General features: G+C 44.3%; 4 protein-coding genes across 8 annotated transcripts; 1 reads left to right on the top strand and 3 right to left on the bottom strand.

Moving 5' to 3' along the window:
• Positions 1-34093: 34093 nt before the first annotated feature.
• Positions 34094-109338, bottom strand: LOC106569517 (semaphorin-6B). Its single transcript, XM_014140952.3, has 17 exons — positions 108531-109338; positions 61664-61787; positions 59705-59816; positions 58993-59053; positions 58613-58675; positions 49926-50024; positions 49749-49839; positions 49227-49346; positions 44004-44092; positions 43570-43787; positions 43268-43399; positions 43022-43171; positions 42609-42788; positions 41799-41939; positions 41558-41635; positions 41409-41467; positions 34094-35106 (listed from the first exon to the last, which is right to left on the bottom strand). Exons 1-17 carry the CDS (start codon positions 108531-108533, stop codon positions 34094-34096), a joined length of 2733 nt encoding a protein of 910 aa, XP_013996427.1. The 5' UTR covers positions 108534-109338.
• A 3391-nt stretch (positions 109339-112729) lies between these two features.
• On the top strand, positions 112730-119249 carry LOC106569516 (alpha/beta hydrolase domain-containing protein 17A). 2 transcript variants are annotated; one of them, XM_014140947.3, is made up of 6 exons: positions 112730-112944; positions 113631-113710; positions 113835-114256; positions 114490-114684; positions 115103-115282; positions 115569-119249. In XM_014140947.3, exons 3-6 carry the CDS (start codon positions 113841-113843, stop codon positions 115792-115794), a joined length of 1017 nt encoding a protein of 338 aa, XP_013996422.1. In that variant the 5' UTR covers positions 112730-112944; positions 113631-113710; positions 113835-113840; the 3' UTR covers positions 115795-119249. The 2 variants fall into 2 exon arrangements, with proteins under 2 accessions (XP_013996422.1, XP_013996423.1); XM_014140948.3 differs by having other exon boundaries at positions 112735-112944; positions 113838-114256.
• LOC106569515 (GRAM domain-containing protein 2A) lies at positions 119161-145331 on the bottom strand. The gene is made up of 12 exons (XM_014140946.3): positions 144906-145331; positions 142729-142875; positions 142560-142617; positions 142093-142165; positions 141627-141730; positions 140455-140544; positions 138059-138124; positions 136798-136884; positions 136472-136553; positions 136034-136133; positions 123563-123673; positions 119161-123087 (listed from the first exon to the last, which is right to left on the bottom strand). The coding sequence occupies exons 1-12, from the start codon at positions 144944-144946 to the stop codon at positions 123069-123071; spliced, it is 978 nt and encodes a 325-aa protein (XP_013996421.1). The 5' UTR covers positions 144947-145331; the 3' UTR covers positions 119161-123068.
• A 14301-nt stretch (positions 145332-159632) lies between these two features.
• Positions 159633-281996, bottom strand: LOC106569513 (receptor-type tyrosine-protein phosphatase S). Of its 4 annotated transcripts, XM_014140942.3 has the most exons (37): positions 281657-281996; positions 270231-270308; positions 264492-264699; positions 261145-261290; positions 257988-258129; positions 238603-238791; positions 215772-215882; positions 214305-214316; positions 208201-208470; positions 207627-208006; positions 204692-204893; positions 202142-202278; positions 201853-201997; positions 197874-198194; positions 197535-197728; positions 196278-196304; positions 195883-196000; positions 195089-195730; positions 193780-193874; positions 191570-191823; positions 190040-190127; positions 189474-189692; positions 188921-189078; positions 188322-188336; positions 187970-188082; positions 172965-173062; positions 172640-172775; positions 172256-172431; positions 168239-168358; positions 166889-167043; positions 165936-166221; positions 165479-165657; positions 165131-165257; positions 164818-164943; positions 163893-164047; positions 163635-163770; positions 159633-163513 (listed from the first exon to the last, which is right to left on the bottom strand). In XM_014140942.3, exons 3-37 carry the CDS (start codon positions 264628-264630, stop codon positions 163445-163447), a joined length of 5880 nt encoding a protein of 1959 aa, XP_013996417.2. In that variant the 5' UTR covers positions 264631-264699; positions 270231-270308; positions 281657-281996; the 3' UTR covers positions 159633-163444. The 4 variants fall into 4 exon arrangements, with proteins under 4 accessions (XP_013996417.2, XP_013996419.2, XP_082817096.1 ...); XM_014140944.3 differs by lacking the exons at positions 195089-195730; positions 195883-196000; positions 196278-196304; positions 197535-197728; positions 197874-198194 and having other exon boundaries at positions 281657-281994; XM_082960970.1 differs by lacking the exons at positions 188322-188336; positions 195089-195730; positions 195883-196000; ... (1 more) ...; positions 197535-197728; positions 197874-198194 and having other exon boundaries at positions 281657-281994.
• Between the last annotated feature and the right edge of the window lie 6362 nt (positions 281997-288358).

Raw genomic sequence — 288358 nt, 5'->3', positions numbered from 1 at the left:
GGTTCCATGACCATCCCAGGTTTACAATTCTCTATCTCCCACCATATTCCCCATTTCTCAACCCCATTGAGGAGTTGTTTTCAGCATGGCGGTGGAAGGTGTATGATTGCAACCCCATGAACGTATGGCCTTTCTCCAGGCAATGGAGGAGGCCTGTGGTGACATTCCAGCAGAGTCCACATTCCAGATGTGTCATGCCAGAAGATATTTCCCCCACTGTCTGGCCAATGAGAACACCGCATGTAATGTTGATGAACATCTCTAGCCGAACCAAAACTCAAGACATGACTGATTTTGTTTTCGCAATGGAATATTTGTTTCTTGACTTTTACTGTATTTATACTGTATTTCTCTTTATCTATTGCCTACAATTGATCTAACATACGGTATGTAGTACAAATATGCCTATTTTTCTTCCTTTGCATATGCAAAATATATTTACTGTATGTTTGCATTTTCACTGTTTGTGTGCTTAAAGTATGCTGTTTGACATGTATTGAGTCATGTTGAAATATAAAACTAAAATGTTTCTTGTTTGAGTACACAAACAATACAGTATAACAACATCATCTTAGTCTTTACAATGAAATAGGTTCTGATAGTAGTGTTTGAATATGTCACAGAATTGTGATCTGGGTTGTCACTAAGTTAGAGTAATTTCATGTGTGTGTGTGTCTCATTTGTATGCAGTTTCATTTTGAGCAGGGAGTACATGATTTTGATTGCTGTGTTTCATTTTGCAAGATGTCTGTGGGGTTTGGGGAAATTGGCTAACAGTTTTGTGTTTTGTGTTTAGAGTTTTGAGTACCTGAGATGTAGTTTCAGCAAATGTATGTTAACAATTGGGAAAAACTGTAATGCAGGGAAACTTAAATCCGTTTTACCTAACTTCTACCAGCATGTTAAATGTGTAACCAGAGGGAAAACAACTCTAGACCACCTATACTCCACACACAGAGACGCGTACAAAGCTCTCCCTCGCCCTCCATTTGGCAAATCTGACCATAATTATATCCTCCTGATTCCTGCTTACAAGCAAAAGCTAAAGCAGGAAGTACCAGTGACTCGGTCAATAAAAAAGTGGTCTGATGAAGCAGATACTAAGCTACAGGACTGTTTTGCTAGCACAGACTGGAATCTGTTCTGGGATTCTTCCGATGGCATTGAGGAGTACACATCAGTCACTGGCTTCATCAATAAGTGCATCAATGACGTTGTCCCCACAGTGACTGTACGCACATACCCCAACCAGAAGCCATGGATTACAGGCAACATCTGTACTGAGCTAAAGGGTAGAGCTGCTACCTTCCAGTGACACAAGCCTGCCAGACGAGCTAAATTACTTCTATGCTTGCTTCGCGGCAAGTAACACTGAAACATGCATGAGAGCATTAGCTGTTCTGGACGACTGTGTGATCATGCTCTCCGTAGCCGACTTGAATAAGACCTTTAAACAGGTCAACATTCATAAGGCCGCTGGGCCAGATGGATTACCAGGGCATGTACTCTGGCAAGTGTCTTCACTGACATTTTCATCATGTCCCTGACTGAGTCTGTATTACCATCATGTTTCAAACAGACCACCTGTGCCCAAGAACACTAAGGTAACCAGACTAAATTACTACCGACCCGTAGCACTCACGTCTGTAGCCATGAAGAGCTTTGAAAGGCTGGTCATGGCTCACATCAACACCATTGTCCCAAAAACCCTAGACCCACTCCAATTTGCATACCGCCCCAACAGATCCACAGATGATGCCATCTCTATTGCACTGCACACTGCCCTTTCCCACCTGGACAAAAGGAACACCTATGTGAGAATGCAATTCATTGACTACAGATCAGTGTTCAACACCATAGTGCCCTCAAAGCTCATCACTAAGTTAAGGACTCTGGGACTAAACACTTCCCTCTGCAACTGGATCCTGGACTTCCTGATGGACCGCCCCAGGTGGTAAGGTTAGGTAACAACACATCCGCCATACTGATCCTCAACACAGGGGCCCCTCAGGGGCGCGTGCTCAGTCCCCTCCTGTACTCCCTGTTCACTCATGACTGCATGGCCAGGCACAACCCCAACACCATCATTAAGTTTGCCAATGACACAGCATTGGTAGCCCTGATCACCGAAAACAATGAGACAACCTATAGGGATGAGGTCAGAGACCTGGCCGTGTGGTGCCAGGACAACAACCTCTCCCTCAACGTGATCAAGACAAAGGAGATGATTGTGGACTACATGAAAAGGAGGACGGAGCATGCCCCCATTCTCATCGACGGGCTGTAGTGGAGCAGGTTGAGAGCTTCAAGTTCCTTGGTGTCCACATCACCAACAAACTAACATGGTCCAAACACATCAAGTCAGTTGTGATTTGGGCACGACAAAGCCTATTCTCCCACAGGAGACTGAAAAGATTTGGCATGGGTCCTCAGATACTCAAAAGATTCTACAGCTGCACCATCGAGAGCATCCTGACTGGTTGCATCACTGCCTGGTGTGGGAACTGCTCGGCCTCCAACCACCGGGCACTACAGTTCATTATCTATGATAAGTCACTTTAACTCTACCTACATGTACATGTTACCTCAATTACCGTGACTAACCTGTACCCCTGCACATCAATCAAATTCAATCAAATGTATTTATAAAACCCTTCTTACATCAGCTGATATCACAAAGTGTTGTACAGAAACCCAGCCTAAAACACCAAACAGCAAGCAATGCAGGTGTAGAAGCACGGTGGCCAGGAAAAACTCCCGAGAATGGCCAGAACCTAGGAAGAAACCTAGAGAGGAATTAGGCAAAGAGGGGTGGCCAGTCCTCTTCTGGCTGTGCCAGGTGGAGATTATAACAGAACATGGCCAAGATGTTCAAATGTTCATAGATGACCAGCAAGGTCAAATAATAATAATCACAGTGGTTGTCGAGGGGTCTGGTCAGCACCTCAGGAGTAAATGTCAGTTGGCTTTTCATAGCAGATCATTCAGAGTATCTCTACCTCTCCTGCTGTCTCTAGAGAGTTGAAAACAGCAGGTCTGGGACAGGTAGTACATCCGGTGAACAGGTCAGGATTCCATAGCCAGAGGGAGAACAGTTGAAACTGGAGCAGCAGCACGGCCAGGTGGACTGGGGACAGCAAGGAGTCATCAGGCCAGGTAGTCCTGAGGCATGGTGCTAGGGCTCAGGTCCTCCGAGAGAGAGAAAGAAAGAAAGAAAGAAAGAAAGAAAGAAAGAAAGAAAGAAAGAAAGAAAGAGAGAAAGAAAGAAAGAGAGAGAATTAGAGAGACCATAGTTAAATTCACACAGGACACCGGATAAGACAGGAGAAATACTCCAGATATAACAGACTGACCCTAGCCCCCCAACACATAAACTACTGCAGCATAAATACTGGAGGCTGAGACAGGAGGGGTCGGGAGACACTGTGGCCTCGTCCGACGTTACCCCCGGACAGGACCAACCAGGCAGGATATAATCCCACCCACTTTGCCAAAGCACAGCCCCCACACCACTAGAGGGGTATCTTCAACCACCAACTTACCATCCTGAGACAAGGCCGAGTATACCCCACAAAGATCTCCGCCACGGCACAACCCAAGGGGGGGCGCCAACCCGGACAGGAAGATCACGTCATTGACTCAACCCACTCAAGTGACGCACCCCTCCTAGGGACGGCATGGAAGAGCACCAGTAAGACAGTGACTCAGCCCCAGTAGTAGGGTTAGAGGCAGAGAATCCCACTGGAGAGAGGGGAACTGGCCAGGCAGAGACTGCAAGGGTGATTCGTTTCTCCAATGCCTTTCCATTCACCTTCACACTCCTGGGCCAGCCTACACTCAATCATAGGACCTACTGAAGAGATGAGTATTCAATAAAGACTTAAAGGTTGAGACCGAGTCTGCGTCTCTCACATGGGTAGGCAGACCATTCCATAAAAATTGAGCTCTATAGGAGAAAGCCCTACGTCCAGCTGTTTGCTTAGAAATTCTAGGGACACTAAGGAGGCCTGCGTCTTGTCACTGTAGCGTACGTGTAGGTATGTATGGCAGGACCAAATCGGAAAGCTAGGTAGGAGCAAGCCCATGTAATACTTTGAAGGTTAGCAGTAAAACCTTGAAATCAGCCCTTGCCTTAACAGGAAGCCAGTGTAGAGAGGCTAGCACTGGAGTAATATGATCAAATGTTTTGGTTCTAGTCAAGATTCTAGCAGCTGTGTTTAGCACTAACTAAAGTTTATTTAGTGCTTTATCCGGTTAGTCGGAAAGTAGAGCATTGCAGTAGTCTAACCTAGAAGTGACAAAAGCATGGATACATTTTTCTGCATCATTTTTGGATAGAAAGTTTCTGATTTTTGCAATGTTACATAGATGGAAAAAGCTGTCCTTGAAACAGTCTTGATATGTTCGTCAAAAGAGAAATCAGGGTCCAGAGTAACGCCGAGGTCCTTCCCAGTTTTATTTGAGACGACTGATCAACCATCAAGATTAATTGTCAGATTCAACAGAAGATCTCTTGACTCTGTACCGGTACATTGACTCTGTACCGGTTCCCCCTGTATATACAGTGAGGGAAAAAAGTATTTGATCCCCTGCTGATTTTGTACGTTTGCCCACTGACAAAGAAATGATCAGTCTATCATTTTAATGGTAGGTTTATTTGAACAGTGAGAGACAGAATAACAACAAAAAATTCAGATAAACCCATGTCAAAAATGTTATAAATTGATTTGCATTTTAATGAGGGAAATAAGTATTTGACCCCCTCTCAATCAGAAAGATTTCTGGCTCCCAGGTGTCTTTTATACAGGTAACGAGCTGAGATTAGGAGCACACTCTTAAAGGGAGTGCTCCTAATCTCAGTTTGTTACCTGTATAAAAGACACATGTCCACAGAAGCAATCAATCAATCAGATTCCAAACTCTCCACCATGGCCAAGATCAAAGAGCTCTCCAAGGATGTCAGGGACAAGATTGTAGACCTACACAAGGCTGGAATGGGCTACAAGACCATCGCCAAGCAGCTTGGTGAGAAGGTGACAACAGTTGGTGCAAGTTTTCGCAAATGGAAGAAACACAAAAGAACTGTCAATCTCCCTCGGCCTGGGGCTCCATGCAAGATCTCACCTCGTGGAGTTGCAATGATCATGAGAACGGTGAAGAATGAGCCCAGAACTACACGGGAGGATCTTGCCAATGGCAGCTGGGACACAATTGGTAACACACTACGCCGCGAAGGACTGAAATCCTGCAGCGCCCGCAATATCCCCCTGCTCAAGAAAGCACATATACATGCCCGTCTGAGGTTTGCCAATGAACATCTGAATGATTCAGAGGACAACTCGGTGAAAGTGTTGTGGTCAGATGAGACCAAAATGGAGCTCTTTGGCATCAACTCAACTCGCCGTGTTTGGAGGAGGAGGAATGCTGCCTATGACCCCAAGAACACCATCCCCACCGTCAAACATGGAGGTGGAAACATTATGCTTTGGGGGTGTTTTTCTGCTAAGGGGACAGGGCAACTTCACCGCATCAAAGGGACGATGGACGGGGCCATGTACCGTCAAATCTTGGGTGAAAACCTCCTTCTCTCAGCCAGGGCATTGAAAATGGGTCGTGGATGGGTATTCCAGCTTGACAATGATCCAAAACACACGGCCAAGGCAACAAAGGAGTGGCTCAAGAAGAAGCACATTAAGGTCCTGGAGTGGCCTAGCCAGTCTCCAGACCTTAATCCCATAGAAAATCTGTGGAGGGAGCTGAAGGTTCGAGTTGCCAAACGTCAGCCTCGAAACCTTAATGACTTGGAGAAGATCTGCAAAGAGGAGTGGGACAAAATCCCTCCTGAGATGTGTACAAACCTGGTGGCCAACTACAAGAAACGTCTGACCTCTGTGATTGCCAACAAGGGTTTTGCCACCAAGTACTAAGTCATGTTTTGCAGAGGGGTCAAATACTTATTTCCCTCATTAAAATGCAAATCAATTCATAACATTTATACATGCGTTTTTCTGTTTTTTTTTGTTGTTATTCTGTCTCTCACTGTTCAAATAAACCTACCATTAAAATTATAGACTGATCATTTCTTTGTCAGAGGGCAAACGTACAAAATCAGCAGGGGATCAAATACTTTTTTCCCTCTCTGTAGCCTCACTATTGTTATTTTACTGCTGCTCTTTAATTGTTGTTACTGTTATTTTTATCTATTTTTTACTTCACACTTATTTTTTCTTAATACTGCATTGTTGGTTAAGGGCTTGTAAGTAAGCATTTCTTTCACTGTAAGGTCTACAACTGTTGTATTCGGCGCATGTGACATACAATTTGATTTGATCTTAGTCTTTACACTGAAATAGGTTCTGATAGTAGTGTTTTGAATGTATCACATTAGTGTGATTTCGGTTGTCACTAAGTTAGATTCATTTGATGTGTGTGTGTGTGTGTGTGTGTGTGTGTGTGTCTCATTTGTAAGCAGAGTTTCATTTTGAGCAGGGAGTACATGATTTTGATTGCTGTGTATCATATTGCAATATGTCTGTGGAGTTTGAGGAAATATGCTAATTGTTTTATGTTTTGTGTTTAGAGTTTTGAGTGCCTGAGATGTTGTTTCAGCAAACGTGTTTTGTGGGAAAAACTGTAATATAAACAACCTTGCTGTTGGGGATGATTGGGGCTGGATTTGACCTCTACCCCGGTCTCTCCGCTGACCTGTTTTTCCACTTTAACACTCCTGATGGAAATTGTCCCTTTAGGAGATATTGCATAAGACAAAAAGGAATGGAAGAAAAAGTCCTGAATGTGGAGAGGTGAAATGGTTGAGATGAAAATACAGCTTTGCAATATGTCACACATATTTTACCACGTCTTACATTTACATGTAGACCACCTAAAGCCAAAAACTGTTACACTTTTCAGAGTGATTATTTCAACCATTTCAGTTTCAGAGGAAGGAGTTCAGTCAAGTCACCTTTCTCATCTGAAGATACTCTGGTGAAAGAACACCCTCCAAACCTCAGTACTTTCTTTATTGTGCTTGAACACAGAGAGCAGCCAGTACACTGCTAGCATGTGGTTTAGTCTTGGCCTAGTTATATAAGTCACACTCCCACTGCTGCCCTGTTGACATGGCAACAATGCTATCTCCGTGACAACAGAGAGAAGGGCTGATGTATGGGGCCCTATCACATAATCACAAAGCTAAACATGCAAATTGAGCTACCCCAGATAGTCTTTTTATTTGACTGACATATACTTCCTCTATTAAAGTTTAGATAGAAACTACTTTACAGCCGTTTCAAAAGAGCATATAGCAATCATTGCATGTCAAATTTGAACTTACACCTGATTTTCGGCGCAATCTTCTAAATCAAGAAAAGTTCAATTGAACGGTGAGTAATGATTGGGTTTAAACATTAAATTATGTGTAGGCCACAGACATGGAGAATATTTGATAAATGTCCAACTTCAATAACAATATATTGCAATAATCCAATGTATTGACAATATTTAGATAATCTGATGCCATTTATCAATAATGTATTTTACAGTGCAAGACTGTAATAGTGAAAAAAATAGAAAGGGAAAATCTCTTAGTAGCTTTGCAGATGTACTACTCAGTTAGTGGTAACCCCACAGGAATCAGTTCAATACAGAATTCTCTATTCCTTTTAACTCTAGATGCCTTGTTTGCCGTTTAACCTTGATACTGACAAAAATAAGTAAAAAAAACACTTATTCTAAAGCCATTTTCTTTGCAAGGAGTGATGGATTGTTGTGTAAAAATATTTGACTGCAAAAGTGGTATAATATCTAGATATTCTGACACAACCCCTAAACTCTAAAAGTGGTATAATATCTAGATATTCTGACACAACCCCTAAACTCTTAAAGTGCATAATAATGCCTGGCTGTAGTAGGGTTGGGCCACATAAGCTCATGTAACCCAATATCGCAAGCTCTGATATCTCTAAAATGTGCAATACAAGTAATCAGTGGTTTGGCCAACATACACAAACAAACATTAGGATATCTTACTGCATCTTGGAAATACAGACCTGTAAACACAGAGATACAACAGGTGGAAATATCAGCTATTAATATTTATGATGAATGTAAGCTTTTTTTTGGTAGCTGATTAACAACTTTCCAAGTCAAATGTCCTTTCATTCAGTGGTGTGTGGTCCTGCCTGACAAAAAATACATACAGTTATATGTTTTTTGATGGTGTGGCTATTGTAAACTGCTCTAAGGAAAACAAGTGGGCTCAGATATCGAAACTATATTTTTTGGGGTCCAGGGTTCCTTGAATGATTTTAATATTTTTAGCCCATACTCAGTGGTGGAAAAAGTATTAAATTGTCATACCTGAATAAAAGTAAAGATACCTTAATAGAAAATGGCTCAAGTAAAAGTGAAAGTCACCCAGTAAAATATTACTTCAGTAATTTGGTTTTAAGTAAATGGAGTTGCTATAATGTACTTAAGTATCAAAAGTAAAAGTATAAACCATTTCAAATTCTTTATATTATGCAAACCAGACGGCACAATTTTCTTGTTATTTTATTGACGGATAGCCAGGGGCACACTAACACTCAGACATCATTTACAAATGAAGCATTTGTGTTGAGTGAGTCCCTCAGATAAAAGGCAAAAAGGATGACCAGGGATGTTCTCTTGAAGTGTGTGATTTGGACAATTTTTCTGTCAGGCTAAACGCATGTGGCAAGAAGTGCATGATTTTCTTTAGGAATGTAGTGAAGTAAAAGTAAAAGTTGACAAAAATATAAATAGTAGAGTACAGATACTCCAAAAAACGACTTAAGTAGTACTTTAAAGTATTTTTATTTAAGTACTTTACACCACTGCCCCTACTCTTGCAATTTAGTCAGGGAGTCAGCACAGATTATTTTTGATGCCAGCCTGGATTATGCCTCAAATCCAAGATGGCGTCCAAAATCCAATATGGCTGCCATAATACCATTTGATAGAGGTCAAATCACGTGCAAATATGAATTTTGTAGATGAGAGTAATTTTTTTAATGTCCATAAAGACTGTTTTGGTGTAAATCAGTTGTATTTTGAATCCATTATGGCCAACATAATTACACTCAGACACCTTTTATTTATTTTATTTAACCTTTATTTAACTAGGCCTTCGCCTGCATATAAAATGCTCGGATTTATTTTGTATCCTCTCCCCTGTAGCTATTCCCCAGGTCGTTGCTGTAAATGAGAATGTGTTCTCAGTCAATTTACCTGGTAAAATAAGGATTAAATAAATAAATAAAATTGCTTTTGGTATAACTAGGATTATGAGTGGTACTGCCATGCCTCTGTTGTGTTTGAATAGCTGAAGCCAACTAGCTTTTCAATGTGTGTTCATGTTGTCCGCTACACAAGCACATAGTAGCGTAACCAAGTTACAGGAAACCTGTAATACAACAGTCAGCCACTCTAGTAGTGTATGTGTACAGCTCTAACATTTTCCCTCTTTTCCCCACTGAAACTAAGTGTGTGAGGTTGATTCCAAGTCTTTGAGGTGACCAGGACATGAGTGTGTCCTATCAGGGTGAGGAGAAAAAGTAGCCAGTAGTGACTGTAGTTCTGGGGCCTAACCTGGTTGCACAGCTAACTGGTCATTCTGGGGTAGTGGTTGTAGTTCTGGGGCTTGATCAGGTTGAACAGCTAACTGGTCATTCTGGGGTAGTGGTTGTAGTTCTGGGGTCTAATCAGGTTGAACAGGAAGCTGGTCATTCTGGGGTAGTGGTTGTAGTTCTGGGGTCTAATCAGGTTGAACAGCTAACTGGTCATTCTGGGGTAGTGGTTGTATTTCTGGGGCCTGATCAGGTTGAACAGCTAACTGGTCATTCTGGGGTAGTGGTTATATTTCTGGGGCCTGATCAGGTTGCACAGCTAACTGGTCATTCTGGGGTAGTGGTTGTAGTTCTGGGGCCTGATCAGGTTGAACAGCTAACTGGTCATTCTGGGGTAGTGGTTGTAGTTCTGGGGTCTAATCAGGTTGAACAGCTAACTGGTCATTCTGGGGTAGTGGTTGTATTTCTGGGGCCTGACCATGATGCACAACTAGCTGGTCATTCTGGGCAAGCTGCAGCGACAAGGGAAGTTTCCTTCCTGTATGACCGGCGCGGTATTGGGGCTGTGCTGGTGATCAGTTTCCATTTCTACAGCAGTTGGGAGCAGGCCCTCAGCACATTAAGCTTGCATGCCAATGAGACCCATTGACTAACTGGAATGTTATCTTAGCCTGAATGATGCTGGGAATACGCCAGTAGTGGAATGGTTGGTTGTCTGGTTGTCAAAGAGAGTCTGTGAAAGGGCTGTCTCAAACAGACCGGCCCTTAGATATTTCCAACACTTAATTGACCTGTAGTTGGAGTTTTCTATATTGAATGTGACAAAAAGTCCAGCTGGTCACATCCTACATATTCCTTTATATTCCTCTTGAAGTCGGGTAGGATGATTATTTGGCTGATATTAACAGTGGGTAGTTCGCTGTGATTACGGTCTGGGGCAGACCCCGCAGGAGATGAGGCGGGTGACAGAACCTGTGAGGGTGACCTCAGGTTACCGAGCGGTTACTTAGAGTAAGTCATGGACTATTTGTATTTATCTTTATTATGGATCCCCAAGGCAGCAGTTACTCTGCCTGGGGTCCAGCAAAAATAAGGCAGTTTATACACTTTAAAAACATTACAATACATTCACAGATTTCACAACACACTGTGTGCCCTCAGGCCCCTACTCCACCACTACCACATATCTACAGTACAAAATCCATGTGTACGTGTGTATATAGTGCGTATGTTATCGTGTGGGTGGGTGTATATGCATATGTCCGTGCCTATGTTTGTGTTGCTTCACAGTCCCCGCTGTTCCATAAGGTGTATTTTTATTTGTTTCTTAAATCGAATTGTACTGCTTGCATCAGTTACTTGATGTGGAATAGAGTTCCATGTAGTCATGGCTCTATGTAGTACTGTGCGCCTCCCATTGTCTGTTCTGGACCTGGGGACTGTGACTGGACCTCTTGTGACAAGTCTTGTGGGGTATACATGGGTGCCCGAGCTGTGTGCCAGTAGTTTAGACAGACAGCTCAGGTGTATTCAATATGTCAATACCTCTCACAAATGCAAGTAGTGATGAAGTCAATCTCTCTTCCACTTTGAGCCAGGAGAGATTTGACATGCATATCATTAATATTATCTATCTGTGTACATCCAAGGGCCAGCTGTGCTGCCCTGTTCTTAGCCAATTGCAATTTCCCTATGTCCTTTTTTGTGGCACCTGACCACACGACTGAACAGTAGTCCAGGTGTGACAAAACTAAGGCCTATAGGACCCACCTTGTTGATAGTGCTGTTAAGAAGATAGAGCAGTGCTTTATTATGGACAGACTTCTCCCCATCTTAGCTACTGTTGTATCAATATGTTTTGACCATGACAGTTAACAATCTAGGGTTAATACAAGCAGTTTAGTCACCTCAACTTGCTCAATTTCCACATGATTTATTACAAGACTTAGTTGAGGTTTAGGGTTTAGAGAATGATTTGTCCCAAATACAATGCTTTTTAGTTTTAGACATACTTATTCCTTGCCACCCACTCTGAAACTAACTGCAACTCTTTGTTAAGTGTTGCAGTCATTTCAGTCACTGTAGTAGCTGACATGTATAGTGTTGAGTCATCCGCATACATAGACACTCTGGATTTACTCAAAGTCAGTGGAAGGTCATTAGTAAACATTGAAAAAAGTAATGGGCCTAGACAGCTGCCCGGGGGAATTTCGGATTCTACCTGGATTATGTTGGAAAGGCTTCCATTAAAGAACACCCTCTGTGTTCTGTTAGCCAGGTAACTCTTTATCCACAATATGACAGGGGGTGAAAGCTATAACACATACATTTTTCCAGCAGAAGACTATGATCTAATGTCTAAAGCCGCACTGAAGTCTAACAAAACAGCCCCCACAATATTTTTATCATCAGTTTCTCTCAGCCAATCATCAGTCATTTGTGTAAGTGCTGTGCTTGTTGAATGTCCTTCCCTATAAGCAGGCTGAAAGTTTGTTGTCAATTGGTTTACTGTAAAATAGCATTGTATCTGGTCAAAAACAGTTTTTATCCAAAAGTTTACTAAGGGTTGGTAACAGGCTGATTGGTCTGCTATTTTAGCCAGTAAAGGTGGCTTCACTATTCTTAGGTAGTGGAATGACTTTTGCTTCCCTCCTAGCCTTGGGGCACACACATTCTAGTCGGCTTAAATTGAAAATATGGCAAATAGGAGTGGCAATATTGTCCTCAGTAATTTTCCATCCAGGTTGTCAGACCCAGGTGGCTTGTCATTGTTGATAGACAACAATCCTTTTTTCACCTCTTTCACACTCAATTTACGGAATTCTAAATTACAATGCTTGTCTTTCATAAGTGTCAGCGTTTGTTGCTGGCATGCCATGCCTAAGTTTGCTAATCTTGCCAATGAAAAAATCATTAAAGTAGTTGGCAATATCAGTTGGTTTTGTGATTCAATGAATGATGGAGCTGAGTTTGCCTTTTTTCCCAAAATTTCATTTAAGGTGCTCCAAAGCTTTTTACTGTCATTTTTATTTAATTTCAGCTTTGTTTCATAGTGTAGATTCTTTTTCTTTTTATTCAGATTAGTCACATGATTTCTCAATTTGCAATACATATGCCAATTGGTTGTGCAGCCAGACGTATTTGCCATTCCTTTTGCCTCATCCCTCTCATCCCTCTCAACCATACAATTGTTCAATTCCTCATCAATCCACAGGGATTTAACAGTTTTAACAGTTATTTTCTTAAATGGTCGCCTCGCTTCGCGTTCTTGTTTTTTTATGTATTATTTTTGACATTGTTACCCCAGGAAATCTTAAGTCTTATTACATACAGCTGGGAAGAACTATTGGATATAAGAGCAACGTCAGCTTACCAACATTATGACCAGGAAAATGACTTTCCCGAAGCGGATCCTCTGTTCGGACCACCACTCAGGACAATGGATCTGATCCCATTAGGCGATCCAAAACAACGGCGCCACAGAAGGGGCAGATGGAGCGGTCTTCTGGTCAGGCTCCGTAGACAGGCACATCGCTCACCGCTCCCGAGTATACTACTCGCCAATATCCAGTCTCTTGACAACAAGGTAGATGAAATTCGAGCAAGGGTTGCCTTCCAGAGACATCAGAGATTGTAACATTCTCTGTTTCACGGAAACATGTCTCACTAGGGATATGTTGTCAGGTACAGCCACCCGGTTTCTTCACGCATCGCACCGACAGAAACAAATATCTCTCTGGTAAGAAGAAGGGTGGGGGTGTATGCCTTATGATTAACTCTTAGATTATAATCAGAGCCATATATATCCACCCCAAGCAGACACCTCGATGGCCCTGAAAGGACTTCACCGGACTCTATGTAACCTGGAAACCATATATCCTGAGGCTGCATTTATTGTAGCTGGGGATTTTAACAAAGCTAATCTGAAAACAAGGCTCCCTATATTTTATCAGCATATCGAATGTGCGACTCGAGCTGGCAGCATTCTGGACCATTGCTACTCTAACTCCCCCAATGCATACAAAGCCCTCTCCCGCCCTCCTTTTGGCAAATCTGACCACGACTCCATTTTGTTGCTTCCAGCCTATAGACAGAAACTAAAACAGGAAACGCCCGCGCTCAGGTCTGCTCAACGCTTGTCCGACCAATCAGATTCCACGCTTCAAGATTGCTTTGATCACGTGGACTGGGATATGTATGTTCTGGATAGCCTCAGACAACAACATTGATGTATACGCTGACTCGGTGAGCGAGTTTATTAGCAAGTGCATCGGTGATGTTGTACCCTTGGTGACTATGAAAACCTTCCCTAACCAGATACCATGGATTGATGGCAGCATTCGCGCAAAACTGAAAGCTCGAACCACTGCTTTTAATCATGGCAAGGTGACCGGAAACATGACCGAATACAAACAGTGTAGCTATTCCCTCCGCAAGGCAATCAAACAAGCTAAGCGTCCGTATAGAGACAAAGTAGAGTCACAATTCAATGGCTCAAACATGAGACGTATGTGAGAGGGTCTACAGTCAATCACGGACTACAAAAAGAAAACCAGCCCCATCGCGGACACCGACGTCTTGCTCCCAGACAAATTAAACAACTTCTTTGCTCGCTTTGAGGACAATACAGTGCCACTGACACGGCCCACTACCAAAGCCTGCGGGCTCTCCTTCACCGTGGCCAACGTGAGTAAAACATGTAAACGTGTTAGCCCGCGCAAGGCTGCCGGCCCAGACGGCATCCCTAGCTAAGTCCTCAGAGCATGCGCAGACCAGCTGGCTGGTGTGTTTACGGACATATTAAATCAATCCCTATCCCAGTGCTGTTCCCACATGCTTCAATGGGCCACCATTGTTCCTGTTCCCAAGAAAGCTAAGGTAACTGAGCTAAACGACTATCGCCCAATAGCACTCACTTTTGTCATCATGAAGTGCTTTGAGAGACTAGTCAAGGATCATATCACCTCCACCCTACCTGATACCTCAGACACACTCCAATTTGCTTACCGCCCCAATAGGTCCACAGACGACACAATCGCAATCACACTGCACACTGCCCTAACCCATCTGGACAAGAGGAATACCTATGTCAGAATGCTGTTCATCGACTACAGCTCAGCATTTAACATCATAGTACCCTCCAAACTCGTCATTAAGCTCGAGACCCTGGGTCTCGACCCCACCCTGTGCAACTGGGTCCTGGACTTTCTGACGGGCCGGGTGGTGAGGGTAGGAAACAACATCTCCACCCTGCAGATCCTCAACACTGGCTCCCCACAAGGGTGCGTTCTCAGCCCTCTCCTGTACTCCCTGTTCACCCATGACTGCGTGGCCATGCATGCCTCCAACTCAATCATCAAGTTTGCAAGACAATCAAGACACTACAGTGGTAGGCTTGATTACCAACAATGACGAGACGGCCTACAGGGAGGAGGTGAGGGCCCTCGGAGTGTGGTGTAAGGAAAGTAACCTCACACTCAACATCAACAAAACAAAGGAGATGATCGTGGACTTCAGGAAACAGCAGAGTGACTGCGGGCCGTCTCAGGAGGTTCCGGACTGCGGGCCGTCTCAGGAGGTTCCGGACTGCGGGCCGTCTCAGGAGGTTCCGGACTGCGGGCCATCTCAGGAGGTTCCGGACTGCGGGCCGTCTCAGGAGGTTCCGGACTGCGGGCCATCTCAGGAGTTTCCCGGACTGTAGGCCGTCGCTGCAGGCTCCATGCCGTGGATCATCACTGCAGGCTCCGCGCCATGGATCACCACTGGAGGCTTTGTGCCATGGATCATCCCTACAGGCTCCGGGCCATGGATCATCCCTACAGGCTTCTTGCCATGGATTATCCCTACAGGCTCCGGGCCATGGATCATGCCTACAGGCTTCGTGCCATGGATCATCACTGGAGGCTTTCGGACCATGGATCATCACTGGAGGCTTCTTACGTGGAGCCGGAACAGGTCTCACCGGACTGGGGAACGTTGCTGGGGAACGTCGCCTAAAGCTCTGGACTGGGAACTTTCGCCGGAGGCTCTGGACTGGGAAGACACACTGGAGGCCTGATGCGTGGGGCTGGCACAGGTGGCGCCAGACTGGTAACACACACCTCAGGGTGAGTGCGAGGAGCAGGAACAGGACACACCGGACTGGGCAGGTGCACTAGAGACCTGATGCGTGGGGCTGGCACAGGTGGCGCCAGACTGGTGACACGCACCTCACAGTAAGCACGAGGAGTTGGCTCAGGTCTCCAACCTGACTCTGCCAATCTCCCCATGTGCCCCCCCCCCCCATTTGTTGGGGGGGCTGCCTCTCGTGCTTCCCTCATTGCCGTGCTCTCGCTGCCTCCACCTGTTCCCATGGGAGGTGCTTTTCTCCTGCCCCTCAAGCTGAACCTCGGCAAGACGGAGCTGCTCTTCCTCCCGGGGAAGGACTGCCCGTTCCATGATCTCGCCATCACGGTTGACAACTCCCTTGTGTCCTCCTCCCAGAGTGCTAAGAGCCTTGGCGTGACCCTGGACAACACCCTGTCGTTCTCCACCAACATCAAGGCGGTGACCCGATCCTGTAGGTTCATGCTCTACAACATTCGCAGAGTACGACCCTGCCTCACACAGGAAGCGGCGCAGGTCCTAATCCAGGCACTTGTCATCTCCCGTCTGGATTATTGCAACTCGCTGTTGGCTGGGCTCCCTGCCTGTGCCATTAAACCCCTACAACTCATCCAGAACGCCGCAGCCCGTCTGGTGTTCAACCTTCCCAAGTTCTCTCACATCACCCCGCTCCTCCGCTCTCTCCACTGGCTTCCAGTCGAAGCTCGCATCCGCTACAAGACCATGGTGCTTGCCTACGGAGCTGTGAGGGGAACGGCACCTCCGTACCTTCAGGCTCTGATCAGGCCCTACACCCAAACAAGGGCACTCCGTTCATCCACCTCTGGCCTGCTCGCCTCCCTACCTCTGAGGAAGCACAGTTCCCGCTCAGCCCAGTCAAAACTGTTCGCTGCTCTGGCACCCCAATGGTGGAACAAGCTCCCTCACGACGCCAGGACAGCGGAGTCAATCACCACCTTCCGGAGACACCTGAAACCCCACCTCTTCAAGGAATACCTGGGATAGGATAAAGTAATCCTTCTAACCCCCCCTTAAAAGATTTAGATGCACTATTGTAAAGTGGTTGTTCCACTGGATATTATAGGTGAATGCACCAATTTGTAAGTCGCTCTGGATAAGAGCGTCTGCTAAATGACTAAAATGTAAAATGTAAATGTAATTCCTCCAAAGCCCTGGATATACTCCTCCTTATCTCCTCAAAAGTCCACTGGTCCATACCACGCTGCTTGGTTATATTGTGGTGGGAGATTCTGTCACGGTTGTCGTAGGAAGGAGCGGACCAAAGTGCAGCGTGTGTGGCGTTCCACATTTTATTTTCACTGTGAAACGATGCAATACATATAAATAAACTGAATAACAAAACAACAAACCGTGACGCAGAGGTGAAACATACACTAACTCAAAGACAATCTCCCACAAACCCAGGTGGGAAAAACACCTACTTAAGTATGATCTCCAATTAGAGACAACGAGGACCAGCTGCCTCTAATTGGAGATCATCCCAAACAAAACCCAACATAGAAATACAAAACTAGAACATAACAACATATAAAAATTAAATTAGAAAAAAACCCTGTCACGCCCTGACCTACTCTACCATAGAAAATAACAGCTTTCTATGGTCAGGACGTGACAGCATGCTTATTAGTAACTGGAATCATCAATTTCATAAATGTGTCAAGTGCAGTGTCTGTTTGCTGCTCATTACCACAGACTAACACATATTCTTTACATCAACAGCATAGGAATCACTACAAAACTTATTGGAACTTTGGTTTTCCTTGATATGGTTACTATATTGTGATCACTACATCCGATGGATCTGGATACTGCTTTCAAGCAAATTTCTGCAGCGTTAGTAAAGATGTGATCACTACATGTTGATGATTTCATTCCTGTGCTGTTTATAACTACTCTGGTACGTTGACTGATAACCTGAACCAAGTTGCAGGTACTGGTTACAGTTTGAAGCTTTTTCTTGAGTGGGCAGCTTGATGAAAGCCAGTCAATATTTAAATCACCCAGAAAATATACCTCTCTGTTGATATCACATACATGATCAAATTTTTCACACATGTTATTTAGCACTTGGTGGTCTATAGCAGATGAACCTGTAGCCATATTAATTCAACAGTATTTAACATGAGATCCTGTCTAATCTTTACAGGAATGTGGTTCTGAATATAAAAAGCAACACCTCCACCATCAGCATTTCTATCTTTCCTGTAAATGTTATAACCTTGTATTACTACAACTGTATCATTAATGTTATTATCTAAGTGAAAGTCAGAGAGTCAGAATATGAATGTCCTCTGTCCACGCTGCCAGATCATAACCTCTGCTCAATCTGTTTGCTCTGACTCTGGTCCCATGTCTCCAGTCCCATGTCTCGTCAGTCCTGCTACCCTGTCCTGGACCCCACCCCCCCACTCTACTACTTCCTTGGATTCCTCTCCCGACCTGCTTACCCAGCCTCAACTCCCCTCGCTCCAGCCTCAGCCTCAGCACCTAGCTCCCTGCAACCCGCCCAAGCTTTCCCTGGCCTGCACCCCTTCTTCCCCCTGTTTGTCAATAAATACCTTGGTTACCTCATCCCAGTCTCCTCGTCTGAGTCTGCTCTTGGGTTCACCTGTTCCGCTCCGTGTAACAACAGGGACAGATATGATGGGTCTTTTGTTAGTGTCTAGCAGAGAGTCAATCAGCTCTTTAAAATACAGTTTCAACTGTTCAGTGCTACCCTTCATAATGTCATTAAAACCCACATGGACTACGATAGAATTGATTTCCATGTCCTGATGTAGTACATTCGGAAGCAGCTTAGTAATGTCATTTACTCAAGCTCCGGGATAGGACATTGTTTTTGCACCAGGAACAGTCACATTTCTTACCATGGTGCTGCCCAAAATCACTATGAAGTGTTGTTGATGAGGGACTCCACACATATACATTTGAAGAAGATCTGAGCTTTGATGGAAAGAGGTTGCAGAGGTGGTGGAACTGATCAAGCATGGTGCACAAAGACCACTATCTCACAGTCAATCTCCAGCCACCATACACGATTGCATATAGCATCTTTAAGTTTGATCATCCAAAGGGGCCTCATGTTTTCTATAGATTGCATGATGTCCTTGTAGGGAGTTGGGATTACTGTGCAGTTTCCCAGACCAATGCATGAGTCACCCCAGAATGAGAGCTCGTACTTTACATGCAGTTCAGTTCAGGTGTCACATGGGCTGGCCAGCCTTGGGTGATAGCAAAATAGGTACATACAGTATCTCTTGACTTATTCCCCATTTTGTTGTGTTAAAGCCTGGATTTAAAATGGATTCAATAGATTTTTTCCACACCCATCTACACATATAATTTACATAAGTATTCATACCCCTGAGTCATCATTTTGGAGAAGCACCTTTAGTGGCAGTTACAGCTGTGAGTCTTTCTGGGTAAATCTCGAAGAGTTTTGCACACCTGAATTGTACAATATTTGCCTATTATTCTTTTCAAAATTCTTCAAGCTCTGTCAAGTTGATTGTTGATAATTTCAAAAAAGTAATTTTCAAGTCTTGCCATATATTTTTATGCCAATTTAAGTCAAAACTGTAACTAGTCCACTTAGGAACATTTAATGTAGTCTTGGTAATCAACTCCACTGTAGATTTGGCATTGTATTTTAGGTTATTGTCCTGCTGAAAGGTGAATTTGTCTCCCAGTGTCTGATAAAAAGCAGACGGAACCAGATTTTCCTCTAGGATTTTTCCTGTGCTTATAGCTGTATTTTTATACTAAGAAGCTCCCTTGCCAACGACAAGCATAACCATAACATTATGTAGCCACCACAATGGGGCAGCAGCCTAGTGGTTAGAGTGTTGGGCTAGTAACTGAAAGGTTGCAAGTTCTAATCCCTGAGCTGACAAGGCACAAATGTAGCCACATTTTTTGGGGGGGGATGCCTCCTGGTCTCCTCTAGCTCCCTTAGTTTGTCCTCCCAGAATCGTCGTTCATCACTCCAAGTCCATCCTTCTCCCTGGTGCTCCAAACCCCGCTGCTTGGTCTTCGTTTGGTGGGTAGTTCTGTCAGGTGCGTCGTAAAAAGTGGACCAAAACGCAGCGGGTATATGAATACTCATGTTCTTTTATTAGAAGGAAACCAAAACAAAACACTTATACAAAAACAACGACGAAAAACAGTCCTGTAAGGCTACACAGCTATGCATGGAACATACCCACAAACACAGTGACAAAAACCCCCTACTTAAATATGGCCTCCAATTAGAAGCAACGAAGAACAGCTGCTGCCAATTGAAGGCCAAACAAACCTGAACATAGAAATAGACTAAATATACATTCAAACATAGAAATAGACAACAGAACATTACCCAAAAACCCAAGACACATAAATCAAACACACCCCTGCCACGTCCTGACCATACTATAATAACAAAATGACCCCTTACTGGTCAGGACGTGACAATGAGGTTGAAGGAATTGTCCATCGAGCGCAGAGACAGGATTGTGTCGAGGAACAGATCTGGGGAAGGGTACAAAACATTTCTGCAGCATTGAAGGTCCCCAAGAACACAGTGGCCTCCATCATTCTTAAATGAAAGAAATTTGAAAAACTGAGCAATGGGGGTTGAAGGGCGTTGGTCAGGGAGGTGATCAAGAATCCAATGGTCTCTCTGACAGAGCTCCAGAGTTTGTCTGTGGAGATGGGAAAACCTTCTAGAAGGACAACCATTTCTGCAGCACTCCACCAATAAGGCCTTTATGGTAGAGTGGCCAGACGGATGCCACTCCTCAGTAAAAGCCACATGACAACCCACTTGGAGTTTGCCAAAAGGCACCTAAAGGACTCTCAGACCATAAGAAACAAGATTCTCTGGTCAGATGAAACCTAGATTGAACGTTTTGGCCTGAATGCCATGCTCCACGTGTGGAGGAAACCTGCTACCATCCCTACGGTGAAGCATGGTGGTGGCAGCATCATGCTGTGGGGATGTTTTTCAGCAGCAGGAACTGGGAGACTAGTCAGGATCGAGTGAAAAATGAACGGAGCAAAGTACAGAGAGATCTTTGATGAAAACCTGCTCCAGAGCACTCAGGACCTCAGACTAGGGGGACGGTTTACCTTCCAACAGGACATTGACCTTAGGCACACTGCCAAGACAATGCAGGAGTGTCTTCGGGACAAGTCTCTGAATGTCCTTGAGTGGCCAGTCAGAGCCCAGACTTGAACCTGATCGAACATCTCTGGAGAGACCTGAAAATGTCTGTGCAGCGATGCTCCCCATCAAACCTGACAGAACTTGAGAGGATCGGCAGAGAAGAATGGGAGAAACTCTCAAATGCAGGTGTGGTAAGCTTGTAGCGTCATACTCAAGAAGACACGAGGCTGTAATCGCTGCCAAAGGTGCTTCAACAAAATACTGAGAAAAGGGTCTGAATACTTATGTAAATGTAATATTTCAGTTTTTTATTTAATACATTTGCAAACATTTCTAAAAACCTGTTTTTGCTTTGTTATTATTGGGCATTGTGTGTAGATTGATGAGGGGATTTAAAAAATATATATATTTTAGAATAAGGCTGTAACGTAACAAAATGTGGAGTAAGTCAAGGGGTCTGAATACTTTCCGAATGTACTGAAGTTGAATTGGACTAACATACTATTGAGTTCATGCCATAAGTAAAGTAAACAAATCTGAAACATGTCTCTCAATTAAAACATGTACACTGAGTGTAGAACATTTTAGGAACACCAACTCTTTCCATGACAGGTGAATCCAGGTGAAAGCCAAGATCCTTTATTGATGTCACCTGTAAAATCCACTTAAATCAAATGAAATCAAACTTTATTTGTCACATGTGCCAAATACAACAGGTGCAGACCTTACCGTGAAATGCTTACTTACAAGCCCTTAACCAACAGTGCAGTTCAAGAAAGAGTTAAGAAAATATTTACCAAATAAACTAAAGTAAGAAATAATAAAAAGAAACACAATATAATAACAATAACGAGGCTATATACAGGGGGTACCGGTATCGAGTCAATGTGCGGGGGTACAGGTTAGTTGAGGTAATTTGTACATGTAGGTAGGGGTGAAGTGACTATGTATAGATAATAAACAGCGAGAAGCAGCAGTGTAAAAAATAAATGGGGGGGTGACAACGTAAATATTCCGGAGGCCATTTGATTAATTGTTCAGCAGTCTTATGGCTTTGGGGTAAGCCGTTTGGTCCTAGACTTGGCGCTTCATCATCGCTTGCAGTGCGGTAGCAGAGAAAGCAGTCTATGACTTGGGTGACTGGAGTCTTTGACAATTTTTTGGGCTTTCCTCTGACACCGCCTAGTATATAGGTCCTGGATGGCAGGAAGCTTGGCCCCAATGATGTACTAGGCCGTTCGCACTACCCTCTGTAGCGCCTTTACGGTCAGATGCCGAGCAGTTGCCATACCAGGCTGTGATGCAACTGGTCAGGATGCTCTCGATGGTGCAGCTGTATAACTTTTTGAGGATCTGGGGACCCATGCCAAATCATTCCAGTCTCCTAAAAAAGGTGTTATCGTGCCCTCTTTACGACTGTCTTGGTGTGTTTGAACCATGATAGTTCGTTGGTGATGTGGACACCAAGGAACTTGAAACTTTCGACCCGCTCCACTACTGTCCCGTCGATGTTAATGGGGGCCTGCTCGGCCCGCATTTTCCTGTAGTCCACGATCAGCTCCTTGTCTTTCTCACATTGAAGGAGAGGTTGTTGTCCTGGCACCACACTGCCAGGTCTTTGACCTCCTCCCTATAGGCTGTCTCATCGTTATGGTGGTCTGCTTGAAACATGTAGGTAAAATCAGACTCGGTCAGGGAGAGGTTGAAAATGTCAGTGAAGACACTTGCCAGTTGGTCCGGACATGCTCTGAGTACATGTCCTGGTAATCCGTCTGGCCCCCGCAACTTTGTGAATGTTGACCTGTTTAAAGGTCTTTCTCACATTGGCTACCGATGAGCGTTATCACACAGTCGTCTAGAACAGCTGGTGCTCTCATGCATGCTTCTGTGTTGCTAGACTCGAAGCGAGCATAAAAAGCTTTTAGCTCGTCTAGTAGGCTCGCGACACTTGGCAGCTCACGGCTTAGTTTCCCTTTGAAGTCCGTAATAGTTTTCAAGCCCTGACACATCCGACGAGCGTCATAGCCAGTGTAGTGGGATTCAATCTTAATCCTGTATTGACACTTTGTTTGATGGTTTATCTGAGGGCATAGCAGGATTTCTTATAAGCATCCGGAATAGTGTCCTGCTTCTTGAAAGCTGCAACTCTGGCCTTTAGCTCGATGTGGATGTTGCCTATAATCCATGGCTTCTGGTTGGGATATGTATGTACAGTCACTGTGGGGATGACATCGTCTATGCACTTATTGATGAAGCCGATGACTGAGGTGTTATACTCCTCAATGCCATTTGATGAATCCCGGAACATATTCCAGTCTGTGCTAGCAAAACAGTCCTGTAGCTTAGCATCCGCGTCATCTGACCACTTCCGTATTGAGCGAGTCACTGGTACTTCCTGCTTTAGTTTTTGCTTGTATACAGGAATCAAGAGGATTGAATTATGGTCAGAATCAGTGTGGACACAGGTTAAAAAATGAATTTTTAAGCCTTGAGACAATTGAGACATGGATTGTTTATGTGTGCCATTCAGAAGGTGAATGGGCAAGACAAAAGACTGAAGTGCCTTTGAACAGGGTATGGTAGTAGGTGCCAGGCTCAATGGTTTGAGTGTGTAAGGAACTGGAACGCTGCTGGGTTTTTCACGATCAACAGTTTCCCGTGTGTATCAAGAAGGGTCTACCACCCAATGGACATCCAACCAACTTGACACAACTGTGGGAAGTATTGGAGTCAACATGGGCCAGCATCCCTGTGGAACGCTTTTGACACCTTGTAAAGTCCATGCCCCGGCAAATTGAGGTTGTTCTGAGGGCAAAAGGGGCTGAATCTCAATATTAGGAAGTTACTCCTAATGTTTTGTACACTCAGTGTATATACAGAGAAAGGGGATACCTCGTCAGTTGCACAACTGAATGCATTCAACCAAAATGTGTCTTCCACATTTTACCCAACCCCTCTGAATCAGAGAGGTGCGAGGGGCTGCCTTAATCGATGTCCACAGTGCCCAGGGAGTAGTTGTTGCAGAACAGCAGATTTTCTTTCCACATTGCCAGCTCAGGGATATGAACCAGGGACCTTGATGTTACTGACACAACTGATTTTGGACGCCATAATGGATTATGAGTCAAATTTAGGGGAGCCCCCTAATATAATTGCAAGAGGCTGAACACAAAGTATACAGAGGAACCTTTGACAAAAAATATATGACAGTTTTCACTGTCTAAGCCCACTTGTTTTCCTTAGAGACACGGAGGTCAATATCGGTCCGCTAAAAAAATTTTACTTCATGTATTTGTATTTGTATTTACCAGCATTTGTAAGTTCAATCTGATAATTATCTTTCAAAACAACACAACTTATTTCTATGTGAAAACTGAAATGGTCTATTCATTCCTTTTACTAGACAATCTTATCCAGAGCAACATACATTAGTGAGTGCGTACATCATCATACTGGTCCCACATGGGAATCGAACCCACACCCCTCGCATTGCAAGCAGTATGCTCTACCAACTGGCCCACATCATCACAAACCACTTGAGGTCTCAATGTACTCAATTACTGTATTGGTCATTGTTTTTCCATCATGATGATGGAAAGTCTACAGGTACTAACCTAGATGACCTGCCTATGTACAATACAGTAATGTACATTTACATTAAGTGGTTTATAAGGATGGTGAATTAATGCTGCACAAAAAGTGGTTGTTTTCAATGTTATTTGATCAAGAAAAATATTTAATTTGATGTAAATGTTTGAGAACAGGGTTTTGTTCTTTCTGGATTCCATTAGAATGACAGAATCACAGAGAAAGGGATATAGCAACAATTCTTACAATTCCAACTATTGAATCCTGCAAGATATTGTTCTTCATTATACAACCACTTTGTTTTGCCAAAACAGAGATTCTGAAGTTTTTGCCCATGCTATAGACATCTATATCGGTCCACTAATGCAGGACTAGTAAAGGCCCACTACTTTTGTGGAAAAAAATATATTATTTCTAAGCAAACAGCTGGAGGCAGGGCTTTCTCCTATAGAGCTAAATTTTTATGGAATAGTCTGCCTACCCATGTGAGAGATGCAGACTCAGTCTCAACCTTTAAGTCTTTACTGAAGACACATCTCTTCAGTAGGTCCTATGATTAAGTGTAGTCTGGCCCAGGGGTGTGAAGGTGAACGGAAAGGCTGGAGCAACGAACTGCCCTTGCTGTCTCTGCCTGGCCGGTTCCCCTCTCTCCACTGGGATTCTCTGCCTCTACCCCTATTCCAGGGGCTGAGTCACTGGCTTACTGGTGTTCTTCCATGCCGTCCCTGGGAGGGGTGCGTCACTTGAGTGGGTTGAGTCACTGACGTGGTCTTCCTGTCTGGGTTGGCGCCCCCCCTTGGGTTGTGCCGTGGCGGAGATCGTTGTGGGCTATACTCGGCCTTGTCTCGGGATGGTAAGTTGGTGGTTGGAGATATCCCTCCAGTGGTGTGGGGGCTGTGCTTTGGCAAAGTGGGTGGGGTTATATCCTACCTGTTTGGCCCTGTCCGGGGGTTTCATCGGATGGGGCCACAGTGTCTCCTGACCCCTCCTTGGAAGAGGGGCCTGACCACGCTTTGGAAGAGGGGCGGGGGTCACAAGGCATTATTCTGCATGCTTTGGAAGAGGAGCTGGGGTCACAAGGCATTATTCTGCACACTTTGGAAGAGGGGCTGGGGTCACAAGGCATTATTCTGCACGCTTTGGAAGAGGGGCTGGGGTCACAAGGCATTATTATGCACGCTTTGGAAGAGGGGCTGGGGTCACAAGGCATTATTCTGCACGCTTTGGAAGAGGGGCGGGGTCACAAGGCATTATTATGCACGCTTTGGAAGAGGGGCGGGGTCACAAGGCATTATTCTGCATGCTTTGGAAGAGGAGCTGGGGTCACAAGGCATTATTCTGCACGCTTTGGAAGAGGAGCTGGGGTCACAAGGCATTATTCTGCACGCTTTGGAAGAGGGGCTGGGGTCACAAGGCATTATTCTGCATGCTTTGGAAGAGGAGCGGGGGTCACAAGGCATTATTTTGCACGCTTTGGAAGAGGGGCGGGGTCACAAGGCATTATTATGCACGCTTTGGAAGAGGGGCGGGGGTCACAATATCTATAAATGTAACCTCTTTTGCAGTACAATATTTTTTTACAACCATCCATTTGATAATTGGGAGACGTTAGAGATGTGAAAAAACATGTTTGTGTTTTGTTCTACCTGGGGTAAGGGTATCTCAAAAACTCACACTCTTTTATAGGATTGACCACTAGCCTAGTAGTCTCAAATGGATTTTATCCTTGTCTTCTGCACTAATCTGAAAAAAATACAAGAGGTGAAAGCAATGTGGTGAAGGTTATCCTCCAACTATTTCACATCAGACCAATTGAAGGACAGGTGAGAAGGGACAACTATTTCACATCAGACCAATTGAAGGACAGGTGAGGAGGGACAAATATTTCACATCAGACCAATTGAAGGACAGGTGAGGAGGGACAACTATTTCTGACTATGTAGATCAAGAGCCATGATCAAGGACTTCATTCTGCTTAAATCTTGTAAAAACCCATGTGACACAATGTTAAATTTGTAATAGCTTGCCTGAGTCATGTCTTCTCCTCAGGTAGCTATGTGTAACAACAACAATACCTGTGAAGTGGAGATCCTCCAAGCCGTGGGCTACCTTCCTGTGTTCCTGGTGGGCTTGCTACTCAACATGGCAGCTCTACGCGTCTTCCTTGCCAAACGAGCCATGTGGACCGACACACACATCTACATGCTGAACCTCGCAGCGGCCAACTGCTCCCTCGTGTTCTTCCTCCCCTTCCGCATCTACAACGCCTTCCACCATCTAGACAGAACACACTTCTGCACCTTCCTCATCTCCACACATTACATCAACATGTACGCCAGCATCCTCACCGTCACCGCCATCAGCATCCACCGCTACCTGGCGGTCAAGTACCCGTTCCACACCAGAACATGGCGGTCGAAGAAGGTGGCTGCAGTGGTGTGTGGGACCATATGGGTCACCGTAGTAACGATATGTGCCGTGTTCAGAAAAGACAACGATCCTCGCAAACTGGTTACGTGTTATGAAGTATCTCAAGAAAACACTTTGTCACTTGAGTTCCTTGTGGTTCTAGAGGTGCTGGGGTATCTTCTGCCAGTTCTGATTTTAGTGTTCTGTTCCACACAGACCATAAGGATTCTAATGAAGGAGAAGGATGAGGACACCACTGTGGAGAAGAGGAACATCATTGGCATTGTAACAGCCAACCTGATCGTCTTTGTGGTCTGTTACACACCCATCCATCTTGGGTTTCTGCTGAGATTCCTTTCCAAAACAAATACATGGAAATCTTTAAAATTAGTGCGTGATTTTTGGCTGGTTTGTGAATGGATCGCTACCACAAACTGCTTCCTAGATTCCATTAGTTATTATTTTCTGTTGAAACAGTTTTATTTTGAAACAGCAGATCAGCAGTAAACACACACGACCGACAATGAGTCATCATACACCTCCCTTGATGTTCTACACCGCCACAATAATGTAATCATGTTTTTGTCAACATTTCTTTCATTAAAATAATCTATTAAATGGAGTGTGTGTGTGCAAACGAGAGTACTTGCATGCGTGGGTGTGTTTGTGTGTGTGAGAGAGAGATAGATGTGTCTGTGTCTGTCCGTTTGTGGTTGTCAATGTAAACACATAATGAATGTACCATGAATGATATAAATAGACTATTTACATGGACATGACCTTTAGTTGACCTGTTAGATGGGCAAGATATTCTACTACAGCAGGTCTGGAGAGGCTTGTTTCAGTTTGCTCAGTAGGTGCTAACTTCTGTCTGTTATGTCATCAAAGCTGCAGTATAAACTGGATATCAAGCCAAGCCATAGAGCAGGGATGGACAGCTCAGCATCTTGAGGGTTCTATGTGTGGGGCTCGAACACATCTGAATAAACTAATTGCAGTCTAGAGACAACAAATGTACTGTAATTCATTGATTTTACTTAGAATGGTTAGTGTAGGGCTAGAGCAAAAGCCTGCACACATTATAGCCCCCTCAAGGATCAGAGTTGATCATCGCTGGCGTAAAGACATATTACTGTACTCATGTAAAACATAAAGGTGTGTAGAGTGATTCAAGAAGCACTCTAACACAAAGGCAATGCCCCAGCTGTTAATGACATCACATCTGACAAGCAATGATTCACCACCCAATCACATAGGGTGTATGTAATTCAATAGGATAATGTGGCCTCCTCTACTGGTCTCTTTCAATGAATCTGCCTTGACCTTAAAACCCAGGATACATGAGAATGTGTTAGATTCCAACTGTGAGCTGTCCACTTCTTTCATATCGGTACATCTGAAGGTAAAGAGATGAGAGGACGCCACGGTAGAACGCTGAGACGCACCCATGGAGTTATTGGCTGAGTTCGAGAGGATCATAAACACAATGTATCATGGGTAAATTGTGACTAACTGACTGATCTACAAATAATTATCAGTCGTTATTTATGATGCAAGGTGATTTGTAGATCAGTCAGCCGGCAGTTGCCTGCAGTCATTTGGATGCTCTAGAACACGGCCAATCTCACCCATGGCTCTTTCCTCATCTGCAAAGACTAGTTTCCACCTCCATCTAGTGGTGATACAAATGGTTGCTTGAAAGAATCCTACTGTATAACATAACAGTCAAATGAACAATCCATAAAGATTTAACAAAGATGAATACATATTCATTGTTTATTAGAATAATAAAGAATATATTGACAGGGTTCCCCATATTAACTGACTGCTGTATCCTCTCACATTAAGTGTTTATTGTGTGTGTGTGTGTGTGTGTGTGTGTGTGTGTGTGTACAGCCGTGAATCATAAATCAAATCATCTGGAGACCTTTTTCATTCAGCTCAGCAGGACAAGCCTGCGATTCTACTCTTTTAGAAAGAAAACAGCTACCCTCAGCTTTCAGTCAAAGGTAAATACTGTAATTCCTGTACTTGCATCTCAGTGGTGGCTGGTGGGAGGAGCTATAGGAGAACGGGCTCATTGTAATGGCTGAAATGGAGTACATAGAACGGCATCAAACATATAGAAAACATAAGTCAGACACCGTTCCATTCATTCCATTCCAGCCATTATAATGAGCCCGCCCTCCTATAGCTCCTCCCGGCAGCCTGCTCTGTTATATCTCGTTCATATCATAGTCAACCAAAACCAACATGTCAAAGGCCTGTGTCAAGAATGAAAAAACAACAACCTTAAAACCACATGGATAAGATACCTTCAAATCGATTACTTACACAAATATACATAGATAACGTTACAGTACAACTACTTTTCAAATAAGAAAAATAAAAGTTATTGTGCTTTTCCATTATGTATTACTGCACAGTATCATGAACAGGAAGTAGCCTTTGACTTTAAGGTTCCTCAGTATGACAGTTTGTTGGTGTGGAGGAAAACAATCAATACTTTGCTAGAGTATTTCAGCAAAAACTGACCTAAATTATGTACTACTGTTTATAAGTGGTTTATAAACAGACTGTCAGTGTCACCAACTTTATCAAATGGATAAGAGCAGCAAAGGCAAAATAGTTATGAAAGAAAATCAATGTTCAGTATGCTATCTGAAGGCAACATTGTGAAGTTCCTCATTGTACACAGGAACTGTACACATTTGAACAAATTATACAACATCACAGTATCAAATGTATAAAGAATCAAATGTACTGACATGGTTTTTATGGCACTTGAAAATATGTTTCCTTTTTGCTTCTGTGGTCCGTATGTCACCCAAAAGTACAGTTTAGAATGTTGGCACATAATATTGTATTGACAACAAAGGGTGAAAAGTCATCGGCAGGGTTTGATTATGAATGTCTTGTAACTGTGGCTCGGTCTTGAAACAACACCCCATGTGTGACATCATCATTGTGCTCCTTCAATGGTAACACAGACATCTGACTGGGGTTGGGTCTTTATATACAAGTCCTTACTGCTCAGGTTCACAACAAAGCTGAACTCATTTTCCTTCTGGATGTGACTGGAGCTGTGGCTCTGATGACTTGGGAATGACAGATCACATCTTCTTCCTTGTCTCAGTGTTGTCTCTCTCTTTCTCACTCTGCCTTTCTGTTTCTCTCTCGGTCCTCCTGTCTTTCTTCTTCTCTCTCAGTCTTTCTATCTATCCCTCTCTCCATGATCACTTAAAGTAATGGAAAGTCTCTCATTAGACACTTTGACGGGTAGAATGTATGGTCCCATTTGAGCTCTGGGAAAATGTCGATTAACATGGATGAGTAAGAGTCAGGACAGTCATTTAAATCACAACCATAGTGACTATCAATCACACACACACACACAGACACACACACACAGACACAGACACACACACACACACACACACACACACACACACACACACACACACACACACACACACACACACACACACACACACACACACACACACACACACACACACTTCACACACACACACACACACACACACACACACAGGTCAGTTTTAATAAACCCACCCTGCAGGGGACCAGACCTTAGTATCGTGGTCATTGGTTCCAAGTGTATGTGAGGTGAGAGGGGCGTACAGTACTGCTCCTAACCGGTCTCACTGGGCTGTACAATACTGCTCCTAACTGGTCTCACTGGGTCGTACAGTACTGCTCCTAACCGGTCTCACTGGGCTGTACAATACTGCTCCTAACCGGTCTCACTGGGTCGTACAGTACTGCTCCTAACCGGTCTCACTGGGTCGTACAGTACTGCTCCTAACCGGTCTCACTGGGTCGTACAGTACTGCTCCTAACCTGTTTCACTGGGCTGTACAGTACTGCTCCTAACCGGTCTCACTGGGCTGTACAATACTGCTCCTAACCGGTCTCACTGGGTCGTACAGTACTGCTCCTAACCGGTCTCACTGGGTCGTACAGTACTGCTCCTAACCGGTCTCACTGGGTCGTACAGTACTGCTCCTAACCTGTCTCACTGGGTCGTACAGTACTGCTCCTAACCGGTCTCACTGGGTTGTACAGTACTGCTCCTAACCGGTCTCACTGGGTCGTACAGTACTGCTCTTAACCTGTACAGTACCGCTCCTAACCTGTCTCACTGGGCTGTACAGTACCGCTCCTAACCGGTCTCACTGGGTCGTACAGTACTGCTCCTAACCGGTCTCACTGGGTCGTACAGTACTGCTCCTAACCGGTCTCACTGGGTCGTACAGTACTGCTCCTAACCTGTTTCACTGGGCTGTACAGTACTGCTCCTAACCGGTCTCACTGGGCTGTACAATACTGCTCCTAACCGGTCTCACTGGGTCGTACAGTACTGCTCCTAACCGGTCTCACTGGGTCGTACAGTACTGCTCCTAACCGGTCTCACTGGGTCGTACAGTACTGCTCCTAACCTGTCTCACTGGGTCGTACAGTACTGCTCCTAACCGGTCTCACTGGGTTGTACAGTACTGCTCCTAACCGGTCTCACTGGGTCGTACAGTACTGCTCTTAACCTGTACAGTACTGCTCCTAACCTGTCTCACTGGGCTGTACAGTACTGCTCCTAACCTGTCTCACTGGGCTGTACAATACTGCTCCTAACCGGTCTCACTGGGCCGTACAGTACTGCTCCTAACCGGTCTCACTGCGACCATGGGACTATAACTCACCCTCACTGAGCTGGAGGAGAGCCGGACTGGAATGTCAGCACTATTTCTGCCAGCCAGGCATTCTCTCTAATGACATAGCACCATTTCATCCCTCCATCCATCCATTCCTTCACTTCATCACTCCATCGCTTCCACTCCATGTACTTTTTAATGGCCAGTCATTTCAGAGCTGACGCGATGCGTTGAGAGAAGGGTAGAGCATTGGGTGATTGCAGTACTGTACAACCCAGTGAGACAGGTTAGGAGCAGTACTGTACGACCCAGTGAGACCGGTTAGGAGCAGTACTGTACGACCCAGTGAGACAGGTTAGGAGCAGTACTGTACAACCCAGTGAGACAGGTTAGGAGCAGTACTGTACGACCCAGTGAGACCGGTTAGGAGCAGTATTGTATGACCCAGTGAGACCGGTTAGGAGCAGTACTGTACGACCCAGTGAGACAGGTTAGGAGCAGTACTGTACAACCCAGTGAGACAGGTTAGGAGCAGTACTGTACGACCCAGTGAGACCGGTTAGGAGCAGTATTGTACGACCCAGTGAGACAGGTTAGGAGCAGTACTGTACAACCCAGTGAGACAGGTTAGGAGCAGTACTGTACGACCCAGTGAGACCGGTTAGGAGCAGTACTGTACGCCCCTCTCAACTCACATACACTGGTCCCCTGCAGGGTGGGTTTATTAAAACTGACCTGTAAATGTGTGTGTGTGTGTGTGTGTGTGTGTGTGTGTGTGTGTGTGTGTGTGTGTGTGTGTGTGTGTGTGTGTGTGTGTGTGTGTGTGTGTGTGTAAATGTGTGTGTGTGTGTGTGTGTGTGTAAATGTGTGTAAATGTGTGTGTGTGTGTGTGTGTGTGTGTGTGTGTGTGTGTGTGTGTGTGTGTGTGGGGGGGGGGGGGGGGGGGCAGCTGGAGGGCAAGCTATTAAATCTTCATTGCCGTTTCCTTTCGATACTCTTCATCAGATATTCTCGTGACGTTCAGAGTCAGAATGACCTCAGTGTCACTGAGAGAGAACAGTCCCACTCTGCAAAAACTGGTTGAATTAACGTTGTTTCCACGTCATTTCAACCCCAGAAATCTATGTGATGACATTGAATCAACGTAAGGGCAATTGGTCTTTTTTTCACCCAACTGTTCACCTAAATCCAATGACCTGGTGACATTTTTTGTTCTTGATTTCACATTAAATTCACGTTATTATGAACCAAATCCCAGTTTTGGTTGAGTTGTAAATCAAGTGTAAATCAAAAGTAGGCGTTGAACTGACGTGTGAGCCCAGGGGGGTGTCTTCTTCATTCACCTGCAGCAAGATGCTTCAAAGTAATGTGTTTACAATTCATGTTTCAGTGTCCTCCATTGTCTTATTGTCAGAGAGTGCCAATCAGTCTGCACTGGAAGGTGGACAAAGTACATTGTGTAGGAGTGATGTCCACTGGGTCTCGTCTTCTGACACCTGACAGTGGGCTCTGTGGCCATGTTGTTCAGTCAGTCCTTGTTGCCCTGTTTGCTGCACAGGGAAGTGTCTGTCTCTGGGTCTCCTTGAATGTTCCTTCCTATTTATGGTTCTCTCTTAATGTGTTCTTTTGAAAGAATTCCGCTGTCTAGCAAACTCTTCCTTCCCTTTTCTCTTTCCATCTCCATCCCTCTTTCTCACCTCTTTCAATCCCTCTCTCTCTCTCTCTCCTCCTCTCTCTCCCATCTCTAAGCAGCCAGAGGGGAGAGGCAGCTCTGCAATGCAGACACAGCAACAACCTCACTTTCACTGACCAATCACAGCCAAGCAGGGTATGAGTGATAGCAGCATCAACCACTCACAGAGAGAACAGCCTCAGGAGTCCGCCAGTGAGAACAGCCTTAGGAGTCCGCCAGCGAGAACAGCCTCAGGAGTCTGCCAGCGAGAACAGCCTCAGGAGTCTGCCAGCGAGAACAGCCTCAGGAGTCCGCCAGCGAGAACAGCCTCAGGAGTCCGCCAGCGAGAACAGCCTCAGGAGTCCGCCAGCGAGAACAGCCTCAGGAGTCCGCCAGCGAGAACAGCCTCAGGAGTCTAGCCAGCGAGAACAGCCTCAGGAGTCCGCCAGCGAGAACAGCCTCAGGAGTCTAGCCAGCGAGAACAGCCTCAGGAGTCTGCCAGCGAGAACAGCCTCAGGAGTTTGCCAGCGAGAACAGCCTCAGGAGTCCGCCAGCGAGAACAGCCTCAGGAGTCCGCCAGCGAGAACAGCCTCAGGAGTCCGCCAGCGAGAACAGCCTCAGGAGTCCGCCAGCGAGAACAGCCTCAGGAGTCTGCCAGCAAGAACAGCCTTAGGAGTCTGCCAGCGAGAACAGCCTTAGGAGTTTGCCAGCGAGAACAGCCTCAGGAGTCCGCCAGCGAGAACAGCCTCAGGAGTCCGCCAGCGAGATACAGAGATATCGGGAGGACTAAATGACAATGACAGAGAAAGAGGTCAGAGAGAAAGAGAGAGGGAGAGAAAAGGTAGAACAGACAGAAAGAGAACGATGTAGAAAGAGACATGGTTTCCCTGCTTGATCACTGCCCGTTGTGAGTCCTCTCATTGGAACTCTTCTTACTCAGCAGCTGGCTGAGATCTACCAGCTCCCCCAGCTCTCCTCTCCCCAAGGCCCCTCTCAGCTGAGACCTGCCCGGCCCGGGGGTGTGGTGCTGGGCCACATACTGCTGGCCTTTGGGGGTGGGCATGGAGGATGGAGGTACAGGGACCATGCCCTGGCTGCTGAGGATGTAGCCTTCCTGGGGAGGCCAGCGGAGTGGCAGGGGCTCCCCAAACTCCATAGGGGCGCTGGGGGCTGACACCACCCTCCTCCTATCCGGAGAATCCTGGGGGGTCATGGGGTACACGTACTCCCCTGCCGACTTACGAAGCGCAGACTTTGGTGTCCCACTTCTGCCCTTTTCCCCCCGGGGCTTGCTCAGGCACACGTAGTGCTGGCGAGGCGTCTCCCCTCCTCTTCCTCGCTCCTCACCCCCATGCCTCCCTCCTCCTCCCCCCTGAAATAGTCTGGTGGTCAGGTAGACGGCGGTGGAGGGGTGTGGGGGGCAAGGGAGAGGGCAGGGAGACGCCAGCCCCATGGTACTCCCTCCCAGGTAGGTCTGGCTGTTATCCCACCCCCCTGATCCAGAATCGGACAGCCTGAGCCCGCGTCTTTTCTGCTGAGGCGTGTGCTCCGGAGTAGGCAGGAACCCTGGGTCCAGCTCCCCTGACTTCCCCCAGCCGTTGGGCATCACAAACAGGGTCTCCCCGCCCTGAGAGCAGGGTCTATCCCCTCCTCCCTGACGGGTCACACTGAGGACCGATCCCCCCATCCCTCCTCCTGATGTCAACATCCCCCTCTCCTGGCGCTGGATAGTGGACTGGGGGGTGTTGTTGCCGTGGCGACGGTTGCCAGGCTTGTGGGCCATAATCCAGCAGACAGCCAGGCCCGAGAGCGCCGCACCGATGGTGAAGGCTGAGACTGCAGATGCCACCAGCAGGTTGAGGGAGACCAGGCTCTCCGGCTCGATCAGCAGACTCTGCTGTATGACACCTGTAGGGGAGAGAGGAGACAAGAGAAAGGAATCACAAGGCTAATCTCGGACACCTAGAACTAAAATCTTGTGTAACTGCATCAGATGCTCGATTAAGTTCTTGGGGGAGATGTGTTAAGTCTAACGAGACTAGATAAGTCTCCATCTATGGGCTAAATGTCCCCTCCCCTTTGGAAATTCAAAAAAGATGCGAGCACCTGCGAAATTGTGATTTGTCCAAATGATCAGTGACAAAGAATCAGCGTACCGGAACAAAGTTCCTTGTTAGTCGTATCCCACAGTTGACAGATGCTACTACCATTTCCATTCCGTGCATCTGTCCCTGAGAGATAAGGCTAATGGCAAGAGAGAATATAAAAACGCTTCAAATTACAGCGTAAACCAGTTATCTCATTCCTTTATTCTCCTCTACCTCTGTGTATTCATTCTCCTTTATAAATCTTTCCACTTTTGTTATTGCCACATTTTTAGATGTTTTATCCTTCAGTACGTAAACATTATTTGCCTGATGTCAAGGATTATATTGCTATATTGTATTACCCAAGAGCTTAATCTTATTCTCTATTACTGTAATCTACCATAATATTTCATAACGGCAACAGATAAGCATCTCCTTTTCTTTTTCTTTAACCAGTGTTTTCTCCAGCACAGCCTTGCGGTTCTGCTGGCTGGGCTGAAAGCTGCACTAGTCATCAGTAAAAAGAGGAAGACAATAAAACAGACCAACTCTTCTCAGTGTTCCCATTCTGTAATAAGGAGGACTCTGGGCAAGCCAGTGAGTTTCTCCCTAAAACACGTCATATATTTCAGTTCATGATTTCCACCGCTCTAATCACTCCCATGTGCACAGACACAGCACATGTCTGCCCTGGACCTAGTTCTGGTTCTGGCTCTATGCTTTCACCAATATCCATTAAACGGCCTGACTCTGCAGTAAATGGGCCTGTATTCGGGTTAGAAAGCTAAAACTCTGCAACTAGATCAGATCAGATTCTAAAGAGTGATAAATAACAAATGAGATTGCAATGTTTTGGCAAAGGAATGTATTAATTGCAGGTTAGAGGTTATAGATTTATGATAGATATTATAGATGGGATATGATGGACTTTGGAGTTTGTAACAGATTGCAGGTTCTATAAAATAGATGAGGTTGTAATGTTCTGGAATCAGAACACCCCACAGATTATAGATCTGTGATAAAACAGATTAGATTGCAGTGTATAATTGGAGATGGAACAGATTGCAGGTCCTGGAACAGTTTGCTGATGAAAAGCAGAGAGAGAGACAGATTTGAGGTGTGTTTGTTAGGAGCCCATAAACGTATCAAAGTGAAAGACGTTCTCTTATGCCCTGCCAGAAACTCAGTTTTGAGCACTGCGCACAGAGTTTTGTCCTCATTTTTCTTTTGTACATATTTTTCTGGCAAGTACTTGTCAAACTGTAGCAGACAGTCGTTGACAGCAGAACACTGTCTCAGAATAAGTCTCAGTTCTGTGGGCTTTAATTCACTGATCAAGACGTTCGCTCCTTTGTCAACCAATCAAAATGAATTTATTGTCATGCTGGGAGGCTTCTGACAGACACTAATCTTAGGAGACGGAATTCAAAGCCCTGACATTTCACACTAGCTAATCCCATTACTGACAGACTGAAAAACATTGCAATTTTCTGTCACCACTGTAAATACAAATACAATACACACATAAACACAAACAACCAATATAAATGAACGGTATGTAGAATTATTGTGATAGGTTGGAGTCATTAAAACCCGTTTTTCAACCACTCCACAAATTTCTTGTTAACAAACTATAGTTTTGTCAAGTTGGTTAGGGCATCTACTTTGTGCAAGACACAAGTCATTTTTCCAACAATTGTTTACAGACAGATTATTTCACTTATAATTTACTGTATCACAATTCCAGTGGGTCAGAAGTTTACATACACTAAGTTGACGGTGCCTATAAACAGCTTGGAAAATTTCCAGAAAATAATGTCATGGCTTTAGAAGCTTCTGATAGGTTAATTGACATCATTTGAGTCAATAGGAGGTGTACCTGTGGATGTATTTCAAGGCCAACCTTCAAACTCAGGGCCTCTTTGCTTGACATCATGGGGAAATCAAAAGAAATCAGCCAAGACCTCAGAAAAAAATTGTAGACCTCCACAAGTCTGGTTCATCCTTGTGAGCAATTTCCAAACGCCTGAAGGTACCACGTTCATCTGTACAAACAGTAGTATGCAAGTATGAACACCATGGGACCACGCAGCCGTCATACCGCTCAGGAAGGAGACGCGTTCTGTCTCTTAGAGATGAACGTACTTTGGTGCGAAAAGTGCTAATTAATCCCAGAACAACAGCAAAGGACCTTGTGAAGATGCTGGAGGAAACGGGTACAAAAGTATCTATATCCACAGTAAAACGTGTCCTATATCGACATAACCTGAAAGGCCACTCAGCAAGGAAGAAGCCACTGCTCAAAAACCGCCATAAAAAAGTCAGACTACAGTTTGCAACTGCACATGGGGACAAAGATTGTACTTTTGGAGAAATGTCCTCTGGTCTGATGAAACAAAAATAGAACTGTTTGGCCATAATGACCATCGCTATGTTTGGAAGAAAAGGGGGATGCTTGCAAGCCAAAGAACACCATCCCAACCGTGAAGCACGGGGGTAGCAGCATCATGTTGTGGGGGTGCATTGCTGCAGGAGGGACTGGTGCACTTCACAAAATAGATTGCATCATGAAGTAGGAAAATTACGGGGAAATATTGAAGCAACATCTCAAGACATCAGTCAGGAAGTTAAATGCTTGGTCGCAAATGGGTCTTCCAAATGGACAATGACCCCAAGCATACTTCCAAAGTTGTGGCAAAATGGCTTAAGGACAACAAAGTCAAGGTATTGGATTGGCCATCACAAAGCCCTGACCTCAATCCCATAGAAAATGTGTGGGCAGAACTGAAAAAGCGTGTGCGAGCAAGGAGGCCTACAAACCTGACTCAGTTACACCAGCTCTGTCAGGAGGAATGGTCGAAAATTCACCCAACTTATTGTGGGAAGCTTGTGGAAGGCTTCCTGAAATGTTTGACCCAAGTTAAATAATTGAAAGGCAATGCTATCAAATACTAATTGAGTCTATGTAAACTTCTGACCAACTGGGAATGTGATGAAAGAAATAAAAGCTGAAATAAATCAGCTGAGTTTAAACGTATTTGGCTAAGGTGTATGTAAACTTCCGACTTCAACTGTATGTGCATTGGGGAGGTGATTGAATTTTTAATTGATGCCATGACAAAGAAAAACTGTACCTTGCAAAAACAAACATTTTTAATTGAATATGTTGCCATAGACATTCCCTTACATCAGCATTTGAATTTGTTCAATGTGCATTAAAGGGAAATGTCAAATGTTTTCAACTTCATATTCATCATCTGCAGCACCACCCCAACATCAACATATGTGATAATTGTGTGTTATTTAGGTTTTGTAGTAAAACAGATAGAGGAAGATAAGTGTTTCCAATGTCATCATTGGTGTGCATCGTGTGATTTTAACCAATTATGAGGAGGCATTTGGGCGGCAGGTAGCCTAGTGGTTAGAGTGTTGGACTTGTAATCGAAAGGTTGCAAAATTGAATCCCCGAGCTGACAAGGTAAAGATCTGTCATTCTGCCCCTGAACAAGGCAGTTAACCCACTGTTCCTAGGCCGTCCTTGAAAATAAGAATTTGTTCATAACTGACTTGCCTAGTTAAATAAAGGTTAAAAAAAATAAAAATGTCCTACTAGTTGTCTACGAATTGGTTGATGATGTCATTGGAAACACTAATCTTTCTCTATCTTTTAAATACAAAACATAGAAACAGCCATTATCAAATATGTTGATGTTAGGGTAGTGCTGGAGATTTACATTTACATTTACGTAATTTAGCAGACGCTCTTATCCAGAGCGACTTACAAATTGGTGCATTCACCTTAAGATATCCAGTGGAACAACCACTTTACAATAGTACATCTATATCTTTTTTTTGGGGGGGGGGGGGTTAGAAGGATTACTTAATCCTATCCCAGGTATTCCTTAAAGAGGTGGGGTTTCAGGTGTCTCCGGAAGGTGGTGATTGACTCCGCTGTCCTGGCGTCGTGAGGGAGCTTGTTCCACCATTGGGGTGCCAGAGCAGCAAACAGTTTTGACTGGGCTGAGCGGGAACTGTGCTTCCGCAGAGGTAGGGAGGCGAGCAGGCCAGAGGTGGATGAACGCAGTGCCCTTCTTTGGGTGTAGGGACTGATCAGAGCCTGAAGGTACGGAGGTGCCGTTCCCCTCACAGCTCCGTAGGCAAGCACCATGGTCTTGTAGCAGATACGAGCTTCAACTGGAAGCCAGTTGTTCATCATATATGCATAGTCACTTTAACCAAATCTACATGTACATACTACCTCAATCAGCCTAACCCTAACCCTAACCCTAACCCTAACTTGGGAAGGTTGAACACCAGACGGGCTGCGGCGTTCTGGATGAGTTGTAGGGGTTTAATGGCACAGGCAGGGAGCCCCGCCAACAGCGAGTTGCAGTATTGAAATGACCCTTTAACATCTGTCGCAAACTCTTGTAATGCATGATTATGCCACTAGGTGGAGCATGATTATGCCACTAGGTGAACCATGATTATGCCACTGGGTGGATCATGATTATGCCACTAGGTGGAGCATGATTATGCCACTGGGTGGATCATGATTATGCCACTAGGTGGAGCATGATTATGCCACTGGGTGGATCATGATTATGCCACTAGGTGGAGCATGATTATGCCACTGGGTGGATCATGATTATGCCACTAGGTGGAGCATGATAATGTCACTAGGTGGATCATGATTATGCCACTAGGTGGAGCATGATAATGTCACTAGGTGGAGCATGATTATGCCACTAGGTGGAGCATGATTATGCCACTAGGTGGATCATGATTATGCCACTAGGTGGAGCATGATAATGTCACTAGGTGGAGCATGATTATGCCACTAGGTGGAGCATGATAATGTCACTAGGTGGAGCATGCTTATGCCACTAGGTGGAGTATGATTATGCCTCTAAGTGGAGCATGATTATGCCAGTAGGCGGAGCATGATTATGCCACTAGGTGGATCATGATTATGCCACTAGGTGGAGCATGATAATGTCACTAGGTGGAGCATGCTTATGCCACTAGGTGGAGCATGATTATGCCTCTAAGTGGAGCATGTTTATGCCAGTAGGTGGAGCATGATTATGCCAGTAGGTGGAGTATGCTTATACCACTAGGTGGAGCATGCTTATATACTAGGTGGAGCATGAATATGCCACTAGGTGGAGCATGATTATACCACTAGGTGGAGCATGATTATGCCACTAGGTGGAGCATGCTTATATACTAGGTGGAGCATGAATATGCCACTAGGTGGAGCCTGATTATGCCACTAGGTGGAGCATGATTATGCCACTAGGTGAAGCATGATTATGCCACTAGGTGGAGCATGCTTATGCCACTAGGTGGAGCATGCTTATGCCACTAGGTGGAGCATGATTATGCCACTAGGTGGAGTATGTTTATACCATTAGGTGGAGCATGATTATGCCAGTAGCTTAAGCATGCTTATGCCACTAGGTGGAGCATGATTATCCACTAGGTGGAGCTTGATTATGCCAGTAGGTGGAGCATGATTGTGCCACTAGGTGGAGCATGATTATTCCACTGGGTGGAGCATGATTATATGCCACGAGGTGGATCATGGTTATGCCACTAGGTGGAGCACGATTATACCAATTGGTGGAGCACGATTGTGCCACTAGGTGGAGCATGATTATGCCATTAGGTGGAACATGATTATACCACTAGGTGGAGCATGATTATTCCACTGGGTGGAGCATGATTATATGCCACGAGGTGGATCATGATTATGCCACTAGGTGGAGCATGATTGTGCCACTAGGTGGAGCATGGTTATGCCACTAGGTGGAGCATGATTATGCCATTAGGTGGAGCACGATTATACAATTGGTGGAGCACGATTGTGCCACTAGGTGGAGCATGATTATGCCATTAGGTGGAACATGATTATACCACTAGGTGGAGCACGATTGTGCCACTAGGTGGAGCATGAATATACCACTAGGTGGAGCATGATTATGCTATTAGGTGGAGCATGATAATGACACTAGGTGGAGCATGATTATGCCATTAGGCGGAGTATGATTGTGCTATTAGGTGGAGCATGAATTGACTGAAAGAAAGAACAGAGCTACAGGGTAAAGGAAAGGTACCTACCATCACAGTCTCCAAGATGGGAGAAGTTGCCGTACTCACTGTCTTGATGAAAAGGAAGCCTGTAATAGAACAAACATAACAGATGATCAGACTGACATCTACAGTTGAACACACAATCAACTGGATAAAGCTACGGGGAGCTGTCTCACCGTGTGCCTGGTCTGAGGAAGGAGCAGGTGCTGCCTCTGGTCCAGCCACAGTAGGGATCTCTGGAGGTCAGACAGCTCCTATACACACACACATGGAGATCTGATCAGCCTGATGGAGATGGTTGAGATGGTCTGTGTGTGTGTGTGTGTGTGTGTGTGTGTGTGTGTGTGTGTGTGTGTGTGTGTGTGTGTGTGTGTGTGTGTGTGTGTGTGTGTGTGTGTGTGTGTGTGTTTTACTCACTTCATGCAGCGTGAGTGTAGGTGGCAGCGTGCTGTGGGCAGTCTGACCAGACAGGAAGGGAAGGCCAGCAGCAGAGTGTGACTTGGACGATCCAGAGACAGAAACAACAACTGTCTGGCCTGGACAGAGTCCTCTCCACACCTAGAGACAGAGGGAGGGAGGGGAGGGAGGGAGGGAGGGAGGGAGGGAGGGAGGGAGGGATGAAAGGAGAGAGGGATGGAAGGAAGGAGAGAGGGGGAGAGGGGCAGTGAGAGAGGGAGAGAGAGACAGAGAGAGAGAGAAAGAGAGGGAGTGAGAGAGAGAGAGGGAGGGACAGAAGGAGGAAGGGAAGGAGAGAGGGAGATGGGGAGGGATAGATTGAGGGAGGGAGGGATGGATGAAAGGAGAGAGGGATGGAAGGAGACGGGGAGAGGGATAGAAGGAGAGAGGGAGGGAGGGATAGAGAAATAGAGGGAGAGAGGGAGGGAGAGAGAGAGGGATAGAGGGAGGGGTGGAGGGGGAGAGATAGAGGGGGAGAGATAAAGGGAGGGAGGGATAGAAGGAGAGAGGGTGATAGGGATGAAGGAGAGAGAGAGACAGATACAGAGAGACAGAGAAAAAGAGATCCTTAGAGTATTTTCATTGATTTCGATTGTTACAACAGAGAAATGTAGAGATTCACATCAGGGTGATCAGATCAGAGAGACTTTGAAAACAATGCAGCAACAAGCATTGTGAGTAGAACAGTTAATCTCCTCAATAATGACCTGACAAAACACCGGACTGCAGCGAACACAAGGGATCGTGGCCAAACTCCCTTCCTGTACTCACTTCTCAGGGTTGAATCCCTCCACCTCCTCCAGAAACACACTGCTGTGTGTGGGAGAGTTTTCTCCGCTGGGGAGGATGAGGAATTTCAGGACGGTCCCTCGTGTGGAGCCCAGGAACAACACTGTATGGTTCCTATGGGGACCAGCCTCTGTGTCCACCACCATTGCTGTCAACTGGTACCTGGAGAGCGAGATGGAGGGAGAGAGAGAAATAGAGAGAGAAATAGAGAGGGAGAGAGAGAGAGAGAGAGAGAGAGAGAGAGAGAGAGAGAGAGAGAGGGAGGGAGGGAGGGAGGGAGGGAGGGAGGGAGGGAGGGAGGGAGGGAGGGAGGGAGGGAGAGGGGAGAGCTCAATTTCAGAACGTAGGGCAAACAGTGAACAATCAGTGGTAGCCATGGGTATCCTTAGCCATACCTGCCCATAGTCTTGACGACCCAAGGTCTGTGCCCAACCAAGGGTATGGTCTCGTCCATCAAGGGATGAGTCTTTACAAAGTTCAGCACTTCATCCGGCAGAGATTTAGACGAACTGAACGGAGACCCCTGTACCGCACAGCCACCCGGCCTACAGAGAGAGGAGACGGTCCAAAAAACGATCAGAATCAGGAAGAACCAGTCAGTTACACAATCAATATCAGTACAAGTCCAATGTACTGCATACCTGGGTTTGGGCACAAGCTCATCAGGCACGGGTGTCCAGATGGATTCTGGAGATTTCTGCTCCTTGAATCTTCCCTCAAACACCCTGGCCAACTGCTGCATGTCAAACACACACACTGCAGACCCCGGGATACTGAGAGAGAGAGAGAGAGAGAGAGAGAGAGAGAGAGAGAGAGAGAGAGAGAGAGAGAGAGAGAGAGAGGGTTAAAGGGGGTAAGATGATTAAATACGTATCAGAAAATGGGGGGGGGGGGGGGGGGTGCATTCATGCATGATTGTGTGCGTGTGTACACGTGTGTGTACCTGTTGGGCGGTGTAGAGAACAGTCCCAGTATGACGTCTCTGCCGTTCATGTTGAGTATGGGGCTGGTGGCGTGGAGCAGGTTGAAATAGAAGTGGGAGTCTCCTGGGACAGAACAGTTCAGTCTGGCCTTCAGGAACGATGTCCACTGTTTCTCCAACACCCTCTGAGAGCCACCCATGTCCCCTTTGCACACCCGCGCCACACGAGATACCATCACCTGAACACACACACACACGAGGCAATGCACTGTATAATGTGCAAATCCCATGGACTCTGTCCACCTTATCCCCTCAAGGAGGTGGAATTCCGTGTGTGTGTGGTGTGTGTGTGTGTGTGTGTGTGTGTGTGTGTGTGTGTGTGTGTGTGTGTGTGTGTGTGTGTGTGTGTGTGTGTGTGTGTGTGTGTGTGTGTGTGTGTGTGTGTGTGTGTGTACCTTTTCCAGGTGATGGAACTCCATGGCCATTTCTCTGAAGAAGAAGTAGACGTGAGGCCCCCACTCAACTGCACTCACAAAGAAGGGCTCTGAGAGACAGAACAGGTATACGCCGTTATACACACATACACGCACGCACATACAGACCGTTACACACAGACACACATACACACACACACACCCCTTCCACACATACTACAGATGAATCCCTCAGGGAGAGCACCAACACAGCTCCATATTTACACCTCTGTACCAACAAGCAGCACATCAGCATGTCCACCGCTCTCTGGGGTCAGCCATTCAGCATTCATGTCCTGTTAAATTTATCATCAGTGCCAAGGACAGAGCAGTTATTTATTCATCTCTGTCTCTGACCTCCAGGGTTCCACACTATGTTTTTCTCTGAAGGAGATTTTATGTCCTAGATCTGTTGGTCTCGTCCTCTCTGATTTGACAGAAAACAGTACATCTAACCTGGCACCTACAGCAGGGTTGACCAACTGGCAGTGGCCTGGGGGTTTTATTTACATTTTTTATTACAATAATAATAATCATTGTTGGACATAAAATACTGTAAAAACACCAGGCAATCTTTCCCATGTATTCCCACGCATTATAGAGAGTGCCTCAAGAAAGTACTCATACCCCTTGACTTTTTCCACATTTTCTTGATTAAATTTTGATTTGTTTTTTTGTCACTGGCCTACACACAATACCCCAAAATGTCAAAGTGGAATCATATTTTCATACATTTTCTAAAATGAATTATGAAATTAAATGAAAATCTGAAATGTCTTGAGTGAATAAGTATTGAACCCCTTTGTTATGTCAACCCTAAATAAGTTCAGGAGTAAAAATGTGCTTAACAAGTCACATAATAAATTGCATGGACTCACTCTGTGTGTAATAATAGTGTTTAACATGATTTTTGAATGAATGCCTCATCTCTGTACTCCTCAGTTGAGCAGTGCATTTCAACCACAGATTAAACCGCAAAGACCAGGGAGGTTTTCCAATGCCTCGCAATGAAGAGAGAAGCTACTGCCAGATGGGTAAAAATAATAAACCAGACATTGAATATTCATTTGAGCATTGTGAAGTTATTAATTACACAAAGATACAGGTGTCCTTCCTAACTCAGTTGCCGGAGAGGAAGGAATCCGCTCAGGGAATTCAGCTAGAGGCCAATGGTGACTTTAAAACAGTTACAGAGTTTAAAGGCTGTGATAGGTGAAAACTGAGGATGGATCAACAACATTGAAGTTACTCCACACTACTAACCTAAATTACAGAGTGAAAAGAAGGAAGCTTGAACAGAATAAAATTATTCAAAAACATGCAACCTGTTAGACATTTACATTTTTTTTTACATTTTAGTCATTTAGCAGATGCTCTTATCCAGAGCGACTTACAGTAGTGAATGCATACATTTCAACATTTCTTTTTTTCTTTTTTTTGTACTGGCCCCCCGTGGGAATTGAATCCACAACCCTGGCGTTGCACAAACCATGCTCTACCAACTGAGCCACAGGGAAGGCAACAAGGCACTAAAGTAATACTATAAAAAATGTGGCAAAGCAGTTAGATTTTTGTCCTGAATACAAAGTGTTATGTTTGGGGGAAATCCTAGAGGAAAACCTGTTTCAGTCTGCTTTCCTCCAGATACTGGGAGATGAATTCACCTTTCAGCAGGACAATAACCTAAAACACAAGGTCAAATCTACACTGGAGTTGATTACCAAGAAGACACTGAATATTCCTGAGTGTCAAGCCTTTGGTTCTCTATGGTGTTTAGGTCAGAGCGTGACTAGGGGGGGTGTTCTAGTCATTGTATTTCTATGTTGGTGACTTGTATGGTTCCCAATTAGTTGCCTCTATTTGGGGATCATATTTAGGTAGCCTTTTTCCCACCTGTGTTTTGTGGGATATTGTTTTGAGTGAGTGTGTGTAGCACTACGGTACTTCACGGCCGTTGTTTGTTTCTTGGTTTGTTTAAGTTTCACTAAAATAAAGATGTGGAACTCCAATCACGCTGTGCCTTGGTCCGTCTCTCCTCACAATCGTGACAGAATATCCCACCACACAAGGACCAAGCAGTGTGTTCATGAAGTAAAGGAGTTTTGGACAAGGGAGGAGATCATGGGAGGACACGAGACCCTTCCTCGGCGGGAGTCGCAGAGGATGCAGGAAGGACAGCGACGACGCCGGGGACCGCGGCCATAGAAACCCCAATATGTTTTTGGGGGGGGGGTGGTCGGCCCAGCCAAGGAGAGAGCCAGAGCCCGCCTGGGAGTTGATGGAGCAGTGTGAGGAGGGTTATCGGAGAATGACTTTGGCGAGGAGTATGCTGCAGCACAGGCGTGCTGAAGAGCGTGACACCAGTCCGGTACATCCTGTGCCAGGTCCCCGCACCCTTCCTGAAGTGCGTGTAAACAGTCCAGTGTTACCTGTGCCGGCTCCACGCACCAGGCCTCCAGTGCGCTTCCCCAGTCCGGTACGTCTTGTGCCAGCTCCCCGCACTCGCCCTGAAGTGCGTGTCACCAGTCCAGTGCCACCTGTGCCGGCTCCAGGCACCAGGCCTCAAGTGCGCCTCCCCAGTCCGGTACGTCCTGTGCCAGCTCCCCGCACTCGCCCTGAAGAGCGTGTCTCCAGTCCGGTGCAACGTGTGCCGGCTCCACACCACAGGCCTCCAGTGCGCCTCCCCAGTCCGGTACGTCCTGTGCCTGCTCCCCGCACTCGCCCTGAAGTGTGTGTCACCAGTCCGGTGCCACCTGTGCCAGCTCCACGCACCAGGCCTCCAGTGCTCATCCCCAGCCCGGTACGTCCTGTGCCGGCTCCACGCACTAGGCCTCCAGTGCGCCTCTACAGCCCGGAACCTCCAGTGACGGTTCATAGTCCAGAGCTTCCAGCGACGGTTCACAGTCCGGAGCCTCCAGTGACGGTCAACGGGCCGGAGCCTCCAGTGACGGTCAACAGGCCGGAGCCTCCAGTGACGGTCAACAGTCCGGAGAGTCCAGGCACGGTGTCCAGTCTCGCTCCATGGCAGGAGCCTTCCTCTGCGCCGGGGCCCAGTCCAGGCATGGCGTCCAGTCCCACTCCAGGGCCGGAGTCTACCTCTGCGCCAGTGCCCAGTCCAGGCATGGCGGCCAACCCAGCTCCATGGCCGGGGCCTCCAGTATTTATGCTGCAGTAGTTTATGTGTCGGGGGGCTAGGGTCAGTCTGTTACATCTGGAGTATTTCTCTTGTCTTATCCGGTGTCCTGTGTGAATTTAAATATGCTCTCTCTAATTCTCTCTTTCTTTCTTTCTCTCGGAGGACCTGAGCCCTAGGACCATGCCTCAGGACTACCTGGCATGATGACTCCTTGCTGTCCCCAGTCCACCTGGCCGTGCTGCTGCACCAGTTTCAACTGTTCTGCCTGCGGCTATGGAACCCTGACCTGTTCACCGGACGTGCTTGTTGCACCCTCGACAACTACTATGATTATTATTATTTGACCATGCTGGTCATTTATGAACATTTTAACATCTTGACCATGTTCTGTTATAATATCCACCCTGCACAGCCAGAAGAGGACTGGCCACCCCTCATAGCCTGGTTCCTCTCTAGGTTTCTTCCTAGGTTTTTGGCCTTTCTAGGGAGTTTTTCCTAGGGAGTTTTTCCTAGCCACCGTGCTTCTTTCACATGCATTGCTTGCTGTTTGGGGTTTTAGGCTGGGTTTCTGTACAGCACTTTGAGATATCAGCTGATGTACGAAGGGCTATATAAATAAATTTGATTTGACTGCTCCAAAACCGGCATGAAAAAGCCAGACTACGGTTTGCAACTGCACACGGGGACAAAGATCGTACTTTTTGTAGAAATGTCCTCTGGTCTGATGAAACAAAAATAGAACTGTTTGGCCATAATGACCATCGTTATGTTTGGAGGAAAAAGGGGGAGGCTTGCAAGCCAAAGAACACCATCCCAACAGTGAAGCACAGGGGTGGCAGCATCATGTTGTGGGGGTGCTTTGCCGCAGGAGGGACTGGTGCACTTCACAAAATAGATGGCATCATGAGGCAGGACAATTATGTGGCTATATTGAAGCAACATCTCAAGACATCAGTCAGGAAGTTAAAGCTTGGTCGCAAATGGGTCTTCCAAATGGACAATGATCCCAAGCATACTTCCAAAGTTGTGACAAAATGGCTTAAGGACAACAAAGGCAAGGTATTGGAGTGTCCATCACAATGTCCTGACCTCAATCCCATAGAAAATGTGTGGGCAGGACTGAAAACGTGTGTGCAAGTGTGTGCAAGGAGGCCTAAAAACCTGACTCAGTTACACCAGCTCTGCCAGGAGGAAGGGGCCAAAATTCACCCAACTTATTGTGGGAAGCTTGTGGAAGGCTACCCGAAACATTTGACACAAGATAAACAATTTAAATGCAATGCTACCAAATCCTAATTGAGTGTATGTACACTTCTGACCCACTGGGAATGTGATGAAAGAAATAAAAGCTGAAATAAATCACTCTCTACTATTATTCTGACATTTCACATTCTTAAAATAAAGTGGTGATCCTAACTGACCTAATACAGGGACTTTTTACTAGGATTAAATGTCAGGAATTTAAAAAACTGAGTTTAAATGTATTTGTCTAAGGTGTATGTAAAGTTCCGACTTCAACTGTATGTAAATGAGATATTTATGTAATTAATTTGCAATTATTTTGCTAACATTTCTAAAACATGTTTTGACTTTGTAGTTATGGGGTATTGTGTGTAGATGAGTGAGAATAAACAAAAAAAAATTCAGACAGTAACACAACATAATGTGGTATTAACACAACAAAATGTGGAATAGGTCAACAGGTGTGAATACTTTCTGAAGGCACTGTATGTGATCGTACACAAATGTAAGCAAGGTGTGAAATGATTATGTTTTTGTCAGAAATTATATCTGTTTGGCCTTCTTGCGGTGAATTTGCAATCTACATTTTATTATGTTCCGGCCCCCCAACCATCCACTCAAGAAACAATTGGCCCGCACCTGAATTATAGCTAGTCCATACCGCTTTAATGTATCCATTCCTAGAATATAAGGATTTAGGTAGGAAAGGTAGAGTGTTTGGGTTACCCTGCAGTGTTTATGTGATCTAAGGAAACATTGGGAGTTCTTCACCTCTGGAGAAGTGTTCGGCCCATTCACTCACATGCAAGCACGTCATCTCAGTGTACCTCTGAACCATTTGGAGTCGTGTTTGACGGTGCGGAGAGCGGGGCTGTCGCCTAGGCTACGATAGATCACAGCATCAATCGCCAGGAAGTCTGTTACAGTACCAGTGAAGAGACTGCCCTCTGAGAGAGAGAAAGAGATAGACAGAGGGAAAGAGAAAGCGAGAGAGAGAGAGAGTAAGAGAGAGAGAGAGAGAGAGAGAAAGAGACAGGGAGAGAAAGAGAGAGAAAGACAGAGAGAGCAAGAGAGAGAGACAGAGAGAGCAAAAAAGAGAGAGAGACAGAGACAGGGAGAGCAAGAGAGTGAGACAGAGAGAAAGAGAAAGAGAGAGAGAAAGAAAGAGAGAACACACAGAACATGTATTTATCATGAGTACAAGCACAGTCAAGTTCCTCCTCACAGCTCCAGTCTAGATTGATTTTCCATCTGAATGATTTCCCCTGAACATTACAGTCCTAGTAAAAATACCTATGTCATTACTTCCTAATATATTGAAAAATAATGAAAGTTAGAAACTACTGTACCTGCAAACAGAGCCACGTTGGCGTGTCTGGGGTCATACGGGCACCGAGCCATCCCACTGACCGTCTCTCCCACCATCTCCAAAGAGTCTCTCTGTTACACACACAATTGTCCATATGAACACGTACACACATGCCAATAAAGCTTAATTGAATTGATTTCAATAGACAGATACTCACAGTGTAGTTGGCACACAAAGGGTTGAAGGCATTGGTTCCACACACAAACAGTCCTTCATGTTGACTCAACAACACCTTGATGAAGTTACGACACTCCTCCTGAAGAAAGAGATAAGAAAGGATGAGAAATGACGGGAGAGTCAGAGAAGTACTGTAAGAGTGTGTGTGTGCATACACGTGTGTTTATCTTTCAAACCCACTCCTCAAAGGGTTAGGCAGAGAAATTAGTTTAATGTCATATCCATATGACAAAAGTAATGAATAAATACTCCTTAGTGTAGATACATGTAACAGAGTTAAGAATATACCGAAAGCTCACTTGCCGATGGAGCTATTCAAGGGGTGCCTTTTGTATGGCTCAATCTGTTTGCATGTTGTCAAGGAGGGCTGTCACATGTGTTGTGAAGCAGAGGATCACTGGTTTAAGCCCAGTATGGAGCTGTTAGCAGCACACCCCGTTACATAGGCTATAGAACTGGTCTGGTTAACTTCATGGCTGGAATTCAGTATGCTGAGCTGGGCTGAACTAAGCCATGGCTTAAGTGAAAACAACCACTCAGGAAAGCCTTAAGGAAATGACACACAACACACTGTTCAGCTGTATCTCGGTGTACTGTATAACTACACATCTTCTAGCATGACTCACCAAATGACTCACCACAACATTCCCTCTTTAGGAGTTCCCATGGGGTTCATCATGGGAGCTAGAAGAATCTCTCCATGTTCTCTAGTCTCTCTCTCTCAATTCAATTTAAGGGCTTTCTTGGCATGGGAAACATATGTTAACATTGCCAAAGTAAGTGAAGTAGTTAATAAACAAAAGTGAAATAAACAATACAAGTTAACAGTAAACATTACACTCAGAAGATCCAAAAAATATAGACATTTCAAATGCCATATTATGGCTATATGAGTCAAGGAAGCAGGAGCGACTGAATTTTTGTTCACTCTATTGGGAAAGGAAAGGGGGATACCTAGTCAGCTGTACAACTGAATGCGTCTTACGCATTTAACCCAACCCCTCTGAATCAGAGAGGTGCGGGGGCCTGCCATAGTCGACATCTACGTCTTCGGGCGCCCGGGGAACAGTGGGTTAACTGCCTTGCACAAGGGCAAAAGGACAGATTTTCACCTTGTCAGCTCGGGGATTCGATCCAGCAACCTTTCGGTTACTAGTCCAACACACTAGGCTACCTGCCGTCCCAGTGTGTATACATCTATTGATTACTTTAGTTCTTTTAAGGTTATCTTTGTCTCACAGTCACTAAGTATGTATGGGGGGGGGGGGGTGATAGTTGAGGTTGTTTTTCTCGAAGGCACAACCAGCGTGTGGGGCTGGTTGCAATGGTCACTCGTGGAGGGTTGGGTTTTGAAAAACATAGTTGGCGGCATGGAGTAAAGATTCCTGCTACGCCAGGATGTTCGGTGGAAGAACGGAGCTCAGCTGTTGGCGCTAGCATTGGGTAAAATAGCATAAAATCAGCCTCAAGTGTATTGATATTCTTAGATTCCACTGAAAAGGTGAATACGACAGTTGAGAGTGGTGTTGTATTGCGGGATACACAGACGTCGTTATTTCCTCTTATGAATCCGGCGAAGAAAGTTAAACTTTCAAACGTGCCACCATTTGTTAGAGATTAAGTGTTGGAGCGAGTTATCTCGTCATGGTCAACTTGTATCTACAATAAAAATGGTTATTTCTTGGATGCAAATCTCCTTTGCTGAAACATGTCGTGTCTCATAGGAGACAAGTGCACATGATTTTAAAGAAGGATACTGACAAACTGAATTTAGCTTTCAGTTTTAAGATTCACAGATTTGATTGTGTTATACGCTTCTACTAAATAAATGAAACGTTTTGGCTGCGGAAGAGAGGCATTTGGTACGTTATTGTCCTGAGAACGAGCGCGCAGAGCCCGGTAGCAGCTAATGCACCATCGCGAAAGGATGAACATGCCAAGGGTTCAAGTGAAGGGAGAAGGTGGGTAGATTTTGTTGGAAAAGTAGGAAAGGAGAGCGGTGTGGCTACGGGGGAAATTGTGGTGGATCAGAGTAAAAAGGGAGGGTAAATAGCCGGTGAGACTGCGACTGCGATTGGGTTCGCTGAGTCGGTGCTGGAAAATGAAAGTGGAGTTCAAGAGGAGATTGAAACAATGGAAAAATGAAGCAGCTGTTTTCAAAGTACCCAGGATTAAGAGGAAGAATTTAAGAGGTGATGAAGGTAGACATTGATACGGGGGGAGGTTTGACAAACCCTGAAATCGGTAGACTCAAGAAAGTTGTCACGAGAGTCACGAGAGTGACAAGTGACTTAAAATCTAAAGGAAATGAAAGAGTTCAGTCGCAGCCTTAACTCTGCAAAGAGACGTTTTCTGTCTCTTCCTCCGTATTTTTTTTTCTCAGCCATGAGCAGTTTTAAGATTTCTTCTTTGAACGTAAATGGGGCGACAGTATGACTTAATGAAGTGTAAGGGAAGTTTTCTACAAGAAACGCATAGTAATATTGAAAATGAAGTTATGTGGCAAAAGGAGTGTGTGGAGGGGAGCAGTGGTGTGTAGTCATAGAAGCTCAAAAAGTCGGGGTGTGGCTATCTTGTACTCAGAAGGGTTTTTGCCTTTGTCATATGAGGTTGAAGAGATAGTTGAGGGGAGGTTATTAAAAGTTAGAGTGAGGTATGAAAACATCGCTATATGTTTAATACATTAGTTGAGAGGGTATGTTTTATAGAGACATTATCAAACACCATTGAGAAATGTAACACTAAGGATCATGTATTTCTTGCTGGGGATTTTAACTGCACTTAACGGTCAGTGATTTAGATAGAAACCACAAAGCCTCAAAGACTTTTAAAAAATGCCTTATTGTAATGCATGAACTGTGTGATATTTGGCGGAGCCAACATGGAGGTAGGAGACAGAACACATGGTCTAATGTGAGAGAGAACACCATCTCTCTGACCAGGTTAGATAGGTTTTATTGTAACACTGTGTGATGTTTGGAGCCAACATGGAGGTAGGAGACAGAACACATGGTCTAATGTGAGAGAGAACACCATCTCTCTGACCAGGTTAGATAGGTTTTATTGTAACACTGTGTGATGTTTGGAGCCAACATGGAGGTAGGAGACAGAACACATGGTCTAATGTGAGAGAGAACACCATCTCTCTGACCAGGTTAGATAGGTTTTATTGTAACACTGTGTGATGTTTGGAGCCAACATGGAGGTAGGAGACAGAACACATGGTCTAATGTGAGAGAGAACACCATCTCTCTGACCAGGTTAGATAGGTTTTATTGTAACACTGTGTGATGTTTGGAGCCAACATGGAGGTAGGAGACAGAACACATGGTCTAATGTGAGAGAGAACACCATCTCTCTGACCAGGTTAGATAGGTTTTATTGTAACACTGTGTGATGTTTGGAGCCAACATGGAGGTAGGAGACAGAACACATGGTCTAATGTGAGAGAGAACACCATCTCTCTGACCAGGTTAGATAGGTTTTATTGTAACACTGTGTGATGTTTGGAGCCAACATGGAGGTAGGAGACAGAACACATGGTCTAATGTGAGAGAGAACACCATCTCTCTGACCAGGTTAGATAGGTTTTATTGTAACACTGTGTGATGTTTGGAGCCAACATGGAGGTAGGAGACAGAACACATGGTCTAATGTGAGAGAGAACACCATCTCTCTGACCAGGTTAGATAGGTTTTATTGTTTTGAGCATCAATCTCAGGTCTGTAAATCAAGTGTAATAACCCCAGTGGGATTTTCTGATCATTGTTTATCAAATCAAGCTGTATTTGTCACATGCGCAGAATACAACAGGTGTAGACCTTACAGTGAAATGCTTACTTACAAGCCCCTAACCAACAGTGCAGTTTAAAAAAAATACGGATAAGAGATAAAAGTAACAAGTAGTTAAAGAGCAGCAGTAAAATAACAATATATACAGAGGGGGTACCGGTTAGTTGAGGTAGTATGTACATGTAGGTAGAGTTATTAAAGTGACTATGCATGGATGACAACAGAGAGTGGCAGTGGTATGGGGAGGGGAGAGGGGCAATGCAAATAGTCTGGGTAGCCATTTGACTAGATGTTCAGGAGTCTTATGGCTTGGGGGTAGAAGCTGTTTAGAAGCCTCTTGGACCTAGACTTGGCGCTCCAGTACCGCTTGCCGTAAGGTAGCAGAGAGAACAGTTTATGACTAGGTTGGCTGGAGTCTTTGACAATTTTTAGGGCCTTCCTCTGAGACCGCCTGGTATAGAGGTCCTGGTTGGCAGGAAGCTTGGCCCCAGTGATGTACTGGGCCGTTCGCACTACCCTCTGTAGTGCCTTGCATTCGGAGGCCGAGCAGTTGCCATACCAGGCAGTGACGTTTAATTACAGAGGTGGTGTTAATTAATGCTGTAAAACCCCAAAGTGCATACTGGCATTTTAATATAACTTTATTGAGTGATGCTCACTTCAGGAAATGTTTTAGTTTTTTCTGGGAGAGGTGGAGGTCACAAAGGGCCAGTTTTGTATCCTTTCAACAGTGGTGGGATATAGGGAAAATCCAGATTCAACAATTCTGTAAACAGTACACGATGAATGTCACCAGAGACATCACCAGATCAATGAACTCCCTAGAGTCTGAAATAGAGGAACTCCCGACGTTGGTTGAGACCACAGGAGATCGAGGCCACACTCAGGCCTTCGAGAGAAAAAATACGCATTGGCAGACCTGCTGAGTATCAGAGCACAGGGGCATTGGTGAGAAGTAAGTTCAGGGAATTTATGAAATGGTTTAGAGAGAAATGATGGACAAAGAATAATTATTCAATGCCTCAAATCAGCTGTTGGACAAGAACAAGTGTGAGTACAAAGAGGATAAAACAGTGACACAGCAGTTCATTGATGGGCTGTAACGCCCTGGCCATAGAGAGGGTTTTTTTGTTCTTTATTTTGGTTAGGCCAGGGTGTTACATTGGGTGGGCGTTCTATGTTCCTTTCTCTATGTTTTTGTATTTCTTTGTTTTGGGCTGTGTGTGGCTCCCAATCAGGCACAGCTGAAGCTCGTTGTTGCTGATTGGGAGTCACACATAAGGAGCATTTTTTTCCTTTGGGTTTTGTGGGTAATTGTTTCTGTTCAGTGTGTTTCCTGTCAGTACTGTTTGGCTGTCGGTTTTCCTGTTTTTTTGTATAATGTTCTCTTTGTTTGAATTAAATGTCAAGATGAACACTAACTCCGCTGCACCTTGGTCTTCTTCCGACCACAGCCGTTACATGGGCTCCCACAGGTGGCTGCAGAAGCTCAGATTGAGCTAGAGCAACCACTGTCTTTGCAGGAGCTATACATTGCATAAAAAGGCATGGAAAATTGAAGGGCATCAGGCATTGATGGGCTTCCCGCGTACTTTTTTTGTCTTTTTGGGCCATGTTGGAAGAGGATTGGCTAGCAGTAGTTAACAATATTTTGACCGGAAGGTTACTACCGATAAGCTGCAGGAGGGCTGTCCTCACGCTATTGCCAAAAAAGGATGACCCTAGGGGGGTGAGGAACTGGAGGCCGGTGGCTTTCTTGTGATTATAAGATCCTATCCAAGGCTTTGGCCAACAGGCTGAGGGAGGTGATGGGGCAAATCATACGGACCAGTTCTACATTCCCTGATTCTGGATGTTCTGGACGTCTCTAGGGCTATTGGGTTGGATGCTGGTCTAATTTCAATTGATCAGGAAAAGGCATTTGACCATCAATACTTATGGCACACTTTTGAGGCGTTTGGTTTCAGCTCTGGTTTTATTGCCATGATCAGGGTGATATATGGTGACATTGAAAGTGTGCTGAAATTTAACGGTGGCTTGAGTGCTCCTTTTCAAATCAAATCAAATCAACGTTTATTTGTCACATGAGCCGAATACAACAGGTGTAGTAGACCTTACAGTGAAATGCTTACTTACAGGCTCTAACCAATAGTGCAAAAAAAAGGTGTGTGTGTGTGTGTGTGTGTGTGTTTGTAGGTAAGTAAAGAAATAAAACAACAGTAAAAAGACATTTGAAAATAACAGTAGCAAGGCTATATACAGACACCAGTTAGTCAGGCTTATTGAGGTAGTATGTACATGTAGGTATGGTTAAAGTGACTATGTATATATGATGAACAGAGAGTAGCAGTAGTGTAAAAGAGGGGTTGACAGGTGGTGGGTGGCGGGACACAATGCAGATAGCCCGGTTAGCCAATGTGCGGGAGCACTGGTTGGTCGAGCCAATTGAGGTAGTATGTACATGGATGTATAGTTAAAGTGACTATGCATATAAGATAAACAGAGAGTAGCAGCAGCGTAAAAGAGGGGTTGGGGGGGTGGGCACACAATGCAAATAGTCCGGGTAACCATTTTTGTCCTAAACTTGGCACTCCGGTACTGCTTGCCATGCGGTAGCAGATAGAACAGTCTATGACTGGGGTGGCTGGGGTCCAATTTTTAGGGCCTTCCTCTGACACCGCCTGGTGTAGAGGTCCTGGATGGCAGGCAGCTTTCCCCAGTGATGTATGGCCATGGCTGGGCCCACCTTAATGTAGTGCTGACGGGTGGCTTAATATTTGGGGGTGAGGTCGGAAAGAATTGTCGGACAACTGCTGGAAAGCTGCAGGAAGGCTCTGTCAGTAGAAGAGTGGTGTATGCTTAATAATCATAAGAAGATGGCACAAGATGAATAAGTCCCATTTCCAAGACTAGGGATTACACCCAACATCCCAGAGTCAGAAAGAAAGGTGTTATTACTGGATTTGAGAGGGTTGGAAGAGGTGGGTTTGGATGAGGTGAACGGAAAATACTTTTATATAAGGGGTGTGTCAAGGATTTGAATAAAGATAAATTGAAACATAGAAAAGACACTCCTTGGAGGGTAAAACTGGGCCTTGATGACAAGGTAAAGCCAGCATGGAGAGCACTGTACAAGCCACCGTTACAAAAGGCCACTAGTGACATGCAATGGAGGGTTTTGCATGGCATCATTGCAGTTAATGCTTTTGTATCTGTTATTAACTCAGATATTGGAGATGGATGTCCTTTTTGTAACATAAGAGAAAAAATGTTTCACTGTTTTATGGAGTGTGAGAGGATAAAGCCTCTTTGAAATACTGGAGTCTTTGTTTACAGCTGTAGGGGAGATTTTCAATAACACTGTTTTTATTTTGGGGTTTCACTATAGTAAGCAACAAAGAAAATGTCAACTGTTAAAACATTTTGGGGGGACTGTAACGATGTGCGCTAAGAGTTGGGAAGCAAGTTCAGGGAGTGAGTGTTTTAATAAATAAACATAACATAATACAAAACAAGAAACCACGAACAATGCACAGACATGGGAAGGAAACAAAGGGAATGACATATATAGGGAAGGTAATCAGGGAAGTGATGGAGTCCAGGTGAGTCTGATGACGCGCAGGTGTGTGTAACGATGGTGACAGGTGTGCGCCATAACGAGTAGCCTGGTGACTTAGAGGCCGGAGAGGGCGCACACATGACAGGGACAAGCTAAGATGGCCATTTATCTGAGTAGGAAACATAAAATAGACACACAGGGGTTATGAGCAGGTTGTAAGATGTGTTTTTAAAGGATTAGTCAAAGTGAGCATAAAAGTGTATTTTGAGTTCTTCTCGGCTGTAAAACATCTCCCATTGTTTGAGGAGAAGTGGGCTTATGAAGGAGCGGTTTGTTTTGTGGAGGAGGGGAAACTATTTTTGTCAATGAAATGAGTTGAACGTATATGTTTTTTAATTAAATTTATTTTTATTTAGGAATGACACATTTGTTGCTTAATTTCTGAAAAGTCACAGTGTGCCATTATTTGTGTTCATTATTAAGTATAAAATAAAGGTTTTTATAAAAACTCAACTCTGTCTGTCTTTGTCTCTCTCCACTTTTGATGTCAAACACCTTTGATGTTGTTACTTTCTCTTTTTCTTTCTTTCCCTTTCATCTGTCAACCTTAATGTCACACAACTCTTTCTCTCTCCCACGCTCTTCCTCTTTACCTCCAATCTGTCTCTCTATCTCTCCTTTTATCTGTGACTGTTTGGTCTTCTACCTCTATTTATATATCTCAAGTGCTTACTCCACTGATTGCTCTCTCCCTCTCTCTCCCTATCTCCCTCCCTCCCTTCCATCCTGATTTCCATGGTCTACCCCAGGGCTGTGTGACACCGCCATCTCATTATCTCCCTCTCTCCCTCTTTTCTCCTTCCCCGATTCTCTCTCCTCCTCCCCCACTTCTTCTCTTCCCCCTCACTCTCTTCTTCTCTTCCCTCTCACTCACTCTCTCTCTGCCTTCTTCTCTTCCCCTCACTCTCTTTCTCTCTGTCTTCTCTTCCCCTCACTCTCTCTCTTCTTCTCTTCCCCCTCACTCTCTCTCTTTCTTTCTTCCCTCTCTGCCAATAAGACAGATAAAAGTAAAATATTTCTCTTTCTATCCTCCCTCTCTCCTTTATCTCTTAGGCCTCCATTATTCACTGATCGTATCACCCCATACTCATCACTCAGATCAGTTGCAGGTATCACATTCTCACTGCAGGACATGTCATTGGGATTACTAGAATGGATAACCCCACAGCACCCCCAACAACACACTGTAGTCAAGTTTTTTTTCTGTGAGTAACCACTGACATACGCTGCCCTCTGGGCTAGAGATGGGAACTAACCTCATGTTTGCCCTTCATCCTGCAGACTCGAATGTCATTCTTATTGGATTCCCACGTCCGCTTCTAGCAGAGGACCACAAAATGACATGACCAGAGGGTTACAATCATACTGGGATCTGATTTAATCAGAGGTGTTTGTTACATCAGTGATTTAATCAAAGGTGTTTGTTACATCAGTGATTTAATCAGAGGTGTTTGTTACATCAGTGATTTAATCAGAGGTGTTTGTTACATCAGTGAGGTCATACACTTAGTCTGCCTGTCTGTCTGTCTGTCTGTCTGTCTGTCTGTCTGTCTGTCTGTCTGTCTGTCTGTCTGTCTGTCTGTCTGTCTGTCTGTCTGTCTGTCTGTCTGTCTGTCTGTCTGTCTGTCTGTCTCACCTTGCTGTAGAAGATTTCATCCCCTGACATATTGTCCAGCTCCACTCTGTATAGATCATCTCTGTTTTACAAACACAGACAACAGGAGAAAAACAAAGACGTTTTCAGTCTTTTACAGTGTATTTGATCATGAAACAATTATATACTGTGTACAGTGTGTACGGTAGGGTACTGTGTACAGTGTGTACGGTAGGGTACTCTGTACAGTGTGTACGGTAGGGTACTCTGTACAGTGTGTACGGTAGGGTACTCTGTACAGTGTGTACGGTAGGGTACTGTGTACAGTGTGTACGGTAGGGTACTGTGTACAGTGTGTACGGTAGGGTACTCTGTACAGTGTGTACGGTAGGGTACTCTGTACAGTGTGTACGGTAGGGTACTGTGTACAGTGAGTACGGTAGGGTACTGTGTACAGTGTGTACGGTAGGGTACTCTGTACAGTGTGTACGGTAGGGTACTCTGTACAGTGTGTACGGTAGGGTACTGTGTACAGTGTGTACGGTAGGGTACTCTGTACAGTGTGTACGGTAGGGTACTCTGTACAGTGTGTACGGTAGGGTACTGTGTACAGTGTGTACGGTAGGGTACTGTGTACAGTGTGTACGGTAGGGTACTCTGTACAGTGTGTACGGTAGGGTACTGTGTACAGTGTGTATGGTAGGGTACTGTGTACAGTGTGTACGGTAGGGTACAGGCAGTTTCTGATTATTACCTGGCTCCTATGTAGAGAGTGCGGTTGACCTGGAGCACTGTCTGAATGTGCAGCTCCTGTCTCTGAGAGGAACGATGAGCTCTACCCACAAACACAGGATACCTCCTCACCACTGAGAAGAAGGGCGAGAGAGCAAAAGAAAGGGTTGTTTATACTCTATCATTACATTACAGGGGAAGGATTTTTAAAAAAAGCTAGGAGGGGAAGAGTGAAAAAGTGAGAAAGGCGGAAGAGAGGATAGATCAGACACATAGTGTATGGAAGGACAGGCAGGACACACTGCAGGAGGGGAAGAGAGGATAGATCAGACACATACAGTATGGAAGGACAGGACACACTGCAGGGAAGGTGGAGAGGACACAGGGACATCTCCATACGGACTCCTCTTCAGGAGATTGAGTGGGACCCCTGTCTCATTGTCCTTGACTGCAGGGAGCGACATAATACACATCCATCCATCTACGTATCTCCAAACGCTCTGCCCTCTCTCTCTCCTCTGCTTCTATTCAATCTCTCTCACTCTTTCATCACTCCCTCTCTCTCTCTATCTCCACCACTCTCTATTTCCATCTCCACCTCTCTGACTATCTACCTCCTCCCTCCTTCGATCGCTCTCTTTTTCTCTCTGTCCTCCCATGTCTCGCTCTCTCCCTCCATCTCTACCTCTCTACCTCTCACACCCCCCTCCCCTTGAACTAGGTTGATGCTCAATCAGATATGCAGTAAAACAGCAACAAAGCAATGACCTCAGGTTGCAGCTCCATAATATTAAATCAAAGGAGAGGAGGGGAGAGCATTACAGCTTTTGTTCACACACTCAAGGAGAAACACATTTCCCAGTGCTTCTGCAATCTATCTCTGTGACACGGTTGTTTCGTGTGAAAACAGCTCCAGACCAAGGCTGTGACCCCTGACCTTTCTGTCCTGATGGAATACTGAGATCCACCAAGGGTCATTCAGCACAGATACCATACATACACAAACGCATGCAGGCCAAAGAAACACATACACACACTGAGTATACCAAACATTAAGAACACGTTGCTAATATTGAGTTGCATCCATAGCCGCAGGAAGTAGTTTGGAGGTGGTGCTGTGTTTTTTTTTATGGGGGGGATGAGCAAAAAATAATGACCGTGCTGAAGACGTCTATATCGGTCCGCGAATTCAGGACTAGTAAAGGGCCAGCGCACTTTTGTGATTTTGTTTTTAAACTAAATGTATTTGAGTGTTTACCAGCATTTGTAATTTGAGTTTGATAATTTTCTGTACAAAACAGTTAATCTGATAATACTTGTGGAATATACAAATACTTGCTTCATATGCTTTCCAGTTTCTTGAAATACTTTGCAAATGGAACTTATTTTTATGTGAAAAATGAAATGGTCTATTCATTCCTTTTTAGTAGACAGCCTCAATTCGTCAAGGCATGGACTGTACAAAGTGTCGAACGCATTCCACGGGGAAGCTGAACCATGTTGACTCCAATGCTTCCCACAGTTGTGTCAAGTTGGCTGGATGTCCTTTGGGTGGAGGACCACTCTTGATACACACGGGAAACTGTTGAGCGTGAAAAATTCAGAAGCGTTGCAGTTCTTGACTCAAACCGGTGCAACTGGCACCTACCACCGTACCCTGTTCAAAGGCCCTTACATTTTTTGTCTTGCCCATTCACACTCTGAATGGCAGACATACACAATCTATGTCTCAATTGTCTCAAGGATTAAAAATCCTTCTGGATTCACCTGGTCAGTCTGTCATAGAAAGAGCAGGTGTCCTTAATGTTTTGTATACTCAGTATACATGCGTGCGCAAACACACACACACACACACACACACACACACACACACACACACACACACACACACACACACACACACACACACACACACACACACACACACACACACACACACACACACACACACACACACACACACAATGAGAAGGACACATACCCTCTAAGGGAGCGTAGCTGAGCGGACCGGGCTCCTCTGGGAAAGAACTGTGAGCCAATCGGAGGAGAAGGAGGAGAAACGTGAGGGGAGGGGCCATGGTTGTCATGGCAGCACAGCACGGGCACTAGAAAGGGAAAGAAAGAGAGGAGAGAGAGAGAAGAGAGAATAATCAGTAACCAGTCCTATAGTTGCAAATCACACCGTACATTATATAGGTGGTGTAGAGAGATATTGATTGCAATAGGTTGCATACACGGGCACACACACATGTACGCATGCACGCAGGCAGGCACAAATGACCTGGCACCTAAAGTATGGTCCACAGAGCAGCGTAGACTGGGGAGAAGGCTGGATCAGAGGAGCAGGAGACTAAATGATGCCACCAATCTGGCTTTAGCGCAGTGACCATTGTGCCAAATGAAATGCAATGTGCTATATTGTTTAGAATGGTTGTCCCAACATTGTTGAGCATTTCCATGTGACCATAGTGTCCTAAGACATTTACCACATTTACCAGTCCTATATAGAGAAAATGTTGGTAATGTACTCCATAGAGTCCAATGCCTTGTAATGTACTCTATAGAGCCCAATACTTGGTAATGTACTCTATAGAGCCCAATGCTTGGGAATGTACTCTATAGAGCCCAATGCTTGGGAATGTACTCTATAGAGCCCAATGCTTGGGAATGTACTCTATAGAGCCCAATGCTTGGGAATGTACTCTATAGAGCCCAATGCTTGGTAATGTACTCTATAGAGCCCAATGCTTGGTAATGTAGTCCATAGAGCCCAATGCTTGGTAATGTAGTCCAAAGAGCCCAATGCTTGGTAATGTACTCCATAGAGCCCAATGCTTGGTAATGTACTCCATAGAGCCCAATGCTTGGTAATGTACTCCATAGAGTCCAATGCCTTGTAATGTACTCTATAGAGTACATTACAAAGAATTGGGCTCTATAGAGTACATTACAAAGCATTGGGCTCTATAGAGTACATTACAAAGTATTGGGCTCTATAGACTACATTACAAGGCATTGGACTCTATGGAGTACGTTACCCAATGGAGTACGTTGGGTAACTCTATGGAGTACGTTGCCCAATGCTTGGTAATGCACAACAATACTAGTCATTCAGTTGAGGCTCTTATCCGGACAAACTTCTCTTTCACCGCCTCTCTCACATACACGTATGCGCACGCACGCACAGCACGGCACGGCACGGCACGGCCCACACGCACGCACGCACGCACGCACGCACGCACGCACGTACGCACGCACGCACGCACGCACATACGCAAACACACACACACACACACACACACCACACTGCAGGGGTGAAACAGTGAAATGTGGGCATCCACCCAGCAATGCATCAATCAACACATTGCTCTTTATAAAACAAGAGCTGACTTACTGCCACACATAAATAATGAGAGAGATTGGCTGACACTCTCTTAGCTAAGGTATCAGGCGCAGGGTTGGGCTCAGCTCCATTTCAACTCAGTCAATTCAAGAATTTTATTGAAATTCTTTATGAAAAACTTTACAGAGGGAAAATAGTAGAGACATTTAATTTCATGAATGATTTTTCTCTAATTGTAATGAAGTTGACCCCAGCCCTGCACAGAGCTACAGCTCCACGTACTCAACAACAGCTCTCACCCACTGCTGTTTCACGCCTCTACCATGACTGGAGATGGATTCAGTGCTATGAAGATAACAACTTCTCTTTGTCTGGGGATAATAATTGAGGGATATACAGTGCCTTCAGAAAGTATTCACACCCCTTGACTTTTTCCACATTTTGTTGTGTTACAGCCTGAATTTAAAATAGATTACATGTAGTTTTTTTCTCACTAGCCTACACACAAAAGAGTGTGCAAAGCTGTCATCAAGGCAAAGGGTGGCTACTTTGAAGAATCTCAAATATAAAATATATTTTGATTTGTTTAACACTTTTTTGGTTACTACGTGATTCCATATGTGTTATTTCATAGTTTTGATGTCTTCACTATTATTCTACAATGTAGAAAATAGTCAAAATAAAGAAAAACTAGTAGGGGTTTCCAAACTTTTGACTGGTACTGTATGTAAATGAGATATTTCTGTATTTCATTTTCAATATATTTGCAAAACTGTCCAAAAATATGTTTTTACTTTGTCATTATGGGCTATTGTGTGTAGTTTGGTGAAACATTGAATATATTTAATACATTTTGAAATCAGGCTGTAACACTCCAAAATGTGGAATAAGTCAAGGGGTATCAATACTTTCTGATGGGCACTATAGGAGGGACGATGGAGGAAGATGGAGGGAGGAGGGAGGATGTGAGGAAAGGACAGGGGAGAAAAGGAAATGAAAGGAGAGAAGAGAAGAGAAGAGGAGAGGAAAAGAGAGGACATCAAAGGAAATTAAAAGAGTGGAGGAAAGGAGAGGGGGTAGAAAATATCTTGAAGAATTTTTATGAGAACGTGATGGAAGCGTGGAGAGAGCGATACGATAAGAAAAAGAGGCATATAAACGGGTTGGCTGACAACATCACGAAAATGATGTGCGCATCGATGTGGCCGGAAAGCGTGCGTTATTATGATCCTGAATGGTCAGATAGCTAGCAACAATGACAAGAAGCTGCCATGTTGGGAATTGTAGTTGTCTCATTTCAGCTCATTACACTGTTTCTTTAAAAACATATTTTTATACAGTGCATTTGGAAAGTATTCAGACACCTTGACTTTTTCCACATTTTGTTACATTAAATTCTAAAATTGATTAAATTATTTTTTCCCTCATCAATGTAAACACCATACCCCAAATGACAAAGCAAAAACAGATTTTTAGAAATGTTTGCAAATGTATTTCAAATAAAAAAAACAGAACATTATTTACATGAGTATTCAGACCCTTTGCTATGAGACTTGAAATTGAGCTCAGGTGCATCCTGTTTCCATTGATCATCCTTGAGATGTTTCTACAACTTCATTGGAGTCCACCTGTGGTAAATTCAATTGATTGGACATGATTTGGAAAGGCTACACCTGGCTATATAAGGTCCCACAGTTGACAGTGCATGTCAGAGCAAAAACCAATTGAAGGAATTGTTCGTACAGCTCCGAGACAGGATTGTGTTGAGGCACAGATCTGGGGAAGGGTACCAAAACATTTATGCAGAATGGAAGGTCCCCAAGAACACAGTGGCCTCCATCATTCTTAAATGGAAGAAGTTTGGAACCACCAAGATTCTTCCTAGAGCTGGCCGCCCATCCAAACTGAGCATTCAGGGGAGAAGGGCCTTGGTCAGAGAGGTGACCAAGAACCCAGTGGTCACTCTGACAGAGCTCTAGAGTTCCTCTGTGGAGATGGGAGAGCATTCCAGAAGGACAATGATGAAACCAATATTGAACTCTTTGGCCTGAATGCCAAGGGTCACGTCGGGAGGAAGACTAGTCAAGAGACTAGTCAGGATCAAGTGAAAGATGAAAGGAGCAAAGTACAGAGAGGTCCTTGATGAAAACCTGCTCCAGAGCGCTCAGGACCTCAGACTGGGGTGAAGATTCACCTTCCAACAGGACAACGACCATAAGAACAAAGCCAAGACAAAATAGGAGTGACTTCGGGACAAGTCTCTGAATGTTCTTGAGTGGCCCAGCTAGAGCCCGGACTTGAACCCAATCTAACATCTCTGGAGAGACCTGAAAATATCTGTGCAGCAACTCTCCCCATCCAACCTGACAGAGCTTAAAAGGATCTGCAGAGAAGAATGGGATAAACTCCCCAAATACAGGTGTGCCAAGCTTGTAGCGTCATACCCAAGAAGACTCAAGGCTGTAATCGCTGCCAACGGTGCTTCAACACAGTACTGAGTAAAGGGTCTGAATTCTTATGTAAATGTAATATTTCAGCTTTTTATTTTTATAAATTTGCAAACATTTCTAAAAACCTGTTTTTGCTTTGTCATTGAGGTATTGTGTGTAGATTGATGAGGGGGAAAATATTTTTATCCATTTTAGAATAAGGCTGTAATGTAACAAAAAGGTGTCTGAATACTTTCCGTGTGTGTGTGTGTGTGTGTGATAGATATATATATATATATATACTGAACAAACATATGAACGCAACATGTAAAGTGTTGATCCCATGTTTCATGAGCAGAAAGAAAAGATATCAGAAATGTTCCATATGCACAAAAAGCTTATTTCTCTCAAATGTTGTGGACAAATTAGTTTACATCCTTGTTAGTGAGCATTTCTCCTTTGCCAAGATTATCCATCTACCTGACAGGTGTGGCATATCAAGAAGCTGATTAAACAGCATAAGCATTACACAGGTGAACCTTGTGCTTGGGACAATAAAAGTACACTCTAAAATGTGCAGTTTTGTCACACAACACAATGCCACAGATATCTAAAGTTTTGAGGGAGCATGCAATTAGCATGCTGACTGCAGGAATGTCCACCAGTGTTGTTGCCAGAGAATTTGATGTTAATTTCTCTTTAATAATTTTCATCCAATGTCGCTATTGAAAATTTGACAGTAAGTCCAACCTTCCTCACAACCACAGACCACGCGTAACCACGCCAGCCAAGGACCTCCACATCCGGCTTCTTCCCCTGTTGGGTCATCTGAGACCAAACACCCAGACAGCTGATGAAACTGTGGGTTTGCACAACCAAAGTATTTCTGCACAAACTTTCTGAAATTGTCACGCTCGTAGAAAAGGTCGGACCAAGGCGCAGCATGATTGGAGTTCCACATCTTTTATTACTGTGAAACTTAAACAAAACAAAAAACAAACTACTACAAACGTGAAAGCCGTAGTGCACAAAACACTAACACAAACAATATCCCACAAAACACAGGTGGGAAAAAGGCTACCTAAATGTGATCCCCAATTAGAGGCAACGATTACCAGATGCCTCTAATTGGGAACCATTCAACTCACCAACATAGAAATACAATGACTAGAACACCCCCCTAGTCACGCTCTGACCTAAACCCCATAGAGAACCAAGGGCTCTCTATGGTCAGGGCGTGACAGAAACCCTCTCAGAGAAACTCATCTGTGTGCTCATCGTCCTCACCAGGGTCTTGATCTGACTCCTTGATCTGTGCAAATGCTCCCCTTGAATGGCCACTGGCACGCTGAAAAAGTGTGCTCTTCACGGATGAATCCTGGTTTCAACTGCGTTGTGTGAGCGGTTTGCTGATTTCAACATTGTGAACAGAGTGCCCCATGGTGGTAGTGGGTGTTATGGTATGGGCTACGGACAACGAACACAATTGCATTTTATCGATGGCAATTTGATTGCACAGAGATACCGTGACGAGATCCTGAGGTCCATTGTGGTGAATTAATACGCCGCCATCACCTCATGTTTCAGCATGATAATGCACGACCCCATGTCACATGGATCTGTATACAATTCCTGGAAGCTGAAAATGTTCCAGTTCTTCCATGGCCTGCATACTCACCAGACATGTCACCCAGTGAGCATGTTTGGGATGCTCTGGATCAACGTGTACAACAGCGTGTTCCAGTTCCAGACAATATACAGCAACTTTCCACAGGCCACAATCAACAGCCTGATCAACTCTATGCAAATGAGATGTATCGCACTGCATGAGGAAAATGGTGGTCACACTGTATACTGACTGGTTTTCTGATCCACACCCTTACTTTTTTTAAGGTATATGTGACCAACGGATGCATATCTGTATTCCCAGTCATGTGAAACCCATAGATTAGGGCCTAATTCATTTATTTCAATTGACTGATTTCCTTATATGAGCTGCAGCTATGAAATTGTTGCATGTTGCAAATATATTTTTGTTCAGTGTATATATTAGGTGTTTTTATCAATGTCAATCAAACAAGAGATAGCAGTCACATGATTTGCACAGCAAACAAAACATGAGCAAGAAGGGGGGACTGATACAGCAGTTCAAGATACAACAATTAAGAAATAATATTACATGAGGGTTACCTAACAAAGGTCTTTGATGGTGGAGGTGGCATTTGACCAGCCCACTAGAGGTTTTATTGTTGCACCATGCAGTTTAGCTTTAGATTTCTCTAGAATAATAATGTTCAAAAAGTAAATTTTACAGGAAGAATTCAAATACATTTTTTACAATTGCCTTTTTGGCAGCAGATAGGGCACACATGGACATTTTCAATTTCATCTAATCCATTAAATTGTCACAAGTATTTCCCAGTAGAAACAGATCAGGCGACATAGGTACATTTACCGCTATCAACGTGTGAAGAAGGTATTTAACGTACAGTACCAGTCAAACGTTTGGACACACCTACTCATTCAAGAGTTTTTCTTTATTTTGACTATTTTCGACATTGTAGAATAATAGTGAAGACATCAAATTGATGAAATAACACATATGGAATCATGTAGTAACCAAGTATAAAAACAAATAAAAATATATTTGAGATTTGAGATTCTTCAAAGTAGCCACCCTTTGCCTTGATGACAGCTTTGCACACTCTTGGCATTCTCTCAACCAGCTTCATGACCCTTGAATGAGTAGGTGTATCCAAACATTTGACTGGTACTGTATGAATAAACTATCTTCTAATTTATCATCACTCATCAACATTAGAATTATAATTCCTAAAACCAGGTCTCAAACATGGATTACACTTGAGGCCCATGTGATTTCCACAGAGTTGGGTATGGCTGCTTTTTCCTGTTACGCTCCTTGCCTATGGAATAGCCTGCAGACTAAACTTAAACTTGAGACTCTTGTCCCCCTTGCCCATTTTAAAAATGTATTGGAGGATTTGTATTTTTGTATTGCTTGTAACTGCTTTGGTTAATGCAAGTTCTTGTGCTGTTAGGGGAATAACCTGTGTGTAAATGTAACAATCTGCTGCTGTATTTTTTTGTGTTATCTGTGATCATTTTGTTTGTCTTGTGTAATTTGTTAATCATTGTACCTAACCTGTATGTATAAACATGTATACGCAGGGCCCAGCTGTAAAAGAGACCTTGGTCTCAGCCTGTGTTCCTTGTTGTAATAAAAGTATAATAATGTCCAGAGATCAGAGACCACTGGATATTCCCAAAACATATGTACATAGGTCCCGACTGAACCAAGAGTGCAAGAGGGTCTGAATACTTATGTAAATAAGGTATTTGTGATTTTTATCTTTAATACATTTGCAAAAATGTCAAAAAAACTGTTTTCGCTTTGTCATTATGGGGTATTGTGTGTATATAAAAATATTTAATACATTTTAGAATAAAGCTGTAACGTAACAAAATGTGGGAAAAAGTCAAGGGGTCTGAATACTTTCCGAATGCACATTATAGATTTTTGTTAACAGCCATTGAATAAGAAATCTGATAGACTAATGTGTTTTATTAAAGCCTCAACGATGGGATGCCATGCAGCCTGATTAGTGGGATATAGACAGATTTTCAGAAATCTCAAATTGAAAAAAGTAATAGAATTAAAAATTATTTAGAGCCAGTCTACCAAAATGGGTCAGGGCGCTGCAGGGTGTTCTGGGTCATTTGTCTTTCCTGCACAATGTATACATTTTTTTGAAATATTGAAAAAGGGGGGAAATGGGAAGCATATAAAAACAATCTAAGCAAAGAAGAATGTTCATCTCAATCGCTGAAAATTTTACCCAGGAGTGTAATGTATAAGGGAGACCAATGGACCAAGTCCTCTTTCATTTTCCCAATAGCAGCTGAGCAATTGTCTTTAACGTTAGGTGGAAAATGGGGTGGATTTTGATCCCCAGATAGGTGAAACCCATTGGATTTGATTGGAGAGTGAGCGTTGTGAGGAGAGAAGACTCCTCGGCTGCAGGATTTAGGGGTATTAATATGGACTTGGACCAATTTACCTTATATCCCAAAGAGAAACCAAAAGCCTCAAATAATTTAGGAGCATGAGGTATAGAGTTAGAAATATCTGATAAGAAAATTAGAACATCATCTGTATACAAGGACATATGATGGACTTGGGGAATTGGGGATAATGGACAATCTTGTCTTGAGCCTCTTTGCACCCTCAACTGCGGAGAAGTGACGTTACCAGTGAGAACTCGAGAAAAAGGCTCATTGTAGAGAGTTTGAATCATGTGAATGAAAGAGGAGCCAAACCCAAAACGCTTTAACAAAACCATAAGTATGTCCATTTTAAGCAGTCAAATGCTTTTCTGCATCAAGGGACAGCACTGCACGAAGATTCTTTGGTCGCCGAGCTGAGTCGATAATATCAAGAAGACATTGGATATTATCGGAGGCGAGTCTGCCTCTCATGAAACCTGTCTGATCAAAATGGACCAAACCATGAACATGCTTCTCCAATCTCTTTGCCAGGACCTTGGAATAGATTTTAAAATCGCTGTTCAAAAGTGCTAAAGGCCTGTAGCTTGAGCATTCAAGAGGGTCCTTATCCTTCTTAAGAAGAAGAGAAATCAGGACTGTTTTTTGGTCCCGGTGGAAAGAAACAATTTTTAAAGAGTAGTTTATTGAATTTAAAAGTAATGGGCCAATTAAATCCCAATGAGCTAACAGGAGTTCTGGTGGGATACCGTCCAGGCCTGAGGACATTCTTTCTGCATAGACAAGGCGGACAATTTCAATTCATGGATAAACATGGGACATTCAAGTTCTTCGGCTTGTTGTGATGAGAGATATATCTCAAGGAGTTCAGATAAGAGGTTAGTAGATCAGGATGGAAAGAAGGTTTGGGTTTGTAAAGATTAGAGTAACATTTAGAAAACACCTGTTTACTGTAATTTGGGAGGGTGAAGAGGATAAGGTTCCTTTGCTGGTGTCGATAGAGGCTAGACGTTCAGATTGTTTAAGCTTGAGCACCAAAAGCCCACCATTCCCATCTGCATTTTCATAATTTGGTTGTCTAGAATTTATTTTTTTAGGGGGTAGATCAGCTTTAATATTGCAGATAGATTGTGGCTTCTATCAATGTAATTGTCTGCATCATTAACCAATCCCCCATACATAGTTTTTTGTAATTATATATAATATTTATTATTTTCCCCAAACCCTACCACCCTTCCCCTAATTGGAGTAAACTAATGGACAACAATAATGGACAACAACAATGTGGGGCAGCAGTGGGGCGGCAGCGTAGCCTAGTGATTAGAGCATTGGACTAGTAACCGGAAGGTTGCAAGATCACATCCCCAAGCTGACAAGGTACAGAATCTGTCGTTCTGCAAGGCACTTTACCCGTTGTTCCTAGGCCGCCATTGAAAATAAGAATTTGTTCTTATTAACTCACTTACCTAGTTAAATAAAGGTTTTTAAAAAATGTTGCCGATCACTTCCAGCTTATATTGTAGTCGGAAGTTTACACCTTAGCCAAAAACATTTAAACTCAGTTTTTCACAATTCAGTTTTTCACAATTCCTGACATTTAAAAGTCAGGAAGTAAAAATTCACTGTCTTAGGTCAGTTAGGATCACCACTTTATTTTAAGAATGTGAAATGTCAGAATAATAGTAGAGAGAATGATTTATTTCAGCTTTTATTTCTTTCATCACATTCCCAGTGGGTCAGAAGTTTACGTACACTCAATTAGGATTTGGTAGCATTGCATTTAAATTGTTTGACTTGGGTCAAATGTTTCGGGTAGCCTTCCACAAGCTTCCCACAATAAGTTGGGTGAATTTTGGCCCATTCCTCCTGACAGAGCTGGTGTAACTGAGTCAGGTTTGTAGGCCTCCTTGCTTGCACACACTTTTTCAGTTCAGTAAGATTGAGGTCAGGGCTTTGTGATGGCCACTCCAATACCTTGACTTTGTTGTCCTTAAGCCATTTTGCCAAAAGTATGCTTGGGGTCATTGTCCATTTGGAAGACCCATTTTGCAACCAAGCTTTAACTTCCTGACTGATGTCTTGAGATGTTGCTTCAATATATTCACATAATTTTCCTCCCTCATGATGCCATCTATATTGTGAAGTGCACCAGTTCCTGCTGCAGCAAAGCCCCCCCCACAACATGATGAAGTGAAATAATCTGTCTGTAAACAATTGTTGGAAAAATGACTTGTGTCATGCACAAAGTAGATGTCTTAACTGACTTGCCAAAATTATAGTTTGTTAACAAGAAATTTGTGGAGTGGTTGAAAAATGAGTTTTAATGACTCCAACCTAAGTGTATGTAAACTTTCGACTTCAACTGTAGGTCCTGGATGGCAGGAAGCTTTGCCCCAGTGATGTATTGGGCCGTACACACTACCCTCTGTAGCGCCTTACGGTTGGATGCCGAGCAGTTGCCATATAAGGCAGTGATGCAACCGGTCTGAATGCTCTCGATGGTGCAGCTGTTGAACTTCTTGAGGATCTGGCCCATGCCAAATCTTTTCAGTCTGATGAGGGGGAAAATGTGTTGTCATGCGCTCCTCACAACTGTTCTGGTGTGTTTGGACCATGATAGTTTGTTGGTGATGTGGACACCATGGAACTTGAAACTCTCGAACCGCTCCACTACAGCCCCGTCAATGTTAATTGGGCCCTGTTCGGCCCCCCATCTCCTGTAGTCCACGATCATCTCCTTTGTCTTGCTCACATTGAGGTAGAGGTTGTTGTCCTGAAACCACACTGCCAGGTCACTGACCTCCTCCCTATAGGCTGTCTCATCGTTGTCCGTGATCAGCCTACCAGCAAACTTAATGATGGTGTTGGTGTTGTGCTTGGCCACGCAGTCGTGGGTGAACAAGGAGTACAGGAGGGGACTAAGCATGCACCCCTGAGGGGCCCCGGTGTTGAGGATCAGTGTGGCAGATGAGTTGTTACCTACCCTTACCACTTGAGGGCGGCCCGTCAGGAAGTCCAGGATCCAACTGCAGAAGGATGTGTTTAGTCCCAGGGTCATTAGCTTAGTAATGAGCTTTGTGGGAACTATGGTGTTGAAGGCTGAGCTGTAGTCAATGAGCAGCATTCTCACATAGGTGTTCCTTTTGTCCAGGTGGGAAAGGGCACTGTGGATGGAGGGGGAGGGGAGATTACAGGAAATTGTGGGGTGTATTGGTGTTGATCCCCCTAGGAAGAGGTACCCTCAGATTGGACGATGGAATAGAGGTTATGTGATGGTTCACAAGCCTTTGGAACTACACTTGTAACGGCTGTCAAATGGAGTAGACCAAGGCGCAGCGTGGTTAGTGCTCATCATGTATTTATTTTACCGAGAACACAAAAACAGAGAAACAGAAATCGACAGCCAAACAGTTCTATCAGGTAAGCAATACAAAACAGAAATGAACCACCCACAAAACCCAAAGAAAAACAGGCTACCTAAGTATGGCTCCCAATCAGCGACAACGATGTACAGCTGTCCCTGATTGAGAGCCATACCAGGCCAAAACAAAGAAATACAAAACATAGAAAAAAGAACATAGAATGCCCACCCTAGTCACACCCTGGCCTAACCAAAATAGAGAACAAAACCCTCTCTATGGCCAGGGCGTGACAGTACCCCCCCCCCAAAGGTGTGGACCCCGGCCGCAAAACCTGACTCTAAAGGGGAGGGTCCGGGTGGGCCTTCCTTATGGCGGCGGCTCTGGTGCGGGATGTGGACCCCGCTCCACCTTCGGCTTGGCCCACTTAGGTGGCGCCTCTGGAGTGGGGATCCTCGCCGCCGACCCCGGACTGGGGACCCTCGCAGCGGGCCCCGGACAGGCGGGCGACTCTGGCAGCGCCGGACTGGCGGGCGACTCTGGCAGCGCCGGACTGGCGGGCGACTCTGGCAGCGCCGGACTGGCGGGCGACTCTGGCAGCGCCGGAGGCGACTCTGGCAGCGCCGGACTGGCGGGCGACTCTGGCAGCGCCGGGCGACTCTGGCAGCGCCGGACTGGCGGGCGACTCTGGCAGCGCCGGACTGGCGGGCGACTCTGGCAGCGCCGGACAGGCGGGCGACTCTGGCAGCGCCGGACAGGCGGGCGACTCTGGCAGCGCCGGACAGGCGGGCGACTCTGGCAGCTCCGGACAGGCGGGCGACTCAGGCACAGGACACACCAGGCTGGGGAGACATGCAGGAGGCCTGGCTCTGGGAGCAGGCACAGGATTCACCAGGCTGGAGAGAAATGCAGGATGCCTAGCTCTGGGCACAGGCACAGGACTCACCAGGCTGGGGAGACTTGCAGGAGGCCTGGCTCTGGGAGCAGGCACAGGACTCACCAGGCTGGGGAGACATGCAGGAGGCCTGGCTCTGGGTGCAGGCACAGGACTCACCAGACTGGGGAGACATGCAGGAGGCCTGGCTCTGGGAGCAGGCACAGGATAGACCGGGTCTTGAAGACGCACTGGAGGTCTGGAGTGCACGGCCTGCACAACCCGTCCTGGCTGAGTTGTTACTGTAGCCCGGCACGGGCGGAGTGCTGGCACAGGGCAAACTGGGCTGTGCTGAGGAATGATGGCTGCCGTGCGTAGAGCAGGCGCAGGGTAGCCTGGGCCTAGGAGATGCACTGGTGGCCAGATGTGCTGCGCCGGCGCACTTCTCCCTGGCTGGATGCCCATTCCAGCACGTTACTTACGGGGGGCTGGTATCGACCGCACCGGACTGTGCGTGCGGATGGGCGAGACCGTGCGTACTTCCGCATAGCACGGTGCTCTCCACGCCAAACGCTCCCCATAATAAGCACGAGGAGTTGGCTCAGGTCTATTGCCTGACTTACCCCAACTCCCCATATGCCCCCCCCCCCCCCAATTGTTTTTGGGGGGGCTGCCTCTCAGGCTTTATTGCCAGCCATGTTCCCTCATTACATTGCCGGTGGGCCTTCCTTCCTGCTGCCTCCATTGGTGGCGATCACTTCCGGCCAGGATCTCTTCCCACGTGTAGGATCCCTTGCCGTCCAGGATGTCCTCCCATGTCCAGTCTTCTTTTCCACGCTGCTTGGTCTTCTTGTGGTGGGTGGTTCTGTAACGGCTGTCAAATGGAGTAGACCAAGGCGCAGCGTGGTTAGTGCTCATCATGTATTTATTTTACCGAGAACACATAAACAGAGAAACAGAAATCGACAGCCAAACAGTTCTGTCAGGTAAGCAACACAAAACAGAAATTAACCACCCACAAAACCCAAAGGAAAACAGGCTACCTAAGTATGGCTCCCAATCAGCTACAACGATGTACAGCTGTCCCTGATTGAGAGCCATACCAGGCCAAAACAAAGAAATACAAAACATAGAAAAAAGGACATAGAATTCCCACCCTAGTCACACCCTGGCCTAACCAAAATAGAGAACAAAACCCTCTCTATGGCCAGGGCGTGACAACACTGAACAAAAATATAAAAGCAACATGCAACAATTTCAAAGATTTTACAGTTACAGTTCATATAAGGAAATCTGTCAATTTAAATAAATTCATTAGGCCCTAATTTACGGATTTCACATGACTGGGAATACGGATATGCATCTGTTGGTCACAGATACAGTACCTTAAAAAAAAGGTTGGAGTGTGGATCAGAAAATCAGTCAGTATCTGGTGTGACCACCATTTGCTGTGACCACCAATGCGACACATCGCCTTCACATAGAGTTGATCAGGCTGTTGATTGTGACCTGTGGAATGTTGTCCCACTCCTCTTCAATGGCTGTGCTGGTTATTGGTGGGAACTGGAGCACGCTATCGTACTCTTAGATCTGGAGCATCCCAAACATGCTCAATGGGTGACATGTCTGGTGAGTATGCAGGCCATGGAAGAACTGGGACATTTTCAACTTCCAGGAATTGTGTACAGATCCTTGTGACATGGGGCCGTGCATTATCAAGCGAAAAAATTAAGTGATGGTGATGGATGAATGGTATGACAGTGGGCCTAAAGATCTCGTCACGGTATCTCTGTACATTCAGATTGCCATCGATAAAAAGCAATTGTGTTCGTTGACCGTAGCTTATGCCTGCCCATACCATAACCCTACTGCCACCATGGGGCACTCTGTTCACAACATTGACATCAGCAAACCGCTCACCCAAATGACGCACACAGACACACATCTGCAATCTGCCCGGTACAGTTGAAATGGTACTGTTGAAACCGGGATTCATCCGTGAAGAGCACACTTCTCCAGCGTGCCAGTGGCCATTGAAGGTGAGCATGAAGTCGGTTATGATGCCGAGCTGCAGTCAGGTAAAGACCCTGGTGAGGACTACGAGCAAGCAGATGAGCTTCCCTGAGATGGTTTCTGACAGTTTGAGCAGAAATTCTTCGGTTGTGCAAACCAACAGTTTCATCAGCTGCCCGGGTGGCTGGTCTCAGATGATCCCGCAGGTAAAGAAGCCGGATGTGGAAGTCCTGGGCTGGCGTGGTTACACGTGGTCTGCTGTTGTGAAGCCGGTTGATTGTACTGCCAAATTCTCCAAAACGACATCGGAGGTGGCTTAATTAAATTCTCTAGCAACAGCTCTGATGGACATTCCTGTGGTCAGCTTGCCAATTGCATGCTCTCTCAAAACTTGAGACATCTGTGGCATTGTGTTGTGTGACAAAACTGCACATTTTAGAGTAGCCTTTTTATTGTCCCCAGCACAAGGTACACCTATGTAGTGACCATGCTGTTTAATCAGCTTCTTGATATGCCACTCCTGTCAAATGGGAGTAGCTTTTTGTGCATATGGAACATTTCTGGGATCTTTTATTTTAGCTCATGAAACATGGGACCAACACGTTACATGTTGCGTTTATATTTCTGTTCAGTGTAGCTCATTGAAGCCTACTGATGATGAATGACACGCACATACACACACACACAAACACACACAAACACACACACACACACACACAAACACACACACACAGACACACGCTCAGAGACAAACACACACAAACACGAACACACAAAGACACACACACAAAGACACACACACACACACACACACACAAACACACACAGACACAAACACACGCAGACACACACACACACAAACACACACACACACACAGAGACACACAAACACAAACAAACACACAAATACACACACACAAACACACACACAAACACACACACACACACATACACACATACACACAAACACAGACACACACAGACACACACAGACACACAGACACACACACACACACACAGACACACACAAACAAACAGACACACACACACAGACACACACACACAGACGCACACACACACAGACGCACACACACACAGACGTGCACACACACAGACGCGCACACACACAGACGCGCACACACACACACACACACACACACGCAGCACGCAGACACACAAATACACACACACACAGACACACACACAAGCACACACAGACACACACACATAGACAGACACACACAGATACACAAACACACACACACATACTGCAACAACTCAGTAATTAAGCCCCATCATTAGGCAGGTTATTGATCTCTGAGATCCCTCTCCCTCTCTGGGCCAACGGCAGTATATATATCGCACAACGCTACTGGCTATCGACGATAGGTCTAGGAGAGTTTATAGACCACTTTTGGCTATCAATGGTCCTAGGGCAGGAGTTATATCACAACAGGTGATTGGTTTTCTATGTGAAATAGGGACAGTGCTATTGTGCTGATCCCTTTGATTTCTGGACCTGCTTTAAAATTGTTTAGGGAAGAATGGGGGTAAGAAAAAAGAAAGAGATAAAGAGATGTGTATGTTCAAGTATTTGTTCCATCGCTCCTTCCTGAAGGGTGTAATGACGTGACAGTGACACTGACATTGTTTTTACAGTAACCAGCCGTGGGATTCCAGGATGTAATGAGAGTGACAGTGAAATGTCATACACATAATTTTATCTAAAGCAGCTTAGTCATGTGTGCATGCCTTTTCGTATGGGTGGCCCGTTCAGCACTGGGAATGTGGAGATCAGGGTTAACTTCTTGCAAAATCAAGCTTCTCTTGGTAACAGCAGAGATCCCTCCTTGATCAAGAGCCTTTCTTTGATTGGTCTCTCCGTGTTCATTGTTCTTCTTCTGAGGATTTTATATGGCGGTTGGCAACCAAGTTTAAGGTATATTACCACCATAACTGGACTGGAGTGTGGACCTCGTTCATCATTCAATATACCAGTGTGGGTATATGCTTGTAAAAACCAATGAGTAGATGGGTTCTGCGGGACTAGGCTTATTAGTATCAATAGCTGCATTACTTATCTTCATGAAAATAAAAAGCTACAAAACAAGCTAATGCCTCCATTTAAAGGAAGAAGGTAGGACTCCATTCAACACAAACAGGGTTGGTTGTTTAGGAAGTATTGGCCTGTGGCGTGAACAGGGCGGCAGCAACAGAAGGCTCTCCACTTCTGTTGGAGCTCAGCATCTTCTCCATCGTGCACCATGTCTCACTGCGGTGGCGATCTGCGTTCTCCTTTTAGCACGTCACGGCCTGCTGAAGGTGGACATGGACCGCTTCCCATGTCTCCTCCGCGCGCCTGAACCAGTCGTCCACCGCAGGAACCTCGGTTTGACTCTGATGCCAAGGCGCCAGAACCGGCTGGTACCTCAGTACGCACTGGAAGGGAGAGTGGTTAGTGGAGGAGTGGCGGAGCGAGTTCTGTGCCATCTCGGCCCAGGGCACGAACGCCGCCCACTCCCCCGGCCACATCCTGGTTCACTCTCTCCACCTGCCCATTACTCTCAGGGTGAAATCCTGAAGTAAGGCTGATCAAGACCCCCAGACGTTCCATGAACGCCTTCCAGACCCTAGACGTGAACTGGTGACCCCGATCAGACACTATATCCTCAGGCACACCGTAGTGCCGGAAGACGTGTGTAAACAAGGCCTCCACAGTCTGTAGGGCCGTAGGGAGACCGTGTAGAGGGAGGAGACGACAGGACTTAGAGAAACGATCCACAACGACCAGGATCGCGGTGTTACCCTGTGAGAGTGGAAGATAAATCCGAAAATCCACCGACAGGTGCGACCAAGGCCGTTGTGGAACGGGTAAGGGGTGTAGCTTACCTCTGGGCAGGTGCCTAGCAGCCTTACACTGGGCACACACCGCACGTCCTTAGCCAAGGTAGGCCACTAGTACCTCCCGCTTAAACAGCGCACTATCCGACCGATCCCAGGATGACCAGAGGGTGACGTGTGGGCCCAATAGATCAACCGGTCACAAACAGCAGACGGGACGTACAGACGCCCAGCGGGACACTGGACGAGAGCGGGGTCTGCACGTAACGCCTGCCATAAACAGAGCCCTCAGGTGACTGAAAGCCCTGTCCGCCTCAGCCAGCCACTGCAAATGCGCCGGGCCCCCCTTCAGCAGTGAGGTAATGGGAGTTGCTACCTGACGAAAACCTCAGAATAACCTCCGGTAGTAGTTGGCAAACCCTAAGAACCGCTGCACCTCCTTTACCGTGGTGGGAGTCGGCCAATTACACACGGTTGAAATGCAGTCACTCTCCATCTCCACCCCTGAGGTGGAAATGCGATACCCTAGGAAGGAGACGGATTGCTGGAAAAACAAGCATTTCTCAGCCTTGACGTACAGGTCATGCTCCAACAGGCGACCAAGCACCCTACGCACCAGGGACACATGCTTGGCGCGTGTAGCGGAGCATATCACAATGTCATCAATATACACCACTACACCCTGCCCGTGCAGGTCCCTGAAAATCTCGTCTACAAAGGCTTGGAAGACTGATGGTGCATTCATCAACCCGTACGGCATGACGAGGTACTCATAGTGCCCTGAGGTGGTACTGAAAGCCGTCTTCCACTCGTGTCCCTCTCGGATACACACCAGGTTGTAAGCGCTCCTGAGATCTAGTTTGGTGAAGAAGCACGCCTCGTGCATTGACTCAATCGCTGTGGCTATGAGTGGTAGCGGGTAACTATACCTCACAGTGATCTGGTTCAGACCCCGATAGTCAATACACGGGCGCAGACCTCCCTCCTTCTTCTTCACAAAAAATACATTTGAGGAGAAGGGTGAAGTGGAGGACCGAATGTACCCCTGACGCAGGGATTCGGAGACATATGTTTCCATAGCCTCTGTCTCTGCCTGTGAGAGGGGATACATGTGACTCCTGGGAAGTGCAGCATCTACCAGGAGATTTATCGCACAATCGCCCCGTCGATGGGGTGGTAATTGAGTCGCCTTCTTTTTAGAAAAGGCGAGAGCCAAATCGGCATATTCAGGGGGAATTCGCACAGTGGAGACCTGGTCTGGACTTTCCACCGTAGTACCACCAATGGAAACCCCTAAACACCTCCCCGAGCACTCTCGCAACCACCCCGTGAGAGCCCTCTGTGGCCAAGAAACAGTGGGGTTATGACAAACTAACCAGGGTAGGCCTAGCACCACGGGAAACACAGGAGAGTCAATAAGGAAGAGACTAATTCTCTCCTTGCGCCCCCCCTGCGTCACCATGCCCAGAGGAGCGGTGGCCTCCCTGATCAAACCTGACCCTAATGGTCGACTATCTAAGGCGTGAACAGGGAAGGGCACAGCCACGGGAACAATGGGGATCCCTAAACTACGGGCGAACGATCTATCTATAAAATTCCCAGCCACGCCTGAATCGATGAGCGCCTTATGCTGGGAATGCGGGGAAAACTCAGAAAAGTGACATAGACAAACATATGAGCAACAGAGGGCTCTAGATGAGAATGGGGCTGGCTCAACTGGGGTGACGCCAGAGCGCCCTGCCTGCTTCCTCGATCCCCAGAGGAACCAACCCGGCACTGACCGGCAGTGTGACCTCTGCGGCCACAGATGGTGCACGAGCTGGAACCCCCTCCGGTCTCCATGCGCACCGCCCCTCCCAGCTCCATAGGTATCGGAGAGGGGGTGCGGGGGGGATGGAACCACCAGACCCCGATCTGAATCTCCGCGGGTAGCCAGCATGTTGTCCAGCCGGATGGACAGGTCCACCAGCTGGTCGAACGTGAGGGTGGTGTATCTGCAGGCCAACTCCCGACAATGTCCTCGCACAGACTGCAGCGATAATGGTCGATCAGGGCCCTGTCGTTCCATCCCGCGCCGGCAGCCAGGGTCCTAAACTCCAGGGCGAACTCCTGGGCGCTCCTCCTCTCCTGCCTCAGATGGAAGAGGCGCTCACCCGACACTCTACCCTCGGGCGGGTGGTCGAAGACTGCCGGAAACGGCGGGTAAACTCCTCAAACTGGTCCAACTCTGCATCTCCCTCTCTCCACACGGCGTTGGCCCACTCCAGGGCTTTCCCGGTGAGGCACGAGATGAGGGCAGACACCCTCTCATGGCCCGACGGAGCCGGGTGGACGGTGGCCAGGTATAGGTCCAGTTGTAAAACGATATCCTGGCAGTTCGCAGCCTTCCCATCGTATTCCTGGGGCAGGGAGAGACGAATCCCACTGGGACCAGGAGGAAGAGGGGTGCTCAGTAGAGATCCCGGTTGTGCTGGTGGAGGCGCTGGAAGAACTCCCTGTCTCTCCCAGCGGTCCATTCTCTGGACAACGCGGTCCATGGCGGTGCCAAGACGTTGGAGCATTGCTGCGTACTCCCAGATGCGCTCCTTCACCCCTATACCCGGGGTACCTGCTCCTGCTGACTCCATAGTTTTGGTCCGTAATTCTGTAATGCGATGCTACTGGCGGCAGAGAAGTCAGGCACAGGAGAGCGGAAACTGATTTACAACGGTTGTGTTTAATAACCATAAACCACCGTCAACAGAACAATACAAAAAATGGGTCAAACAAAACCCGGTAAATACCAGCATACCGTGCACAAGCACTACAACAAACAATTACGGACAAGGACATGGGGGGAACAGAGGGTTAAATTCACAACATGTAATTGATGGAATTGGAACCAGGTGTGATGGAAGACAAAACCAATGGAAAATGAAAAGTGGATCGGCGATGGCTAGAAGGTCGGTGACGTCGACCGCCGAACGCCGCCCGAACAAGGAGAGGGACCAACTTTGGTGGAAGTCGTGACAGACTGTTGTTTCTCCTTGCTTATTTGAGCTGTTTTTGCCATTGTTGTGGGGGAAAGGGGTTGAGTGTGTATGAGTGTGTGGTTGTGTGTATCCCACAACTGTTGCGAGGGAGTAAAAGATGTTAGGGACAATATATGATGATTCACAATAATTGTTTGCTAATATAATAATTGCTTGCCATAATGTAATTTTGGTAATGGCGAGACTGGTGAGAGGTAAAAATCCTTTGCATAAATTGCCTACATTACTACAAATATTAATAGCTAATTATGGAAAACAAGATAAATAGGATTTAAAAAATGTATATATATATATATATATATTTTTTTTGAATGGCTATATATAATACAAATCGAGGTGAGGGCGATGGAAATGCATTTGGCGGTTGATCTAGTTCTGTTCTGTGAATGGCACTGTGTGCTCTTTTTGAAGGATGGGTCCCGGTCTCTTCGGGGCTATGAGATCCGGGGGGTCGGGGGTGGTCTGCCGGGCATTGGGATGACAACCCAACTCGGGATGAGGAGGGCTTTTAGCGGGTGGAATAGTGGGGACCAATTGGAGGTTTACTTAGTAGCAATGCAAATGTCATGGTACAGCTGTATAGACACTCAATCATCATGTTACTTTTTAATGGTACGTTTATAAACATATATTTTGATAAATAGAATTGAAACTTGTGTCTCATTATGGTAAGTGGTGAAATAAGTATAGCCAGTTATAATTGTAAGGGCTTAGCAGATAAGAAAAGACAATCAGTATTTCCCTGGCTAAAAGACAATAAATATAATATATAATATAATCTATTGTTTACAGGAAACTCATTCAACAATTTTAGATGACATTTTGTGGAAAAAGGAATGTGGGGGCAAATAGATTTCTCCCATGGGCAAAGAAATTCAAAAGGGGTGATGATATTAATGAACAACAATTTTGATCCAAATGTGCAATTTGTGCAAACAGATCATCAAGGTAGATAGATTATTTTAAATATGTTATTGGACAATAAACAGATATGGCTTAATAACTAATAGGGTCCAAACAATGATGATCCAAGCTTCTTTGAAAATATATATAAGAATTGATCAACTCTACAAGCAACACTAGACTCTATTATTATGTTGGGGGATTTTAATACGGTTTTAAATACCTCTGTGGACCTTAAAGGAAGTCACACTACAAACTATCACTCTCAGGCACTTATTAAGGAAATCATGAATGTCATGGATATATTAGAATTAGTGGATATATGGAGACTTAAATACCCTGACCTAGTGAGATATACATGGCGGAGGCTTCATCAAGCTAGTTGTCTTGATTACTTTCTTATGTAATTCTCTCTGGCACCAAAAGTTTGAAAAGTGTTGATCGGGGACAGAATGCGGTCGGATCATCACATAATTGGCATATACAGTGCCTTGTGAAAGTATTCGGCCCCCTTGAACTTTTCGACCTTTTGCCACATTTCAGGCTTCAAACATAAAGATATAAAACTGTAATTTTTTGTGAAGAATCAACAACAAGTGAGACACAATCATGAAGTGGAACGAAATTTATTGGATATTTCAAACTTTTTTAACAAATAAAAAACTGAAACATTGGGCGTGCAAAATTATTCAGCCCCCTTAAGTTAATACTTTGTAGCGCCACCTTTTGCTGCGATTACAGCTGTAAGTCGCTTGGGGTATGTCTCTATCAGTTTTGCACATCGAGAGACTGACATTTTTGCCCATTCCTCCTTGCAAAACAGCTCGAGCTCAGTGAGGTTGGATGGAGAGCGTTTGTGAACAGCAGTTTTCAGTTCTTTCCACAGATTCTCGATTGGATTCAGGTCTGGACTTTGATTTGGCCATTCTAACACCTGGATATGTTTATTTGTGAACCATTCCATTGTAGATTTTGCTTTATGTTTTGGATCATTGTCTTGTTGGAAGACAAATCTCCGTCCCAGTCTCAGGTCTTTTGCAGACTCCATCAGGTTTTCTTCCAGAATGGTCCTGTATTTGGCTCCATCCATCTTCCCATCAATTTTAACCATCTTCCCTGCCCCTGCTGAAGAAAAGCAGGCCTAAACCATGATGCTGCCACCACCATGTTTGACAGTGGGGATGGTGTGTTCAGGGTGATGAGCTGTGTTGCTTTTACGCCAAACATAACATTTTGCATTGTTTACAGGGACGGCCGCGTCTTCGTAGATTTGCAGTGGTCTGATACTCCTTCCATTTCAATATTATCGCTTGCACAGTGCTCCTTGGGATGTTTAAAGCTTGGGAAATCTTTTTGTATCCAAATCCGGCTTTAAACTTCTCCACAACAGTATCTCGGACCTGCCTGGTGTGTTCCTTGTTCTTCATGATGCTCTCTGCGCTTTAAACGGACCTCTGAGACTATCACAGAGCAGGTGCATTTATACGGAGACTTGATTACACACAGGTGGATTCTATTTATCATCATTAGTCATTTAGGTCAACATTGGATCATTCAGAGATCCTCACTGAACTTCTGGAGAGAGTTTGCTGCACTGAAAGTAAAGGGGCTGAATAATTTTGCAAGGCCAATTTTTCAGTTTTTTATTTGTTAAAAAAGTTTAAAATATCCAATAAATTTCGTTCCACTTCATAATTGTGTCCCACTTGTTGTTGATTCTTCACAAAAAAATACAGTTTTATATCTTTATGTTTGAAGCCTGAAATGTGGCAAAAGGTCAAAAAGTTCAAGGGGGCCGAATACTTTCGCAAGGCACTGTATAGTACTCTTACAGAATTTCCACGTGTGCGAGGATATTGGAAATTTAATCAAAGCCTACTGGATGACAACTTGTTTATAATTAAGACAGAAGAATTTATAACTGACTTTTTCCGACATAACATACAGTTGAAGTCGGAAGTTTACATACACCTTAGCAAAATACTTTTAAACTCAGTGTTTCACAATTCCTGACATTTAATCCTAGTAAAAATTCCCTGTCTAAAGTCAGTTAGGATCACCACTTTATTTTAAGAACGTGAAATGTCAGAATAATAGTAGAGAGAATGATTTATTTCAGCTTTTATTTCTTTCATCACATTCCCAGTGGGTCAGAAGTTTACATATACTCAATTAGTATTTGGTAGCATTGCCTTTAAATTGTGTAACTTGGGTCAAATGTTTCTGGAAGACTTCTACAAGCTTCCCACAATAAGTTGGGTGAATTTTGGACCATTCCTACTGACAGAGCTGGTGTAACAGAGTCAGGTTTGTAGGCCTCCTTGCTTGCACACACTTTTTCAGTTCTGCCCACACATTTTCTATGGGATTGAGGTCAGGGCTTTGTGATGGCCACTCCAATACCTTGACTTTGTTGCCACAACTTTGGAAGTAGGCTTGGGATCATTGTCCATTTGGAAGACGCATTTGCGAACAAGCTTTAACTTCCTGACTGATGTCGTGAGATGTTGCTTCAATATATCCACATCATTTTCCTCCCTCATGATGCCATCTATTTTGTGAAGTGCACCAACCCCTCCTGCAGCAAAACACCCCACAACATGATGCTGCCACCCCTGTGCTTCACAGTTGGGATGGTGTTCTTCGGCTTGCAAGCATCCCCCTTTTTCCTAACATAACAATGGTCATTATGGCCAAACAGATCTATTTATGTTTAATCAGACCAGAGGGCATTTCTCAAAAAAGTAAGATCTTCTTCCCCATGTACAGTTGCAAACCGTAGTCTTGCTTTTTTTATGGCGGTTTTGGAGCAGTGGCTTCTTCCTTGCTGAGCGGCTTTTCAGGTTATGTCGATATAGGACTTGTTTTACTGTGGTAATAGATCGTTTTGTACCTGTTTCCTCCAGCATCTTCACAAGGTCCTTTGCTGTTGTTCTGGGATTGATTTGCACTTTTTGTACCAAAGTACATTCATCTCTAGGAGACAGAACGTGTCTCCTTCCTGAGCGGTATGACAGCTGCGTGGTCCCATGGTGTTTATAGTTGCATACTATTGTTTGAACAGATGAACATGGTACCTTCAGGCGTTTGGAAATTGCTCCGAAGGATGAACCAGACTTGTGGAGGTCTACCATTTTTATTTTCTGAGATCTTGGCTGATTTCTTTTGATTTTCCCATGATGTCAAGCAAAGAGGCACTGAGTTTGAAGGTAGGCCTTGAAAAAGATCCACAGGTACACCTCCTATTGACTAAATTAGCCTATCAGAAGCTTCTCAAGCCATGACATCATTTTCAGGAATTTTCCAAGCTGTTTAAAGGCACAGTCAACTTAGTGTATGTAAACTTCTGACCCACTGGAATTGTGATACAGTAAATTATAAGGTAAATAATCTGCCTGTAAACAGTTGTTGGAAAAATCACTTGTGTCATGCACAAAGTAGATGTCCTAACCGACTGGCTAAAACTATAGTTTGTTAACAAGAAATTTGTGGAGGGGTTGAAAAACTAGTTTTAATGACTCCAACCGAAGTGTATGTAAACTTCTAACTTCAACTGTAGGTACAGCAGATCCCCTTATTTTATGGGACACTTTTAAATGTGCCTTTAGAGGCCATGCAATTCAGTACTCATCTATAAAACAAAAGCAATTTAGATAAAAAGAGTCCATATTAACAAAGGAAATTGAAGGACTAACTGTACAGTTAGATAGCAATAAAATCTGTACCCTAAAGGCACAGAATAAGTTAGAGGAAAAACAAAAAGAAATGGAGGAACTTTTTCAAGAAAGATCCATTGTAATATATTATAAAAATAAAGCGAACTGGATGGAATATGGGGGAAAATGCGCCAAATTATTTTTCAATCTTCAACATAGAAATGCTACCAAAAAAAATGTATTGAAACTTGTTACAAATGATGGAGTCACGCATGATTCACCGAATGATATTTTGAAAGCGGAAGTAAAGAACTTTAAGAATATGTTTTCATTTCAGTCTCCTTCATCTCCACTCACCGAAGCTAATTGTATGGATTCTTCCCTATTAATAATGTGAAATTAACATCAGTACAGAAAGAATCATGTGAAGGCCAAATTACAGAGGAGGAACTTCTTGATGCAATTAAAGCCTTTAAGTCTGGGAAAACTCCAGGGCTGAATGGCATAACAGTGGAGGTATACCAAACTATTTTTTGATCTACTCAGAGGACCACTATTAGCATGTTTTAACCACTCCTATATAAACAGTAGATTATCGGACCAGCAATAAGAAGGTTTGATATCATTATTACTAAAACAGGATCTAAGTGGTATATATAAAGATCCAGTCCATTTAAAAAATGTAAGGCCTCTTACACTTCAGTGTTGTGATGCAAAAATGATTAGCTAAATGCTTGGCGCATAGAATTAAAAAGGTGTTGTCAGATATTATTTATCCTAATCAGACAGGTTTTTTACATGGACGATACATTGGAGATAATATAAGACAAGTACTGGAAATAATAGAATACTATGAAATATCGGGGAAACCAGGCCTGGTTTTCACAGCTGATTTTGAAAAGGCTTTTGATAAAGTACAACTGGAGTTTATATATAAATGCCTAGAATATTTCAATTTTGGAGAATCTCTTACAAAATGGGTTAAAGTTATGTATAGCAACCCTAGGTGTAAAATAGTAAATAATGGATACATCTCAGAAAGTTTTAAACTGTCAAGAGGAGAAAAACAAGGTTGTCCACTATCGGCATATCTATTTATTATTGACATCGAATTGTTAGCTGTTAAAATTAGATCCAACAATAATATGAAGTGATTAGAAATCCGTGGCTTAAAAACAAAGGTGTCATTGTACGCTGATGATTCATATTTTCTTTTAAAACCACAATTAGAATACCTCAACAGCCTCATAGAAGATCTAGATACTTTTGCTAATCTCTCTGGATTAAAACCAAATTATGATAAGTGTATATTACGTATTGGATTGTCACATTGGTATGAATGATTCGGAAGACAGGCGCAGGAATGCGTAATAGTTTGTTTTATTAAGCCCAAATTACGGTGTGCTGTGCAAAGTCACTGGGACGAAAACATAGGGTTGAAACCCAAACAAAAGAGCAAGGAGTACCTCAAATAAATAACACACGCACTCAATGATTAACACACGGGACGAGACCCGTAATCATCTGCGCAATCCACAAGGGCACGAAAGCCCAAAACACACAGCACATGCACTCACACGCACCAACGGACATTGTAACAATCATCGACCGCACAATGGAAACCAAAGGGCACATTTATACAAGTATTAATCAGTGGGAATAGGGGACAGGTGTGCGCAAGTCGGTTAGGACATCTACTTTGTGCATGACACAAGTAATTTTTCCAACAATTGTTTACAGACAGATTATTTAATTTGTAATTTACTGTATCACAATTTCATTAGGTCAGAAGTTTACATACACTAAGTTGACTGTGCCTTTAAACAGCTTGGAAAATTCCAGAAAATTATGTCATGGCTTTAGAAGCTTCTGATAGGGTAATTGACATCATTTGAGTCAATTAGAGGTGTACCTGTGGATGTATTTCAAGGCCTACCTTCAAACTCAGTGCCTCTTTGCTTGACATCATGGGAAAATCAAAAGAAATCAGCCAAGACCTCAGAAAAAAAATTGTAAACCTCCACAACTCTTGTTCATGCTTGGGAGCAATTTCCAAATGCCTGAAGGTACCACATTCATCTGTACAAACAAGAGTACACAAGTATAAACACCATGGGACCACGCAGCCGTCATACCGCTCAGGAAGAAGACTCGTTCTGTCTCCTAGAGATGAACGTACTTTGGTGCGAAAAGTGAAAATCAATCCCAGAACAACAGCAAAGGACCTTGTGAAGATGCTGGAGGAAACAGGAACAAACATATCTATACCTACAGTAAAACGAGTTCTATATCGACATAACCTGAAAGGCTGCTCAGCAAGGAAGAAGGCACTGCTCCAAAACCGCCATAAAAAAGCTAGACTACGGTTTGCAACTGCACATAGGGACAAAGATCGTACTTTTTGTAGAAATGTCCTCTGGTCTGATGAAACAAAAATAGAACTGTTTGGCCATAATGACCATCTTTATGTTTGGAGGAAAAAGGGGGAGGCTTGCAAGCCAAAGAACACCACCCAACCTTGAAGCACGGGGGTTTCAGAATCATGTTGTGAGGGTGCTTTGCTGCAAGAGGGACTGAGGCACTTCACAAAATAGATGGCATCATGAGGTAGGAAAATTATGTGGAAATATATATTGAAGCAACATCTCAAGACATCAGTCAGGAAGTTAAACCTTGGTTGCAAATGGGTCTTCCAAATGGACAATGACCCCAAGCATACTTCCAAGTTGTGGCAAAATGGCTTAAGGACAACAAAGTCAAGGTATCGAAGTGGCCATCACAAAGCCCTGACCTCAATTCTATAGAAAATTTGTGGGCAGAACTGAAAAAGCGTGTCCGAGCATGGAGGCCTACAAACCTGACTCTGTTACACCAGCTCTGTCAGGAGGAATGGGCCAAAATTCACCCAACTTATTGTGGGAAGCTTGTGAAATGCTACCCGAAACGTTTGACCCAAGTTAAACAATTTAAAGGCAATGCTACCAAATACACTCAATTATTATGTAAACTTCTAACCCACTGGGAATGTGATGAAAGAAATAAAACCTGAAATAAATCATTCTCTCTACTATTATTCTGACATTTCACATTCTTAAAATAAAGTGGTGATCCTAACTGACCTAAGACAGTGCATTTTTTCTAGGATTAAATGTCAGGAATTGTGAAAAACTGAGTTTAAATGTATTTGGCTAAGGTGTATGTAAACATCCGACTTCAACTGTAGATATCAATAATAAGTGAAATCTGTATCGTCGTAGGCTGCACCACTTCTGTCATCCCTACCTCCAAGCATTTATTCAAGTTTGATAATCTTTGGATGCCGACAGCAGTCACACCATTGGAAGACATAGCTTGGACTGTAACCTACAAAAGCCTATTCCTGCTCTTTCCCTGAGATCCATCAAACCCATTTGGTGTGTCATCATAGTGGTCTCTGACTTGTGATGAGTCTCACTCAGGTGGAACAAACTTAAACTTGCGCATTTTTCAATGCTGATTTGAATGTCATTGAGAAAACAGAGAACATCCTTTATGAATTTAAAAGTAATCCTAGTAGTAATCATCTAGTTTTTCAAAAGTATTTGTAATCTGATAACAATATTTTTGCTGGTAACATATTTGATTACAGTTATCATTTTTTTGTAATCCCTTTCATGTAATGGATTACATGTAATCCGTTACTCCCCAACCCTGCATCCTATAGCATTTTAACCTGGGTTGTCACGTCCTGACCAGTAAAAGGGGTTATTTGTCATTGTAGTTTGGTCAGGGCGTGGCAGGGGATGTTTGTTTTGTGTGGTTCGGTGTTTTTGGTTTATGTTCTATATTTTCTATTTCTATGTGTATATCTAGTTTTCTATTTCTATCTGGGGTTTTGGCAATGACCTCCAATTAGAGGCAGCTGGTTGTCGTTGTCTCTAATTGGAGGCCATATTTAGTTGGGTTTGTTTTCACTTGTGTTTTGTGGGTGGTTGTTTCCAGTATAGTCTGTGCACCTTACTGGACTGTTTTCGTCATCAGTTTATTTTGTTTAAGTGTTTTGTTTAATAAAGAAAGAAGATGAGCACTTTACCCGCTGCGTTTTGGTCCAATCCTTACGACGCCCATGACATGGGTATTGTGCAACAGAGATGAGAACGTGTTGTAAACTCACTTCACAGCTATCTAGAATTGTTTTAATTAGTTAGAAAGTAAGCCTGTATATTTGTAGTGACTGGGAGTGTTGATACACCCTCCAAAGTGTAATTAATAACTTCACCATGCTCAAAGGGATATTTAATGTCTGCTTTTTTATTTTGATCCTTCTACCAATAGGTGCCCTTCTTTGCGAGGCATTGGAAAACCTCCCTGGTCTTTGTGGTAACATCTGTGTTGTGAAATTCACTCCTTGAACAGTTTTTAACAAATTAATTTATTGGAAAAATTAAGGAGAATCAAGAGACAGAGAGAGAGAGATTTTTTTTCACTTTCACTTACTTAGCTAGCAAATGCAGCTAGCTAGTTTAGCCTTCTCAAACACTCGGCTCAAACAGAGGGATTCTATGTTAGCTAGGTGGCTATAACTATCCAACACAACACTGGAACTTTTCCAAGTCAAGGTAAGCTTTTGCTTTTACTAATTTATTGCCACCGGGGCCTGCCAGTGTAACTGCTAAACTGCTAAACTGCTTTCTGACTGTACACTGTACTGCATGATTGTAGTGGGTTTACTAACATGTTAGTTGTATTAGCTATGTTGACTATGACATTACTTTAGCTAATATGGTGACAACGATGTAGGCTGTGTGTAGCAGTTATGCTACGGTTTGGCTTGGAAATGAATACAACATGGCTGCTATGAAAGTGAACTGGGGTGTATTCATTCTGCTGATTCTGTTGAAAAACGTTTCTTAAAAAGGAAGCAAACGGAACGAAACGGGGACAAACATACAATAATTTGTCCTATAGAAACTCTTGATTGCAACTGTTGGACTAATGACTGCGCCCTAGATCAGATAAATGCAGGCAAGAGTGTGCCGGGCGGTATTGAATGTGTCATTGTCTGTCCATGTGTCACTGTCTGTCACTTCAACATTTTCTTTCGACCTGTGTGCACCTACGTTTCATTCATAGGCTAGGTTGTAGCAACCTCATGATGGGTATAGGTCAAATTCAAGTATCATTTAGTAGCCTAAACCTATGGATGTTACATTGACCTGGGTGAATGGAATATGAATGACAGTTAACCACTATGCTGTAATAGAAATGTACTGAAATGTGTGAGTTGTTGCTGTTTTCTTTTTTAAACGTGTTTCTTTTGGATCTGTATTACTCCATTATGTTGTGGTGTATTAGTGTAAAATGTGTCCTTGTGTTAGGGTCACTGTTTTCCTGCATCACTCTCTTTTTTCACTCTCTCTCTCTCCCTTCCTCTATCCCCCTCTCCCTATCTCTCTCTCTCGCTCTCTCTCTCTCCCTACTGCAGCCACTCTTCACTGTGCCCTGTGTTACCATAGCAACCGATAGCAATGTCAGGCCATGGCATTCTATTGCAGCAGCAGATGCAAAGGAAAGTAGGGAGGGCTCTCTCTCTCACACACACACACACACACTAGGAGGGCTTTCTCTCTCCATCTCCATTTGCCTTTCTCTGTCTCTCTACAGAGAGGGGGATGGGGTGTGATGAGAAGAGAGGACAGGACAGGAGAGGTTCAGTCGGAGTTTGAGGGTTTCTTGTTTCACAGGGAAAGAGCAGGAATAGGCTTTTTTTGTAAGCACATATACTCAAATATAAACTACAAATAACTAGAATTACTGCAACAATTCAATTAAAGTCTCTCTCAAAAGATAAAAATCACTGTAATGCTGAATGAGGGTGAGCAAATGACAGGAAGTTAACTCATGAGGAACAACATGGTTACAGCGTGATAAGTGGTGCCATTTTAAATCCACTATAAATAAAATAAAATGTTGCGCAGAACACAACAGTTGTACCGTGAAATGCTTACCTACATGCTAAAAATAATATAAAAAAAGAAAATAGCAAACAGAAAATTGTAACGCAATACGGTGGATTAGGAAAGTATTCAGACCCATTATATTTTTCCACATTGTTACGTTACAGCTTTATTCTACAATTGATGAAATTGTTTTTTTCCCCTCATCAATCTACACACAATACCTCATAATGACAAAGCAAAAACAGGTTTCTAGAAATGTTGCTAATTTATATATTTTTTTAAATAAAACATTTACATAAGTATTCAGACCCTTTACTCAATACTTTGTTGCACCGTTTGCAGCGATTACAGCCTTGAGTCTTCTTGGTTATGACGCTACAAGCTTGGCACACCTGTATTTGGGGAGTTTCTCCCATTCTTCTCTGCAGATCCTCTCAAGCTCTGTCAAGTTGGATGGGGAGCGTCACTGCACAGCTATTTTCAGGTTTCTCCAGAGATGTTAGATCGGGTTCAAGTCCGGGCTCTGGCTGGGCCACTCAAGGACATTCAGGGACTTGTCCCGAAGCCACTCCTGCGTTGTCTTGGCTGTGTGCTTAGGGTTGTTGTCCTATTGAAAGGTGAACCTTCACCCCAGTCTGAGGTCCCGAGCGCTCTGGAGCAGGTTTTCATCAAGGATCTCTCTGTACTTTGCTCTGTTCATCTTTCCCTCAATCCTGACTAGTCTCCCAGTCCCTGTCGTTGCAAAACATCCACACAGCACAATGCTGCCACCACCATGCTACACCGTGGGAATGACGCCAGGTTTGCTCCAGATGTGACGCTTGGCATTCAGGCCAAAAAGTTAATTATTGTTTCATCAGACCAGAGAATCTTGTTTGGCAAACTCAAGTGGGCTGTCATGTACCTTTTGCTGAGGACTGGTTTCCGTCTGGCCACTCTACAATAAAGGCCTGATTGGTGGAGTGCTGCAGAGATGGTTGTCCTTCTGGAAGGTTATCTCATCTCTACAGAGGAACTCTGGAGGTCTATCAGAGTGACTATCGGGTTCTAGGTCACCACCCTGACCAAGGCCCTTCTCCCCCGATTGGTCAGTTTGTCCAGGCAGCCAGTTCTAGGAGGAGTCTTGGTGGTTCCAAACTTCTTCCATTTAAGACAGATGGAGGCCAGTGTGTTCTTGGGGACCTTCGATGCTCCAGAAATGTTTTGGTACCTTTCCCCAGATCTGTGTCTCGACAAAATCCTGTCTTGGAGCTTTACGGTCAATTCCTTCGACCTCATGGCTTGGTTTTTGCTCTGACATACACTGTCAACTGTGGAACCTTAGACAGGTGTGTGCCTTTCCAAATCATGTCCAATCAATAGAATTTACCACAGGTGGACTCCAAACAAGGTGTAGAAACATCTCAAGGATCATCAATGGAAACAGGATGCACCTGAGCTCATTTTCGAGTCTCATAGCAAAGGGTCTGAATAAATATTTACATCAAGTTTTTCTGTTTTTTATTTTTAATACATTTGTAAAACATTCTAAAAATATGTTTTCACTTTGTCATTATGGAGCATTGTGTGTTGATTGATGACGATTTGCTTTTATTTAATCCATTTTAGAATAAGGCTGTAACGTAAGAAAATGTGAATTAAGTCAAGGGGTCTGATTACATTCCGAATGCACTGTAAATAACAACAATGAGGCTAGATACAATGAGTACTGGTACTTAGTCAACGTGCATGGGTATGAGGTAGTTGAAAACATATCTTTAAAAACACAGCCACAGATGAGTGCACTAATTAGTTTGAATTTCACCCTTCTACCACTGTAGGAAGTGGATATTAATACATTGCTGTCTGAGTCAGCTTTTCCAGTCCTCTTCCACAAATGACAGAGAATCATGGCTCTGATTCCGCTCCTAACCTGGCGTTCTGAATGAGGTGTTCCATTGTGCTGTGGTCTTATCTCGGTGTTCCGTAGCATTATCTCGATTGTAGTGAGCAACTGCTTTGAAATCCCAGGCTTTTAGTGAACACAACATGTTCCAATTACTACTCTATACAACGTCAGCATCATTATATCAGGTTGACTGAGAGAGATGGATTGACTCTCTCTCTCTCTCTCTCTCTCTCTCTCTCGGTTAAAATCGCTGACTAAAGGGCCTAAAGGGCCTGAGACGAGGGGGATAAACTGGGATAACTGGGTCTACAGTACATTACATTCACTCATTTCATTATTGGACTGACATTGATAATGGTTGGGTGTGTTGGCATGGGTACTGGAGGTAGATGGCAGAAAGGCAGGCAAATTAGTTATGAATATACACAGACAAACACACAGTGGCACAAACGCACGCACGCACGCACACACACACACACACACACACACACACACACACACACACACACACACACACACACACACACACACACACACACACACACACACACACACACACACACACACACACACACACACACACACACACACACACACACACACATCAGAATAGAAATCAATGAGTTCAGGTCTTTATCTAATCAAGGAGGGTGTGTTATTGGATAATACAGCATCCCTTAAGTGTCTAACAGTCTCCTAAGACTGGGACCTAATCACAGCTAAGGGAATATGGCATTTTCTCTTCTAAATATCTTAATGCACTTTTCAATCTGCATGGTAATTTATATGCTAATGCCCAGGTTACATTAGATTCAGTGGCAGAGTGCTGAGTGTTATCAGGGAGAGAAAGATGGATGGAGAGGAGGGATAGAAAGAGAAGAAAGAGAGAGTTTTCCCCTTGGTCTACAGTATATGTGGAACTCATGTGAAACTGTTAACATATCTGCAGTTACAGTCTACAGTTGAAGTAAGAAGTTTACATACACCTTAGCCAAGTACATTTAAACTCAGTTTTTCACAATTCCCTCACATTTGTATCCTAGTAAAAATTCACTGTCTTAGGTCAGTTAGGATCACCACTTTATTTTAAGAATGTGAAATGTCAGAATAATAGGAGAGAGAATTATTTATTTCAGCTTATATTTCTTTCATCACATTCCCAGTAGGTCAGAAGTTTACATACTCTCAATTAGTATTTGGTAGCATTGCTTTAAATTGTTTAACTTGGGTCAAATCTTTCGGGTAGCCTTCCACAAGCTTCCCACAATAAGTTGGGTGAATTTTGGCCCATTCCAACATAATTTTCCTCCCTCATGATTCCATCTATTTTGTGAAGTGCACCAGTCCCTCCTGCAGCAAAGCACCCCCACAACATGATGCTGCCACCCCTGTGCTTCACGGTTGGGATGGTGTTCTTTGGCTTGCAAGCCTCCCCCTTTCTCCTCCAAACATAACGATGGTCATTATGGTGAAACAGTTTTATTTTTGTTTCATTAGACCAGAGGACATTTCTCCAAAAAGTACAATCTTTGTCCCCATGTGCAGTTGCAAACCGTAGTCTGGCTTTTTTTATGGCGGTTTTGGAGCAAGCTTCCTTGCTGAGCGGCCTTTCAGGTTATGTCGATATAGGACTAGCTTTACTGTGAATATAGATACTTTTGTACCTGTTTCCTCCAGCATCTTCATAAAGTCCTTTGCTGTTGTTCTGGAATTGATTTGCACTTTTTGCACCAAAGTACGTTCATCTCTAGGAGACAGAACGAGTCTCTTTCCTGAGCGATATGACGGCTGCGTGGTCCCATGATGTTTATACTTGCGTACTATTGTTTGTACAGATGAACGTGGTACCTTCAGGCGTTTGGAAATTGCTCCCAAGGATGAACCAGACTTGTGGAGGTCTATAATTTTTTTCTGAGGTCTTGGCTGATTTTTTTTTATTTTCCCATGATTTTCCCGTCAAGCAGAGGCACTGAGTTTGAAGGTAGGCCTTGAAATACATCCATAGGTACACCTCCTATTGACTCAAATTATGTCAATTAGCCTATCAGAAGCTTCTAAAGCCATGACATAATTTTCTGGAATTTTCCAAGCTGTTTAAAGACACAGTCAACTTAGTGAATGTAAACTTCTGACCCAATGAAATTGTGATACAGTAAATTATAAATTAAATAATCTGTCTGTAAACAATTGTTGGAAAAATTACTTGTGTCATGCACAAAGTAGATGTCCTATCCGACTTGCGCACACCTGTCCCCTATTCCCACTGATTAATACTTGTATAAATGTGCCCTTTGGTTTCCATTGTGCGGTCGATGATTGTTACAATGTCCGTTGGTGCGTGTGAGTGCGTGTGCTGTGTGTTTTGGGCTTTCGTGCCCTTGTGGATTGCGCAGATGATTACGGGTCTCGTCCTGTGTGTTAAGCTTCTAAAGCCATGACAGAATTTTCTGGAATTTTCCAAGGTGTTTAAAGGCACTGTCATTTTAGTGTATGTAAACTTATGACCCACTGAAATTGTGATATAGTGAGTTATAAGTGAAATAATGTTTCTGTAAATGATTTTTGGAAAAATTACTTGTGTCATGCACAAAGTAGATGTCCTAACCGACTTGCCAAAACTATAGTTTGTTAACAAGAAATTTGTGAAGTTGTTGAAAAAAAGTTTTAATGACTCCAACCTAAGTGTATGTAAACTTCTGACTTCAACTGTATATGCAACTCATATGTAAACGATTAACATATCTGTATAAAGAATTAAACTATTCAAAACAAGTAAATACAAATATTGTTTCAGTAAGAGCTACTGTATGTTAGGGACAGCTTATTATTGATCCCAAAAGAGTTATTAAGGAGAGCTGAGCAGTGAGGGGCCCTATAGGAGTGGTTAGACAGCTGATCATAGGTCAGTTATTAAGGAGAGCTGAGCAGTGAGGGGCCCTATAGGAGTGGTTAGACAGCTGATACGTTTGATAAGGGGCAGATAAGAGCTAGAAGAGGTCACATGGGCGAGATCTCTATCTTTAATTAACATAGCACCTTAGGTTATAATTGCCTTATTTGCATATTCATCATCAACTTGGACTGATCTCTCCCCCCCTTCCTCCCTACAATCCCTCTTTACAATCCCTCACCTTCTCCCTCTGCTTCTCCCTCTCCATCCCCCCCCCTCTCTCTCTCTCTGACTGTACATGTTAATCTGGTCTAGCTAATGGAGAGTGTTTAGCAGTACCCTTGGCTCGCCTTTGAGCCCCGATTGAAATATCTCCTCAAGCAACAGAAAGCCGAGGCCGAACACACACATAGGCAGACACACACACACACACAAACAGACACACGCACAACGAACACATGCATGCATGCACACATATACACACTCTCGACTGCATCACACACACATTTTATAACTTGGAGCTGGGTCTGCAGCAGACGTACTGTATGTATTTATGGTGCAGTACTATGCTACAGTCGGATAACACACACACACACACACACACACACACACACACACACACACACACACACACACACACACACACACACACACACACACACACACACACACACACACACACACACACACACACACACACACAGTCCTGAGCCACAGCAAGGGCAAACGTTACAACACAGAACTCAACTGCAGCAAGCCCATAGAGTATGCAGCACAACACTGAGATGTCAAGCCCATAGAGTATGCAGCACAACACTGAGATGTCAAGCCCATAGAGTATGCAGCACAACACTGAGATGTCAAGCCCATAGAGTATGCAGCACAACACTGAGATGTCAAGCCCATAGAGTATGCAGCACAACACTGAGATGTCAAGCCCATAGAGTATGCAGCACAACACTGAGATGTCAAGCCCATAGAGTATGCAGCACAACACTGAGATGTCAAGCCCATAGAGTATGCAGCACAACACTGAGATTTCAAGCCCATAGAGTATGCAGCACAACTCTGAGATGTCAAGCCCATTGAGTATGCAGCACAACACTGAGATTTCAAGCCCATAGAGTATGCAGTACAACACTGAGATTTCAAGCCCATAGAGTATGCAGCACAACACTGAGATGTCAAGCCCATAGAGTATGCAGTACAACACTGAGATGTCAAGCCCATAGATTATGCAGTACAACACTGAGATGTCAAGCCCATAGAGTATGCAGTACAACACTGAGATGTCAAGCCCATAGAGTATGCAGTACAACACTGAGATGTCAAACCCATAGATTATGCAGTACAACACTGAGATGTCAAGCCCATAGATTATGCAGTACAACACTGAGATGTCAAGCCCATAGAGTATGCAGTACAACACTGAGATGTCAAGCCCATAGAGTATGCAGTACAACACTGAGATGTCAAGCCCACCGACATTGTTATCAGCTAAGATAAGACAGGGTTTTCAATTAGAAAGATAATTTTTCAGTGTTTGCAAAGACATCTATCTCCGATCTGCACATGCATTGCCGAAAACATCTTGTACAAGCTGATTTTGGCTTAGATTAAACCTTTTCAAATAGCCAGATCACTGAATGATATTTCATTCCATTAACAATGCATTCGGAAAGTATTCAGATTCCTTGACTTTTCCACATTTTGTTACATTACTGCCTTATTCTAAAATGTATTAAAATGTTTTTTTCCCTCATCAACCTACATACAATACCCCATAATGACAAAGCAAAAAATGTTTGCAAATGTATAAAAAATAAAAGGCTGAAATGTAACATTTACATAAGAATGCAGACCCTTTACTCAGTACTGTGTTGAAGCACCTTTGGCAGTGATTACAGCCTTGAGTCTTCTTGGGTATGACTCTACAAGCTAGGCACACCTGTATTTGGGGAGTTTCTCCCATTCTTTTCCGCAGATCCTCTCAAGCTCTGTCAGGTTGGATGGGGAGTGTTGCTGCACAGCTATTTTCAGGTCTCTCCGGAGTCTTTATGTGCCTTTTGGTAAACTCCAGGCAAGCTCTCATGTGCCTTTTACTAAGGGGAGGCTTCCGTCTGGCCACTCTACCATAGAGTGGAATGCTGCAGAGATGGTTGTCCTTCTGGAAGGTTCTCCCATCTCCACAGAGGAACTCTGGAGCTCTGTCAGAGTGACCACTGGGTTCTTGGTTACCTCCCTGACCAAGGCCCTTCTCCCGCGATTGCTCAGTTTGGCCGGGCGGCCAGCTCTAGGAAGAGTCTTGGTGGTTCCAAACTTCTTCCATTTACGAATGATGGAGGCCACTGTGTTCTTGGGGACCTTCAATGCTGAAGAAATCTTTCGGTACCCTTCCCCAGATCTGAGCCTCGACACAATCCTGCCTCGGAGCTCTACGGTCAATTCCTTCGACCTCATGGCTTGGTTTTTGCTCTGACATGCACTGTCAACTGTGAAAGCTTATGTAGACAGATGTATGCCTTTCCAAATCATGTCCAATCAATAGAATCTATGACAGGTGGACTCCAATCAAGTTGTAGAAATATCTCAAGGATGATCAATGCAAACAAGATGCACCTGAGCTCAATTTCGAGTCTCATAGCAAAGGGTCTGAATACTTATGTAAGTAAATAAGGTATTTGTGTTTTAGGTTTTTCATAAATTTGCAATCATTTCTAAAAACCTGTTTTCACTTTGTCATTATGAGGTATTGGGTGTAGATTAATGACGATTTTTATTTATTTAATCCATTTTAGAATAAGGCTGTAACGTAACAGAATGTGGAACAAGTGAAGGGGTCTGAATACTTTCCGAAGGCACTGAATGTGTGTGAAACCGTCCATGTAATAAAGTATAAAATGTCCCACCCTAACCTTACTAAATACTGTATATTCTAATTCCTTCACTGCAAATGTTACCACAAAGAGCTCCAGTTCAATACAGATAGCTTCAGACAAGGTTTCTCCTGAGCACCTATACAGTAGTAGAGAACAAGCTACAGTGAGGGGAAAAAAGTATTTGATCCCCTGCTGATTTTGTACGTTTGCCCACTGACAAAGAAATGATCAGTCTATAATTTTAATGGTAGGTTTATTTGAACAGTGAGAGACAGAATAACAACAAAAAAATCCAGAAAAACACATGTCAAAAATGTTATAAAATGATTTGCATTTTAATGAGGGAAATAAGTATTTGACCCCCCTCTCAATCAGAAAGATTTCTGGCTCCCAGGTGTCTTTTATACAGGTAACGAGCTGAGATTAGGAGCACATTCTTAAAAGGGAGTGCTCCTAATCTCAGTTTGTTACCTGTATAAAAGACACCTGTCCACAGAAGCAATCAATCAATCAGATTCCAAACTCTCCACTATGGCCAAGGCCAAAGAGCTCTCCAAGGATGTCAGGGACAAGATTGTAGACCTACACAAGGCTGGAATTGGCTACAAGACCATTCCAAGCAGCTTGGTGAGAAGGTGACAACAGTTGGTGCGATTATTCGCGAATGGAAGAAACACAAAATAACTGGCAATCTCCCTCGGCCTGGGGCTCCATGTAAGATCTCACCGCGTGGAGTTGCAATGATCATGAGAACGGTGAGGAATCAGCTCAGAACTACACGGGAGGATCTTGTCAATGATCTCAAGGCAGCTGGGACCATAGTCACCAAGAAGACAATTGGTAACACACTACGCCGTGAAGGACTGAAATCCTGCAGCGCCCCGCAAGCTCCCCCTGCTCAAGAAAGCACATATACATGCCCGTCTGAAGTTTGCCAATGAACATCTGAATGATTCAGAGGACAACTGGGTGAAAGTGTTGTGGTCAGCATCAACTCAACTCGCTGTGTTTGGAGGAGGAGGGATGCTGCCTATGACCCCAAGAACAGCATCCCCACCATCAAACATGGAGGTGGAAACATTATGCTTTGGAGGTGTTTTTCTGCTAAGGGGACAGGACAACTTCACCGCATCATTTGACGGGGCCATGTACTGTCAAATCTTGGGTGAGAACCTCCTTCCCTCAGCCAGGGCATTGAAAATGGGTTGTGGATGGGTATTCCAGCATGACAATGACCCAAAACACACAGCCAAGGCAACAAAGGAGTGGCTCAAGAAGAAGCACATTAAAGTCCTGGAGTGGCCTAGCCAGTCTCCAGACCTTAATCCCATAGAAAATCTGTGGAGGGAGCTGAAGGTTCGAGTTGCCAAACGTCAGCCTCGAAACCTTAATGACTTGGAGAAGATCTGCAAAGAGGAGTGGGACAAAATCCCTTCTGAGATGTGTGCAAACCTGATGGCCAACTACAAGAAACGTCTGACCTCTGTGATTGTCAACAAGGGTTTTGCCATCAAGTACTAAGTCATGTTTTGCAGAGGGGTCAAATACTTATTTCCCTCCTTAAAATGCAAATCATTTTATAACATTTTTGACATGCGTTTTTCTGGATTTTTTTGTTGTTATTCTGTCTCTCACTGTTCAAATAAACCTACCATTAAAATTATAGACTGATCATTTCTTTGTCAGTGGGCAAACGTACAATATCAGCAGGGGATCAAATACTTTTTTACCTCACTGTATACCCTCTGTTTTGATGGCTTGTAATGAGGATAAATATAGCCTTTATGATAGCAAAGTGACCATATTCGGTCTGTACAGGTACTGCATGTGCACCAGGTTACACGTGTACACACACTCGAAAAATGTACACACACACACACACACCTACACACACAGAGATAACCTCTCCCCGGAATGTGTTCCCCTCCCTTCTCTCAGGTAGTCATCATTGTGTTGCTGCTCTGCTCTGTTGTTCCTCTCTCAGTTGGGACTCTCCTCCTGATGAAAAGACATCATTAAGAGACAACCTTGATGTCTGAAAGTGGAGGGAGAAGAGGAGGAAGGGAACAAGGGACGGGTGAGGAGGGGATGAGGAGGTGGAGTGAAATTATCTTCAGCAAACACACAATCAGACTAAAACCCATCTCCAGCAGTCAAGACAAAAGACACTGCTGTGCCTCTGTCTCCCAATAAAATCCTTCTCCAGCTCTTTATTTAGGCTACAATGCCTTTTAAATTCCTTTCTTTGGCTTACAGGCTCTGTGAACTCTCTCTTGGATGGGTAAAGCGGCAAACGTTCAGACTACAAGAAACTCCCAGCTACTCTCCATAAGAAGCAAGAAGTCAAGTGCAAAGACAAACTAGGATTTTGAAAAGGTTTGAGTCAGAGTGAGGCACATGAAGTGGACAGCTACTGTCATGCAAATGAGCACAAGAGATAAGACACAGCCATGGGAATAGCTGTCATCTTTCCAGAGGGCAGAGAAGACAAAGATAAAGTTATCGTATCCATATTCAGGAGCAATTGTGCACTGTCTGTATATATTTGCATTATTGTGATATAAAGGTGTTATAGTCAACTCATAAAGATAGTAAAACAAATAGGTCTGTGGAAGTGACCTAAAGGCTATGTGAAGCATTTTAAAAGTTTTTTCCACAAAGGAGTAACTCTCCCGTCCTACGTCTGGAAGTTTAAGAACCCTGTGGTATAATTAACCAATAAGCCCCACGGGGGTGGGGTATATGGCCAATATAACACGGTTAATGGCTGTTCTTACGCACGACTCAACGTGGAGTGCCTGGATACAGCCATTAGCTGTGGTATATTGTCCATATACCACAAACCTCGAGGTGCCTTATTGCTATTGGAAACTGGTTACCAATGTAATTAGAGCAGTAAAAATAAACTTTCTGTCATAATCGTGGTATATGGTCTGATATACCATGGCTGAAAGCCAATCAGCATTCAGGACTCGAACCACCCAGTTTATGATAAAGGTTAGTTTTGATAAGGACCATGTGTTATATTAAAAGTTGTATTGCTTTCTTTATACAGTTCACACTGACTTTGCTTTGAAAAGTGCAGGTCCTAGATCAGCCGTTCCCAAACTATTCTGGTGCCATGACGACCTACCTACAGTCTTTTGAATTTTCTTATGAGCCCCAAGAACAAAAAACAATATTTCTCGCCACAGCCCATTAAGCCACAACCCAAATAGGACTTATCTGTCACCCATTTCAGACCAGCCATTTGGGAAAAAGTGCCATAGATTGTTTAGGATCAGAATCACATCCTGGAAGAATAACAATCTCCCAAAGGCTCTAGCAATATGGCAATGTGTGGGAAACATGAAAAGGTTCAGCATGAAATATCCACATAACACCTGCTCTGTACACACACACACGCACATGCACGCACACACAGACACACACATACACGCAAGCACACACATGCACACACACACAAACGTGCACCACACACCTGCCCTGAACCATATGTGCTATTCGCTCCCTGGTTCTTTTTAATGAGAGTGTAGCAAAGGCGTCGCTACGCTAGGGGATCCAGGGCTGAGGGATATATGAGAGCCATATGTTTCAGAAGTGAATACACGTGTTAGCATCCCTCAACGGTGTGTGAGACCCCATACTGGGCGTCAGGCTCTCTTGATCGTGGGTAAAGCTTAGGCGAGACATTATTGATGAAAGGAGAGCATGAAAATTAACAGAAATACTCTCTTAAATTACCAATGTAATAACACATCATAAAGCAGACCATTTTATCCAGAGCAACATAAGACGACTGCTAATATTCTCTATATGTGAGTGTGGCCCATGCAAGAATAAGATCCCGTCCTTTCAGATCTCTGGACACCAAGGTGGTACAAGAGGGCGACTGGAACTGGGCCAAAGAGTAGTTTGTTTTCGGTATCTTCTCTCCTTACAACAAGATCTACATTCTGACTGGCAACACAATGGCCTGCCTCCACGAGCCCAGCACCTATGCCCTCTTCATGCTGAAAAACGGCTGCCTGGGGTCCTTGCTCCCAGGACCCCCATTGGTATAGGTCACAGAGGAGAAGCCTGCACAGCCAGAGCCGTCTGGTCCTATAGACCCTGAGATATACAGAGGCTTTACAGGACTGCTTTTAAAAGTGTTGATGTAGTACTGAGGAAGCTAAAGAAGCCCACCCTCTCAGTTCTAACAGACTGGACTGTCTGGACACACTCCACCCTGGTCCATCTTACAGAAGAACACTGACATATATCATATCAGATATGGGGCCTCTCTTAGTAGCCTATATATCAACTTCCTGTCACAGCTGGATATTTCAAACCTCGATCTGAAATTCTGATTAACCCCTGCACTGCCACAGAATACTGCAGGAAGCTACGGAAGATAACAGTCTTCAGGTCTCAGGAAAGGCTATCCATCATGCACGAGTGGTTCACTGACCAACCACTGTTACTCATGAATGAAATAGAGCAAACTGAATGTGTGAGACATTTTCAGCCACTCTAGTAGGAAATGGAAGTACTGTACAATAAAAACTGCTATTTTATTATTGATGCCTAAATGCCTCAGTTTAAATAATAAACAAGCACTTTTTACTCAGCCTCCATTTTCCTACCAAACAGGCATTTAGGAACACTAACACAATGCAGATGGGTGTTTACAAGTTTTACAGCTTAAAGTGAAACAGCATTTCTCACACTCTGCAGTTTTGAAATCAATCAATCAGTGTTTACCAGGTGTAACAGAACTAAACAAGAACAAAATGTTTGCAATTGCCGTTTTGGACATCAACGAACAGACTGAAGCAAGCTTGCACGTCTGGTAGAAACACTTATTTAGTACATGAACCCAAACTTGCATTCTTGGTATGCAGCGACAATGTAGCTACCATGTTGAGAGTCACAGAGCCCGTAGTTGTGATCAATAAAAGTCATTAACAATCCCTATGGGTCGTGCTGTACCCTCTGGCTCTACAAGATTGCTTCAGCTGAAACCTTTTTATTGGTTTAATTGCTTTTCAAATCAGTTTCGTATATACTTAATTTCTAAATTAAATTAGTTATTTTTTCTCCTTACATTAGGATTGAGTAATTATACTGTTTAATTAATCATTGATTAATCATTTCTTGTATCCCTGTTCCGTAAATAATGTGTTACTGATTCTATAGCAGAGGCTATAATTGCTTGGCTATAAGTGATATACAGTGTAAGTGTAAATGGTTTCAATTAGTTTTGTTTTGAATGTTTTGGTATGTCAGTCAACAGCCCTGAGAGTCGCCTTGGGTGAATACTATGCGGGATCCTTGGGATGCCCTACCCCACTGAAGTTGACATTTAAAATGGTTAAGGTAAGGGTTAGGGTTAGGTAAAGGTTAGGGTTAAGGTAAGGGTAAGGGTATTGACATCCCAAGGATCTCAGATCGCTCTGACCTGCGGGTTGTGTGCCGTCTAAAGAGAGCCTAAGGGAAACACTGGCTGCACCTGTTGTTCCCTGTGGTGGCTGTGGTGGGGTGAGCACCTGCTCACAGGGCTGCTGTGAGGCTGTCTGTGGCCATAGCAGGCTAAACAGGGAAACCATTCACACTCCCTCAGGCTCCATGTCTCTCTCTCTCTCTTTCTACTTTCTGTCTCACTCTCTCCTCCTTGCTCTACCCTTTCTCTCTCATCCTCTCGCTCCCCATCTTTACTTATCTCTCTCTGCACTTCACTCCATGTCCCTCTCCCCTCTCTCCCCTCTCTCTCTCTTCTCTCTCTCCTGCCTGTCTCTTTCGACATAAACAACTGCGACCAAAGGCTGTTAAAGTCTTCTACTGGAACTGGATTGCCCTGATAGAAAAGGGGGGAGTTGTAAACAATAAATAAATAATAACGGGTAAATCACTCTGCCGGCCCCAGGAATGCCAGCAGTAAGTGAGCAGTTTTCCTTGCCACTGAGGACCATGTTGGGTGCTTAAGGGATCCGCAGTGGGCTGTAAGTCTGATGGACACAAACATTGAGATTGGGTGGTATGTTGGCAGCCCGGGCTTTAGTCTACAGTATATTCAGAGTCTCTGTCTGTGGGATTTAGCCCAATAAAGCTGCCTGATGTTGACCCCTCTTCTCTCAAGCCTCCCTCTGGTCATCACTATCTGGTCATGCTAGAAAGGACACAAGTACAACTCTATCTGTGATTATAGCCACTAACCTTAACCTTACACCTCATTAGACCATAAAGCTCATCCAATTTGCTCCATTCAAGCAAGCATGGTCATCTAGCGACTACTCCTCCCCCTTCACACGTTCAGCTCTTTATGAGAATGGTCTCACCCCATGATATAATTAAGCAATAAGGCACGAGGGGATGTGGTATACGACCAATATACCACAGCTAAGGGCTGTTCTTATGGACGACACAACGCAGAGTGCCTCGATACAGCCCTTAGCCATGGTATATTGGCCATATACCACAAACCCCTGAGGTGCTTTATTGCTATTATAAACTGGTTACCAACGGAATTAGAGCAGTAAAAAGAAATGTCTTGTCATACCTGTGGTATTGGCTGTCAGCAAATCAGCATTCAGGGCTTGAACCACCCAGTTAGGAATGGTCTGACCAAATGCTATAACTTCCCTTACAGGCATCATTAGCACCTCCCACTCACAGTCAGAGATATAGAGTTCAGTAAACCCTGCCATCCCATCTGAAGTTCCAAACCCTGTCATCCCATCTGAAGTTCCAACCCCTGTCATCCCATCTGAAGTTCCAACCCCTGTCATCCCATCTGAAGTTCCAAACCCTGTCATCCCATCTGAAGTTCTAAATCCTGTCATCCCATCTGAAGTTCCAAACCCTGTCATCCCATCTGAAGTTCCAAACCCTGCCATCCCATCTGAAGTTCCAAACCCTGTCATCCCATCTGAAGCTCCAACCCCTGTCATCCCATCTGAAGCTCCAACCCCTGTCATCCCATCTGAAGCTCCAAATCCTGCCATCTCATCTGAAGTTCCAACCCTGTCATCACATCTGAAGCTCCAACCCCTGTCATCCCATCTGAAGCTCCAAATCCTGTCATCACATCTGAAGTTCCAACCCCTGTCATCCCATCTGAAGCTCCAAATCCTGTCATCCCATCTGAAGTTCCAACCCCTGTCATCCCATCTGAAGTTCCAAACCCTGTCATCCCATCTGAAGTGCCAACCCCTGTCATCCCATCTGAAGTTCTAACCCCTGTCATCCCATCTGAAGTTCCAAACCCTGTCATCCCATCTGAAGTTCCAACCCCTGTCATCCCATCTGAAGTTCTAACCCCTGTCATCCCATCTGAAGTTCCAAACCCTGTCATCCCATCTGAAGTTCCAACCCCTGTCATCCCATCTGAAGTTCCAAACCCTGTCATCCCATCTGAAGTTCCAACCCCTGTCATCCCATCTGAAGTTCCAACCCCTGTCATCCCATCTGAAGTTCCAAACCAATTATATTCTTGTAGGAATAAACAATACCCACAGTTCAATGTCAAGTTATGATTTACATTTGGTTTAGTTGTCAAGTAACGTGAATTCAAGATTAAATCAACTAAACATTTTACCATGTAATTGGATTTAGGTTCAAATTTGGGTGAAAAAATGATGAAATCCTCTTATGTTGATTACTTTTTGCAAATCCAATCAGTTTTCCACAATGGTTCATTTTTCTGTTGTTGAAATGACGTGGAAACAACATTGATTCAACCAGCTTGTGGCCAATTAGTTTGCAGAACTCTGTATGGTTCTGCTCCCACATCAAACACCCTATGGACCAATCACAGGAAATCTTGAGGACATTTGGAATGAACAACAGCCAACAGCAGAACAAGAAAGAACAGTCGGGATGTACAATAAGTTATTTAATTAACTACCAATACAATTAAAAACACAAGCCTGCCATGCAAATATCAACCACTACCCTTTTCAACCCAACTGGGTCTTGACTGGTCCCAGATCTGTTTGTGCTGCATAGCCAACTCCTAGGTTACCTCTTCCTACAGTAGGTCTCAAAGTGCTTTACATTGTTCGACACTCAGGCATAGCCCATGGAGCTACTGAAAGAATAATGAGTCAATCAATGCAATGATGGCAGGCAAATTACCATATGTCTGACCTTTGGTCTATATCACTGAAAACCTTTAGAAAAACATAATTATTCAATCAACGTCACTCTTTAACGCCCCTTACTTACCCTGGTCATTTGGGGTTGAGAGTCACAATGTACAAGAATGACCCAACATGTAGGGGGAAAAAACGTGCATTATTACATAGGATGAATAAGAGCTGTTGTTCCATATAGGATCAGCATGTAGGCTAATTGTCAACATGATTTAACTTATCATATTCACCACTGTCATTCTTATGATCCGAATAACTGATAAGGAAAACTTTAATGATCATACCCACATGAAACTAATGGACTACATCATGCAAGTGATGCAACACATGATTAATTCAACTAAAAAATATTAGTCCATGTCCAATTATGAAAACAATGATGCATTGAATAACACAAAGAACACAGAGCCCACACAGTATAGCAACCAAAGGAGACACGTACCTCAAAAGAATACGACACAACACCCTTTGTCATTGGCAATGACCTAAACAAAGCATTCCATGGCAGATTATTAAACATAGCATGTATACATTCAGAGCACCAGCAACCGAAGGCGCGGCCGCGGTAAAAAACGCTGCTAAAGCGAATGCAATACCTGTTAATCCATCCTCCACCATCTCTCTCTACGGCTAAACTCACTCACCATTCACTGTGCGAGATGGACAGGTATGCAGGCGATGTCTGGTCTGTTGCCAGTCGTCCTCTCGTATGCAGACAGGTTTTCCTCCACGTCTGAAATCAACACAAAGGGTGTAGCAGGGCACCAAGCTCTCTCTGGGTCTTGGTAATCACAACGCTTGGATGAGAATCGGCTATTAAGCTACCAATCCCCTCTGCCGCACCTGTCTCTTCCTCGAGCGGCTTCTGCGCGTAACCGTGGCATCCCCGTTATCTTCCAGTGAATGCGTCCAGACCAGTTCAAACCTTTCCAATAAAGGTTTGAAGTAAAAGCGAAATATGGTACCTGCAGGTGCAGTGCTTTTTTTATAGACTACATTTCAGTGTCCTGTTTGAAGATAAGGATCTTTTTCGGGCACCCCTGCAAATCACACAATGAAACCCAAGAGTGGGCTATAATCGGTGTAGAGGGTTAAGCGTCACCTTCAAATGACCAGAAGGCTTAGGCTATATGTGCAGACAAAATACTCACGAGTCTTTTCATTCTGTCTTAATTCATTCTCTCTGTCTGTGGATCCCAGCTGTGCAGTCTTTCCAGGGTTGCATGCAGTGCTCCCTTGACAGCCGAAGAAAGATACTGGTCAAGCTCTCAGTTATCACAGGCTCAGGCTATAATGGATATATTCCAACACTATGTTGAGGAAGGATACCAACGCAGAATGTCTCCAATATCCATTAATACATCAAATCAAATCGAATGTTATTGGTCGCATACACATATTTAGCACCACCAACACAGGGACAGAAATATTCAGGGAACGTTTCAAAATGACAAAGCACCCCACAATGCATGAATGGGGACGTCATTGATCTCTCTCTCTCGCTTTCTCTCTGTCTCTCTCTCTTTCACGCAAGCATACACTCACACAAATACACACAAACTCGTTTTTTTCTTGCATATTCAAAACTAGCAGGTATTTCATCATGGAAAATACATTGAGTGTACAAAACATTAAGAACACCTTCCTAATATTGAGCTTTTTCCCTCAGAACAGCTTCAATTGTTCTGGGAATGGACTCTACAAGGTGTCGAAAGCGTTTCACAGTGATGCTTCCCACAGTTGTGTCAAGTTGGCTGAATGTCCTTTGGGTGGTGGACCATTCTTGATAAGTACAGGAAACTGTTGAGTGTGAAAAACCCAGCAGTGTTGCACTTCTTGACACAAACCCCTGGCACCTACTACCATACCCTGTTCAATGGCACATACATCTTTGGCCTTGCCCATTCACCATCTGAATGGCAAACATTCACATGTAACATGTAAGCCATTTAGCTTTTATCCAAAGCGACTTACAGTCTTGCGTACATACATTTTATTTATGGGTAGTATCAGTGCTCTACCGACTGAGCTGCACTGGACCACTACACAATCCATGTCTCAATTGTCTCAAGGCTTAAAAATCCTTATTTAACCTTTCCCCTCCCCTTCATCTGCACTGATTGAAGTGGATTTAACAAGTGACATCAATAAGGGATCATAGCTTTCACCATGATTCACCTGGTCAGTCTATGTCATGAAAGAGCAGGTGTTCTTAATGTTTTGTACACTCAGTGTATAACAAACAAAACAATTCTCCCAAAAAATGTAAACATTAGGTTTTGTCTTTGAAGACTGTAGCATATCATTAGAACTGTGGAACAAACTGCAAATGTCTATTTTGTAGAAAGAATTACATTCAGGTAAGTATCCAATAAAATGTTATCTAACACAATTATTTTATAACCCATGAAGGACAAATCTGGGTGTGAAAATGTCAAAGATTAAAATAGCCTAAAAAACTGTGCATAATAAAGGAACCACTGCTTGCGGAGGGAATAGAGTGAGAGGTAAGATGAGAGTGTGATCATTTCCCACAGGGAATTATGCTGTCATCCACTCCCATCGCTATCAGTGGAAGCTGTCAAAACTAAGGAAACAAGATGATGGGGGAGGACATGGGAGTGGTTGAGTGGCAGATGTCTTCAGAAAAGCATCTCTATAATTTTGGACAGTAATGATATATTCACTAAATCAAATTTGATTTAGCCTATTCATTATATTCTGTGAGATAGGACAGACAAAATCATGGTTGTAAATGATGTTTTTCCTAATTACATAAATAGTCCTATCTGTAACATCTATCCATGTCACACATTCTAGGATTATGAACACAGTCAGAGGCAGATAGAGGCAAAGATTAAGGAATTAAGGTTTTAATTGTTTTTCAAAAGTGACAGTAAAACACATAAACACAAATTACTTGGATGGCTCATAGAGCTTCCATGCTTTCACAGACTACAGGTTGACTGAGTTCACAACTGACCAAAAACAAACCAAAAACAGTAACAAATAAAACTACAGTATGAAATAATGAGAAGACAGGTAGCCATATTTTAAGATAAATGGTAAATCTTTTTTAAATGCAAATACATAGGCTAACTGAAAGACAATCACCCAGGACTGTAAGCCTCTGGGTGTAGTGGGTGCGAAGTCAGGCGCAGGAAGCAGAGAGTACAGGGTAGTGCTTTATTTGCACACACGGCGAACATAAGCCAACCCCACAAAAATACAGGGCGCACACAAAACAAATGCCCCAAACACTGGGGACTGAAACAGTCCGGATAAAACCCACGACCGAAACAACGTCAGACAGAAGCGTGCACAGTAGCAACACACAAACAATCCTGCACGCAGAGCAGGCGGGCCTACTGGCTAAAATAACCCGACTAATCAGCCTAACACAAAACAGGTGCAACCAATAAACAGAAAGGGGAAAAAAGGGAATCAGTGGCATCTAGTAGGCCGGTGACGACGACCACCGAGCACCACCCGAGCAGGAAGGGGAGCTACCTTCGGTAGGAGTTGTGACAAGGACGGGTTCAATTATCTAAACCATTTCCCAGTGGTGTAAAGTACTTAAGTAAAACTACTTTAAAGTACTACTTAAGTAGTTTTTTTGGGGGGTATCTGTACTTTACTTTACTATTTATATTTTTGCCAACTTTTATTTTTACTTCACTACATTCCTAAAGAAAATGATGTACTTTTTACATTTTCCTGACACCCAAAAGTTCTCGCTACATTTTTACAGGAAAATGGTCCAATTCACACACTAATCAAGAGAACATCCCTGGTCATCCCTACTGCCTCTGATCTGGCAGACTCATTATACACAAATGCTTCATTTGTAAATTATGTCTGTGTGTTGGAGTGTGCCTGGCTAGCCGCCTGGCTATCCGTCAATAAAAATACAAATAAAATGGTGCCATCTGGTTTGTTTAATATAAGGAATTTGAAATGATTTATACTTTTCCTTTAAATTTGATACTTAAGTACATTTTAGCAATTCCATTTACTTTTGATACTTAAGTACATTTAAAACCAAATACTTTTACTCAGGTAGTATTTTACTGGGTGACTTTGACTTTTACTTGAGTCTGCCAAGGCACCAGCTAAATTAAGGCAGTTATACAATTTTAAAAACATTACAAAACATTCATAACAGTTTTCACAACACACTATGTGTGTGCCCTCAGGCCCCTACTCCATTTGAATAAATAAACGCTGATAAAGAAAGTAAACACATACCTCAGTACAATTGACCACACCGCAAACATTTGTTAAAAACGCAAGGTTCTAAAAATAGTTATCCAGCAGACACAGCAAAACAACACACGACACAGACTCCACAAACTTCGGGTACAAATGTTCTCATCCCCACACTGGTATAAGGGGCACTTTTATACTTTTTGACCAGACCTCTCCCCTTACAAAAAGAGTACAGTATAAGTGCAGTTAGAGTGCAGTATAACTGCAGTATGTTGCAAATACTGCCTCCAAAATAACACTGTGGACTGCAGTTACTGCACTTTTACTTTCAAAACGTAAATCGTTTTTGTAAGGGTCTAATTAGGGTCCAAGAGGAATCACACTGACCAAAACCAAACCTTATCTATCTCTCTCTCGCTCGCTCCCTCCCTCGCTCTCTCACACACACACAAACAAGCACACACACACACACACACACACACACACACACACACACACACACACACACACACACACACACACACACACACACACACACACACACACACACACACACACAATCTGTGAAACCGGCAAATTTGTGAAATGTAACATTGTAACTCGGCCTATCAATTCACTGCCAAAGGGCTACGCCCTCTCTTTCCATCACTTCCGGGTCTAGTCGGACGGGGTTGTGAAAGAAATGGTTGTCACGATATTTAGCTAGCCAATCTACAAATGACAGATACATATAAAATTATACAGAGTACACTATCCATGTCAGGGTCCAAGAAGGATTTTCGCAGTATTGTGCAACTTTGTTTCATAGACAGGACTATTTTATCTTGTCTGCAAACCCATCGTGAATTGGTAAGTTAGCTAACGTTCACTAGGTTAACGTTACTATACCTGATTGATGACACGTAGCTTAGCCAACTAGCACTTGCTGCACCACCTAGCAAGCAATTTACCGATAGCTAGCTAGCTAACGTCATTGCACTGGTTTAGCTAGCTAAACATTTCCTCCTTTCCCAAGCTATATTTTTGGACACATTATGTCCGGTAGCTACGCTAACGTTAGTGCATCAAGCTAGCCAACGTTAACGTGGGCTATCCGTATAATTGAGCAACAATGTTTACAGAGTGATTCACCATAATATGCAGTATGATGTCGAAGCTTTACCTATCACAATGCTTTTCCTGCTAGTTGTAACCAGAGGTGGCTGTTAAGCTAGGTTGCTAGCTAACGTGAATACATAGTCATTAACGTTATGTGCGACGTTAGGACGTTGTAGCTAGCTAACGTTAGCGTGTGAATTCTGATATTATCCTGCATCGTTGACTAGCTGGTAGCTAACTTTACGTCTTTCTATTCCTGCAAAGCTAGCATACTACGCCTGTGCCAAGAGGTCAGGACCTTTGTTATGGCATGTATCCACAGGGTCACTGGTTCAAACCCTGCTGTGACTGACCCACCTCACAGAATAGTGTGGTAGATGGCTAGCTAGGCGAGTAGGTCTGTACTGTGTTCATAACTAATGCTCTTTTTGCCCAAGACTGCTGAGTGACTTAACCAGGTGGTGTTGGCACCTTTGTGTGCCATCTCATTCCAAGTCCCAGAGGAACCTTAATACAGGTAGATTATTTTCTCTACACCATCACAGATGCTCCTTCTGTCAGTGTGTCATGTGTACTGTTTGATAAGCTGTTTAGTACACTCACTTTCTCTCTCACCTCCCCCTCCTTCTGCCTGTCTTCAGTAGAAGATGAACGGCCTGTCCATTAGAGAGCTCTGTTGCCTGTTCTGCTGCCCTCCTTGCCCCAGCCGCATCGCAGCCAAGCTGGCCTTCCTCCCTCCAGAGCCCACCTACTCCATGCTGCCTGACCCAGAGGCTACAGCTGCGGCAGCAGCCGGGACCACGCCAGGGGGTGCTCCCCCCTCTCTGGGGGCTCCTGGCCTGCGCTCCCGGCTGGGTGGCGGTGCAGGAGGAGACAGAGGTGGTGGTGGGGGAGGAGGTGGCGGAGGAGGTGGCGGAGAGGGCAGGTGGAAGCTCCATCTGACAGAGAGGGCAGAATTCCAGTACACTCAGAGAGAGCTGGACATGACAGACGTGTTCCTTACCAGGTCCAGCCGGGGGAACAGGGTGGGCTGCATGTACATCCGATGTGCCCCCAACGCCAGGTGAGAGGAGAGAGAGAAGAGCTAGATTAGTATAGAGATGATGGGTCGCAACATTTCTCTTGCTCTTTTTCACAACAAGGGAGTTTGTGCAGGTTTTTCTATTTATTGAGATGCATGAATTATAGAGTTCTATTTTAGTGTTCTTTTGTTATTCTATGGTTGTATACATCACCATTTCCTCCCTTCTTCTCTTCTTTATTTTCCTTTAACTGTTCTACCTCTCCCTCCCCCAGGTTCACAGTGCTATTCTCCCATGGTAATGCAGTAGATTTGGGTCAGATGAGTAGCTTCTACATTGGCCTGGGCACGCGTATCAACTGCAACATCTTCTCTTACGACTACTCTGGCTACGGTGTCAGCACCGGCAAACCCTCAGAGAAGAACCTCTACGCTGACATAGACGCTGCTTGGCACGCCCTGCGCTCGCGGTAAACAGCTGTTACACATACACACTTTTGTATTGCTGTTCTTGTGGGGAACAAAGAATTGATTCCCATCCAAAATCCTATTTTCCCTAACCCTAAATGTAACCCTTAACCTAAACATAACCTTAACCCTATGCCTAACCTCAACCCCAAAACTCTACTTAACTCCTAACCGTAACCCTTAACCCTAATTGTAACCCTAAACCTAAAATAGCAGTTTTCTTTGTGGGGACTGGCAAAATGTCCCCAATTTTCCTTGGTTTACTCTCCTTGTGAGTACTTCTGGTCCATACAAGGATAGGGTAGTGCTGAGCTGAAAACTGTACACACCGTTACCCTTCAGGAGTGCACAACAAGAAGGCCTATTCTGGTCATCTCGGCTGTGTTTTTGTTTACTCAGTTATCTGTGTTTGTGTCCCAGGTATGGCATCAGCCCAGAGAACATCATCCTGTATGGGCAGAGTATTGGCACAGTACCAACGGTGGACCTGGCGTCCAGGTTTGAGTGTGCTGCTGTGGTGCTCCACTCCCCTCTCACCTCTGGTATGAGGGTGGCTTTCCCCGACACCAAGAAGACGTACTGCTTCGACGCCTTTCCCAAGTGTGTTTCACACACACACACACACAAAACACATTAGAATGCTTCATTTAGATCCACAACAACAGAATTTGTCACAAAGGCATACATCTTTGGATATGAATAGATATTGTCTCCTCAGCTATAAGCACGTTAGGAAACAATCGTACACATATGACATAAAAGAAACTATGACTTCAACGACAGGTTATGAAGCGTAACTCAAAGCTGCTTATAGACAGACTCCTTACGTGACTTATAAACGTGAGTATAGACTACTTACAAACTGCTTGTGACATGTGTATTGCAGCATAGAGAAGGTGTCTAAGATCCCATCCCCGGTGCTGATCATCCACGGGACGGAGGACGAGGTGATAGACTTCTCCCACGGCCTGGCTCTGTTTGAGCGCTGTCCCAAGGCCGTGGAGCCACTCTGGGTGGAAGGGGCGGGACACAACGACATAGAGCTGTACAGCCAGTACCTGGAGAGACTACGACGCTTCATCAACCAAGACCTGGCTGCAGCACACGCCTGAGTGAGGAGGAGGAGGTGAGGATGTGTGTGTGTGTGTAAGGAGCTGTACAACAACATCAAACTACAGCCTTAAGTCTGTAGAAAAGGAGCATCCACTATGCTGTAAATCTGTCTGGCTGTGTGTCTGGCTGTGTGTCTGGCTGTGTGTCTGGCTGGGTGTCTGTGGTTGAGGGTGTGTGCATTGACTCATGGAAATGAAGGATCTTGATATGGACACCTGTCAGACACCTGGATACGTGTTCCTAGAGACTTCCTGAGGCAGAGCATTTGTGCACTACGAACTGTCTTCTCTGTGTACATGTATGTATGTATGTATGTATGTATGTACAACTCCCAGAGCTGAAGATGCTCTCTGTATGGACCTGAGCTGACATCACTCCTCCCTGTGTCTCCTGTGGACATCTGTCTGTCTACTTTTATCTGTCTTTCTCCCTGTCTCTCTAATAATGAACATCTCTCTCTGGATTTCTTTCAACTATCCTGCCCTAACTAAGGACTAGGGGAAGAATAGAACTGGCCTTTGAGAGTCTAAGAGAAAGTCTGCTCTCCTGTGTGTTTGTCTTTGGCTGTAGAAGGCAGCCATTTAAACTTCTTCTGAGTTGAAGTTTGTAATAACTGAGTGAGAGTGGGGAATGAAGGATGTACTGCAGTATTACTCTGACTAGTTGTTTGACTGTTGCCTGTCCATATTATCTAATGTGTCTGAAGTGAAAGGGTTGTGGAGACATTGATGTCTCTGAAGCCTGAGATGAACATGGATAGTCTGATCCCAGATCTGTTTATGATCACAAACAGATCTTGAATCAGGCAACAACAAAAACATAGCTAGTTTGTTTTGTTCTGTAAGGAGACCTCTGTGTCTCTTGATAGATTCCTAATGTGAATGAACTATAGTGGAAAAAACGTTTGAGAAAAGAATGTATTTTCATTTATATACAGTCTTCTCTGTGGCTCTTGAGAAGACGGGTCCGTTGACTGTTATGACGATAGAGAGAGCAGGACTGATGGTCAATTGCAGTGGATGGTGTCCGTGAGGCCATCTCAACTGGCATTTTCTGTTACATTTGATCGCACATTTACACTATATATACAAAAGTATGTGGACACCCCCTCATAAGTGGATTCGTCTATTTCAGCCACACCCGCTGCTGACAGGTGTATAAAATCAAGCACACAGCCATGCAATCTCCATAGGGTAACATTGGCAGTAGAATGGCATTTCTGAAGAGCTCAGTGACTTTCAACGTGGCACCGTCATAGGATGCCACCGTTCCAACAAGCCAGTTCATCAAATTTCTGTCCAGCGAGAGCTGCCCCGGTCAACTATAATTGCTGTTATTGTGAAGTGGAATCTTCTAGGAGCAACAACGGCTCAGCCGCGAAGTGGTAGGCCATACAAGCTCACGGAATGGGACCGCCGAGTGCTGAAGTGCGTAAAAATTGTCTGTCCTCAGTTGCAAAACTCACTTCCGAGTTCCAAACTGCCTCTGAAAGCAACATCGGCACAATAACTGTTTGTGGGGAGCTTCATGAAATGCGTTTCCATGGCCAAGCAGCCGCATACAAGCGTAAGATCACCATGCGCAATGCCAAGCGTCGGCTGGAGTGGTGTAAAGCTCGTTGCCATTGGACTCTGGAAATGCATTCTCTGGCCTGCACAGAGCCCTGACCTCAACCCCATCGAACCCCTTTGGGATGAATTGTAACGCCGACTGCGAGCCAGGCCTAATCGCCCAACATCAGTGCCCGACCTCACTAATGCTCTTGTGGCTGAATGGAAGCAAGTCCCCGCAGCAATGTTCCAACATCTAGTGGAAAGCCTTCCCAGAAGAGTGGAGGTTGTTATAGCAGCAAAGGGGGACCAACTCCATATTAATGCCCATGATTTTGGAATGAGATGTTCAACTAGCAGGTGTCCACATACCTTTGGTCATGTAGTGTATGAAATGGTTGTTCACTTTGCTGCTATTCATCTGTCACTCACATAGGACTATTCCTGAGGACTATTCCTGAGGACTATTCCTGAGGACTATTCCTGATGAGAAATAAATGGCGTTATAGCGTCTTATAAATATAACACTAACTGACTTTCTGAGATCTGAAAGGAATACATAATCCTTAATTCACATTCATCCTAAATCTTTACTCATGCATTTTTCTCTCAAAGTAATAAAAACGTGTATAGCGGAGCCACAGAGTTCGTCAAACTGTTAGAAATGTTGAATTTTAATTGGGTTCCATGGTGGTTCTAAGTCAATAGCATGGAGCCAACATGGATGCCAGTTTCTTGAACTGATGATACAATGTCTGGTGTATAGGAGCTTTTCTATGGTGGCAGTATTGATCCAAGCCATAAACGAGCCTTTCACTGTTAGTGTGGTGCAGGTTCCACCACATCAGTCCACACACACACAGAGCGCGCAAGCATGATAAGCAGGTCTTAAGTTCAGCACTATTGTACAAAGCATCCAAAGTGTAGTTGAAAATATAATATTTACGTTTGTGTCTCCTTTGCATTGTTGACTACCTGACCCTGCCCCCAGAAAGACCAGAAGCAAGGACTCTAGGAATGACCTAGTCATAGAATACTGAAGTTACTGTCAGTAAAAGTAACTCTCTATTGAGGGGACACTGTATGTTGATGATTAAACAATACATAACACTGCAGTCATCCTAGGTGAAAGTGGCACTTTGTAGGTGGCTGTTTTTCTAGGATCATTTTGAACAGGTACATATTCTATTTTCACAGTATGCTGTGTGTCACCAGACCTAAGCTGGTGGAAGTCCCTCAGGCTCCCGTGCCAGACTCTTCAGGGTTCTAGACTCTTCAGGGTTTTAGGCTGGTTAGGGTTCTTGGCTCTCCAGGGTTCTAGGCTCTCCTAAGATACAATGAGACTAGACCTGACTGTCAGTTGTCATTACTGTACACTACTGTATGGGTTCTTGCTAAGGTCTCTGAATATAATGGGGAATAATAAACACAGTGGTTCATTGAGACTGAATAGAGAATAGTCTCACTTGACCCTATGATGACCCTATGATAATGAAGTGAGGTGTTGATATTCTGACAACTTTATGCATGTCCATTATTTGTGTTGGGGTGGGGTATATAACTTAGTGCGTGTGATGCCAGAGGGAAAATGTCAACTCAAGGTATCGTACAAAATAGTGCTTTTTAAACGGGGGTAATAGATTTAGTTGTTTTTTATTACTGAAACTAAACTAATGTATTGTTTTGACTTTTGTGCTAAAGTTTGGATGGGGAAAATGCTGGGTGGGGTTAGAGGGTGTGGTTTATATATGGTTATCGTAGTTACCTATTCTGTTTATTATGATTTGTAATATGAAAAAATGACTGACAATATGATGTAATGTCATTAATTCAGGGGACTGAATCTTGACCTTTTTATTGACAATGGGGAAAAAACAATAAACAATTATGTACAAAAATATAAACTTGTGTTGTTGATTCTATGTTGTAAAAACAAATTACAGAATTTGTGAATCCATTTAGTACAATGGAAAGAAAAAGTATGTGAACCCTTTAGAATTACCTGGATTTCTGCATAAATTGGTTATAAAATTGCATCTGATCTTCAAGTCACAACCATAGACAAACACAGTCTGCTTAAACTAATAAAACAATGATACTTTTTTCATCTCTTTATTGATCATACCGTGTAAGCATTCACAGTGCAGGTTGGAAAAAGTATGTGAACCCTTGAATTTAATAACAGGTTGAACCTCCTTTAGCAGCAATAACCTCAAACCAACTTTTCTGTAGTTTTGGATCAGACCTGCACAACAGTCAGGAGGAATTTTGGATCATTCCTCTTTACAAAACTGTTTCCGTTCCACAATATTCTTGGGATGTCTGGTGTGAACCGCTCTCAATCGGGTTGAGGTCAGTACTGACTGGGCCACTCCAGAAGGCGTATTTTCTTCTGTTCAAGCCATTGTTGTTGATTTACATCTGTCTAATAGGTTGTTGTCCTGTTGCATCACCTAACTTCTGTTGAGCTTCAATTGGCGGACAGATAGAATTACATTCACCTGCGAAATGTCTTGATAAACTTGGGAATTCATTTTTCAGTCTGATAGCAAGCTGTCCCTGATGCTCCCTCCACCATACTTTACAGTTGGGATGAGATTTTGATGTTGGTGTGCTGTGCCTTTTTTTTCTCAACACAGTGTTCCTTCCAAACAACACAACTTTAGTTTAATCTGTCCACAGAATATTTTGCCAGTAGCACTGTGGAACATCCAGGTGCACTTTTGCGAACTTCAGACGTGCAGAAATGTTTTTTTTTTTTGGATAGCTGTGGCTTCTTCCATGGTGTCCTCCCATGAACACCATTCTTGTTTAGTGTTTTACGTATTGTAGACTCGTCAACAGAGATGTTTGCATCTTCCAGAGATTTCTGTAAGTCTTTAGCTCACACTCTAGGATTCTTCTTAACCACATTGAGCATTCTGCACTGTGCTCTTGCAGTCATCTTTGCAGGACGCCACTCCTAGGGAGAGTAGCAACAGTGAACTTTCTCCATATATAGAGTTTGTCTTACCGTGGACTGATGAACATCAAGGCTTTTAGAGATACTTTTGTAACCCTTTCCAGCTTTATGCAAGTCAACAAATCTTTGGACTTCTGAAATCTCTTTTGTTCGAGGCATGGTTCATGGCAGCGTAGCCTAGTGGTTAGAGCGTTGGACTAGTAACCGAAAGGTTTTAAGTTCGAAACCCCGAGCTGACATGGTACAAATCTGTCGTTCTGCCCCTGAACAAGGCAGTTAACCCACTGTTCCTAGGCCGTCATTGAAAATAAGTATTTGTTCTTAACTGACTTGCCTAGTTAAATAAAGGTAAAATAAATAAACATAAGGAAATGCTTCTGGTGAATATCAAAATCAAATTTTGTGAGATTTGTATAGGGCAGGGCAGCTTTAACCAACATCTCCAGTCTCATTGATTGGACTCCAGGTTAGCTGACTCCCGACTCCAATTAGCTTTTGGAGAAGTCATTAGCCTAGGGGTTCACATACTTTCCCCAACCTACTCTGTGAATGTTTAAATGATGTATTCAATATAGACAAGAAAAATACAATGTGTGTTATTAGTTTAAGCACACTGTGTTTGTCTATTGTTGTCAAATGTTATGTAAAATGTATGCAGAAATCCAGGTAACTTCAAAGGGTTCACATACTTTTTCTTGTCACTGTAATTACAGTGCCTTGTGTATGAACTATCAATACATTTTTATTTACAGACATTCAAGAACTGTGTTGAGAATATTTTTTTGAATGGCTTAGAAGTAGCTTATTTTAAATACACTTGTATACATCGAAAGTATACTACACTGATTGATATAGTACTAATCATGGTGTACAGTATTTCTGTTTAATTGCTCTTGGTTTTGAGGGGAGAGTGTCCCCTGCTGGCCTGTTAGTGCCACTGACAGAAAGATGCCATTGATTCATTCTATTAATGAAGTAGTAAAAGTTATCTGAAATTAATTTACACTATCATTAAATAATTTAATTTGCCAGCAAGTTTCAGATTAAAGTAACTTCTGACTTACATTATTCCTTTACAAAGAGAACAACATATTCATTGCCAGTTAAGCTGAGACCAACGAATAGTGCCGTAAGCCAAATTGATTTTAGGAGTGGACTGACAAAAAAAAAAAAATGCTTTGTGTGAAGTCAAGTTTTTCCACATTTCTGACAGGTCTGAGGTTTTAGTGATCTGTCTCCTCAAATGATCAGGGGACCCACATAAATATATATTAACAATTGCCCAGCTCATGAGATGACATTTTAATTGAGACCCTTTATATACTGTAGTTTGGTGTACTGTGGCTTTGGTATTTAGTCTTCCTACTGTAGACATTATTTCACATCGGCTCACACTGAGCACGCCACTAGCTCAAGAAACATGTCTAAGCATGAATGCATGATTCAAGTTATTTTGATGTGCAACCTAATCCAGTGATTGTCATGAATTCTGGGTTGACAATTAGACTATAGTTGCTATTTTACTGTCAAAATAGGACTCCAGAATTTCCATGAGTTTTTTTTTGTTGTTGGAGATTAATTACATGTTTTATGTGCACTAACTAAAATCATAGGCTAATTCATGTGTGGTTCAACACCTGAGGAAGTGGAAACTCAAAACGCATTAATTAGATCACAAACTCTAAATATATTACCCATCACAAGAGGCTAGTGAGGGGAGGTTTGCTCATAAAGATGGCTGGAATGGCGTAAATGGAATGGTATCAAGCACTTGGAAACAATGTTTTTGATGTGTTTGATACCATTCCATTAACTCCATTGTAGCCATTACTATGAGCCGTCTTCCACAATTAAGGTGCCACCAGCCGCCTGTGATGCCCACTGCTAGTAGCCATGTATTCATCCAACCATAAATGTGATGTCCTAAAAAACTTTAGTTGTAGGCTACTACCCATGAAACCTATGCACGTTTTGAGCACACTCCGCTCCATATCTCAAAGCCATATAAAATGTCTTGATTGTAAAATAGTTGCTATTGAGAGTTGAGAAATAAAGATTATACCTACAGAAAGCTGAAACCCTCCTCTCATCGACAGGGACAATTGGACGAAGCTTCCAAAGCTGTTTTTTTCCCGCAATTTCATTTTGAAATGTTATATGAATAAATGTTTCTCTCGAGCGCATCGGAGGAGAAGAGAGTGGCTCGCTCACCATAGCAGCAGGCCCCAGCGAGGGCACAGGTGCAGGGAAGACACTTTCATTACAGGAATCATGAGGATAATGCACTTTACTGTTTGGCAAAATCATTGCTTTAGCTGTCCCAAAATTAGGATGTTTTTCAGTGAGGTGACAATGTAGAATATGCTCTTTCTACGTTTACAGGCACCCTTTTCATTTTGTTATGATCCATGATCTTGGCTGTCTAACTGATGACAGAGTTGAAGCAGGTCATCTTTGCTGATGCTGCGTTTGACTTTCAATGTGAGTTTGTGTGACCTCAGCCTAGCAGAAAACCGGGCCATCTTAATCTTTTGTATACTCATAGTAATATGCCCTAAGAGTTTATTTTTTTATTTTATTTTGACAATTTCTATCTTAACAAGCTCACGGGCAGCTGGCCATGTCACCTTTTTCTGTTTTATTTATAATTTAAAAAAAGTGTGTCAATTTTCGACCAGCCCAACCAACAAAAAAATGGTCCAGCCCGTCTGGTATTTGCCAGAATATCCAAATGGCCAATCCTCCCTCGTTGTAGGTCTCTTCAGGCTGTTTCCTGTTCCCTGGAATGAGGAGGGAGCAGTGAGAGGAGGAACCAAATCACTCTCCCAGATATTATCACACATAAGCATGCATACTCATGCACAAGTACGCTTGCAAACACCTTTAATTACATGAAAGTGAAGACTCAAATACCCACGATGGGTGTTCCCGTAGATTAGGATTATGTAATAGTGGAGTGATTTCTTGGAAAACAGGTGTCATTCCACTGGGCCTGTTTTTCTCCTAACCTCCTGTGACCTAACGTCCTGTGACCTAACGTTCTGTGATCTCTGCTGCTGATACAGTACACGGTACCTCTGATGTCTGAGAACACTCCCTCTCTGTCTACACAACCGGTTTGATCTACCTTGAATGGTTTTTAAATTGTCAAAGTTTGTAGTTCCTTGAAATTCACATCAGAGCATAGAGTCATCTGTGGAAAACTACCCCATTTTGTGTGTGTGTGTGTGTGTGTGTGTGTGTGTGTGTACTCACTCTCTGAGGTGTATGGAGAACTCCGGCAGGGCTCCTAGAGAACTCAGCTGCTCCTCCAGAGCTACGATCCGCAAACCGATGTACCCCGACGACAGTAGTAGCAACACCGCCCTACACAGACACACACGCACACATACACAAAAGAGGTGGTGGTTTTAATGTGAAAACAGTTTGATGGGTAAGATACAGTACTTCCTGATAGCTAGTAATCAGCTTGTGTTTTACTTTCACCTCTGTCACTCAGCACTCAGTATTACTCTGAACTGTTAAACCTCCCTGGGCGATCCATACCTGAGTGCACTCTCGTTGATGGCACCGATTGCTCAGTGCAGATCAATCATGAGGAACCAGGCATAAGTACTGTATGTCAATCAAGGACAGACAGTGGCAGGTAGCCTAGCTGTTAAGAGCGTTGGGCCAGTAACCGAAAGGTCACTGGTTTGAATCCTGGGCTGGCAATGTTTTAAAAATGTGCCGTTCTGCCTTTGAGCAAGGCAGTTAACCCCCAACAACTGCTCCCTGGGAGCCAATGTTTTGGATGTGGATTAAGGCAACCCCCCGCACCTCTCTGATTCAGAGGGGTTGGGTTAAATGTGGGAAGAAACGTTTTGGTTGAATGTGCAATTAACTAGGTATCACCTTTCCCTTCCCTAATCTTTTACAGGAAACCTCCCTTGGCAATCCATATCTGTCAGGCTACAAGTTAGTTGTTCAAACAGAAGTCTGGGTAAATACGCAGACATAATTGTCACAAATATAGGTTCTTTCAATCAAATGTATTTATAAACCTTTTTTTACATCAACAGATGTCACAAAGTGCTATGACTAATTAACTGCTGTTATGACTTGTTAGTTATGAACCTTTTCTTCTCCCTTGACATTAGTGTTATGAAAACATAATAATACTATAACTTGGGAAGTCTTTCTTTTCCTATTCTTTATCGTTTATATTGTTGAATAATGTTTCATCTGAAAGGCAATTTCTCCACAGTGCTATGGTTCTGTGTGTGTTGTAAAATCTCTGTGAATCTGTAGCATTTATCTATCAGTGTAATTCAATATGACTTGATGAATCCCCTGAGGGGCAATTAGAAGGTATTGGCAAAGCACAATTTCATCTATCCCCCACAGTCCACAAGTAACTAATGAAAGAGCAAGCACAGGAGACCGTAGCAAGGAAAATCTATCTAGGTAAGAGTGAAGAACCCTTGAGAGGAACCAACAACTGGCTGTATGGGTAAAAGTTCAGTGTATTACAGCCTTGACCATCTGGAGAACACCGTGTTCAGAGAACCAACCTATCTCACATCCATCTGTCTACTCATCTCTTCAGCAATTTACCCAGCTATAAACAGCCTATCAGGTAGCAGGGTCCATTCCTCAATGGCTCCGAGCCAATCCAGAAAGACAACATACCAGACAGACTGTTGGGAAGACACCGACACTTCCTGGAAAAAGGCTTGTCTGTGATCATGAATAACAGAATGATATGTGACTCTTTATTTAGATTTTCTTGGCCCATCCACCATCCCCCCTCTTCAGAGGACAAAAACAAACTTAGTTTGAACAGCTTTTCTTTTGTTGTTACATGTCCATTCTACACACATTTTACATACATGATATAGTTTTTTTCTACTGCAGAAGTTACATAGCAAGAGTAAAGTAATTCAATACATTACATCTGGATAGATAGCACATTATACACTATATTATTATAGAACATAAGCTTTTAAATCCACCCCTCAGCTACTCTCAGTCCATCCCACCTATCTCTCTAACACCACCCCTCAGCTACTCTCAGTCCATCCCAGCTATCTCTCTAACCCCACCCCTCAGCTACTCTCAGTCCATCCCACCTATCTCTCTAACCCCACCCCTCAGCTACTCTTAGTCCATCCCACCTATCTCCCTAACCCCACCCCTCAGCTACTCTCAGTCCATCCCACCTATCTCCCTAACACCACCCCTCAGCTACTCAGTCCATCCCACCTATCTCCCTAACACCAGTATCAGCTACTCTCAGTCCATCCCACCTATCTCTCTAACCCCACCCCTCAGCTACTCTCAGTCCATTCCACCTATCTACCCTAACCCCACCCCTCAGCTACTCTCTGTCCATCCCACCTATCTCCCTAACCCCACCCCTCAGCTACTCTCAGTCCATCCCACCTATCTCTAACCCCACCCCTCAGCTACTCTCAGTCTATCCCACCTATCTCCCTAACCCCACCCCTCAGCTACTCTCAGTCCATCCCACCTATCTCCCTAACACCAGTATCAGCTACTCTCAGTCCATTCCACCTATCTACCCTAACCCCACCCCTCAGCTACTCTCTGTCCATCCCACCTATCTCTCTAACCCCACCCCTCAGCTACTCTCAGTCTATCCCACCTATCTCCCTAACCTCACCCCTCAGCTACTCTCAGTCCATCCCACCTATCTCCCTAACACCAGTATCAGCTACTCTCAGTCCATCCCACCTATCTCTCTAACCCCACCCCTCAGCTACTCTTAGTCCATCCCACCTCTCTCTCTAACCCCACCCCTCAGCTACTCTCAGTCCATCCCACCTATCTCTCTAACCCCACCCCTCAGCTACTCTGTCCATCCCACCTATCTCCCTAACCCCACCCCTCAGCTACTCTCAGTCCATCCCACCTATCTCCCTAACACCAGTATCAGCTACTCTCAGTCCATCCCACCTATCTCTCTAACCCCACCCCTCAGCTACTCTTAGTCCATCCCACCTATCTCTCTAACCCCACCCCTCAGCTACTCTCAGTCCATCCCACCTATCTCCCTAACACCAGTATCAGCTACTCTCAGTCCATCCCACCTATCTCTCTAACCCCACCCCTCAGCTACTCTTAGTCCATCCCACCTATCTCTCTAACCCCACCCCTCAGCTACTCTTAGTCCATCCCACCTATCTCTCTAACCCCACCCCTCAGCTACTCTTAGTCCATCCCACCTATCTCCCTAACCCCACCCCTCAGCTACTCTCAGTCCATCCCACCGATCTCCCTAACACCACCCCTCAGCTACTCTCAGTCCATCCCACCTATCTCCCTAACACCAGTATCAGCTACTCTCAGTCCATCCCACCTATCTCTCTAACCCCACCCCTCAGCTACTCTTAGTCCATCCCACCTCTCTCTCTAACCCCACCCCTCAGCTACTCTCAGTCCATCCCACCTATCTCCCTAACCCCACCCCTCAGCTACTCTCAGTCCATCCCACCTATCTCCCTAACCCCACCCCTCAGCTACTCTCAGTCCATCCCACCTATCTCCCTAACACCAGTATCAGCTACTCTCAGTCCATCCCACCTCTCTCTCTAACCCCACCCCTCAGCTACTCTTAGTCCATCCCACCTATCTCCCTAACCCCACCCCTCAGCTACTCTCAGTCCATCCCACCTATCTCCCTAACCCCACCCCTCAGCTACTCTCAGTCCATCCCACCTATCTCCCTAACACCAGTATCAGCTACTCTCAGTCCATCCCACCTATCTCTCTAACCCCACCCCTCAGCTACTCTCAGTCCATTCCACCTATCTACCCTAACCCCACCCCTCAGCTACTCTCTGTCCATCCCACCTATCTCCCTTACCCCACCCCTCAGCTACTCTCAGTCCATCCCACCTATCTCTCTAACCCCACCCCTCAGCTACTCTCAGTCTATCCCACCTATCTCCCTAACCCCACCCCTCAGCTACTCTGTCCATCCCACCTATCTCCCTAACCCCACCCCTCAGCTACTCTCAGTCCATCCCACCTATCTCCCTAACACCAGTATCAGCTACTCTCAGTCCATCCCACCTATCTCTCTAACCCCACCCCTCAGCTACTCTTAGTCCATCCCACCTATCTCTCTAACCCCACCCCTCAGCTACTCTTAGTCCATCCCACCTATCTCCCTAACACCACCCCTCAGCTACTCTCAGTCCATCCCACCTATCTCCCTAACACCACCCCTCAGCTACTCTCAGTCCATCCCACCTATCTCCCTAACCCCACCCCTCAGCTACTCTCAGTCCATCCCACCTATCTCTGTAAACTGCCCTCTTATGATTACCATGTGCCATATATTTTTAAACCTGTATAATTGCATAGTATCTACTGATTGTAAGTTAAAGATAAATATTTTTACTAAAAGTATTATTATATTGTTGATTGATTGACTATGGCTTTCCAAATCTCCCAACAGTGCTATTTGTAGGGTTACTTTTTGGATAAATGTTGTGATTTTTCAGCCATTCCTGAACTTAAAATACACTACATGACCAAAAGCATGTGGACACATGCTTATCGAACATCTCATTCCAAAATCATGGGCATTAATATGGAGTTGGTCCCCCCTTTGCTGCTATAACAACCTCCACTCTTCTGGGAAAGCTTTTCACCAGAAATGGGTTCTTAAACTTTTTCAGCCTGGGGCCCGAGCTTGTGAAAACATGTAACTATATGTAAATATGGGTAATGAAATGAAATATAATAATATAAATAGCATGTTTATTTTTTCCCCCATGAAAAACACTTACATAGCTGTCTAGGTTGGAACTGTTCTTAATAAACTGAGTGATCACATCACACAGATGTAGACCAGAAAACACACACACAACCTCATTTTCTGATAGTGCAACCCTAAGTAACAGTACAGATGAACATTTCAAGCCTACTTGTATTTTAACAGCAATAGTTTCAACCTAGGCTTGTTTTCACCAATAATTTCTACAGTAAGATGTACAGTAGGCCTGAATTTTTCATCTTCATATGTAGTTTCTTAGGGTTGCACTATCAGTAGTTAGCTAGCTTGCTTTGGCTAACGTTAGCTATCTAACTATTAGCTGTGTACAAGGGAATTGTACTCACATCTACTATGAGAGATAGTACTCCCTTATTTCTGCGTATCACCTGTTATAAAATAACAACAATGCCTTGATGCTGACTGACTTTTCCACTGTCGAAGCACTGTTTCCTGAAGCATTCTTCAGGGGGTTTACCGTCATGCTCAGCGTTGCCAGGTCCAGTTCACATTTCTAACCCAAAGACCACTGAAAACCCACACACAAGGCCTGAAAACTACTCCAAATAAATGTTTTAGCAGCAAGAGAGGAGTTACCACATGTATCCATGAAACCCTTTTCCATAACGTTATTGAGGGAATTAAGGAATATCTACATCATCTTTATCGATGTAGGCTAAGAAGCAAAATTCGGTTTACCAACAAAATAAAAAATCCTTACAAGTTTGAGAATATGTTCAAGACAGAAGATAAATCGCCCTTATTAAACTCTCCAGATCATTTTCTATTTATGGATGTTGATTTAACTGGTTTTGACTGCTATGATTAAACAATAAGGCCCTAGGAGATGTGCTATATGGCCAATATACCACAGCTAATGGGTGTTCTTTGGACATAGCCCTTAGCTGTGATATACTGGCCACAAACCTCTGAGGAGCCTTTTTTGCTATTATAAACTGGTTAACAATATAATTAGAATAGTAAAACGTTTTTTTTTTTGTCATTCCCATGGTACACATCTGATATACCATGGCTTTCAACCAATCAGCATTCAGGGATCAAACCACCCAGTTAATAATTAATGCTGCAGAAATGTTTTGGTACCCTTCCCCAAATCTGTGCCTCGACACAATCCTGTCTCGGAGCTCTACAGACAATTCCTTCGATCTCATGGCTTGGTTTTTGCTCTGACATGCACTGTCGACTGTGGAACCTTAGACAGGTGTGTTTCTTTCCAAATCATGTCCAATCAATTGCATTTACCACTGGTGGACTCCAACCTAGTTGTAGAAACATCTCAAGGATGATCAATGGAAACAGGACGCACCTGAGCTCAATTTTGAGTTTCATAGCGAAATGTCTGAATTCTTATGTAAATAAGGTATTTTTGTTTTTTATTTTTAATACATTTGCAAAACATTTTCGCCTCGCTATTTTCGCTTTCGCATAAAAACCTGGGCTCCGAGTGGCGCAGCAGTCTAAGGAACTGCATCTCAGTGCAAGAGGCGTCACTACAGACACCCTGGTTCGAATCCAGGCTATATCACATCTGGCTGTGATTGGGAATCCCATAGGGCGGCGCACAATTGGCCCAGCGTTGTCTGGGTTTGGCCGGGGTAGGCCAACATTGTAAATAAGAATTTGTTCTTTTTTTAATTTTTTAATTTCACCTTTATTTAACCAGGTAGGCAAGTTGAGAACAAGTTCTCATTTACAACTGCGACCTGGCCAATATAAAGCAAAGCAGTTCGACACACACAACAACACAGAGTTACACGTGGAGTAAAACAAACATACAGTCAATAATACAGTAGAAAAATAAGTCTATATACAATGTGAGCAAATGAGGTGAGATAAGGGAGGTAAAGGCAAAAAAATGGCCATGGTGGCAAAGTAAATACAATATAGCAAGTAAAACACTGGAATGGTAGATTTGCAGTGGAAGAAAGTGCAAAGTAGAAATAGAAATAATGGGGTGCAAAGGAGCAAAATAAATAAATAAAGTAGGGGAAGGGGTAGTTGTTTGGGCTAAATTATAGATGGGCTATGTACTGGTGCAGTAATCTGTGAGCTGCTCTGACAGCTGGTGCTTAAAGCTAGTGAGGGAGATAATTGTTTCCAGTTTCAGAGATTTTTGTAGTTCGTTCCAGTCATTGGCAGCAGAGAACTGGAAGGAGAGGCTGCCGAAGGAGGAATTGGCTTTGGGGGTGACCAGAGAGATATACCTGCTGGAGCGCGTGCTACAGGTGGGTGCTGCTATGGTGACCAGCGAGCTGAGATAAGGGGGGACTTTACCTAGCAGGGCCTTGTAGATGACCTGGAGCCAGTGGGTTTGGCGACGAGTATGAAGCGAGGGCCAGCCAACAAGAGCGTACAGGTCGCAGTGGTGGGTAGTATATGGGGCTTTGGTGACAAAACGGATGGCACTGTGATAGACTGCATCCAATTTATTGAGTAGGGTATTGGAGGCTATTTTGTAAAGGACATCGCCGAAGTCGAGGATCAGTAGAATGGTCAGTTTTACAAGGGTATGTTTGGCAGCAAGAGTGAAGGATGCTTTGTTGCGAAATAGGAAGCCAATTCTAGATTTAACTTTGGATTGGAGATGTTTGATGTGAGTCTGGAAAGAGAGTTTACAGTCTAACCAGACACCTAGGTATTTGTAGTTGTCCACATATTCTAAGTCAGAACCGTCCAGAGTAGTGATGCTGGACAAGCGGGCAGGTGCAGGCGGCAATCGGTTGAAGAGCATGCATTCAGTTTTACTTGTATTTAAGAGCAGTTGGAGGCCACGGAAGGAGAGTTGTATGGCATTGAAGCTCGTCTGGAGGGTTGTTAACACAGTGTCCAAAGAAGGGACAGAAGTATACAGAATGGTGTCGTCTGCGTAGAGGTGGATCAGAGAATCACCAGCAGCAAGAGCGACATCATTGATGTATACAGAGAAGAGAGTCGGCCCAAGAATTGAACCCTGTGGCACCCCCATAGAGACTGCCAGAGGTCCGGACAAACAGGCCCTCCGATTTGACACACTGAACTCTATCAGAGAAGTAGTTGGTGAACCAGGCGAGGCAATCATTTGAGAAACCAAGGCTACTGAGTCTGCCGAAGAGGATGTGGTGATTGACAGAGTCGAAAGCCTTGGTCAGGTCAATGAATACGGCTGCACAGTATTGTTTCTTATCGATGGCAGTTAAGATATCGTTTAGGACCTTGAGCGTGGCTGAGGTGCACCCATGACCAGCTCTGAAACCAGATTGCATAGCGGAGAAGGTGCGGTGGGATTCGAAATGGTCGGTAATCTGTTTGTTGACTTGGCTTTCGAAGACCTTAGAAAGGCAGGGTAGGATAGGATAGATATAGGTCTGTAGCAGTTTTGGTCAAGAGTGTCCCCCCCTTTGAAGAGGGGGATGACCGCAGCTGCTTTTCAATCTTTGGGAATCTCAGACGACACGAAAGAGAGGTTGAACTGGCTAGTAATAGGGGTTGCAACAATTTCGGCAGATAATTTTAGAAAGAAAAGGTCCAGATTGTCTAGCCCGGCTGATTTGTAGGGGTCCAGATTTTGCAGCTCTTTCAGAACATCAGCTGACTGGATTTGGGAGAAGGAGAAATGGGGAAGGCTTGGGTGAGTTGCTGTGGGGGGTGCAGTGCTGTTGACCGGGGTAGGGGTAGCCAGGTGGAAAGCATGGCCAGCTGTAGAAAAACGCTAATTGAAATTCTCAATTATAGTGGATTTATCGGTGATGACAGAGTTTCCTATCCTTAGTGCAGTCTTAACTGACTTGCTTTGTTAAATAAAGGTTAAATAACATTTTTGTTTAAATTGTCATTATGGGGTATTGTGTGTAGATTACTGAGAAAAAAATAAGGAATAAGAATAAGGTAACTAATTGTAAAAAATGTCAAGGGGTCTGAGTACTTTCCATAGCCTGTGTGTGTGTGTGTGTGTATATATATATATATATATATATATATATATATATATATATATATATATATATATATATATATATATATTATTATTATTGTTGCCATATTTGGTCTTTAATAAAGGACAGGCAAAAAAGTTCCCTACTTTCTCTCCCTTCCACTTGCCTCCTCCTTTTTTGCAGTAATGTTGATATCAGTTGGTTGGATAAAGCAATCATTTCCATATATTTTTGTTATCTGCACATGTGACAACTCCACCTTCCCTATTCATAATATCATAAACAAAGATTATTATTATTATTGTTCCTTTTTTTCATAAAGATTGTTTTTTATTAGTATATTGGAATGTAACCATAATATTTGTTGAAATATTTGTTTTTGTCTTTTCTGGAGGATGAAACTAGAATTGCAGCCAGCTTTGTACGGCTTTGTTTTTAGAAAGCGTGAACATTTGAACAAGGTTCCATTTTCAATTAACTGAAAATTAGAGGTTGTAATCTGAATAAATGAAAAAGGCCATTTTTGAACAAGCGGTGAGCCGTTCTTATTAATCTACTGGAGAATCAGTTCGGGTTTAAATAAAACTTTTCTATATCGGATGCTTTTAGTGAGAGGTTTAATGCTTTAATATTTCATAATTTTAGCCCCCCCAAACTCATATTCATTATAAAAATAAGCATGTTTAATTTTGTCTTGCTTGCCATTCCGGATAAAGTGAAAGATTTTTTACTCAAATAATTTAAAAGATAAATCGTTCGGCATAGGCAGGGCCATACGTAAATAGGTAAACTGGGATATAACTAAAGAATTAATCAGGGTCATTTAAAAAAAATAGACAAGTATTTACCTTTCCATGGTAGCAAGATCTTATCTATTTTTGATAACTTCCTATTAAAATGTGTTGTAGTAAGTTCCTTTATTTCATTAGGGATATGAGTACCAAGTATGTCCACTTCACCATCAGACCATTTTATTGGTAAACTACAGGGTAATGTAAAAGTACATTTTTTTTGCAATTCAATATGTAATATGATACACTGATTTGGGTTGTAATCCAGGGAGGTTAGAAAAACTATATAGATCTTCTATGAGGCTGGGCAGGGATCCACATTGCGGATTTAAGAGGTGTAGAATGACACCTTGGATTTCTAGCCCCTCTATATTATTGTTGGATCTGATTTCAATTTCCATGGCCATAATAAATAGATGTACAGACAGTGGACAACCTTGTTTTGCTCCTCTTGACAGTTTAATACTTTCTGAGAAGTAGCCATTATTTACTATTTTACACCTAGGGTTACTATACATAACTTTAACCCATTGCATAAGAGATTCTCCTCAATTAAAATAATCCAGGCATTTATATATAAATTCTAGTTGTACTTTATCAAAAGCCTTCCTAGATTTTTCAGTGTTCTATTGTTTCAAGTACATGTCTTTATTATCTCCAATGTATCGTCCATGTAAAAACTCTGTCTGATCAGGATGAATAATATCCGTCTACAGCTTTTTAATTCTATGCATTTTGCTTGGATTTTTGCATCACAGCACTGAGGTCTCAATCAAATCACGGTGAGGTACAGTTACCCACTACCTCTTATCGCCACGGTGATTGAGTCAATGCACGGGGCGCTTCTTCACTAAACTGGATCTCCGGAGTAAGTACAACCTGGTGCGTATCCGGGAGGGAGACGAGTGGAAGACAGTGTTTAGTACCACCTCAGGGCATTATGAGTATCTCGTCATGCCGTACGGGTTGATGAATGCTCCATCAGTCTTCCAATCCTTTGTAGACGAGATTTTCAGGGACCTGCACAGGCAGGGTGTAGTGGTGTATATCGATGACATTCTGATATACTCCGCTACACGCACCGAGCATGTGTCCTTGGTGCGCAAGCTACTTGGAAGACTGTTGGAGCATGACCTGTACGTCAAGGCTGAGAAATGCCTGTTCTTTCAGCAGGCCGTCTCCTTCCTAGGGTATCACATTTCCACATCAGGGGTGGAGATGGAGAGTGACCGCATTGCAGCCGTGCGTAATTGGCCGACTCCCACCACGGTAAAGGAGGTGCAGCGATTTTTAGGGTTTGCCAATTACTACCGGAGATTTATCCGGGGTTTTGGCCAGGTGGCTGCTCCCATTACCTCACTGCTGAAGGGGGGTCCTGTACGTCTGCAGTGGTCGGTTGAGGCGGACAGGGCTTTTGAGCACCTAAGAGCTCTGTTTACCTCAGCTCCTGTGCTGGCCCATCCGGATCCCTCTTTGCCGTTCATAGTGGAGGTGGACACGTCCGAGGCTGGGATAGGAGCCGTGCTCTCTCAGCGCTCGGGTACGCCACCAAAGCTCCGCCCCTGTGCTTTCTTCTCGAAGAAGCTCAGCCCGGCGGAGCGGAACTATGATGTGGGGGACCGGGAGCTGTTGGCTGTGGTTAAGGCTTTGAAGGCGTGGAGACATTGGCTTGAGGGGGCTAAACACCCTTTCCTCATCTGGACTGACCACCGCAACCTGGAGTACATCCGGGCAGCTAGGAGACTGAATCCTCGTCAGGCAAGCTGGGCCTTGTTCTTTACCCGTTTTGTGTTTACCCTGTCCTACAGACCAGGTTCCCAGAATGTGAAGGCAGACGCACTGTCCCAGCTGTATGACACAGAGGAGCGGCCCATGGATCAGACAGCCATTCTTCCGGCCTCCTGCCTGGTAGCGCCGGTCGTGTGGGAGCTGGACGTGGACATTGAGCATTCGTTGCGTACAGAGCCCGCTCCTCTCCAGTGACCCATCGGGCGTCAGGGTGTTCCGTCTGCTGTCCGTGACCAGTTGATCTATTGGGCCCACACATCACCCTCCTCTGGTCATCCGGGGATTGGTCGGACGGTGCACTGTCTGACTGGGAAGTACTGGTGGCCCACCTTGGCTCAGGACGTGAGGGTTTATGTTTCCTCCTGCTCGGTGTGCGCCCAGTGTAAGGCTCCTAGACACCTGCCCAGTGGTAAGCTTACCCGTTCCATAACGGCCTTGGTCACACCTGTCGGTGGATTTTCTAACGGATCTTCCTCCGTCACAGGGATCGTTTCTTGTGGATCGTTTCTCTACGTCCTGTCGTCTCCTCCCTCTGCCCAGTCTCCCTACGGCCCTACAAACTGAGGAGGCATACATACTCCGTCTGTTCCAGGCGTTGGGCGAGGGGCACAGTCCAGAGGAGAGGTGCTGGGTTCCAGTGGCAGATGTGTAGGACCCTGAACTGCTGTGGGAATTCCACCATCGCCGGCCGGATCGCCCTGCGCCTTGCCCTCCGGGTCGTCCCCGAGGCCGGTGTCGGCACGCCGCTGGAGCCGCGCGTCAAGGGGGGGGTACTGTCACAACTTCCGCCGAAGTCGGCTCCTCTCCTTGTTCGTTCGGCGGATGACGTCACCGGCTTTCTAGCCATCGCCGATCCATTTTTCATTTATCCATTCGTTTTGTCTTGTTCCCTGCACACCTGGTTTTCATTCCCCAATCACACTACATGTATTTATTCCTCTGTTCCCCCTCATGTCTTTGTGTGTGATTGTTTCGTGTTACATGTCATTTTTGACGCGCTATTTCTGGTGTGCATTTATTCCGTGTTTTATATTCACGAGCTATGTTTATTTGTTTGTACTTTATTATTGTGACTGTTTGCGCGTTTTTGCACTTTGGCATATTGGATGGAGGTTTCGACGCAGTGGCGTCCTTCTGTTGGTTTCTCCTGCCTAAATCAAGTGTGCGCCTGTTCACAACTCTCTGCTCTCCTGCACCTGACTCCGCTCTCAGTACGCACACCATTGACAATGTGGCAGTATGTTTGAAGACTAACACACCCATTCTCACACGTGGCAGTATGTTTGTGAGTAAAGATGAAAGGTGATGCAAGGGCTTCAGCACCTATAGATCTAGTTACAGGCGATGGAGAGGGGAATGGAGAGGAGAGAGAGATGGAGATCAGGAACAGATAGATGGAGAGGAGAGGGACGGAGAAGGGAGGAGTACTCACAGAAACAGACAGATGGATAGGAGGACATTGAGGTTGCGCATATCTCTGATAAGGAGGAGGGTTTTAACCCTTTCAGTGACGATCCAAACCCACGAGTCAGCTGTTCAAGAGAAAAAGAAGACAACAGGCTATTCAAACAATATTTAAATGTGTGGTATGTCTGAGCATATGTGCTTGTGAATGAGTGTGTGTGCGTGTCTGTATCTGTGTCTGCTTTAGTGTGTGTTTAACTACCTGAATCTTCCTCCTGTGTGAATGTGAACTGATTATCCTGAGCTTTGCTGATGCTGCTTCTAGGAGTGGTGCTGCACTTCCCAGGTTCGTTATGATTAATATTACATCATATTCATATCTCTTGTAGGTCGTCTGTTATGCCTCTCACCTCTCATTTATTTTTCTCGTCTGTCTTAACGGTCTTTTTAAGATGTTCTCTCTTACCGCTGCTGGGCAGGTCAGAGTAGACGGTCTCTATAGGAAGGCTCTGCTCCACACTGTCCTCCCGGCTGGAATTGCTGGAGATCTGTCAGCAGGGAAGGGTTAAAACATGTCCTTATGCAAAAAGCTCCTGGTCAGTATAAATGGTGTCTTGATTAATAACACAAAAAAAGTGAATGTGTACTCTAGAATTTTCACAGTGCGTTATGAAGAATTACAAAGTGCACTTTCTTTGATGGCACTGATTGGAGAAAACAGGGCAGTACAGGAAGCTACATGGTGGGAGGAAAAGGATAGGATGACATCGAGGCCATCAGTGAAATTCTTACTGTGTCTATGTCCCGATCCACGCCATCAACGCTGTTCTCTCCTGAGAAGTGGGGACTGCTGTTGCCACTCTCCACCTGCTCCCCCAGCTGTTGTGGAAACCAGAGTCTGTAAATGCAGTTGTGCGGTCGGAAATCCCGCTCATGGCGCACCCACTTTACATTTGCTCCGCTAAAAAATTCTCCTCGCTCACAGGAGAAAAAAAAAATGCCGCTCGATATTCGCTCCATTCATTAAAATCACAATTTAACCAACACCCATCTCTTTTTGTGACTAACTGAACCTAACACTTGGTTTTGAAGTATTGAAACCAAACCATATGATTCGAATATAAAGTATTTGAATAAACATGAAAAGCTGAATGTAAGAAGCGCTCGTAATTAAAAATTGGCTATATGTAGAATTAAACAGCACAGAAACACGCTAAATAGGTCAGATGCCAGACATGTAGCCTAAGAAGGAACAAAAATGAATTGTTTAGGATATATTATTGTTATTAGCCTATTATTTCAATGATTTCAAGGCTATAGCCTACAAAGAAATACATTGTGAAGCATTTGCGATTGCGACTTGAACATTAAGCGCTTAGCATTTAAACAACATTTTGTTTATTAAATTATTATAATCTATAAATTGTGCATATAGGAAAGAATTACAATTAAATAAAAGTGAAACTAAAATGCCTTACTAGGCATTTGAATCCACTTTTAGAAACACGAGTTTGGCCAGAGTGAGGTTTCAGGCTCATGCGATGGTGCTTGGAGAGCAGGCCAACAGTGGATGAGGATGCTCAACACCCTTCGGCCACTCTTGCCAGGTTAGGCAGGTATGCAGAGTTGTTTTTTTATAAGAAGGCCTACAGGTTTTCAGGCAAAATAATCCTATCAAAACAGAAAGCTCCTTGAAAGAGGTAATATGTCAGGAATATTGGGCCAAAATCAATGGTAGCCTATTGTATAGATAATAGCACAAAACAAGACACATCCAGGGTTCAAACTATAGAACCCAGTTCCTACATTTGAATATAAAAATGGATTTTATCAAACAAAAGTATGCTACATTTTATCTCTGGGACCCTCAGGATGACAAATCAAAGCAAGATTACTGAATGCAAGTACATTATTTTCCTTCAGAGGTGAATGTATCAAACCAGTTGCAGTGATAAAAGTTTTTTGTTGTTGTGCACTCTCCTCAAACATTAGCATGGCATTTTTAAGAGAGAAAGGGAGACAGAGAGAGAGGTCAGAGGTCATGTGGGTGTACCTGTGAACACACAGACTGCAGGATTTCGTAACACACTCTCCGGTTCCGCAAAGACACAAACGAATACTGAAACAGAGGTAAAACAGAATGAGGGACCACACACCATACCACCACACAGACGCACCACACCACCACACAGACACACCACACCACCACACAAAAACAACACACACAGACACACCACCACACAGACACACCAACATACAACACAGAAACAACACACACAGACAAACCACCACACAGACACAACATGACACAGACAAACCACGACACAGACACCACACCGCCACAACACAACACACCACAGACACAACACACCACCACACAGACACACTACACCACCACACAGACAAAACACAACACAGACAAATCACCACACAGACACGACACACCACCACCCAGACACATCACCACACATACACAACACATCAACACATCACCACACAGTCACAACACACCACCAAACAAACACACCACCACACAGACACACCACACCACCACACACACAGAAACACCACCACACACACACCAACACAGACAAACCACCACACAGACACACCACGACACAGACACCCTAACACAGACACAACACACCCCCACACAGACACAACACACCACCACACAGACACACCATAACACAGACACAACACACCACCATGCAGACACACCATCACACAGACACAACACACTACCACACACCACCACACACAACCACACAGACACACCACACCACCACACACACAGAAACACCACCACACACACCCCCACACAGACACAACACACCACCACACAGACACAACACACCACCACAGAAACACCACGACACAGACACACCATAACACAGACACAACACACCACCACACAGACACACCACACCACCACACACACAGAAACACCACCACACACACACCAACACAGACAAACCACCACACAGACACACCATAACACAGACACAACACACCACCATGCAGACACACCACCACACAGACACAACACACCACCACACAGACACAAAACACCATCATACAGACACAACACAACACCACACAACATACCACCACACAGACACAACACACAGACAAACCACCACACAGACAAACCACCACACAGACAAACCACCACACAGACACCACACCACCACACAGACACCACACCACCACACAGACAACACCACACTACACAACACACCACCACAACACACCACCACACAACACACCACAACACAGACACAACACACCACACAGACAAAAAGACTTCACCACACAGACACAACACCACACAGACAAACCACCACACAGACACAACACACCACCACACAGACACACAGCCACAACACACCACCAAACAGACACAACACACCACCACACCGCCACACAGTCACACCACCACACAGACACACCACACCACCACACAGACACAAATCACCACCACACAGACACACCACCACACAAAAACAACACCCACAGAGACACACCACACCACCACAGACACACCACCACACAGACACAACACAACACCAAACACACACCACAACACCACACAGACACAACACACCACCACACAGACACAACACACCACCACACAGACACAACACACCACCACACACACACCACGACAGCTACACCACCACACAGACACACCACGACAGATACACCACCACACAGACACACCACCACACAGATACAACACACCACCACACAGACACACCACCACAGATACACCACCACACAGACACACCACCACACAGACACAACACACCACCACACCACCACACAGACAAACCACGACACAGACACCACACACCTCCACACAGACACACCACCACAGATACACCACCACACAGACACAACACACCACCACACAAACACAACACACAGCCACACAAACACAACACCACACAAACACAACACACCACCACACAGACACACCACCACACAGACACAACACACCATCACACAGATACAGCGCACCACCACACAAACACCACACAGACACACCACCACACTGACACAACACACCACCACACTGACACAACACACCACCACACAGACACACCACACCACCACACAGACACAGTATACTACCACACAGGCACAGACACACCACCACACAGACACAACCACATCCACAACCACAGACACAGGCACAACCACATACACAGGCACAACCACATCCACAACCACAGACACAGGCACAACCACAGCCACGACCACAGACACAACCACAGACACATGCACAACCACATCCACAACCACAGACACAGACACAACCACATTAAAAGCCACACCCACAGACACAACCACTGACACGCCCATAGCCACAGACAGAGGCAGACACAGCCACAGACACATTCACTCAAACAAGACCAACAGGGCCGTTGTGGGTTTGTTTCTGACCTTGTTTCCATCAGTAGTACGGATGGAGAGCATAGACAGGGCTGAGTTCTGCTTCTTCACTTCCTTTACGCTGGACACATGGACCACAACCTACAGCAAGACACAGATACTACGTCAACAACACATGGTACAGACCACAACACACCATCTACTTCTACCTACTGTTTGTTGGCCAAATTGGCGTTGTCTACTCTACGGTTCTATTCAGTCTGGATGGCTGAAGCGTTACAGATTCCCCAATAGAAATGTAAAGAGCTGACATATGCAGTGTTTACTGTGAATGCAGCCTGCGCTAACGTGGGAACGTTGCCTTTAAATTTCAATCACAATGTAAAGCTGAACTTCTGTGAAACGGATTGAATAGGGTCCCTACTCTACTTTGCTTTTCTCTTCTCTGCTCTATTCTACTCTACTCTATTCTGCTTTAATCTACTCTGCTCTGCTCTATTCTACTCTGCTCTACTCTACTCTGCTTTAATCTACTCTGCTCTGCTCTATTCTACTCTGCTCTACTCTACTCTGCTTTAATCTACTCTGCTCTGCTCGATTCTACTCTGCTCTACTCTACTCTGCTTTAATCTACTCTGCTCTGCTCGATTCTACTCTGCTCTACTCTACTCTGCTTTAATCTACTCTGCTCTGCTCTTCTCTGCTCTATTCTGCTCTATTCTACTCTGCTCTGCTCTATTCTACTCTGCTCTTCTCTGCTCTATTCTACTCTGCTCTCCTCTGCTCTACTGTGCTCTGCTCTACTGTGCTCTACTGTGCTCTGCTCTTCTCTACTCTTCTCTTCTTTACTCTGACTATTCTACTCTACTCTACTCTTCTCTACTCTGACTATTCTACTCTGCTCTGCTCTACTCTATTCTGCTCTGCTCTGCTCTGTTCTGCTCTACTGTGCTCTGCTCTGCTCTACTCTACACTTCTTTACTGTACTCTGCTCTTCTCTTCTTTACCCTTCTCTGCTCTGCTCTTCTCGACTCTACTCGGACCACTCTACTCTGCTCTGCTCTTCTATATTCTACTCTGCTCTGCTGTACTCTACTCTACTGTACTCTGCTCTACTATGCTCTGCTCTTCTCTGCTCTACTCTATTTTGCTCTACTCTGACTACTCTACTCTGCTCTGCTCTACTCTGCTCTATTCTACTCTACTATATGTGAATCTCTTACCTTGGTGTCCTTGAGGAGTACGGAGGAGTAAAAACATACGTAGTTGACAGACACAAATAGCTTCCCATGATACAACACCTCTTTCTGCAGGGCACAGGTGAACACTGAAACACACAACCAGGACAGAGGACAGTCAAATGAGAGACACGTGGGTTTCCCCTTGAAACTTCCCTTTATCCCCAGAATACACTGTGATGTTCTGTATGCCCTTCTTAGCAGCTGAGGGCACATTTAAATATTGTGCAGAGTGAGTGCTTAAGTTTAGTTGTTAGCAAGGAGCACAAAGCACATAATGTGGAATGAAATATAATGAATGTCCCAACGCATTAAGTAATGATTGTGATGACTCCATCATTGCTCTTTAATCGAGACATAAATCCACATACAGCCCAGACAGTTTCAGGACCACAATGATGATGAAACCATAAATAAGTTACAGACTCACCATGTCCTGAGATCTACTCACCATGAGTTAGTTTCTCCTCTGTAGGAATGTCTCGGAAGAGTTTGTGGAAGGTTTTGTTGTATTTCACAAAACTCTACAAGAGAGAGAGAAAGAGATCTAACTCTCTGTTAATCAATCAACCAATTAATTCATCAATCAACCAATTAATTCATCAATCAACCAATTAATTCATCAATCAACCAATTAATTCATCAATCAACCAATTAATTCATCAATCAAGCATTCAATCAGGAGACATTTCCAAGCCAGAACCAAGAACCCAAACATATAGTGGAGAAGGAGTGCTAGGACCTCAAATAAAATAAAAGTTTATTGGTTGCGTATCGAGATTTGCAGATGTTATCGCAGGTGCAGCGAAATGCTTGTTGTTGACTAGGAGCTAGAAACAGGGCAACTGTGTCTGTCAGCACCATCTTGTATAAAGCCCTCCTCCAGGTCGTTGTCCTGTATATTTCAGGTGTGCTTACACTTTTGGCAACGACGCCATCAGACCGGTGAAAGCTCTCCTCCTCTATGGTCTCTGACCTATGGATAGGGAGTGATTGAGATCGGATCAATGGACTTAGGCTTTGGTACTTTCCCCCAGTCCATGGCCTATTCTAGTCATTAAACTTGTTTTCAGAAGTAACCGTTGACCTGAGAGAGTTGCTCCTGTTCAGGCTGTGTCCCAGCTCCTGGATCTCCAGCTGGGCCTCCTCCAGACTCTTCCACTTCTCTTTGCTCTTACTGCGGCTGCCTCTCCTGTGGCCCAGACTACCTCCTCCACCACCATTCTCCAGGGACCTGGAGGAACAGGACACTAAACCGTCACAGTCTTGCCCCCTGTGTCTGTAAACACTCTCTGTTTAGAGGTTATATTTACATATATGTCATATTTATTTTGTAATAAACCTTATCGTGGTTTGCAGAATTTCCCATAGTGGGACAATAAAGTTGTGGATTGAATTTGTGGATTCAAACTCAACTGATTCACCTACCCATGGGCATACTTTTTTTGTCTGCTGGTGAAAACTGCTGTTACATCAATGAAAATATAAAAAAAATGTGCACCAAGAATCCAAACTATACCCATAGCTATGCACCTGATTGTTATCATTTTGATTGTAATCATTTCAAGTCAATTCTGACTTTCCAGGAAGCAACCTACCATTCTCAGCAGCTCCGGCTAACTTGATACCATCAGACAACCATAAGGAAGAATGGTTTCCAGAGCAGTTCTAGCTAGTAGTCGTTATGATAGTCAACTACACCTTAGTGGCACTCAAATCTCTTTTTCACCTCATTTAACACCTCAGTTATTTAACAAAAAGGACATCTCAATAGGTGGTCCAGGTCAGTCATGACATAGCAATGTGGGGGGTGGGCCTTTCCTCTTTTGTTCTCTATAGTTCCTCAGGCAAGGGGGAGGCTGATGACGTCGCAACTTCCCATCAGACCAACTCCTTGAATGCCCTTCTCCTTGCAGTTTGCAGTTGTGTGTAAAAAACACTATTTTGTTCAAAACATGTTGTTTTTATACCCTTTAGTGTGTGTACTTTACTGTATTTTTACTGTATTTATACTTGGGATATCACTTTTTAACAGGAAAAGTAAAAATATCGCTCGAGGACGTCTTTAAGCGTTAAAAAGACGTGGCATCCAGGTCAAAGGAAGATTTGCTATCATTTGCAATTCAAATGATCAGAACATTTCACATACAAAGTAGGTGTTATAGACTGAGTGTACAAAACATTAAGAACACCTTCCTAATATTGAGTTGAATTTAACAAGTGACATCAATAACGCTGTATCACATCCGGCTGTAATTGGGAGTCCCATAGGGCGGCACACAATTGGCCCAGCATTGGCCGGGTTTGGCCGGGGTAGGCCATCATTGTAAATAAACTGACCTGCCTAGTTAAAGGTTAAATAAAAATACAATTAAATAAATAAGGGATCGTAGGTGGTCAGTCTATGTCATGGAAGAGCAGAGTTTTGTACACTCTGTGCATTATGTTTAAGCGCCTGAGGCTGGGAGAAAGCAAACCATGGACATAAAATGTGCATGTCCAGATGTAGGATCTTAATTTGAGCCAGTCTCCTACGTCAGGAAAAGAATCCTGTAGCAACAGGAAAAGTGAATTATTATGTGGACAATGGACATTTTTGTAGCGGTTGATACATTTTTCGTAAGCGAAAATCAAGTAGGACATTTCAAAGTTTGTTTATTCTATTCCAGGATAACATCTTCATTATTGTTCCACTCCTTACGGACAATGTAGGCCTAACTGTAATGAAAGCTGTTACATTTACAGTTCAAAAAGTCTAACTTTAATGTGAAAACCCAAATAAAATGCACAGAAACATCACATAATTGAAAAGTCGTCAAAACAATCTTTATGCAACAAAGCTTTGAGTATATAGATATCTGCTAAAGAAAGAAGATTCTCCAGCTCCCGATTAGACCAACCTGTTATTTCTGGGGCTGGACGAGGGTCCTGAGGGCTATGGCTGCAATGCATTTTGGGAAATGAAAACAAACAAGTTCCCTTCCTTCCTTCTCTTTCTCAACTCTGGTGAGTCCTCCGTTCAGACTAAACCATTAGTGAAATGGCAATAAATACAGCTGGAATGGCCTGTGTGTGTTCTCATCTAGGTGGTATGCACTACTGTAAGTTTGAGGAATGTACAGTTCTTAATACTGTAATATCCTATTAGAAAATCCAAGATTCGGTTAAGGGACATTCCGACTTCCTAAACAGAAACAACGGTGATGGTCTCTACAGCTGGAGTTTAACTGAACCTGTCTAGAACCTGTCTAGGTTGATACTCACACTGAGCTGTCGAGTGAGAACCTCCGGTGCTCCATGTTCATGGTCTGGAGTGGTTAAACGTCTCTCCCACTGAGCTCCTCTCTACTCCACACTGTATTTGCACTGACTATGTAAACCGACGCTCACACGTAGCAACTCTGTACTCCACTGTACTGCAGTATACACCAAGCCTGTCTTTCTAGTCTCCTACCTGGCGTTAGCCTACAGAGAGGCAGCTGATAGATGGCTAGAGGGAGAGACAGCTTTCTCCTGTTACCAGCCAGCCTATTCTCTTCAAGCGTATTACTGGTTTCACCTATCATCTTCTGGGGGGCGGGAATACCATTTAAGTTGACCCAATCAGCTGCGGACTCCGGAGCCTCCTGTCGGTGCCACCTGTGACACACCTCTGCTGCTCATGGTAACTGTTACTGCAGGTGCTGTGTACAATCCTACTCCCATCCACATGTAATGCATGAATCAAAACACAATTGCAAACACACTTCACAAATGTACTGTACACACGCATACACACGTCATGCACCTACGCACGCACGCACACACTCTGAAAGTGTCGACAGAGTTCACCCGGCTTGTTTTTGCTGTATCATGATCACGAATGCTCAGGTGACAGTCACAGTCTGATTCTCTCAGACCTGTTCGCAAAAGCTCCCTCCAGAAGATACACATCGCAGCACTGTCAACGATAACATTGTCAGAGGAGTTCATACCTCAGCCTGACTAGTACAGCTAAATGACCATGCAGATTCTGAGATATGGTGGGTGTAGTACAGCATTATTGTTTGATGTTTGAAATATGTGTAAAAAGTTGTTCCTAAAAAAACTTTATCATCATGGCATGATTAACTTTGAGGAAATTCAGTCCAAAGTGTATCTGTCTGGCCATGACAAGGACTCATCCTCCTCTGTTGGAACTCCAGTGTGGGTTACCCTGTACATGGTGAACTCTTCCTCCCAGCAGAGCAGGGCAAACCTGGGACAGACACCGTGAGAATCACACAGAGTTCTCCTAACTAGTGTCTTCCTCCACACTTCACGTGTGTGTGTGTGTGTGTGTGTGTGTGTGTGTGTGTGTGTGTGTGTGTGTGTGTGTGTGTGTGTGTGTGTGTGTGTGTACACTAATTCCTTTACAGGACATTTATGTTCACAGGGCAAAATCCTAGGTACCTTGAAGGTAAAGGGACAGTTAATGCATTTCATACAGTCCATATATATATATATATATATATATATATATATATATATATATATATATATATATATATATATATATATATATATATATTTATAAAATCATTGGCGAGCAAGGAGGCCTACAAACCTGGCTCAGTTACACCAGCTCTGTCAGGAGGAATGGGCCAAAATTCACCCAACTTATTGTGGGAAGCTTGTGGAAGGCTACCCAAAATGTTTGACACAAGTTAAACAATTTAAAGGCAATGCTACCAAATACTAATTGAGTGTATGTAAACTTATGACCCACTGGGAATGTGATGAAAGAAATAAAAGCTGAAATAAATCATTCTCTCTACTATTATTCTGACATTTCACATTCTTAAAATAAAGTGGTGATCCTAACTGACCTAAGACAGGGAATTTTTCCAGGATACAAATGTGAGGGAATTGTGAAAAACTGAGTTTAAATGTATTTGGGTAAGGTGTATGTAAACTTCCGACTTCAACTGTATATATATATATATATATATATATATATATATATATATATATATATATATATATATATATATATAAACAAACTGTTAGCTAGCCTGATTAATAAGTTCCAGTATAAAGTGAGGTATGAATAAGTAGGACTTATCATAAACTAGCTGTTACATAATGTTAGCAACTTATTGATGGTTGTAGCCTTCCAGTAACAATGAAATCTGTAAAAACACCAAACATTCAACTAAGCGCACAATTAGCATATAGTCTATTCCTCTCCATACTGTATAAACAAAGCATTCACTACCACCCTCTCACAAATCTACACAAGGCTTCTGGGTCATTCCGCTGAATGAGTGCCTTTTGCATCTCTTTGATAAGTTGACAGAAAATGAGCACCAATAATGCATTTCAAAAGCCTGTTATAAGTCCCCTTTAGTATAGAACCACATGGAAAATATTACAGCCATGAGTCATGACTGCAGTAAAATTCCAATTGACCGTTGAGTCATGGTAATCTCCTCATATCCACTCTAGACATGCGTTGGTAGTACCAAACTTGCTAAAGACCTTCAGGTCGCTAAAGGCCTGGTACTCAGGGCTCTACTGTCCCTGTACTACTCTGACAAATCACATCAAACACTTATCATCAAAAAAGTATGTGTTTTTAAAACGCACCTCGCTGTGATTTATCAATTTGAAGAAAGAAGTTCAACAACAGGTTGTAACTAAGTGGAAAACATGGTTATTGTGGCTGCTGTTTCAAAGCCTAACACAACGAAATGGACAGCGCTTTCTAACTTAATGATTCATTCGAAAAACAAACATTCATATGCATATTAGAGTTGTTGCATATGCATAGGCCTATGAGCCCAAACCCGGAAAAAAAACTGAATTAAAATAATGATTTTGCCCTTATACAATACATAGCCTACTGCATATATATGCATGGCAGAAAAACATAAAAATAACAGATTTAAGATGTCTTGGTACATAATTGGTCTAGCCCAGGTATTCCCAAACTGGGGTACACACAATGCTGTTGGGGTTGCACCAAATAAAAATAATAATAAATAATTCTTCACATTTTCAAACAGACCATTTATATTTTCCAACGGGGCTATGCATTTCGGTGAGGTTTTTTTCTCACCAGAGTAGCCTCGTTTCACTGCCAACAATAAAATTAAACCATCTAGTGTTTAGCGAAATAACAACACAATGTCAAATAAATGCAGGTAGCCTAGTCAAATAATTAACATCCAATCACATTAACCATTACTCTCTCGTGGGTGAAACCTTCGCTCTTGCGCAGACGTTTAGAAACAAAACATGCCAATTTGAAAAATAACCCACAGAATTTTTTTGAGTGAGAATTAAGATGACTTTTGAGTAGTAAGACATGCATAAAAGCAACAGATACCATTAATAAGAAGGGGCTAGAAGTGTCTAATATGGTGAGTTACCGAGTGGCTAGGACAAGCAAGCCCCATACTATTGTGGAGGACTTAATTCTTCCTGCTACCGCGGATATGGCTGGGACAATGCTGGGGGAAAAGGTTAAAAAAACTATACAGACAATGTCTTCATCAAACAACACCTTTTCACGACGCATCAGTGACATGGCAGGAGATGTTTTGAAACAATTACTGCTTCGCATACAAGCCAGTGAATTCTATGCGTTACAGCTGGATGAGTCAACAGACGTGGCGGGCCTGGCACAGCTCCTGGTATATGTCTGTTACGTTTATGGGGGGTCAATTAAGGAAGACATCCTCTTCTGCAAACCACTGGAAACCAGGACAACATGAGAGGATATTTTTAAAGTACTGGACAGCTTTGTGACATCAAATGGACGTTGATGGTCAAGATGTGTTAGTATTTGAACTGATGACTCAAAAGCCATGACAGGGAGACATAGTGGAGTGGTAACATGCGTGCAAGCAGTTGCTCCTGAAGCCGCTTGGGTACCCTGATGCATCCACCGAGAGGTTCTTGCTGCCAAGGGAATGCCTGACAGCTTGAAAGACGTTTTGGACACTACAGTGAAAATGGTTAACTTTGTTAAAGCAAGGCCCCTGAACTTCCGTGTATTTTTTGAATTATGCAATGATATGGGCAGCGACCATGTAACACGTACAGAGGTGCACTGGTTATCAAGGGGCGAAGTATTTGACATGTTTTTTTAAATTGAGAGATGAGCTTAAAGTTTCCTTTACTGACCATAATTTTCACTTGTCTAACCGCTTGCATGATGATGAGTTTCTCATACGACTGGCCTATCTGGGTGATGTTTTTTCTCGTCTGAATGATCTGAATCTAGGATTACAGGGACTCTCTGCAGCTATATTGAATGTGCAGGACAACATTAAGGCTGTGATTAAGAAGTTGGAGCTCTTCTCTGTCTGCATTAACAAGGACAACACAGGTCTTTCCATCATTGTATGATTTTTGTGTGCAAATGAACTCAAGCTTACGGACAATGTCAAATGTGATATAGTGAAGCACCTGAGTGAGTCGGCTGCGCAATTACGCAGGTGCTTTACCAAAATGGACGACACAAACAACTGGATTCGTTATCCCTTTCAGGCCCTGCCTCCAGTCCACTTACCGATATCTGAACAAGAGAGCCTCATCGAAATTAACAAGCTGTTCTGTGAAAATTACATTTAATCAGAAGCCACTGCCAGATTTCTGGATTGGGCTGCGCTCAGAGTATCCTGTCTTGGCAAATTGCACGGTTAATACACTGATGCCATTTACAACCACGTATGTATGTGAGAGTGGATTCTCGGCCCTCACTAGCATGACAACTAAATACAGGCACAGACTGTGTGTGGACAATTATTTAAGAGTGAGACTCTCTCCAAAACAACCCAACATTGGAGAGTTATGTGCATCCTTTCAAGCACACCCTTCTCATTAACCTGTGGTGAGTTATTCACATTTTTTGATGAACAAATAAGGTTTTATATGTAAGATGGCAAAATAAAGAGCAAAATGATTGATTATTATTATTTGTGCCCTGGTCCTATAAGAGCTCTTTGTCACTTCCCACGAGCCGGGTTGTGATAAAAACTCACACTCATTCTTATGTTTAATAAATGTATCGTATAGTGTGTATGTGGCAGGCTTACAATGATGTCAAAAACAACATTTGAGAGTGCGCTGACCCTGGTGCTAGGGTACGCAGCTGGAGGTTGAATGTTTGAAGGGGTACGGGACTATAAAACGTTTGGGAACCACTAGTCTAGCCTATACTCCGAAATTAAACACATTCTAGTAATGGCCTTTGAGTGTGGGCTGTATTATTATGCATACTGGATGGTATGGTTACCTTATGTTACTCTCCAAACGTTCTATTCATGAGTCTGGAAGAGAACGTATAGGCCTAGGTGATGCTGTTGGCTCATTGATTGTGCATGTGGCTAAGCTTGCAATTATAGTGAATTTGGATTTGATTTTGAATAGCCTAGTAATATGGATTTTTTTATATTTTCATAATTAATAGGCTGTCACATTACCTTTGGATACAGAATATTTCACCACCGTGCGTTTTCATCTTCTCCTCTCTGTCCTTCATTCCTTTCTCCAGCAGGCAGAGAGAGGGGCTGTCGTTGTGAAAACATGTTACTATCAATGTTCCAGAACAGATTTCACTTGGCTTCCCAAATTAAGCACTTGGTAAATATAGGAACAGGGTTGGAGAGCCCATGGCATACAGTGTGGGTGGAATGTCACATGTTGTGCAGCTAGAGACTGCATGCTCCTCAAACAGTGGTTGATGTGTGGAGTGAAGTAACCGGAACCAACGGGAAAGCTGGCTACTGGTGCATATGGATGCCATCTTTATTCTCCTGCCCCTGTTCCTTCCCATTTGATAATGGGCCATTCTAAATCGAAACTACTTTTACATATTAGTAAAGACAAGATTAAATAGAGAATAGTCTGATGTGAAAATATCATTATTTGATGAAAGAACAGTGTGTGCAGCCTGAAGCAAGGAACAGAGAGCAAGCCTTTTTTTTTGCTACATTCTAAAATCATCAATAGCCTATAGTCACATCATGCAGCCCACATATGTTTTGATTTCTGAGACATTCTAAGGTTTGTATCATTCACAACTAAAGAGTCCAAATAACTCTAAATCTAGCATATAGGACCTATTTCAAATGATCACTTTTACACTCAACATAGCCACTTCATATGCACACTTGCTCTTTTGCATGGTAATAACCGCCAGACAAAATGTTATGATTGCAACAGCTCTACATGAACTGAACTCTTGTTTTAATATGGTGAAACTATTTCTTTTTAAATATGTTTCTCAAAAGAAACATTGTACATCTAATAGTCACATCATAGTGTAAAAGCAGGTGAGCTGGTTCAACTCTGGGTCATTTTCTGGTGTTTTGTGGGTGAAAACTGAGCGGGTCGAGCGTAACGCGTTTTTTTTATTGTTTAGTGAAGCTTGCATTGAATTACCCCATCCTGTTACACACAACAAGCTTCAATTCCCCCTGTCACAAGCTCAATTCCCCCTGTCACATGCTTCAATTCCCCCTGTCACATGCTTCAATTCCCTCTGTCACAAGGGGATTTATGGATGGTTGAAGACATCAAGCCTATTACCTTCAACCTTGTTTTGGTACTTAATAACTCCGATGCAAAGGATATACTGCTTTCCGGAGACCAGGCCCGAATCCCTGTCATTCGCATGAAGAAAAGGTGGAAATATAGAGGGAGAAGGTCGGAGTGCCTTGTGAGGATTCAGAGGTTAGTGAGTAAATCACCACTACCATCGGTTCTATTGGCCAACGTGCAATCACTGGAAAACAAACTCAACGATCTACAGTCGAGACTATCCTACCAATGGGACATTAAAAACTGTAATATCTTATGTTTCACAGAGTCGTGGCTGAACGACAACACGGATAATATAGAGCTGGCTGGGTTTTCTGTGCATCAGCAGGACAGAGCAGCTATGTCTGGTAAGATGGGGGGCAAGGGTGTGTGTCTATTTGTCAATAACTGCTGGTATGTGATGTCTAATATTAAGGGCGTGTACTCAGAGCATGAGCAGCCCAACTGGCAAGTGTCTTCAATTACATTTTCTATCTCTCCTGTAATACCTACGTTTCAAGCAGACCACCATAGTCCCTATGCCCAAGAATGCGATGGTAACCTGTCTAAATGACTACCGCCCCATAGTACTCAAGTCGGTAACCATGAAGTGCTTTGAAAGGCTAGTCATGGCTCACAACACCATAATCGCGGAAACCCTAGACCCACTCCAATTCACATACCGCCCGAACAGATCCACAGATGACGCAATCTCAATTGCACGCCACACTGCCCTTTCCCACCTGTACAAAAGGAACATCTATGTGAGAATGCTGTTCAATGACTACAGCTCAGCGTTCAATGCCATAGTGCCCACAAATCTTATCACTAAGCTATGGACCCTGGGACTAAACACCTTCCTATGCAATTGGATCCTGGACTATCTGACGGGCCGCCCCCAGATGTTAAGGTTACGCAACAACACATTTGCCACGCCGATCCTCAACACCGGGACCCTCAGGGGTGCGTGCTTAGTTCATACCTGAACTCCCTGTTCACACACGACTGCGTGGCCAAGTACGACTCCAAGAACACCATTAAGTTTGCTGACGACACAACAACGGTAGGCCTGATTACCGACAACGATGAGAAAGCCTATAGGGAGGAGGTCAGAGATCTGGCAGTGTGGTGCCAGGACAACAACCTCTCCCTCAATATGAGCAAGTCAAAGGAGCTGATTGTGGATTACAGGAAAAGGAGGGCTGAACAGGCCTCCATAAAAATTGACTGGGCTGCAGTGGAGCGGGTCGAGATATTCAAGTTCCTTGGTGTCCACATCAAACCAAGAGAGTCGTGAAGAGGGCACGACAACACATTTTCCCCCTCGGGAGACTGAAAAGATTTGGAATGGGTCCCCAGATTCTCAAAAGGTTCTACAGAGAGCATCTTGACCAGATGCATCACTCCTTGGTATGGCAACTGCTCGGCATCCGACCGTAAGGTGCTGCAGAGGGTAGAGTATATGGCCCATTTCTTCACTGGAACCAAGCTTCCTGCCATCCAGGACCTACAGTTGAAGTCAGAAGTTTACATACACCATAGCCAAATACATTTAAACGCAGTTTTTCACAATTCCTGACATTTAATCCCTGTAAAAATTCCCTGTCTTAGGATCACCACTTTATTTTAAGAATGTGAAATGTTAGAATAATAGTAGAGAATGATTTATTTCAGCTTTTATTTCTTTCATCACATTCCCAGTGGGTCAGAAGTTTACACACTCAATTAGTATTTGGTAGCATTGCCTTTAAATTGTTTAACTTGGGTCAAACGTTTCAGGTAGCCTTGCACAAGCTTCCCATAATAAGTTGGGTGAATTTTGGCCCATTCCTCCTGACAGAGCTGGTGTAACTGAGTAAGGTTTGTAGGCCTCCTTGCTCGCACACGCTTTTTCAGTTCTGCCCACAAATTTTCTATGGGATTGAGGTCAGGGCATTGTGATGGCCACTCCAATACCTTGACTTTGTTGTCCTTAAGCCATTTTGCCACAACTTTGGAAGTGTGCTTGGGGTCATTGTCCATTTGGAAGATCCATTTAACTTCCTGACTGATGTCTTGAGATGTTGCTTCAATATATCCACATACTTTTCCTGCCTCATGATGCCATCTATTTTGTGAAGTGCTCCAGTCCCTCCTGCAGCAAAGCACCCCCACAACATGATGCTGCCACCCCCGTGCCTCACGGTTGGGATGGTGTACTTCGGCTTGCAAGCCTCCCCCTTTTTCCCTCCAAACATAACGATGGTCATTATGGCCGAACAGTTCTATTTTTGTTTCATCAGACATTTCTCCAAAAGGTACAATCTTTGTCCCCATGTGCAGTTGCAAACCGTAGTCTGGCTTTTTTATGCCGGTTTTGGAGCAGTGGCTTCTTCCTTGCTGAGCGGCCTTTCAGGTTATGTCGATACAGGACTCGTTTTACTGTGGATATAGATACTTTTGTATCCGTTTCCTCCAGCATCTTCACAACGTCGTTTGCTGTTCTGGGATTGATTTGCACTTTTCGCACCAAAGTACATTCATCTCAAGGAGACAGAACGCGTCTCCTTCCTGAGCGGTATGACGGCTGCATGGTCCCATGGTGTTTATACTTGCGTACTGTTGTTTGTACAGATGAACGTGGTACCTTCAGGCGTTTGGAAATTGCTCCCAAGGATGAACCAGACTTGTGGATGTCTATAATTTTCTGTCTGAGGTCTTGGCTGATTTATTTTGATTTTCCCATGATGTCAAGTAAAGAGGCACTGAGCTTGAAGGTAGGCCTTGAAATACATCCACAGATACACCTCCAATTGACTCAAATTATGTAAATTAGCCTGTCAGAAGATTTTAAAGCCATGACATAATTTTCTGGAATTTTCCAAGCTGTTTAAAGGCACAATCAACTTAGTGTATGTAAACTTCTGACCCATTGAAATTGTTATACAGTGAATTATAAGTGAAATAATCTGTCTGCAAACAATTGTTGGAGAAATTACTTGTGTCATGCACAAAGTAGATGTCCTAACCGACTTGCCAAAACTATAGTTTGTTAACAAGAAATTTGTGGAGTGGTTGAAAAACGAGTTATAATGACTCCAACCTAACTGTACGTAAACTTCTGACTTCAACTGTAGTAGGCAGTGTCAGAGGAAGTTACCCAAATCATAGACTGTTCTCTCTGCTACCGCACGGCAAGAGGTAGCGGAGCGCCAAGTCTAGGTCCAAAAGGCTCCTTAACAGCTTCTACCCCTAAGTTATAAAACTGCTGAACAGTTAATCAAATGGTCACCCGGACTATTTACATACAAATTTAAGATTTTTGGTTCCATCCGCCGTGTCTTTGTGAAATGCAGAATAGGTGAATGGATGATCTCTGCATGTGTGGTTCCCTGGAGGAGGAGGTGTGATGGTGCTTTGCTGGTGACACTGTCAGTGATTTAATTAGAATTCAAGGCACACTTAACCAGCATGGCTACCACATCATTCTGCAGCGATATGCCATCCCATCTGGTTTGAGCTTAGTGGGACTATCATTTGTTTTTCAACAGGACAATGACCCAACACACCTCCAGTCTTTGTAAGGGCTATTTGACCAAGAAGGATTGTGATGGAGTGCTGCATCAGATGACCTGGCCTCCACAATCACCCGACCTCAACACAATTGAGATGGTTTGGGATGAGTTGGACCGCAGAGTGAAGGAAAAGCAGTCTCCTAGACTCCGACATTACTCCTACTAATATTATATATTTGTTAATATCATTCTTTTACTTTTTAGATTTTTGTGTATTGTTGTTTATTTTTAGATATTAATGCACTGGAGCTACGAACACAAGCATTTCCCTACACCTGTAATGGTCCTGTGTGTAGCTGGTGTAGAGAGTCAGGCGCAGGACAGCAGATATGAGTAATCAACTTATTTTACTCAAAATACACAAATACAAAGCAGATAGCGAGCCCACAAAAACGGACCGATATACAACGAACAATTACTCACAAACAAACATGGGGGAACAGAGGGTTAAATAATGAACAAGTAATTGGGGGATTGAAACCAGGTGTGTAAGACAAAACAAATGGAAATGAAAGGTGGATCGGCGATGGCTAGAAGGTCGGTGACGTCGACCGCCGAACGCACAAAGAGAGGGACCGACTTCGGCGGGAGTCGTGACAGTACCCTCCCCTTGACGCGCGGCTCCAGCAGCGCGCCGACACCGGCCTCGGGGACGACCCGGAGGACGAGGCGCAGGGCGATCCGGGTGGAGACGGTGGAGCTCCCACAGCAACGAAGGGTCCAAGACGTCCTCCATCGGCACCCAGCATCTCTCCTCCAGACCGTTCCCCTCCCACTCCATGAGGTACTGAAGGCCCCTCGCCCGACGCCTCGAGTCCAAGATGGCTCGAACAGCATACGCCGGGGCCCCCCTCGATGTCCAGAGGGGTCGGAGGAACCTCCCGCACCTCAGACTCCTGGAGTGGACCAGCCACCGGCCTGAGGAGAGACATATGGAACAAGGAATTAATACGGTAATCTGGGGTTAGCTGTAACCTGTAGCATACCTCGTTCAGTCTCCTCAGGACTTTGAATGGCCCCACAAACCGCGGACCCAGCTTCCGGCAGGGCAGGCGGAGGGGCAGATTTCGGGTCGAGAGCCAGACCCGGTCCCCCGGTGCGAACACCGGGGCCTCACTGCGGTGGCGGTCGGCGCTCGCCTTCTGCTGCCTCACGGCCCGTTGCAGGTGCACATGGGCGGCGTCCTAGGTCTCCTCCGAGCGCTTAAACCATTTGTCCACCGCAGGAACTTCGATCTGGCTCTGATGCCAAGGTGCCAGAACCGGCTGATACCCCAGTATGCACAGGAAGAGAGAGAGGTTAGTGGAGGAGTGGCGGAGTGAGTTTTGGGCCATCTCTGCCCAGGGGATGAACGCCGCCCACTCCCCCAGCCGGTCCTGGCAATATGACCGCAGAAACCTACCCACATCCTGGTTTACTCTCTACACCTGTCCGTTACTCTCGGGGTGAAAACTTGAGGTGAGGCTGAACAAGACCCCCAGACGTTCCATGAACGCTCACCAGACCCTGGACGTGAACTGGGGACCCCGATCAGAGACTAAACGGGTAAAGAACATGGCCCACCTTGCCTGGCGAGGGTTCAGTCTCCTCGCCACCCGGATGTACTCCAGATTGCGGTGGTCAGTCCAGATAAGGAAAGGGTGTTTAGCACCCTCAAGCCAATGTCTCCACGCCTTCAGAGCCTTAACAACAGCCAACAGCTCCCGGTCCCCCACATCATAGTTTCGCTCCGCCGGGCTGAGCTACTTCGAAAAGAAAGCACAGGGGCGGAGCTTTGGTGGCGTGCCCGAGCGCTGAGAGAGCACGGCTCCTATCCCAGCCTCGGACGCATCCACCTCCACTATAAACGCCAAAGAGGGATCTGGATGAGCCAGCATGGCAGCCAAGGTAAACAAAGCCTTCAGGTGACCAAAAGCCCTGTCCGCCTCAGCCGACCACTGCAGTCGCACCGGTCCCCCCCTTCAGCAGTGAGGTAATGGGAGCCACTACCTGACCAAAACCCCGGATAAACCTCCAGTAGTAGTTGGCAAACCCTAGAAACCACTGCACTTCCTTTACCATGGTGGGAGTCAGCCAATTACGCACGGCTGAAATGCAGTCACTCTCTATCTCCACCCCTGACGTGGAAATGTGATACCCTAGGAAGGAGACGGACTGTTGGAAGAACAGACATTGCTCAACCTTGACGTACAGGTCATGCTCCAACAGTCGACCAAGCACCCTGCGCACCAGGGACACCTGCTCGGTCGGCGCGTGTAGCAGAGTATATCAGAATGTCGTCGATATACTCCACTACACCCTGCCCGTGCAGGTCCCGGAAAATCTCATCAACAAAGGCCTGGAAGACTGATGGAGCATTCATCAACCCGTACGGCATGACGAGGTACTCATAGTGCCCTGAGGTGGTACTAAATGCCGTCTTCCGCTCGCCCCCCTCCCGGATACGCACCAGGTTGTAAGCGCTCCTGAGATCCAATTTTGTGAAAAGCGCCCCGTGCCTTGACTCGATCGCACTGGCGATGAGAGGCAGTGGGTAGCTATACCTCACTGATCTGATTGATACCCCGATAGTCAATACACGGGCGCAGACCTCCATCCTTCTTCACAAAAAAGAAACTCGAGGAGGCAGGTGAAGTGGAGGGCCGAATGTATCCCTGCCCCAGGGATTCGGAGACATATGTTTCCATAGCCGCCGTCTCCTCCTGTGACAGAGGATACACGTGACTCCTGGGAAGTGCTGCGTCTACCAGGAGATTTATCGCACAATCCCCCCATCGATGGTGTGGTAATTGAGTTGCCTTCTTCTTACAGAAGGCGAGAGCCAAATCAGCATATTCTGAGGGGATGCGCACGGTGGAGACCTGGTCTGGACTTTCCACCGTAGTCGCACCGATGGAAACTCCTACACACCTCCCCGAGCACTCTTGTGACCACCCCTTGAGAGCCCTCTGTTGCCACAAAATAGTGGGGTCATGACAGGCCAACCAGGGTAGGCCCAGCACCACGGGAAATGCAGGAGAATCAATAAGGAAGAGACTGATTCTCTCCTTGTGACCCTCCTGCGTAACCATGTCTATTGGAGCGGCGGCCTCCCTAATCAGCCCTGACCCCAATGGTCGACTATCTAGGGCGTGCACAGGGAAGGGCATATCCACAGGAACAAGGGGGATCCCTAAACTATGGGCAAATGAACGGGCAATAAAATTCCCAGCTGCGCCTGAATCTACGAGTGCCTTATGCTGGGAATGCGGGGAAAACTCAGGAAATTTAATAAACACATACATGTGAGCAACAGGGGGCTCTGGGTGAGCCTGGTGCCGACTCACCTGGGGTGACACGATAGTGCCTTACCTGCTGCCTCGACTCCCTGAGGAACCTCCCCAGCACCGACCAGCAGAGTGCCCTCTGCAACCACAAATGGTGCAGGGAATTCCCCCTCCTCCGGTCGCCCTAAGCGCAGCACCTCCCAGCTCCATGGGCATCGGAGCGGAGGTGCTGGGGGATGGAACTGACAGGCCCCGATCCGGACGTCCACGGGTAGCCAGCAGGTTGTCCAGCCGGATGGACAGGTCCACCAGCTGGTCCAACGTGAGGGTGGTGTCTCGGCAGGCCAACTCCCGATGGACGTCCTCGCACAGACTGCACCGGTAGTGATCGATCAGGGCCCTGTCGTTCCATCCCACGCTGGTGGCCAGGGTCCGGAAGTCCAAAGCAAAACCCTGTGCGCTCCTCGTCCCCTGACTCAGGTGGAACAAACGTTCCAATGGGTAATGGTCCAACGCCGTGTCTCCCTCACTCCATATGGCATTGGCCCACTCCAGGGCTTTGCCTGAGAGGCAGGAGACGAGGGCGGACACGCTCTCACGTCCCAAAGGAGCCGGGTAGACAGTCGCCAGGTAGAGCTCCAGCTGGAGTAGGAACCCCTGGCATTCGGCAGCCGTCCCATCATACTCCCTCGGGAGTGCGAGCCGAATCCCGCTGGGACCGTGTGAAGGAGGGGTGGACTGTGGAGCCTGCTGTAGTGGGGCTGGTGGAGACGTTGGAAAACCTCCTCTCTCCCATCTATCCATCGTCTGCAGCACGCAATCCATGGCGGTGCCCAGACGTTGTAACAAGGTCGCGTGCTGCTGGACGCGCTCTTCGACCGAGAAAGGGGGGCCGTCTGCTCCTGCTGACTCCATTTCAGGTGAGTAATTCTGTAATGGTCCTGTGTGTAGCTGGTGTAGAGAGTCAGACGCAGGACAGCAGATATGAGTAATCAACGTATTTTTCTCAAAATACACAAATACAAAGCAAGATAGCGAGCCCACAAAAACGGACCGATATACAACGAACAATTACTCACAAACAAACATGGGGGAACAGAGGGTTAAATAATGAACAAGTAATTGGGGGATTGAAACCAGGTGTGTAAGACAAAGACAAAACAAATTAAAGTGGATCGGCGATGGCTAGAAGGCCTGTGACGTCGCCCGCCGAACAAGGAGAGGGACCGACTTCGGCGGAAGTCGTGACAACACCTGCAATAACGCCCGCTAAATATGTGTATGCGACCAATAAAATTGTATTTGATTCAAAGACAACCATTTGGGCTGTCCTCATACAACCAGAATGTGTCAGTAGAGCATCTGTGTGACTGTGAATGCATTTATGGATGGAGTAAGGAGCTATTTTCCAGCAAGAAAAGTAGTTCGGACTCCATCTAGTGGAAAAATATGAAGCATACACTTCACAGTTCACGCCTTCCATCTCCTTGAGATTAAGCTCATGATGAAGGCTTTCTCCTTGCTCGTCTCTCCCTTGTTTTCAGTCCTATTGTTTTACAGTGCATGATTCTCAGCCAGCTGTCAGACACTCACATACAAGGACAGAGGAACTAAATGACTCATTATGTGGTATATTCAATCATCCTGCTTTTAATACAAAGTCAACATTCAATATTATCTACATCCAGGGTTTAAAGGAAATAACCAGGTTAAAGGTGATTACGTGATGTCATCGGAACTGGTCCTCGCTTGATGACATGTTTACTCTGTGTCTTTTATGTCAGGTGTATTTATACTGAACAAAAATATACATGCAACATTTAACAATTTCAAAGATTTTACTGCCTGCCCATACCATAACTCCACGGCCACCATGGGGCACTCTGTTCACAACAAACTGCTCGCCCACACAACGCCATACACATGGTCTGCGGTGGTGATGCTGGTTGGACGTACTGCCAAATTCTCTAAAACAACATTGGAGGCAGCTTATGGGAGAGAAATTAACATTCAATTCTCTGGCAACAGCTCTGGTGAACATTCCTGCAGTCAGCATGCCAATTGCACACTCCCTTAAAACTTGAGACATCTGTGGCATTATGTTGTGTGGCAAAACTCCACACTTAAGATTGGCTTTTTATTCTTTCCAGCACAAGGTGCACATGTGTAATGATCATGCTGTTTAATCAACTTCTTGATATGCCACACCTGTCAAGGGGATGGATTATCTAGACAAAAGAGAAATGCTCACTAACAGGGATGTAAACAACATTTGAGAGAATTAAGCTTTTTTCAGCTTATGAAACCAACACTTTATATGTTGCGTTTATATTTTTGTTCAGTGTATATATATTATATAGTCATCGTTTTAAGGTTCATTTTAAGTCACACCAGATAGACTTTTGGACCACACTTAAATAACATATCAAGATCATTTCACTGTTAATTAAAGTAATGAGGGTCTTTTTGTGTGGCCTTTCCCTTTGTGTCAAAATGCCGTTATACTCTCCGTCTATCTGTAGTAGCGAACTGAAACGCCACGGTTCACTGAATACAGTGCAACATAGACTTTCACCGACTACTGTACTTTGCTCGACGTTTAAACTCTCTATGCCCCGACACCCTAAACCCCTATTGGCAATTGGATTGTACCACTGGTGCTATGATAGGGGCTGTAAACTGAAACTAGGTCTGAATCTGTCTATGAGGATAGCAGTATCAAATAGCATTCTACGCAGGTTCTGTCTACGATATACTAAAGCAAATAAAAAAGCACTTAAAAATGACCATTAAAAAAAACTATGACGATATCATACAGAAAAATTGGCTTGCCAAGTAGACATCTCATTGGTTATATTGAGTTATTTTCCTCAAATCAAACAGTAATTAAACAAATCAAAAAGTAGTAAAAACAAAGAGCCATAACAGTAACAAAATAGAACGATGATACATATTTCAAAAATCATATCAAAAAGTCAACAATAAGGCTCTTTTTTGATGATAATAATTATGCCCCACTTGTTTCAACTCTATACGTCAGTCAGGCCTATATACTGTGTTATAAAGAACTTTTATAAACTGGGTAGTTCGAGCCCTGAATGCTGATTGGTTGACAGCCGTGGTATATCAGACCGTATACCACGGGTATGACAAAACAGGTATTTGTACTGCTCTAGTTAAGTTGGTAACCAGTTTATAATAGCAATAAGGCACCTCAGGGGTTTGTGGTACATGGTCAATATACCACAGCTATGGGCTGTATCCAGGCACTCCACACTGCGTCTTGCCTAAGAACAGCCCTTAGCCATGGTATATTGGCCATATACCACAACCCCTCGGGCCTTATTGCTTAACTCTACGTCAGTCAGGCCTACTGTATGTACTGCATTATAAAGAACTCTCTATACGTCACACAGTATATACAGTCTAAGTTCATACTGTGCTGTTCAATCACAACGTATCTGGGGCAGCAGATTATAGAACGTCAAATCAATAAGAGAGGATGATATTTAAAGGGATTGTAGGGGATGCTGGAGTGGACTAAAGGTTGTGTCGTTTAGTTTGTCTGTACAGTAGGACTACAAGCAGAGACAGAGCGGAGAGAAGATGTGAAGAGTCCTGTCTTACTGTGGGCAAGAGAAGAGAGTTTGAGTTCTACTCTCAACCCATGAGGACCTGGGTTTATCAAGCAAACAAAGTTCATCCAATTCAACGTTAACACACATACTCATTACTGTATATGTAGCCCAAGCAGGATTTGAACCCACAACCTTTGTGTTGTCAGAACCATACTCCAACACACTGAGCCATCAGGACCATTCCAATGCAGAGTGGCAGAATTCAAGTAGGTGTAAGCTACATTACGACGCTCACTGCTTAGCTCAGATACATTGGATGTAACGTAAGCAGCTGAAAACCAACATGGTGAAACATAAGGCAAAGACACTGAACCACAATGAATAGGATCATTACAATATTTTCTGCAGAATGTGGAAAATGTTCCCCCCAAAACACACTCCAGTCAATTAAGGAAATTAACTCAAATTCTGTTCATTCATCGAAATGGTCCTCCAAGAAAAATAAAGCCAATTTTCAATTCATACACGTAATTTCAGTGCATCTCCCAAAATGACTGGCTGGGATTGAAATGGAACTGCCTGAACTGTGTTTAACCTTTGTCATTACTCTATGTAGTAAGATGTCAGGACATAGCAAGCAAAGCATGGATGTCTGAACATTGACTTGTAATAATATTGATCCACGCTTGGAGTAGGGTGACGTTGCCCCCAGACAATGTTCTTAGGTCAGTTTTGTTTTTCCACCCGAATGGTTTAGATTACGATTTCAGGATGGTAAACTTATCCTAGATCTGTGCCTACAGGCAACCTCAACCTGGAGCTCATGGATCATCATGTATGCTGGATGTAGACGGGTACCATCCCTCCTTCTCATTAGAGGTCAAAGTTAATTTCCCATCTGCCCAGGAACAGCGTGGTTTCTCTTGGCACTGTGGGTAGGAGAGTCTGGTGTCCAATCACAGACATGCAGCTCAAACCGTCCTTCTAGTTCTATAGGTCTAAAACTGTGCTGTGGACCAGGACTAGCTGTGGCAGCAACAGACACCACGAATGCAGAGCGACAGACACGTGGAAATGTTCACCCCTCGTACACTAAACCCACAGATAGAAAGATAAGATAGAAAACCCATTTAAGGTGCAGCAGATATCCAGGCTTTTCGTTGTCCTTTTATACATGTATCACTGGTTTTCGTTTTTGAAATAGCTGACCACAACACACACAGGTTTTATAAGTCCTCCACATTTTGAACACTGAGGTAAGAAGAATATGCAGGATTACACATGTAATAGTCTGTCTCTAACTCCCAACACACCCTTTGCAGGTCTTTCCTGAGAGTACAGGTTTTATTTGACGTTTGTCTAGTTGTTGTTGCTTTGTATGTTATTGTTATTTTGTATATTGTTGTTTTGCATGTTGTTGCTGTTGTTTTGCATGTTGTTGCTGTTGTTTTGCATGTTGTTGCTGTTGTTTTGCATGTTGTTGCTGTTGTTTTGCATGTTGTTGCTGTTGTTTTGCATGTTGTTGCTGTTGTTTTGCATGTTGTTGCTGTTGTTTTGCATGTTGTTGCTGTTGTTTTGCATGTTGTTGCTGTTGTTTTGCATGTTGTTGCTGTTGTTTTGCATGTTGTTGCTGTTGTTTTGCATGTTGCTGTTGTTTTGTATGTTGCTGTTGTTTTGTATGTTGCTGTTGTTGTTCTTGTATAATTACTCCTTGTTAGTAGCATCGCCCCTCCAGTGGGATATAAGGTTCATTGTTTTGTCGTTTTCCAGTCTACGCCTCTCTTTCGCTGTTCCTCGTCTCTCTGTGGACCTCTATCTGAACAGAAGGATGGAGGGATGACAGTTCCTCTCCTCTCTTAGGTTGCATAGTGGTCAAAACTCCCCAGGTACTCCAGGGCAGCCTGGTAGCAGAACTGGTATTCATCCTGAACCGGGGAAATAGACAGGACAGAGCAACAGACTACCATTACCGTGGCTTCCAGACACAGAGAAATCACATTTACTTGTCTGATAGCCATGGTTTTCAACAGTGAGACTGAGTCCTACCTCCGTCTGTACCATGGCAGGGCGTTGTGTCCTCAGCATCTTAACAGTCTGGAAGATGTCCACAGCTCCTTCATAACGCATCCTCTCCAGAACGATACTCAGAGTGATGAAGACTCCGGTCCGCCCCACACCCGCACTGCGCACACACACACACATAGCGGCTAGACTAATGTACATCAGTAATCAGAATGAGGTGTGTGAAGTATATCAGGGGAATACATTGTTAGTCAAACCTATAGCTATGGCAATGACTCTTACCTGCAGTGGACACTGATTGGGCCGTCCTGTCCAAACTGCTCCTTGGTTTTGTGCACCTGGCCAATGAAGTCAATGAAGCCCTCTCCAGATTTAGGAACTCCCTGCTCTGGCCAATCGGTGAACTGGAACTGACGAACTGTCCGTGATTGGCCATCCTGATGCGAGAACGGGCAGAAGAAGTGCTGATGAGAGCAATGTTGAGTATGACTACTCAAACCATCCTCCATATTGTTACTGGTAATCACTGATCCTTATGTGAGTGGATAAGTGAAGGTAAGATGTCCCTTCTACTGATTTAACCAAACAAACTATTGTACTATCTATCTGTTACCAGAGTTATGTCTTATCAGGTCTGTTCTGGTGGCTGAGCTCCAGCACCAACCCTCTGTCGGCTTTATATGTGTATGAGTCCTGTCTTGTCTGCCAGACTCTGTGGCCTGCCTGTCTCTAGCCAATTACGTCTGTTCTCTGCTCAGACGGCGTGACTCCACTTTAACAGAGATCAATACAACATCTGTCAACGGGCCGCCAGGACAGGCTTAACTGGAGTAATCTACAGCTCACACACACACACACACACACACACACACACACACACACACACACACACACACACACACACACACACACACACACACACACACACCCCGGAATGCAAGCACACAAACACACACACGATAAGGGCGTCAGCAGAGGACAGGGTTGACTACTGTGTAATCTACTGTGGGTCGATGGAACATGTTAGCTGCAAAGGACAGATAGAGGGGAGAGGTCAGTGTGTCTGATTCCAATATCAAGTATGCTACAAAAGGGATAAGTCATTTACAAGCAACACACACAGGCACACAGTCTTGCGTCATTGACCTTGCCTTGTCTGAGGAGGATATACAGTACTGTGGACAGATAAATACACACACATACTCACCCTTGCATCGGTGACCTTAAACTCTCTGAGGATATACTGAGGCATGTTGTATTCAGCCATGGGATCCACTACAAAGTACTGGTACCGAGCAGACCGCTCTGCGGGCCAGTACTGATGGCACTTCTCCTGCAGGTACACACGGAGGTACAGAGATGGCATCACGTACGTATTTCTGTCTCTGAGTGTGTGTGTGTGTGTGCGTGTATGTGTTTGTGTGGTGTGTTTCTGTGTGTGTGCGAGCATACATGCGTGTGCAGATGTGTTTGTGTGTGCACGTGTGTGTGCACGTGTGTTTGTGTGTGTGTAACCTTACCCGTCCCATCTCTCTCAGTTTAGTGAGCATGACCACGATGGTAGAGTTGTGTTCCCACAGCATCCTCCAGAAGTCCTCTGTCGTCTCAGCCAGTGGGCCCTGGGTGGCCATGTAACCTCTCTGCTGCCTATACACATTAGACGATGGGTGTTGTGTTATACAGGGTTCTGATCCAATGTAAAGAAACCATAGAATTAGAATGGACACATTTCTAACATTTGGATTTTTCAATTATATTATAAGCATCATTTGAGACCCAGAATATGGCCGCTGGTCCACATATCATGGAACAATTCCTTGAAATGAGATGCCCATATTACTAATTATTCTTCCTTGGTTGAGCTTTACCTGTATCCATCAATGTAGCTGGCGTTGATGTAATCTGATCCTTCCAGGCCTCGGATTGGCTGCAGACAGACGCGGGTGGTCTCATAGGGCATGATGTTGACCAGGCGGTTCTTAAACTTGTTACATGGCAGGTTGGCACTGACGAACCGAGACGTGTGGGCTTTGGTGTTGGCCAGACGCTGTGGGGAGGCGGGGGAGAGGAAAGAGGGGAGGGGGAGATTGACTTTCCCCCCCACAGAAACACATGCCTATGAACAAAGTTAAAGGGCAATGCATTCTTCCTAATTTTTATTCTGCACTTGCATTGAATAAATGTATTTCTACTATATTTCAACATGTTTTCTATTAAAAATGTATGCTACTGTATGCATTTCAATACCTGGTCTTTCTATGTTTACCTTGAACTCCAGTTCCATGCCGGTGATGTATTTCTGTTCTGATATATTTCTGTATTTACCTTGAACTCCAGCTCCATGCCAGTGACGTGCTCTCCACTCTCCACCTTGCCCAGCTTCTGCATGTAGGAGAACAGGCTCCGGGCCGCCACCTCCGTGTTCCCACAAGCCACTGCTTCCAGCAGAGCCTCGTGGATGAAGCCGTACTGGTCTTCCGTCTGCACCATGTAGTTCCGCTGTGACCTCATCAGAGTCACGTGACCATAGATGTCGGTCGTGCGCTCGTGTCTGATCCGTTCCAGCATGCCGTCGATCACGATGAAGCAACCGGTACGACCCACGCCCGCACTGAGGTAAGAAAGAGAGGAAGTTATGAGTGTAAACATACCTACTGAACTGTCAGTGGCAATTCTTCAAGACAGTCTGTCATGTTTGGGTGACTGGATCCAGGGTGTGTGTGTGTGTGTATGTGCTGTTTACATGTCGCAGGTGTGTGGTATATGTGTGTGTGGGCATGTGCGTGCGGGCATATATGTGCGTGCGGTATATCTGTGTATGGGTATATCTGTGTGATGTGTGTGTGGGTATGTGTGTGTGCGGTATATGTGTGTGTGCGCGCGTTATATGCGTGTGTGGTATATATGTGTGTGTATATACCCATACACAGATATACCGCACACACACATAAGCCCCCACACAGACATAAGCCCTTATGTGTGCGGGTATATGTGTGTGGGTGGGTACGTGTGTGTGTGTGTGTGTGTGTGTGTGAGGGTACGTGTGTGTGTGTGTGTGTGTGTGTGTGAGGGTACGTGTGTGTGTGTGTGTGTGAGGGTATATGTGTGTGTGAGGGTACATGTGTGTGTGTGTGTGGTGTGTGTGTGTGTGTGTGTGTGTGTGAGGGTACATGTGTGTGTGTGTGTGTGTGAGGGTATATGTGTGTGTGTGTGAGGGTATATGTGTGTGTGTGAGGGTATATGTGTGTGTGTGAGGGTATATGTGTGTGTCCTCATACCTGCAGTGTGCGATGACAGGACCAGCGTCAGGGGGGTTGCAGGCTTTAACCCTGCGTAGGAAGGCCAGGAACGGAGTGGGGTACTCTGGTACACCGTGGTCTGGCCAGGCAGTGAACTGGAACTGACGTACTTCCCTCCGCTCATTACAACCATTCTGGAAGAGATTGTTATCATTACTACCACAACTATTACCACCTTCACAGAGCCATTCTGTGTAGAGTAGAGGAGAGTAGGGAAAAGAGGAGAGTAGGGAAAAGAGAAGAGGAGAGAAGAGAGAACAGGGGAGAGAAGAGAGAAGAGGGGAGAGAAGAGAGGAGAGGAGAGGAGAGAGTAGAGTAGAGGAGAGTAGGGAGAGTAGGGAGGAGAAGAGAGTAGAGGAGAGATGAGAGAAGAGAAGAGAGAAGAGAAGAGAGAAGACAGGAGAGAAGAGACGAGAGAAGAGAGTAGAGGAGAGACGACACGAGAGACGACACGAGAGACGACACGAGAGACGACACGAGAGACGACACGAGAGACGACACGAGAGACGACACGAGAGACGACACGAGAGACGACACGAGAGAAAGGAGAGGAGAGAGGAGAAAAGAGACGATACGAGAGGAGAGAGAATAGAGGAGAGAGGAGAGTAGAGATTAGAGAGTAGAGAGGATAGAGGAGAGGAGAGGGGAGAGAGTAGAGAGGAGAGGGGAAGACAGTATTATCATTACTACTTTATGAGACACAGTGGCAGGGACAGAAACTTTCAGAAACCAGACAAAAGCATCTGTGTTCTCCACATGCATAATAGTTATGCATCCAGACATTACATAACATATTAATTGACATATTCATGTACAAAACCTCAAAACACTTCAAAGACAGCTGGCCTACTTTAGTTTCTGTATTTGGGACACTGAGGCCTGGTATGGCTCTATATCCTAGATTAGTTAGAATATTCAGGACCTAGTGGTAGTCTAATAGCAGTAACAGGCTCAAACTGACTGGCTGACTGGATAGAATGCAATGCTCCATTAACTACCTCCTAACAACATCCTCATTGTTCTCTGCTCTTTTCTCATAGGGTGACAGCGCAGATTTGAATTCAAATCGTTTCTGGTTCATTAGCCGACAGTGTAGAAGTATCATGGGGCATGACAGTAAATGACAGGGGATTTACCAAAAGAACAGAGGAATAGAGAGGAGGGAGAAAAGACAAGGGAGGTGAAGTGGAGTTTGTGTGTGTGTGTGAGTGCATAAGTGTGCTTCTATGCATGCGTGTGTGTGTGTGTGTGTGTGTGTGTGTGTGTGTGTGTGTGTGTGTGTGTGTGTGTGTGTGTACAGTATTTGTGCATGCGTTTGTGTGTACTGACCTTCTGAAGGGAGAAGGTGCGCACACAGAATGTGGCCAGTTCCATAGTGTCCAGTATGGTGACCTGAGTCATCCCATAGGTCTCTGTACCCCGGGTCGGCCAGTACTGGTCACACTTTATCTACAGGAGCAGGAGACACCATCAGCATCACGGTTATCAAAATGATCATTGTCAGTAACATCATCGTCATCAATAAACACAACATCAATGTCATAATCGTCTGGGTCATCATAAACAACATCATAAACAACATTAACATTATCAACATCATAAACATTATCATCAACATCATAAACAACATTAACATTATCATCATCAAAATCAACAACATCAAAATTATCATCATCAACAACATCAACATCATTAGCATCATCATAAACAACATTAACATTATCATCAAGATTATTACCATCGGCATTATCATCATCAACATCATTATCATCATCAACATTATCATCAACATCATCATAAACCGCATTAACATTATCAACATCGTCATAAACAGCATTAACAACATCATAAACAACATTAACAACATCAGACATTATCATCAACATTATCATCATCATCAAAATCAACATCATTATCATCATAAACAAAATCAACATCATCAACAACATTATCATCATCAACAACAACACCATGAGCATCATCATAAACATTAACATTATCGGCATTATCATCATCAACATCATAAACAGCATTAACATTATCAACATCATTATCAACATCAACATTAGCATCATCATAAAGAACATTATCATCAACATCATCAGCAGCATCAACAACATCAACAACAACGACATTATCATCATCAACATTATCGTCATCATCAAATCAAATCAAATGCCCTTAACCAACAATGCAGATTGAAGAAAATCCCCCCCCTCCCCCCAAAAAATAAGAGATAAAAAAAACAACTAATAATTAAAGAGCAGCAGTAAATAACAATAGCGGGGCTATATACATACAGGGGTACCGGTTAAGAGTCAATGTGTGGGGGCACCGGTGTCGACGTAGTTTAAGTAATTATGTACATGCAGGTAGGGTTATTAAAGTGACTATGCACAGATGATAACAGAGAGTAGCAGCAGCATTGGGGGAGTTGCAAATAGTCTGGGTAGCCATTTGATTAGCTGTTCAGGAGTCTTATGGTTTGGGGGTAGAAGCTGTTAAGAAGCCTCTTGGACCTAGACTTGGCGCTCCGGTACCGCTTGCACAGAGAGTCTATGACTAGGGTGGCTGGAGTCTGACAATTTTTAGGGCACTCCTCTGACACCGCCTGGTATAGATGTCCTGCATGGCAGGAAGCTTGGCCCCAGTGATGTACTGGGCCGTACGCACTACCCTCTGTAGTGCCTTGCGATCGGAGGCTGAGCAGTTGCCATACCAGGCAGTGATGCAACCCGTCAGGATGCTCTCGATGGTGCAGCTATAAAACCTTTTGAGGATCTGAGTACCCATGCCAAATCTTTTCAGTCTCCTGAGGGGGAATAGGTTTTGTCGTTCCCTCTTCACGACTGTTTTGGTGTGCTTGGACCATGTTAGTTTGTTGGTGATGTGGACGCCAAGGAACTTGAAGCTCTCAACCTGCTCCACTACAGCCCCGTCGATGAGAATGGGAGAATGTGGTCCTTGCACCACACGGTCAGGTCTCTGACCTCCTCCCTATAGGCTGTCTCATCGATGTTGGTGATCAGGCCTACCACTGTTGTGTCATCAGCAAACTTAATGGTGTTGGAGTTGTGCCTGGCCGTGCAGTCATGAGTGAACAGGGAGTACAGGAGGGGACTGAGCACGCACCCCTGAGGGGCCCCCGTGTTGAGGATCAGCGTGGCAGATGTGTTGTTGCATACCCTTACCACCTGGGGGCGGCCCGTCAGGAAGTCTTGGATCCAGTTGCAGAGGGCGGTGTTTAGTCCCAGGGTCCTTAGCTTAGTAATGAGCTTTGAGGGCACTATGGAGTTGAACGCTGAGCTGTAGTCAATGAATAGCATTCTCACATACGTTTTCCTTTTGTCCAGGTGGGAAAGGGCTGTGTGGAGTGCAATAGAGATTGCATCATCTGTGGATCTGTTGGTGCGGTATGCAAATTGGAGTGGGTCTATAGTTTCTGGGATAATGGTGTTGATGTGAGCCATTACCAGCCTTTCAAAGCATTTCATGGCTACAGACGTGAGTGCTATGGGTCGGTAGTCATTTAGACAGGTTACATTAGTGTTCTTGGGCACAGGGACTATGGTGGTCTGCTTGAAACATGTTGGTATTGCAGACTCAGACAGAAAGAGGTTGAAAATGTCAGTGAAGACACTTGCCAGTTGGTCAGTGCATGCTTGGAGTACACGTCCTGGTAATCCGTCTGGCCCAGTGGCCTTGCGAATGTTGACCTCTTTAAATGTCTTACTCACATTGGCTGCGGAGAGCGTGATCACACGGTCATCCGGAACAGCTGATGCTCTCACGCATGTTTCAGTGTTACTTGCCTCGAAGCGAGCATTGAAGTTATTTAGCTGGTCTGGTAGGCTGGTGTCACTGGGCAGCTCTCAGCTATGCTTCTCTTTGTAGTCTAATAGTTTGCAAGCCCTGCCACATCCAACGAGCGTCGGAGCTGGTGTAGTACGATTAGATCTTTGTCCTGTATTGACCCTTTGCCTGTTTGATGGATCGTCGGAGGGCATAGCGGGATTTCTTACAAGCTTCCTTGAAAGCGGCAGCTCTACCCTCATCATCATCATCATCAACATTAGCATCAACAACATTATCATCAACAACTTCATCAACACAATTATGATCACAATTATGATCATCATTAATATCAACATTATAACCATCATCATAAACATGATCATTATCATCAACATTATCAACATAAACATTATAACCATCATCATCAACATTATCATCATCATAAACACCGTCGTCATCATCATCAACATTATCATCAACAAAAGGGTTTTCAAAGGGTTTTCAATTGTCGCCATAGGTGAACCCTTTGACAATAACCATTTTTTTGGATCCAAGTGGAGCCCTTTCACTAAAATAAGGTTCTACGTGGAACCCTTTCACCAGTAAATGGTTCTAATTATTATTGCTTGTGACCCGTTTCAGGAAACTAGGTGTTTCTTTGCAGAAAATGCCTTCTGGAACATGTGAACTTTCATGTGCCTTAACAACAAACTTGTATGCCATCTGTAAATACGAATAAAATTGTACAATTTCTAGCCTTGTTGATTAAGCCACAGAAAAATACCTTCCCACTAGTCATGATTGGCTGAGATAATCAGTGGGCTGGACATCCCGAGAGGGGAGTTCGGATTGGTCTGCAATATAGAAGGCTTCTGTCTATTTGAGCTGGTCAGTCTGTTGGTAATCCTGTCGAACACTGCTTTTAAAAAAATATATTGTGTAGTGGAGCTGCATAAGTGTTGCTCTCCACCTTTTGGAGGATCGAATTTTGAAATCAGTGGAATTAGAGTATGATAGGTAAAGAGATGGAGAAAACACCTGTCTCCAGATTACATCTTCAAACTAAGGGCAACCGTGGTATGGCATTCCTGACAGGGAGACGCATCCATCATGCATGATGATGTATACAGGTAAGATAGTCTAGCTAGCTACATTTTCAGATATTACATGTTTCTAATTTTTACAGAAAGTGGTTTCATTTCAAGCAAAAGTTTACAAGTTTATCAACTTTCAAAGCAGAATTACTTTCCCCATTGTTCCTCAAAAATGCAGTATATAATATACCATTTTGTAGTTCTGAGTCTCTACTTTTACACAATGTATAAAAACAATTTCAAATTTTGCTACATAAAGACCAAATCCAGGTGGTGAGTCACATTTTCACCACCAAAGGGATCTACCTAGAAACAAAAACGGTTCTCCTATTGGGACAAACGAAGAACCCTTTTTTTCAAGAGTGTAGATAACACCTAGTGGATGAGTGTTGCCCTACAGTAGATAAAGTCAGTGAGTGGATGAGTGTTGCCTTCTCCTGTCTCTGTCCTGTCTCACCCGTGACTTCTCCTCTAGTCTGGTCATCATGACCACCGAGGCTGCTCTCTGTTCCCACACCATCCTCCAGAAGTCCCCGAATGTCTCTGCCAGCGGGCCCTGTGTGGCGATGTAGGCATTCTGCTTCCTGTAGCCATCTATGTAGTTAGCATTGATGTAGTCACTGCCCAGGATACCTGCATATGGAGGGGGAGAATGTGGCGGGAAGAGGAGAGTTGTTAAGTTCGATTTACGTCATTGAAAATGTATTAGTTCAGGACTATAGGCTTTATCTTAATTAAATCCATCCAGTATTTGACCTCTACCTGGACAAGAGGAAGGGTGTCATTCACTGTACAAGGATTTCTTGTCTTACAAGTGAGGCCAACATCTCATAAGCTGTACCTGGACTTGAACCTTCTATGGGGGCGAGGACGACGCGGGTGTGGTCGTAGGCAATGACGTTAGCATAGCGGTTCTTGGGCTTGTTCACCTCCAGGTTGGAGTGCTCCCAGGTGAACTGCTGACCAGGGTCAATGGACTGAGAGGACCAGGAAACAGAGATGAAGAGTTAAAGGATGGAAAAAACAGTTGCAATGTTTTCTCCTCATTTATAGGAGTCTAGGATAGGATACCATTTTAGTTTGCAAGGGGCAACTGGTACACATCTTGAGTAGAAAACCAGGTCCTAGGACTCATGTTCATCCACCCTCCATGCTGTCGCTCTCACCTCGTACTCCTGAGACAGACGCAGGCTATCATTGGCTTTGAGCATCTCTGTGTGTTCAGCCAGCTCTGTGATGGGAATGGGAGGGTGGCTCATCATACCTAAAGGACAAGGGTTAAAGGACAGAGGTCAGAGGTCATGAGGGCTCACTGTGTGACCAAGTGGGTTTCTAACGCAGGTGGCCAGTGCGGTTCAAGACCGCGTTAACCCATTAAAATAAATCTTACCTAGGCATAAGCCCTGGAAGCACACAAGACTGCATGTAGAGTACACCTACACACACACACACACATCTCTGTCATTGCATATTATTAACTACTGGTTCTTTGCTAGATGTCAAAAGACAATTACAGAGCCAAAAAAACATACAAAATGTATAGCACCACAGAGAATCAATTTCGGTCCACTTAAGGTACAAAGTCTCCGATTTGGTTGGTTTGTAAAGTGTTTTTCTTTGATGTGGAAATAGCTTTTCTGTACAATTAGGAGCGCGAGAGACGACTCAGAGACAAACAAACAAAGACAGAGTGTTAATTAGTCAGAACGGCACCCTGAGCCTCTCCACACACAGGGTGGTAAAGGTGTGGAGGACTAGTGTTAGCCCCCGTAAATGTAAAGAATTGTAAGACCTAGGGTAGAGCGCTATAAAATATAATCCATTATGTGCCAGGGACCAAAATACATTTTCCACAGTTCTGGACACCTGAACATGTCTTCTCAATGCACCATGAAAAATGTAAAAAAAAAATAGGTCTATTTGTAAGAAAACAAGCTGTGACACCAAATATCAAACAGATGAGTACATTGATTAAGCAACACCTGTGAAAAATGAATTACTTGTTCAGCTATCTGCCACAATAACCAAATTATACAATATATATATTTTACATAATAATATCCTCCGCATTTTTTATCTACAGTTCCTTGTTACACACAGGGTTGCACGAAGTGGTGGAAGCATAGCTGTGAGATTTAACACCAGAGCAGCTGGAGGTGGGACTCAGAGGGTGTGGAGGCAGAGTGGGTCAGCTCAGCTCTGTCTGGCCACGCAGGGAAGAACGCAATAAATGTACCACGTTTTCTATCCAGAAATATGATTCTATTAGCTAAGTGTAACTTCAACTCTGACCTTTAATCTTTTCAAGAACCAATAGGTTATGGACTTCTTTTAAGTTCTGACTGTTGACACCTCCGTCCTCTCTGGCATGGTTATCTAGAGCCTGCCAGGTGGGCTGTGGGCAGACGGTTACAGGGTTTGGGCCGTGCCATGCCGCCAGTCACACAGTTATGACTCATCTAACTGTACTAACCTGGAAGACAGCCATTTTGATCTCTTAGGAAATTAGATCTTGGTAGAAGCTTTAGAGTATTATAAACTTGACCCTTATTGGTGTGTTTGCTGTGGTAAATTTCTTTCACTCCTTTGTTCTTTATTGCCCTAATTGGTCAACGCAGACAAGTTCTTACCTGGTTTACATCTTATCTGTCTGAAAGTTATCAGTTCGTCTCTGTGGATGGTTTGTCATCTGACAAATCAGTGGTAAGTTTTGGTGATCCTTATGGTTCTGTTCTAGGACCACTATTGTTCTAACTAAATATACAGTTGAAGTCAGAAGTGTACATAGGTTGGAGTCATTAAAACTCGTTTTTCAACCACTCCACAGATTTCTTGTTAATAACAAACTATAGTTTTGGCAAGTCATTTAGGACATCTACTTTGTGCATGACACAAGTAATTTTTCCAACAATTGTTTACAGACAGATTATTTCACTTATAATTCACTGTATCACAATTCCAGTGGGTCAGAAGTTTACATACACTAAGTTGACTGTGCTTTTGAACAGCTTGGAAAATTCCAGAAAATGATGTCATGGCTTTAGAAGCTTCTGATAGGCTAATTGACATAATTTGAGTCAATTGGAGGTGTACCTGTGGATGTATTTCAAGGCCTACCTTCAAAACACAGTGCCTCTTTGCTTGACATCATGGAAAAATCAAAATAAATCAGCCAAGAGCTCATAAAAAATTGTAGACCTCCACAAGTCTGGTTCATCCTTGGGAGCAATTTCCAAATGCCTGAAGATACCACATTCATCTGTACAAACAATAGTACGCAACTATAAACACCATGGGACTACGCAGCCGTCTTACCGCTCAGTAAGGAGACGCGTTCTGTCTCCTAGAGATGAACATACTCTGGTGCGAAAAGTGCAAATCAATCCCAGAACACAAAGGACCTTGTGAAGATGCTGGAGGAAACAGGTACAAAACTATCTATATCCACAGTAAAACAAGTCGTATATCGACATAACCTGAAAGGCCGCTCAGCAAGGAAGAAGCCACTGCTCCAAACCTGCCATAAAAAAGCCAGACTATGGTTTGCAACTGCACATGGGGACAAAGATGGTACTTTTTGGAGAAATGTCCTCTGGTCTGATGAAACAAAAATAGAACTGTTTAACCATAATGACCATCGTTATGTTTTGAGGATAAAGGGGAGCCTTGCAAGCCGAAGTACACCATCCCAACCGTGAAGCACGGGGGTGGCAGCGTCATGTTGTGGGGGTGCTTTGCTGCAGGAAGGAATGGTGCACTTCACAAAATAGATGGTATCTGAGTAAGGAGAATGTGGATATATTGAAGCAACATCTCAAGACATCAGTCAGGAAGTTAAAGCTTGGTCGCAAATGGGTCTTTCAAACGGACAATGACCGCAAGCATACTTACAAAGTTGTGGAAAAATGGCTTAAGGACAACAAAGTCAAGGTAGTGGAGTGGCCATCACAAAGCCCTGACTTCAATCCTGTAGAAAATTTGTGGGCAGAACTGAAAAAGTGTGTGCAAGCAAGGAGGTCTACAAACCTGACTCAGTTACATCAGCTCTGTCAGGAGGAATGGGCCAAAATTCACCCAACTTATTGTGGGAAGCTTGTGGAAGGCTACCTGAAACATTCGACCCAAGTTAACAATGTAAAGGCAATGCTACCAAATACTAATTGAGTGTATGTAAACTTCTGACCCACTGGAAATGTGATGAAAGAAATAAAAGCTGAAATAAATCATTCTCTCTACTATTATTCCGACATTTCACATTCTTAAAATAAAGTGGTGATCCTAACTGACCTTAGACAGGGCATTTTTGTTTGGATTAAATGTCAGGAATTGTGAAAAACTGTGTTTAAATGTATTTGGATAAGGTTTATGTAAACTTCCGACTTCAACTGTATATTACCTCTTGGTGATGTCATTCGGAAACTTTCACTGCTATGCAGACAACACACAGCTGTATATTTCGATGAAACATGGTGAAGCCCCAAAATTGCTTACCCTGGAAGCCTGTGTTTCAGACATAAGGACGTGAATGGCAGATTTGTTTTTACTTTTAAACTCAATCAAAACAGAGATGCTAGTTCTAGGTGCGAAGAAACAAAGAGACAAACTAAACACCTCCAGACAAACTAAACACCTTCTTTGCCCACTTTGAGGATAATACAGTGCCTCCGTCGCGGCCCGCTAACAAGGATTGTGCCCCTCCTTCTCCATGGCTGACGTGAGTAAAACATTTAAACGTGCTAACCCTTGCAAGGCTGCTGGCTAAGACGGCTTCCCTGGCTGCGTCCTCAAAGCATGCAGATACTGGCCACTCTAGACCCACTTCAGTTTGCATACCGCCCCAACAGGTCCACAGACGACGCAATCGCCATCACACTGCCCTATCCCATCTGGACAAAAGGAATACCTATGTAAGAATGCTGTTCATTGACTACAGCTCAGCATTCAACACCATATTACCCTCCAAGCTAATCATCAAGGTGGAGGCCCTGGGTCTAAACCCCGCCCTGTGCAATTTTTTTATTTTTTATTTCACCAGGTAGGCTAGTTGACAACAAGTTCTCATTTGCATCTGCGACCTGGCCAAGATAAAGCATAGCAGTTAGACACATACAACACAGATTACACATGGAATGAACAAAACATACAGTCAATAATACAGAAGAAAAAAAGAAAACAAAAAGTCTATATACAGTGAGTGCAAATTAGGTAAAATAAGGGAATTAAGGCAATAAATAGGCCATGGTGGCAAAGTCATTACAGTATGGCAATTAAACACTGGAATGGTAGATGTGCAAAAGCTGGAATGTGCAAGTAGAGATACTGGGGTGCAAAAGGAGCAGAATAAATAAATAAATACAGTATGGGGATGAGGCAGATAGATGGGCTGTATACAGATGGGCTATGTACAGGTGCAGTGATCTGTGAGCTGCTCTGACAGCTGGTGCTTAAAGCTTAGTGAGGGAGATGGGAATCTCCAGCTTCAGAGATTTTTGCAGTTCATTCCAGTCATTGGCAGCAGAGAACTGGAAGGAAAGGCGACCAAAGGAGGAATTGGCTTTGGGGGTGACCAGTGAGATATACCTGCTGGAGCGCGTGCTACAAGTGGGTGCTGCTATGGTGACCAGCGAGCTGAGATAAGGCGGGGCTTTACCTAGCAGAGACTTGTAGCCAGTGGGTTTGGCGACAAGTATTATGTGAGGGCCAGCCAACGAGAGCGTATAGGTCGCAGTGGTGGGTAGTGTATGGGGCTTTGGTGACAAAACGGATGGCACTGTGATAGACTGCATCCAGTTTGTTGAGTAGAGTGTTGGAGGCTATTTTATAGATGACATTGCCGAAGTCGAGGATCGGTAGGATGGTCAGTTTTACGAGGGTATGTTTGGCAGCATGAGTGAAGGATGCTTTGTTGCGAAATAGGAAGCCGATTCTAGATTTAATTTTGGATTGGAGATGCTTAATATGAGTCTGGAAGGAGAGTTTACAGTCTAGCCAGACACCCAGGTATTTGTAGTTATCCACGTATTCTAAGTCAGAGCCGTCCAGAGTAGTGATGCTGGATGGGCGGGCAGGTGCGGGCAATGATTGGTTGAATAGCATGCATTTAGTTTTATTTGCGTTTAACCTGTTATGGATAGGGGGCAGTATTTTCACGTCCGGATAAAAAACGTACCCGATTTAATCTGATTATTACTCCTGCCCAGAAACTAGAATATGCATATAATTATTAGCTTTGGATAGAAAACACTCCAAAGTTTCTAAAACTGTTTGAATGGTGTCTGAGTATAACAGAACTCATTTGGCAGGCCAAAACCTGAGAAGATTCTGTACAGGAAGTACCCTGTCTGACCATTTCTTGGCCTTCTTGATCATCTCTATCCAAAACAAGGGATCTCTGCTGTTACGTGACACTTCCTACGGCTCCCATAGGCTCTCAGAAGGCGGCAAAAAGCTGAATCGTGGCTTTGCAGGCCCTGGCTGAAAAACATTAGCACGTTTGGATAGTGGTCGGTCAGAGTACTATGAGACTGAGGCGCGTGCACGAGGCGACCCCATGTTTTTATTCTTTCGTCTTTGAACGTAAACAACGACTCCCGGTCGGAATATTATCGCTTTTTTACGAGAAAAATAGCATAAAAATTGATTTTAAACAGCGGTTGACATGCTTCGAAGTACGGTAATTGAATATTTAGAATTTTTTTGTCACGAAACGCGTCGGGCGCGTAACCCTTCGTCACCCTTGGATAGTGTCTTGAACGCACGAACAAAACGCCGCTATTTGGATATAACTATGGATTATTTTGAACCAAACCAACATTTGTTATTGAAGTAGAAGTCCTGGGAGTGCATTCTGACGAAGAACAGGAAAGGTAATCAAACTTTTCTAATAGTAAATCGGAGTTTGGTGAGGGTCAAACTTGGTGGGTGTCAAAATAGCTAGCCTGTGCTATCTACTCAGAATATTGCAAAATGTGCTTTCACCGAAAAGCTATTTTAAAATCGGACATAGCGAGTGCATATCTATAATTCTTAAAATAATTGTTATGTTTATCGTGAGTAATTTAGTAAATTCACCGGAAGTGTTAGGTGGGAATGCTAGTTCTGAACGTCACATGCTAATGTAAAAAGCTGGTTTTTGATATAAATATGAACTTGATTGAACAAAACATGCATGTATTGTATAACATAATGTCCTAGGCGTGTCATCTGATGAAGATCATCAAAGGTTAGTGCTGCATTTAGCTGTGGTTTTGTTTTTTGTGACATTATATGCTAGCTTGAAAAATGGGTGTCTGATTATTTCTGGCTGGGTACTCTGCTGACATAATCTAATGTTTTGCTTTCGCTGTAAAGCCTTTTTGAAATCGGACAGTGTGGTTAGATAAAGGAGAGTCTTGTCTTTAAAATGGTGTAAAATAGTCATATGTTTGAAAAATTGAAGTTTTTGTATTTTTGAGGAATTTGTAATTCGCGCCACGCCTATCATTGGATATTGGAGCAGGTGTTCCGCTAGCGGAACGTCTAGATGTAAGAGGTTAAATTAACCTCTCTAGGGTAGGGGGCAGTATTTTCACATCCGGATAAAAAAACGTACCCGATTTAATCTGGTTATTACTACTGCCCAGAAAGTAGAATATGCATATAATTGTTTGATTTGGATAGAAAACACCCTAAAGTTTCTAAAACTGTTTGAATAGTGTCTGTGAGTATAACAGAACTCATATGGCAGGCAAAAACCTGAGAAGATTCTGTACAGGAAGTGACCTCTCTGACCATTTCTTGGCCTTCTACACTCTCTTTATTGAAAACAAAGGATCTCTGCTGTAACGTGACACTTTCTGAGGCTCCCATAGGCTCCCAGAAGGCGCCAGAACGTTGAATGATGACTTTGCAGCCCATGGCTGAAAAACAGTAGCGCATTTGGTAAGTGGTCGATCTGAGAACAATGAGACTGGTGCGCGCGTGCACATGAAGAGTCCATTTTAGATTTTGAGTCTTTGAACGGAAAGGACGTTTCCCGGTCGGAATATTATTGCTTTTTTACGAGAAAAATCGCATAAAAATTGATTTTAAACAGCGTTTGACATGCTTCGAAGTACGGTAATGGAATATTTAGAAATGTTTTGTCACAATACGCGTCCGCGCGTCACCGTTCGGATAGTGTCTTGAACGCAAGAACAAAACAGAGGATATTTGAACATAACTATGGATTATTTTGAACCAAAACAACATTTGTGGATGAAGTAGAAGTCCTGGGAGTGCATTCTGACGAAGAACAGCAAAGGTAATCCAATTTTTCTTATAGTAAATCTGAGTTTGGTGAGTGCCAAACTTGGTGGGTGTCAAAATAGCTAGCCCGTGATGGCGAGCTATCTACTCAGAATATTGCAAAATGTGCTTTTGCCGAAAAGCTATTTTAAAATCGGACACCGCCATTGCATAAAGGAGTTCTGTATCTATAATTCTTAAAATAATTGTTATGTTTTTTGTGAACGTTTATCGTGAGTAATTTAGTAAATTCACCGGAAGTTTGCGGTGGGTATGCTAGTTCTGAACGTCACATGCTAATGTAAAAAGCTGGTTTTTGATGTAAATATGAACTTGATTGAACAAAACATGCATGTATTGTATAACATAATGTCCTAGGAGTGTCATCTGATGAAGATCATCAAAGGTTAGTGCTGCATTTAGCTGTGGTTTTGGTTTTTGTGACATAAATGCTAGCTTGAAAAATGGGTGTCTGATTATTTCTGGCTGGGTACTCTGCTGACATAATCTAATGTTTTGCTTTCGTTGTAAAGCCTTTTTGAAATCGGACAGTGTGGTTAGATTAACGAGAGTCTTGTCTTTAAAATGGTGTAAAATAGTCATATGTTTGAGAAATTGAAGTAATAGCATTTCTAAGGTATTTGAATATCGCGCCACGGGATTCTACTGGCTGTTGAGTAGGTGGGACGATTTCGTCCCACATACCCTAGAAAGGTTAACACAGTGTCCAAAGAAGGGCCAGAAGTATACAGAATGGTGTAGTCTGCGTAGAGGAGGATCAGAGAATCACCAGCAGCAAGAGCGACATCATTGATATATACAGAGAAGAGTCGGCCCAAGAATTGAACCCTGTGGCACCCCCATAGAGACTGCCAGAGGTCCCGACAACAGGCCCTCCGATTTGACACACTGAACTCTATCAGAGAAGTAGTTGGTGAACCAGGCGAGGCAATCATTTGAGAAACCAAGGCTGTTGAGTCTGCCAATAAGAATGTGGTGATTGACAGAGTCGAAAGCCTTGGTCAGGTCGATGAATACGGCTGCACAGTAATGTCTCTTATCGATGGCGGTTATGATATCGTTAAGGACCTTGAGCGTGGCTGAGGTGCACCCATGACCGGCTCTGAAACCAGATTGCATAGCGGAGAAGGTACGGTGTGATTCAAAATGGTCGGTAATCTGTTTGTTAACTTGGCTTTCGAAGACCTTAGAGATGCAGGGTAGGATAGATATAGGTCTGTAGCAGTTTGGGTCTAGAGTGTCTCCGCCTTTGAAGAGGGGGATGACCACAGCAGCTTTCCAATCTTTGGGAATCTCAGACGATACGAAAGAGAGGTTGAACAGGCTAGTAATAGGGGTTGCAACAATTTCGGCAGATCATTTTAGAAAGAGAGGGTCCAGATTGTCTAGCCCGGCTGATTTGTAGGGTCCTGATTTTGCAGCTCTTTCAGAACATCAGCCATCTGGATATGGGTGAAGGAGAAATGGTGGGGACAGCCAGGTGGAAAGCATGGCCAGCCGTATAATTGAAATTCTCAATTATAGTGGATTTATCGGTTGTAACAGTGTTTCCTAGCCTCAGAGCAGTGGGTAGCTGGGAGGAGGTGCTCTTATTCTCCATGGACTTTCCAGTGTCCCAGAACTTTGAGTTTGTACTGCAGGATGCACATTTCTGTTTAAAAAAAGCTAGCCTTAGCTTTCCTGACTGCCTGTGTATATTGGTTCCTAACTTCCCTGAAAAGTTGCATATCACGGGGGCTATTCGATGCTAATGCAGAACACCGCAGGATGTTTGTGCTGGTCAAGGGCAGACAGGTCTGGAGTGAACCAAGGGCTATATCTGTTCCTGGTTCTACATTTTTTGAATGGGGCATGCTTATTTAAGATGGTGAGGAAGGCATTTTTAAAGAACAACTAGGCATCCTCTACTGTCGGGATGAGGTCAATGTCATTGCAGGATACCCGGGCCAGGTCGATTAGAAAGGCCTGCTCGCAGAAGTGTTTTAGGGAGCGTTTGACAGTGATGAGGGGTGGTCGTTTGATCGCAGACCCATTACGGATGCAGGCAATGAGGCAGTGATCGCTGAGATCTTGGTTGAAAACAGCAGATATGTATTTGGAGGGCGAGTTAGTTAGGATTATATCTATGAGGGTGCCCGTGTTAACGGATTTGGGGTTATATCTGGTAGGTTCATTGATAAGTTGTGTGAGGTTGAGGGCATCAAGCCTAGATTGTAGGATGGCCAGGGTGTTATGCATGTCCCAGTTTAGGTCACCTAGCAGCACGAGCTCAGAAGACAGATGGGGGGGCAATCAGATTACATATGGTGTCGAGGGCACAGCTGGGGGCGGAGGGTGGTCTATAGCAAGTGGCAACGGTGAGAGACTTGTTTCTGGAAACGTAAATTTTTAGAAGTAGGAGCTTGAATTGTTTGGGTACAGACCTGGATAGTAAGACAGAACTCTGCAGGTTATCTTTGCAGTAGATTGCAACACCGCTCCCTTTGGCAGTTCTATCTTATCGGAAAATGTTATAGTTAGGAATGGAAATGTCAAGGTTTTTGGTGGTCTTCCTAAGCCAGGATTCAGACACGGCTAGGACATCCGGATTGGTGGAGTGTGCTAGGGCAGTGAATAAAACAAACTTAGGGAGGAGGCTTCTAATGTTAACATGCATGAAACCAAGGATTTTACGGTTGCAGAAGTCAACAAATGAGAGTCTGGAGGATGGGAGTGTGGCTAGACACTGCAGGGCCTGGATTAACCTCTACATCACCAGATGAGCAGAGGAGGAGTAGGATAAGGGTACAGCTAAAGGCTAACAGAACTGGACGTCTAGCACGTTCAGAACAGAGAGATAAAGGAGCAGATTTCTGGGCACGGTAGAATATATTCAAGGTATAATGTACAGACAAAGGTATAGTAGGATGTGAATACAGTGGGGGTAAACCTGTGCATATAGTGATAATGAAAGAGATATTGTCTCTAGAAATAGCATTTAAACCAGGTGATGTCACTGCGTGTGTGGGAGGTGGAACTACATTTTTAGCCGAGGCGTTTTGAGCAGTGCTGGAGGCTCTACAGTGAAATAAAACAATAGTTACAAACATAAAACAGCAATGGACAAGGCATGGTGACGTTAGGGAGAGGCATGCGTAGCCGGGTGATCATAAGAGTCCAGTGCGTGGCTTCAGGCAGCTAGCGGTGGGCTAGCAGGCTAACAAAGGCCTTAGAGGGGCGACGCGACGGAGGAAAGTCTGTTGTGGCCTCCTTGTGCAGTTACATCAGCGGACGGATCAGCAGGGCTCCGTGTGGTAAACCAGGCCAATTGGCAAAATATGTATGGTGGCCAAAGAAATATGTCCGAAGGGCCTCTTCAGCCAGCAGTCCAATGTGGTTTAGGTAGCTAGCAGGCCATGGATTAGCGGCTGTGCATTCAGGGGACGTTAGCTGCTATAATTCTAGGAGGGGAAAAAAAAAAAAAATATATATATATATATATAATAATAAAAATAGGTTCAGAGCTTGCGGTAGGAATCCGGAGATATGGAGAAGAAAAAGTCCGACTAGCTCTGGTTTGAGTCGCGCTGTACAGACTGACGAGAGTTGTCCGGGATAAAGGTAGCTGATGACCGCTAGCAAAGGATAGCTGACTGTTAGCTAGTAGCTTCGGAATGTATTCGATGGGCCTCGTAAGCTAACAGTCCATTATGCTCTAGACAGCTAGCATTCAGGGGATGTTAGCTGCGAAGGTCGGTAGGTGAGAAGGTTCAGAGCTTGTGGTAGGAATCCGGGGATATGGAGAGAAAAATAGGTCCGGTATGCTCTGTTGAATCGCGTTGTACAAAGTGGCGAGAGCTTTCCGAGCTAAAGGTTAGCTGATGACCGTCAGCTGGCTAGCTTATGTTGGAGATTCTAGTAAGAGGTAGAGAGAAATACTTTAGAGAAAAAGCAGGTCCACACCACATTGGGTGAGGCGGGTGGCAGGAGAGTATTTTGAAGTAAGGATACACGGGCCACGACAAGACGAGGACAAAAGACGTCTTACTGCTACACTGGACTTTCTGACGGGCCGCCCCTGGGTGGTGAAGGTAGGAAACAACATTTCCACTTCGCTGACCCTCAACACTGGTGCCCCACAAGGGTGCGTGCTCAGCCCTCTCCTGTACTCCATGTTCACCCACGACTGCGTGGCCATGCACGCCTCCAACTCAATCATCAAGTTTGCAGACGACACAACAGTAGTGGACTTGATTACCAACAATGACGAGACAGCCTACAGGGAGGAGGTGAGGGCACTTGGAGTGTGGTGTAAGGAAAACAACCTCTCACTCCATGTCAACAAAACAAAGGAAATGATCGTGGACTTCAGGAAAAAGCAGAGTGAGCACCCCCCTAGCCACATCAACGGGACAGCAGTGGATAAGGTGGAAAGTTTTAAGTTCATGGGCGTACACATCACAGACAAACTGAAATGGTCCACCCACACAGACAGTGTGGTGAAGATGGAGCAACAGCGCCTCTTTAACCTCAGGAGGCGGAAGAAATGTGTCTGGTCACCCAAAACCCTGACAAACTTTTACAGATGTACAATCGAGAGCATCTTGTTGGCCAGTATCATAGCCTGGCAACTGCACCGACCTCAATGGCAAGGTTCTCCATAGGGTGGTCTGCACAACGCATCACCGGGGGCAAACATTTACATTTACATTTAAGTCATTTAGCAGACGCTCTTATCCAGAGCGACTTACAAACTACCTGCCCTCCATGACACCTACAGCACCCGATGTCACAGGAAGGCCAAAAAGATCATCAAGGACAACCACCCGAGCCACTGCCTGTTCACCCTGCTGTCACCCAGAAGGCGAGGTCAGTACAGGTGCATCCAAGCTGTGACCGAGAGACTGAAAAATGTATGGCCAATATACCACCAGCTTCTATCTCAAGGCCATCAGACTGTTAACCTGTTGGGGCTAGGGGGCAGTATTTGCACGGCCGGATAAAAACACGTACCCAATTTAAACTGGTTACTAATCTTGCCCAGAAACGAGAATATGCATATAATTTGTCAATTTGGATAGAAAACACTCTAAAGTTTCTAAAACTGTTTGAATGGTGTCTGTGAGTATAACAGAACTCATATGGCAGGCCAAAACCTGAGAAGATTCCATACAGGAAGTGCCCTGTCTGACAATTTGTTGTCCTTCTGTTGCATTTCTATCGAAAATACAGCATCTCTGCTGTAACGTGACATTTTCTAAGGCTTCCATTGGCTCTCAGAAGGCGCCAGAAAGTGTAATTGGGTGTCTGCTGTCTCTGGGCAAAGAACAGCAGGAGAATTTGTGAGTGGTCAGCCTGGGAACAGTGACACTGGAGATGCGTGTTCATGAGAATTCTCAATTTTTTTCTTTCAGCCTTTGAACGAATACAACGTCGCCCGGTTGGAATATTATTGTCACGTCCTGGCCAGTATAAGGGTTAATTGTCATTTTAGTTTGGTCAGGACGTGGCAGAGGGTATTTGTTTTATGTGGTTCAGGGTGGTGTGTTAGTTAGGAGGGCGTTGGATTTATTATTTCAGGGTTTTGAGTTATGGTCTATGTTGATGTATTTCTATGTGTAGTCTGGTTGTTCTATTTCTATGTTTGGTTAATTGGGGTGGACTTCCAATTGAAGGCAGCTGTGTGGTGTTGCCTTTGATTGGAAGTCCTATATTAGTTGGGTGTGTTTGTCTGTTTAATTGTGGGAGATTGTTTAGCGTGTGTAAGCCTAACAGGACTGTCTATAAATCGTGAGTTCGTTTTGTTATTTTTGTATGTACGTTTTTGAGTTTATTAAATGTTCAAAAATGAACTATCACAACCCTGCTGCATTTTGGTCATCTTTTTCCGACGATGATTTCGCTATATCGTCCTCCGACGAAGAAATCCCTGACAATTATCGCTATTTTACGAGAAAAATAGCATAAAAATTGATTTTAAACAGCGTTTGACATGCTTCGAAGTACGGTAATGGAATATTTTGAAATGTTTTGTCACGAAATGCGCTCGCACGTCACACTTCGGATAGTGACCTGAACGCACGAACAAAACGGAGCTATTTGAATATAACTATGGATTATTTGGAACCAAAACAACATTTGTTGTTGAAGTAGAAGTCCTGGGAGGTCATTCTGATGTAGAACAGCAAAGGTAATCCAATTTTTCTAATAGTAATTCTGAGTTTAGGTTGTCCCAAACTTGGTGGGTGTCAAAATAGCTAGCCGTGATGGCCGGGTTATGTACTCAGAATATTGCAAAATGTGCTTTCGCCGAAAAGCTATTTTAAAATCTGACACCGCGATTGCATAAAGGAGTTCTGTATCTATAATTCTTAAAATAATTGTTATGTATTTTGTGAACGTTTATCGTGAGTTATTTAGTAAATTCACTGTAAGTTTGCGGTGGGTATGCTAGTTCTTAACATCACATGCTAATGTAAAAAGCTGGTTTTTGATATAAACATGAACTTGATTGAACAAAACATGCATGTATTGTATAACATAATGTCCTAGGAGTGTCATCTGATGAAGATCAAAGGTTAATGCTGCATTTAGCTGTGGTTTTGGTTTTTGTGACATAAATGCTTGCTTTGAAAATGGCTGTGTGATTATTTTTGGCAGGGTACTCTCCTGACATAATCTAATGTTTTGCTTTCGCTGTAAAGCCTTTTTGAAATCGGACAATGTGGTTAGATTAACGAGAGTCTTGTCTTTAAAATGGTGTAAAATAGTCATATGTTTGACAAATTGAAGTTATAGCATTTTTGAGGTATTTGTATTTCGCGCCACGCGATTCCACTGGCTGTTGACTAGGTGGGACGCAAGCGTCCAACCGGCTTCCACCCGGTTAAGCAACCCTGCACCTTAGACTGCTGCCCTATGTACATAGACTTGGAATCACTGGTCACTTTAATCATGGAACACTAGTCACTTTAATAATGTTTACATACTGCTTTACTCATTTCATATGTATATACTGTATTCTATTCTACTGTATTTTAGTCAATGCCACTCCGACATTGTTTGTCTTAATATTTATATATTTCTTAATTCCATTCTTTTACTTTTAGGTTTGTGTGAATTGTTAGATACTACTGCACTGTTGGAGCTAGGAACACAAGCATTTCACTACACCTGCAATAATATCTGCTAAATATGTGTATGTGACCAATAAAATTTGATGTCTTCAGTAGGTCCTATGATTGTAGTCTGGCCCAGGGGTGTGAAGGTGAACGGCAAGGCACTGGAGTGACGAACCACCTTTGCTGTCTCTGCCTGGCCTGCTCCTCTCTCTACTGGGAATCTCTGCCTCTGACCCTATTACAGGGGCTGAGTCACTGGGTTGCTCACGCTCTCCCATTACCTCCTTAAGAGGGGTGGCTCACGTAATGCCAGGATTTTTTCACTGATGTGATCTTCCTTTTCCGTTTTGCGCCCCCCTCAGGCTCGTGTGGTGGGGGACATCTTTGTGGGCTATTCTCTCTCTCGTACATTTTGTCTCAACCTCTGAATGCTGTGACCCGGGTGGTTTGACCCGGGTGGTTTTTAATGGCCATGTACCCTTATAATCTCCACCCGGCACAGCCAGAAGAGGACTGGCCCCCCCTCAAAACCTGGTTCCTCTCTAGGTTTCTTCCTAGGTTCCTGCCTTTCTAGGGACTTTTTACAAGCCACTGTTCTTCTGCATTGCTTGCTCTTTGGGGTCTTAGAAGGGGTTTCTGTATAAGCACTTTGTGACAACTGCTGATGTAAAAAGTGTTTTTCCCACCATATAAATTCAGAAACTTTTCCGTCTTTTTTCAATAAAGAATGTGTTATCGAAGTGTGTGTGTGTGTGTGTGTGTGTGTGTGTATGCACAATACATACCAGGGGTCTGGAAGTTGATGCGTCTCATCTCAACGGGGTCTGTGGGGTGATGGGCCATCATCTCAGCATTACACAGAAGGCTCTTGGTGCCTGGCTCGGAGTCCTTCCTCTTACTGCTCAGGGACCAGGGAGACGGAAACAACGGGACACACACCAGACAAGAGACACACCAGAGAGAGTAGAGTTCATGACTGTCTAACAGTATTCATCACAATCTATTTTCTTAATGAACACAAGTTAAACATATATTATACTGCTATAAATTGCCACACTGCAATTTAAGCATTAGATTTTGCCCTGCATCATCTGTCCTTTGAGATCAAGACAACTATTTAGTATGGCCGACACTCACCTGTCTGGCTTGTTGCTTCCGAAACAGGAGCAAGCAAGGGAATGAATAATGAAAGGAGGAGAGGAACAGAGGGAGAGAGAGAGAGAAATCTATATGATACATTTATACTCAAAATCCACTTTCTGTAGATGACACTTCTTTTCAGCTGGGTCAGGCTAGCAGTCATTCCTTACAATGCTGGTTATTGTATCTTTGCCTGTTATGCCAGTACACTGTGTAAGCTGAGGTAGCTACACTTCAATGGTTATAGTGGGCTAGCACCGTATGTGCTTAGCATGTTAGTTAGTTATAGCATATTAGTATGTTAGCATGAAGGTGGTTAGAGTGTTAGCATGTTAGCTACTTATAGCATGCTAGCTATTTATAACATTAGCATGTAAGCTGGTTATAGAGTGTTAGCATGTTAGCTACTAATAACATTGTTATTAGCATGTAAGCTGGTTATAAAGTGTTAGCTACTTATAGCATGTTAGCTATTTATATAATTAGCATAAAAGCAGGTTATAGCGTGTTAGCTAGTTATGGATAGATACTGTAGTTATACATGTTAGCTATAAAATCGCTGTAAGTTCAGTGCTCCCTCTGCGGGTCTCACTCACTTCTTGTAGAGCAGGATGGCGATGACGATGCAGATGATGAAGACCACGGCCAGGACGGGTCCCACCACCCAGATCAGACCATCCCCCGCGTCCAGGGGCTGGGGATCTGAGTCCGGAGCGATCACTGGCTCTGTGTACGGACTGTCCGCGTACATCTTCTACAATACACAAACAAAGAGCACAGTGAGTGAGGAATACATATCACAGTAAGAGGTAGCCAGGGGAAATTAACCTAATTTTCATGAATTTAATTGTCTTAGAAGTATTGCAACGTCTCTTGAGAATGACAGAGAAGACTACGTGAGAGGGATGCACACCGTCCTACAATGCATACACTGTTAGAAAAAAGGGTTCCAAAAGGGTTTCTTCGGCTGTCCCGAAGGGTTCTACATGGAACAAAATAGGGTTCTACCTGGTACCAAAAACGGTTCTTCAAAGGGTTCTCTTGCGGGGACAGCCGAAGAACCCTTTTAGGTTCTAGATAGCACCTTTTTTTTTCCTAAGAGTGTATACACAATCACACAAAAACAAACATAATTGGATTGGCCCGTACCACTGTGGTGCCATTGAGTTCCGCCAGGATGAAGAACACATACTCCTGTCCCGGTTCTAGAGCGCGGTTCTCAAAGCCTCCATAGTCCAGCTGGTCCCCTAGAGTGAAGAAGGCTGGCAGAGTAGCAGGGGTGAAGAGGGCTGAGATGTAGGCTCTGCGCAGGTCTACCTGTTTCTGCTGTCTAGATTCCCTCTGTCTCTGACTGCTGTCCTTCAACAACTGGGAGACAGAGAGAGAAGGAGAGTGAGGGAGGGACGGAGAGAGCGGGAGAGAGGGAGCGAGAGAGCGGGAGGCCGGGAGTGAGAGAGAGAGAGAGAGGGATGGAGGGAGCGAGAGAGAGAGGGAGGGATGGAGGGAGCGAGAGAGAGAGGGAGCAAGAGAGAGAGGGAGCAAGAGAGAGAGGGAGCAAGAGAGAGAGAGGGAGCAAGAGAGAGAGAGGGAGCAAGAGAGAGAGGGAGCAAGAGAGAGAGGGAGCGAGGTGATGTTACTGATGCATTTGTTTATGCAAACATGAAGAAACCACATGGTAAAATCTAAAAGAGCAAAGGTTCTCAGAGAGCTCTCACCTCCTCCAAGTCCATCTCATCTGGGCTCTTGAGATGTCTAATGACCCCCCTTGCCCTCCTCAGAGGAACTACCACCACATACAGGTTCCTACAGGACAGAGGAACAACCAGATTGTCAGAGAATTTCATTACAACTTTTCTGTGGCAGTTTACTAGCTGAAGTCGGAAGTTTACATACACCTTAAAACACCTTAAAATACATTTAAACTCAGTTTTTCACAATTCCTGACATTTAATCCAAACAAAAAGTCCCTGTCTTAGGTCAGTTAGGATCACCACTTTATTTTAAGAATGTGAAATGTCAGAATAATAGTAGAGAGAATGATTTATTTCAGCTTTTATTTCTTTCATCACATTCCCAGTGGGTCAGAAGTTTACATACACTCAATTAGTATTTGGTAGCATTGCCTTTAAAATTGTTTAACTTGGGTCATACGTTTCAGGTAGCCTTCCACAAGCTTCCCACAATAAGTTGGGTAAATTTTTGGCCCATTCCTCCTGACAGAGCTGGTGTAACTGAGTCAGGTTTGTAGGCCTCCTTGCACGCACACGCTTTTTCAGTTCTGCCCACACATTTTCTATGGGATTGAGGTCAGGGCTTTGTGATGGTCACTCCAATACCTTGACTTTGTTGTCATTAAGCCATTTTGCCACACCTTTGTAAGTATGCTTGCGGTCATTGTCCATTTTGAAGACCCATTTGCGACCAAGGTTTAACTTCCTGACTGATGTCTTGAGATGTTGCTTCAATATATCCACATCATTTTCCTTCTTTCCTCAGCCATCTATTTTGTGAAGTGCACCAGTCCCTCCTGCAGCAAAGCACCCCCACAACATGATGCTGCCACCCCCATGCTTCACGGTTGGGATGGTGTACTTCGGCTTGCAAACCTCCCCCTTTTTCCTCCAAACATAACGGTGGTCATTATGGCTAAACAGTTATATTTTTGTTTCATCAGACAAGGGGACATTTCTCCAAAAAGTACGATCTTTGTCCCCATGTGCAGTTGCAAACCGTAGTCTGGCTTTTTTATGGCAGGTTTGGAGCAGTGGCTTCTTCCTTGCTGAGCGGCCTTTCAGGTTATGTCGATACAGGACTCGTTTTACTGTGGATATAGATAGTTTTGTACCTGTTTCCTCCAGCATCTTCACAAGGTCTTTTGCTGTTGTTCTGGGATTGATTTGCACTTTTGGCACCAAAGTACGTTCATCTCTAGGAGACAGAACGAGTCTCTTTCCTGAACGGTATGATGGCTGTGTTGTCCCATGGTGTTTATACTTCTACAATTTTTGGCTGATTTATTTTGATTTTCCCATATTGTCAAGCAAAGAGGCACTGAGTTTGAAGGTAGGCCTTGAAATACATCCACAGGTAAACCTCCAATTGACTCAGATGATGTCAATTAGCCTATCAGAAGCTTCTAAAGCCATGACATAATTTTCTGGAATTTTCCAAACAAATCATATTGTTGGAAGGCAACCGTGTGCCCATCAAAATCACCAGAAAGCAACCCTGTGGCTAGCCCTTACTTGACAGGGATGCGGTTCTCTAGCGAGGGCAGGATTATGGTGATGGTGGTCTCCGTGTCACGGGTGTGGTCAATCTCTGGACGGCGGATGGCAATTGGTGGAGAGGTCTTGGCGTGGATGCGGTGCCTCAGTCCGCCCATGTTGCCCTCAGAAGAGGTGATCTTGAAGTCATAGTCGGTATCTGGCTGCAAGTTGGGGATCACTGCTTTCCTCAGCTTGGCATCCACCTCCATCTTCTGGCGGTTATACTCCACCTGGGAGGAATAGGATAGGGGAGGGTATTTCTGACAGCTAAGATCACACATTTACACACACATAATAAGATGGCGCCATCCTTAATGTTCGCCATTTTGCAAACTTCAACCCAACTTTGCCATTTTGTGATTCTTTAGCTGTTTATTTCTATTATTTCTTACAACCAACAAGAACTCTTGAACATCAGATCGGTAGTTACTTACCCCAATTCCAGCTTCTACTACAACTTTGATTCATCTGCCCTGGGCTCTTTCTGTAATTCTGACCCAATTTTCGGGGTATGCAAGAGGAAAATCCGGCGTTACAGAGGCAAGAGAGGGGAGGCCTGGCGACATTAAGGCGAAGGGAAAACCAACCACCTCTTCCCTCCATTCTACTGGCTAATGTACAGTCAATTGATAATAAGATGGATAACCTCCGATCACAGATTTGCAACCAACAGGACTCTCTTGACTGGAATATTCTCTGCTTTTCCGAAACATGGCTTTCAGACAAGATGCACCCAATGGCTATCCAACGAACTAACCACCTCCGTCACCGGCTACATTAGGAAATGCATCGGCGACGTTGTCCCCACAGTAAAGGCTCGCTGCTTCCCCAATCAAAAGCCCTGGATTAACACTGAGGTTGGCGCTGCGCTAAAGGACAGGGCTACTGGACACAGGGCTTTCGCAGACAACCCTGAGGCTACGGCTGAGCACAGGAACAAGTACAAGAGGTCCCGCCATGACCTTCGCAGAGTCATCAAACGTGCAAAAGGACAATATAGGAATAAGGTGGAATCATATTACACAGGCTCCGATGCCCACCACGTGGCAGGGGCTACAGTCCATTACGGATTACAAAGGAAGACCCAGCCATGATCTATCCAACAATGCCTATCTACCAGACGAACTTAATGCATTTTATGCACGCTTCGATAATAACAACACCGTACCGTGCATGAGTGCCTCCACCAACCCAGAGGACTGGGTGATCTCGCTGATCTCGGAGCAGGTTGAGAGCTTCAAGTTCCTTGGTATCCACATCACTAAGGTCTTAAATGGTCCACACACACAGTCGTGAATAAGGCACAACAGCCCCTCTTCCCCCTCAGGAGGTTGAAAAGGTTTGGCATGGGCCCCCAGATGCTCAAAGTTCTACTGCTGCACCATTGAAAGCATCTTGACTGGCTGCATCACTGCTTGGTATGGCAACAGCACCTCCCTCTATCGCATGGCACTACAGAGGGCGGTGTGAAAGAAGGCCCGGAAAATCGTTAAAGACGCTATCCCTTCAAGCCATAGACTGTTGTCACTGTTTCCGCACAGCAAACAGTACCGGTGCATCAAGTCTGACAGCAACAGGCTCCTGAACAGCCCCGAAGCCATAAGACTGCTAAATAGCTAACAAAATGGCTACACAGATTGTCTGAGTTGACCCTTGTATTTAATTGGTATTTTTGTCTCTATGCACACTCACAGGACTCTACACACTCACGCACACTGGCACTCCAACACACACTCCAACACACTCACTTAATTTGCACATACATTTATACTGACTCTACACACACACCCACCCACCCACCCACCCATACGCTGCTGCTACTCTGTTTATCATATATCCTGATACCTAGTCACCTTACCCCTATACATATCTACCTCCATCACTCCAGTATCCCTGTCACCTTACCCTTATACATATCTACCTCTATCACGCCAGTATCCCTGCACATTGTATATATGATATTGAAACTTAACCAGTATATAAATGACTTACTTCTCATGTTCTTATTTATTTCTTGTATGTTTTTTTATTTCTCATGATATTTTTAATACTACATTGATTATTGCATTGTTGGGTTTAGAGCTTGCAAGAAAGGCATTTCACTTTACTTGTGCACTTGACATTAAAACTTGAAACTTATGCATATGTACACACACAGTTGTTTACACACACACACACACACTCACAGTGAAATGGTAGGGGTAGGGGCTCTCAGGGAATTCCCAGGTCAGGAGAACGCTCGTCTTGGTCGCCAGGTTCACTGAGAAATTCCTCGGGACATCTGATTGGAAGACGGGAAAACAGACACATGGTCAGTGGCGGTATAGACCACCCCATTCGCATGTCTCGTCTGTCCTTAACCCTTTGTGGAAAAGCTACCAACCCATTCTAGTGGGTTCTATAATTCCTAAAATAAGATTAAGAAGAATTATACAGTGATGTCATACATCTCAAGATTCTTCAGGAAGTACGTATATGGGCACTGAGTAGCAAATAAGAGTGAATAGAATTGAAGAGATAGGAACAGTTGTGCCCTGTTCATCATCCTCTTTATGACGACATAATCTGTGTAATCCCACTTTATCTCGTTCTAGCCTAATTCGCTCCGGAACATTTCCAGAACAGAACGCACAGAATATTTAACTGCCAAACAACTCTCTTCTCAAGGAGCTATCAGGTCGCTGTGAAGTGGATGAGAGGATGTTAGACAGTCAAAGCAAGGTCATCTTTAGACTGCAGTGTGCCATTCAACCTCTCCACTCCTCTGCTTCCACCCTGTAGATCTGTTAGTGGGTGATGGAGGGTAGGTGCGGGTCTTTAGACATGGTGGTAGTGGGAACGGCAGATGAAGGTTTAGAGGAAGAGTAGGAGGAGGTGAAGAGGGTGGATTGATTGATCAGAGTGAAGAGTGGATGGAGAGCAACAGAACTGAAGAATGTGTTTGGTTAGTGGTGAAGTGCCTACTGGGGAGTGTGAGGGCTACAAAACATGTTAACAGCATGTCAACAAAGGTTGGAACAGGTTAGGTCAATCCAAAAGGAGGTAAAAGCTTACCTTTAGAAACAAACCATGTGTATTAAACGAAACCCTCGTTCAGTCAGCCAAGGAGCCCAGACTCAACACTTACCTCACAGTTCACAACCAGTCCGGCTTTTCTACTGACTTTTACCTGTGGGTGTGAGCGTGTTCTCTATACATTCATGTGGCATTCAGTCAGTTTTCCTTAGAGGTGAGGAGTAGGTGTGGAATAGGTGTGGAAGGAGGTGGTGGGTGTGTGGAAGAGACTAGGATTTGCAGTTTTTTCCAGTGGACTCGTTTTCAACCACCCTGTGGGTGAAAGTTGACCCTTATAACTGGCCCAGAGTCAGCTTTGCATTTTGGACTATGATATTCAAGGTTCAGATTAAAATTGTAAAAATATGACTCTAGACCAGTGTTTAGAGTGATTAGGGGGGTTTCTCTGGAGCCCTGTGCCAGGCCCCAGGCCAGCCCTACCTGTCTCGAAGGCCAGTGTGCGATACAGCAGCGGGGGACTGAAGGGGCCGGGACCTACGCTGGTGTGGGCACACATCTGCACCTCGTACCCTGTGTTGTGGTTCAGGCCCAGAATGGTGTAGCTGGACACAATGGCCGGGAGCGTGATCTGGCGAGGGGGTCCCAGAGGGTCAATGCCCAGAGGGTTAAGACCCCCTGCTTCCCGATAAGCTATTGTGTATTCGGTGATCACACCGTTTCGCTCGCTTGGCACAGGGGGCAGCCAGGAGAACTGGAGTGAACAGCAGGTGGCGTTAATGTATTCTGAGATTTGAGGGTAGCCCCTGGGTGGGTACTCAGGCATCTTGAGTTCCTCCCGTGCCTCGTCTCCGTACCCTGACCGGCTTTTGGCGGAAAGGGTAACGACATAGGTCAATCCTGGAATGACGTCTGTGAGTGTGTACGTTCGCTCCCTGGCCGAAAACTCCACCGTAGTGTCCAGGGTTGCATTCTTCAGCCCAAATTGTAGCCGGAAACCCTGGATCTGAACTTCAGACCCTTTGGCCCCTGGACCTGAGTCTGACCCCCCAGTAGGGGGCCCCCATCTCACCACCATGGAGGGCTCAGACCCTGGGCGCACCGACAGGGAGGGGGCACCAGGCACTGCAGACAAGAGGAGAGAGAGGCACAGACATGTCAGTTCTGCATTGTGCCTTTGAAACATTCATATACTGTATGTCTAATATGCTATCGTGTGTGTATTGTGTGTGCATTTGTTAGTGATCTTATTCTGTTTGAGTGTGTGCAATGCTCACCAATCCCTGGTGTCTGCACCACCTTGGCTTTACTGTGTGTTCCATCCCCTTTAGTGGTGTAAGCCGCCACAGACACAGAGTACCACATCTCAGGCTTCAGACCCCCCACTATCATCTCCTACAGGGTCACACACACAAGATACTTTTTCAGCTAAGCCTCATAAACCTCCTCTTCCCTCTCCCTAGCCCTCCATTTCTCCCCCTATCTCTACTAACACATCACATAGTATTAACTCACTCTGTCCTATTACTTTACATAGAGACGTTACAAACTGACTGTCTCTCAGATAGAAGGCATCTCCTAATGAGGAGTTCATAGCTTACTTATGCAATGTACAGCATAACCACTACCACTGTAGGTTCAGTTTAATACTGACAGAATGATCCATACTCACATATTCAGTAGAGTCATCCTCCACAAACTGATCCCACGGTTAGACCCGGAGGGGAGAGAGAGAGGGAGGAGAGTGAATGAGTCGAGAGAAGAGATTAGATAAAGGAGGAGGAAATGGGAGCGTAGTGGGAGGCAAAGCTCCCTCAATTTTTTTTGCCACTGAGCACAAATGTGAAGATTCTGTGCAACTTCCGGCGAGCGTTTACTGTGAACACTGATGCTGTACCTGCTATTATTGACTGTTTTAACAGTGGCCAAGAAACCACTTTACAAAACAAAATACATTATTATTCCCCATATCATTAATACAGAGAATCTATGAAACGATGCTACCCTCTGCCTACAGTATTGGCTTCTTAGCTTATTCAAGCCCGTCTCAAAATACAATAAGGCCCCTTTAAGACAGGAAAAAAGCTTTTTACCTAACTCGCTTTTCAAAGATGTCTAGAAATGTTCACGTTTTGTGCTCTTGTAGGAAGCAATCACTTCAACATTTCAGACTATAAATTACCTATAACTGGGCTAATAACTCGCTAACTAGTAAATAATATGAACAAATGTAGACACATGGCTACATGTAGCACTCACTTTGATCTCAAAACAAGCACATAATAATCACAACCCCTCATGCTGTAAAGCAGTCCAGTTCAAATGTAATGGTTCAATTCAATATATGGCAATGGTCTATTTGCATATAGGCCTACTGCAGCTCTGATTGGTTATGGTGCACCGGCCTGAATCGTGCCTGTCAATGCAATAGAATCCCACTCCGATGCGCTCTGCCTACAATAAAATCTCTTGCATAGTTAATTTTGCATACTAAATCTTGCATAGTTTGTTTAGTTTCGGTATGTTGCATTGAAAGTGGCTAATATTGCGTTGATTCGATCACAATTCCCACAGTAATGGGAAATGTTGATAGTGTTAACTAAAGGGGAAAACTCTAGAAAGTTGAGTGAAGTTCAATCTCGTGCTTCTCTGCACGTGCTGATATTTCTTCTGCTCCGGCAGTCCCGGGGGCGCTGCGTGCTGCACATGCCCGCAGCTTAGAGGGAACATTGGTGGGAGGTGATGTGTACTGCAGACTCAGTGAGATAAATGATTTGCTTCACTTTAACTGAACAATGACCTGCAGAGGTGTGATAGCTGGCAAATATATGTTATCTTTGAAAGTACATATGTACGTGACTGTTGAGAAGATATTCAAATGAATTTTTTTTAACGGAAAATAAGAAAAATAAGAAGGTGATGACCTCACCTGGCTGTCGTCCAATAGCAGGTCTTTGATTCGGGGAAGGATGCGTGATGAGCCACTCTCCACACGAGCATAGTGCACCTGGTAACCACGGATCTGACCTTGGCGTTGCCTTGGCAACACAGATCGCCAGGTGACCCTAAGAGCAGTGGAGTTGAAGGGCCGGACCTCCACCTGCCGAGGGGCCGCACCTGGGACTAAGGAACACACACATACATCTAATTTCTCAATCAACGCATCGATCAGCTAATCTAGAACTTCAGCCATCCATCTACCCTGCTTCAAACATTCTCGTCTCAAGCTTGTTTGATATCTCTCTGACACGAACACACACTCACTCACCATCGTGGTCTGTGCGGCAGAGCAGCGCTGGACTCTCTGGTCCAGACCCCTCGGTAGTGAAGGCTGCCAGGCTAACGCGGTACCAGGTCCACTTTTCCAGCCCCTCCACCACCGCCTGCCCCTGCTCTGGGGGGATGGGAGGCCCCTTCACCTCTGGACCCTGACCTTTGACTTCGGCCCCAGACACCACTTGCTGGTAGCGCAGCACATAAGCAGTCAGTGTGCCATTTTGGGTCTCAGTGGGCGGCGGTGTCCAACTTACCCTAAGGGAGGTGGAGCTGGGGCTGTCACAGGACACGCCCAGGGGAGCAGCCGAGGGCTCTGATTGGATGAGGGTCAGGATAAGGAAGTGGGCAAGGCCGGGGGAGTATGGAACGCAGTGAAGAAATAGAAAGGGAGAGCAAAGAGACAGTGGCGGAAAGAGGGTGAAAAACCAAAACAAAAGGATAGAAGAAAAAGTAAATACAAATAAAAAAAGGAAAACTAAATAAAAAAAGAGACGGCCTCAAAATAAAAACAAACATGACTCAGCTGAACACAGAAGACAAAGGCTTTGACACAGAAGACAAAATCTTCGACACAGAAGACAACGGCTACAACACAGCAGTTCAATAGAGTAGACAAGGCCTTCAACACAGAAGACAAAGCTTTATGGAGGAAGAAAGGAATTAATCATGTTAGCTAGGTAATGAGATAAAGGACAACTTAATTACTACCCAGGAGGATGTGTAACTGATACCAGATGATTGGCTTTCACCTGTCTGCTCTGACCAATGGCAGCACAGTGATTTACGACTGGGAAGAGGGCCTTTAAGACATTGTCTAGAGACACAGCTCTGCTTAGTTTTGCTTGGCTGGATAAGAACAGAGCTATATTGTAGATCAGGGATGGGCAACTGCCGCTATACTGTCGATCGGAGATGGGCAACTGCCGCTATACTGTCGATCGGGGATGGGCAACTGCCGCTATACTGTCGATCGGGGATGGGCAACTGCCGCTATACTGTCGATCGGGGATGGGCAACTGCCGCTATACTGTCGATCGGGGATGGGCAACTGCCGCTATACTGTCGATCGGAGATGGGCAACTGCCGCTATACTGTCGATCGGAGATGGGCAACTGCCGCTATACTGTCGATCGGAGATGGGCAACTGCCCGCGGATACATTTCCAAAGACATGAAAAACAGTAGAAACATTTGGGGGGGGGGTCTCAACTTGCTGTTGAGAGTTAGAATAGTAGAATACACAAGGTGAAATTTAGTTGTGCATCATCAGTTTTTTTCTTGTTATGTCACTCACTGACAGTCACTCAATTGGCCCATGTCAGAAAACAGTTTTTAGACGAGTAAGTTAGTCTAACAGCCAGTAAACTTGTAATATTCATGGTGAATATCCGACCAGGGGGCCCCCATTGATTGTTAGTTTCTCACTCAGGTATCATATTTAAAACTGCAAACATTTCTCTCTACCCTATTGCAAGAAATGTACTCTAAAACATCATTTTTTTCTCTCCACTGTCAAGAAGGGGGCCGCTAAAACAATATTTTGCTAAGGGCCCCCAAAAGGGTAGGGCCAGCTCTGACAACATGTGTGGGTATGGAAGTGCATATGCAGACCCGCGAACTACTGCTGCCCCCTATGATGAGTTGAGATTTTCTGTGGCCCTCACCCCCATCAAAGTTGCCCATCCCTGCTGTAGATACTATGTAGAGTTTTGCAGTCTATCCTCTATCTTGCTACCAAGGTTTCCTTCCTTGACATTCTCAGTGGAATGTAATAATTGTGTTGGAACTTTGTCAAACTCTTCATATATTTTAGTAATGCTTTGTAGCCCTTTCCTGCTGTCAATGACCAAAAGCGAATGTTATTCATGTTTTCATAATCTCATAATTAATAAAGATTATAAAAAATGAATACAAATCCGGTGTTACTATGTCAAACAGTTTAGTTATATGTCAGTCTTCTGTGATGTATTTAAAGTGTAGTATTGGGATGCAAACTCAAAATGTAATGCATTACAACTCTATATCTGACATGGAGCAGGTATCGTCTTTTATTTAAGCCCATAACCATGTGTGTGAGGTGTATACTTTTGTTTCAAAGTAGATTTGTTTAAGACTACCAAGAATCCCTCTGTGACCCTGATTTAGCCCGCTGCAGTAAAAGTTTAAACTGCCCAATCAAATTTCTTAAAATTGGGTTTGGGGATTGGATATTTCAAATGTCATATAAAAAAGGTGGAGAGCAGGATTTGAGGGAGCTGAAACGAAAACCAAATACTTTCATTAACGTTGACCTCATGCAATTTCAGAGGAACTATGAGATAGAATGAGAGACAAGGCACTGGACGGAGGGACAGAAGAACAGCAAGGAAAAGAGACACAACCAGGCACTGTCTGAGATGCCTACCTGTCCTTCCCACCCGTAGCCATCACATAGGACCTTCTTACCATGCAACAACCACCATTCAAACAAAATGTCAACCAAACAAAGGTTCAGAGGAAAAGATATTCATGCACATATGTTCATCATTCATGGATTTGTGAATCTGACAGTCTGACACTTCAACTGCACAGTCCCAGTACCAGTGGCCTGGGGGAACAATCACGATGTGCACCCAAGCCTAGTGACAGCACGTAAACCGTGCCAAGCTAACTGTGAACTGCATTCTGCTCCATGAAATTAAATTCTTATCTGCCACATTCAGCCACTCCCTAGCCTGCCACCCAGGTGTCTAACCTCCATGTGTAGGTCAAGCATATCAAGGGGCATCCAGCTAGCCAAATATAACATGTTAAAAGTTGCATAAAGTTTCTGTTGGTGAATATACAGGTAACTGCCAAAATAAAAGAAACACCAGCCTAAAGCATCTCAAAAGGACGTTGGGCCACCACGATCCAGAACAGCTTCACTGCACCTTGGCATAGATTCTACAAGTGTCTGGAACTCTATTGGAGGGATGCCACACCATTGTTCCACGAGAAGTTCCATAATTTAGAGTTTTGTTGATGGTGGTGGAAAATGCAGTCTCAAGTGCCGCTCCAGAATCTCCCAGAAGTGTTCAATTGGGTTTAGATCTGGTGACTGAGACGGCCCTGGCATGTGGTTTACATCGTTTTCATGCTCATCAAACCATTCAGTGACCACTTCCCTGTGGATGGGAGCATAGTCATCCTATGGGGGCATAGCTATGGTAGCCAAACTAGTGTCCATAATAATGGCTTACCCAGCCTTTATACATGAGCCTAAGCATGATGGGATGTTAATTGCTTAATTAACTCAGGAACCACACCTGTGTGGAAGCACCTGCTTTTAATATACTTTGTATCCCTCATTTACTCAAGTGTTTCCTTTATTTTGGCAGTTAGCTGTATGTCCTATGTACATTATATGGTGTCTTTTTATTTTATTTTTTTTTTTTTTTATTACAGGTAACAAATATTAAAAAGTAATACTGTACCTTTACACCAGTCCCCGCTGGATACAGGCCTATTAGTTTGATTTGGTCTTAGACTCCGACTGACCAGCACATACCTCCAATAAAGCCTCGAAAATTATTTAATCCTGATGACCTTTGACCTGTGACAATGAGCTTCTTGAACTGGAGAAAAAGGGCACTTTGACCCACCTTGGAGTAAAGAAAACTGAAGGACTGAAGAAAATGAAACAAGATGGAAAAACTGAAGACAGCGACCTTATCCGATCGGTATATCCGGGACTTTTCACTGTGTGAATAAACTGTGAAAGTTAAAATAAACTGTTGGTGTGCTAAACATCAGGTACACTCTAAATACATAGAAGATGGATGCAGGGATGGATGGATGGATGAGTGAACAAGATAAATGAATAGATGAGTGGACAAGATGGATGAGTGTGTAGACGACTCCCGGGGGATCAGTGAGCTGTGAGGGATACAAGTACATCACACTGTAACGTTACACAGTGTGTGTTTGCAGGTGTGACAGAGGGAAACGTACTAGCTTGTGCTGTCCTCTGGACCAGCTCGTTGGTAAAGGCTCCAATGCCTTTGTTAGAAATGGCAGCCAGGGAAAAGGAGTACTCCGTGTTAGCCCTCAGACCCTCCACTGTGTACGACGCCCTGGGCCCAAACGTCAACTTCTCCTGTTAGAGACGGAGAAGGGGGGAGAGAGAACATGAATAAAAGAAAGAGAGAAAGAGAAAGAAAGAAAGAGAACTGGATTATCTGATAAATGGACTTTATCATCTTAATGAAATCTACTTAGTATGGAAGAAAAAAAGTCTGACCAGGCTGCCGAACTTGACAGGTTTGTAGAGCAGTTCGTAGTTGACGATGCCCTCCTTGATGTAGGACGGTTCCCAGGTCAGCTCTATACTGGTCTCCGTTACCTTGCCCACTTTGAACTTTCCTGGCTGCCCTGGAACTATAGGGGATAGAGGAGGAGACAGGACAACAGTTAGAACTCACCTCTCCAGCATCCAGTCAGTTAGTAGCTTCTAGACTGTTCTATTCATCCTTTATTTAAACAGACAAATCCCATCCCAGCCCTGTAGTTCTACACAAGATTTGTGTTACTGACCTTAAACAGTACTGAAGCACTTTGACATGAACCGGGTCAGAAAAGGGAACAAACCCACAGACACTGTTACGGATACAAGTATCCTGTGTGTGTATTTTCTTTCCTTCTCCCCTATTCACAGGTGTCACCAATCAGTCGGCAATCAGAAGACACCTGCTCCTTTTCCCTTACCCAATCACATCCCCTTTCCCTTGGTTTAAAAATCCAGTCAGTTGTTGTCTCTCTGTTGCTACATGTCACAGTTGTCCGGAATTATGTGAGTGTGTATTGTTGTGCTTCATGACTGTTTGTTTGTTTGTTGGTGGGAAAAGGGGTTACCAAGACAAGTCACCCATGGGCATATACTACCCGTAGGTAAACTTTGTCTAAATACCCTAGTTAGAACTGGGTGGACCACCCACTGTATTTTTGGTTAGTTACAGTGAGGGAAAAAAGTATTTGATCCCCTGCTGATTTTGTACGTTTGCCCACTGACAAAGAAATGATCAGTCTATAATTTTAATGGTAGGTTTATTTGAACAGTGAGAGACAGAATAAAAAAAAAAAAACGTATGTCAAATGTTATAAATTGATTTGCATTTTAATGAGGGAAATAAGTATTTGACCCCTCTGCAAAACATGACTTAGTACTTGGTGGCAAAACCCTTGTTGGCAATCACAGAGGTCAGACGTTTCTTGTAGTTGGCCACCAGGTTTGCACACATCTCAGGAGGGATTTTGTCCCACTCCTCTTTGCAGATCTTCTCCAAGTCATTAAGTTTTCGAAGCTGACGTTTGGCAACTCGAACCTTCAGCTCCCTCCACAGATTTTCTATGGGATTAAGGTCTGGAGACTGGCTAGGCCACTCCAGGACCTTAATGTGCTTCTTCTTGAGCCACTCCTTTGTTTCCTTGGCTGTGTGTTTTGGGTCATTGTCATGCTGGAATACCCATCCACGACCCATTTTCAATGCCCTGGCTGAGGGAAGGAGGTTCTCACCCAAGATTTGACGGTACATGGCCCCATCCATCGTCCCTTTGATGCGGTGAAGTTGTCCTGTCCCCTTAGCAGAAAAACACCCCCAAAGCATAATGTTTCCACCTCCATGTTTGACGGTGGAGATGGTGTTCTTGGGGGTCATAGGCAGCATTCCTCTTCCTCCAAACACGTTGAGTTGATGCCAAAGAGCTCCATTTTGGTTTCATTTGACGACAACACTTTCACCCAGTTGTCCTCTGAATCATTCAGATGTTCATTGGCAAACTTCAGACGGGCATGTATATGTGCTTTCTTGAGCAGGGGGACCTTGCGGGCGCTGCAGGATTTCAGTCCTTCACGGCGTGACTATGGTCCCAGCTGCCTTGAGATCATTGACAAGATCCTCCCGTGTAGTTCTGGGCTGATTCCTCACCGTTCTCATGATCATTGCAACTCCACGAGGTGAGATCTTGCATGGAGCCCCAGGCCGAGGGAGATTGACAGTTCTTTTGTTTCTTCCATTTGCGAGTAATCGCACCAACTGTTGTCACCTTCTCACCAAGCTGCTTGGCGATGGTCTTGTAGCCCATTCCAGCCTTGTGTAGGTCTACAATCTTGTCCCTGACATCCTTGGAGAGCTCTTTTGTCTTGGCCATGTTGGAGAGTTTGGAATCTGATTGCTTCTGTGGACAGGTAACAAACTGAGATTAGGAGCACCCCCTTTAAGAGTGTGCTCCTAATCTCAGCTCGTTACCTGTATAAAAGACACCTGGGAGCCACAAATCTTTCTGATTGAGAGGGGGGTCAAATACTTATTTCCCTCATTAAAATGGAAATCAACTTAACATTTTTGACATGCGTTTTTCAGGATTTTTTTGTTATTCTGTCTCTCACTGTTCAAATAAACCTACCATTAAAATTATAGTGATCATCTCTTTGTCAGTGAGCAAACATACAAAATCAGCAGGGGATCAAATACTTTTTTCCCTCACTGTAGCTAGCTGTTCTTAAAGCAGGCTAGTCTAGCTTTGGGGTGTTTTTGGAATATTTATTTATTTATTTCATTGGGTCCAGGTCAGTCCCTCTTCCCGCCCCCCCCCCTTACCGTGTGTTTACCAAATAAACCTATAGTGTTTGACGGTAGATTTAAGTTGTCTGTGGTTTTTGTTCTCACTGTTATAATTTGCATGAGTTATGTTATGGGTCTCGTTTCCATCCCCCCCCTAGACTGCAGGGCCAAAGGGATTTGTAACAGACACAAACCCACAGATACACACACAAACCCACAGACACACTGACCTCCGGGCAGCACTTTGACATGGACGGGGTCAGAGAAGGGTCCGTCTCCCACAGAGGTGAAGGCCAGGACTCTGACAGTGTATGTCTCAGAGGGTACCAGGCTCTGGATGGAGGTGATGGTGCTGTCTTGAACATTATGGATCTGCCACAGACTCATGGGCTGAGATGGGTCCATGGTGTAGTACACCCGGTAACCTTTCACCTGGAGGGAGTGATGGAGGAACAGAGGCAGGGGGAACCACAGAAAGAGAGGGACAGTTAGACAATGGAGAGAATCTCCTTTCTGCTGTTTTCTATAATTAGCCTTTCATTGTCTGGTCCCATAGACTTGTTTGAGCTTGGAAGCTATTATATATTGTGACGTCAATGCCCAGAACAAATGATACTGGACCGGACCTGTATGTTGTTGAGCTAGATAAAAATTGCATTCGCTTTGAGGTTGAAATATCATTACCGTTATCATTAAATAACTGAATTACCTTTGAGGACCCTTTCTTTACCTAAAGCCTAATCACTATAGTCCATGATTAAAAATGTAATGTTTTTTTATGATGCACTGCCCCACCTCCACGCCTTGTTGTAATTACTGTTGTTTATGATGACTGCCTGGCTACCCATCCACATTGCTCCGGCCAAACTGACGTTTCTTCTCTACGATGATCGATAGAGCAGCGGATTTAAATTCAGGGTGAGTCGCCAGGCAACCATGATGCAGTTTATTATGTTTAGACTGTCCAGGGACAACAGAGGAAAATTTGATGTTTATCTAACTAACTCAGTTACTATTGCGCCTCAGTGGTGTCTCTGTCAGAGATGTTGATCACTGTTTATTATCCCTGTCTTGGCCATTTATTCTCTTCTGATAACATTCTAATTAATACATTCATACATTTACAGATTAATAACATAATACATTATAAATAAAGTAGTACATTAGTAAATTATTATTAATAAATTAAAGAACCAGTGCAGTCAACTTACTTTCCTGTGTTTTATATACTGCTCAAAAAATAAAGGGAACACTTAAACAACACAATGTAACTCCAAGTCAATCACACTTCTGTGAAATCAAACTGTCCACTTAGGAAGCAACACTGATTGACAACAAATTTCACATGCTGTTGTGCAAATGGAATAGACAACAGGTGGAAATTATAGGCAATAAGCAAGACACCCCCAATAAAGGAGTGGTTCTGCAGGTGGAGACCACAGACCACTTCTCAGTTTCTATGCTTCCTGGCTGATGTTTTGGTCACTTTTGAATGCTGGCGGTGCTTTCACTCTAGTGGTAGCATGAGACGGAGTCTACAACCCACACAAGTGGCTCAGGTAGTGCAGCTCATCCAGGATGGCACATCAATGCAAGCTGTGGCAAGAAGGTTTGCTGTGTCTGTCAGCGTAGTTTCCAGAGCATGGAGGCGCTACCTGGAGACAGGCCAGTACATCAGGAGACGTGGAGGAGGCCGTAGGAGGGCAACAACCCAGCAGCAGGAGCGCTACCTCCGCCTTTGTGCAAGGAGGAGCAGGAGGAGCACTGCCAGAGCCCTGCAAAATGACCTCCAGCAGGCCACAAATGTGCATGTGTCTGCTCAAACGGTCAGAAACCGACACCATGAGGGTGGTATGAGGGCCTGACGTCCACAGGTGGGGGTTGTGCTTACAGCCCAATACCGTGCAGGACGTTTGGCATTTGCCAGAGAACACCAAGATTGGCAAATTCGCCACTGGCGCCCTGTGCTCTTCAAAGATGAAAGCAGGTTCACACTGAGCACATGTAACAGACGTGACAGAGTCTGGAGACGCCGAGGAGAATGTTCTGCTGCCTGCAACATCCTCCAGCATGACCGGTTTGGCGGTGGGTCAGTCATGGTGTGGGGTGGCATTTCTTTGGGGGGCCGCACAGCCCTCCATGTGCTCGCCAGAGGTAGCCTGACTGCCATTAGGTACCGAGATGAGATCCTCAGACCCTTTGTGAGACCATATGCTGGTGCGGTTGGCCCTGGGTTCCTCCTAATGCAAGACAATGCTAGACCTCATGTGGCTGGAGTGTGTCAGCAGTTCCTGCAAGAGGAAGGCATTGATGCTATGGACTGGCCCGCCCGTTCCCCAGACCTGAATCCAATTGAGCACATCTGGGACATCATGTCTCGCTCCATCCACCAACGCCACGTTGCACCACAGACTGTCCAGGAGTTGGCGGATGCTTTAGTCCAGGTCTGGGAGGAGATCCCTCAGGAGACCATCCGCCACCTCATCGGGAGCATGTCCAGGCATTGTAGGGAGGTCATACAGGCACGTGGAGGCCACACACACCACTGAGCCTCATTTTGACTTGTTTTAAGGACATTACATCAAAGTTGGATCAGCCTGTAGTATGGTTTTCCACTTTAATTTTGAGTGTGACTCCAAATCCAGACCTCCATGGGTTGATAAATTGGATTTCCATTGATTATTTTTGTGTGATTTTGTTTTCAGCACATTCAACTATGTAAAGAAAAAAGTATTTCATAAGATTATTTCTTTCATTCAGATCTAGGATGTGTTGTTTAAGTGTTCCCTTTTTTTTTTTGAGCAGTGTATATATTTCCACACTATGAGGTTGGAATAATATTGTGAAATTGTTAAAATGATTATATTTTGGCCTGCCTGGTGACATAACTAGGCGTTAAATTAGTTAATAGACCAATAAGAGAGTTCCAAACATTTCTGCCAATAACAGCTAGTTTTTAAGTTTTATCCTCCCCACACCTAGACAGACAAAAATCTTGCTTGAACAATTGCTTTGTTAAGAAGCTATTTTTGTTTCTTTTTGACCATTTTCATTGAAAACAATCCCAGTAAGGCACTTAATTGCTACCCAGAAGTTATTAAATATTGAGACAAAAATGTCATTGTACCTTTAACAAAACAACTAACAAAACAAATCAACACTGACCTGTCCGTTGGGCTCCTCTGGTTCCTCCCAGCGTACCATGACAGTGTTCTTGGAGATGATCCTGGCCTGGACGTTCCTGGGTGGGCTAGCTGGGGCCTGCTCCCCTGTCCTGGCCTCCACCCGGGTGGACGAGGGTCCCTGGCCGATGCTGTTGAAGGCCGACACCCTGATCTCATACTCTGTGTTGGGGTAGAGCCCTCCAATGCTGTACCTGGTGGTGGTGATACTGTCCACCGTCTCGTACTTGCTGTCTGGTGCCTTGGCCCGGTACTGGATGATGTAATAGGACACCGGGTCGGGGTTACCGGAGTCCCAGGTGATGGTGACGCTAGTGGCAGTCGTCTCCGTGACGATGGGGGTACCGGGAGGCTTGGGAAGAGCTATGAAGGGAGAAGGAGACATTTGTTCAACTGTCCTTAATGTCTTAAGGCAGACAGGGAGAAAAGTGGCCCTTACTCTTGACGGACACCTGCGAGATCATAGATGGCCCTCACTCTCTAATACGGTGGTAACAAAGTTGGGGAGAGGGAGAGACAGAGAGAGCACAATTAGAAAGAGAAAGGTTGTCCCTTACTCTTAACTGACACCTGTGCAGTGGCCTCTATAATCCCCAGACTGCTCATGGCCACACAGGTGTAGTTGGCCGACTCCCTGATGCCGTTGAGCTCCAGAACGTTCCGCCCCACCGGCATCTCGTCCTCAGGTGTCAGGTCTTCACTACCCAGCATCCATTTGACGTAGGGCATGGGTGAACCCACCGCCACACAGGTGATGTTGATGCTGCCGCTGGGCATGATCTCATGGTTGGAGGGCAGGATGGAGAAACGAGGGGGCACACGACGCACTGGGAGAGGAGGAGATGGGGAAGACGGGGGAGGATTGTGGAGAGGGGGATGAGGAGGGGGAGCCGGAGCGGGAGGGACAGCAAAGGGGGCGACAGAGGGGAGGTAAGAAAGATAGAGAACGAGAGAGAGAGAGAGAGAGAGAGAGAGAGAGAGAGAGAGAGAGAAAGTGGGGTAACAGAAAGGGTAGAATGAACTTCACTGCTTTTACAAAGGGATATTTCACGTTTAGTCGAAACTACATTGGTAGTTTTGAAAATACTAGCTAATGATAGCAGTTGAAATACACAGATCCCATGTTGAGAGACTGCTTTCTCAAGTTACATTTCACCCTGCACATGAAACCTACTGTAAGTTTCTCATGTTTTAGCCAGTGTGCAACAACCCATTGCATATTTTACAAGGACATCATTTGGTATTGTAGAATCATCACTGCAGATGCCCAGACTATAAAGTTTTCTCTTCCCTATTTAAAACAATATCTACAAGGAACTAAAATGAGCTTAAATAAAACCAATGTGAAGATCTAAATTACAGCTGAACTACCCTTGCAGCGAAGCTCAAGGCTACTGACTTGAAAATGAGAAACTTCACCAGAAACTTGAGTGAGAAACTTTAATGAGAAACTTCAATGAGATTTCTGTGCCTCTGGGGTGAGTTCTCTACTGCAGATGAGGGCCCTTTAGATACGTGGCGCTGGCAGAGCCAATTGATAGAACCAGCTATTAGTCAGACAACTTGCACAGAGTGCTTCTGTTAACTGTACCTGTGCTGAATCTACTAGCTAGCTGTCAGATCTATCTGATATAATGACACGTAGAGGGAAGGATGCATGGATGCATAGAGACAGAGCTCACGGGTCACTTGCATGCCTAGAAGACTTGTAGAAGAAACTATAATCATGAAGAGACAGAGGGAGAAGAGAGATAGAGAGAAAGAGAGTATTGTCTGGTTCCTCTTCCAGTCAATGTGGCAAATCACGGCCTCATTGTACAACCAGAATACCAGATGAACACAGCAATGTTGAAAATAAATAAAAGCGATGCAAATAAGGTTATGGGAGATATAAATAGGTGTCGTTGCAATTACAATGTTCGCATTGAACACTTCAAATAAGGAAACATCAAGACATACATCATGAGTCATGACAGAGAGAGATAATCATGACTGAGAGAGATAATCCAAAGAGAGAGAAAGGGGTAGTATGCACATGTTTTTAGTAATTTAAAATTATGCACATTTGTCTGTTGATCCTAACCACCAGGGTACAGATGGAGTGCAGAATGCAGAAGAGAGAGAAAGAAGGGATATTAGAAGAGAGGGATGGGGACAGAGAGGATAAGAGGTAAGGGAGATAAGAAGAAAGGGGGAAAGGGCAGAAGGGGAAAGAAAGGAGGGATGGGAAAGAGAAAACACATGGCACTCTTGAAACTGCTGTTAGGTTCTCCAAAATCAGGCTTTGATTGGTGGATGTCGTAGGAACTGAAAAGTTGGTACCACAAGGCTGCAAAACAGAGGACTGAAGTAACTGTCAGACAGACAGACAGACAGACACAGACAGACAGACAGACAGACAGACAGACAGACAGACAGACAGACAGACAGACAGACAGACAGACAGACAGACAGACAGACAGACAGACAGACAGACAGACAGACAGACAGACAGACAGGAGTGGATGCAAGGGGAGGATGGGCAGACAGACAGACACAGTCAGTAGAAATATTGGCTAACGTCAAGATTCAAAACAGTATCTCAATCAGGGGTTTGAATCATGTTTTGAGTCACGATACAGGAATCTCCACTCAGTCAGTGGGAGTAAATCAGGGGGAAAGAGTCTTCATAGAATCACTGGCCTCAGTCTTCCCCCAAATGATTCTCAGCTGATGCATTTAATTTAAAAGAACCATGCTCAGATTCATTAATAAATTTCACCTAGCGTTGAAATATCTTCTCTAGGTTCAATGGATTTCACTGTATTCTTTAGTCTTCCTCAGATAGCACGCAAACAAACTATTCACCAAAACCAAGTACAAATGAACAATTTGGCATCTTCAAGTGATTCAATAGCTCGGTTGACATGATCCCATTCAACATAACAGTGCCATACATTTGGAGTGACCCTAGAATGCCAACAGATCCCCGGAATTGGACACTAAAGTTCAAGACAAAAAATAGACATTTAAATAACAGACAAAATAAAATGTAACTGTTATAAGAGACATCAAATGAAAAGGTAGGCAGGCAGATTCTCTCCAAAGCATGCAAGAGCCAGACAGAGACAAACAGAGACAGAGTGACCAGGTTAAAACCATGCAGCAGACAAGAGCACCTACTGTACGCAGTACCATACAATTCAGCTTGATCTTTTATTTAAGAAAATACTCAACTCTTAAAGTGTGTGCATAACGTGTGGTATACATATCTAACTACTAGAAGTTCCCTCAAGGTTTGGAGATTTGTTTAAGCTGAAGAAGAGAATAGAATGTGGACATTTCTGTCAAGTAGGAAATTAGGGTACATCCAGCTCTGCAGCAGGACAGCACAATATTCAAGTGCATGCTGAACAAAGATACGGCCGAGAATGAACAGTCAGGCAGTGACAATCTATTTACTATCAGACATATAAACTCAGCAAAAAAATAAACGTCCTCTCAATGTCAACTGCGTTTATTTTCAGCAAACTTAACGTGTGTAAATATTTGTATGAACATAACAAGATTCAACAACTGAGACATAAACTGAACAAGTTCCACAGACATGTGACTAACAGAAATTTAATAATGTGTCCCTGAACAAAGGGGGGTCAAAATCAAAAGTAACAGTCAGTATCTGGTGTGGCCACCACCTGCATTAAGTACTGCAGTGCATCTCCTCCTCATGGACTGCACCAGATTTGCCAGTTCTTGCTGTGAGATATTACCCCACTCTTCCACCAAGGCACCTGCAAGTTCCTGGACATTTCTGGGGGGAATGGCCCCAGCCCTCACCCTCCAATCCAACAGGTCCCAGATGTGCTCAATGGGATTGAGATCCGAGCTCTTCGCTGGCTATGGCAGAACACTGACATTCCGGTCTTGCAGGAAATCACGCACAGAACGAGCAGTATGGCTGGTGGCATTGTCATGCTGGAGGGTCATGTCAGGAAGAGCCTGCAGGAAGGGTACCACATGAGGGAGGAGGATGTCTTCCCTGTAACGCACAGCGTTGAGATGGCCTGCAATGACAACAAGCTCAGTCCGATGATGCTGTGACACACCTCCCCAGACCATGATGTACCCTCCACCTCCAAATCGATCCCGCTCCAGAGTACAGGCCTCGGTGTAACGCTCATTCCTTCGACAATGTGCCCATAGGCGATGTTGTTGCCGGTGATGTCTGGTGAGGACCTGCCTTACAACAGGCCTACAAGCCCTCAGTCCAGCCTCTCTCAGCCTATTGCGGACAGTCTAAGCACTGATGGAGGGATTGGGCATTCCTGGTGTAACTCGGGCAGTTGTTTTTGCCATCCTGTAGCTGTCCCGCAGGTGTGATGTTAGGATGTACCGATCCTGTGCAGGTGTTGTTACACGTGGTCTGCCACTGCGAGGACGATCAGAAGTCCGTCCTGTCTCCCTGTAGCACTGTCTTAGTCGTCTCACAGTACGAACATTGCAATTTATTGCCCTGGCCACATCTGCAGTCCTCATGCCTCATTGCAGCATGCCTAAGGCACGTTCACGCAGATGAGCAGGGACCCTGGGCATCTTTCTCTTGGTGTTTTCCAGAGTCAGTAGAAAGGCCTCTTTAGTTTTAATAACTGTGACCTTAATTGCCTACCGTCTGTAAGCTGTTAGTGTCTTAATGACCGTTCCACAGGTGCATGTTCATTAATTGTTTATGGTTCCATTGAACAAGCATGGGAAACCATGTTTAAACCCTTTACAATGAAGATCTGTGAAGTTATTTTGATTTTTACGAATCATCTTTGAAAGACAGTGCTGAAAAGAGACGTTTCTTTTTTTGCTGAGTTTATGTGAGTTCAGTATCAATAAAACAAGGTAGTATTAATATCATGGAACAAATAAAGGATATTTCTGGAGCCCTTCTCAACAAAAATCTCTGGCCAGAATGTTGATAGAATAGCATCTCTTATAGCCCACTGGTTTTGCTTGCTAATTAAGTAGCCTACTATAGACTGTATAGGCCAAGGGGTACAATTGTAATGCCATTATTTATTCTGCTCCAGTATCAGTAACAGGATTGTCTACAGGGTAGAGTTGATGAGGATGCTAGACCATAGTAGATTGGGATTGAGAGCTGCCTGGGATACCGTTGCATTTCATTAAAGAGCACAGCCACAGCACACTAAAGCCCTGTTGGCATTTACACAGGTTCATCTTGCCTGATCTAATAAAGAAGTGGAGAGATGTTTAATTAATATGTGTGTTCTATAAATATACATCAATATCGAGGAGGATACATTGTTCATTTCAACTGCCAATCAGTGGAGGACGTTATATAGTTCATAACCACAGCAACCGCTACTTAGCAGCTGAATAACCAATTCCATAGGATCTCTGTGTGAACAATAACATACTAATATAATGTAGTATAACCATAGAATTCCATAGGATCTCTGTGTGAACAATAACATACTAATATAATGAGGTATAACCATAGAATTCCATAGGATCTCTGTGTGAACAATAACATACTAATATAATGAGGTATAACCATAGAATTCCATAGGATCTCTGCGTGAATAACAGTATACTGTGCACGGACACAATCCACTGAAATAACTTTCTTTGTGCAAATAAATATTATTGTACATTTTGTTTACCTGAATATAAATACAGATAATGTACATAAAGAAAGAAAGCAGAACAATACTGTGTGTGTTTTTGGCCTCTGAGTGTAAGTGTATGTTGAACCAGCAGAACTAACTTAGGCTTTGCTGACCAAACAAGCGTGTAAATAATTATAAGCTACTTTTAAATGACACTTGAATAAAGCCTAATTTGAATGCTTTATTTTCCCTGAGGGGATATGAGGACCACTCAACCAATCAGCATACAAGCACCAAGCTGGCTACACAGAGTATGTACGCAAACAAACAGCAGCAGACCAATACAACACACAGAGACCACACACAATACCAAAACACATTGGTAACGCGACACACAACATGCGACAAGTGCAGAAGAATGACAGTTACATAACACAAACTCACACAGACAGAACAATAAATACAAGACATGGGACAAGACAACAGAAATCAATAAAAAATTGACACACACAGAGCATATGCACACACACACACACACACACACACACACACACACACACACACACACACACACACACACACACACACACACACACACACACACACACACACACACACACACACACACACACACACACACCCACACACACACTTGGAGCCATGCCATACACAGTTAGTCTGGGTACAGGCATGCAAGCGCCGCCTCCACTCTCCGTCCATGCATAGATAGCCGTCTTTTCATTTCCAATTCCTGGGTCTCCATGACAACAACAATGTTCCATGCAGAGAACGTTGCGCTCGGATGAAAGCAATATCAAAGGTCTACAAACAAGGCCTCACAATGCAATCAATGGAAATGACTGCGTAGGCAGCTAGCCTCATTACAGCTTAGTGAAACGCATTCAATCAAAGAAGTGTGTTTATCAAATTAAAACCAATCTGACATGAGGGTTGTTCATACCTCTTTTCTAGACTGTTTAAGACTGATGTATCTCTCCTAACTTTAGGAGTAAATGTGTTATAAAAAGGAAGGAGTACCGAAAGAAAATAAAGAACACACCAACCTTCTCGTTGCTCTGGGGGATGTAAGGGGGTTGATGCAGAACACAATGACGTGATGGGGAGAGAGAGAACGGGGAAACAGAGAGTAAAAACGTCCAGCTCAAAGCCTCACACACACCGCATACACACAGTCACACAAATGTACACACGCACATTCACACGGTTCTTCACAGAACCACAGAACCCACTTAAAATGTAGGATCAGGAACTTCAAACTCAGGGGCTTAAGAGCTTAGAAATGTGAGTCTAGAACCCCTAAATCCAGTCTCCCTTACCCCAGTCGAGAACCTAGAACAGGGGTCTCAAACTCTTGGAGGGCCACACTGGCTGTTGGTTTGCATTAAGTTGTTTTTTTGTATCTGTTAGACTTGAGAAACCAAATCTATTCCCTAGCCAATCACTATATTAAAGTGGAACTGACCGCATTTTGTAGTCACTGTGTAGTCACCGAAAAACAATATGAGGGGAAAAGGTCAGTCACTCACCCACACCTCCAATGACATGATGTCCTCCTAGCAGCTAGCTATCTAGCTAACATTAGGCTCTGTGTTTTTAGCTTGCTACATAAATAGATATGTTAGCATATTAGCCACGTTATGACTGACTTGTGATCATTGCACTTGCTAGTTTGATTGTATTGACATTCCCAGCCTTAATTACATTTGTCAATTTTTGTCCAAAATATTGAGTCATTGAAATTCAACTGTGCATCCCAAATGCTGGCAGCACACAATGTACCAGGCCAGCTGTGATTTCCAACCGGATAGCAATATGTTTTAGACTACCAAGTAATGTATTGTGAATTATATTAATCATGCATTGAACTGCATCCATCTATTCTGCCAACAATGCCTTAGTGAACGTCATGGAATGTTGAGTCACATAGAACCTATTTTTAAAACCTCTTATAAAGTTGGTTTTGTAGCATAAACTGGGAATTGTCTGTTTGTTTCATATCTGCATAGTTAAAACACGGTCAGTTCCACTTTAAAGTGCAAGAGAAAAACAAACTCTCAGTCACTGTGGCCCTCAATTTAGAAAAATATGAAGAGGGATAGGACAATTGTGATGTCATACTGTAGCAAAGACCCTGGAACTGCACATTGGCCCCAGTGCAGTATGACATCACTGGCCTATTCCTTTTTGTCTAATTCCATTCAGTGGCAGTTAATACAAAAACAGCACCTTGATGCAACACCTGTAAAACCCAGTTTAGTCTTGAACGTTATCAATCTTAGGTGACCAACTGGTGTTTCACTTGGTGGATAGGTTTGGTTTGGTTAGTGGATACAAATAGGAAGAAAATAAATAACAAAAAAACATGTAGATAAACTAGGACTTAACACCACTTAATACATTGTATAATGGTGACAGCTGTTTCAGCTGTGTGACAGGTGTGTGTGTGTGTGTGTGTTATAATTCACATGTGTGTTTGTGTGTGTGTTCTTATACCCGTGGTAAGTTCCTACCTCGTACATACAGGTTGGCCGGGGAAGAGTAGCGCACTCCCTGAGAGTTAGTGGCCACACACTCATACTTTCCCTGGTCTAACTCCTCACTGTTCTCTATCTGGAGGGCACCTGAGAGACGGAGAAAGAGAGAGAAAGATGGGGGGAGAATTAAAGAAAAAGTGAGAAAGAGGATAAGCAAGAGAGGGCGAGAGAGATGGGGAGAGAGAGAGATGGGGAGAGAGAGAGCGAGAGAGAGAGAAAGAGAGAGAGAGAGAGAGAGAGAGTGAGAGCGAGAATAAAAAGAGGCCTTGCCATGGGTTAATTAATGATACATTCATAAATCAAATCTATATTTACTCATCATTAAACTGATTAAAACTACCATGAAAACGGATACAAGAGAGATTTTCCATTACTGGTTCCTTTCTGCCATGAAAAATCTATATTCCCCACAGCCAGCTTAATGGGATATATCTAGCTACACACAATAGGAGTCCCTGGAGCATATGTGACCGACTGGCTCGATTCGGTCTTATGTAGCAAAATTTGATTTTTATTTTTTATTTTTTACATTGGATAAAAGTAGAGACTCAGAGCTAGAAAATGGTATATCATACACTACAGTTGAGGAACAATGGGAAAGTAATTCTGCTTTGGAAGTTGATAAACTTGTAACAGCACTTTTGAGAAAATGGCCCTTGAATGTTCTGGTACACATACTGGAGAGCTCTTCTCTGTCTACACCCATTCAGCATCATTCACACCCTCTTAAGCCTTAGCCCCACCCATCTCTTTAAGGATTCATATGAGGCCATGTGATAAACAGAGTGAGTAGTGCACTAAACAACCAAAGAGGCTGGTTTATACTATGTCTATAGACAGTTGTCGTCGTGACATTGAGAACATTCTATTTTCATCCAACATCAAACTTGTCGATGTCATTATGAAAAAGTATAAACATAAAAACAACAGGCTGCATGACAACCTGGTGGTCCAAAATAGCAAAACTGGTGTATTTTAACACCAATAAACCCATCCGTTTAAAAAACGATTTAGTATATTTCAATCGAGCAAACCAGGCAACTAAAAGCAACTTTCTAAACAATGTGTTGGTCCATATCTAGCTTGTTAGCTAGCTAGTTGACATTAAGTTAGCTGGCTAGCCAGTTCAAATAATGACCATATCATATAGCTGACAACTTAACTTTAGCTAATTTTGTATGAATTATTACAGGAAAATAAACTCACAAGATCATTATTTACAAGTTAATGGTGAGTTAATCACAGAAAATAGCTTACGGTTGTGAGTGACAAAAAAAAAGCAGGGCATTCTACCAGAGAATTTTAGAAATTGGACACTGTCTCATTGGCCTAACGCTATATCCTAATTTGACTTTGGTGCAGGTCATGTTGTTCTTCACATTACCGTCTCTGGTAAACACACACTATATCAAATAAAATCAATGTTTACTTGTAAGATGCACAGGATAGAGAAAGAAAAACAGTACAGTGAAATGGTTACTTGCATAGTGGAGTATTTTGTTTAGACATGTAGCTAGCTAAACAATGAACCATAATCCCAACTCATAACGTTACTACCCTGCATGAATCTGCAAATAGCTAACGCTATCCAATTAGGTTCAATGTTAGCTAGCTAGCTAACATTGGGCAATAACTTGCAATGCAAATGGCTCTGAGATACAAATAATATTACTACACAGATCATACACATAACATTAGTTTGCAAGCCAGCCAGCTAACGTTAGCTAGCTAGGTAACTCTACATTTTAACTTGCAATGAAAACAGCTTTCTGACAAAATTAGAAACATATAATATCTGAAAATGTAGCTAGCTAGACTCTCTTACCCGTATACATGGGTGAACGCTTCTCCCTCTCTGTCACAGATACCATGGTTGCCCTTAGTTTGAAGATGTAATCCGGAGACAGGTGTTTTATACAACAGCCTTCTGTGTGTTCTCTTTTCGACTCCCTCCGCATATTTGCAATCAAACGCCAGAATTTTCTCCATCTCCTTAGCTATCATAATCTGCTTCCACTGGACATTCCACTGATTTCAAATCTCATTCCTCCAGAAAGTGGAAAGCATTAGCAACACTTTTGCAGTTCTTCATGATATCTTTAAAAAAAGTAACTTTAGAAAGGATTACCTACACATACTGAGCAGCTCATGTTATAGACAGAAGCGTGCTACGTGGCAGACCAATCCAAACTCATCTTTCGGAATATGCAGACCAACCATTATCTCAGCCAATCGGGAAGGTTCCTGTCTTTCTCTGTGGCTAAACCAACTAGACTTGTAATTTAACAATTGTATTATTATATACAGATGGCATACACGTTTGTTATTAAGGCACATGAAAGTTCACATGTTCCAGAAGACAATTCTGCCAAATAAAATGCATTTTGATAAAAAATAAATGTTTACATTCAAATGCCTCTCCTGTGAAGTAGTGACGCGTGACATATGCCCAGTTTCCTGAAACGAGTCCCTTATAGCTAGCGACACACAATAGGAGTCCCTGGAGCATATAGCTAGCAACACACAAGAGGAGCCCCTGGAGCATATAGCTAGCTACACACAATAGGAGTCCCTGGAGCATATAGCTAACTACACACAATAGGAGTCCCTGGAGCATATAGCTAGCTACACACAATAGGAGTCCCTGGAGCATATAGCTAGCTACACACAATAGGAGTCCCTGGAGCATATAGCTAGCTACACACAATAGGAGTCCCTGGAGCATATAGCTAGCTACACACAATAGGAGTCCCTGGAGCATATAGCTAGCTACACACAATAGGTGTCCTTGGAGCATATAGCTAGCTACACACAATAGGAGTCCCTGTAGCATATAACTTCAAATCCCCATTCTACCTTCTCTCCATCTCTCTTTCTCTGCACACTTCACTGAAGTGTTTAGCAACATTGTACATTATTATCCCAGTCTCCTAAAGCACTTATTATCATGGCACATTGTTATTATTCTTCCAGTCATTTTAACCTTGAGCATATTCTGCTGAAAGCCCTTCACAACGTTTACAAGGCCCTTATAACAAACTGGGTGAATTTGAAATGGGGTCTCACACACACACACACACACACACACACACACACACACACACACACACACACACACACACACACACACACACACACACACACACACACACACACACACACACACACACACACACACACACACACACACACAGCGGCTTTCAGACTCCCCCTGGCTTATAGCAGTGTGATAGAAAAGCGTACTATAGAACATGACAAAAGCACAGTGTGGATTTGGTAGGGGGGTATTTCTGTTTAAGACCTGTGACTGTGTATCAGTGTATAGAGACAGAGATAACAATGATCGCAATGAGTCACTGAGACAGCTGTAGATATGCAGCTCAACACACCTCAAGAGGAACAACATATCAAATGCATCCTTTTTTGGTTTCCAGTGGAGCTTGTTGCTATGAACATTTCTAATGAATGTACCAGTCCCTGTTTCAAGACTCCTGTCTGGCGTAAGTAGGAGCCTGCTATGTTTGCAAGTATGTTTGTCCCTCAGGAGTCTACAGACAAAGATACATACACTGAGTATAAAAAACATTAAGAACACCGGCACTTTCCATGACAAATAGACTGAACAGATGAATCCAGGTGAAAGCTATGATCGTTTATTGATGTCACTTGTTAAATCCACTTCAATCAGTGTAGATGAAGGGGAGGAGACAGGTTAAAGAAGGATTTTTAAGCCTTGAGACAATTGAGACATGGATTGTATATGTGTGCCATTCAGAGGGTGAATGGGCAAGACAAAAGATTGAAGTGCCTTTGAACAGGGTATGGTATTAGGTGCCAGGCGCACTGGTTTGTGTGAAGAACTGCAACACTGCTGGGTTTTTCCCACTCAACAGTTTCCTGTGTGTGTCAAGAATGGTCCACTACCCACAGGACATGCAGCCAACTTGACACAACTGTGGGACGTATTGGAGTCAACATGGGCCAGCATCCCTGTGGAACGCTTTTGACACTTTGCACAGTCCATGCCCCAACACATTGTGTCTGTTCTGAAGGCAAAAGGGTGCGGGGTGCAACTCAATAGGTGTTCTTAATATGGCGTAGAGAGAAAAAGAGAGACTGAGCAGGGAAGGTGAGATCGATCCAGACGCTGTATTTAATGAGATACATGACCAAACTAGACTGTAGTTTACGTAATGACAGTGGGCTGTCTGTGTGTTTATGTGTGTATGGTGTGTGACAGACAGACAGACAGACAGACAGACAGACAGACAGACAGACAGACAGACAGACAGACAGACAGACAGACAGGGAGACAGGGAGGGAGGGAGGGGGAGGGAGGGAGGGAGGGAGGGAGGGAGGGAGGGAGGGAGGGAGGGAGGGAGGGAGGGATTCATCCACAGGAGTATGGTATCTGCTCCTGGACAAAAACTTATCTACAGGCGCTGAAGTTACAGCAATACTCTGGGAGCTATGGGAAGTTGTCTTGTTAGGGTGCGTGTGCGTGTTTATTGAGTCATCTCTGTCTCCGCTGCAGCTGACATCTCTTTGCTTGTCTCTTCTGCAGACACATGAAAGGCAAAAGAGGCAGAACCCCCCTCCCCTCTCTGTCTCTTTCCCTCACTCTCCTTTCCCCGTGGAACAGTGCAGAGCTGGGCGCAAAACAAGAATAACGTATCTGCAACAAGCAAGCACTGCTTTATAAGAGAAGGGGGAGGGAAAAAGAGAGAAAGAGGATGGGAGAGAGGGGGGTGAGAGAGGGAGTAGAGAGAGAGGAAGGAGGTAGAGGATAGAGAGAGAGGAGGGTAGTGCGAGAGAGGGGAGAGAGGAGGGTAGAGAAAGGAGGGTGGAGAGAGAGAAGATAGGAGAGTAGAGAGAGGGGTAAAGAGAGAGAGGGGGAGGGAGGAGGCTAGAGAGAGAGAGAGGGAGGGAAGTCAGTGGGTAGAGAGAGAGGGAGGATGAGAGAGAGAGGGGGGAGGAGGGTAGAAAGAGAGAGGGAAAAGAGGGAGAGAGAGAGGGAGGGAGGATGAGAGAGAGAGAGGGTGGTATAGAGAAAGACAGGGGGAGGGAGGAGGAAGGAAGGTAGAGAGAGAGAGGGAGGTAGGAGTGAAGCGCGGGAGAGAGTTCCAAATTGAGCAGCAGGAGCTTTTGAAAAAAATGTGCTTCTCCAAATATTGACATTTCCATTGTTTTAGAGTGAGGTACATTGGGAAAAACAAAAGAAAACTGCAAGACTGAATGGGAGACAAAACAAGCAACAAATTTAGAAGATAAGGCTTGTGAAAAAGTATCTATTTTTATAAAATTGTGCAGTTAGCTTAGCTAGCTGGATTGTTTACCAGTTGCTAAGCAGTTGCTAGGGACTGCTAGCTAGCTAGCCATAAAATAAGCTAGCTAGCCATAAAAAAAAATAGCTAGTTAACAACACAGTAGAAAGAAAAAATGACAGAAGACAAAGGACATCAAAGTAAAACAGTTCTCTAAAGACACCAGAGACAATAATATAAGAAACAAGCTGTTTTGGAAAAGGTAGGCTTATATTGCAACATTGTAGCAAACATCACCAGCATTTCTATGAAAATTGTTTACCCACCAGACATCCAGTTGGAGAAAGCTAGGTTTGATGATGGGACAGAACCATGAATGCCTGTTTGCAGATCTTACCAGTTGCAAAACAAGAGCAAATGTAATATTTCATACCAAAGGAGGGCAAATATGGAAAAGGGTTATTTGCAACCATTTCCCTTAATCAAAAAAGAGAGGCATCAGCCAAGGATGTCAGATCAGCATTTTTGAAGAAGCTGACCAGAGCAACACGTATCAAACAGTCAACTTCTACAATAATGGAACTGTATTGATACAAGGCAATGATTCAAGCCTCCAGGCTTTAGAGAATATGTTTGCTACCCTAAAAGTAGAAGCTGAACTCATCTCAGAAACTAAGGAACAAGTAAAGGAGGGAGATGGAGAAAAGCAGGCCCCAACACCTCAACAGCCTCTGTGACCCAGCAAGAAGCCCTGTGTCCCTCTACCTACCTTACCTGCAGCAGACAGTACCAATAACATTTATACAACACCAAGAACACCTGCTATGCAACGTTTCCACAACACCCTCTCTCTAGTTGAAGCAGACGTCATAGAACTCAGAGAGAACAAGCTTCAAGAGGATGACACTGTCCAGAAACTAAGAACATCTACTGCTAAATTAGAAAGCAGAATTGACAAACTGAGTCAGACAAATGATGACCTCAGAGACCATCTGAGCACAACAAGAGAGGAGCTAGTGCAGAGAGAGGTACATTGACACCCTCAACCAGCAGCTAGTCATTATGTCCTCTGCATCTAGAGAACATGTCCACCAGCTTGGTACAACACATGCAGAACCTGAGACCAGCATAACCAGCATGGCCTCCACCCCACAGCCTGATGACACTGCACCACCCTCCCAGTCTGCTCCAGCCCAGGTCAACCTACCAGCCTCCCAGTCTGCTCCAGCCCAGGTCAACCTACCAGCCTCCCAGTCTGCTCTAGCCCATGTCAACCTACCAGCCTCCCAGTCTGCTCCAGCCCAGGTCAACCTACCAGCTTCCCAGTCTGCTCCAGCTCAGGTCAACCTACCAGCCTGCTCCAGCCCAGGTCAACCTACCAGCCTCCCAGTCTGCTCCAGCCCAGGTCAACCTACCAGCCTCCCAGTCTGCTCTAGCCCATGTCAACCTATCAGCCTCCCAGTCTGCTCCAGCCCAGGTCAACCTACCAGCCTCCCAGTCTGCTCCAGCCCAGGTCAACCTACCAGCCTCCCAGTCTGCTCCAGCCCAGGTCAACCTACCAGCCTCACAATCTGCTCCAGAACAGTCTACTCTAGCCCAGGTCAACCTCCCAGCCTGCTCCACCCAGACAACCACCCACAACTACAATCCTTATCTATTCAAATGGGAAGTTCTTGGTCCAGGAAAGATTATTCCCTAGACACCAGGTGTATAAGTTATGGTGTCCTACAACTGAGAGTGCAATGCAGCTACTCAGTCAGACCAGGATTGACACCCCTGACTACATCATCATCCACACTGCCACAAATGACCTTTGTGCCAAAAGTGAAAATGTATCTGGGGCAGTGAGAACACTGTGGGCACAGGCTATGTTCCCAACAACCAATGTAGTTGTGTCCACCCTCCTACCAAGAAAATACTTCCCAGGACAGTTGATCAACAAAAGAAATCAACAGATGACTGCGGACTGTGCCTCACTGTTCAACGTCAGAATGGCTCACCATCCCACTCTGACATGCAAACACTTATACGACAATGTACACCTTGATCAGGTCAGTGTCAGAACATTTGCTAAGGACCTAAAGGATGCAACACCCCCCCCCCCCCCCCTTCCCTTTTCTGAAACAACAGTACCTCCACCATCCCCAGGAGAGTAAAGCCAGACACGGATTATTACAGCACAGCTATACAAGACCGGGCCCATACACAGCTTAACTAGACCCGGCCCATCACAACACAGCTCTACTAGACCCGGTCCATCACAACACAGCTCTACTAGACCCGGCCCATCACAACACAGCTCTACTAGACCCGGCCCATCACAACACGGCTCTACTACACCCGGCCCATCACAACACAGCTCTACTAGACCCGGCCCATCACAACACAGCTCTACTAGACCCGGCCCATCACAACACAACATTCAGATCTTCTGTATCTTGTGCATGTGACAAATAAACATAGATTTTATTTGATATAGTGTGTGTTTACCAGAGACGGTAATTTGAAGAAACACATGACCTGCACCAAAGTCAGATTAGGATATAGGCCAAGGACTAGATCATGTGTATTATTACTACTACATTTTGCTACTACTTTCACCACTTTTGGTCTTGAAATCTTTGGTTGCTTACTACACTACCGTATTCACTCTGTTACCACATTCCCTCACATGGCCTCAAGCGTTAAGGAGATGGGTGGGGCTAAGGCTTAAGAGGGTGTGAACGATGCTGAATGGGTGTAGACAAAGAAGAGCTCTCCAGTATGTGTAACAAAATATTCAAGGGCCATTTTCTAAAAGTGGGGTTACAAGTTTATCAACTTTCAAAGCAGAAATACTTTCCCATTGCTCCTCAACTGCAGTGTATGATATACCATTTTCTAGCTCTGAGTCTTTGCATTAATCCAATAAAAATAAAAAATAAATCAGATTTCGCTACATAGGACCCGAATTGAGCCGAATCGAGGTGGTCGGTCACATATATTCCAGACTCTGACATTGCTCGTCCTGATATTTCTTAATTCCTTTCATAATTTTTGTGTATTATTTTGTATTGTTAGGTAATACTGCACTGTTGGAGTTAGAAACACAAGCATTTGGCTGCACCTGCGATAACATCTGCAAAATATGTGTACGTGACCAATAAAATTAGATTTGATAAAATAAATACTGTAGTAAAAGAAAACTGTAGCATATACTATTGTAATTAATGTAGTGTTTTTGCAGATTGTAGTATATTGTACTAATTACAAGGAAGGTAGGACAGTAGGTAGGTAGAACTGGGTTCTGAACATTTAACCTGTAGGTAGGTAGGACTGGGTTCTGAACGTATAACCTGTAGGTAGGTAGGACTGGGTTCTGAAAGTATAACCTGTAGGTAGGTAGGACTGGGTTCTGAACGTATAACCTGTAGGTAGGTAGGACTGGGTTCTGAACGTATAACCTGTAGGTAGGTAGAACTGGGTTCTGAAAGTATAACCTGTAGGTAGGTAGGACTGGGTTCTGAACGTATAACCTGTAGGTAGGTAGGACTGGGTTCTGAACGTATAACCTGTAGGTAGGTAGGACTGGGTTCTGAACGTATAACCTGTAGGTAGGTAGAACTGGGTTCTGAAAGTATAACCTGTAGGTAGGTAGGACTGGGTTCTGAACGTATAACCTGTAGGTAGGTAGGACTGGGTTCTGAACGTATAACCTGTAGGTAGGTAGGACTGGGTTCTGAACGTATAACCTGTAGGTAAGTAGAACTGGGTTCTGAATGTATAACCTGTAGGTAGGTAGGACTGGGTTCTGAACATATAACCTGTAGGTAGGTAGGACTGGGTTCTGAACGTATAACCTGTAGGTAGGTATATGTATGTATATGTAGGTATATGCAAATTAAATACAGTAGTATTTACTATAGCTAAAAAAGTGAAGTGTTGGGGCCTCCCGAGTGGTGCATCGGTCTAAGGCACTGTATCGCAGTGCTAGCTGTGTCACTACAGATCCTGATTCGATCCCAGGCTGTGTCGCAGCCGGCTGTGACCGGAGACCCATGAGGCGGCACACAATTGGCCCAGCGTCGTCCAGGTTAGGGGAGAGTTTGGTCGGCAGGGATGTCCTTGTCCGATCACGCTCTAGCAACTCCTGTGGCGGGCTGAATGCATGCACGCTGACACGGTCGCCAGGTGTACAGTGTTTCCTCCGACACATTGGTGCAGCTGGCTTCTGTGTTAAGCGAGCATTGTGTCAAGAAGCAGTGTGGGATCCTGTTTCGGAGGATGCACGGCTCTCGACCTTTCCCTCTCCCGAGTCTATATGGGAGTTGCAGCGATGGGACAAGACTGTAACTACCAATTGTATATCATGAAATTATGGTAAAAAAAGTGTTGTGTTTTTGCAGTCTAGTGTTTTTGCGGACAATACTATATTTACTACAGTGCTTTTTTTTCGGACAATACTGTATTTAATACTGTATTTACTACAGTGCTTTTTTTCTGATAATACTATAGTGTTTACTATAGTATTCTACAGTATACTACAACAAGTAAGTACTACACTTGATCGAAGGATACTACAGTGTGTAGTATAGTATTCTACAGTATACTAGAGTTTACTACAGAATTCTATAGTAAGTACTGTAGTATTCTATAGTAAACTGTAGTCTTTTTTTCATGTGGGGAAGGTAAAGAGAGGGAGGGAGGTAGAGAGAGAACCCTACAGCATTAAAACACACTCTCCTTGAGACAACACATCATGAAACACAGACACACACACGCTCATAGACGCAGACAAACACAGATGGATGGATACACACACACACACACACACACACACACACACACACACACACACACACACAACATCAATTCAAGTGGTTGACAGTGGTAAGGTATATACAGTGAGGGAAAAAAGTATTTGATTCCCTGCTGATTTTGTACGTTTGCCCACTGACAAAGAAATGATCAGTCTATCATTTTAATGGTAGGTTTATTTGAACAGTGAGAGACAGAATAACAACAAAAAAATCCATAAAAACACATGCCAAAAATGTTATAAATTGATTTGCATTTTAATGAGGGAAATAAGTATTTGACCCCTCTGCAAAACCTGACTCAGTACTTGGTGGCAAAACCCTTGTTGGCAATCACAAAGGTCAGACGTTTCTTGTAGTTTGCCACCGGGTTTGCACACATCTCAGGAGGGATTTTGTCCCATTTCTCTTTGCTGATCTTCTCCAAGTCATTAAGGTTTCGAGGCTGACGTTTGGCAACTCGAACCTTCAGCTCCCTCCACAGATTTTCTATGGGATTAAGGTCTGGAGACTGGTTAGGCCACTCCAGGACCTTAATGTGCTTCTTCTTGAGCCACTCCTTTGTTGCCTTGGCCGTGTGTTTTGGGTCATTGTCATGCTGGAATACCCATCCACGACCCATTTTCAATGCCCTGGCTGAGGGAAGGAGGTTCTCACCCAAGATTTGACCCAGTTGTCCTCTGAATCATTCAGATGTTCATTGGCAAACTTCAGACGGGCATGAATATGTGCTTTCTTGAGCAGGAGGACCTTGCGGTTGCTGCAGGATTTCAGTCCTTCACGGCGCAGTGTGTTACCAATTGTTTTCTTGGTGACTATGGTCCCAGCTGCCTTGAGATCATTGACAAGATCCTCCCGTGTAGTTCTGGGCTGATTCCTCACCGTTCTCATGATCATTGCAACCCCACAAGGTGAGATCTTGCATGGAGCCCCAGGCCGAGGGAGATTGACAGTTCTTTTGTGTTTCTTCCATTTGCGAATAATCGCACCAACTGTTGTCACCTTCTCAACAAGCTGCTTGGCGATGGTCTTGTAGCCCATTCCAGCCTTGTGTAGGTCTACAATCTTGACCCTGACATCCTTGGAGAGCTCTTTGGTCTTGGCCATGGTGGAGAGTTTGGAATCTGATTGATATATTGCTTCTGTGGACAGGTGTCTTTTATACAGGTAACAAACTGAGATTAGCAGCACTCCCTTTAAGAGTGTGCTCCTAATCTTAGCTCGTTACCTGTATAAAAGACACCTGGGAGCCAGAAATCTTTCTGATTGAGAGGGGGTCAAATACTTATTTTCCTCATTAAAATGCAAATCAATTTATAACATTTTTTACATGCGTTTTTCTGGATTTTTTAAAACATTTTAGTCATCTAGCTCTTGTTATTCTGTCTCTCACTGTTCAAATAAACCTACCATTAAAATTATAGACCGATCATGTCTTTGTCAGTAGGCAAACATACAAAATCAGCAGGGGATCAAATACTTTTCCCCCTCACTGTAGGAAACCAGGGTGGGGAAAACAGGAAAATCAGCCACTCAGACAGTTGTGAATGACTGATCTAGTGGGGGGTGGAGTCCAGATTTTTTGGAGTTGATCATGTCTTTTTAGTGTGTGTGTGTGTGTGTGTGTGTGTGTGTGTGTGTGTGTGTGTGTGTGTGTGTGTGTGTGTGTGTGTGTGTGTGTGTGTGTGTGTGTGTGTGTGTGTGTGTGTCCGCCCAAAAAAAATTGAATAGGAGAGATGTCAGTCCATCATCACTAACCCAAGGGATAGTTAACCCAAATCCAACATTTGTCGGGCAATTTCACATGTCAAACGTGGTGTAATGTCAAACTGAGTCCATATTGCACACCATCTGTTGTGTGAATCCCAAGTTATACATTAGGGGTAATTCTGCAAGCCTCAATCCCAATTTGATGAGGAGGATTGGCCTACAGAATTCTCCTAATGCATATGGCTGGAAGGATCTACACAACAGATGGCTGTAGAAAATAGACACCACTTTTGAAGACTAGGACTCTTGGACCATATGCATCACTATACCCCTTTCAGGGAGATGATGGATGGATGTGTGTGTGTGTGTGTGTGTGTGTGTGTGTGTGTGTGTGTGTGTGTGTGTGTGTGTGTGTGTGTGTGTGTGTGTGTGTGTGTGTGTGTGTGTGTGTGTGTGTGTGTGTGTGTGTGGTGTGTGTGTGTGGAGACACTCTAAGCCTAGCAAGGAGAGGGACCAGCTGGACAGAAAGGAACTGTAGAGGGACTCACTCAGTATCTTAAAGGAAATTTAATGCAGTGGTCCTCAAACTTGTTTGCCTTGTGACCATCCAAATAAACAAAATCATGTTTCTAGTCACAGTCCAGTCCTTAACTGTGACCTATAACCAAAAAGGAACTTGCGGTGGTCCTGAACCACCATTTGGGGAACACTGCTTTAATGTTGGAGTGACTGTAGTCTTATGGACATAGCCTAAGGGTTTGGGCATGGCTAGGGTAAGAGTAATACTTACCAAAAGCTGTTGAAGATTATAGAGAGGAACAAAAAGAAAACAAAACAGTAGTTTTGTTTAGTTACAGTATGCATGGAGCATGTTCTCCATGTGGCTTTGCACTCCCATCGTGTTGTTTGTGTGGTGTGTCCCATCAGGGACATTCAAGGTCATTCTAATGTGTTCTTTATATCAAGAGTGTTGGATTAGGGTTTATTTGTCATTTTGAATTGTTCACGTACTGTATGATTCTGTGTATATGTTCATACTGTATATACATCTGATATAAGAATTATTCAAACCACATTATCCACTTGTAGATGAAAATACAAGACAAACACAAAAACTCAGGATGGAAAGAGAGAAATATGACACAGAGATGGACACGTCAGAACACACGGTACTGAGCCTGATTCAAAAATGTTAGGACAGGGGAACTCATAAAATGTGAATGTAACTCAAGAGTCCTTTTGTTGTTCTGTCACCCTCCTATCTCTGATGCATTCTGAGTCAGACATGCCCAGACAATAAGCCTGGGCCCATATCCACAAAGCATCTCAGACTAGGAGTGCTGATCAAGGATCAGTGTAGCCTTTTTGATCGTAATTAATAGCATTTCATGGACAGATCCTAGAGCAGTATTCCAACTCTGAGACGCTTTGTGTATAAATGCTCAGCTCTCTCCAGACACATAGTAGAAACAAACTACCTTGAACTGGAAGCGGGCTTCAAGTAGTGAACTATGAACATTAGTTCAAATATACAGCTTGTGCTGTAGGCTACTCAGCTAACCTAGAAGTCAATCGAGAGTTGTTCTCTCTCTCAGTGCATGCTGGGAGTTTTTTGTAGTTGAGAGGTCATGTGGAGGGCTCTGTCCTTGCTTATTTTCTTGATTCTTTCCTTGGTCTTTTCTTAAATGTTTTATTTTCTATGGTGGAGTTGACACACAGTTAGTTTGAATGTGTTGCTGCTGATTTCTCGTCTTTTGACTCCTTCGACTAGGGATGTTCAAATCCAGAAAGAGCTGAGTCGGTTTAGTACGTTTGCTAGCGGTTTTCTGTCCCCGACTAGGGCAGGTGGTCAGGATGGAAGATGGAGATGAGGAGAAGGAAGGTGAGTCTGAGGAAAAGGATGATGAGGAGGCTTTCTTTTCAGACTCCTCCTCAGTGGGTCCAGAGCTGACAGCCAGTCAGGCAGAGGGGTCAAAGTACACAGTGAGGGAACTGTCAAGGTCCCTGAATGAGACTAAAGGGAAAAAGGTTAATCTTTAAGCTTTTTTTTGCGATCCGGGAAAGTTTGTAAGATCAGTACAACACGCTATGAAAAATGAGTGGCATGGTGTCCTCTCACCCAGGAAACGTTTTAGGTTAAGGAAGTGTGTCACAACCGTGCGTAAGGGTCTACCTTCAGACACTGTTTACTATTTAGATTCATATTTCTTTAATGGAAAGAGGAGTCTGTTGGGTGAATATGTCAAACCAAAAAAAGTACAGGTGTGTTTCTGCAGGAGACACATAGTGATGTGGAGAATTAAGTCGATTGGCGGCTCTGGTGGAAAGGGGAAAGTGTGCTGAGCCATAGAACAAATGTTAGTGCAGGAGAGGCAGTCCTTTTTACCACCGGGTCTGGCTGTACAAATGTGTTCCTCAAAGGAGGTGTGTAGGGGTAGACTGCTTGTAGTAAGAGCAGAAATTAACAACAGGGGTTTTGTCCTTATAAATGTGTATGCGCCTAACACAGGGAGAGAGAGGGGGTGTCTGTTTGGGTGTCTTAAACAGGAACTCTCACAGGTAGAGCCTGAGGGGACACTGGTGGTCGGCGAGGACTGGAACTGTACGATGGATTTAACGAAAGACAGAAATGGGGAGGAGCCTCATTCAGGCTCAGTGGAGGTGTTAAGGGACATCATTAAGCAGTTTGACCAAGTGGATGTTTGGAGAACAAGACATCCCAACACAAGACAGTATACATGTGTGAAGGTCTTTGGGGCTAGGGTGAGTGCAGCCAGACTCGATCAGTTTTACATGTCAAGGAATCAGAGCAATAGGCTGTTGGGCGCTACCATTCTCCCTGTGGGTTTTTCAGATCACCACATAACCATGGCTCGGCTGTCTATTTCACCAGGACCTCGGCAGGCATCCTATTGTAAGTTTAATGTAAAGTTCTTACAAGTTGACACTTTTTTCCCAGGTTTCCAGACTTTTTGGGAAAGGTGGGGGCAGCGAAGAGAGGAGTATGAGTCTCTGAGTCAATGGTGAGATGTGGGAAAAGTCCAAATTCTGCTTTTCTGTCAACAGTATACAGCTCTCTCATCCTCAGAGGCTAGGAGAGTATTGTGCGGAACTCGAGCGTAGTATCAGGGTTAATTGAAGGTAGAGCTGGTTGGGCAGGGCAATGTACGCCTCCAGGCTAATTTAGTTTTTTCCAGGTTAAAGCAAATGGAGCACGTGTAAGAGCTAGGTTCTCCATGCTCAAGGAGATGGATGCTCCCACTTCCTTCTTCTTTGGGTTGGATAGACAGAGCGGTGAAGCCAAGGGTATGCGTTGTCTGCAGCTGTCGGATGGGTGGGTGACCTCTGTGGTGGGGGAGATGCGGGAGCGGACTGTGGAGTTTTATACTGAGTTGTATAGGGCAGAGCTGTGTGATCCTATGTGTGCACAGGTTTTGTTTGCAGAACTCCCTGAGCTCTCTCTGGCACAGAGGGATGAAATTGACATTCCCCTGTTGTCCCATGAACTGGCAGAGGCCGTAACCCAGATGTTCCCCGGCCGTGCACCGGGAGTCGATGGACTCCCAGGGGAGTTTTATAAAAACAAATCTAATTGAACCGGACTTCTTTTGTGTGTTGCGTGAGTGCGTCGGTGTAGGATAGTTGCCGATATGCTGCCATCGGGCGGTTCTGACTCTCCTGCCCAAAAAAGAGGACTACATGAACTTAAGAACTGGAGGCCTGTGGCATTGCTCTGTGTGGACTACAAGATATTTGCCAAGGTCCTCGCTAACAGACGGAAGTCCCATCTGGACTCTATAGTACACAAGAACCAGACATGTTGTGTACTGGGACGCTCAATCACGGACAACATGTTCTTAGTCGGGGACATGTTGGACTTGTCGAGAGGTTCTAATGTGAACTTTGGACATGTCTCTTTCGACCAAGAGAACGCTTTTGATAGAGTGGACCATGAGTATCTGTTAAATGTGATGTCGGTGTTTGGGTTTGGGGAAAGGTTTTTGACCTGTGTGAAGATGTTGTATGCTGGGGCATCATGTATGGTCAAGGTGGCAGGGGGGATCAGTAGGCCAGTCTGGGTGAGGCGGGGCATTAGACAAGGATGTCCTCAGTCGGAGCAGTTATATACACTAGCCATTGAGCCTGTTTTGGGCCTCATACACAGGAGACTGCAGGGAGTGTGCTGGACAGGCATGGGTGTGTTGACAAGCATAAAAGTGTCGGCGTATGCAGATTACATTTCTGTGATGGTCAGGGATGGGCAGGATATGCAGGCACTAGAGACTAGTTTGAAGTTGTACGAGGGAGCTTCGTCAGCTAAGGTGAACTGGGGCAAGAGCAAAGCTCTGTTATGTGGGGCATGGATGGATAGGGCCACTTCCAGGATGTTTGCAGTGGGGTTGTGAAGGGCTTAAAATGTTGGGGGTGTACCTGGGCTCAGAGAGGTGGGTCAGGAAGAACTGAGAGGGGCTGTCACAGGCAGTGGTATCAAGACTGGCCAGGTGGAGGTGGCTCCTGTCCCAAGTGTCATATAGAGGGAGAGTGCTGATAATGAACAATCTGGCGGCACCTTCCCTGTGGCATAAACTGGCTGTCCTCAATCCCCCCGCAAGCTGGTGGATTTCTTCTGGTCGGGCCATCACTGGCTGAGGTTGTCCGTACGCAAATTTATTTTATTTATTTTTATGTAACCTTTATTTAACTCGGCAAGTCAGTTAAGAACAAATTCTTATTTACAATGATGGCCTACCAAAAGGCAAAAGGTCTCCTGCGGGGACGGAGGCCTGGGATTAAAAATTAAAAATAAATACAACATAAATATAGGACAAAACACACATCACAACAATTGTGACAACACCACATGAAGAGAGACCTAAGACAACAACATAGCAAGGCAGCTACACATGACAACACAGCATGGTAGCAATACAACATAACAACATGGAAGAAACACAACATGGTAGCAGCACAAAACATGGTACAAACATTATTGGGCACAGACAACAACACAAAGGGCAAGAAGGTAGAGGCAACAATACATCACACAAAGCAGCCACAACTGTCAGTAAGAGTGTCCATGATTGAGTCTGAATGATGAGATTGAGATAAAACTGTCCCGTTTGAGTGTTTGTGTGTGCTTCGGGGACCTTTAACAGAATGTAACTGGCAGAATGGGTGTTGTATGTGGAGGATGAGGGCTGCAGTAGATATCTCAGATAGGGGGGAGTGAGGCCTAAGAGGGTTTTATAAATAAGCATCAACCAGTGGGTCTTGTGACGGGTATACAGAGATGACCAGTTTACAGAGGAGTATAGAGTGCAGTGATGTGCCCTATAAGGAGCATTGGTGGCAAATCTGATGGTCGAAAGGTAAAGAACATCTAGCCGCTTGAGAGCACCGTTACCTGCCGATCTATAAATTATGTCTCCGTAAGCTAGCATGGGTAGGATGGTCATCTGAATCAGAGTTAATTTGACAGCTGGGGTGAAAGAGGAGCGATTATGATAGAGGAAACCAGGTCTAGATTTAACTATAGCCTGCAGCTTTGATATGTGCTGAGAGAAGGACAGTGCACCGTCTAGCCAGACTCCCAAGTACTTGTATGAAGTGACTACCTCAAGCTCTAAACCCTCAGAGGTAGTAATAACACCTGTGGGAGGAGGGGCATTCTTCTTACCAAACCACATGACCTTTGTTTTGGAGGTGTTCAGAACAAGGTTAAGGGTAGAGAAAGCTTGTTGGACAGTAAGAAAGCTTTGTTGTTGAGCATTTAACACAAAATCCGGGGAAGGGCCAGCTGAGTATAAGACTATCATCTGCATATAAATGGATGAGAGAGCTTCCTACTGCCTGAGCGATGTTGTTGATGTAAATTGAAAAGAGCGTGGGGCGTAGGATCAAGCCTTGGGGCACTCCCTTAGTGACAGGAGGTGACTGATACAGCAGATTTTCTGACTTTATACACTGCACTCTTTGAGAGAGGTAGTTAGCAAACCAGCCCAAAGACCCCTCAGAGACACCAATACTCCTTAGCCGGCCCACAAGAATAGAATGGTCTACCGTATCAAAAGCTTTGGCCAAGTCAATAAAAATAGCAGCACAATATTGCTTAGAATCAAGAGCAATGGTGACATCATTGAGCACCTTTAAGGTTGCAGTAACACATCCATAACCTGAGTGGAAACCAGATTGCATACCAGAGAGAATACTATAGACATCAAGAAAGCCAGTCAGTTGATTATTGACAAGTTTTCCAACACTTTTGATAAACAGGGCAAAATAGTAATAGGCCAATAACAGTTACAATCAGCTTGATCTCCCCCTTTAAATAAAGGACGAACCGTGGCTGCCTTCCAAGCATGGGAATCTCCTCAGAAAGGAGAGACAGGTTAAAAAGGTTTGAGATAGGCTTGGCGATGATAGCGGCAGCAACCTAAAAGAAGAAAGGGTCCAAACCATCTGACCCAGACGTTTTTTTGGTGTCAAGTTTAAGGAGCTCCTTTAGCACCTCAGACTCAGAGACTGCCTGCAGGGAGAAACTTTGTAGCAGGGCAGGGGAAAAGAGGGAGGGGGATAAGCATGGGAGATAGTTGCATTAGAAGGGGTGGGAGATGAGGAAATGTTGGACGGTCAAGGAAGCATGGCTGAGTCAAATAGGAATCCTGACCTAATGAAGTGGTGATTATTAAAGAGCTCAGCCATGTGCTTCTTGTCAGTAACAACCACATCATCAACATTAAGGAACATGGGCAGCTGTGAGGAGGAGGGTTTATTCTCCTGGCCTTTAACCGTTTTCCAGAACTTCTTGGGGTTAGACCCACAGAGAGAGAACTGCTCCTTAAAGTAATTAACTTTGTCCTTCCGGATAGCCTGAGTGCGCTTATTTCTCATTTGCCTGAATGATAGCCAGTCAGCCGGAGTATGTGTGTGCCAAGCCTTTCGGCAAATGCAATTCTTGAGGTAGAGTAACTCTGCAAGATCACGGTCGAACCAGGGGCTGAACCTGTTTTTTATTCTCATTTTCTTTATGGGCGTGTGTTTGCTAACAATACCACTGAAAATATCAAAAAAGAAGGTCCAACCATTTTACAGAGGCCAGTTCATGAAGGAAGGCTTGCTCATTACGTTTCTTAGCAAGCGTCTATGACAAATCAGGACAGGTCGTTTCACTGAGCAGCCATTACGAACGCAAGGTGTAAAAACAGTGGTCACTAAGGTCATTACAGAAAACACCAGACTGATACCCATCATGATTATTTGTGAGGATAACATTGAGGAGAGTAGCCTTTTCTGGGTGTTCGGAGTCATACCGTGTGGGATTGGTAATAGTCTGAGAAAGATTTAGGGACTCCCATTGCTTTAGGACTTGGCGTAAGGGCAAATTCAGACTTAGTGTAAGGGGCCAGGAGAGAGCTTAGGGCAGGTAGGGTACAGGCTGGTGCTGATGGAGGACGATAGCACCCAGCAACAGTCAACAAAGAACTATTTGAAAGTTTAATGCTTAAAACCAGCAAATCAAATTGTTTGGGGACAGACTTGGTGGAGACAACCGAGCACTGAAGTTGATCCTTGGTAAAGATTGCCACTCCCCCACCTTTGGAAGATCTGTCTTTCCGAAAAAGGTTATAACCAGAAATGTTAACATCAGTATTCAAAACAGTCTTCCTTAACCACGTCTCAGTAATGACCAACATATTTGGATTGGAGCTGTGAACCCACACTTTCAATTGATCCATTTTAGGTAATAAGCTTCTAGCGTTAACGTGCGGAAAACCCAGGCTTTTACGAGAGCAGAAATCAGTGAAGCAGATTTCAGAGCACAAGTCAGAATTGGGGCTAGCAACAGTAGATGGGTCATGGTGTATATGCACATTTCCAGATATCATCAACAGTAACACAATCAAGGCACGGCATAGTAGAGGGACAGCTCTGCAGTGCTGATTTACGACATCTGAATGTGCATCAGATGGCAACAAGATCATATTGTACAGCAATTTCATCAGGTAACATGAATACAAAGCTGGCGAGAGGTGGTTAGAACAGGATGGGAGGCCAAAAGTCTGTGTAACCAAAAGAGAGTCAGAGCTCCGAGTGTGGGATCAAACATAGTCTGTCCCACAGTTTGGTAAAGAAAGGAGGACAGGGCCTGGTGGAACTGGAGAGCAGGGTGGCTGCATTCTAGCTAAAGGCGGCGCAGAGACTGCTGTACCATACTGATGTCGCCTGGAGGGAACCAGCACGCGTGCTGCTGAGCAGAGCTGGCGGATTAGCGTTGGACCGGCAGCTATTCCTCATGAGGCTGAAGAGCTGTGGGTGTGGGAGGAGCCGATGTTCCACAACCCAGCCATCCTTTAGAGAACGGTTCAGTAGGCCACCCTGCGGAAGCGACTGATGGCAGCGGGTTTACTAACGCTGGGTGACCTGCGGCTGCTGGGGCAGGAGGGGTGGAAAACCCCGGAAGTCCTAGCACAACAAACATGACTAACATCTCTTAGGCTGCTGGAGAGATTCCTGGAGGAGGTCCAGGAGGCACTGTCTGAGCCGGTAAGGGGGCGTGTTTGAGCGGCCAAAGGGGGAGGGGCCACCAATGTTTCCGCCACTGTAGGTGACAGCAGAGACTGGGGACGGCATAGACTGGGGACTTGGTCAATTTTAACACTCCGAGCATGTGGGAGTTTGAGGAGGTGGGAGGTAAAGCATTCTACAACCTCTGCATTAAGGTAAGGAACATTAGGAGCCTAACAGGATTGAAGGCACATCAGTGGCAGGGGGTATGTGGGGCGGAGAGTATGGTGGGTTTTAGATGGAGGGGGCTATACAAACCCCCAGTACCAAAGAGGTCAGGGGACCTCCAGTGGAGGGTTCTACATGGAGCCCTGGCCACTAACAGCTGGTTGGCACAGGTTGAACGGGGAGTCGGGCAGGGGTGTCCTTTCTGTGTCATGAGTGAAACTGTGATTCATGTGTTTTTTGTGTGTGCCAGGTTAATGCCATTAATGTCTCTGTTGGAATGTCTGTGTGAGAGGTTGGGGGTGGGTCTTACTGTTGGGATGTCTGTGTGAGAGGTTGGGGGTGGGTCTTACTGTTGGGATGTCTGAGTGAGAGGTTGGGGGTGGGTCTTACTGTTGGTATGTCTGTGTGAGAGGTTGGGGATGGGTCTTACTGTTGGGATGTCTGTGTGAGAGGTTGGGGGTGGGTCTTACTGTTGGAATGTCTGTGTGAGAGGTTGGGGGTGGATCTTACTGTTGGGATGTCTGTGTGAGAGGTTGGGGGTGGGTCTTACTGTTGGGATGTCTGTGTGAGAGGTTGGGGGTGCGTCTTACTGTTGGGAAGTCTGTGTGAGAGGTTGGGGGTGGGTCTTACTGTTGGGATGTCTGTGTGAGAGGTTGGGGGTGGGTCTTACTGTTGAGATGTCTGTGTGAGAGGTTGGGGGTGGGTCTTACTGTTGGGATGTCTGTGTGAGAGGTTGGGGGTGGGTCTTACTGTTGGGATGTCTGTGTGAGAGGTTGGGGGTGGGTCTTACTGTTGGGATGTCTGTGTGAGAGGTTGGGGGTGGGTCTTACTGTTGGGATGTCTGTGTGAGAGGTTGGGGGTGGGTCTTACTGTTGGGATGTCTGTGTGAGAGGTTGGGGGTGGGTCTTACTGTTGGGATGTCTGTGTGAGAGGTTGGGGGTGGGTCTTACTGTTGGGATGTCTGTGTGAGAGGTTGGGGGTGGGTCTTACTGTTGGGATGTCTGTGTGAGAGGTTGGGGGTGGGTCTTACTGTTGGGATGTCTGTGTGAGAGGTTGGGGGTGGGTCTTACTGTTGGGATGTCTGTGTGAGAGGTTGGGGGTGGGTCTTACTGTTGGGATGTCTGTGTGAGAGGTTGGGGGTGGGTCTTACTGTTGGGATGTCTGTGTGAGAGGTTGGGGGTGGGTCTTACTGTTGGGATGCTGTGTGAGAGGTTGGGGGTGGGTCTTACTGTTGTGATGTCTGAGTGAGAGGTTGGGGGTGGGTCTTACTGTTGGGATGTCTGTGTGAGAGGTTGGGGGTGGGTCTTACTGTTGGGATGTCTGTGTGAGAGGTTGGGGGTGGGTCTTACTGTTGGGATGTCTGTGTGAGAGGTTGGGGGTGGGTCTTACTGTTGGGATGTCTGTGTGAGAGGTTGGGGGGTGGGTCTTACTGTTGGGATGTCTGTGTGAGAGGTTGGGGGTGGGTCTTACTGTTGGGATGTCTGTGTGAGAGTTTGGGGGTGGGTCTTACTGTTGGGATGTCTGTGTGAGAGGTTGGGGGTGGGTCTTACTGTTGGGATGTCTGTGTGAGAGGTTGGGGGTGGGTCTTACTGTTGGGATGTCTGTGTGAGAGGTTGAGGGTGGGTCTTAATGTTGGGATGTCTGTGTGAGAGGTTGGGGGTGGGTCTTAATGTTGGGATGTCTGTGTGAGAGGTTGGGGGTGGGTCTTACTGTTGGGATGTCTGTGTGAGAGGTTGGGGGTGGGTCTTACTGTTGGGATGTCTGTGTGAGAGGTTGGGGGTGGGTCTTACTGTTGGGATGTCTGTGTGAGAGGTTGGGGGTGGGTCTTACTGTTGGGATGTTTATCATGGGGTACAGGTATTCAAATAAGGAGAAGGCCAAATGTGTGTTGTTTAATTTTCTGTTTGCTCTGGCAAAGTTGTCAATTTGGCTAACAAGGAGGAACAGGGTCAAAGGTGGGGGGATAACATACCCTTTACTAGTGTTTAAGGGATGGTCTCTGCATGTCTTATGGTTGAGTTTGACTTCTATAGAATGATAAAAAGTGTGGAGATGTTTCAGGAGATATGGTGTGTCGGGGGATGCCGTCTGTACAGCTGGGGAAGATGTTTTGGATGTACGGTTGTAGAAGTGGTGAGGTTTTGGTTATTGTGATGTGTGGTGTTGTTTTGTATCGTGGGGTAGAGTGCAAAGTAAGAATGCAGTACAGTGGATATTTGTTTTTTAAAGGGGGGGGGGGGGGTGAGGTTTTAATGAAATGAGGATGTATCATTAAAGAAACACAAAAACTCCCATTTGTCTTACCTGAGCGCAGCTGTTTAATGCGTCCCTGGCTGGAGCTGGGCTCTACAGGGAGGAAGTCTTTGAACCAGGAGATCTCTGGGTCAGGGATGCCACTGGCAGCACACAGCATGGTGGCCGTCCTGGTCCTCTCAACCACCTTCAGCTGAGGACCCATGTCAATGCTGGGGAAACCAAACGGCAACAGGTCCTCTGGGGGGGGGGGGGAATGTTATTTATTGTTATTCAAAGAGTTTTTCATTGCAAATAATTTCCATTTGTCTCTGAAGACAGTTCCACAGAAAATGTGATTTAGAATGTCTGTTGTCATGGAATGTTTGAGGTTTGGTGCCAACGTGGAGTATAGATGTCCAGTTGGTTCACTGCTATAAAAGTCATCCTTGTAAGTGTTGCATGCCATTTACTCTCTCCATAACATCTGGAGTCCACTCTCACACACCACACCTAGAGTCTAGGGTGGCTAGACTCGCAATCACACTTCAAACTACAATTCCTGTTGATTCATTATTTCTCTTCGCTAGCCTAGCTGGCCAGTGGTCACTAGATTAGGTCAACTGTGTTTGCAAACAAACAAGTGATCCAGTAAGTAAGGCTTCCTTCAGTCAATAAGCCTGGAGCCTGGCCAGCTCATTGTGTTAACACAGTCCAGTAGCTAATACCTCTTCTGCCAGGCTCCAACATGGCCTGTCCAACATGGCCTGTCCAACATGGCCTGTCCAACATGGCCTGTCCAACATGGCCTGTCCAACATGGCCTGTCCAACATGGCCTGTCCAACATGGCCTGTCCAACATGGCCTGTCCAACATGGCCTGTCCAACATGGCCTGTCCAACATGGCCTGTTGACACACATATTCCTCAGTTGGCCAAGGCCAAGGTCATACACATCCTACAGTAAAATGTACTGTTAGTCCCATTGGAAAAAAGTGTCTTACTTAGTGGCATATATCTTGACTTATTACATCCAGACTTTTACAGACAGTGGGCTATCCCGTCCTCCCCTCTTTTGCCATAGGCCTGGTAGTAGGTAGTAGTGTCAGCTCCATGATGAAGACAGAGAGCGGGGTCCCTGAGATGAAGACAGTCAGGTGTAACTGTGAGGTGAACAGAACACACTGATATCCTCTGTGTTCTTCCGTATCGTGTTGTCATAGTAACTATGCACAGGGTTTCTCCTCAGATACAACTGACTCAATTAGGCAGTCAGATAGCAGGGAGGGGCATGGCGCAGGGCGTAGTAACGACTTGTTAGCTGGCTAATTGTTAAAGTGTACAAACGATTAGAAGGAAGGACGTCCAACTGCGTTGGGGCTTCATGTTATGTGTATGTGTGTGTTTATACTATACTATCAGGGAATGGGGAGAAATACATCCGAAAAATGTACACAGATACCTGTACAGACACAGCGCGTACGCTCACACACACACACACACACACACACACACACACACACACACACACACACACACACACACACACACACACACACACACACACACACACACACACACACACACACACACACACACACACACATTTTCTCTGGTGAATTGGCTTCAGCTTCTCTCTGACTGTGGTCCAGATGGCCAGCCACATAATGATCCGTCAATCAGTCCTCCCTCCTCCTTTCTCTCCCCCACCTGACACCCCTCTCCTCCACACGCGCACACACCCGCACATACAATTACACGAACGCACACACACGCGCATACAATTAAATGAACGCACACACACACAACCTGGGTACTGTACCATTTTCCGTTCCCTCCTGGGATAGAACATTTGTCATCATGACTAATTGCGTGTCAATTAGATCAAAACCCCCTGAACTGGACTCAGTTCTATCATATACGCAACAGAGTTTCTAACTAATGTTTCTAACAAATGTATCTATGGGCAAAATAAGAAGGCCCAAAAAAATGAAACCTCTTCCTGTGTAGTTGTTATTTCTTACCGCCATGGTTCACCCTGCCACCCAGTCAGTAGTGTGACTGGCTGTAACATCTGTCTTCAGTTTCAGTACAGAGAGAGGAGAGGAGAGGAGAGGAGAGGAGAGGAGAGGAGAGGAGAGGAGAGGAGAGGAGAGGAGAGGAGAGGAGAGGAGAGGAGAGGAGAGCTGACTCCTCAGAGAGCCTGTCAGATAAGACCCACTCAGGGGGAAAGAAGACGAGGAGGCAAAAATAGTAAGATGCAGAGAGGAGAAGATGGCAAGTATGAGGTAAAAGAGGGGGAAGGGAGGAACAGGAGTGGGAGGAGAGGGGGTGGAAGATGAGGAAAAGAAAGAAGACGAGACTCAAGGAAATAGACTCAGTAAAAATAATGTCCAGGTCAGAACCCCTGTCACTGCCATTGACTGGGTTTTCATCACATCCTGGCCAGCTGTCCAGAGGACACCCATCAGTGTGTGTGGGGGGAATCCAAAATGAGCCCCAACACCCACGGCCCTATCTGATCAATGCTAATGACCTGGTTGAATGGATGCCAGCGATACCTCCATCGACAGGAGGGAGAAAGAGAAAGGAGGGAAGGAGTGAGGTCGGAAGGCAAGAGAGCCAGGTCGGAAGGCAAGAGAGCCAGGTCGGAAGGCAAGAGAGCCAGGTCGGAAGGCAAGAGAGCCTGGTCGGAAGGCAAGAGAGCCTGGTCGGAAGGCAAGAGAGCCTGGTCGGAAGGCAAGAGAGCCTGGTCGGAAGGCAAGAGAGCCAGGTCGGAAGGCAAGAGAGCCTGGTCGGAAGGCAAGGGAGCCTGGTCGGAAGGCAAGAGAGCCAGGTCGGAAGACAAGAGAGCCAGGTCAGAAGGCAAGAGAGCCAGGTCAGAAGGCAGAGAGCCAGGTCAGAAGGCAAGAGAGCCAGGTCAGAAGGCAGAGAGCCAGGTCAGAAGGCAAGGCCTCTTGAGGAGAAATATATTCATGGCTCATACATCTGTTCCCCACTGTCATCCTCCCAGGAGAGAGAGAGAGAGGGAGAGAGAGCGTGTAATGGAGAAAGAGAGGTTCACAGAGGTCGAGGGAAAGGGAGAGAAAGAGACAGAGAGAGAGATGGAGATAGAGAAAGATACAATTATTTTAAGTGGTGTAGGGGGTAAAACATATGACATAATTAAATCAATACTGGCAATATCTGCAGCTTCAAAATTGGCAAAAAAATAACATAATTATTTAACCAGGGGCGGGGCCTTTGCCAGGGCTGCAATCTGAGCCCAACGCTCTTCAATATTTACATCAACGTGTTGGCCACTATTCTAGAAAAATCCTCAGCCCCTGGTGTTAGTATCCACAATTCAGAGGTTAAATGCCTGCTGTTCGCAGATGACCTGTGCCTGCGGTCACACACAGCACATGGCCTTCAGCAGAGCCTGGGCCTGCTAGAGCAGTATTTCCAGACAGGGACCCTGGCAGTAAAAATATACAATAATTTTCCAGAGAAGATCCAGATCTCAGGGAATTAGACCAACGTTCTCAATTGGTACAAAATACAGAATATATAGTAATGTACACAGTATAATTACTTAGGTTTAGAGATAAACTCAACTGGACACCTACATTTTTTTTTTCACCTTTATTTAACCAGGCAGGCTAGTTGAGAACAAGTTCTCATTTGCAACTGCGACCAGGCCAAGATAAAGCGTAGCAATTCGACACATACAACAACACAGAGTTACACATGGAATAAAAAAAACATACAGTCAATAATACAGTAGAACAAAAGAAAACAAAAAGTCTATAAACAGTGAGTGCAAATGACGTAAGTTAAGACAATAAATAGGCCATGGTGGCGAAGTAATTACAATATAGCAATTAAACACTGGAATGGTAGATGTGCAGAAGATGAATGTGCAAGTAGAGATACTGGGGTGCAAAGGAGCAAGATAAATAAATAAATACAGTATGGGGATGAGGTAGGTAGATAGATGGGCTGTTTACAGATGGGCTATGTACAGGTGCAGTGATCTGTGAGCTGCTCTGACAGCTGGTGCTTAAAGCTAGTGAGGGAGATATCAGTCTTCAGCATCAGAGATTTTTGCAGGTCGTTCCAGTCATTGGCAGCAGAGAACTGGAAGGAAAGACGACCAAAGGAGGAATTGGCTTTGGGGGTGACCAGTGAGATATACCTGCTGGAGCGCATGCTACGAGTGGGTGCTGCTATGGTGACCAGTGAGCTGAGATAAGACGGGGCTTTACCTAGCAGAGACTTGTAGATAACCTGTAGCCAGTGGTTTTGGAGACGAGTATGAAGCGAGGGCAAACCAACGAGAGCGTACAGGTCGCAATGGTGGGTAGTGTATGGGGCTTTGGTGACAAAACGGATGGCACTGAGATAGACTGCATCCAGTTTGTTGAGTAGAGTGTTGGAGGCTATTTTATAGATGACATCACCGAAGTCCAGGATCGGTAGGATGGTCAGTTTTATGAGGGTATGTTTGGCAGCATGAGTGAAGGATGCTTTGTTGCGATATAGGAAGCCGATTCTAGATTTAATTTTGGATTGGAGATGCTTAATGTGAGTCTGGAAGGAGAGTTTACAGTCTAACCAGACACCCAGGTATTTGTAGTTGTCCACGTATTCTAAGTCAGAGCCGTCCAAAGTAGTGATGCTGGACGGGCGAGCAGGTGCGGGCAGTGATCGATTGAATAGCATGCATTTAGTTTTACCTGAGTTTAAGAGCAGTTGGAGGCCACGGAAGGAGAGTTGTATGGCATTGAAGCTCGTCTGGAGGTTAGTTAACTTGTTATGGATAGGGGGCAGTATTTTCACGGCCGGATAAAAAACGTACCCAATTTAATCTGATTATTACTCCTGCCCAGAAACTAGAATATGCATATAATTATTAGCTTTGGATAGAAAACACTCCAAAGTTTCTAAAACTGTTTGAATGGTGTCTGTGAGTATAACAGAACAAATTTGGCAGGCCAAAACCTGAGATCATTCCAAACAGGAAGCGCCCTCTCTGACTATTTCTTGGCCTTCTTGATCATCTCTATCCAAAACAGGGGATGTCTGCTGTAACGTGACATTTTCTAACGCTCCCATAGGCTCTCAGAAGGCGCCAGAACGTTGAATGATGACTTTGCAGGCCATGGCTGAAAAACAGTAGCGCATTTGGATAGTGGTCGATCTGAGAACAATGTGACTGGGGGCGCGTGCACGAGACGACTCCATGTTTTTATTTTTTCGTCTTTGAACGAAAACAGGGTTTCCTGGTCGGAATATTATCGCTTTTTTACGAGAAAAAAATCGCATAAAAATTGATTTTAAACAGCGTTTGACATGCTTCGAAGTACGGTAATGGAATATTTTGAAATTATTTGTCACGAAACGCGCCGGGCGCGTCACCTTTCTTTACCCTTCGGATAGTGCACGCACGAAGAAAACGCCGCTATTTGGATATAACTATGGATTATTTGGAACCAAACCAACATTTGTTATTGAAGTAGAAGTCCTGGGAGTGCATTCTGACAAAGAACAGCAAAGGTAATCCAATTTTTCTTATAGTAAATCTGAGTTTGGTGAGTACCAAACTTGGTGGGTGTCAAAATAGCTAGCAATGATTGCCGAGCTATCTACTCAGAATATTGCAAAATGTGCTTTCACCGAAAAGCTATTTTAAAATCGGACACCGCGATTGCATAAAGGAGTTCTGTATCTATAATTCTTAAAATAATTGTTATGTTTTTTGTGAACGTTTATCGTGAGTAATTTAGTAAATTCACCGGAAGTGTTCGGTGGGAATGCTAGTTCTGAACGTCACATGCTAATGTAAAAAGCTGGTTTTTGATATAAATATGAACTTGATTGAACAAAACATGCATGTATTGTATAACATAATGTCCTAGGAGTGTCATCTGATGAAGATCAAAGGTTAGTGCTGCATTTAGCTGTGGTTTTGTTTTTTTGTGACATTATATGCTAGCTTGAAAAATGGGTGTCTGATTATTTCTGGCTGGGTACTCTGCTGACATAATCTAATGTTTTGTTTTCGCTGTAAAGCCTTTTTGAAATCGGACAGTGTGGTTAGATAAAGGAGAGTCTTGTCTTTAAAATGGTGTAAAATAGTCATATGTTTGAAAAATGGAAGTTTTGGGATTTTTGAGGAATTTGTAATTCGCGCCACGCCCATCATTGGATATTGGAGCAGGTGTTCCGCTAGCGGAACGTCTAGATGTAAGTTAACACAGTGTCCAAAGAGGGGCCAGAAGTATACAGAATGGTGTCGTCTGCGTAGAGGTGGATCAGGGAATCACCAGCAGCAAGAGCAACATCATTGATGTATACAGAGAAGAGAGTCGGCCCGAGAATTGAACCCTGTGGCACCCCCATAGAGACTGCCAGAGGACCGGACAACAGGCCCTCTGATTTGACATACTGAACTCTATCAGAGAAGTTGTTGGTAAACCAGGCGAGGCAATCATTTGAGAAACCAAGGCTGTCGAGTCTGCCAATAAGAATGTGGTGATTGACAGAGTCGAAAGCCTTGGCCAGGTCGATGAATACGGCTGCACAGTAATGTCTCTTATCGATGGCGGTTATGATGTCGTTTAGGACCTTGAGCGTGGCTGAGGTGCACCCATGACCAGCTCTGAAACCAGATTGCATAGCGGAGAAGGTATGGTGGGATTCAAAATGGTTGGTAATCTGTTTGTTAACTTGGCTTTCGAAGACCTTAGAAAGACAGGGTAGGATAGATATAGGTCTGTAGCAGTTTGGGTCTAGAGTGTCACCCCCTTTGAAGAGGGGGATGACTGTGGCAGCTTTCCAATCTTTGGGAATCTCAGACGATACGAAAGAGAGATTGAACAGGCTAGTAATAGGGGTTGCAACAATTTCGGCAGATAATTTTAGAAAGAGAGGGTCCAGATTGTCTAGCCCGGCTGATTTGTATGGGTCCAGATTTTGCAGCTCTTTCAGAACATCAGCTATCTGGATTTGGGTGAAGGAGAAATGGTGGGGAATTTGGCGGGTTGCTGTGGAGGGTGCCGGGCAGTTGACTGGGGTAGGGGTAGCCAGGTAGAAAGCATGGCCAGCAGTAGAGAAATGCTTATTGAAATTCTCAATTATAGTGGATTTATCGGTGGTAACAGTGTTTCCTAGCCTCAGAGCAGTGGGCAGCTGGGAGGAGGTGCTCTCATTCTCCATGGACTTTACAGTGTCCCAGAACTTTTGAGTTCGTACTACAGGGTGCAAATTTCTGTTTGAAAAAGCTAGCCTTAGCTTTTCTAACTGCCTGTGTATATTTGTTCCTAACTTCCCTGAAAAGTTGCATATCACGGGGGCTATTCGATGCTAATGCAGAATGCCACAGGATGTTTTTGTGCTGGTCAAGGGCAGACAGGTCTGGAGTGAACCAAGGACTATATCTATTCCTAGTTCAATTTTTTTTGAGTGGGGCATGCTTATTTAAGATGGTGAGGAAGGCACTTTTAAAGAATAGCCATAAAATGAGACTGAGAGAACTGAGAAAGCACGCAGGGCATTCTACACCATTAAAAAACTCATTCAAATTGAAATACCTTGAATACCTTGAACCATTAAAATGTGGCTAAAGCTAATTGAATGTCTCATTGAACCAATTGCACTTTATGGCAGCGAGGTGTGGGGTCCACTTGCAAAACAAGATTTCACCCAATGGGACAAACACACCATTGAAATCCTGCATGCAGATTTCTGTAAGGGTCTCCTACGTGTCCAGAGGAAAACTACAAACAATGCAGGGCAGAATTAGGAAATATCCACTAATAATAAAAACTCAAAGTCCAATTATGTTTTGGAAACATTTAAAATACAGCGACCACTTCCATATCATTACCAGGCCCTGCAATGCCAAGAGCTGATCAAAGAAAAGAGTCCCCTCATCCAGCTGGTCCTGGGGCTGAGTTCATAAACCTGTTCTACTAACACACTGAAGCCTCAGGACCAGAACATCCAATCAAACAGAATAAACCAAATTACAACACAGCCAAAGCTACATGAACTACATTACCTACTGGGAAGCACAAGCAGAAAGCAAAATGCAGTGCTATCTGACCTAAATCAACAGTACAAAACCTTTGGAAAACCTTGACAAAGTACAGGCTCAGTGCGCACAGCCTTGCGATTGAGAAGTGTAGACACAGGAAAACCTGGCTCCCTGCAGAGGAAAGGCTGTGCAACGACCGCACCACAGCAGAACCAAGAACAGAGCTGCATTTTCTGACAAAATGATAAAAAAATATAAAACAATTAGAAAGTGTCATTTCCCCAAAATTGAAACCGTTATTCAAGGTTTCAAAGACCTCTGATGAGAATAGGCTACCCGTCCTGTTGGGGGAGGACACAGAGAGCTGTGTGTTGGCAACGCACTACATTGCTGCCTGCCATAACATGAGGGACAGTGTCTGACAGACCGACCAACCAACCTGCACATATCCTCTATGCCATTGTTATTGTCCATTGTATGGTTATTCTTACCCTTCATTATTGCTGTTACCGATTGTCCCATTGACAATCTTGATAATTATTTTAATTACGCTAATATTGTAAATGAATCAATTAAACTCTAAAGTACATTGTTACTTCAAGTGTGAGAGAGGAGAAGAGAAAGAGGAAAAGAGAGAGAGAGAGAAGAAAAGAGAGAGAGGAAAAGAGAGAGAGAGGAAGAGAGAGAGAGGAAAAGAGAGAGAGAGAGGAAAAGAGAGAGAAAAAGGAAAAGAGAGAGAGAAAGGAAAAGAGAGAAAGAGAGAGAAGAAAAGAGAGAGAGGAAAAGAGAGAGAGAGAGAAGAAAAGAGAGAGAGGAAAAGAGAGAGAGAGAGAGGAAAAGAGAGAGAGAGAGGAAAAGAGAGAGAGAGAGGAAAAGAGAGAGAAAAAGGAAAAGAGAGAGAGAAAGGAAAAGAGAGAAAGAGAGAGAAGAAAAGAGAGAGAGGAAAAGAGAGAGAGAGGAAAACAGAGAGAGAGGCTCACAATGGCTTTTCGTCACCTCAGGGTCTGTCCTGCTGGCTGCTGCATGGTGTAACTGGGGGTTAATGAGTAGAACATTATTGCTGTTACCGATTGTCCCGTTGACAATCTTGATTATTATTATTTTTATTATGTTAATATTGTAAATGAATCACTTAATTTCCAAAGTAAATTGTTTAGTCATGCCAATAAAGCAAATGGAATTGAGTTTAATTGAAAGAGAGAAGGAGAGAGAGACCAAGAGAGAGAGAGATAGAAAAAGAGAGAGGAAAAGAGAGAGCGGGAGAGAGAGTGGAAAAGAGAGAGAGAGGAAAATAGAGATAGAGAGAGAAAAAGAGAGAAAGAGAAAATGGTTGTGAGGTCTGGGGTTCGCTCACCAACCAAGAATTCACAAGAATGGGACAAACACCAAATTGAGACTGCATGCAGAATTCTGCAAAAATATCCTCAGTGTACAACGTGGAACACCATATAATGCACGCAGAGCAGAATTAGGCCGATACCCGCTAATTATCAAAATCCAGAAAAGAGCCGTTAAATTCTACAACCACCTAAAAGGAAGAGATTCCCAAACCTTCCATAACAAAGCCATCACCTACAGAGAGATGAACCTGGAGAAGAGTCCCCTAAGCAAAATGGTCCTGGGGCAATGTTCACAAACACAAACACTCCCCACAGAGCCAGGACAGGACAGCAACACAATTAGAACCAACCAAATCATGAGAAAACAAAAATATAATTACTTGATATATTGGAAAGAATTAACAAAAAAACTGAGCAAACTAGAACGCTATTTGGCCCTAAACAGAGAGTACACAGTGGCAGAATACTTGACCACTGTGACTGACCCAAACTTAAGGAAAGCTTTGACTATGTACGTACAGACTCAGTGAGCATAGCCTTGCTATTGAGAAAGGCCGCCGTAGGCAGACCTGGCTCTCAAGAGAAGACAGGCTATGTGCACATTGCCCACAAATGAGGTGGAAACTGAGCTGCACTTCCTAACCTCCTGCCCAATGTATGACCATATTAGAGACACATATTTCCCTCAGATTACACAGATCCACAAAGAATTCAAAAACAAACCCGATTTTGATAAACTCTCATATCTACTGGGTGAAATACCACAGTGTGACATCACAGCAGCAATATTTGTGACCTGTTGCCACAAGAAAAGGTCAACCAGTGAAGAACAGAAACCATTGTAAATACAACCCATATTTATGCTTATTTATTTTCCCTTTTGTACTTTAACCATTTGTACATCGTTACAACACTGTATGTATACATTATATGACATTTGTAATGTCTTAATTCTTTTGGAACTTCTGTGAGTGGAATGTTTAATGTTCATTTTATTGTTTATTTCACTTTTGTATATTATCTACCTCACTTGCTTTGGCAATGTTAACGTAAAAAAAAAATGTATGAAATGTATGCATTCACTACTGTAAGTCGCTCTGGATAAGAGCGTCTGCTAAATGACTAAAATGTAAATGTAAATGTAAAATATGTTTCCCATGCCAACAAAGCCCCTTGAATTGAATTGAGAGAGAGAGAGAGAGAGAGAGAGACGGGCTCACAATGGCTTTTCGTCACTTCAGGGTCTATCCTGCTGGCTGCTGCATGGTGTAACTGTGGGTTAATGAGACCAGACCCTTGCAGTAGAACACACAGAGAGAGAGAGCTGTAATGTATTCCTATCTGCTCGCTCTCATTAGAGGTTTATGAGCTCTGTCCATTATACATGTCTGAGATTTAATGTACAGTATACTGTGCGTGTTTAATGTAAAACATACGGCTGTAGTAGACATTTTTGTGTATTCCTATCTGATGCGTTCTATCATTACTGCTACAGTGCCTTCAGAAAGTATTCACACCCCTTGACTTTTTCCACATTTTGTTGTGTTAAAGCCTGAATTTAAAAGGGATTCAATTTAGATGTTTTTTGTTACTGAGCTACACAAAATACCCCATAATGTCAAAGTGGAATAATATTTTTAGAAACATTTACAAATGAATTATAAATGAAAAGCTGAAATGTCTTGAGACAATAAGTATTCAACCCCTTTGTTATTTTAAGCCTAAAATAAGTTCAGGAGTAAACATTGAAAAACCTCCATGGTATTTGTGGTTGCATCTGTGTTTGTAATTCACTGCTCGACTGAGGGACCTTACAGAGAATTGTATGTGTGGGGTACAGAGATGAGGTGTAGTCATTAGAAAATCACTTTAAACACTAAACACTCCATGCAACTTATTATGTGACTTGTTAAGCAAATGTTTACTCCTGAACTTAATTAGGCTTGCCATAGCAAAGGTGTTGAATACTTATTGACTCAAGCCATTTCATCTTTTAATTTTTTGTTAAATTGGAAAAGGATAATTCCACTTTAACATTATGAGGTATTATGTGTAGGCCAGTGACTCAAAATCTCAATTGAATAAATGTTCAATTCAGGTTGTAACACAACAAAAAGTGGAAAAATCGTTTCTGAAGGCACTGCACATGTGGGAGAGTTGATGTACAGTACTAGTGGCCACAATAAAAAACGTATTTAAAATGGAGATATCCTCAATGACACTGCTCATGCGGTCACAAACGACATAACGCCACAGATACAAACATGGCTCTCTAACTATATGGATCTCTGCAGATAATGAGACAAGTTCCTAGGTGAGTCACCTGCCTAAAATAGAGATACCCTAACCTACCTACCACCATGACACCGTCATGATCCGATAGCACCTTGATCGTGTTTTATATCAACTAATGCATCATTTATCACACACACACACACACACACACACACACACACACACACGCACACGCACACGCACACGCACACGCACACGCACACGCACACACACGCACTGCTAGCGCTGGTCATCTTTCACCCAGTACCTGCTAGAATGAAAGTTAATAGGACACTTTAGAACTGTTGAAATATACTTATTCATGTTACCATACTAAAACATATTGATTACTTTACATGTATAGGGAATGTATATATTAGGGGTCAAGGAAGGGTCAAGAGGAACTAGATGTGCGGTGATAAAAGGGGACATGCAGAAAGCTCATATTCTGTTGAAATATGTTATTGTTGAAAAGTAATGTTCCTAAAGGAGGCAAAGGGGAACAGTTTAGTTTCAGTTCTTGATAAGGACCAGTTGCTGAGGAAGCAGGACAATGAGGGATGTGGAAATCAACTAGAAATAAGGTCAACAGATTGGTTCCTGCTAGCTTCATATAAGTATAGGGTAAGTCTCGAAAGGTAAGCCCAAGCAGGCTGGTCCCTGCGGAGGGTACGTCCTAGGGGGTAAATCCAGAGTGGGGCTGGTTCCCTGCTAGAGCTGTAAAGGGGGGGTGAAAGCCCAGCCACGGTGGCCGTGAGGCCGTAGAGAGTGTGTGTGGATAAATTGTCATCCTTGTGTACTAGTACGGTAGGTTGTAGAGAAGTAGTCCATGTAGAAGGACAGAGGAAGGAAGTGCATACTGTGGAGAATAGGAGATATCCAAGCATATCTGTGGTTAAAGATGAAACATTGTCAGTGAGTGGGAATGTGAATGGTGATAGGAAAGCCTCACCCATGGTTGGAAAAACAAAAAGACATTCAAACGTAGTTTGAAAATGATTTGTGTGTATTAAGCAATAAGGCGACAGTTTGGTTCGTACCCTATTGGGACGGGGAACCGTGGTAGATTATGTGGAAATAGGAGGACATCTGTGAGTAAGTTTGGTAATGTGTTTTGTTAACAACAGTGATATCTGAAGCATGACACTGGTATAAGACATTAGTTCTCCTGTATTCTCCAGTAGTAAATTGTCAGACACTTCAGTATTGTTAACAGTGGAGGCTCTTCAGAGGAGGAAGGGTAGGATCATCCCCCCCCTCAGTGAATTTCACAAAAATGGTAAAACATTTAAAAAGTTATCCTTTTTAGATAAAACTATACAAAATATATTCACGTCACCAAATAATTGATAAAAACACACTGTTTTGCAGTGAAGGTCTACAGTAACCTCAACAGCACTCTGTAGGATAGATAGCACCATGGTGTAGCCGGAGGACAGCTACAACAATGTTATTGTTGAAAATTAATATTTTTAAGGAAGGATGCAAAGGGCAACAGTTTAATTTCAGTTCTTGATAAGGGCCAGTTGCTGAGGAAGTAGGACCATGAGGGATGTGGAAATCAACTAGAAATAAGATCAACAGATGAAGAGAGAAGACACTGCTGGGAGGGGGGCCACAGATGCCCACCCCGAAGAACATCTGGTTATAGTCCTATCTCACACACACATACATTTCCACACCCATGAGGGTCCTAGTGTCACGATCGTCGTTGAAAGCATACTCACACCAAAGCGCAGCGTGATCTGGGTTCCACATATTTATTGAAGTGAAACTCTCAAAAAAACAATAAAGAATAAACAAACACGTGAAGCTATGGCGTGCTCACAGGGAACTACACATAAACAAGATCCCACAAAGCACAGTGGGGAAATGGCTGCCTAAATATGATCCCCAATCAGAGACAACGACAAACAGCTGCCTCTGATTGGGAACCATACCAGGCCAACATAGAAATAAACACACTAGATCACCCACCCTAGTCACATCCCGACCTAACCAACATAGAGAATAAAAGGCTCTCTATTGTCAGGGTGTGACATCTAGACTTTTTTATTATTATACCTTTATTTCAACAAGGAACACAGACTGAGACCAAGGTCTCTTTTACAGCTGGGCCCTGCATATACATGTTTACACATACAGTTTAGGTACAATGATTAACAAACTACACAAGACAAACAAAACAATCACTGATAACACAAAAAAATACAGCAGCAGATTGTTACATTTACACACAGGTTATTCCCCTAACAGCCGAAGCAGTTACAAGCAATACAAAAACAAAAATCCTCCAATAAATGTTTCAAATGGGCGTGACAATACCACTTAGGCATGGCCATGACAATACCAGTAAGCTGCAAGGCCTGGGCAACTCCAGTCCTCGGGGGCCTGATTGGTGTCACACTTTTCCCCCATCCCTAGCAAACACAGCTGATTTAAACTAATTGGATTTTTAACTGAAGATCATGATTAGTTAATTATTGGAGTCAGGTGTGTTAGCTGGGGATGGGGAAAAAGTATGACCCCCATCAGGCCCCTGAGGCCTGGAGTTGCCCATGCCTAAGTAAGAGGAACCTACTGTGTTTCTGCCTAACAACAGTGAAGGAGAGTCTATCTTATACATACAAGGGGATGACTCCACCTAGTTGGGAGGTATAAAGATGTGCTTGTGTGACTTGTACGTTGTCTTTGCAGCTGTATGACCCAGTGGTTGAATAAACTAGGTTTGAGCTTTCTCTAGTCGTCTGTGAGTTTTTACTCTGTTTGTTCAGAACCTAACAGAACACTTTGTAAAGACTTGAAAGAGTGTGTTTGTGAGCATGTGTGTGTGTTTGTGCGTGTGTGTGTGTGTCTACCTGCGTGCACGTGTGTGTGACAGCAGTTTTTCATACTGGGGACTTGGCGGGTAGCGGCCAATGTTTTCCTCTAGGGTTCTGACTGGAGGCTAGCCGCTTTAATCCTAGACTGATTGTGTTTGCACGGGGAAGCATGCCTGCTTATAGCAGAAGCAACCACAAACAAGACAAGCAAACATTAAATCATGGCACAAACACACACTTGGACAAACAAATGCACAACACAAACACACAGACAAAAATTCACATTAGCACACGCACACAAAAAAGGTTAGTTCAATAGAAAATGTGACCCGCCTGAAAACAAACCTAGGGGAAACACTGATTGAGTATGGTGTCATCGATTTAGGTGTCATCTGGGGCAGTAATTCTTTACCTCATAGTGTCAACTTAAAAGAGACTAAAGAGCTTTGGGGAAACACTTTAAATGATAATGTTCTCTTTATGGAAATGATGCTCTCAGTCTTTAATCTCATACATCTATCTGTCTACAAACCCCCAGTGTGGTGTGTCTCTCATACATACGACTTAGCCTGACTTAGCCCCACATACTCCCTACTGCATAGACAACGCACAACCCCATACATGCACAGACTAATGTATTATTTTTCCACTAAAGACTAGGGCTAGGCTATGTTCGAATGAAATCAGTCTGCACAGAGAACACATTAGTCTCGTGAAAGCAGACAAGTGGTATCTGCCGCGTGAGATGAATAACATATAAACACATACCATACTGTACACAAGCATCCAAATCCCAAGTCGGTTTGCAGTGTTGATCCGCCTCCTATCATTTTGACTTTCCCTCACTCCCCTGACAAGCTCTGTTACCGCCCACGTAAATATTATTGGCTGACAGTCTCAGTTGAACGTTTTGGTGCTTGCAGTCCTGAATGCATCAGGGACCTCTGCATCTCGCCAAGGAACTCTCTAGGGCGAGTTTGTCTGATCAACTCTCATTGATCAGACAAACTATGTAGAAAGATATTTGTCGTAGTGGTAGAAAAACTTCCCTTCCACCCTTCCTGCTACCCCCCTACCTCCCTTCCTTGGTAATCATGTATTAGCATACACAAACACACACACACACACACACACACACACATTTCTGCAGTGATGAGAATCTCTCGCCCACCGGAGGTTAAAAACATGCAGAACTGCAGATACTAAAACCTCCCCAAGGCACAGCACTATGAAAACACAGTGTCCAGAGAGAGAGAGAGAGGGATGAGGGAGAAAGAGAGAGAGAGGAAGAGATGGAGGGAGCAAGAGAACGAGAGATAGGGGAAGAGCGAGAGTGCGAGAGTTAGACAGACGGACAGACAGACGGACAGAGGGATAGAGGGATAGAAGGATGGTATACTGTAGCTTGGTAGAGCTAGCTAGGTGGAGACGGAGATTTTATTTTATTAGGATATCTTATAGTCCTTATTTGGACTAATCTTCCCAGAGTCCTTTAACATCACATTGTCACATATAACATACTGTTACAAACAACAGACATTATACACTGACACATTGACCAGACAAATACTCCGAGAGATGGCGAGCAATGGAGTGAAGGAGAGAGAGGTGTGAGTGTCTAAATGAGATATCTCCTCTGCCCGACGCCAGTTACCACAGCCTGCTACATAAGCCGGCCTCCATTAGCAGTCAAGCTAAGGAGTAGCTTACTTCCTACCGTGGCCAACCACAACGCTTCTGTAGGGTACATCCCACAGGGAGACAGAGTCAGAACGGCAACCATTTAAAGATGATTTTTTACAGGTTATTAAAACATTTCATTAAATTGTCTGCATTGTTGGAAAATTATCCATAAATTAGCATTTCACTGTTAGTCTACACCTGTTGTTTACGAAGCATATTTCAAATAAAATTGTATTTGATTTGATGTGAATTTGATTTGTGTATGGGCTTACAGTGCATTCGGAAAGTATTCAGACGCCTTTCCTTTTTCCACATTTTGTTACGTTACAGCCTTATTCTAAAATTGATTAAATTATTTGTTTTCCTCATCAGTCTTCACACAATACACCATAATGACAAAACGAAAACAGGTTTTGAGATTTTGTTTACAAATAAAAATATGAAATATCTTATTTACATATGTTTTCAGACCCTTTGCTAATTGAGCTCAGGTGCGTCCTGTTTCATTGTCCATCCTTGAGATGTTTCTACAACTGGATTGGAGTCCACCTGTGGTAAATTCAATTGAATGAACATGATTTAGAAAGGCACCTGCCTATATAAGGTCCCACAGTTGACTGTGCATGTCAGAGCAAAAACCAAGCCATGAGGTCAAAGGAATTGTCCAAAGAGCTCCAATTGTGCCGAGGCACAGATCTGGGGAAGGGTACCAAAAATGTTCTGCAGCATTGAAGGTCCCCAAGAACACAGTGGCCTTCATCATTCTTAAATGGAAGAAGTTTAGAACCACCAAGACTCTTCCTAGAGCTGGCCGCCCAGCCAAACTGAGCAATCGGGGGAGAAAAACACAATGGTCACTCTGACAGAGCTTTAGAGTTCCTCTGTGGAGATGGGAGGACCTTCCAGAAGGACAAGCATCTCTGCATCACTCCACCAATCAGGTCTTTATGGTAGAGCATCCAGACACTTGGAGTTTTCCAAAAGGCACCTAAAGGACTCTCAGACCATGAGAAAGAAGATTCTCTTGTCTGATGAAACCAAGATTGAACTCTTTGGACTGAAAGCCAAGTGTCACATCTTGAAGAAACCTGGCACCATCCCTACGGTGAAACATGGTGGTGGCAGCATCCTGCTGTGGGGATGTTTTTCAGTGACAGGGACTGGGAGACTAGTCAGGATCGAGGGAAAGATTAACGGAGCAAAGTACAGAGAGATCCTTGATGAAAACCTGCTCCAGAGCGCTCAGGACCTCAGACTGGGGTGAAGGTTCACCTTCCAACAGGACAACGACCCTAAGCACACAGCCAAGACAACACAGGAGTGGCTTCGGAACAAGTCTCTGAATGTCATTGAGTGGCCCCGCCAGAACCCAGACTTTAACCCGATTTAACTTCTCTGGAGAGACCTGAAAATAGCTGTGCAGCGATGCTCCTCATCCAACCTGACAGAGCTTGAGAGGATCTGCAGAGAAGAATAGGAGAAACTTCCCAAATACAGGTGTGCCAAGCTTGTACCCTCGAGGCTGTAATTGCTGCCAAATGTGCTTCACACAGTACTGAGTAAAGGGTCTGTATACTTATGTAAACATGATATTTCAGTTTTTATTTTTAATACATTTGCAAAGATTTCTAAAAACCTGTTTTTGCTTTGTCATTATGGGGTATTGTGTGTAGATTTTTTTTTTTGTCATTTTAGAATAAGGCTGTAATGTAACAAAATGTGGAAAAAGTAAAGGGGTCTGAATACTTTACGAATGCACTGTATTTTGGTGGAGGGCAGAGCGAAACCCTTTCAGTAACCTCAATCTCTCCTCTGACATTTATACCTACTAGTCTATGGTGCAGTCAAGGTCTAGGAGACAAATTGTAAGGTATAGAAATGTCTGTCTACACTTCTGGGAAAGAGTTAGCAGTTACCTGTCTGTCTACACCTCTGGGAAATACTGAAGGCCATGGCAAAAGAAGGGGCTTAGAAGGCCAGAATTCAGAATGTACACACACACACACACACACACACACACACACACACACACACACACACACACACACACACACACACACACACACACACACACACACACACACACACACACACACACACACACACACACACACACACACACAACCGATGTGAAATGGCTCGTTAGTTAGCGGTGGTGCGCGCTAATAGCATTTCAATCGGTGACGTCACTCGCTCTGAGACTTAAAGTAGGGTTTCCTCTTGCGTTGCAAGGGCCGTGGCTTTTGTGGCGCGATGGGTAACGATGCTTCGTGGGTGTCAGTTGTTGATGTGTGCAAAGGTCCCTGGTTCGAGCCCAGGTTGGGGCGAAGAGAGGGACGGAACCTACACTGTTACACACACACACACACACACACAGTGAAGAGCTATACAGTTTTGTAGTAATGTCCCACAGACACAGAGTGGGGATTGAGTGTGTTTGTGTGATGACAGGCCTAACAGATGGACAGGAGACTATTTCCCAGGCTACCAGCCTTATGCTGAAACACCAAGGCTGACAAATCAACCCCTCTCTCTCTCTCTCTCTCTCTCTCCCTCCCTTCATCTTCTCTTCTTTCTATCCCTTCCGTCACTCACCATCCCCACTCTTGTTGTTCCACCCCTCATCCCCCTCATCCCCCACTCCACCCCCCCGTCTCTCTCCTCCCCTCATCCTGCTGTGTATCCCTCCATCAATCCCTCAATCCCTCCATCCCTCTTCCTCTTCCTCCCTCCTGAAGAAATGGGTTCCAATCCTAGCGCGGTCCTAATCCTCTGCTTTCCTATGTAAAAATGAGTCGATATGCCATTCCTCATCTCTCTCTCCCTCTCCCTCCCTCTCTCCATCCCTCTCCCCTGTGTTGGGCCGAGGCCCAGTCCACAGCTCCTAGGCGTACAGCCAACTCCAGCCAACAGCTAGCCTAGCGCTTAGCACTATAGTGAGTACATTAGATTAGCTTAGCACTGAGGGTACAGGCTGCATTAGACTCACACCATCTTGGTCTAGGAAGGGAACGAATTAAGTGATTATGAGAGAGAAGCCGTAGTCTAAATCACACGCACACCAGCTAACTGGCCCTCAACACAGCCAAACAACACTAACTCACGCTAACTCTCAAACTTAAATGAACAGCTGCTTCTTTCCTGTTATAGAAGGTTGTGTCAGCATGGTGTTTGTTATGTCTAGTGTTGGCAGTGAAGGGAACGAAGGGCGAGACCGTGGGCAGCTGTGTGTGTGTGCAAGATGTGTGTGCTTAAAATGGAGATGATCATGAAGAAGAGGATCTCAGTCACACATCCACACACACTCACACACACTCACCCCGTATGATGGCCAGCTTGGCAGTGGTGGCCACATCTCCCTCACTGTTGCGGGCCACACACTCATAGACATTCTCATCTCGGGGGGCCCTGAGAGGCTGGATCCTCAGTACAGCCCCCGCTCCATCATCAAACTCTATCGTCTAGGAGAGAGGAAGAGATAGGGAACAGTCAGGAAACAGCCAGTAGAGAACCAGTCAGGAACCAGCCAGTAGAGAACCAGTCAGGAACCAGCCAATAGAGAACCAGTCAGGATACAGCCAGTAGAGAACCAGTCAGGATACAGCCAGTAGAGAACCAGTCAGGATACAGCCAGTAGAGAACCAGTCAGGAAACAGCCAGTAGAGAACCAGTCAGGAAACAGCCAGTAGAGAACCAGTCAGGATACAGCCAGTAGAGAACCAGTCAGGATACAGCCAGTAGAGAACCAGTCAGGAAACAACCAGTAGAGAACCAGTCAGGAAACAGCCAATAGAGAACCAGTCAGGAAACAGCCAATAGAGAACCAGTCAGGAAACAGCCAATAGGAAACCAGTCAGGAAACAGCCAGTAGAGTAACAGTTAGGAAACGTTTGGAATGAGGAGGAAAAAAAGAGGAAAGAGAAACTAGTAGATAGAACCAGGAAGAGCCAGAAACCAGGTGATTAACCAGGCACGACCACAAAGGACCAAGAAGGAGAATTGGGAACCAAAGGAAATAGCTAGTATTCAGGGGGAGAACCAGCAGAGAAGAGCTGGTCCAGTTGAGTAAAAGTCTAAAAGTATTTGGTTTTAAAAATTACGTAAGTTTCAAAAGCAAAAGTATAATTCATTTCAAATTCCTTATATTAAGCAACCCAGACGGCATGGTTTCCTTGTAGGGATGACCAGGGTTGTTCTCTTGATAAGTGCGTGAATTAGACAATTTTCGTATCCTGCTAAGCATTCAAAATGTAATGAGTACTTTTGGGTGTCAGGGAAAATGTATGGAGTAAGGAATGGAGTGGAGTAAAAGTAAAAATTGTCAAAAATATAAATAGTAGGGCCTCACAAGTGGTACAGTGGTCTAAGACACTGCATTGCAGCAATAGCTGTGCCACTAGAGATCCTGGTTCGAGTCCAGGCTCTGTCACAGCCGGCCATGACTGGGAGACCCATGGGGTGGCGCACAATTGACCCAGCATCGTCCGGGTTAGCGGAGACAAGTATGTTCTTGTCGCGCTCTAGCGACTCCTGTGGTGGGCCGGGTGCAATGCACGCTGACACGGTCGCCAGGTGTACGGTGTTTCCTCCGACACATTGGTGCGGCTGGCTTCTGGGTTAAGCGAGCAGTGCGGCTTGGCTGGGTTGTGTTTCGGACGGATCTCGACCTTCGCTTCGCCCGAGTCCGTACGGGAGTTGCAGCGATGAGACAAGACTGTAACTACCAATTGGGGAGAAAAAGGGGTAAAATATATATGAATAGTAAAGTACAGATACCACAAAAACTACTTAAGTAGCACTTTAAAGTATTTTTACTTCAGTACTTTACACCACTGCTAATATGATCTGTAGAGTAGAGTGAGCTCACTTACATGTGTTGGGAGTATAGTGTTAACTCAAGTTGGAGTATAGTGTTAATTAACTCACCTCTATATGTTGGGAGTATAGTGTTAACTCAGCTCTATGTGTTGGGAGTATAGTGTTAACTCAGCTCTATGCATTGGGAGTATAGTGTTAACTCAGCTCTATGCGTTGGGAGTATAGTGTTAACTCAGCTCTATGCGTTGGGAGTATAGTGTTAACTCAGCTCTATGTGTTGGGAGTATAGTGTTAACTCAGCTCTATGCGTTGGGAGTATAGTGTTAACTCAGCTCTATGCGTTGGGAGTATAGTGTTAACTCAGCTCTATGCGTTGGGAGTATAGTGTTAACCTGTTAGGGCTAGGGGGCAGTATTGACACGGCTGGATAAAAAACGTACCCGATTTAATCTGGTTACTACTCCTGCCCAGTAACTAGAATATGCATATAATTATTGGCTTTGGATAGAAAACACCCTAAAGTTTCTAAAACTGTTTGAATGGTGTCTGTGAGTATAACAGAACTCATATGGCAGGCCAAAACTATTTTAAAAGCTATTTTAAAATCGGACATATCGAGTGCATAGAGGAGTTCTGTATCTATAATTCTTAAAATAATTGTTATGCTTTTTGTGAACGTTTATCGTGAGTAATTTAGTAAATTCACCGGCAGTGTTCGGTGGGAATGCTAGTCACATGCTAGTCACATGCTAATGTAAAAAGCTGTTTTTTTATATAAATATGAACTTGATTGAACAAAACATGCATGTATTGTATAACATAATGTCCTAGGGTTGTCATCTGATGAAGATCATCAAAGGTTAGTGCTACATTTAGCTGTGGTTTGGGTTTATGTGACATTATATGCTAGCTTGAAAAATGGGTGTCTGATTATTTCTGGCTGGGTACTCTGCTGACATAATCTAATGTTTTGCTTTCGGTGTAAAGCCTTTTTGAAATCGGACAGTGTGGTTAGATTAACGAGAGTCTTATCTTTAAAATGGTGTAAAATAGTCATATTTTTGAAAAATTGAAGTAATAGCATATCTAAGGTATTTGAATAACGCGCCACAGGATTCAACTGGCTGTTGAGTAGGTGGGACGCAAGCGTCCCACCTAGCCCATAGAGGTTAACTCACCTCTATGTGTTGGGAGTATAGTGTTAACTCACCTCTATGCGTTGGGAGTATAGCGTTAACTCACCTCTATGCGTTGGGAGTATAGCGTTAACTCACCTCTATGCGTTGGGAGTATAGCGTTAACTCACCTCTATGCGTTGGGAGTATAGCGTTAACTCACCTCTATGCGTTGGGAGTATAGCGTTAACTCACCTCTATGCGTTGGGAGTATAGCGTTAACTCACCTCTATGCGTTGGGAGTATAGCGTTAACTCACCTCTATGGGTTGGGAGTATAGCGTTAACTCACCTCTATGCGTTGGGAGTATAGCGTTAACTCACCTCTATGCGTTGGGAGTATAGCGTTAACTCACCTCTATGCGTTGGGAGTATAGCGTTAACTCACCTCTATGCGTTGTGAGTATAGCGTTAACTCACCTCTATGCGTTGGGAGTATAGCGTTAACTCACCTCTATGCGTTGGGAGTATAGCGTTAACTCACCTCTATGCGTTGGGAGTTGACCTTCTTGCCCTTCTTGTTCCAGTTGACCATGGGTTTGGGGTCACCTGACGCCTGGCACACAAATGAGGCCACACCCCCCGATACCCCGATCTGGTCCCCGGGGATCTTGGTGAACTTGGGTGCCGCTGAGATAGACAATTAAATTAAAACTTTACTTTCCTTGTATGGAAATTCTGCAGCCAGGAGTCCAAGACAATACAGCTCAGACAACAAACAGTAGACAGAGGGACAGAGGGACAGAGAGAGAGATATTATACATTATTAGAATGATGCTACTTAATACTTTCCCTGTGCACTATACATAAATCATGACAGGGCGTCCCCAAAGACAGACAGCTCTCACTGAAGAGATGCCAACAAGTCCAAAGCCGTGGACAGGAAGAGATTGACATGACATCACTGTGTCGTGATGGACTTGGTGATTGGCTGCTAAGTACAGTCCACTTCCTGGCTACCATTTAGAGGACATTACCAAGGACTTCCTGTGTGTCATCAATAAAATATGTGCTTCATCTTCACAGGAGCAGGTTTTTTCACTACCCCGGGGCATGCTACTCCACTATGCAGCACAGATTGTTAGAACACATGGGTGGGTAGTATGCCGGGGGTATTAAAAGGGGTCGCGGAAATTCACAGGAGATAATTGGCTTTAATGCAGGGATGGGCAACTTTGATGGGGTGGTAGCCACAAAAAAACTCATCATGAGGGGCCGCAGTGGCAGGTGGGTCTGCATAGTGCCTACCCACATCCATACCCATACATGCAGTCAGAGCCGGCCCTAGCCTTTTGGAGGCCTTAAGCAACATGTTGTTGCCCTTGTGCACCTTGTGTATTCTACTATTCTAATTCTCAGTTCAGAAAAACAATGTGGGGGGATGTATCTGCCAGTTACAAAAAAATACAATTTTGAGAGCAAGGATTTAGAGATTGCATACATTATGCATTTCATTCATACTATATACAGTATCTCTTTAACACTATATATAGTATCTCTTTAACACTATATACAGTATCTCTTTAACTTGAAGCTCCTTCTTATAAAGTATTATATTATAAAATGTTATATTGCCTAAGAAACATTCAGATAGCTCCAACTTATCAAACATATCAGCTGCTGTCTGTTTCTCTGGGAGCAAAAAACAATTTCCTTTTCTCTATACTGTATGCTTATTAGAAACGGCAAATAGAAATCAATTTCAGGCACAGAATCCATACATCTCCATTGTGCAAAAAATCCAATCTTGTCAAGCTACTTCATAAATGTTCATCTTCTCTCTCTCACACACACAGAGTTCTGTCTCTCTGTTTCTGTGGACTGTTACCATGGCAGCCAGCTTAACTCCTCCTCAGCTGCAGAATACGTTCTATCCATCAGGGTAAAGCCGGCCTAACCCTCACCATGGCAACCTCCCTCCCTCTCTCCCTCCTCCCTCTCTCCCTCCTCCCTCTCTCCATCACTGGGCCAGGTCTTGCTATGCTGATTTGGTTCTACTCTAGAGAGAAAGAGCAGCTGAAGAAACCACACCATCATCCCCCCCAAATCACTGACAGACAGAAAAGCACTATGGCTTTCCTCCCTCTGCAGCTAACTTCACACTTCAGTGAGTAACAGTCACACAGCAGCCAGCCTACCTCTGAGCTGCGAGGTAAAGTGCCTGAGCAGAAACCCAGAAACCTCAACAATACCTTGTCTAAAAAAACTGTGTATTTCTGTAGCCTTTCAACCATATACGGCACCATACACTGTTAGTTGTGAAGTGTTGCACTACTTTGCGGAGCTGTGTAAGGGGGTTGAATTCATATTCAACATCGGTTTACGTTTTTGCACTTTCGAAGAGGTGATTACTGGTGTGTTACTGCCACTGCAAACCAGAACCAATTCTATTTCTATGACCAATACTGGCCTCTGGCTGCATTCTGAACCAAGTTTGAGCCTTCGGTTCCGGTTCGATGGATCTATAATAAACCCAGACATACAGAACCAGTTGCACCACTGATTTTCCTTTGAATGCTATTGAATTCTATGAGGACACTCAAGAAGGTTGTCTGTCCCTTTACAAGCAGCGAGCCGAGTAGCCGTCACTCCTTCACTCCCTGGCTGACAGCAGGATATAATGATAGACTCTAATATCTCTGGCCTATCGTAATGAAACACCACAAGGCTATGATTATCTAATAGCAATGATAGGTAGGGGTAATGTGGAGATATGCGTCAGTAGGTAGCAGATGCGTGTTATAATATTATAATCACCCCCTCTACGGCTGCATGCAGGAAATTAGACCTGTCTGGACAAGTCTGACCAGATCAAACCATTCCACTGTAAATCCATGCCAATTACAGAAGTAGCCTATAACTATGTCCCAGGGTTGTTCCTGGTGAGGTTACACGGTCACGGAAAAGTCATAGTCCTAGCCATAACAATTAAGTATACAAACCAAAACAAATATTAACATAGGCGCTCCATAAGAGTTAGAAATAGGACTGCTATTTTGGGGCTGTTATTTGGGCCGCTATCTTCTTCGAGTCACAGAGCAACACTGCTAGAAGTGTTGACTGAAGTAAATAAGGTAACACCTCTAGATGTCTGTAAAATGGATATAGTATGTATAAGCTGGAAGTAGAAGCCTAAGTGTCGTTGTCCATTAGCTTACTCCAATTAGGGCAGGGGTGGTAGAGTGAGGGGGAAATATTACATTAAAATATGTAAAGAAATATATATACCTACAAAAACCCTTGAATGAGTAGGTGTCCAAACTTTGACTGGTACTGTATATATATATACCATACACATACTCTATCTTCACCTTTATCACGAGCCATATATATATATGACTTCCGTTAACACTTCCATAAAATGAGATGTGTTCTATGTTCCCCTGTCTCATTTAAGATCCATAAGACCAGACATATGAAGACATGATGCTTTGATAAAGGTGAAGATAGAGTATGTGCTGACGTGTGTTCACTGTTTATCAGTGCATTACAGATCTTGTTAAACACCTATCACTGCAAAAATAGACAGGTAGACAGGCAGATGGTCATCTGTGCACCTTCACCCCAACACCACGTCACCACTCACTGCAGCTAGCGCTGACCAACACAACTCACTGTCACAGCTGTCAGTCAGCAGAGAAGGAGAAAGAGGGAGGTAGAGAATGAGGGAGATAAAGAGAGAGAACAAAGATATAGAGAGATAGATACAGTAGAGGCACGGACAGCCATTTAGACAAACTGACAAACCTACACATAAATATCTCAACAAACATCATACCGATGGACAGACACATGAACTAACATACAGTATATCTGTAGTGTGTTACTTACCCACCGCCTCAGAGACGTTGGGCAGGGATGTGAGCACCAGCAGTGGCAGCAGCAGACAGGGGTGATAGAAGCAGAGTCCATACCCAGGACGAGTCGCCCTGGACTGGGCTACGGTTCCACCTGGCTTGGGGGGAACCATGGTACCTCCTGCGATAGGGGATGGAGGTGGGGGATGGGGGGGAAACTTCCCACAGCAGGGCTTGGCACTCTGAATAAACAAACAAACAAACAAATATAAACAAATATGTTCAAATACATATGAGGGAGAAAACATACTTTTGAAGAACAATTAACATAGCCGATGATGAAAGCAGACTAGGTCAGTTGAATGAAAAACCCTTTAAAGGTCAAGCAAGAACTGCATGTGTATACAGCACAGGAGGCTGCTGTAACCTTAATTGGGGAGGACAGGCTCATGGTAATGGCTGGTGCGGAATTGGTGGAATGGTATCAAATACATCAAACACACGGTTTCCATGTGTTTGATGCCATTCCAAATATTATTGTTCTGTATGTTACTATCCCAGTACAGACAAATTCAGCCTCTTCAGCCACTGCTGTAATAGCCTTTCTACTGGAACAGTTTCCCTCCACTGGCCACATAAACATAAAAGGTGTACACAGCAGTGGAGGCTGCTGAGGGGAGGACAGCTCATAATAATGGTTGGAACGGAGAGGATGGAAAGTGTTTGGTGTATTTGATACCATTCCACTGATTCCGCTCCAGCTATTACCACAAGCCCGTCCTCCCCAATGAAGCTGCCACCAACCTCCTGTGGTACACACATTCATAAAACCTCTGTGCCCCTAATAGGGAAACACTCAGTCAAAGAGGATATTAAAGCAGAAGGTGTGTTTGGCCATCCTGGCACCATGCAATATTCAATAAGAGTGTCCATTATGTTAGATGGTAAAGCCCCGCTATAATAGATGTCCTGTGGGTAATCCTAGTCCAGCCAGGGGGATTGGACCTGACTCCTCTGAGCTGGGGTGTTTCAGCCCTGACATGAGAGATTCAGCCCAGCTCTGCAGAAGCTCCCTGCCCAGGAGTCAATAACTCCTCTGGTCACATCTATCCCTCCCTCATTCCTTATCTGCACGACAGCATACTCACATTTTTCCCTGTTCAGAACTGATGGAACACACAGAGAGAGACACACAGAGAGTCACACAGAGAGAGACACAGAGAGACAGAGAGAGACAGACACATACAGATGATTAGACGAACACACACAGAGAGATATACAGAGAGACAGAGAGAGACAGACACATACAGATGATTAGAGGAACACACACAGAGAGACATACAGAGAGAGACACAGAGAGACAGAGAGAGACAGAGAGAGACAGACACATACAGATGATTAGAGGAACACAAACAGAGAGACATACAGAGAGACAGAGAGAGACAGACACATACAGATGATTAGAGGAACACACACACACACACACACACACACACACACACACACACACACACACACACACACACACACACACACACACACACACACACACACACACACACACACACACACACACACACACACACACACACGTCCTACACTTCCCAAAGTTATCAACAGTTTTCCACATCCAGTGAAAGGATTGACTGTGATCCTAATACAGAGACTTCCTACCATTCTGGAGGAGTGTTCCATATTAATATGTATATGGAATTATCCAGCTCTTATCAGACTGACGGGCTAATGACACATTCAAAATAATTAGCATCTGGCTCTATAACCCTGTTTGAGCTCTAAATATAACTAGTCTATAAACGGATCTGTCCATCTGACATATATTTCATGAAGCGCTACTTCCCTTCTTCCCTCTCTCTCTTATCTAGGCTCTGAGAGCACTTCCTAATAGATATGGAATAGAAAAGCTTTCAGGATTTACTTTTCAATTCAATAACCTAATAGCTGCAACCTAATCAGAGCTCATTCAAGTACCATTCCAGCAGCGCAATGAATTCTCCTCTTAAAGAAACTCAATTTATTGGCGAGCATCATCAGCATGATGCAGGGGATGATAAGGAGCAGATATATGCCTCATGTCCTCGTCAATGTGGGTCCTGTGTTGAACTGCTTGACTGGCAGAAACTGGGCTGGTTCTGCACGGTAGCATGGTAAAAGGGTTAGAGAAATTTCTGAGGAAATAAATTCATTTTGGAATGACTTCTTTCCCACTATTGCGAATTGGTCCTGATCTAATTACATCTTGAGTCACTCTAATCAAGCCCCTGTTCTGGTCTACCCTTCTCTCGTCTCATACCGTCTCCTCCTATATCCCTTCACCCTTCTAACTTTCTGTCTCTCTGTCTCCTGTCTCTCAGTCTCCTTACTGTCTGTACCTTGTCTCTCAGTCTCCTTACTGTCTGTACCTTGTCTCTCTGTCTCCTTACTGTCTGTACCTTGTCTCTCTGTCTCTCTGTCCCCTGTCTCTCTGTCTCCTGTCTCTCTGTCTCCTTACTGTCTGTACCTTGTCTCTCTGTCTCTCTGTCCCCTGTCTCTCTGTCTCCTGTCTCTCTGTCTCCTTACTGTCTGTACCTTGTCTCTCTGTCTCTCTGTCCCCTGTCTCTGTCTCCTGTCTCTGTCTCCTTACTGTCTGTACCTTGTCTCTCTGTCTCTCTGTCTCATGTCTCTATGTCTCCTGTCTCTCTGTCCCTTGTCTCTCTGTCCTCCATCTCCCCAGTATCTCTGTCTCTTGTCTCCTTACTGTCTGTACCTTGTCTCTCTGTCTCTCTGTCTTCCCAGTATCTCTGTCCCCTGTCTCTCTGTCCCCTGTCTCTCTGTCTCTATGTCTCCTGTCTCTATGTCTCCTGTCTCTCTGTCCTCCATCTCCCCAGTATCTCTGTCTCCTGTCTCTCTGTCTGTCTCTCTGTCTCCTGTCTCTCTGTCCCATCTCTCTTTCTCCTGTCTTTCGTCTCCTTGTCTCCCTATCCCCTGTATATCTGTCTCTCTGTCCCCTGTCTCTATGTCTCTTTACTGTCTGTACCTTGTCTCTCTGTCTATCTGTCTTCCCAGTATCTCTGTCTCCTTTCTCTCTGTCCCGTCTCTATGTCTCCTGTCTCTCTGTCTCCTTACTGTCTGTACCTTGTCTCTCTGTCTCTCTGTCTCTCTGTCCCCTGTCTCTATGTCTCCTGTCTCTATGTCTCCTGTCTCTCTGTCTCCTTACTGTCTGTACCTTGTCTCTCTGTCTCTCTGTCGTCTGTCTCCCCAGTATCTCTGTCTCCTGTCTCTCTGTCTCCTGTCTCTCTGTCTCCTGTCTCTCTGTCTCCTGTCTCTCTTTCTCCTGTCTTTCGTCTCCTTGTCTCCCTATCCCCTGTATATCTGTCCCTCTGTCCCCTGTCTCTATGTCTCCTTACTTTCTGTACCTTGTCTCTCTGTCGTCTGTCTTCCCAGTATCTCTGTCTCCTGTCTCTCTGTCCTCTGTCTCTATGTCTCCTGTCTCTATGTCTCCTGTCTCTCTGTCCCATTTCTCTGCCCTCTGTCTCTCTGTCCTCCATCTCCCCAGTATCTCTGTCCCCTGTCTCTCTTTCTCCTGTCTCTCTGTTTCCTGTCTTTCGTCTCGTCTCCCTGTCCCCTGTATATCTGTCTCTCTGCCCCCTGTCTACATGTCCCATCTCTATCTCTCTGTCCCATCTCTCCCTGTCTCACCACATCTCATCATCCTTAGCTCCGCCTTCCCTGTCCCCTGTCTCTCCATCTTGTAGTTAACCTGCTATCTAAACCCGTGATCCTTCCCTGTCCCCTGTCTCTCCATCTTGTAGTTAACCTGCTATCTAAACCCGTGATCCTTCCCTGTCCCCTGTCTCTCCATCTTGTAGTTAACCTGCTATCTAAACCCGTGATCCTTCCCTGTCCCCTGTCTCTCCATCTTGTAGTTAACCTGCTATCTAAACCCGTGATCCTTCCCTGTCCCCTGTCTCTCCATCTTGTAGTTAACCTGCTATCTAAACCCGTGATCCTTCCCTGTCCCCTGTCTCTCCATCTTGTAGTTAACCTGCTATCTAAACCCATGATCCTTCCCTGTCCCCTGTCTCTCCATCTTGTAATTAACCTGCTATCTAAACCCGTGATCCTTCCCTGTCCCCTGTCTCTCCATCTTGTAATTAACCTGCTATCTAAACCCGTGATCCTTCCCTGTCCCCTGTCTCTCCATCTTGTAATTAACCTGCTATCTAAACCCGTGATCCTTCCCTGTCCCCTGTCTCTCCATCTTGTAGTTAACCTGCTATCTAAACCCGTGATCCTTCCCTGTCCCCTGTCTCTCCATCTTGTAATTAACCTGCTATCTAAACCCGTGATCCTTCCCTGTCCCCTGTCTCTCCATCTTGTAGTTAACCTGCTATCTAAACCCGTGAACCTTCCCTGTCCCCTGTCTCTCCATCTTGTAGTTAACCTGCTATCTAAACCTGTGATCCTTCCCTGTCCCCTGTCTCTCCATCTTGTAGTTAACCTGCTATCTAAACCCGTGATCCTTCCCTGTCCCGTCTCTCCATCTTGTAGTTAACCTGCTATCTAAACCCGTGATCCTTCCCTGTCCCCTGTCTCTCCATCTTGTAGTTAACCTGCTATCTAAACCTGTGATCCTTCCCTGTCCCCTGTCTCTCCATCTTGTAGTTAACCTGCTATCTAAACCCGTGATCCTTCCCTGTCCCCTGTCTCTCCATCTTGTAATTAACCTGCTATCTAAACCCGTGATCCTTCCCTGTCCCCTGTCTCTCCATCTTGTAGTTAACCTGCTATCTAAACCCGTGATCCTTCCCTGTCCCCTGTCTCTCCATCTTGTAATTAACCTGCTATCTAAACCTGTGATCCTTCCCTGTCCCCTGTCTCTCCATCTTGTAATTAACCTGCTATCTAAACCCGTGATCCTTCCCTGTCCCCTGTCTCTCCATCTTGTAGTTAACCTGCTATCTAAATCCTTGATCCTTCTCTTTCACCACGACCCGTTCCACAGCTGCAACAGCTGCCCGACTGTCGTCCACTAACACAGTTAAACAAAGGGGCTTACAGTAAGTCTATCTGTGAATGGAGAAACAGTCCTAGCTACTGTACTGCAGGCCTTGCCAGGATCTGTCCTAACACTTGTTAATCCTCTAAAACCCATCTCTACTCCCACTGCATTGACCCTGTTGGCTGGCAGTCAGAATGGCATATTTGCCTCTGTGCTTTCATGCTCAACCCTGGCACACGTTCCTTTGAAGGATTTTGGCAATGATGCACTTTTCCACTTCCCCAGAGTCAGTTGAACTTGTGGATACCATTTGTATGTCTCTGCGTGCAGTTTGAAGGAAGTTGCTAAGTTGTGCTACCGCAATTACTAACTAACATTAGTGCAATGACTGGAAGTCTATGGGTATCTGCTCATGCTAGCAGATGCTTTCATGCTTTCTGCTCATGCTAGCAGATGCTTTCATGCTTTCTGCTCATGCTAGCAGATGCTTTCATGCTTTCTGCTCGTGCTAGCAGATGCCCATAGACTTCCAGTCATTGCACTAACACTAGTTAGAGGTAGTTTCACAAGCCAATGTTAAAACTTCCTTCATACTGGACACAGAAACATACAAATGGTATCCACAAGTTTCTGATTCTTGGGAAGTGGATAAAGGGCCTCATTAGTATCCCTTTAACTTATTCTCCAGCTAAGTATGTAGATATTACTGTACTGTACACAGCATATACTACATCAGCAGTACCATGCATCAGGGCCGTGTGTGTGTGTCCTTACCTCTGGGTGTTCCCTACAGCCCTGGCTGAGGCATCATGGCCTGCTCTGTGGAATCCTCAGTGTGACCATCCAGTGGACCTGCAACAACACAGGAAGGAGGAGATGAGTTAACAATACCTGAGGGTATGTGTGACCTCATAACGACACACACACACACACACACACACACACACACACACACACACACACACACACACACACACACACACACACACACACACACACACACACACACACCACACACACACACACACAGCCTTTCTGTGAGCCCCACCCTGTTCAAGGCTAAGTTATTTTCAGTTTGCAAGATACCTCGTAAGGAATCTAACAGCAAATTAAGGGTAATTCATAGTAATGTCTCTATTATAATCCTAAGCATCACTTTCCTGTTCCACTGTTTGGTTTTTATCACCTCACCCTCCCCTGTACCCCACCCCTTCCTCTTACCCAGCATGCCTTGCACCACAGTCGGGCTGAGGCAGTCTCTACGGGCCCTGTCTCCATGACAACAAAGCAGCCAGTGAGACGTGAGATCACAGGCAGGATCTGTTTCTTTGGGTAGGTTTACGGCCATGCAGTAGCTGGGAGATAGCTAGCTACAGCAGTTAGTAGCTACAGGTGAGCAACCAGGAGGAGTGTCTTCAGACCAATACAGGTGAACAGAGTGATGAGGAGTGTCTTCAGACCAATACAGGTGAACAGAGTGATGAGGAGTGTCTTCAGACCAATACAGGTGAACAGACTGATGAGGAGTGTCTTCAGACCAATACAGGTGAACAGAGTGATGAGGAGTGTCTTCAGACCAATACAGGTGAACAGAGTGATGAGGAGTGTCTTCAGACCAATACAGGTGAACAGAGTGATGAGGAGTGTCTTCAGACCAATACAGGTGAACAGAGTGATGAGGAGTGTCTTCAGACCAATACAGGTGAACAGAGTGATGAGGAGTGTCTTCAGACCAATACAGGTGAACAGACTGATGAGGAGTGTCTTCAGACCAATACAGGTGAACAGAGTGATGAGGAGTGTCTTTAGACCAATACAGGTGAACAGACTGATGAGGAGTGTCTTCAGACCAATACAGGTAAACAGAGTGATGAGGAGTGTCTTCAGACCAATACAGGTGAACAGACTGATGAGGAGTGTCTTCAGACCAATACAGGTAAACAGAGTGATGAGGAGTGTCTTCAGACCAATACAGGTGAACAGAGTGATGAGGAGTGTCTTCAGACCAATACAGGTGAACAGAGTGATGAGGAGTGTCTTCAGACCAATACAGGTGAACAGAGTGATGAGGAGTGTCTTCAGACCAATACAGGTGAACAGAGTGATGAGGAGTGTCTTCAGACCAATACAGGTGAACAGAGTGATGAGGAGTGTCTTCAGACCAATACAGGTGAACAGAGTGATGAGGAGTGTCTTCAGACCAATACAGGTGAACAGACTGATGAGGAGTGTCTTCAGACCAATACAGGTGAACAGAGTGATGAGGAGTGTCTTCAGACCAATACAGGTGAACAGACTGATGAGGAGTGTCTTCAGACCAATACAGGTGAACAGACATGAGTTTAGTGATAGTAATCAGACTACACAAAATCACACACACACTGTAGTACACATGCACAAGGACACACAAACTGTTGGAGGGGGCTTTGCTTCCTACTGTAATATGTATACACATTGTGAATCTATTCATATACACACGCATGTATAGTTCCATACAGTTGCAATCCTTTTCAGCCCAGAAAATTTGTATTTTTGGGCTAGAGAAGCTCCTGTGGTGTGGTATAGAGACGGAGCTGCAGTAAGGCCAGGGAGAGGCTTCTGGAGCATCTAGACCCTAGACCCTGTTGGCAAAGAGATAGTCATTCACACATGCACGTACACACACACACACACACACACACACACACACACACACACACACACACACACACACACACACACACACCACACACACACACGGCAGATGGCAAAGCATCATGGGGTTCGACCGACACTCACTCTCAACCTCTCTCTCTCACACACACACACACACACACACACACACACACACACACACACACACACACACACACACACACACACACACACACACACACACACACACACACACACACACACACACACACACACACACACACACACACACACACACAGAGAGAGAGAGAGTAGCAGCCAGGGATGAGGCACGTCTTACCGCAGGCGGATGCTGCGTCAGCCTCGGTTACATTTTGTGCAGGGGAGCTGCTGTCTTTGTGTTCCTGTGATTCCCACTTCACAAGCCATCCAAGCCCTTCCTGACAAGACTACATAACCGTCAGTCTCCTAGCCGCCAGTCTCCTAGCCGTCAGTCTCCTAGCAGGAGCACTGTTCACTCCACTGCATACCAACAAAGATACAGACCAGGGTCCCTTAACAAAACTTCAATATTAATGTTCCTGAGTTATATAGCAGTATTTAGAAATTCCCAGTATTAGCTATTCCCACTAGCAATAACATACTAGCCCTACATACAAGTACAGAACTGTATCAAACAGATTTAATACCAGTTCCTACAGGAAGGAATATTTGGGAATAAGGAACGTTATCAAGCTCAAACATTCCCAAACCAGAAGCCATCAAGAGATTAACCCATTTACTCATGTTAAGCTGCGAGCCAGGATGAGTGATCCTTAAATCACACTTCCGAGAATGAATATATATTTTTAAAAAAATGTATTCCCTTCGAACCGTAGGGAGCTTATGCTTGGCTTGTAGTTGATGCAGCATTTAGTGATCGTTTCTCTCTGGGGTTTGGAGAGGAGGAATGGGCACTGAAGGGCTTAGAAAGACTGTGTGTTAAGCTTCCTGAGTGTGTGTGGTGTGGGTGCGTGCAGCCGTGTATGGCATACACTTTGTTTTCCTTCAACTAATCTCAGTATTCGATTTCCTCTCGACCACTTAAGTCCCCATAGCAGGAGCCTGAAGACCTCCCTGCCTGAGTTTGAGCTCAGCAGTGGCTGTAGCTATGTGGACAAAAACTCTACTTTCTTGGCTGCATTCTGAAGATATACAGTACTCCTAGCAACTGCACCAGTCGTCTCATTGATCAATGAAAGCATGATTCATGCCATTTAGTCATGCATGCACACATTTAACATCTGGGTGGTCCCAGGAATCAAACCTACTAGCCTGGCATTGCAAGCGCCATGCTCTACCAACTGAGCTACAGAGGACCTTGTCCTTATCCAACCCAAACATCCCACACTGACTGCACCAAAGGGTTTAACCAACCTGATTCACATTGGTGGTGAAGTCAAGTGCTTAGTGCAGCGTTGTGGTCACATTAATATCTCCAAAGCGGTGGTGTACTGTCCCGTACAGTAAGCCTACTGCCTACTCAGCTAAAAGGGGTTTCAAGGACAGACACAGAGGAACTACTGGCATCTGCTCACTGACTGTACAGTATGTGCCCTCAGATGGAGCCAACAGATGGACTGGCTTTTAAAACGCAGGAAACATAGCACCAAATGGTATTAAAGTACATATAGGCCGGATTACAAAATTGGTTAAGAAGGAAGGGAAACATTTACTTACAGGCAACCAGGCCTATGCAGAATAGTTAAAACCACAGTGTGGCTGTTCAATTGAATTGGCGGCCTTATGGTAGACTGTAGCATAATGCAGATTGGATAAATATGACTTTCAAATCAAATGGATTTGTCCAGGATACGATGGTGAGCTTTGTTGCCATGGTAACTTAGGTTTTGCATCTCTTTTATCTGTTGTAGTTAAAGTGAAGAGGGAAGATGCTGTTAGGAGGAGAGATTTCATGATGACTGGGACAAGATTTGTACTCAAAATGATCCCAAGGTAAGCAGCTGGTGCTTTTGAGGGCAAGGCTCAAGACGGGATTAGTTGGTCCTTGGTAAAAAATATAATAAAACAAAGACTTTTTTTTGTCTTTCTTTTTTTCAAAACACTGCTGTTGGCTTGACACCTATTAGCCTTAGCTGGGCCTCACAACAAAAAGGACAGGGAATCATTGCTGTATTCAACATGCTCACTTTCATATAGCTGACATGTTAATACTTGTAAAGCGTCTCTGATCATAAAAAGCTGTATATGGACAAGAATCATTATCACAGCCTTCACACACGTTCATTCACACACTGCAAACACACACACCCACACTAAAATACATTCTCACTGACAGAGAGAGATGATGCTAATTCCTCAGACTAAACATCACTTTCTCTGGGATAAACAGTTTTAACAGAGAGAAATCTCCCCACCGACAACCAGAGGAACACTTCAGACCTGTCAACATCCACATCCCTGCTGTCTCTATCATTAAAACAGGCCCTTGGTCTGTCTCTCTGTTCATTGGTTCATTAAGCAGCCTGATGGCTGAGACCTTGTCAATTCACTGCTCAATTAGCATATATGAGCCTGCCACAAACCCTTATCCATGGGCGGCAGGTACACGTACACCTGCATGGGCGGCAGGTACACGTACACCTGCATGGGCGGCAGGTACACGTACACCTGCATGGGCGGCAGGTACACGTACACCTGCATGGGCGGCAGGTACACTTACACCTGCATGGGCGGCAGGTACACGTACACCTGCATGGGCGGCAGGTACACGTACACCTGCATGGGCGGCAGGTACACGTACACATGCATGGGCGGCAGGTACACGTACACCTGCATGGGCGGCAGGTACACGTACACCTGTATGGGCGGCAGGTACATGTACACCTGTATGGGCGGCAGGTAGCCTAGCGGTTAGAGTGTTGGGCCAGTAGCTGAAAGGTCGCTGGTTTGAAAACCATAGCCGACAAGGGGGGAAATGTGTTGAAGCGCCCTTGAGCAAGGCACTTAACCCTAATTTGCTTCAGGGGTGCTGTAATACTATGGCTCACCCTGTAAAACAACACATTTTACTGCACTTATCTGGTGTACGTGACAATAAAACCTATTTTTACTGCCAGAAAACTCCATCCAAACTGGATGCAGTAGCTACAGTACAAACTGTATGTTCTATCTACATCAATGTACATCAATCAATATTATGTCTATATACAGTGTTGTAATGATGTGCAAATAGATAAAGTACAAAAGGGAAAATAAATAAACAAACATGGGCTGTATTTACAATGGTGTTTGTTCTTCACTGGTTGCCCTTTTCTTGTGGTCACAAATCTTGCTGCTATGATGGCACACTGTGGTATTTCACCCAGTAGATATAGAAGTTTATCAAAACTGGGTTTGTTTTTTAATTCTTTGTGGGTCTGTAATCTGAGGGAAATATGTGTCTCTAATATGGTTATACATTCTCCTCTCTGTCAGCCCTCCTCTCTCCTCTCCTCTCCTCTCCTCTCCTCTCCTCTCCTCTCCTCTCCTCTCCTCTCCTCTCCTCTCCTCTCCTCTCCTCTCCTCTCCTCCCTGAGCAAATGAACGATTAAAAGCCAATCAAGCGAGCCACATAGTGAAACCTGAGACGCTGCTGCCTGACGGGAGCAACAGCAGCCAATTAGTGAAGCAGCTTCTGGAGGAGGAGAAGAAAGAGTGATAGAAGTTCCCTGACAACAGAGACAACCTTCGTCTTCGTCATCATGATTTACTTTTATGTCATTAGTAAGACACATCTCTAGCTCTTCAGGAAGAGGAAAAGTCATTCATCAGACAGGCACTGTAATACCGTTCAGCTGACGGTATGTCCTGTGATGTGCTTGAAACAACCATAGGAATATAATAATCCATCTATCTATTGATAAAGTGATGCCTGGAATACTTATTCTCAATGTACTGTATGTAATCTGTAAGTAAGCATATCATCAATACATATTTTATATGCAATGTGTTGGCAGCAGCCTAATTCATTCATTAGTGTTTTTGGCCTCTGCTGTCGGGATCCTGCAGGCTAGATTTAGATTCTTCTAATTGTAAAACCTTAGTCGTCCCCATTCTGTGTAATCATTCCTCGGGATAACATTTGTATTTTTATCCAGTTCTGTCCCTCCTGAGTACACACACTGGCATGGTGACACCGGGCTAGGCCTGGTCACATGACCCTGTCCTCTCCTCTGAGATCTAATTACCTCTGGTGCTACTGGCTACATGGCCTCGCAAAAATAAAGAACCACACTGATGCCATTGTAGGCTGGTCCCAGACCTGTTTGTGCTTTTGCAAATGATGTCGCTATCGTCGCTAAAGCAGAAACAGACTGGCACCCAGGCTAACATAATTTCTCTCTGGAGAACCCCCCCCCCCCCCCCCCCCCAAAACAGCAACCTTTAATCCTCAGGAGAGGAGGGCAAGAAATGTATGTGCTGCTAAACCTTTTTCATGTCTGCCAACAGATATGACAATAATATGACAATAATACAATGATGAATACGAGCATTCCAACATTATCAAGATGAATTCTAATTCCAACTCCACACAGAGGATAAATGCATGGGACTGTCTTCCAGTGTAGCCATCTTGAGCAATTCTACTGGTAACAAGCCATTCATTGCATTGGCTCCTGATGGAGATGAGATTTGTGACGCCAAATGAGTTTCGCCTTGAGGGACAATAAAGATGTGAATGGAATTGAAAGCCAAAGTAATGGAGTAGAAAAACAGAGATTGTCCTCCATGGTGCTGCCATGCCTGTCACTAAGAGGGATACGGAGAAAGTGTTAGCGTGTGCCCTTGTGGCTGTGCAAGTTTGTGTTTGTGCGTATGTGTGTCTGTGCTGTGTGTGAGTTGGTGTGTGTTTGTCCTAGCGGCCATTTGCGCATGCGTGGATGTGTGCGTGTCCGTGCGGGCTTGTGGGCAAGTGTGTGTCTGTGACAAATTAAAGAGTTGCCAAAGATAACAGACTGACAAATCGCCCCCCCCATCTTCACAATAGCCAGACATCTCATCCAGCCGTACCAACTAATCTACCACCAGACTGAATAATGGGATGTTATCACACTGTCTTGTTATGATACAACATGTCAGAAACACAGCCAACCATCCATCACCTTGTTTACAACTAATTTCATCCCTTTGAGGCCTAGATTTGAACACAGTGTCTTGATGAGTGAGAAAGCTACGTACCCTTGGTCTCTCAGACACAGACACACACACACACACACACACACATCACACACACATCACACTCCCCCGCCACACCTGCAGTCCCCAAATGATCGCTATCCCGCTGACCTTCTGGAGTCGTGAGAGGTGATGCTATGCAAATAGAGTCATAATTGAAATCTGCCCAGCAGGCAAGTGTACAGATAGGGTCTACCTGTGCCCGAGCACCTGTCCCCTTGCCCTCCCACTCGCCAAATGCCCTTTGTGTCGTGGTTTCATTGTTTTTTTTCTATACAGTTTTTGTTGTTGTTCTGAACCCACTACACCCAAGTCATCGTGATGACGTCAAATTTACATTTTGAGCACCTGCTCCCTGAAAGGTCTGTGCACGGTCTGTGCACGGTCTGCCCAGCCCAACAGGGATATGAAATATGAAATAGTAATGTACAGACAGACAGCAGTAGCCATAGCCCATATCTGATAGTGATACAGTCGAGGTCAAAGCATTAACATGGACAGACTTCAACAAAAGTCATTAATGTCTGGATACACTGATTCATTTTCTCTTTCTCGCCAGCCATCCAGGAGACATGAATGACTTTACTAGCCTTACTCGAGCCAAAAAGGATTCTCAATCACAAAGACAATTTTATTTTCTTTCTACAACGAAAATAGCCTTATCTATAGCCCAAAACCAAGGAAGCTTATGCTCTTGTCCAAAACCTTCTTTTCCCAAAACTACACACACATTCTACAGCATTCTACAACTAAACATTCCAGACCATTCCACAACTTGCCTACCTCAGCCTTCATTCCAGGTCTGATGAGCCAGTTTGCCAGTTTCTATCATGTCAGCCATCTTGTTATTCAATCTCCCCCATCCTTTATAACTGCTGTCACTCAGGGACATAGCAGCAACAGCACCTCAGCCAGCCTCTTTACTACTTCAACTTCAGAGGATTTCCTATTGGGCTGCAAATCAACACATTAACATCTACTTTGCCTTGTCATCTACAGAGCTAGAATGAAGATCTGAGAACAGGAAGAGAATAATGCAAAAAAAATAGCATAATGGAGCCTAATGGACTAAATGTATTGGAGAGGAGATGGGGAGACGGAGGAGATTGGGAGACAGTAGAATGGAGAGGAGAGGGAGAGAGGGGACAGAGGAAGAGGAGAGGGAGGGAAGAGACAAAAGGAGAGAGAGGAAATGGAAGAGATAGAAAGAGGAGAGGAGAGGAGAGAGGAAAAGAACAGGAGAGCACAGAAAGGAGAGGAGACAGGAGAAAAAGAGGTAGAAAGCAGACAGAAAGGTAGAGAGGAGGGAGAGAAATAGGAGAGAGAGGTAGAGGAGAAGTAGAGCGAAGAAGTGTGAATTTTTCATTCGTGCTGACACATCACAATCTCTGATTCATCTAGAGAAAGGCATCAGTCAAACCACAACCCATCTCACAGCTTTATATTATATTACTTTATATTATTATTATTTTATACATATATCTATTATATACAGTACCAGTCCAAAGTTTGGACAAGGGTTTGTCTTTATTTTTACTATTTTCTACATTGTAGAATAATAGTGAAGACATCAAAACTATGAAATAACACATGGAATCATGCAGTAACCAAAAAAGTGTTAAACAAATCAAAATATATTTTATATTTGAGATTTTTCAAAGTAGCCACCCTTTGCCTTGATGACAGCTTTGCACACTCTTGGCATTCTCTCAACCAGCTTCATGATGTAGTCACCTGGAATGCATTTCCATACTTTGAAGAACCTAAAATATATTTTGATTTATTTAACACTTTTTTGGTTAGTACATGATTCCATGTGTTATTTCATAGTTTTGATGTCTTTACTATTAATCTACAATGTAGAAAATAGTAAAAATAAAGAAAAACCTTTGAATCAGTAGGTGTGTCCAAACTTTTGACTGGTACTGTATGTGGTTCTCCTCTCTTCTCCTCTCAGCTACCAGGCCGGTCCTGTGGAGATGTGGAAAAAGTTATGCCAGTAAATGCTACATCCATGTTTGGGATGGAAGTACAGATCACAGGAGGTTGGTGGTACTTTAATTGGGGAGGACAGGCTCGTGGTAATGGTTTCTATGCGTTTGATGCCATTCCATTTACTCTTCCAGACATTACTATGAGCTGTCCTCCTCTCAGCAGCCTCCACTGGTACAGATGTTCTGAGTATGCAAATGACTAGCACTTCCACTCTTTACTCTAGGGATATCAGGCAGTCGTTGGTTTCACCTGGAAACAAATCTACAAACTCACATGGCAGTGGTCAATGTGGTATGCTTACCAAGGGCAGGATCGCTCAATCTTGAAAGCTGCAATGAGAGTCCTCTGGATGATCCTCTAAATAAACTGCACAACAGACAAGTATCCTCCTATTATAGTGTCTTGACTCACGTCCCCTCACATTGGTGCTGCTAAGATGCACAAGGCCTAGGATTGCAGATAACCAGGGCATTGGCTAACAGGGCTCTTACTGACCAGCAACAGCCCACAGGACTGAAAGACAACATGGAGAGGAAGAACATAAATAGAACAGTTTGTTCTGCTGTGTTTGAATCAATACTGCCTGCCAGCATCTGGAAAAACACAGCAGCAAGACCAGAAATCAAAGCTTTCCCACAGGGCTCACTCGTCACGTCAACGTTGGCATGCTTTTGATGCTAATCTGATAGAGCAGCTGACGTGGAAATGAACAAAAGATTGAAGCCTGTTGTGAAGACAACTGATTGAGAGAAAACTAAAATTGGGAATTGATTTTTTCTTTTGATTCAAATCCAATTCTGCCTGCTTGGTATAGTGTGTTGCTTCTCAGGTTTCTTGCACAGGATTGGTGAATATGTTATACTGTCTGAGGTCCACCGGGAACCAGACCCAAGTTCTTCAGACCCAGTCCAAGACCCAGGCCTACACAGAAACCCTGGTTTCACCAGCTGCGTGTAGCAGTCGACCCTGTATCTGTCTGAGTAGGTTAACACTGGACACACATTGGTTGAATCATGGTTGTTTCCAAATCATTTCAATGAAATGATGTTGAACGACGTGGAATAGATGTTGTGAACTGACGTCTGTGCCCAGTGGGTTAACTTCATGTGGCTGAGATTTGTCTTAACCTTTGGGGGAAGAGAGAAAAGAAGGCCCTACTCTGGCTGGTCATAGTGGTCTCATTAGCCAGGTATAAATGTTTAGTAAATATCTATCAGTTTTAAATGACTGATAAACTCATGAAATATGAATGGGTGCATGGGTGTGATTTGAAGCAATTAGGGATGTGGCAATTGGTTGGAATGAACACCAGCCTACACATGATGCCTCCCAGGGGATGGAGAGAGCATCTGTGTTGAGAGAAATACACAAACAAAACAATTAGGCCTCCACTCGGATCTGATCTATTCAAACTGCTGCCAGAAGGCCTGTCTGTATGGTGAAATAAGCAATTAAAACAACAAGAAAAGCATGGTGGTTAATGAATGTATTAAACGTGTGCTTGGTTTTGTCTAAGCAAACAAACCCTGAGAAAATGTGTCAAGGTAAATCAAAACCAGCAAAACATTTCTGTAGCCTAGATGGTTCCTGAAAGGGTGCTGGCATTTAATTTGGTTTTATAGGGTTTTAAATGCGTCAACACATAATATTAACAAATGGGTAAAACATAATGAATATTTAATGTTTTTTGCAACAATGCTAAAGGGAGAAGCAGGTTCCTAAAAGACGAAGCGACTCCATGGTCTGTAGAGTAGTCTCTAAACGGTCCATCCGCCTCGCCACCTGGTGTCATGACATCGCCCGATTTATGGCAATTGGATGGTCGACCCTCGATAAAGGCCTATAGCCTACAGTGGAGAAAACCCGGACCTATAATATAGGCTTAAATTAGTTAATAACAATAAAATAAAGAATACAGAAAATTGGTCACTCTTCCATGATGACCGACGCAACAAACTAAAGAGGAACAAAGGGGCGACATGTCGCTACTTGCCAGCTAGAGAGGGGTCGCTCATGAAGCCTCTGTGATGAGGAGAAGGCGAGAAGCTGGGTGGCAAGAGGGCAGGGTACCGCCGACGACAACCGGCATATTATATTATTCTCAATCAGAAAACCCAAGCTCACCCAGTTGCATTCAAAGTCACAAGTAACCAAAAACAACACCAAACAAGGGTGTTCGAAAGAGATATCAAAATGTACCCATAACTTATGTCTAATATAGAACAACAGCCAAACAGCCGGTCGAGGTGTGAATTAACGATCAGGGCGCGGTGCTCAATAATAAATAAAGAACATGTATTAATTACTCGTGCATATTGCAAAACAACCTCTTTTTTAAATCTATTTATATTTACCTTAATAGGGAAAGTGAATGTTCCGTCTTCTTTTTGGTCGGATAAATTCATGTGGATGGACTTTCAGATGGCAGTTTCCCTTGAACCCCGGATAGAAATAATAATCCCATTTGACAGCTGAGCTCCTCAGAAAGGTTTTACTTTTCCGCAGGGAACGCAAGCTTCCTCTCGCTTCTCAGAAACCCTACAGGACCGCTACTCTGCGCTCGTGTGTCGGGGGACCATCTCCGGTCGGGTAGCTTTAAACACTGCTGGTTGATGTCAATGATACTACCCGTCTTACTCCTCAATATCTTTTCCCCCTCCCTCCATCTATCTATCTATCCTTTCTCTCTTCCCCCTCTCTCTCGCTCGCTCTCTCACACACTATTAGGTCCCTCCCAGGACGCCCTCCCATGACGTCATGCAGTCAAGATCTCCAATAGCAACCGCATCCCTCTTCCTAGTCTTCCAAACCTTTTCTGTCGTCTCAGTGGACCGCTGACTGGTACTAAAGAGACGTCTGCTGTTACTGGGCTATCATGTCTACTGTATCACTTATGTTAAAATGGGCTCCGCATGTCATGGACAGATATGGATAAGAAGAAGGGAGATATTCAGAACTAATTATCAGACTCATTCACAACTTATCAGAATCATTAGGGTTACATATGAGTAGCGTACATTTAAATTGCCTCCCCACTGCACATCATCCCCAGGTCGTTGTTTGTTAAAGTAGATCCTGTTGAACTATGAAAGATGCAGAGAACAATTGTTTTGATGGAATTGGATTTCCAGAATCAAACATCTAACACTCAAACCTATGAACACAGGCTATCCCACTCATCATATCAAAATACACATTTCAAATGTCAAGGACCTTCCCCTAACCTGAAAGACAGAGAAGAGTTATACTACATGACCAAAAGTATGTGGACACCTGTTCATCGAACATCTCATTACAAAATCATGTGCATTAATATGGAGTTGATCCCACCTTTTCTGCTATAACAGCCTCCACTCTTCTGGGAAGGTTTTCCACTAGATGTTGGAACATTGCTGCGGGGACTTGCTTCCATTCAGCCACAAGAGCATTAGTGAGATCAGGCACTGATGTTGGGCGATTAGGCCTAGCTCGCAGTCTGCGTTTCAATTCATCTCAAAGGTGTTCGATGGGGTTGAGGTCAGGGCTTTGTGCAGTTCAGTCAACTGATCTCGACAAACCATTTCTGTATGGACCTCGCTTTGTCCACGGGGGCATTGTCATGCTAAGTGGGAAAGGGCCTTCCCCAAACTGTTGCTACAAAGTTGGAAGCATAGAATCATCTAGAATGTCATTGTATGCTCTAGCATTAAGATTTCCTTCACTGGAACTAAGAGGCCTAGCCCGAACCATGAAAAACAGCCCCAGACCATTATTCCTCCTCCATCAAACTTTACAGTTGGCACAATGCATTGAGACAGGTAGAGTTCTGCTGGCAGGCACCAAACCCAGATTAGTCCATCAAACTGCTAGATGGTGTAGTGTGATTCATTACACCAAAAAACGCATTTGAGTCAAATAGCGTTTGAGCTTTACACCACTCCAGCTGATGCTTGGCATTGCGCACGGTGATCTTAGGCTTGTGTGCGGCTGCTCGGCCATGGAAACCCATTTCATGAAGCTCCGGACTAACAGTTCTGTTGCTTCCAGAGGCAGTTTGGAACTTGGAAGAGAGTGTTGGAACCGAGGACTTTCGATTTTTACGCGCTACGCGCTTCAACATTCTGCGTTCCCATTCTGTGAGCTTGTGTGGCCTACCGCTTCGCGGCTGAGCCGTTGTTGCTCCTAGACATTTCTACTTTATAATAACAGCACTTACAGTTGACCAGGGCAGCTTTAGCAGGGCAGAAATTTTACAAACTGACTTGTTGGAAAGGTGGCATCCTATTCAACGTGACGGTGCCATGTTGAAAGTCACTGAGCTCTTCAGTAAGGTCATTCTACTGCCAGTGTTTGTCTATGGAGATGGCATGGATGTGTGCTTGATTTTATATACCTGTCAGCAACAGGTGTGGCTGAAATAGCTAATTCCACTAATTTGAAGGGGTGTCCACATACTTTTGTATATGCAGTGTACTGCTCTTGATACTGTGCCAGAGGAGATGCAGAGAACCAGGTGGACATTGACATGAAGCTCACGTGATGGAGGCAAGCCGTACCCGACCTTTACTGTTCACATGCACACAAACACGCACACACACACTGCCATATCAGCAGAACTGACTCCTGGGATTTCAGTTCACGATGTGAGATGTGGTGCACATGTACATATTCAAACCTGCCCTGACACAGAATCAACTCTGATGGCTTACTGGAACTGTACACACAAACATATTACCTCTCTCTCTCTCTCTCTCTCTCTCTCCTCCCTCTCACACACACACACACACACACACACTCTCTCCCCCCCCCCCCCCCCCCTCTGTCACTCCTCCCCCCCCCCTCTCTCTCTCTCTCTCTCTCTCTCTCTCTCTCTCTCTCTCACACACACACATCCCCCCTCCCTCTCTCTCTCCCTGTCTCTCCCTCTCCCTCTCACATATCCCCCCCTCTCTCTCTCTCTCTCTCTCTCTCTCTCACACACATCCCCCCTCTCTCTCTCTCTCCCTCTCCCTCTCTCTCTCTCTTTCTCTCTCTCCCTCTCTATCTCTCTCACACACATCCCCCCCTCTCTCTCTCTCTCTCTCTCTCTCTCACACACATCCCCCCCACTCTCTCTCTCTCAGACATCCCCCCTCTCCCTCTCTCTCTCCCTCTCTCTCTCTCTCTCTCTCTCTCTCTCTCTCTCTCTCTCACAAACACACCTTGTCTCCTCTCTTTCATCTAGGCCTAATATGCTTTCACCAGTCCAGTTCTTTATGTGTATGTACTTATTAATATAATCTTTATTTATCCAGGTAAGTTTCTTTATCCAGGTAAGTCATTATTTTTATCCAGGTAAGTCTTTAATGTCAGAGCCAGAAGACAGCGCTAACTCTGGCTCCTCTACAACAGAGGGCTTGGACACCAAGGACAACATCGAGGCCAACACCCCCAGCACGTAAGAGGGCTCGTCACATACGTCGGGGGAAGAAGAAATCCACTACCACCCCGCTACCACCCAGGATGGCCCCCAGTCCAACAGGAGCTAAATGTCTTCAGCTGATCAAGTAAGACCCTGATGTCCGCTCACCTCAGTGTTCTCAATAAGAGGTTATGACCCTGACATCAGCTCACCTCAGTGTTCTCAATAAGAGGTTATGACCCTGACATCAGCTCACCTCAGTGTTCTCAATAAGAGGTTATGACCCTGACATCAGCTCACCTCAGTGTTCTCAATAAGAGGTTATGACCCTGACATCAGCTCACCTCAGTGTTCTCAATAAGAGGTTATGACCCTGACATCAGCTCACCTGTGTTCTCAATAAGGGGTTATGACCCTGACATCAGCTCACCTCAGTGTTCTCAATAAGGGGTTATGACCCTGACATCAGCTCACCACAGTGTTCTCAATAAGGGGTTATCATTTGTACCCACTGAATACATTAATGACTTTGATGTCCAAATAGATCTATTCAAGTTTTTCCGTAATGTGAGATTGCATGAGTTCTTTGGTGAGTGAAATTTACATGACTCCACTTGAAATGTCATCCTCAGTGAGATGTATACATAGGTCTACCACGCTAATGAATAGACTTACCTGTCCTACTGTGAGTCAAGGAGGAGATGGAGCCATTAACCCAGCTGAGGTACCTGAGAACCCTGAGAGAACCACATTTAGAGCAAAAAGTTCATTTGTACCTCCCCCAAATGTAATGCATCCATAGAAACCTTATGTAGGATTGTTGATGTAGGTGACTTACTGAAAGACAAACAGAAACACAAATCTTATGAGAACCTGAGTAGAGACGAGAGAATGGCTCTTAAGTACTTAAAGTCAGATCCTTCGATTATCATAATAAAATGTGACAAAGGAGGAAGGAATGTGACTATGTGAATGAATGTCGCCGACAACTATCTAAAAGGTGACTTCTATCGCAAACTGAATTGTGACCCTGCCCTGGAATCCCAGCATAGTATCTTATCCACAGTGGACAGCTGTTTGGAATCAGGACAAATCATTAAAAAAGAAGTTGAATTTCTATGTGTGAAATTTCCCAAGAAACCAACTTTCTATACAGCCGCTAAATTACACAAACAAGTGGTAGATCCATTGTAGTAGAAATCAACTCTGACATCCAACATTTCTACTTTTGTGGATTACCACTGTCGTGTCTTTGGGGTACCATTAAACTGAAGACATGTTTATCAATTAACTCCCTGTAATTATTATCACACGATTAAACTGATTAATCGTTTAATTGTAATTAACTAGGAGATCGGGGCACCAAGGAGAATATTCAGATTGCAAAGATATAATTTTCCTAATATAACTTTCCTATATTATATTCTATTATAGTATAGGCCGATTATCTTCTGGTTTAAATGGTGTATTTTACCTCGAGTCCAGTCTCATTCCAAACGTCGTAAATTGTTGTATCTGCACGAACCCAGTCTTTACTAAAATCATCCATACATCAATTGTCTTAAAATCATTTATTTACTACACTAAGTAATTAACAGAAAACATACAAACAGTAATTATCATCACAAAGAATTGGTATAGTAATGTGCCCTAATGGCTAACAGGCATGGCTGGTCTGTTAGACAATGGGTCATAAACGGTCAGCTGAGAAGTTACAGAGTTCATTAATATTAACAATTGAAGGCTCACTCATTCGGGAACAATTGCAATCAATATATATTTACGCTCATGTGTTGTCGGGATCCTTGTTCGAGCGTCGTTCTGATGGAGAGTTCTCTCTCTCTCTCGGTTAGAATGGATCTTTCAAAGCGACATTCATTAATGTCGTTATAGAATGGATGTTTCGTTGGTCTTCGCGTTCGATGATATAATTTACTTAGCTGCAGACTAATAATTAATATCAAAGACTTGTTCTTATTCTGTCGGTCTCGATAGTCTAAAAGTTAACCACGTGGTGTAGTTCACTTTCAGTAGAGGAATTGGATGGTAAAACCTATTGGCCATGGAGTGGAGGCCTGGTCTGAAGAAATGTAAATCAGGGTATAGTTTTATAGTGACCATAGAACAGGCTTGTCAAATGACGCCTGGTCCTGTATGTGTCCCTGGGGGCGTGCCTATGACGGAGTTAGAATTGTATTTCTGTACCAAGTCTATCACATTAACATCAGTACATAGCATCTCAATGTATTACAAAAGCTTTATCCTTATTAATACATTCTATACAACCATGTGTATGCAAGTCTTAAGGCTGAGTCTATTATATAAACCGTTTTATGGTAATATGGCTATATTGTCTCTTCTGAGTATCACAAAATTGTACCAAGCGGACCAGTTCGTAGCTGGATTCTTCACCAATCTTCCATACCTTCTCCAGAACACAAATGTCGCTTGGCTCCCCAATTCTGTGAGTTGGAAGAATTTCCTGTGTCTCTCTATGGGCCATGTGGCCAGAGACTCTCCTGGAATTTTACCACTCCTTCACACAGGGACTGGATGGGGGAAGGTAGGTTGGGGGGATGGTGCAAAGGGGAGGGGGTCAACTGTCCTCCCTGTACCAAAAGAGGCCAACGTCATGACACCACATTAAACCGATTGTTGAGAATCTCCCATCTTATGTCAAAGACACTAGTCACATGATCTCATTAATAGAGGGCTTAGGAAGGATACCAGAGGGCACCCTGCTGGCCACTTTTGATGTCAAGAGTTTGTACACTAACATCCCACACACTGGAGGCTTGCAGGCGCTACAACACGTCCTTCAGCAGAGGACTCTACCCTTGCTCCATCCAATGATTGCATCTTACAACTTACTGAACTGGTATTATCCCATAACTACTTTGTATTTCAGTCAGAATTTTTCCTTCAAATTCGGCATATAGCCATGGGCTCCCCTTTTCCCCCCAACTATGCAGACCTGTATGTGGGACAATTTGAAGAAGCATTCCTTTTTAAAACAGAGACACGCCCCTTACTTCTAAAATACTTCTATGGAAGAGATACATAAATTATGTCTTTGTGCTCTGGGAAGGAAGTCAGCAGGAACTAAATGAATTCCAAACTCTACTAAACGAGAGCTCTGAATACCTCAAATTCACCATGCAGACTGATGAGAGAAAAATATACTACCTGGATTTATGGATTATCAAAGCGAATGATGCATTACACACAGACTTATACACAAAGCCCACAGATCGCATTACCTTGCTATGTGCGGATAGTATGCATCCCCTTCCCCTCAGGAATGGTCTACCATACAGCCAGTAATACAGGGTTAAACAAATCTGTGGCCACCAGTCAGATTTTGACAGCAATGCTAAAAAAATATATAAATACATTTATAGATAAATTCAAAATGAGAGGCTACAAGGATAAAACTCTTGATGCTGCAATGATGAAAATATCTCAAAAACCAAGAGGGGAATTACTAAAAACTCAACCAAAGAAGAAAAACAACGCAACCGTCTTTTGCACTAAGTACACCAAGGGTTCGGAGAAAATGAAAGCAATCCTGAAAAATCACTGGCATATTCTGCAATCAGACAAAAATAATTGCACACCTCTTCAAGGAACCCCCACTGGTGGTCTATAAGCGTGGTCGCAATATTGGAGATAGTTT

The sequence above is a fragment of the Salmo salar genome, chromosome 14, assembly GCF_965601325.2.
Source record: "Salmo salar chromosome 14, fSalSal1, whole genome shotgun sequence".
In the NCBI taxonomy this organism is placed as follows: domain Eukaryota; kingdom Metazoa; phylum Chordata; class Actinopteri; order Salmoniformes; family Salmonidae; genus Salmo; species Salmo salar.
This window is presented reverse-complemented; position numbering and strand designations above follow the sequence as displayed.

Coding starts and splice junctions, on each gene's coding strand:
- LOC106569517 (XM_014140952.3), bottom strand. Junction 50,025..58,612: donor GGATGAAGGGCAAACATGAG/GTTAGTTCCCAT, acceptor CTCTTTCTTCAG/GAGGAGTGTCGTAACTTCAT. Junction 49,840..49,925: donor CTTTGTGTGCCAACTACACT/GTGAGTATCTGT, acceptor TGTGTGTAACAG/AGAGACTCTTTGGAGATGGT.
- LOC106569516 (XM_014140947.3), top strand. CDS start 113,841: ATGAACGGCCTGTCCATTAGAGAGCTCTGTTGCCTGTTCTGCTGCCCT. Junction 114,257..114,489: donor CGATGTGCCCCCAACGCCAG/GTGAGAGGAGAG, acceptor TCCCTCCCCCAG/GTTCACAGTGCTATTCTCCC. Junction 114,685..115,102: donor TGGCACGCCCTGCGCTCGCG/GTAAACAGCTGT, acceptor TTTGTGTCCCAG/GTATGGCATCAGCCCAGAGA.
- LOC106569515 (XM_014140946.3), bottom strand. CDS start 144,946: ATGAACATGGAGCACCGGAGGTTCTCACTCGACAGCTCAGT. Junction 138,125..140,454: donor GTACTACTGATGGAAACAAG/GTCAGAAACAAA, acceptor CCTCTGTTTCAG/TATTCGTTTGTGTCTTTGCG. Junction 123,674..136,033: donor CTATCCATCTGTCTGTTTCT/GTGAGTACTCCT, acceptor GTGTCTGTGTAG/GGCGGTGTTGCTACTACTGT.
- LOC106569513 (XM_014140942.3), bottom strand. CDS start 264,630: ATGGTTCCCCCCAAGCCAGGTGGAACCGTAGCCCAGTCCAGGGCGACT. Junction 215,883..238,602: donor CATTAAACAGCTGCGCTCAG/GTAAGACAAATG, acceptor TCCGTCTCTCAG/GTGCCCTCCAGATAGAGAAC. Junction 193,875..195,088: donor CACACTGGCCTTCGAGACAG/GTAGGGCTGGCC, acceptor TCTTCCAATCAG/ATGTCCCGAGGAATTTCTCA.